Here is a 288,358-nt window from a genome sequence, read left to right on the forward strand (position 1 = left end):
TTTCGTTTCCACATGAAGGTAAATGTGCCGCCATTGAACAGATATGTAAAGGCTGTGGGTAGGAGAATCATTCTGTGACAGTTTGCAAAGCGAAGGAAAAAGGAAGTGCATCAAAGCGAGAAAACAAAATAGCCGCCAGAACCTACCGGAAGCAATGTTCGACGCACACCCACAAGGCCAAGCTGCGCCATCAGTTGAGATAAATCGACACTGAATTAAAATGATCGTAATCTAAATCATCTTCAAATTGTTCCTCTAGCTTGACATCGAGTGAAAGTGAGGAAGATGGTTGTGCCATGTCGATGCTTACCTCAGAGAAACATGCCCATGTTGGACTGGCTGCATGTGAAAAAAAATCTGAGTCACATACAAGTTGACATGTTAAAGCACCAAAGTCCTGTTTGATACCTTTTATCATCGACAGTGGTGCTTCAATAAACATAATGCCTGAAGAGAAATACAATGAACTGTCTCCATTACTGCGACTCATGCCACTCAAAACAAAAATGAGTATATAGGCGGCATCAACATCCATAAAAAGTCAAGCTTTGTTCGTTGCGATGATGAAACACAAGAAAACGAAGGTGCAGGAACCCAATCATGTGCTTCAAGGTACAGCGTCAAGTGCCTGTCTACTCAGCTTCAGCACAGCTGCTGATATGGGACTGATCTCCATGAACTTCAGTATGAATGCTCAGCGCGAAATAGTAAGTCAATTACCTTCATTGTTTCGTGGGTTAGGAAAGCTTAAAACTATGAAAGTGAAACTGCATATCAATAAAGATGTCCGTCCTTGTGCTCAGAGACATAGACAAATTGCTTTTCACTTACAAGACGCTGCTGAAAAAGAACTTGAGTCATTCCTAAAACATGACATTATTGAGTGTTCTATTGGCCCGACACCATGGATTTCTCTCATGGTGGTAGTGCAAAAAAAAGGGACAGTGAAGGAGCTGTACGCATAAGCGTTGACATACATCAGACTAACAAGGCCATTGAAAGAGAGCGAAATCCAGGTCCATATATTGCTGAGATGATAACACAGTTAAACGGTTCCACAGTGTTCTCTTAAATTAAACAAAGGTTATCATCAGTTGGAACTCCAAGAGAATTGCTGGTACATTACGACATTTTCTACATATGTTGGTTTGTTTCGTTACAAGAGGCTCAGTTTTGGTGTGTCATTGGCTGCCAAACTTTTCCAAAATGTCATTCAACGTATGATACAGCCTGTTCTGAATGCATTCAATTATAGCGATAAAATATTGATTATCCGAGCTACAAAGAAGGAGCACAATAAGGTCTCACACATGTATGTAGTTTACTTACAGATGCAAGTTTTACATTAAATGCAGACAACTTTGATTTGCACAATACAAAGTTGAAGTTCTTTGGCCATATCCTTTAAAATGGGGGCATGACACCTGATCCTGTAAACGTATAAGCACTGTCAAATGCTGATCCACCACAAGATGTTTCTATGCAACGTTCATTTCTTGGCATGGCCAATTACTGTTCACAAACATGAGAGACTTTGTTACTGTAAGTGCTCCATTACAAGAGATGATGAAGAAAAATGTTTCATTTGAATGGTTACAAGAATGCATGAAAAGTTTTAAGAGAATCAAACAAGCCATTGAAAGTGCTGCTGAATTGGCTTACTTCAATCCAAAGCTTCATACAAAGGTTGTTGTTAATGCTAGCCCTGCTGGGTTAGGGGCTATCCTTGCGCAGCACAGTCGACATCCAAATGCAAGAAGGCATATTGTGGCATATGCCAGTAGAAGTTTGGCCCAGACAGAACATGTTTACTCACAACCGGAGAAAGAGAGTTTGGCTGTAGTGTGGGCTTGTGAATACTTCCATGTGTTCCTGTATGGAAAACCTTTCACAGTGATAATTAATCACCAAGCTTTACTGGCAATTCAAAAGCCAAGATGCCTCTTCGCAGTGAAAGATGGGTATTACAATTGCAAAAATACAATTATACCATTTGCATCATCCAGGAAAGGATCTGAATCCTGCTGACTACTTTTCCAGAGTGCCTATACAAGGCCAAGGTACTCCATCCAAGACGGCTGAGGCCTATATCAATTTCATTGTCTAAACAAATATATCCGCTGCCATATCGTTAGCCCAGATTACCACTGCCATAAGTCATGATGGTAGCATGCTGAAATTGAAGAGATATTTACACATCAGTCATGGAAGCGACACTCTCGACCTCTCCCCAATGAGGGTGAATATCAAAAATACAAGAAGGTTGCAGATGAACTGTCCATAAATCAGGAAGGAGTCATACTACGAAGGTCGAGAATCCTAATTCTGGAGCGTCTGTGACAGAGAATGAATGAACTGGCTCAATAAAGACATCCTGGTATAATTGCCACGAAGTTGGCTCTTCGAGATTGAGTTTGGTTACCATACCTAGACGAACGAGTTGAAAAGGAACTCCAAGCGTAATATCTATGCAACTGCCTATTTACAAATGCGACTCCACATATGTTGAATATGTCTGAACTCCTGAAACATGCTTGGGAGAGAATAACCATAGATATCTTTGGTCCACTTGATAAGGGACATCATTGCTAGAAATCGTGGATGAGTATTCTCATTTACTACTCACAGAATCATCCACCATTCATGAACGAATCATTGAGAAACTGGATATCTTTGCGACTTGGGGCATTCCAGCCATTGTGAAGTCTGATCATGGCCCGCCCTTTAAAAGTGGGGAGTTTAAGGATTTCCTACAGCGTCTGAACATAAAGCATCCAGCAGGCCAACGGACTCGTTGAGTGTTTTACGAGTCTGATAAAGAGAGCGGTACAGCGTGCAGCTCTAGAAGAGCTCAAGTTGAAAACAGTCCTGAATTCTACCCATTCAAACACTGGCAAAAGTGATGCAACTTTGATGTTTGGGAGAGCAATGACAACCACGTTATCTCAATGGACCAATCAAAGAGAAAGCAGTGAAAGTACCACTGTATAAAGGACTTGGTTGACAAGCAGAAGATGAAAGTCTATGCAGACAAGAGGCGACGGACAAAGAACCTCCGGTTCCAAGAAGGAGATATTGTGATCATCCAGTAGATGCGATGGAGGAATTGTGATGCTCACAATAACACTGAACCCTTCCGTGTGGAAGCCACCAAGGGTTACATGGTGAACGCCCCGCGTCCTGGGAAGTCTGTAGCCAGAGACTCTTCTCACTTTAGGCATTTAACTCATCAGTCTCCTGAACGAAGTGGTGAATGAAAGACTGAGTTTGAAAAGCCACCAACTCTAGTTGTTTCTTCACCGTCTAGGAAGATCCCTGTCTATGAAGATGACACTGAAGACAGCAGCTCCCAGCTTCCAGTAACCAGATCAGGCTGTATGATTAAAGCGCCAAAAAGACTCATTGAAGAAATGTAAATGTGTGTATGTGTGTTGATTTGCAAATGACATTTTTAAAAGTTTCTATTCAACAGAGGGGTACATGCAGTATCTTGCGAGTTTTATGATGGAACCTTTTGGTTCCTACCGTACTACATAGAGCTGTGATGTCAGTGTTAGAGCACCTTGGTTTAGCATGATGAGTTTGCGGTTACAATCAGCCGAATAAACATATGTAATATTAAACTCTGTGTGTGGTGAAGACATTGGCAGGTACTCAGGGTGGGGTAGACACAACAGATAACCTAGGGTGAACCAGTGCTTTATAAATATAAGATAACAACTTGACACAACAGAACACACCATAACACAACAGAACGTGACATAACATAACAAGAAGAGATGGAACATACATCTGGCTTGCAAGATAAAATAGTTGAAAATGGTTATGGGGGGGGGCGTGGCATTATCCGAGGGGTGCTGAAATCCAAAGCGGCGGATCGGCCGCGTCGCTGGAGGTCGGAGTCTCGTAGTCCGGAGACCTGCAGCGAAACCCAGGGCCGGGATCTGCAACTGCGGGAGGGCCACGGCTGCGGGCCTTCCCTCTCTTGACGGCGTGACAGGTACTGACGACCCCCCCCTGGGAGCGCCGTCTGTCTGCAGCAGCCGCAGACCTCCTTTGCGGTAGGACCTGGGGCGATAGCGGGAGACCTTCCACCCCCCTCCCCTCCCCTGTGTGAACTGGAGGCTTGACGCCCGGCCCCCCCCTCCTGAGGCCTACCTGCAGTATCGAACGCCAGCATAATTTGGGGCACATCGAAGCATCAGGGGGGCAAGGAGACGGGCAAAACTGTGGCCACTTGGGGATTCACCATCGGAGTGCGGCCTCTGGCACCTGAGCTTGTGAGGAGGAGTGCAAACCCCAGGAGGGTGAAGACGCACGGCAGGAAGACTCCGGGCGTGTATCCTTGCTCCGGCCACCTCCCTTCACCGGTGCAACATGTGGATCGGGCGGGACGGGGCTGAACACAGTGCGAGGCCATAAATGAGACCCCGCTATACAGTCTGGCCACCTGTCGACCGCCTGCGGGTCAACCTGGTCCTTTGTCCCTAAAGTGGCTTCTAAATTGCGAACCAAATTGCACGACTGCGGGGGGGTGAACTGGAATCAAGCGGGACCCAGTGGAGGCCGCGCGGAGCTGCGGGGGAGTCTGGACTGGCGGGCGACCGCCGCTGCGGTCTGGACTGCCTTGGACTGACCTTAAGCAACACCTACCGCCCGCACCTGCTTCCAAGACAGCACTTGCCACGATTCAATATATTGGGACTCCCCCGACGGTGTCATAGCGCTGAGGGTGCGGCTACAGAGCACTATGACGAAGCCTAAAGGCGCTGCAGCGACTGTCCAACTCAACAAGATGGACAAATATGCGATCCCTCGGCAGTCTGCGGCGACGGATGGAACAAATGGGGAAAATACACCCATAGAGGAATCGTCTCTTGCATCAATTATGGCAGCGATACAGACAGTCGGCGTTAACCTGGAGACAAAAATAGATAAGGTCACAATAGGGATGAATCTCATGAGAGCAGACATGAGGAAGACCTCCGACAGGGTCACAGCTACGGAGGGGAATGTCGAAGAGCTCCAGACTGCGACACGTAAATTGGAAGAAAAGGTCCAACAATTAATTCACCACCATAAAGAGATGGCGCTTCGCCTGGATGATGAGGAAGAAAGGGCCCGTCGCAACAACATACGGGTAGTGGGAGTGCCGGAAGGGACGGAGGGACCCAGTGTGGACCTCTTCCTCGAGGATCTTATCCTAAATCATTTAAACCCTAAAAGACTCTCCCCATTATTCTCCATTGAAAGAGCACACAGAGCCCCGGTCCCGAAGCCAAAGCCTGGAGCGCCACCGCGTACCATCATAGCGCGCATCCTGAACTTTCGTGACCGAGATGCGATCCTGCAAGCCGCGAGAGTAGCTGGAGACCTTAAGTATAACAATGCAACGATCTGATTCTTTCCGGACTTCACCTTGAAGGTGCAACGAGAGAGACGCTCTTTCGAAGGCATCAAACGGACTCTCCGAGACATGGGCATTAAGTACATGATGTTCTTCCCGGCCAAACTGAAGGTCATTGACGGAGAGAAGTCATGGTTTTTCACGGCGCCGGAGGAGGCACAATGATGGTTGGAGGAGGGTCCACTGACATCGCAGCGCAACAGGGAGGAGTTGAAACGCCGTACCGCTGACTATCACCCTTAAGATTCCTCACGCAGGCGCACGGGCGGGAATCGCTCGCCCTCACGATCCAGAGGCTCCCGTTCTGCCAGTCCTGGCAGTTACACTGCAAGTGCCGGAAAATGAAGGACTACATGACTGCGCTGGTCGGTAACCATCTTCTTATTGCTATTTTGTGGGACGGGTGGAGATAGGGATTGGGAATTTTAGTTTGAAAGGCCACATAGGGACTCTCCATGCCTGCCTAAAGTAGCGCTGACAAGACGCCGCTGAACAATAGAACTTTCAGAACTATTCTATCCCTCAATGTACCTTGAGACTGCCGTGGGCCCGGGAAGAGGAGACTTGTGGGCGCTAGCACCACGTGACGCCACAGTTAATGGGTTTGACCTTGGGGTTTGTAAGCACTCTGCTGTTGGGGTGGTGGTTAGTTCTAAACCTACTAGGCAGGGATGCAAGGGGGGGGAGCATTGTTGTGGGTCAGGGGGAGGGGTGGGCAGGGAGTTTGCAGGACATTACAGGGACTAGTCCCGCAACAACCCCCTATATAGACGTAAACTGTCATATTCTATGTATCAAGATTCTCCGACCAGATTGGGGTGAAGTACTGCATGGGGAAGTTTTGATTGTTGATGTTTTATTAGTTCCTGATCTGCAAATAACAATGTACAGTCACTGTAGTAATGAGCTCCTCATACCCTTTGATGTCGGACACGTCACGTGACCTGATATCCTCAATGGCATCAACTGATCCACTGCCACATCACACCAGAACGCCCACATTATAGATCATCTCCTGGAATGTTAATGGTCTAGGAGATAAGATAAAACGAGGGTTGGTGCTCCAATATTTAAAACGTAGTTCCCCGGCAGCTGTATTGCTCCAGGAGACACATCTGATGGGCTCCACCTGCAAAGCCCTTGACCGGTGGGGGTTCCAATTAGTGGCCCATTCGGAATTCACCACGGGCTCCCGGGGAGTAGGGATTTTAGTGCAAAAAAGATTCCCCCTCATTGTTCATCACACCTTTAAGGATGACCAAGGTCGGTTCGCGGCCTTATCGATTCAATGGGAGGGTCGAATGTATAACGTAGTATCTGTTTAAAGCCCCCCGGCTCTGTACTCCCCCGCCTTTCAAGATTTGGGCAAATTCCTCCTCACCCTACCTGACGGAGACTTAGTAATAGGAGGGGACTTTAATATGACTGTGACTGACGCACTGGACCGCACCCCTAGCCGACCGCAACATCGCACCAGTTCCCCACTGGCTGATTCCTTGGAGGCACATGGTTTATTGGACACATGGAGGCTTCAAAACCCGAAGGGGAGACAGTATACATTTCATTCAGGAGTGCATAATAGCCTCTCCCGCATAGATTACATATTTGTAGCCATGGACGATATAGGAAAGATGGGAACGACCACACACTTACCCAGAGGGATCTCTGACCACTCCCCGGTGAAGACTGAGCTTCGTGCACACTGTGCTGCCCAGAGACGCATATACCCCATCTATCCAGGGTTCCTCCTGAACTCAAAGATCATGAAATCCTTAACTACGACAACCACACAATACTTCCTAGAAAACGAAGCATCAGTCTCCTCTTCTCTAACGCTGTGGGAAGCTTACAAACCAGTTTTAAGAGGTCAAGCTATTTCTCTGATAGAGGGACACAAACAGGAACAACGGAAAGAAATAGAGACCTTGGAGCAGGAGGTACAACACCTATAATCCCAACATGCAGTCTCCCCCACGGATGAGACAATGCATGCCCTACGCGTTAAAACACAAGATTATAAAGAACACCTCGTGGCCGCCGCTCACTCTCGTTTGCAGGCGGTCCAACATCGCATCTATGAGTCAGGAGACAAAGCAGGTAAACTCCTGGCCTGGCTCGACAAGAAAGAACGAGCGCGTAGATGGATAGCGCAGATTAGAACTGAAGACGGTGCACTCACGTCCGACCCGCAACACATAGCTGACACACTGGCATAACACTACGAGCAAGTATACACCTCCACAAATAACACCACTGTAAGAGAAGCGCTCGCAATCCTTCATGATATTCATATGCCGCGGTTCACGCCTCAAGATGCCGAAACTCTAGAAGCAGACATTACAGACGATGAACTCAAACTGGCTATTTCCAAAATACAATCTGGCAAGGCCACGGGTCCTAATGGAATCCCGATGGAATTATATAAACACATGGCGGACAAGATAGCCCCATATTTTGGAAACACACTATTCAGGAAGACGCGGCGGTCCTATCCTTGGATGCGCGGATGGCATTTGATTCGGTGGAGTGGGCCTTCCTCTTTGCGGTCCTCTAACATTTGGGATTCGGGCCGAAGTTCTGCTCATGGGTACGTTTACTCTATACCAATCCGGTGGCGCACGTAGTCACTAATGGTCACATATCGAGAGAATTCACCCTGGGGAAAGGTACAAGGCAGGGCTGCCCATTATCACCCTTGTTGTTTGCGCTGGTTCTAGAGCCGCTGGCGGCGTGGATACGATGGGACCCCATGGTTCGAGGGTTGAAATGGAGGGAGGACTGGGAAGATCGCATTTTCTTGTATGCGGATGATGTGTTATTATATATAGCCTCACCCACGAGGTTGTTTCATGCGCTACTTAATATATGCACTGTATATGGCTCTGTATCCGGCTATGCCATCAACTGGGATAAGTCTGTATTATACCTGTTACACGGACCGCCCCCGCATCTCCCAAAAGACTGTGAGGTCCAGATAGTCACGGACAATTTCAAATACCTTGGAATACATATTACCTTGGACCGCGACACTTTCTTGACACTGAATTTACAAGCCCCCCTGCAACGACTGAAACGCGATATTCGACACTGGAAGTCATTGCCACTCTCACTTTTGGGCAGGGCGGCTCTTTTTAAAATGATGGCCTTGCCCAGATTTCTATATGCCCTGTACAATACCCCTTATCCAGTCCCAGACTCATATTTTAGAGCAGTAAACGCTGAGGTAGCATCTCTCCTCTGGGACGGCAAGCCAGCGAGAGTGGCAGCGATGAAAATGGTGAGGAGTTGGTATGACGGCGGATATCAAAGCCTACTACTGGGCCTCGCAACTTACAGTCATTAATCAATGGCTTCACGTGCCAGATTCGGACTAAGCTTACCACCTTGACAGAATGACTCTAGGAAAAGGCGGTTTTAATAGAGCGCTCTACAATACACAGAAAACCCGAGACCTTATCGGCCCGGCGGCACATACTGTCCTCATCAGGCAGACAGTAAACAGGCATTTGGGCTGGACTGACATACGAAACATACACCATTGTGGGACACACGTAAACTAGGAACACTGGGCAATAGTAAAGGATTCCACAGTTGGGATTTAATTGGCATCTCCCGACTGGGGGATCTCTGGCAAAAGGGGAAAGTGGTCAGCTTCACTCACCGGCAAGAACAGTACTCCAAGGCTCCAGGTGAAAGGTTCCGATACACCCAAATCAAACATGCAATTGAAACAGCACTCCCTGCGGAGGCGACGCTTCCGGTAGCCTCCCCCTTAGAGGACCGACTACTCACCGACCAGCTCCAAAAAAAAGCCACATCCCTGACATATAAAAAAAATATCAATAATCGACCAGACCCACTTCTCCGACTCAGGGAACTTTGGCAGTCCGAAGTGGGAGATATGGACGATCCCGATTGGCGCGAGGCACTAGCTTCGCCTAAAGAAGTGGCAATTTCCTCCAGATTACGCCTGGTGCAGTTTAAAATACTGCATAGGACCTACTACACACGGACGGTACTACACAAGATGGGGAGGGCTCCTGAACCTAATTGTTTCCGCCTCTGCGGGGATGTCGGCACTTATTATCACACATTATGGGAATGCCCGAAACTTATGCCCAACTGGGAGGAAGTGATAGGCACAATTGTAGAAGTCACCGGGAAGCAGATTCCACTCGAGCCCCAGTGCTGTCTTCTTAATGTCTGGGGCCCGACAGACCTTAACCATGCTGAACGCCTTTGGGCCACAACTGGCATGATGATGGCAAAAAGGAACATAGCCCAGAAATGGGGAGCGGGAATAATACCAACAATACTACAGTGGTATAGAGATATGGATATGGTCATGGTAGCGGAGAAGGCACCTTTATAAACAGGAAATGCCCTCGCAAATGGGCTAGGGTGTGGGGAAAGTGGAACACACATAGAGGAGAAATGTGTTCCCCCCAGAACACGATAGTGATTCGGACGGAGACATGTAGGGGGGTGAGAATATAGATGTATCGAAGTAAAACTGTTTTGACTAAGTGACTGTAAAGAAAGTATATTATGATGATGTCGTAACAAATGCAGATCTGTATTGTTATGTTATATATAATTTATTAAAATAAAAAAACTGTTTAAAAAAAAAAATGGTTATTGGGAAGTGAAACAGCACAAGCAGTTCCACCAAGTACAAACACAATCAAATGTACTCATATCCGAGAAAAAAACCCTGAAATAATGAAAAATAGAACAACAATGACATGTTTACCCTGTGACACAACTTCAGGATCAATTGACCAACAATCCCCACATTACAATATTTACAGGATAAAACAAGTACAATCCGATACTGAATCAACAGAAGGACAACCAAGCTTATTTTACAGCATCAGCGTAAATAACAAAAAAAGCCATATTTTTGTTCATTCCTTTCGGAGTCATGATACAGAGTCTATTGATCCAGGAAATGTCTCTCTGTAATAATCAGGCAGCTCTGTCTCCTGCACTACCCAAAGGTGGATGCAGCTCAACTACATGGAGCGTAGTTGGGATTCACTGTAGCCTGTTCAGTAAAGTTTGTGTAAACGCCAGTTTTAGTGATTTTATTTATTTTGGGACTTTTGTGTTCAGTTATAAGTATTTTGATTTTTTGCTCAGTTTTGGCCACATAGCTGAATCCACTGGAGTGTTTGTTCAAATACACACAAAAGGATGTAGCACACGTTGAGGTGGATCTGAGTTTAATCTTTTCACCTTTTCAGGAATAGGATATCAGAGGGCCTTTAATCATGTTGTAGTAATTGCTGAAATTGTGGCAGGGGAGTGTTCTTCTATCTGAGTTGGTTTGCTTTGTGTTTTTAATTTGTGGTATATATTTCCTTGATATTCTTATTCTTTGTGTAAGCTATCATTGAATTTTTCACAACATGGTTATTAGGTTTACATCAGTTTCCAATATTTTTCAATGTTTACAAATTAGGGTTTGAATCTATTTGCTTTGCTGTGAATATTTTGTAGTGAAAAACAATCTGTTTTGGGGTTTTTAAGCTTTTTTTTCATTGGAGAATATCTGCCAAATTTACCAATTTGAGAATATGCTTTTTCAGATATGTTTTGGATAGCCTCTGTGTCGAATAGTTTCGATTACTTGATTTTGATGCAAAACACTATATACTAACAATATTAGACGGGGTTTTGCACCAAAAATTAACACCACTTGAAAGCATGCGTTAAAAAGGAGAAATGCTTTTATTTCTGCTTACCTTTCCTACTTTGCACGTGTGCTGCACTGTACAGCACACATGCAACATGGGAAAAGGTTTTAAAATAATCTAGGCAAAGAATCGTGCACTGGAAGGTTACCATTCCAGTATAAACCCAATGTTAGACTCATGTAGACACTTTGCACTATGGTGCAAAGGTGTGTGCATGGCGCTCGGCAGCCTAGTTGTGCGCCCGCACTAGGAAGAGAGGGGGAGAGTGCTATATCTTTGTAGATATGGTGCTTTCCTGCTCTCTCCCAGTGACGCAACGCAGCAACTTTGGGTGCTGCGCTGTGTGACAGAATCATCAATGTAGGACAACATTTTATTCCTATCAGTGGGTTTAGTATACAGTTCTGTGTGCCACACATCGGTACCGTCAGAAGCTGCACATCACCCATACTGGCCAGAAACCGCTGCAGGGTTGTCAGGCTCCTGTCTTCTCTGAACAGGCAGATTGGAACTAGATGCTTCAGGACAGTTATGCAGTTAGTCCTGCAAGTGATCTAGACCTCTTCTTGCATTTGGGAGACGAGAGACAGACAGTCAGGCAGACACAAGCCGGGTTATTTGAGTGCTTCCTCCTGACACTCACGTAACGTGACACAACGTGCAGTGCGTCCGTGTCCGCTCGCCCTTTAGAGAGAGCCACAAGCCCTGTAATGCAGCATCTCACTTATCCACACAGCTACTCATACGCCCACTTATACACCCATACAGCCACTCACACAGCATCTCACTCACCCACACAGCTACTCACACACCCACCTATACACCCATACAGCCACTCACACAGCATCTCACTCACCCACACAGCTACTCACACACCCACCTATACACCCATATAGCCACTTAAACACCCATACACACAAGGATATAGTCACACAGCCACTCCCATAATATATGTTAGAAGTAGTATCAGTCAGTAGTAGTGCACATACTATATATTAATTTAACTTTGTAGTAGGTTAGTATATACGTTTAACACGCATAAACAATTGCACTCACTTGATGTTATCTGTGATGTCATCAGTGATGTAATGTGAGATGCTATCAGTGATGTCACTGACTATGTCATGAGCTATGTAAGGTGTGAGGTCAGAAGCAGTCCATTGCAGGGGCGTAAGTTATAGTTAGCTCAAGAAACTATAACTTCTGAATTTCACTGGTTTTGTATGAGTGAAATGTCAGCCTAAATATAACGTCACTGTAACCTTTGTTTTTTTTTGTGAATATATATGTTTAACAGCTTTGTACTTACCTGCAAAATACTTCCATTTTCGTTGTCAAGCATGCGTGGTAAAGGCATATGTGTGGTTAAGGCATATGCATTGTAAAGGCATGCGTGGTAATGCCTTCATTGTAATGGCATGCGTGGTTCAGACCACGTTGTAATTGTCTCCCTTGCGCCTCTGGCAGAGCCGGCAGGAGCCTTGGTGTAAGGACAGATTGCTGTAACGCGCTATTGAGCATGAAAAAGGCTGGTCAGCACAGGCCCAGGTGGGTCAGATAAGCCAGGAGGGCGCCCCAGGAGAGCTTCCAGCCGGGGGTGTTTGCACCATAGTTCCCCGATTCCAAGGAGAAGGAGCACTCAAAGGTGAACAATTTAAAGTTCAGCGGCTAGAAGGTAGACTGTCGCACAGGGTGGTGGCGCTGTAGCTCGGCTCAATCCACTGCACGCAGGAGGATTAGGTAAGTAAAGTTGCTGTAAATCTTCAAGTACTTCTAAACATGTTGTTGGATCTGATTATGATCTATGCTGAGGATGCCTGGAAATGCCTCTCCAAAGGAAAAGAGGCATCAAGTAATCGGTGACGGCAAGAAGTAAAAAAGCAGTTGGGGACATGGTCACTACACGGAAATGAGGGAAGGGTGGGTAGGATGCTCACGGGTGAATATAAGCAATAAGGATACATTCGTTAGCAGCCTAGGAAATTTGTTGGCTGCTATGCCTTATATGTCCTATGTCTCACCTCACGGGAGGGGATCAAGGGACTATGATCACTTCAGCTGTAAATATGGGGACTCCCTTTTGAATGGTCCTTCGCTGGAAACTTTGCATGGACTATTTGAATCCTCCCTTGCCACAATTGAGTCCCTGAGAGCAGAGGCTGGTATACTTAAGGAGATCCTCTTCAAATTGAAGTCTATTAACTCCTGTATGCCCATATTTGTAAGGCCGGTAATCTCCCAAGCTCTGAAGCTTGGGTAGGGGGTAACGCCGCAAGGGGGCGAGGGGGATCAGGGAAGTTATACTGTGTATGTCTCCAGAAGACCAATGTTGGTGGAAAGATGGAACCATGGGTGGGCCAGAAATTAGCGTGCATGGCATCAAAATATGAGGAAAGGCAAGGGCATGAGCAAAAAGGTAAGAAATGTCACTTTGAAGACTATGTTAGTGGGAGACCAACCCAAAGAGCCCTGTCCTGCAATGCATCAACAAGTAAATTGGAGAGTATGTTAGGTGGTGTCAAAAAGAGCAAAGTGCATGTCAAAGGAGGCCTGTGTCCAATTACAGTCAGGACTCAGGCCCCCTAATAGAGGTTGTAACAAAGAACGCAATAAAATGGGTACTAAGGGGCCCACAGGTTGAGGGGAATCGGTTCATGTATCCGGGAGAAATCCCTCCCCACATATAGAAAGGAGCTTCAAGCCAACGAAGGGCCATGTTCTCCCAGTTATAGGACAATTAGATTTACATACGGCCCAAGATCAGGCACAGACCTTCCACAGAGGTCTGTCCAGAGAAAATACTTCTATTTGGAGGAGACCAGGAAGGGGAAAAGAGCAAGTAAATGGAAGCTACTAAACAGGTCAAGTTTGTTAAGGGTATTCTCAACCTGTAATACATTGGAGGAGGTCAAGTCAAGGGATATAGAGCAAGTGGCCTTCAAAGGTTCCAAAGCAGGAAGAGAAATCACAAAAGTTAGCTTTAGTTCTTCAGATTTCGTGAGCCAGATCTGAGCTCAAGAATCTTGGACTAAGAATAGTGCGTGTAAGAGAGGTAGAGACCCAACAACCAGAGGTGCTGTTACTGGCTACTCATGCTGGCCTTAATTCAGAACAACTAAAAATAGAGATCGGAGCGAAGGTAACCCTGTCCCTTTCCCACTTATCGGGTTACAATTGGGGTACCCTTGAGGTGACGATTCTGACCCACTTAAGAGAGGGAATGATAGACCCAATCACACTTCACATTAGATTTATGCCTCTAAGCGTTGCTAGGAGAGCGCCTACTCATGGGGAGGGGGTTCGGGGCTCAGGTGGATTAGCTAATTGTTGCACTTGCCAGCTTGGGAGTCGACTCCTGCAATGTCCATGAGCTGGGAAGCTTGATGAGAATGAACGATCTCACTAACTTCTGGGAGGATAAAGAGTTTATCTAATTTGTAAAAGGGGGAAGAAAAATGGGGCCAGGGCGCATAAAAGGTGGGTTGATGACATTGGTACCTACAAAATGCAGCAAAGGAGCAAGAGTTACACAGACAAGTAGCGAGTGGCTCTTGGATTGCTCCCTGGACCCGTATGACGGGTGCCACCAGCTACATAGCTTAATAATTGCAACATGTATGTGAACCTGAAAGGAGAAGTGGGAGGTGTTCTGGAGAGACTTGCCGACCTTGACAGAATTCCAAGGAACCCCGATTCTCCTATTAGGGTATTTTAATTGCAGGTTAGTTCCAGATCAGATAGAGGTCGGTGGCAGCGATATGTTAAAAAGCTATAGAACCCTCAATGCAATCTTTCCAGTGTGTACTCAATCCAAGCATGACCTGCAATTTATAAAACAATTCTGTGCACTAGGATTATCTGCTGGTTTAAGGGGGATTTACCAGTAGCTCAAACTTTCCTGCACAGCAATCAGAGGGGCCCAATTAATGATATGTTTATTCAGGCGTGGTTTTTCGACATATGTACTAGCTTTGCGGTGCTAAGAATTACGGGTAGAGACCATTGGGGCTTAAAAACGCCCTTACATACAACCCCAAATCCAAGGGAGCAGGTGTTACCGATGGAAGTAGCCTTCCCAAAACGTTTGACTACATGAATAGATGAAAGATAAATGTCACTATTGACATAATTCCAATTATCTAATTATTTGGGGCTCGGTGAAGCATTTTTTTGGGTGTCTCTCTTCATCCATTTGGTCTTCACTGGTTTGAGCTCTTGTTCACATGGGTGGTGTTTTTTTTTGTGTGTGTTTGTAACTGGGTCTTGTAGTACCAGCGGATGTGAAATGACACTCAGGAAAGAACTTTCCACTGAACGTTCTTCTATACATCATAAAGTGTATTCATTTTGGTTTGGTAACACCCACATTGTTTTCATTTAGATTGTCCCCTGAAGAAGGGACCCCATCCCGAAATGCATTGGGCATAATATTATCGCTTGGAATCCACTGAGGACCTATCACCATATGATGTTTATTGACTCTTATGGGTTAAGGTTCATGAGGTTAGGATTGGTCTTTGTATTAGAATAAGGTGAATTTACTATTATATCAAAATAAAGACACTGCACTAAGAATGCTTCACAAGTAGAAGTGCTTTATATTGTCAGATAAATTCACTTATGATGTGCCCAAGTTGCCAGTGTTACTTGGCCTCGCATCTGACATCACGTAGATTTGTGTTTGGCAACACACGATTCAGTAGCACGCATCAGGTTTTGATTGTGTTGATAAACAGTTTAGTTTGATTACAGAGGAGTGCACAATACACACACACAAGAAGTATAAAGATATACACGTCAATCATCACACATCAATCCTCTGATGGGTAAGAACCGAGATGTACATGCCAATCATTCACCGTCCATAAATACGAAAGACAAGGTGACCGAATGTGAGGGAAAGAGCCTACCACAATTTATTATGGAATGCATGAATATTCTATGAAACCGATACATCAAATTTAGAGAAGAATGTATCAATGACTAAAATGCATTTTAAAATTAACTAATCAAAAATCAATAAACACTGGTGGTAAACAAGCAACTGAAGGATCAAAATGATAACGTTAATCTCACGTCCAAAAATGATTATACATTTGATTAAACATTCAAATATACACACTAACTAAAATGATTCAATATTTTGTTATAGCAATAAATTAAACCAAACCCTCAAAATGATATTCCAGCAGCATCCTCCAACTGTCCCAATCACTTCTTAAAGTAAACTAGTCATGAAGTAAATACAACTTGAAATTATTAGTTTGGAAAGACCCTAAATATGGAGTAGCCTGCACAGCTCTCCACTTGATTCCTCCTCCCCTCCATAATCCTCCGCAACCAAACCTCATCAGGGAATCTAATGATGTAACAGGCCAGTCATTAAATTTGAATGACATATAATTAAGATACAACATATCCCCCTTTCTTAAGAACAAGTCATTATGTCAATAACAACACGTGGCATATACGTAGAGACATTATACTTTATACACATTGACATCTAACCCATTTCAAACTCCTTCCACCACACTAGTACGTTCCTCTACCCCACACCACTCTTGCCATCTCTGTGTTGCGCTGCACTTGGTTTTTCAACATTCATTGGCTCCTCCTTTTCTAATAAAACATCAGGAACCCCGACAGCTGTACCCTTTTTCCTGATATTTCCAACTGATAAGTCAACCACGTTAGAACCCACTGTAGCCACTTGTAAAGGTTGGGAACAGTTCGACATAGTTTTTTTGACTCTTTTTCCTAACTTCACACGTACCCAATCATTTACTTGAAAACAATTTTCTGCTCCCTTTTCTTCCACTATCACTTGAACACACATTGTTCCACTTCTCCTTCAACCTCCCTTGAGAAAACATCCAAACTTGCTTTAGTTCAAAACAAAATTCTCTTCCCCTCATTAACTTATATGGTGCCTCGCCTGTGTTTACATTTGGAGTAGCACGATATGCTCACAGCATTTTCCTGATAGATTTTTCCAATATCCACCTTTACTTAACGCTCTCTTTCGGTATCCTGTTCCACCTCTCAACCACTCCATTACTCTGAGCAAAATATACTGACGCCCTTGTGTGTCTCACCCCAAGTCTATTTAAAAACATTTTCATCTCCAAAGATACAAAGTGTAACCCATTATCTGTTACAATCACTGATGGAATACCCAGTCTGGCAAGCATCTCCTCCAAAAGTTATATCATCTCTTGGGTTTCCACATGAGGCACACATTTAACTTCAGGCCAACAGGAAAAATGACCAACCATAACTAGGGCCTTCCTGATACTACTTCCTAGAGTTTGAAAAGGTTGTCTTATATTTCGAGCTACCTTCTCCCATGGGCTTGTTGGCTTGTTGGTCTACCCACCTGACTTACAGGCCATGCAATTGTTATATGGCTTTTATCCCTCTATGTACATGGAGTACATTGTTTCACCTTACACTCTACGGTAGCCTTGCAATGCAATGCAATTGGTACTAGCTATGGCCATAAATTTGCTGATGCGTCCAATAAGGAGCCATTTTCGAAGTAACACCCATCATGGATTTGCCATTACTTCAGGATGCTTTCTATGAGCCTTCCTTCTCCTTGGATGTGGTTGCTTTGGCTCCCGAGTTCTTGGATCCCCGTTCTTCTGATGCGAGTGCACTGCAGGCTGACACGCCTTCAGCATCGGCTGTGGGTGTGGACCACATCTGTTCTTTGGAACTGCTTAGCAACACTGTTGTGGGAATATTGTCTGTGGATGCAAAGTCCATCTTGGATTCCATGGACACTGAGAATATGAATAACATCTTGGTAGACTCCTTTCAATTTAAATTTGTGAATGTGACCAATTTTTTTACATGGTTTATATTTTTTTGCATACTTTTCTTTAGAAGTCTGTCTTTTCACGGCCAAGAGTATGTATGTATGTGCAGTCTTATATAGCGCTCAAATTACCCTTGGGCATCTCGGCGCTTGCATTGGGAACCCGTCCTGGTTTTTCCCTATGAGATAACCCGTATTGGGCATCCCCAAGGTGAAAGCCAGGCATCCCGCCATGGGGGGCCGTTGTGGAGATTAAGCAAGCTTGTTGCCCAGAGCTGCATAGTGTGAACTCGTGCTTAGAGTAGGCACCGAAGCGAGAATTATCAAGTCCGTGGACAATTGGGCTCCAGACCCTGCCGCGTCGGGAATCGAACCCTGGTCCCGGGTCTGACCTCTGCTTCAGGGTATGCCTCCTCTAACCAGTGAGCTACACTTCTCCACGAGGAGGATGTTGTGAGGCCTACTTTGGCCCACTTTGGTTCATAGGCTGTGATTGTTTTAGCAGTATTATTTTACACGTCTGCTTTCACAACATTATTCTGAGAAGACGCTGTACATGTTGCTTATTTTCAGTGAGGCTTTTTTGTTAGTTAGCCTGCACATTTTCAAGGCTAAGAACAAGATATCCTTGTGCTTGCGTTGCCTGCTTGGGGACAGTTTCTTCTATCTAGACATGGAATTGCGACATAGCTCTAACCAGTGAGAGTGTTGTTATATAAACTGCGTTCTGGCCTTTGTGGGTCAGAGGAGCACTCTAGTCACGACTGTCCTGAGACAATGCCTGTGTCCGGCACGCAGCTCTGCTGATGCTAATCTTCCATCCTGCAGAGGGGGATTAGCAAGTCCACTTCAGGCCTTAGACCAAATGTGAATACGCTTGCGTAGGGCCACAACCTCTGTCTTTCCCGCATTAAGTTTCAGAAAGATTAGGTCCATCCACAAGGCTACACCTGATAGACACTGGCGGAGGGAAGAGGCCACCGTGGTGCTGTTCTTTGACAAGGTGATGACAATTAGTGTGTTATCAGCATAAGAAATAATTTTAAAAAACATGTTGATTCACAATCTCCGCCAACGGAAGCTCATATATATTAGAGAGAGTCTGGCTAAGCGAAGAGCCCTGAGGGACTTCCTGCCGCAGGGGACAAACTGTAGATTTAAAATGTTTCTGAGAAACCTGGCAAGTACGTCCTGAGAGGAATAAGGACACTCGGCACAGACCATGCCCCCCGATACCACAAGATCACAGCCTTTCTAACAGAATATTATGTGATACCGTGTCAAAGGCGGAGCTGAGGTCTAGCATCAACATGGCCGCAGTGTCTCCCTCATCCAAGGTCTCAAGGACGGTTTCGGAAGCAAACAGCAAGGTAGATTCAGTGCTATGTGATGGGTGAAAACCTGACTGGGTCTCATTCAGAAGCTTATTTTCCTCCAAATAACTGGACAACTGCCTATCAACACGTTTCTCAGTTATTTTAGAAAAGAGTGGGAGCAGTGATATAGGCCGGAAATGTTCTTGTTTAGAAGGATCGAGAAGAGGAATTTTCAAAAGCGGTACGGCCACAGCATGCTTCCATTGCCTGGGTACCACATCCAGAGGCTAGGGACAGATTGATAAGGTCACATAAAGCTTGGTGGAGGGTTTCACACTCCTGCTCCAAGATAGAGGGAGAGATAAGGTCAACTGGGGGCCCAGATTTAGCAGTGGTTCAGAGGTCTATGAATTCCTCCATCTGAATAGGATGGACATGACAGAGCTTAATGCTATCATGGGTCAAACCAAGTCTCCAGTTGTGGCTGGTTTCTTGCTTCTGATGCAAAAGAAGAGTACATTTTCCCACCTTTTCAGAAAAGGAGACAAAGGCGTCGCAACTCTTTACCATAGGGCATGCGGTAGGTGCAACTGCTGTGAGCTGAGGGATTTAATAATCTGACAAATTGCACGTGAAGAATTCGTAGAAGCAGAGCTTTCTTTAGAGTACAAATTGCTATGCGCCTGATTGATACTCGTATGATAAGGTTTCAGACCAGCCTTGTAATTCTCTCTGCTTCCAAGATCGTAAGATTTCCGCCATAGGCGTTACAGCTTTTTACATTCCTTTTTCAGAACCAATAGTTCACCAGAGAACCATGCCGCAGAAGTTTTTCTTCTGTGGATTACCACCTTAGTAACAGGGGGAATATGATCTAACGCATTCCATAACCGCTCATCAAGTTACCCGTTGGCTTTATTGACACAATCACTGAAGGTCGGATGGTTGTTACTGAGGGCCTGATTGAGCCTATCGGGGGTCACTTTCGACTATTTCATAACCCAGGTGGCAAGCGGGGCAGCATTTTATGATATCCCAGTGCTGGGAATAATGATTGGAATCGCTAAATGGTCCGCCCACACCAGTGAGGGTTTCGACACAGGCCATATTAGTAAACACAGGATCAACAACGTGCCCCAGTTTATGTGTCGGTGCAAAAGTGTGCTGCGAGAGCTGAAGACTCTTCAAATCCTCAACAAGAGTTGAAACCGCAGGGCGGCAGGTATCGTCCAGATGAACGCTAAAATCACCTAATACTAGCAAGTTAGAGTAGCGCAAGGCTATGGAGATTAAATATCAGCCCGTGATAGTGAGTTCAGAGAAGGAGCACTGAAACTTGTCCATAAAATGATAGCAATTACTCCTCCTCTTTTAGATATCCTATCTTGCCTGACAATGCAAGATTGCGATTGTTTAATTAAATGTATTGAAAATCCAGTTTGCATCTTTCTTGCGTTTACCCTTGGCATGCATGAGTAAAACAACCAAAGGGTAAGTTCTGTTTCCGCAATTCCCTTGGGGATCAGAGTGTCAAGTTCAGGTTGCTTACATCACCTGCCTCCCTGGTACAGTTAGAGGTCTGGGTGCGGCACTGTGAGCTAGACAGGAATTGGGCGGACATTTTACTATGGTGTCTTGTGGTAATCTCTTATTCATTCGACATACAGGCCGAGTGCTCTTTAGGGTCAAGGTAGTGAAGCTGTTCTTCCTCCTTGGGGGGCTGAGGCAGTGCACAGAAAGATGGCAAGGTGATGGATTGCCCTATGAGGCAGGAAGTGACTACCTTGGGAAGGAATGCTGATTTTTTCAACAGGACCAATTTCTCCATAAACAGATTTTGTTGATGGACGCCTGGCAACCAAGATGACACCAACTACTTTAGGAGAAAGGTCAAAATCCATCAGCTCTCCCAAACAAACTCCTGATGAGTTTGTCACTACTGCTAGATAAGGGTGGGGTCGGGAGAGGGATCTGCCAATAGTCCAATCGTGGTCGAAGAGCCACCACTGCAGACCTTTCTCAGTCTCCTCCGACACCTGGATGGAATCTGCCAAATTCCCTTTATATTGAGCCCAATGAAACTTCAGGTCCCACTACAGACCCCGCATGTACCAACTGCAGGGGGCTAAGAGGCCCAGAAGTCCTTGACTTGATGAGATGGAGGGACAGCTAGGATAAGCACAGCATCTAGGATGGATGCAATGAAAGGGAGTTCCTATGAAGGAGACAGGTGTGACTTCAGCACAATGATTGAGAAACTCAGCAATGCTAACAGACCGCCGGTCGTCTGTAGGTGGTTTAAGACTGTTTAAAGTGGGCCTGCGTCCAGTAGCCAGTCGTTGAGGTTTCTCCAGAGATGGGTTGTGACCATCTCCTTTGTGAACACTCAAGGCGCACTGGTCAGGCAAAAAGGAGCATGGAAAACTGAATCTGCTCTTGGCCTAGTCGAAATCATAGGTAGCGTCTGTGTGACTGCAGGATGAGGAGGTAGAAATACGTGTCCTGCAAGTCGAGAGCCGCCATGCAGTGGTGCCACAGACAAATTAATGTGGTTTTGAGTGTCTGCACGAGAGAGGAGGGGGCTGGGTTCTGGACGGTGTGTTGCACCGGGGGCCTGAATGCTGTCAGATGATTCCCCAGCCTTGCCATAAAAAGGGCTGGGAGGTGTCTACAGAGGCGAGTATTGGCTTTGCCGATGCTGTAAACCTTGAAAGGGAAGTTGCTGCTGGGAGAACTGCCAAACAGGCGGATCAAGTACCAGAGAGCAAGCAGTGGCCTTCTTTTCCCTAAAATATTCAAGGGTCGAGTCAGCCTTCACTCAGACTAGGTTCAAGCCAACTAGCATGTTCATGAGGAACTGGCGAACATCTGACAAAAAGCTCGTGGAGCGAATCAAGGTCTGTTGCCTAAGCACCATGCTCGTTCGGAAGGCCCTATTCAAGCAGTCAGTTATGTCCAGGCCAGAACGGATTGTATATTCTTTATCATCTTGACCATTAAGGATCAGATGTGGAATCATTTGACTGACGTCTTCTGGGACAGCTTGCAAGATATCCGGCACTCAGTCCCAGAAGCTGTGTGATTGCTGTCCCAGGAGGCATGGGGTGTTGACAGAGGCAAGTTTTGTCAAATTTTCCATGGACTCGTTAGCTATCTGTCCTGCTCAGCCTGCTTTCCCAAAGCATCCAGCTCTGTGATTTCCAATAATAATCCTGCGCTCTGCTGAAGAGAAGCCTTGTGCTCGGCCTGGCTATCTCACTGCGTGCAGCTCTGGGATTTCCATTAATAAACCTCCACACTCTGCAGAAGAGAAGACTTGTGCACGGCTTGGCTATCGCACAGCGTGCAGCTCTGGGATTTTCATTAATAATCCTCCACTCTGCAGACGAGAAGCCTTGTGCACGGCTTGGCTATCACACAGCGTGCAGCTCTGGGATTTCCATTGATAATCCTCCACTCTCCAGAAGAGAAGCCTTGTGTACGGCCAGGCTATCACACAGCGTGCAGCTCGGGGTTTTCATTAATAATCCTCCACTCTGCAGAAGAGAAGCCTTGTGTACGGCCTGGCTATCACACAGCGTGCAGCTCTGGGATTTCCATTAATAATCCTGTGCTCTGCTGAAGAGAAGCCTTGTGCACGGTTTGGCTATCGCACGATGTGCAACTCTGGGATTTCCAATAATAATCCTGCGCTCTGCTGAAGAGAAGCCTTGTGCTCGGCCTGGCTATCTCACTGCGTGCAGCTCTGGGATTTCCATTAATAAACCTCCACACTCTGCAGAAGAGAAGACTTGTGCACGGCTTGGCTATCGCACAGCGTGCAGCTCTGGGATTTTCATTAATAATCCTCCACTCTGCAGACGAGAAGCCTTGTGCACGGCTTGGCTATCACACAGCGTGCAGCTCTGGGATTTCCATTGATAATCCTCCACTCTCCAGAAGAGAAGCCTTGTGTACGGCCAGGCTATCACACAGCGTGCAGCTCGGGGTTTTCATTAATAATCCTCCACTCTGCAGAAGAGAAGCCTTGTGTACGGCCTGGCTATCACACAGCGTGCAGCTCTGGGATTTCCATTAATAATCCTGTGCTCTGCTGAAGAGAAGCCTTGTGCACGGTTTGGCTATCGCACGATGTGCAACTCTGGGATTTCCATTAATAATCCTCCACTCTGCAGAAGAGAAGCCTTGTGCTCGGCCTGGCTATCTCACTGCGTGCAGCTCTGGGATTTCCATTAATAAACCTCCACACTCTGCAGAAGAGAAGACTTGTGCACGGCTTGGCTATCGCACAGCATGCAGCTCTGGGATTTTCATTAATAATCCTCCACTCTGCAGACGAGAAGCCTTGTGCACGGCTTGGCTATCACACAGCATGCAGCTCTGGAATTTCCATTGATAATCCTCCACTCTCCAGAAGAGAAGCCTTGTGTACGGCCATGCTATCACACAGCGTGCAGCTTGGGATTTTCATTAATAATCCTCCACTCTGCAGAAGAGAAGCCTTGTGTACGGCCTGGCTATCACACAGCGTGCAGCTCTGGGATTTCCATTAATAATCCTCCACTCTGCAGGAGAGAAGCCTTGTGCTCGGCCTGGTTATCACACAGCGTGCAGCTCTGGGATTTACATGAATAATCCTGCGCTCTGCTGAAGAGAAGCCTTGTGCACGGCCTGGCTATCGCACAGCGTGCAGCTCTGGGATTTTCATTAATAATCCTCCACTCTGCAGACGAGAAGCCTTGTGCACGGCTTGGCTATCACACAGCGTGCAGCTCGGGGATTTTCATTAATAATCCTCCACTCTGCAGAAGAGAAGCCTTGTGTACGGCCTGGCTATCACACAGCGTGCAGCTCTGGGATTTCCATTAATAATCCTCCACTCTACAGAAGAGAAGCCTTGTGCTCGGCCTGGTTATCACACAGCGTGCAGCTCTGGGATTTCCATTAATAATCCTCCGCTCTGCAGAAGAGAAGCCTTGTGCTTGGCCCTGCTATCACACAGCGTGCAGCTCTGGGATTTCCATTAATAATCCTGCGCTCTGCTGAAGAGAAGCCTTGTGCTCTGCCTGGCTATCACACAGCGTGCAGCTCTGGGATTTCCATTAATAATCCCGCGCTCTGCTGAAGAGAAGCCTTGTGCTCTGCCTGGCTATCACACAGCGTGCAGCTCTGGGATTTCCATTAATAATCCTGCGCTCTGCTGAAGAGAAGCCTTGTGCTCGGCCTGGCTATCACACAGCGTGCAGCTCTGTGATTTCCATTAATAATCCTGCGCTCTGCTGAAGAGAAGCCTTGTGCACGGCTTGGCTATCGCACAGCATGCAGCTTTGGGATTTCCATTAATAATCCTCCACTCTGCAGAAGAGAAGCCTTGTGCTCGGCCAGGTTATCACACAGCGTGCAGCTCTGGGATTTCCATTAATAATCCTCCACTCTGCAGAAGAGAAGCCTTGTGCTCGGCCTGGTTATCACACAGCGTGCAGCTCTGGGATTTCCATTAATAATCCTCTACTCTGCAAAAGAGAAGCCTTGTGCTCGGCCTGGTTATCACACAGCGTGCAGCTCTGGGATTTCCATTAATAATCCTCCGCTCTGCAGAAGAGAAGCCTTGTGCTTGGGCTGGCTATCACACAGCGTGCAGCTCTGTGATTTCCATTAATAATCCTCCACTCTCCAGACGAGAAGCCTTGTGCTCGGCCTGGTTATCACACAGCGAGCAGCTCTGGGATCTCCATTAATAATCCTCCACTCTGCAGAAGAGAAGCCTTGTGCTCGGCCTGGTTATCACACAGCGTGCAGCTCTGGGATTTCCATTAATAATCCTGCGCTCTGCTGAAGAGAAGCCTTGTGCTCTGCCTGGCTATCACACAGCGTGCAGCTCTGGGATTTCCATTAATAATCCTCCACTCTGCAGAAGAGAAGCCTTGTGCTCGGCCTGGTTATCACACAGCGTGCAGCTCTGGGATTTCCATTAATAATCCTCCACTCTGCAGAAGAGAAGCCTTGTGCTCGGCCTGGTTATCACACAGCGTGCAGCTCTGGGATTTCCATTAATAATCCTGCGCTCTGCTGAAGAGAAGCCTTGTGCTCTGCCTGGCTATCACACAGCATGCAGCTCTGGGATTTCCATTAATAATCCTCCACTCTGCAGAAGAGAAGCCTTGTGCTCGGCCTGGTTATCACACAGCGTGCAGCTCTGGGATTTCCATTAATAATTCTCCGCTCTGCTGAAGAGAAGCCTTGTGCTTGGGCTGGCTATCACACAGCGTGCAGCTCTGTGATTTCCATTAATAATCCTCCACTCTGCAGACGAGAAGCCTTGTGCTCGGCCTGGCTATCACACAGCGTGCAGCTCTGTGATTTCCATTAACAATCCTGCGCTCTGCTGAAGAGAAGCCTTGTGCACGGCTTGGCTATCGCACAGCGTGCAGCTCTGGGATTTCCAATAATAATCCTCCGCTCTGCAGAAGAGAAGCCTTGTGCTTGGGCTGGCTATCACACAGTGTGCAGCTCTGTGATTTCCATTAATAATCCTCCACTCTGCAGACGAGAAGCCTTGTGCTCGGCCTGGCTATCACACAGCGTGCAGCTCTGGGATTTCCATTAATTATCCTGCGCACTGCTGAAGAGAAGCCTTGTGCTCGGCCTGGCTATCACACAGCGTGCAGTTCTAGGATTTCCATTAATAATCCTGCGCTCTGCAGAAGAGTCGCCTTGTGCTCGGCCTGGCTATCACACAGCGTACAGCTCTGGGATTTTCATTAATAATCCTCCACTCTGCAGAAGAGAAGCCTTGTGCCCGGCCTGGCTAGCATATAGCAAAAGTTATATCATCTCTTTGGTTTCCACATGAGGCACAAATTTAACTTCAGGCCGACAGGAAAAATTATCAACCATTACTAAGGCATACATGATACTACTTCCTAGAGCTTGAAAAGGTCGTCTTATATTTAGAGCTACCTTCTCCCAAGGGCTTGTTGGCTGTTGGTCTACCCACCTGACTTACAGGACATGCAATTGTTATATGGCTCTTATCACTCTATGTACATGGAGTACATTGTTTCACCTTATACTCTACGGTAGCCTTGGTACTATCTATGGCCATAAATCTGCTGATGCGTCCAATAAAGAGCCATTTTCGAAGTAACACCCATCATGGATTTGTCATTACTTCAGGATGCTTTCTATGAGCCTTCCTTCTCCTTGGATGTGGTTGCTTTGGCTCCTGAGTTCTTGGATCCTGGCTCTTCTGATGCAAGCGCACTGCAGGCTGACACGCCTTCAGCATCGGCTGTGGGAGTGGACCACATCTGTTCCTTGGAACTGCTTAACAACACTGTTGTGGGAATATTGTCTGTGGATGCAAAGTCCATCTTGGATTCCATAGACACTGAGAATATGAATAACATCTTGGTAGACTCCTTTCAATTTCAATTTGTGAATGTGACCAATTTGTTTTACATGGTTTATAGTTTTTAGCATCCTGTTGCTTAGAAGTCTGTCTTTTCACGGCCAAGAGGAGGATGTTGTGAGGCCTACTTTGGCCCACTTTGGTTCTTAATTTTTGTAATATATTTGACATGTTTTAGGCTGTGATTGTTTTAGTAGTATTATTTTACACGTCTGCTTTCACAACATTATTCTGAGAAGACGCTGTACATGTTGCTTATTTTCAGTGAGGCTTTTTTGTTAGTTAGTCTGCACATTTTCAAGGCTAAGAACAAGATATCCTTGTGCTTTCGTTGCCTGCTTGGAGACAGCTTCTTCTATCTAGACATGGCATTGCAACATAGCTCTAACCAGTGAGAGTGTTGTTATATAAACTGTGTTCTGGCCTTTGTGGGTCAGAGGAGCACTCTAGTCACGACTGTCCTGAAACAATGCCTGTATCCGGCACGCAGCTCTGCTGATGCTAATCTTCCATCCTGCAGAGGGGGATTAGCAAGTCCACTTCAGGCCTTAGACCAAATGTGAATACGCTTGCGTAGGGCCACAACCTCTGTCTTTCCCGCATTAAGTTTCAGAAAGATTAGGTCCATCCACAAGGCTACACCTGATAGACACTGGCGGAGGGAAGAGGCCACCGTGGTGCTGTTCTTTGACAAGGTGATGACAATTTGTGTGCCATCAGCATAAGAAATAATAAAAAACCCATGTCGCTTCACAATCTCCGCCAACGGACGCTCATATATATTAGAGAGAGTCTGGCTAAGCGAAGAGCCCTGAGGAACTCCCTGCCGCAGGGGGAAAACTGTAGATTTAAAATGTTTCTGAGAAACCTGGCAAGTACGTCCTGAGAGGAATAAGGACACCCGGCACAGAGCATGCCGCCCGATACCACAAGATCACAGCCTTTCTAACAGAATATTATGTGATACCGTGTCAAAGGCGGAGCTGAGGTCTAGCATCAACATGGCCGCAGTGTCTCCCTCATCCAAGGTCTCAAGGACGGTTTCGGAAGCAAACAGCAAGGTAGATTCAGTGCTATGTGATGGGTGAAAACCTGGCTGGGTCTCATTCAGGAGTTTATTCTCCTCCAAATAACTGGACAACTGCCTATCAACACGTTTCTCAGTTATTTTAGAAAAGATTGGGAGCAGTGATATAGGCCGGAAATGTTCTTGTTTAGAAGGATCGAGAAGAGGTATTTTCAAAAGCGGTACGGCCACAGCATGCTTCCATTGCCTGGGTACCACATCCAGAGGCTAGGGACAGATCGATAAGGTCACATAAAGCTTGGTGGAGGGTTTCACACTCCTGCTCCAAGATAGAGGGAGAGATAAGGTCAACTGGGGGCCCAGATTTAGCAGTGGCTCAGAGGTCTATGAATTCCTCCATCTGAATAGGATGGACATGACAGAGCTTAATGCTATCATGGGTCAAACCAAGTCTCCAGTTGTGGCTGTTTTCTTGCTTCTGATGCAAAAGAAGAGTACATTTTCCCACCTTTTCAGAAAAGGAGACAAAGGTGTCGCAACTCTTTACCATAGGGCCTGCGGTAGGTGCAACTGCTGTGAGCGGAGGGATTTAGTAATCTGAAAAATTGCACGTGAAGAATTCGTAGAAGCAGAGCTTTCTTTAGAGTAGAAATTGCTATGCGCCTGATTGATACTCGTATGATAAGTTTTCAGAGCAGCCTTGTAATTCTCTCTGCTTCCAAGATCGTAAGATTTCCGCCATAGGCGTTACAGCTTTTTACATTCCTTTTTCAGAACCAATAGTTCACCAGAGAACCATGCCGCAGAAGTTTTACTTCTGTGGATTACCACCTTAGTAACAGGGGGAATCTGATCTAACGCATTCCATAACCGCTCATCAAGTTACCCGTTGGCTTTATTGACACAATCACTGAAGGTCGGATGGTTGTTACTGAGGGCCTGATTGAGCCTATCGGGGGTCACTTTCGACTATTTCATAACCCAGGTGGCAAGCGGGGCAGCATTTTATGATATCCCAGTGCTGAGAATAATGATTGGTATCGCTAAATGGTCCGCCCACACCAGTGAGCGTTTCGACACAAGCCATATTAGTAAACACAGGACCGTGCAGCTCTGGGATTTCCATTAATAATCCTGCGCTCTGCTGAAGAGAAGCCTTGTGCTCGGCCTGGCTATCACACAGTGTCCACCTCTATGATTTCCATTAATAATCCTGCACTCTGCTGAAGAGAAGCCTTGTGCTCGGCCTGGCTATCACACAGTGTGCAGCTCTGTGATTTCCAATAATAATCCTCCACTCTACAGAAGAGAAGCCTTGTGCTCGGCCTGGCTATCACACAGCGTGCAGCTCTGGGATTTCCATTAATAATCCTCCGCTCTGCAGAAGAGAAGCCTTGTGCTCGGCTTGGCTATCACACAGTGTGCAGCTCTGTGATTTCCATTAATAATCCTGCGCTCTGCTGAAGAGAAGCCTTGTGCACGGCTTGGCTATCGCACAGCGTGCAGCTATGTGATTTCCATTAATAATCCTCCGCTCTACAGAAGAGAAGCCTTGTGCTCAGCCTGGCTATCACACAGCGTGCAGCTCTGTGATTTCCATTATTAATCCTGCGCTCTGCTGAAGAGAAGCCTTGTGCTCGGCCTGGCTATCGCGCACCGTGCAGCTCTGTGATTTCCATTAATAATCCTGCGCTCTGCTGAAGAGAAGCCTTGTGCTCGGCCTGGCTATCATAGAGCGTGCAGCTCTGGGATTTCCATTAATAATCCTGCGCTCTGCTGAAGAGAAGCCTTGTGCTCGGCCTGGCAATGACACAGTGTGCAGCTCTGTGATTTCCATTAATAATCCTGCGCTCTGCTGTAGAGAAGCCTTGTGCTCAGCCTGGCTATCACACAGCGTGCAGCTTTGTGATTTCCAATAATAATCCTCCACTCTGCAGAAGAGAAGCCTTGTGCTCGGCCTGGCTATCACACAGCGTGCAGCTCTGGGATTTCCATTAATAATCCTCCACTCTACAGAAGAGAAGCCTTGTGCTCGGCCTGGCTATCACACAGCGTGCAGCTCTGGGATTTCCATTAATAATCCCGCGCTCTGCTGAAGAGAAGCCTTGTGCTCGGCCTGGCTATCGCACAGCGTGCAGCTCTGGGATTTCCATTAATAATCCTGCGCTCTGCTGAAGAGAAGCCTTGTGCACGGCTTGGCTATCGCACAGCGTGCAGCTCTGGGATTTCCATTAATAATCCTGCGCTCTGCTGAAGAGAAGCCTTGTGCTCGGCCTGGCTATCACACAGCGTGCAGCTCTGGGATTTCCATTAATAATCCTGCGCTCTGCTGAAGAGAAGCCTTGTGCACGGCTTGGCTATCGCACAGCGTGGAGCTCTGTGATTTCCATTAATAATCCTGCGCTCTGCTGAAGAGAAGCCTTGTGCACGGCTTGGCTATCGCACAGCGTGGAGCTCTGTGATTTCCATTAATAATCCTGCGCTCTGGTGAAGAGAAGCCTTGTGCTCGGCCTGGCTATCACACAGTGTGCAGCTCTGTGATTTCCATTAATAATCCTGCGCTCTGCTGAAGAGAAGCCTTGTGCTCGGCTTGGCTATCGCACAACGTGCAGCTCTGTGATTTCCATTAATAATCCTGCGCTCTGCTGAAGAGAAGCCGTGGGCTCGGCCTGGCTATCACACAGTGTGCAGCTCTGGGATTTCCATTAATAATCCTCCACTCTGCAGAAGAGAAGCCTTGTGCTCGGCTTGGCTATCGCACAGCGTGCAGCTATGTGATTTCCATTAATAATCCTGCGCTCTGCTGAAGAGAAGCCTTGTGCTCGGCCTGGCTATCGCACAGCGTGCAGCTCTGGGATTTCCATTAATAATCCTGAGCTCTGCTGAAGAGAAGCCTTGTGCTCGGCCTGGCTATCACACAGTGTGCAGCTCTGTGATTTCCATTAATAATCCTGCGCTCTGCTGAAGAGAAGCCTTGTGCTCGGCCTGGCTATCATACAGTGTGCAGTTCTGTGATTTCCATTAATAATCCTGCGCTCTGCTGAAGAGAAGCCTTGTGCTCTGCCTGGCTATCACACAGTGTGCAGCTCTGTGATTTCCAATAATAATCCTCCACTCTACAGAAGAGAAGCCTTGTGCTCGGCCTGGCTACCACGCACCGTGCAGCTCTGGGATTTCCATTAATAATCCTGCACTCTGCTGAAGAGAAGTCTTGTGCTCGGCCTGGCTATCACACAGTGTGCAGCTCTGTGATTTCCATTAATAATCCTGCGCTCTGCTGAAGAGAAGCCTTGTGCTCGGCCTGGCTATCACACAGCGTGCATCTCTGTGATTTCCAATAACAATCATGCGCTCTGCTGAAGAGAAGCCCTGTGCTCGGCCTAGCTATTACGCAGCGTGCAGCTCTGGGATTTCCATTAATAATCCTCCGCTCTGCAGAAGAGAAACCTTGTGCTCGGCCTGGCTAACGCACAGCGTGCAGCTCTGGGATTTCCATTAATAATCCTGAGCTCTGCTGAAGAGAAGCCTTGTGCTCGGCCTGGCTATCACACAGTGTGCAGCTCTGTGATTTCCATTAATAATCCTGCGCTCTGCTGAAGAGAAGCCTTGTGCTCGGCCTGGCTATCGCGCACCGTGCAGCTCTGTTATTTCCATTAATAATCCTGCGCTCTGCTGAAGAGAAGCCTTGTGCTCGGCCTGGCTATCATAGAGCGTGCAGCTCTGGGATTTCCAGTAATAATCCTCCGCTCTGCAGAAGAGACGCCTTGTGCTCGGCTTGGCTATCACACAGTGTGCAGCTCTGTGATTTCCATTAATAATCCTGCGCTCTGCTGAAGAGAAGCCTTGTGCACGGCTTGGCTATCGCACAGCGTGCAGCTATGTGATTTCCATTAATAATCCTCCGCTCTACAGAAGAGAAGCCTTGTGCTCGGCCTGGCTATCACACAGCGTGCAGCTCTGTGATTTCCATTAATAATCCTGCGCTCTGCTGAAGAGAAGCCTTGTGCTCGGCCTGGCTATCGCGCACCGTGCAGCTCTGTGATTTCCATTAATAATCCTGCGCTCTGCTGAAGAGAAGCCTTGTGCTCGGCCTGGCTATCACAGAGCGTGCAGCTCTGGGATTTCCATTAATAATCCTGCGCTCTGCTGAAGAGAAGCCTTGTGCTCGGCCTGGCTATGACACAGTGTGCAGCTCTGTGATTTCCATTAATAATCCTGCGCTCTGCTGAAGAGAAGCCTTGTGCTCGGCCTGGCTATCACACAGCGTGCAGCTCTGTGATTTCCAATAATAATCCTCCACTCTGCAGAAGAGAAGCCTTGTGCTCGGCCTGGCTATCACACAGCGTGCAGCTCTGGGATTTCCATTAATAATCCTCCACCCTACAGAAGAGAAGCCTTGTGCTCGGCCTGGCTATCACACAGTGTGCAGCTCTGTGATTTCCATTAATAATCCTGCGCTCTGCTGAAGAGAAGCCTTGTGCTCGGCCTGGCTATCATACAGTGTGCAGCTCTGGGATTTCCATTAATAATCCTCCACTCTACAGAAGAGAAGCCTTGTGCTCGGCCTGGCTATCACACAGTGTGCAGCTCTGTGATTTCCATTAATAATCCTCCACTCTACAGAAGAGAAGCCTTGTGCTCGGCCTGGCTATCACGCACCGTGCAGCTCTGGGATTTCCATTAATAATCCTGCGCTCTGCTGAAGAGAAGCCTTGTGCTCGGCCTGGCTATCACACAGTGTGCAGCTCTATGATTTCCATTAATAATCCTGCACTCTGCTGAAGAGAAGCCTTGTGCTCGGCCTGGCTATCACACAGTGTGCAGCTCTGTGATTTCCAATAATAATCCTCCACTCTACAGAAGAGAAGCCTTGTGCTCGGCCTGGCTATCACGCACCGTGCAGCTCTGGGATTTCCATTAATAATCCTGCGCTCTGCTGAAGAGAAGCCTTGTGCTCGCCTGGCTATCACACAGTGTGCAGCTCTGTGATTTCCATTAATAATCCTGCGCTCTGCTGAAGAGAAGCCTTGTGCTCGGCCTGGCTATCACACAGCGTGCAGCTCTGTGATTTCCAATAACAATCATGCGCTCTGCTGAAGAGAAGCCCTGTGCTCGGCCTGGCTATTACGCAGCGTGCAGCTCTGGGATTTCCATTAATAATCCTCCGCTCTGCAGAAGAGAAGCCTCGTGCTCGGCTTGGCTATCGCACAGCGTGCAGCTATGTGATTTCCATTAATAATCCTCCGCTCTACAGAAGAGAAGCCTTGTGCTCGGCCTGGCTATCACACAGCATGCAGCTCTGGGATTTCCATTAATAATCCTCCACTCTACAGAAGAAAAGCCTTGTGCTCGGCCTGGCTATCACACAGCGTGCAGCTCTGGGATTTCCATTAATAATCCTGCGCTCTGCTGAAGAGAAGCCTTGTGCTTGGCCTGGCTATCACACAGCGTGCAGCTTTGTGATTTCCAATAATAATCCTCCACTCTGCAGAAGAGAAGCCTTGTGCTCGGCCTGGCTATCACACAGCGTGCAGCTCTGGGATTTCCATTAATAATCCTCCACTCTACAGAAGAGAAGCCTTGTGCTCGGCCTGGCTATCACGCACCGTGCAGCTCTGGGATTTCCATTAATAATCCTGCGCTCTGCTGAAGAGAAGCCTTGTGCTCGCCTGGCTATCACACAGTGTGCAGCTCTGTGATTTCCATTAATAATCCTGCGCTCTGCTGAAGAGAAGCCTTGTGCTCGGCCTGGCTATCACACAGCGTGCAGCTCTGTGATTTCCAATAACAATCATGCGCTCTGCTGAAGAGAAGCCCTGTGCTCGGCCTGGCTATTACGCAGCGTGCAGCTCTGGGATTTCCATTAATAATCCTCCGCTCTGCAGAAGAGAAGCCTCGTGCTCGGCTTGGCTATCGCACAGCGTGCAGCTATGTGATTTCCATTAATAATCCTCCGCTCTACAGAAGAGAAGCCTTGTGCTCGGCCTGGCTATCACACAGCATGCAGCTCTGGGATTTCCATTAATAATCCTCCACTCTACAGAAGAAAAGCCTTGTGCTCGGCCTGGCTATCACACAGCGTGCAGCTCTGGGATTTCCATGAATAATCCTGCGCTCTGCTGAAGAGAAGCCTTGTGCTTGGCCTGGCTATCACACAGCGTGCAGCTTTGTGATTTCCAATAATAATCCTCCACTCTGCAGAAGAGAAGCCTTGTGCTCGGCCTGGCTATCACACAGCGTGCAGCTCTGGGATTTCCATTAATAATCCTCCACTCTACAGAAGAGAAGCCTTGTGCTCGGCCTGGCTATCACACAGCGTGCAGCTCTGGGATTTCCATTAATAATCCTGCGCTCTGCTGTAGAGAAGCCTTGTGCTTGGCCTGGCTATCACACAGCGTGCAGCTTTGTGATTTCCAATAATAATCCTCCACTCTGCAGAAGAGAAGCCTTGTGCTCGGCCTGGCTATCACACAGCGTGCAGCTCTGGGATTTCCATTAATAATCCTCCACTCTACAGAAGAGAAGCCTTGTGCTCGGCCTGGCTATCACACAGCGTGCAGCTCTGGGATTTCCATTAATAATCCTGCGCTCTGCTGAAGAGAAGCCTTGTGCTCGGCCTGGCTATCGCACAGCGTGCAGCTCTGGGATTTCCATTAATAATCCTGCGCTCTGCTGAAGAGAAGCCTTGTGCACGGCTTGGCTATCGCACAGCGTGCAGCTCTGGGATTTCCATTAATAATCCTGCGCTCTGCTGAAGAGAAGCCTTGTGCTCGGCCTGGCTATCACACAGCGTGCAGCTCTGGGATTTCCATTAATAATCCTGCGCTCTGCTGAAGAGAAGCCTTGTGCACGGCTTGGCTATCGCACACCGTGGAGCTCTGTGATTTCCATTAATAATCCTGCGCTCTGCTGAAGAGAAGCCTTGTGCACGGCTTGGCTATCACACAGCGTGCAGCTCTGGGATTTCCATTAATAATCCTGCGCTCTGCTGAAGAGAAGCCTTGTGCACGGCTTGGCTATCGCACACCGTGGAGCTCTGTGATTTCCATTAATAATCCTGCGCTCTGCTGAAGAGAAGCCTTGTGCACGGCTTGGCTATCGCACAGCGTGGAGCTCTGTGATTTCCATTAATAATCCTGCGCTCTGCTGAAGAGAAGCCTTGTGCTCGGCCTGGCTATCACACAGTGTGCAGCTCTGTGATTTCCATTAATAATCCTGCGCTCTGCTGAAGAGAAGCCTTGTGCTCGGCTTGGCTATCGCACAACGTGCAGCTCTGTGATTTCCATTAATAATCCTGCGCTCTGCTGAAGAGAAGCCGTGTGCTCGGCCTGGCTATCACACAGTGTGCAGCTCTGGGATTTCCATTAATAATCCTCCGCTCTGCAGAAGAGAAGCCTTGTGCTCGGCTTGGCTATCGCACAACGTGCAGCTATGTGATTTCCATTAATAATCCTGCGCTCTGCTGAAGAGAAGCCTTGTGCTCGGCCTGGCTATCGCACAGCGTGCAGCTCTGGGATTTCCATTACTACACCTCCACTCTGCGGAAGAGAAGACTTGTGCTCGGCATGGCTATCGCACAACGTGCAGCTCTGTGATTTCCATTAATAATCCTGCGCTCTGCTGAAGAGAAGCCTTGTGCTCAGCCTGGCTATCACACAGTGTGCAGCTCTGTGATTTCCATTAATAAACCTCCACTCTGCAGAAGAGAAGACTTGTGCTCGGCTTGGCTATCGCACAACGTGCAGCTCTGGGATTTCCATTAATAATCTTCCGCTCTGCAGAAGAGAAGCCTTGTGCTTGGGCTGGCTATCACACAGCGTGCAGCTCTGGGATTTCCATTAATAATCCTGCGCTCTGCAGAAGAGAAGACTTGTGCTCGGCTTGGCTATCGCACAACGTGCAGCTCTGTGATTTCCAATAATAATCCAGCGCTCTGCAGAAGAGAAGCCTTGTGCTCTGCTTGGCTATCGCACAACGTGCAGCTCTGTGATTTCCAATAATAATCCAGCTCTCTGTAGAAGAGAAGCCTTGTGCTTGTCCTGGCTATCGCACAATGTGCAGCTCTGTGATTTCCATTAATAATCCTGCGCTCTGCTGAAGAGAAGCCTTGTGCTCGCCCTGGCTATCACGCACCGTGCAGCTCTGTGATTTCCATTAATAATCCTGCGCTCTGCTTAAGAGAAGCCTTGTGCTCGGCCTGGCTATCACACAGTGTCCAGCTCTGTGATTTCCATTAATAATCCTCCACTCTGCAGAAGAGAAGCCATGTGCTCAGCCTGGCTATAACACAGCGTGCAGCTCTGGGATTTCCATTAATAATCCTCCGCTCTGCAGAAGAGAAGCCTTGTGCTCGGCTTGGCTATCACACAGTGTGCAGCTCTGTGATTTCCATTAATAATCCTGCGCTCTGCCGAAGAGAAGCCTTGTGCTCGGCCTGGCTATCACACAGCGTGCAGCTCTGTGATTTCCATTAATAATCCTGCGCTCTGCTGAAGAGAAGCCTTGTGCTCGGCCTGGCTATCGCGCACCGTGCAGCTCTGTGATTTCCATTAATAATCCTGCGCTCTGCTGAAGAGAAGCCTTCTGCTGGGCCTGGCTATCATAGAGCGTGCAGCTCTGTGATTTCCATTAATAATCCTGCGCTCTGCTGTAGAGAAGCCTTGTGCTCAGCCTGGCTATCACACAGCGTGCAGCTTTGTGATTTCCAATAATAATCCTCCACTCTGCAGAAGAGAAGCCTTGTGCTCGGCCTGGCTATCACACAGCGTGCAGCTCTGGGATTTCCATTAATAATCCTCCACTCTACAGAAGAGAAGCCTTGTGCTCGGCCTGGCTATCACACAGCGTGCAGCTCTGGGATTTCCATTAATAATCCCGCGCTCTGCTGAAGAGAAGCCTTGTGTTCGGCCTGGCTATCGCACAGCGTGCAGCTCTGGGATTTCCATTAATAATCCTGCGCTCTGCTGAAGAGAAGCCTTGTGCACGGCTTGGCTATCGCACAGCGTGCAGCTCTGGGATTTCCATTAATAATCCTGCGCTCTGCTGAAGAGAAGCCTTGTGCTCGGCCTGGCTATCACACAGCGTGCAGCTCTGGGATTTCCATTAATAATCCTGCGCTCTGCTGAAGAGAAGCCTTGTGCACGGCTTGGCTATCGCACAGCGTGGAGCTCTGTGATTTCCATTAATAATACTGCGCTCTGCTGAAGAGAAGCCTTGTGCACGGCTTGGCTATCGCACAGCGTGGAGCTCTGTGATTTCCATTAATAATCCTGCGCTCTGGTGAAGAGAAGCCTTGTGCTCGGCCTGGCTATCACACAGTGTGCAGCTCTGTGATTTCCATTAATAATCCTGCGCACTGCTGAAGAGAAGCCTTGTGCTCGGCTTGGCTATCGCACAACGTGCAGCTCTGTGATTTCCATTAATAATCCTGCGCTCTGCTGAAGAGAAGCCGTGTGCTCGGCCTGGCTATCACACAGTGTGCAGCTCTGGGATTTCCATTAATAATCCTCCGCTCTGCAGAAGAGAAGCCTTGTGCTCGGCTTGGCTATCGCACAGCGTGCAGCTATGTGATTTCCATTAATAATCCTGCGCTCTGCTGAAGAGAAGCCTTGTGCTCGGCCTGGCTATCGCACAGCGTGCAGCTCTGGGATTTCCATTAATAATCCTGAGCTCTGCTGAAGAGAAGCCTTGTGCTCGGCCTGGCTATCACACAGTGTGCAGCTCTGTGATTTCCATTAATAAACCTCCACTCTGCAGAAGAGAAGACTTGTGCTCGGCTTGGCTATCGCACAACGTGCAGCTCTGGGATTTCCATAAATAATCTTCCGCTCTGCAGAAGAGAAGCCTTGTGCTTGGGCTGGCTATCACACAGCGTGCAGCTCTGGGATTTCCATTAATAATCCTGCGCTCTGCAGAAGAGAAGACTTGTGCTCGGCTTGGCTATCGCACAACGTGCAGCTCTGTGATTTCCAATAATAATCCAGCGCTCTGCAGAAGAGAAGCCTTGTGCTCTGCTTGGCTATCGCACAACGTGCAGCTCTGTGATTTCCAATAATAATACAGCGCTCTGTAGAAGAGAAGCCTTGTGCTTGTCCTGGCTATCGCACAACGTGCAGCTCTGTGATTTCCATTAATAATCCTGCGCTCTGCTGAAGAGAAGCCTTGTGCTCGCCCTGGCTATCACGCACCGTGCAGCTCTGTGATTTCCATTAATAATCCTGCGCTCTGCTTAAGAGAAGCCTTGTGCTCGGCCTGGCTATCAGACAGTGTCCAGCTCTGTGATTTCCATTAATAATCCTCCACTCTGTAGAAGAGAAGCCATGTGCTCAGCCTGGCTATAACACAGCGTGCAGCTCTGGGATTTCCATTAATAATCCTCCGCTCTGCAGAAGAGAAGCCTTGTGCTCGGCTTGGCTATCACACAGTGTGCAGCTCTGTGATTTCCATTAATAATCCTGCGCTCTGCTGAAGAGAAGCCTTGTGCACGGCTTGGCTATCGCACAGCGTGCAGCTATGTGATTTCCATTAATAATCCTCCGCTCTGCAGAAGAGAAGCCTTGTGCTCGGCCTGGCTATCACACAGCGTGCAGCTCTGTGATTTCCATTAATAATCCTGCGCTCTGCTGAAGAGAAGCCTTGTGCTCGGCCTGGCTATCGCGCACCGTGCAGCTCTGTGATTTCCATTAATAATCCTGCGCTCTGCTGAAGAGAAGCCTTGTGCTCGGCCTGGCTATCATAGAGCGTGCAGCTCTGGGATTTCCATTAATAATCCTGCGCTCTGCTGAAGAGAAGCCTTGTGCTCGGCCTGGCAATGACACAGTGTGCAGCTCTGTGATTTCCATTAATAATCCTGCGCTCTGCTGTAGAGAAGCCTTGTGCTCAGCCTGGCTATCACACAGCGTGCAGCTTTGTGATTTCCAATAATAATCCTCCACTCTGCAGAAGAGAAGCCTTGTGCTCGGCCTGGCTATCACACAGCGTGCAGCTCTGGGATTTCCATTAATAATCCTTCACTCTACAGAAGAGAAGCCTTGTGCTCGGCCTGGCTATCACACAGCGTGCAGCTCTGGGATTTCCATTAATAATCCCGCGCTCTGCTGAAGAGAAGCCTTGTGCTCGGCCTGGCTATCGCACAGCGTGCAGCTCTGGGATTTCCATTAATAATCCTGCGCTCTGCTGAAGAGAAGCCTTGTGCACGGCTTGGCTATCGCACAGCGTGCAGCTCTGGGATTTCCATTAATAATCCTGCGCTCTGCTGAAGAGAAGCCTTGTGCTCGGCCTGGCTATCGCACAGCGTGCAGCTCTGGGATTTCCATTAATAATCCTGCGCTCTGCTGAAGAGAAGCCTTGTGCACGGCTTGGCTATCGCACAGCGTGGAGCTCTGTGATTTCCATTAATAATCCTGCGCTCTGCTGAAGAGAAGCCTTGTGCACGGCTTGGCTATCGCACAGCGTGGAGCTCTGTGATTTCCATTAATAATCCTGCGCTCTGGTGAAGAGAAGCCTTGTGCTCGGCCTGGCTATCACACAGTGTGCAGCTCTGTGATTTCCATTAATAATCCTGCGCTCTGCTGAAGAGAAGCCTTGTGCTCGGCTTGGCTATCGCACAACGTGCAGCTCTGTGATTTCCATTAATAATCCTGCGCTCTGCTGAAGAGAAGCCGTGTGCTCGGCCTGGCTATCACACAGTGTGCAGCTCTGGGATTTCCATTAATAATCCTCCGCTCTGCAGAAGAGAAGCCTTGTGCTCGGCTAGGCTATCGCACAGCGTGCAGCTATGTGATTTCCATTAATAATCCTGCGCTCTGCTGAAGAGAAGCCTTGTGCTCGGCCTAGCTATCGCACAGCGTGCAGCTCTGGGATTTCCATTAATAATCCTGAGCTCTGCTGAAGAGAAGCCTTGTGCTCGGCCTGGCTATCACACAGTGTGCAGCTCTGTGATTTCCATTAATAATCCTGCGCTCTGCTGAAGAGAAGCCTTGTGCTCGGCCTGGCTATCATACAGTGTGCAGCTCTGTGATTTCCATTAATAATCCTGCGCTCTGCTGAAGAGAAGCCTTGTGCTCGGCCTGGCTATCACACAGTGTGCAGCTCTGTGATTTCCAATAATAATCCTCCACTCTACAGAAGAGAAGCATTGTGCTCGGCCTGGCTACCACGCACCATGCAGATCTGGGATTTCCATTAATAATCCTGCACTCTGCTGAAGAGAAGCCTTGTGCTCGGCCTGGCTATCACACAGTGTGCAGCTCTGTGATTTCCATTAATAATCCTGCGCTCTGCTGAAGAGAAGCCTTGTGCTCGGCCTGGCTATCACACAGCGTGCATCTCTGTGATTTCCAATAACAATCATGCGCTCTGCTGAAGAGAAGCCCTGTGCTCGGCCTAGCTATTACGCAGCGTGCAGCTCTGGGATTTCCATTAATAATCCTCCGCTCTGCAGAAGAGAAACCTTGTGCTCGGCCTGGCTATCGCACAGCGTGCAGCTCTGGGATTTCCATTAATAATCCTGAGCTCTGCTGAAGAGAAGCCTTGTGCTCGGCCTGGCTATCACACAGTGTGCAGCTCTGTGATTTCCATTAATAATCCTGCGCTCTGCTGAAGAGAAGCCTTGTGCTCGGCCTGGCTATCGCGCACCGTGCAGCTCTGTGATTTCCATTAATAATCCTGCGCTCTGCTGAAGAGAAGCCTTGTGCTCGGCCTGGCTATCACAGAGCGTGCAGCTCTGGGATTTCCATTAATAATCCTGCGCTCTGCTGAAGAGAAGCCTTGTGCTCGGCCTGGCTATGACACAGTGTGCAGCTCTGTGATTTCCATTAATAATCCTGCGCTCTGCTGAAGAGAAGCCTTGTGCTCGGCCTGGCTATCACACAGCGTGCAGCTCTGTGATTTCCAATAATAATCCTCCACTCTGCAGAAGAGAAGCCTTGTGCTCGGCCTGGCTATCACACAGCGTGCAGCTCTGGGATTTCCATTAATAATCCTCCACCCTACAGAAGAGAAGCCTTGTGCTCGGCCTGGCTATCACACAGCGTGCAGCTCTGTGATTTCCATTAATAATCCTGCGCTCTGCTAAAGAGAAGCCTTGTGCTCGGCCTGGCTATCACACAGTGTGCAGCTCTGTGATTTCCATTAATAATCCTGCGCTCTGCTGAAGAGAAGCCTTGTGCTCAGCCTGGCTATCACACAGTATGCAGCTCTGTGATTTCCATTAATAAACCTCCACTCTGCAGAAGAGAAGACTTGTGCTCGGCTTGGCTATCGCACAACGTGCAGCTCTGGGATTTCCATTAATAATCTTCCGCTCTGCTGAAGAGAAGCCTTGTGCTCGGCCTGGCTATCACACAGTGTGCAGCTCTGTGATTTCCATTAATAATCCTGCACTCTGCTGAAGAGAAGCCTTGTGCTCGGCCTGGCTATCACACAGTGTGCAGCTCTGTGATTTCCATTAATAATCCTGCGCTCTGCTGAAGAGAAGCCTTGTGCTCGGCCTGGCTATCACACAGTGTGCAGCTCTGTGATTTCCATTAATAAACCTCCACTCTGCAGAAGAGAAGACTTGTGCTCGGCTTGGCTATCGCACAACGTGCAGCTCTGGGATTTCCATTAATAATCTTCCGCTCTGCTGAAGAGAAGCCTTGTGCTCGGCCTGGCTATCACACAGTGTGCAGCTCTGTGATTTCCATTAATAATCCTGCGCTCTGCTGAAGAGAAGCCTTGTGCTCAGCCTGGCTATCACACAGTGTGCAGCTCTGTGATTTCCATTAATAATCCTGCGCTCTGCTGAAGAGAAGCCTTGTGCTCAGCCTGGCTATCACACAGTGTGCAGCTCTGTGATTTCCATTAATAAACCTCCACTCTGCAGAAGAGAAGACTTGTGCTCGGCTTGGCTATCGCACAACGTGCAGCTCTGGGATTTCCATTAATAATCTTCCGCTCTGCAGAAGAGAAGCCTTGTGCTTGGGCTGGCTATCACACAGCGTGCAGCTCTGGGATTTCCATTAATAATCCTGCGCTCTGCAGAAGAGAAGACTTGTGCTCGGCTTGGCTATCGCACAACGTGCAGCTCTGGGATTTCCATTAATAATCTTCCGCTCTGCAGAAGAGAAGCCTTGTGCTTGGGCTGGCTATCACACAGCGTGCAGCTCTGGGATTTCCATTAATAATCCTGCGCTCTGCAGAAGAGAAGACTTGTGCTCGGCTTGGCTATCGCACAACGTGCAGCTCTGTGATTTCCAATAATAATCCAGCGCTCTGCAGAAGAGAAGCCTTGTGCTCGGCTTGGCTATCGCACAACGTGCAGCTCTGTGATTTCCAATAATAATCCAGCGCTCTGTAGAAGAGAAGCCTTGTGCTTGTCCTGGCTATCGCACAACGTGCAGCTCTGTGATTTCCATTAATAATCCTGCGCTCTGCTGAAGAGAAGCCTTGTGCTCGGCCTGGCTATCACGCACCGTGCAGCTCTGTGATTTCCATGAATAATCCTGCGCTCTGCTTAAGAGAAGCCTTGTGCTCGGCCTGGCTATCACACAGTGTGCAGCTCTGTGATTTCCATTAATAATCCTCCACTCTGCAGAAGAGAAGCCATGTGCTCAGCCTGGCTATAACACAGCGTGCAGCTCTGGGATTTCCATTAATAATCCTCCGCTCTGCAGAAGAGAAGCCTTGTGCTCGGCTTGGCTATCACACAGTGTGCAGCTCTGTGATTTCCATTAATAATCCTGCGCTCTGCTAAAGAGAAGCCTTGTGCTCGGCCTGGCTATCGCGCACCGTGCAGCTCTGTGATTTCCATTAATAATCCTGCGCTCTGCTGAAGAGAAGCCTTGTGCTCGGCCTGGCTATCATAGAGCGTGCAGCTCTGGGATTTCCATTAATAATCCTCCGCTCTGCAGAAGAGACGCCTTGTGCTCGGCTTGGCTATCACACAGTGTGCAGCTCTGTGATTTCCATTAATAATCCTGCGCTCTGCTGAAGAGAAGCCTTGTGCACGGCTTGGCTATCGCACAGCGTGCAGATATGTGATTTCCATTAATAATCCTCCGCTCTACAGAAGAGAAGCCTTGTGCTCGGCCTGGCTATCACACAGCGTGCAGCTCTGTGATTTCCATTAATAATCCTGCGCTCTGCTGAAGAGAAGCCTTGTGCTCGGCCTGGCTATCGCGCACCGTGCAGCTCTGTGATTTCCATTAATAATCCTGTGCTCTGCTGAAGAGAAGCCTTGTGCTCGGCCTGGCTATCACAGAGCGTGCAGCTCTGGGATTTCCATTAATAATCCTGCGCTCTGCTGAAGAGAAGCCTTGTGCTCGGCCTGGCTATGACACAGTGTGCAGCTCTGTGATTTCCATTAATAATCCTGCGCTCTGCTGAAGAGAAGCCTTGTGCTCGGCCTGGCTATCACACAGCGTGCAGCTCTGTGATTTCCAATAATAATCCTCCACTCTGCAGAAGAGAAGCCTTGTGCTCGGCCTGGCTATCACACAGCGTGCAGCTCTGGGATTTCCATTAATAATCCTCCACCCTACAGAAGAGAAGCCTTGTGCTCGGCCTGGCTATCACACAGCGTGCAGCTCTGTGATTTCCATTAATAATCCTGCGCTCTGCTGAAGAGAAGCCTTGTGCTCGGCCTGGCTATCACACAGTGTGCAGCTCTGTGATTTCCATTAATAATCCTGCGCTCTGCTGAAGAGAAGCCTTGTGCTCAGCCTGGCTATCACACAGTGTGCAGCTCTGTGATTTCCAATAATAAACCTCCACTCTGCAGAAGAGAAGACTTGTGCTCGGCTTGGCTATCGCACAACGTGCAGCTCTGGGATTTCCATTAATAATCTTCCGCTCTGCTGAAGAGAAGCCTTGTGCTCGGCCTGGCTATCACACAGTGTGCAGCTCTGTGATTTCCATTAATAATCCTGCGCTCTGCTGAAGAGAAGCCTTGTGCTCAGCCTGGCTATCACACAGTGTGCAGCTCTGTGATTTCCATTAATAATCCTGCGCTCTGCTGAAGAGAAGCCTTGTGCTCAGCCTGGCTATCACACAGTGTGCAGCTCTGTGATTTCCATTAATAAACCTCCACTCTGCAGAAGAGAAGACTTGTGCTCGGCTTGGCTATCGCACAACGTGCAGCTCTGGGATTTCCATTAATAATCTTCCGCTCTGCAGAAGAGAAGCCTTGTGCTTGGGCTGGCTATCACACAGCGTGCAGCTCTGGGATTTCCATTAATAATCCTGCGCTCTGCAGAAGAGAAGACTTGTGCTCGGCTTGGCTATCGCACAACGTGCAGCTCAGTGATTTCCAATATTAATCCAGCGCTCTGTAGAAGAGAAGCCTTGTGCTTGTCCTGGCTATCGCACAACGTGCAGCTCTGTGATTTCCATTAATAATCCTGCGCTCTGCTGAAGAGAAGCCTTGTGCTCGGCCTGGCTATCACGCACCGTGCAGCTCTGTGATTTCCATGAATAATCCTGCGCTCTGCTTAAGAGAAGCCTTGTGCTCGGCCTGGCTATCACACAGTGTGCAGCTCTGTGATTTCCATTAATAATCCTCCACTCTGCAGAAGAGAAGCCATGTGCTCAGCCTGGCTATAACACAGCGTGCAGCTCTGGGATTTCCATTAATAATCCTCCGCTCTGCAGAAGAGAAGCCTTGTGCTCGGCTTGGCTATCACACAGTGTGCAGCTCTGTGATTTCCATTAATAATCCTGCGCTCTGCTGAAGAGAAGCCTTGTGCACGGCTTGGCTATCGCACAGCGTGCAGCTATGTGATTTCCATTAATAATCCTCCGCTCTACAGAAGAGAAGCCTTGTGCTCGGCCTGGCTATCACACAGCGTGCAGCTCTGTGATTTCCATTAATAATCCTGCGCTCTGCTGAAGAGAAGCCTTGTGCTCGGCCTGGCTATCGCGCACCGTGCAGCTCTGTGATTTCCATTAATAATCCCGCGCTCTGCTGAAGAGAAGCCTTGTGCTCGGCCTGGCTATCACAGAGCGTGCAGCTCTGGGATTTCCATTAATAATCCTGCGCTCTGCTGAAGAGAAGCCTTGTGCTCGGCCTGGCTATGACACAGTGTGCAGCTCTGTGATTTCCATTAATAATCCTGCGCTCTGCTGAAGAGAAGCCTTGTGCTCGGCCTGGCTATCACACAGCGTGCAGCTCTGTGATTTCCAATAATAATCCTCCACTCTGCAGAAGAGAAACCTTGTGCTCGGCCTGGCTATCACACAGCGTGCAGCTCTGGGATTTCCAATAATAATCCTCCACTCTACAGAAGAGAAGCCTTGTGCTCGGCCTGGCTATCACACAGCGTGCAGCTCTGGGATTTCCATTAATAATCCTGCGCTCTGCTGAAGAGAAGCCTTGTGCACGGCTTGGCTATCGCACAGCGTGCAGCTCTGGGATTTCCATTAATAATCCTGCGCTCTGCTGAAGAGAAGCCTTGTGCTCGGCCTGGCTATCACACAGCGTGCAGCTCTGGTATTTCCATTAATAATCCTGCGCTCTGCTGAAGAGAAGCTTTGTGCACGGCTTGGCTATCGCACAGCGTGGAGCTCTGTGATTTCCATTAATAATCCTGCGCTCTGCTGAAGAGAAGCCTTGTGCACGGCTTGGCTATCGCACAGCGTGGAGCTCTGTGATTTCCATTAATAATCCTGCGCTCTGCTGAAGAGAAGCCTTGTGCTCGGCCTGGCTATCACACAGTGTGCAGCTCTGTGATTTCCATTTATAATCCTGCGCTCTGCTGAAGAGAAGCCTTGTGCTCGGATTGGCTATCGCACAACGTGCAGCTCTGTGATTTCCATTAATAATCCTGCGCTCTGCTGAAGAGAAGCCGTGTGCTCGGCCTGGCTATCACACAGTGTGCAGCTCTGGGATTTCCATTAATAATCCTCCGCTCTGCAGAAGAGAAGCCTTGTGCTCGGCTTGGCTATCGCACAGCGTGCAGCTATGTGATTTCCATTAATAATCCTGCGCTCTGCTGAAGAGAAGCCTTGTGCTCGGCCTGGCTATCGCACAGCGTGCAGCTCTGGGATTTCCATTAATAATCCTGAGCTCTGCTGAAGAGAAGCCTTGTGCTCGGCCTGGCTATCACACAGTGTGCAGCTCAGTGATTTCCATTAATAATCCTGCACTCTGCTGAAGAGAAGCCTTGTGCTCGGCCTGGCTATCATACAGTGTGCAGCTCTGGGATTTCCATTAATAATCCTCCACTCTACAGAAGAGAAGCCTTGTGCTCGGCCTGGCTATCACACAGTGTGCAGCTCTGTGATTTCCATTAATAATCCTCCACTCTACAGAAGAGAAGCCTTGTGCTCGGCCTGGCTATCACGCACCGTGCAGCTCTGGGATTTCCATTAATAATCCTGCGCTCTGCTGAAGAGAAGCCTTGTGCTCGGCCTGGCTATCACACAGTGTGCAGCTCTATGATTTCCATTAATAATCCTGCACTCTGCTGAAGAGAAGCCTTGTGCTCGGCCTGGCTATCACACAGTGTGCAGCTCTGTGATTTCCAATAATAATCCTCCACTCTACAGAAGAGAAGCCTTGTGCTCGGCCTGGCTATAACGCACCGTGCAGCTCTGGGATTTCCATTAATAATCCTGCGCTCTGCTGAAGAGAAGCCTTGTGCTCGGCCTGGCTATCACACAGTGTGCAGCTCTGTGATTTCCATTAATAATCCTGCGCTCTGCTGAAGAGAAGCCTTGTGCTCGGCCTGGCTATCACACAGCGTGCAGCTCTGTGATTTCCAATAACAATCATGCGCTCTGCTGAAGAGAAGCCCTGTGCTCGGCCTGGCTATTACGCAGCGTGCAGCTCTGGGATTTCCATTAATAATCCTCCGCTATGCAGAAGAGAAGCCTCGTGCTCGGCTTGGCTATCGCACAGCGTGCAGCTATGTGATTTCCATTAATAATCCTGCGCTCTGCTGAAGAGAAGCCTTGTGCTCGGCCTGGCTATCGCACAGCGTGCAGCTCTGGGATTTCCATTAATAATCCTGAGCTCTGCTGAAGAGAAGCCTTGTGCTCGGCCTGGCTATCACACATTGTGCAGCTCTGTGATTTCCATTAATAATCCTGCGCTCTGCTGAAGAGAAGCCTTGTGCTCGGCCTGGCTATCACACAGTGTGCAGCTCTGTGATTTCCATTAATAATCCTCCGCTCTGCAGAAGAGAAGCCTTATGCTCGGCTTAGCTATCGCACAGCGTGCAGCTATGTGATTTCCATTAATAATCCTGCGCTCTGCTGAAGAGAAGCCTTGTGCTCGGCCTGGCTATCACACAGCGTGCAGCTCTGGGATTTCCATTAATAATCCTGCGCTCTGCTGAAGAGAAGCCTTGTGCTCGGCCTGGCTATCACACAGTGTGCAGCTCTGTGATTTCCATTAATAATCCTCCACTCTACAGAAGAGAAGCCTTGTGCTCGGCCTGGCTATCACACAGTGTGCAGCTCTGTGATTTCCAATAACAATCCGCCGCTCTGCTGAAGAGAAGCCTTGTGCTCGGCCTGGCTATCACGCACCGTGCAGCTCTGGGATTTCCATTAATAATCCTGCGCTCTGCTGAAGAGAAGCCTTGTGCTCGGCCTGGCTATCACACAGTGTGCAGCTCTGTGATTTCCATTAATAATCCTGCGCTCTGCTGAAGAGAAGCCTTGTGCTCGGCCTGGCTATTACGCAGCGTGCAGCTCTGGGATTTCCATTAATAATCCTGCGCTCTGCTGAAGAGAAGCCTTGTGCACGGCTTGGCTATCGCACAGCGTGCAGCTATGTGATTTCCATTAATAATCCTCCGCTCTACAGAAGAGAAGCCTTGTGCTCGGCCTGGCTATCACACAGCGTGCAGCTCTGTGATTTCCATTAATAATCCTGCGCTCTGCTGAAGAGAAGCCTTGTGCTCGGCCTGGCTATCACACAGCGTGCAGCTCTGGGATTTCCAATAACAATACTGCGCTCTGCTGAAGAGAAGCCTTGTGCTCAGCCTGGCTATCACACAGTGTGCAGCTCTGTGATTTCCATTAATAATCCTGCGCTCTGCTGAAGAGAAGCCTTGTGCACGGCTTGGCTATCGCACAGCGTGCAGCTCTGGGATTTCCATTAATAATCCTCCACTCTGCAGAAGAGAAGCCTTGGGCTCGGCCTGGCTATGACACAGTGTGCAGCTCTGTGATTTCCATTAATAATCCTGCGCTCTGCTGAAGAGAAGCCTTGTGCACGGCTTGGCTATCGCACAGCGTGCAGCTATGTGATTTCCAATAATAATCCTCCACTCTGCAGAAGAGAAGCCTTGTGCTCGGCCTGGCTATCACACAGCGTGCAGCTCTGGGATTTCCATTAATAATCCTCCACTCTACAGAAGAGAAGCCTTGTGCTCGGCCTGGCTATCACACAGCGTGCAGCTCTGGGATTTCCATTAATAATCCTCCACTCTGCAGAAGAGAAGCCTTGTGCTCAGCCTGGCTATAACACAGCGTGCAGCTCTGGAATTTTCATTGATAATCCTCCACTGTGCAGAAGAGAAGCCTTGTGCTCGGCCTGGCTATCACGCAGCAGCCAGCTCTGGGATTTCCATTAATAATCCTCCACTCTGCAGGAGAGAAGCCTTGTGCTCGGCCTGGCTATAACACAGCGTGCAGCTCTGGGATTTCCATTAATAATCCTCCACTCTGCAGGAGAGAAGCCTTGTGCTCGGCCTGGCTATCATGCACCGTGCAGCTCTGGGATTTCCATTAATAATCCTCCGCTCTGCAGAAGAGAAGCCTTGTGCTCGGCTTGGCTATCACACAGCGTGCAGCTCTGGGATTTTCATTAATCATCCTCCACTCTGCAGAAGAGAAGCCTTGTGCTCGGCCTGGCTAGCATATATAGGGTGAAGCTTGAAAGGTCTAGGCAGTTACTGATCAACCTGTGTGAAAGTCATATAAACCTCAATTTTGTTTCCGAGTTTGTTCAAAAGCAAACAACATTATATAAGAGTATGGTCAGGTTACGCACTAGGATAATGTTCTTGTTGATATGTTACAAAGTGGAAATGTTCTCTGAGAACCTTAAATGCTAAACCTGTAAACATAGAGACCTCTAACCATGGCCTCAATAATTAACCAATCAAATGATTGTGGTCAAATAATTACCCTTCTTTTACCTCAAACTGTAAAGATACTTAACATAAATGGGTACAATTTTATAAAAGAAAAATAACATGATGTTAAAATAGATCTGCACAGTATGCTCTATAAACCGTCACTAATGAACTTGCTGTTCTGATCATCTGCCTTGCCTCGGGAGGCATCATGGTGCTTGCCTGGATTGTTCCTGCCTCTTCCTGGATGGCCGATCGCAGACATTTTCACGACTGATCCGATTGTGTATCTTTCAGTGCTATGCACATATTGATGTCACCAATGACATGCTCAGTTTCAGCTTGTTATTTATGTTATCAGCACATGAATGGGCTGTGTTTGGATGTTTGGTTGTGGTATTGTTAATGCGGATTTATAAAGTGTCAGGTTGCAAATTTATTATGCCACGAATGACCAAACAAACCACACATTCCTTAATGTAAATTGCCCAGTTTAGAACTGGTTCCTGTTAATGTAAAAGTAAAGCGTGCTTATCCTGTTACAGACCTCTGTAGTGTGTTATTAGGATGTGTTTGCCGATGGCCAGTCTTGTTGCAGTTACTCGCTGGGTGGTGGTGATGGTGGTCGGCGGCAGAATGAACTTCCTGCACTCAGCATTCAGTTAAAATAAACTCAGTGGAAGGCATTTGTTTCTACCATCTTTGGCTACTGAAGAGGGTTACTTTTCTGCCTTCTGACGTGTATTTTATTGGTGAACTCCCTCTATACAAGGTTGGGCTATGAAAACACTGGGCATTGTGGAAGACAATGTGTTTATCGCTTACGCTCAGCAAGACATCCAGACCTGTATGGGGATCTTGGAGAGGTTTACCTCCAATAACTGCACTTTATTGCTCCTGGCTATGTCAACAGATAGGTCAGTATTATTGTCAATGCACTTAAATTCTTCTCAAAATCGCTACATTTCTAAGATTATTTTTATGTTCGTCACAATACAATGTGTTTCTGCTTATGTCGTCGTATGATTGATAAATTACTAAAATTCTTCCCACATCCACTGCAATTATATGGTTTTCCCCCAATGTGTGTACGCCGACGTTGCCGTAAGGTTGATAAATCACAAAAGCTCCTTTCACATTCACTACACTTGTATGTTTTTTTCCTCTGTGTTTGTTCGCTGATGGTTCATTAATTTTCAGTGTTCAGTAAAAGTACTTCCACATTCAGTGCAATGCTATGGCTTTTCTCCTTTGTGTCTTCGCTGATGCCGTTTTAGATGTGATAATTCCCTAAAACTCTACACACATTCACTGCACTTGAATGGCTTTTCCCGTGTGTGTTAGCTAATGCTGTTTCAGGTGTGGTGATTTACTAAAGCACCTTGCACATGCACTGCACATGAATGGTTTATCCCTAGTGTTTGTTCATTGATGATTAATTAATGCTGAAGAGTCACTAAAACTAATCCCCCAGTGTTTGTACACTGATGTGTCTGTAGGGTTGATAATTGACTAAAGCTCCAAGGGCCAGATGTACGACCCTTTTTTGCAGCCGCAAACGGGAGAACCTCCAGTTTGCGGCCGCAAAAAGGTATCAGCATGTACAAATGGTATTTTGCGAGTCTCTGACTTGCAAAATAGCATTTGCGACTCGTTATTAAGAAGGCGCGTCCCTTCCTCATAGCGAGTCAACATGCTAGGTACTAGTGTTTTGCGATCGCATTTGCGGCTGCAAAACACTTGCAGTTTACCACCTACTTCCAGTAGGTGGAAAACCACTTGCAAAGGGAAAGGGGTACTCAGGGGACCTCTTCCCCTTTGTGAGTATGTTGGAAAATATTTCATAAGAGCAGGCAGTAGTCCCAGAGACCACTGCATGCCCTTAAAAAAATGAAACTGAAAGGTTTAATTTTTCTTTTTTACATGCATCCAGTTTTCCTTTAAGGAAAAAGGGCTGCATTCAAAAAAATAAAAAGCTGCTTTAATAAAAAGCAGTCCCAGACATGGTGGTCTGCTGAGCCCAGCATGCCACCATCCCTGGGAGGGCTGTCATTCCCAATAGGCACACAAATTGCGAGAGGCTCATTAATATTAATTAGCCTTGCAATTTGCGACCCCATTGGGAATCGCAAACAGTGTGAAATACACTTTTGTACATCGGAAATTGCGCCTCGCAAATTGAGACTCGCAAAAGAGTCGCAATTTGCGATGCACAATTTTCTTGGTTGTACATCTGGCCCCAAGAGCTTTACACATTCACTGCAGTTGAATGGATTTTCCCCTGTGTGTTCGCTGATGCCGGCTTAGGTGTGATAATTGACAAAAGCACTTTGCACATTCACTGCACTTGAAAGGTTTTTCCCCTGTGTGTGTTCGTCGATGATTCTTTAATGCCGAAGGGTCACTAAAACTACTGCCACATTCACTGCAATTATATGGTTTTTCCCCAGTGTGTGTACGCTGATGAGTCCTTAATATTGACATGCCACTAAAACTACTTCCACATTCACTGCAATGATACGGTTTTTCCCCAGTGTGTGTACGCTCATGACGTTTTAGGTGTGATAACTGACAAAAGCATTTTGCACATTCACTGCACTTGAATGGTTTTTCCCCGGTGTGTGTTCGCTCATGTTTCCTTAACGCTGCCATGTGACTAAAACTACTTCCACATTCACTGCAATGATACGGTTTTTCCCCAGTGTGTGTACGCTGATGTATCTGTAGGATTGATAAGTGACCAAAGCTCTTTACACATTCACTGCATTTGAATGGTTTTTCCCCAGTGTGTATTCGCTGATGCTTTTTTAGGCTTGATAAATATGCAAAGCTCTGCCCACATTCATTACATTTGAATAGCTTTTCTCCTGTGTGTGTTCGATGGTGAATCCTTAATGCTGAAGATTCACAAAAACTACGTCCACATTCACTGCAATGATACGGCTTTTCCCCAGTGTGTGTTCGCTGATGTCTTTGTAGGGTTGATAGTTCCCAAAACCTCTTTACACATTCACTGCATTTGAATGTCTTTTCCCCAGTGTGTTTTCGCTGATGCTTTTGTAGGCCAGATGAATATGCAAAGCTCTTCCCACATTCATTACACTTAAATAGCTTTTCTCCTGTGTGTGCTCGCTGATGATTTCTTAATGTTGAAGATTCACGAAAACTACGTCCACAATCATCGCAATGGTATGGTTTTTCCCCTGTGTGTGTTCGATGATGTCTTTGTAGGTCTGCTAATTGACGAAAGCCCCTCACACATTCAGTGCATTTGAATGTTTTTTCTCCTGTGCGTGTTTGCTGATGGTGCTTTAATAGCGATGGCAAACTAAAGCTCTTGCTGCAGGTGCCTGTTTTTTCTCTCTGTATTATAGCCTCTGGGTCAGGTATACATTTGTCTATATCACATGACACTGTGCCCTGATAGGCCAACATGGCTGATAGAGCACTTGTGTTAGTCTCACATTCCCTGTATGTGTGTGGCATTTTGCATTTTTGTTTTCTTATTTAACAATTAAGTACAGTGGTCACTGAATACTTGCCACACTCATAACATGTGTAGTTCTTCTTTGTGGGTGATTTGCCTTTAGATTGGAGAATGATTTTGCAAACATGCAGCTAACGATTCATCCTACTTTGGGGTAGTACAAAACAGGATAGTACTCTGTAGCTTACACAGCAGAACTTCTTTTTCCTTTACCCTTCAGTTGTCTGGCTCCACTCCGTTATGCCTTACTCTGGTTGCTCTGTATGGTGCAAGAAAGAGTTTACAAGACTCCCAGAGCACTGAATGATGGTCTGTTGTCATTTTAGGATGCAGAACACTGCTGTAATCATATCATACCGATCCCATGATCAAAACTGGTATTGCACACGTGTTTACACATAAGGTAGTTTGCCAGTGTCGTTGCCTTTATTTTCCAGAGATCATTTCTAGTCTTGTGGCGTGGAGGCACACAGCTCACTGAGTTGCCCTTGACTGCTTTTTCCAGGATCTCTCAGTTTATGGTCAGGTTTCTCTGACTGAACAGATGTTTTCTTGAATGCTGGAGATCATCATTTCAGACTGGTTTTTGAAGATTTACAGTATTATGTTCTTTTTTCAAAAACATTTCGTGCATTTAAGACTTGTTTTCTGTTGAATGCAAAGAAACTTAAGATTACTAACTGCAACCATAGTGGAATGTGAATAAACATTGTTTAACAGGATGTAAAATCCTCATTCCTTTACTAACAAGGACACAGAGGATATTTCACCATACACATATATTTAAATAAAAAGGTTTAGCTGAAGATGTTACATTTGATTTATTTCAGAAAACTTGATGATTTACCAGTGTTCACACGCACGCAAATACTAGCTACGTCTTCAGGTATCTAAATATGGTCCCGATTTTTTAAAACAGCTTGAGGAGTAAGAGATGGGTCAGGAAGACCCCAGGGAGCACATCAGAATGTTGTATTGTACATCAAATATTATCATTCACGGAGGTTCCTAGTATCATGACTGGCAAGTGCTCAGCTCCGCATAGCTTTTGAGTAGACAAAGGGCCACATGTTTAGTAAAAGTCAATGCTTAGCACTGGCTTTGAAATGCACAAAAATTCCATGGATGCAGCTCAATAATGGTAAGAGATCGATAAAATGAGACGGGCATGGAGGGGAAGGAAATAATGAAACATTACCTGAAAGAGCAAATTCAAAGAATGGAGTTAGTAGTAAGATAGAAGGATAGTGAAACGACAATATGGACGAACGGGAGACAAAAGGAAATAAATGCAACATTCTTTATAAGCACTGGATAAACACCAGCCCTGTGAATTTTTACATAGAAAAAAAGAAGTAAAAAACTTCTGAAAGATAGAACAAAAACCAGAATTTACACCTAATAGAAACTGAATGCAGAAAACTTACCCATTTTGTTTTTAATGTGCACCATCAGAGAAGAGGACTAAATGAATGCGTGGGAGGATTAACTGATCTACTGTGCCATGAGGGTACACCTGGTTCAATCTTATGTAGTCTTTTTGTAATTACTTTTAACTTGACTAATGCATAGATAAAGCAAGTCTCCTGAGTCTGGGAAGTATTGCATAGCAGCTGAGACTTTCTGACACTTAAGAAAATCTACATTCTGAACAGGTATACAACATACCATAAAAAGTGTATGCATGAATGAGAACATATTAGGATGGTAAAAAGCAAGTGGAAAAGCGAAAAAGGGAAAGGGAGCAAAAGATACCCAGTATCTAGAATGAATGAGGCCAGAGCAATCAATCTTGAGAAAAGGTAAAATGCAGCACTTAATTAAGAGATGCTTTTTTAAGGTCTAATTGTAACACTTTCAGGGAGAGAGTGGATCTGATGTGAACTGGTAGTGGGTCCCCAGTCCTCACGCTGCACTTCTTTTGAGAGTGGAAGTGTTTGTCAAATAAGAGGATATGAGAGAAGTGCTTACTTCCAAGAGTTCCGATGTAGACGCATAGCTCACATTTTTGTGAAGAGATAGCAGGTGAGTTTACTTATAGAGTCAGTGTGGAAGACACTGTGCTCTTCACTCACACTGAGCAAGGCACCTATGACGTGTGAGAATTTTTGAGACGTTTAACTCATATTCCAAACACTTACCCACTCTCAGTGTGCAGCCAGAAGCCGTTTTCATCTACGTAAACTATATGTATTGTGGTCGTTCAATCTACCTCCAGATTTATTACTTTTTGCATATTTGCAGGTGTCAGACTGGATCTGTAAATATTGTAATGGCTATCCTGTGGCTGTAGGTGGTGTCATCTTCCTCTAAACATCTGTTAAAGAGCAGGAGTGACGTCCCTAGAGTTGTAAAGTGCCACCCCGGTGCCCTGACGCCAATTGTTTCCAAGCAGTTAGATGCAGTGAGTGTGGAATGCAAAAGTCTTTAGTTGGAACTTTATTATCAGTTACATGCCTGACCGTCCTTTAGAACAGGGAGTTGGATGGGATCAGAGGGGAATCTGCAGGGACAGAGTATCCACCAGAACGATAGACATTGCAGGTAAGTAACTTTTTCCTCTGATGGATACTTCTACCTGCGGAGTCCTGACCCTTTGAAAGAATGCGGCAGCAATACAACAACCTAAGTAGTGGGTCTAAAGGAGTATATTGACCAGAAGGTCTTGCAGCACAGAACGGATGAAATGTCCGGCTCTTCTCACCGTGAAATCTAATCAACAATGCATTACAAAGGTGGGTAGGTAGTCTGTGCCGCTTAATATAGCTTTGCTGTGGGCACCTCCTGTGGCCAATGTGAAGGATGATGAGCTTGCTCTGTTTAAATGAGCCTAAAGTCCCTCTAGCAAAGGCATACAAAATCTTAATGCAGGGGACAATCCACTGTGACAGAGTCCTCTTTGCTACCTCCTTGACCACATATCAAAGAATGACAAATCCTCTGATACTTCTACGTCCGGTTGATATAAAAAGTGATAGACCTACAAGGGACCAGTCAACGTAAAGCCTCCTCCTCTTTGGTGGGATGCAGTGGAGGAAAAATATATAAAGTGTAATGGGCGGATCCAGATGAAAAGAGGGAACCATCACAGGTAGAAAAGGCGTTTTGGTCCTGAGAATCAGTTTGCTGAGGTAAAAACCTGTAAAGCTTGAACGCACATTCTTTGCAGTTCCCTGATGTGCAGTACTGAATCAATAGTCACAACAACACAGCTTTCAGGGTCAAAGGTTTTGCTCAGATGTGAATTTACCTTGAAAAAAATGAAAAGCCAACAGACGTTTGGCAAAACAGGAACAAGTTGGTTTAATTAAATGTAGCGGCCGGGAGAGCTTCAACAGAAGCGTGTCTGAAGACTGCCTCAATGTACAGAGGGTTTGGCTGCGCTTTATACATTTCTAGAGCTACAATAAATCGATTTTGCATTCTGGAACCAGTCCTAGGCATGAACCATAAATCCAGCCATCTGATAATGGGGACGCAGATGGCTATCGACTTTGTGGTGACTCGATGTGGGCCAGCATGAATGTCCACATGGGGAGCACATGATCACTGCGTGTAGTGTGCATGCTGTATTCTGATTTGCTGGGCGTTCCTAGCTACACACGATATTTGACTTTTTTATATTTTGGAAGTGCGCGCCTTTGGTCAAACGTGTTTATTGGGGCCAATTTCCTTTGACCTGTTGTGGTGTAGCTGCCTATCTGTGGGATTGATCAGGGATTTCCCTGCTTACGCGTTTGTCTTTGGGCTAAGTGTAACCCCACCTGTGGTCTATCAATCGGTAGGCTTTGGTTTGGGTCAGGGGGCCTGTCTGACCTCGTATCTTTGACTCGGGGTTGATGAGGAGGTCATCTAGGGTGAATTCGACAGTAATGATGCGAGTACATTATTACGTGTAGATATAACATGGCGGTCATTGATATCATAGATATCAACATTCTCATTATTATATGTGCATTTGTCATGCATTTACTGGCATTGTTTTTACCAATATTAAGACCGTTATGTGTACATCTCTCACGGCATACTTCGACATTGCATTTACCAATATTGACATTGTTCGTGTACATATATTATGGCGTACGTTGCCATCATTTATAAATGTTAACATTCCCCCTCTAGTTGAATATTCAACTGCAACTTCTTTCTCATATGTCACAACAGTCACATTATTCGAAGCTGGGTGTGTTTTTGTTCTGTCTGCTATCCTTTCCCTAGCTATCTGCATGCTACCTAATTTGAGGAATGAGTTTTTACAGCAGAAAACACCCACTTGTAGGAAACCACATAATAATAGTACAAAAATGACAACAGGGAGTAGCAATGCGCACAGCTTGGTCACCCATAAGGGGAGCCCGATAAAAATACTATGGAACTAGTCCTGCTCAGGGGTACCCCCTTCCTTCGTCATGTCAGCTTGTAGACTATGCTGTGCTTGAAAGGCATGAGTGAGAATTCCGTTTTCAAGATCATTTCCAGGAATAATTGTGCAACAGGAAGCACCGATCTTTGCACACACCCCTCCCTCCATCGCAATTAATAAATCCAGCACATCCTGATGTTACATTACCATGAGGCGGATGGCTCTTTGTTGTTCCCTAATAGCAATAAGGCCAAGTTCAGTGCCGTTGATCATCTTCAGTAGTTCCCACCTGGTGATTTGGAGCCTTCAGGACTTTGCTTTTGTCTGAAAGGTGTCCCTAAACACATTTCTTCAGGAATGTCCTTGTACTGAACCCACCCAAAATAATCAGCAGTTCTTCTTCTTCAAGCCTGATGCAACAGGGTTGTTTTCTCCTGTAGCTGTTGTTGGAGCAACTCAGACAGATCTTCTCCAGAGATGACCAGGGTTGTGGTGTGGATGGTCAGGAGGGTGCAGAAGCCATGCAGTCTGGGAACAAGCTGTGCATAGGCAAAGTTATCACAGTGCTAGCAGTAATCCATCAACTTGAAGGTGCCCATTGCAGGTCTGCTATGTGCAGTACTACTACGCAGTTGGCATTAGTGCCGGGAGGTATCATTCCTTTGCCTCAGAAACACAAAGATTACTGTGTAACTTTCCATACAGTTAGGAGTTGCCTCTTCCTTTTCAACCATGTGTACCTATTTACCACGTGTCCCAGATTTCCTGGCATGGGGTATCTGTGCTGCTGTTCGACCCCCTCCCATAGGACTCATTTCCCCTAGCGTCATCGTGGTGGATGGCCCTGCACTGGAATTCCATATCATGGGTCCATCTGCCATTAAGAAAGGCCGCCCCAAATATGTTAAGGGACACCCTTTGACCGCAGACAGAGAAGGGAGCAGACTCATTTGTGCACTGATACGGTGGCTTTGCCTTCACCTTCTCTGGCATGCTGACTAGTGAAAAAGGGATTTAGGCCTCATGTTTGTGCATGGAGTGCATGCACAATAAAGAAGCAGTGACGAAATAAAAGTATAAAGCCCTGACGAAGGCCCCAGACCCATGTGGCTCTTAGCGAGGGCCAAAAATGTAGGCACAGTAACAGGGGTATAACTGAATGATTATATTCAGTAAAACCCATAAATTCGTATTTTATCCATACCCCAGGTACCCTCCACATAAAGCATAGCATTTGGGTATACCTTGAGGTATTTTTTAAATATCCCTCATCTGGATCCCTGCTCACCCAGTATTGCTTTATCTAAGAACTCTCATTCCATTATGGTTGAGTCCGCCCGGGTAGTATCATCTGTGGATAGGCGCCAATGATGAAGCATGTCACGATAATTGAGTGAGGCGTCTACTCCAATACCTTTGGATACCTCTAAATACCATATGACATGTCTCCCAGGCCAATGGCTGTATGGATTGAGAGGTAAGGGGGTTGAAAAAAAACAATTTGAAGTAAAGAGGCTTAAACAGCAGTAGATACACACAAGATTGATATGGAAATGTGCATATTTTCACATAAGTGCTTTGATTTATCTTATGCGGGTGTTCATAGCATTGAAACCTGGCAGGCATTCAAGCAGGAGTGAATATTTATCAGTTAAATAAATGTGGAAATATACTAAGTTCAGGTTCATTTTTTTTACAAAACCCAAAATAAATATGGACAAATACAAATAAAAGTATTAAAAAATAAATACGGATAAATACAGACGGAAATGTAAAAAAAAAAAATACCATAAAACTGGGAGCGCTAAATATAAGTTACTCTACAAATCCCCTATCAGGGGGTGTTAACGTTCGAACTATGGCTATAAGATTTAACAGACTATTGAGATGGATATGCAGGGAGCTCCAAAAAGCTTAATAAAGTTCAGTGTATGTTAAATAGGCAAATATAGCATCAAAGAAAAGAAGAAAGAGAACTAATCAATGTGTATAAGCAAGACATCAAGACAGTCACACGGAGACCAGTGAAAGTGTAATGGAAGTTTTACTAATTCTCAACAGGGAAGTCAGGTGAAAGTAAAAATAATAGTAATATGGTCTGCTCACTAGGATGATGATGAGTGACAATTAACAAGTTTAGTTAAAGGACAGTTACAGTATGAGATTAGGTGAGAAACATGCTCCAGATAATGTTGAACAGCTGAACTTAGTCATTCAATCTATATATCAATTGTTCAGTGGCTGCCATTGTAGCCATGGCATCCATCCAGTCTGCAAATCTGGGAATAGATGGCATATTCAATTGCTGAAGACAGTTTCGTCGTCGCCAGGGCAGAGTCAATCCATCATTTTCTGTTACTCAAAACAGGAATAGTGCTTGCATAGAGAAGAATCACCAGTGCTTGTGGGGGGTTAAATGAGAGTTCGCTCATGTGTCTGAGGGTTTCCCATAGGACCAGTATGTCTGGATATGGGGGCAAGACTACAGGATGTGCAAGATGTCTTCGCCAGTGGTTCGGCAACCCCAGCGCTCATCTGTGGTGGACATTCGGGCTTGATGAAGCTTGTGTGAAATTGTTACACCTGTCAGACTCTGGTGTCATGTTCCCCCAAAAACCTTTGCCTTTTCCCCTCCTGTTTGCTTAAATTATTGAAGATTGGGCTTAGGACTCTTGCAATTTACCACAGCTAACAAGCTCTACGGTGCTTGTGCTGACTTTCAAAACATAGTAAAATTGGCTCATACCCAATTAGCACATTTCATTTACTTATACATTTCTAGTAAAATGGTACTATATGTACCCAGTGTCTGTAAATGAAATGCTACTAGTGGGCCGGCAGAACTTATTGTGCTACCTACTTAAATAGCTCTTTAAAACCTGTCTCTAGCCTGTCATTGCAGCGTGTGTGCAGCTTTAAACTGCCAATTTCAGTTGCCAAAATAACCTGTATGCCGAGCCTAAATCTTCGTTTTTAATAAATATACGTCACCCAAAAGGTAGGCCTTAAACAGGCCTTATACAGGCTGCAGTGTATCTAAAATTGTGGACATGCACTTTAATTTTTATTTGTTCTGGGAGTTAAAAACTCTTAAATGTGTTTTTACACTACTGCAAGGCCTACCTCTCCCATAGGATATCATTGAGTTACCTTAGTACATTTAATAAGTGATAACTTTTGTTTGGGAACAGGTAGAAACATCATGTTTGGTCTTTAAAGATTTGTAATTTAAAACCCTCCTTAATGGTAAAGTTGGATTTTACGTTACAATTCTGAAAATGCGACTTTTAGAAAGTTGACATTTTTCTTTTCCTAACTATTTGGTGCCTGCATCCTAAGTCCTAGGTCACATGGCTAGGTGTAGCTGGCAGTTGGCCTCTGTGTATTCCTCCCAGACAGAGTAACAAAGGGAGCCTAGATGTTATCAGGATGGAAGGGGCAGAGCTCTTCCCTGCCCTTACACTTCAAAGGAGCTGCCTCAGCACACTCTCAAACAATTCAACAACAGCCTTTTGTCACCCCAAACATCTTCTGGCATGGGCAGGGAGGAAGGAAATTCCAGAACCATCTGAGTATTTCTTCCATTTCTGAGCTGGCAGAAGATAAAACAACAGGGACCTCAGACCCACTCTTCAGTATACTCCTGGACTTTCGGATTCTACAGAAGAAGGTAAGCGCTGCTGGCAGAGGAATGCCCTGCTCCTTGAGGCCTGCTCTGCTCTCTGAGAACCGAGGCTGAATCTGACCCCTTAACTCCAGGTAGACTGACTCCAAGGTTAAGACAAATGGGGGTGCACAACTCAAGAAGTCCAGAAAGGCAAGAATGATAGAAAAATTACTTCTTTATTTTCTTTAAGATCATCAAATAAACGCAATCCAGCCAATGTGTACACGGAAGAGAGAGAAAGTTTCAGCCGCGACGCTGAGGAATCTTCGTTTAGGACAAACAGTGGACATTGAGGCGCAATAAATTATACTCGCCCGTTGACTTCTCTTTGTGGGGCTTTCTTATTGTGCCAAACGGATTCGCCTACTAGAATGTCATTGGAGCATTTTGGTCTGTCATAACAGATAACATCTGCCTATTTCCGTGGGTGTGTTTTTTATCATATTCGGATCCGTTCTGCTGGCAATCGCTGGAATTTTCATAAACTGTTACAAACAGGCCTACATAAGAACAGATTGACGTTTGTGAGAAGCCAACTGATCTAAAACTATTATTAAAAAGTTGTTGGCACTTTGGCAATTTGTACTTTACAAATGACACTTTTCTCTGCCCTGATGAAGTTCCCTATATGGGAATGAAACGCGTTGGCTGGATTGCATTTATTTGATGATCTTAAAGAAAAAAAAATTGGGAATAAAGAAGTTACTTTTCTATCATTCTTGCCTTTCTGGACTTCTTGAGTTGTGCACCCCCATTTATCGTAAAAGTTTCAGATCTGGAGCACAGTGATGCCACTCAACGGCTGGTGCAGGGGTTGTTTGCACAGCAAACTCACATATTGGAACTGGCACGAGGTGCTGCATAGGAGGTCCGCCGTCGTTGCTCTTGGATATTTGACTCCAAGGTTAAGGTGGCTGACTTCCTGTTCTGAGCTACAGGGACACAGCAAGTTCCAGAGACCTCCCCTCAACTGCTACATTGGACGTGCCCGGACATGCAACTAGACCTGCCTAAGCCCTTCTGGCATTTGCTGGAGCAGATTCCTGAGCTACAAGTGGTGCTTTTCCAGGCCCAGGACCCTTGGCTGGCAGTAGTTGAGCTTTTCCTGTGATGAAAAGGAGAAATCCTGAAGTTTTTGGCTCTTCGTGAGCATGAGTGGCCGTTCGCACTGAGATCTTACTGCTCATGACGACTGTCAACAAGAAGCTCCGGTGGACCTGACTCATTGGCCTACAGTAACCGCTAGTGAGGACCAGCAACACGAAACAAGCACTTCGGGCTACAGCATCGATAGCCTATGGTGACCGCTAACGTGATGCTACAGCAATGACTGTCCGCAAAGCCAGACAGGATCTTTGCGCTACAGCGATGGGCAGCGTGGTCTTTTGCCACAGCGACCACCATCCACAGTGCTCTCCCTGCTCTTTGTGGCCTCCTCCACCATGAACTGGACTCTTTTAGATGGACTTGTGAACAAGACGTTTTCTGGGGCGCTAACTTTTATCCAGTTTGTGACTTTCCCCCTGTCTAGCATGATCAGATGGCCTTAGTGACACTTTGTGCTGTCAGGGGCTGTTCTTAAATAAAATATTACACATTTCAATCTCCGATTCTACAGATTGGATTTTTGTCATTTTAGTCTCATTTTATTTATTAAATTGTACTCTTATTTTTCTACATCGATGTGGGATGTTGTGTTTTCACCTTATCGTGGTTAGTGTGCTGCATAAACACTTTACACATAGCCTCTAAGCCAAGCCTGACTGCTTTTGTGCCAAGTTGTGGGTTAAGCACAAGTTAGATTAGTGTCTCTTGCGGTTCACCCGAATAGAGATTGTGGTTGTTGCTTGAGCAGGGTTAACACGCTCCTCCAGGAGTCTAGTGCCAGTTGTGCAGAATTTCGAAGAAAATGAACTTGATGCATGCTTCACAAAGTCCTTTGTCGTGTTTGGAGCGCCTGGGACCAATCTACGTCAGAGTATGTATTCTGGAGCCGCACTTCCCATCTTTGTCGTAGTCATCTTTCGGTCATGCCAGAAAAGAGTTTTGTAAACAGAAGATTGTGCAATACAAGCTTCTTGTAGCGACTCACTTTACTAAGCATTCGTAGCTTGAAGAGGTGAGCAGCATCCAGGGCTGTGGTCCCAGCTGGGAGTAACGACAGTGTCTCAACTGGAGACATTTCCAGAACTGGTGACATTCAGACATTAAATTATTGAACAATTTGAGGGTGCCATTGTTCAGCATATGAGCTAGGTTCTGTAGGCCCTGGGGCTTCCAGTCCTGCCATTTGAAGGAGGAGTTGTCAATAGTCAATGTCATCTTGTGCCACAGGGGAGGTTTGGAGTGTAGGAAGAAGCTTGTGTGTTGAAAGACAGATATTGTGCATTTCAAACAGCATTGGATTAGCAGAGCCCGATGATGCTTGTGGCCATTGTACAAGATTTCCTGCCCTTGTCTGTTTTTACCACAAGGAACTTTTCGAAACCGACGTCCACCTGACACCCCTCCCCCGGTCAAGAGGTATCTTGATTTTAATTATGGGGTTGTAACCCCATCCAGTCCCCACAACACTTATCATTCGTTGGCAGGGCCAAAGGGCTAACCGGCTGTTGAAAAAATGTGTCATAGATATCAAAGACTGACCGCCTCAGCTCATCCAGCAAATTTAGTACATCAGCTACTAACTAACCTGGAAGAAAAATGCACCCAAACCGATTGGCCTGTAAAGTCTGCAAAAATATCCACCAATTGGAGAACCCAGTCAACTTCTTCATAGGGATTGGCAGTGGATGTATTCCCTAACCTTGAGACCACCTCTGACCTGCGATACTCCACTCCAGCAGCCACCATAAATACCCCTTCTCCCTGGGAAGCCATTAATAAATCATGATCAGCCAGAGCTGACTTAAGTACAGCACCATTATCAGCCCACACAGACTGCTGGTTTTGCAATCGCGAGAGGGGACTCCATCCCATAGGGTACAGAGGATGTTTCGGCTAGAAAATGAGTCAAAGTTCTAGAGAAGGGCCCAGTATGATACAGGCCTACATGGCTGTTTCATGAGGCTGCCTAAGCAACATAAGGCTATTGCTACTATGCATAAATGTTAATAACCTGGTCAGAAGACGGCAACACTGAAACTACAGTCTGGACGCCATATAATCCACCCCAATCCAACCCACCCCACCCCAATCCACCTCACCCCACCCCACCCCACTTCAATGTACCCCACCCAATTTCAACCCATCCCACTCTGTTCCACCCAATCGTGCCCACCCCACCCAATCCACCCCATGTAACCCACCCCACTCGATTCAAAAACACCCCACTCTACTCCAATACACGCTATCCACCCCCTATTCCAATCCATTACACCCCACCTCAGATCAGTCCACCCGACTCAAATGCATGCACCCCACTCCAATTTATCCCCCTTAATCTACCCCACTCCTGTCCACCTCAACCCACCCCACTCCAGTCCAGTCCAATCCACCCATTCCAGTCCAATCCACCACAATCCACCTCACTCAAATCCAGTTCACTCTGATCCACCCCACAGCTACCCACTCCAACTAATACACCCCACCCACTCCACTCCTCCTCATTTTAATCCATCCCACCCCAATCCATTCCACCCCAATACAGTCAACCCCACTCAATCCAGTCCAGTCCAATCCACCTTATCCACCCCACTCAATCCAATCCGTTCCACTCAATCCAACCCACCCCAAATTATTGTAATCCACCTCACCCCAATCAACACGCCCCACAACACCCCAATCCACCCCACCCCACCCATCCCAATCCATCCGAACCCACTGCAATCCACCTCACCTCACTCCTACAATCCACCCCACCCCATTTCAATCCACCCTACTCAATTCCACCCAATCATGTCCACCCCACCCCAATCTACCCTACTCAGTCCACCTCAATCCACTCCTTTCCAATCCACCCCCTCTACTCCAATCCACCCACTCTACTCCAATCCATCCCAATCTACTCCAATCCATCCCAATCTACTCCAATCCAATTCACCCCACCTAAGTTCAGTCCACCCCACCCCAATCAATCCATCCAGCTCACTCCACTCAAATCCATGCACCCCACTCCAATTCATCCCCCTTAATCCACCCAACTCCAGTCCACCTTAATCCACTCCACTCCAATTCACCCCACTCCAATCCAATCCAACACACTCCAGTCCATTCCACCTCATTCCAGTCCAATCCACCACAATCCACCTCACTTAAATTCAGTCCACTGAAAGCCAACCTACTCTAATCCACCCCACTGCAACCCACGCCAAAGAATCCACTCCACTCCAATCCATTTCACCGACTGCAATCCTCCTCAATCCAATCCAATCCACCTCAATCCATCACAGCCCACTCCAATCCACCTCACCTCACCCCACTCTACCTCATACCCAATACACCCCACCCCACTACAATCCACCTAGCATACTCTAATCCACCCTATTCCACTCCATCCCACACCACTCAAATACAATTTAATCCACCCCACCCAATCCAATCCCCTCACTCTAGTTCTATCACGTCAATCCAATGCAGCCACCTCATTCCAATCTAATCCATCTCACTCCAATCCACCCCACACACTCCAATCCTCCTCAGTCCAATGCACATCACCCCAATCGAATCCACCCCAGTCCGGTCCAGTCCAATCCACCCTATCCATCTCAATCCATTCCATCCGACTGAATCCAATCCATCCCACCTCACCTGAAATCAGCCAACCCCATCCAATTCCAATCTACCCCACCCCAATATAACTCAACTCACCCCTCTCCAATCCACCCCACTCCAGTCCCACCCCAATTCACCCCACTCTACCACATATGCAATCCACCCCACCACAGTTCAGTCCACCCCACCACAATCCATCTAGGGCACCCTTATCCACTCCACCCCACTCCAATTCACCCCACTCCAAACCACACTTCTTCAGTCCAAATTAATCTCCCCCACCCCAATCCCCCCACCTTAGTCCTATCACTTCAATCCACTGTACCCACCTGTTAGACTTGGCATCTTTTGGTGAGTTTCCCCTGACTTTTGTGCTTTCTGACCTCCCGGTTTTGACTCTGTTTTTGCTGACGTAACGTTTCTGCGCACTTTTCGCACTGCTGATCAGTGGTAAAGTGCATATTCTCTCTGTGTAAATTGTGCTATGGATTGGTGTTTCCATGATTGGATATTTGATTTACTTGTTAGTCCCTAGTAAAGTGCACTGAGTGTGCCCGGGCCTGTGAATCAAATGCTACTCATGGGCCTGCAGCACTGATTATGCCACCTACGTGAGTAGCCCTAAAAAGGTACCTCAGACCTGCCATTGCAGAGTCTGTGCGCAGTTTGTAACTGCGATGTCGACTTGGCCAGTGCACACACTTTCCAGTCCCCAACTTTTCCTTTTCTTACATGTCAGGCACCCTTAAGGTAGGCCCAAGGTACCCCTGTGGGCAGGGTGCTGTGTATGTGAAAGGTAGGACATGCCATGGTGGGTGTGGCATGTTCTAATAGTGAATTACAGTCAATTTTGTTTTTCACTATTGCAAGGCTACCAGTTCCCCATAGGACAGAATAGGAGGTTTGTTTATAACATCTTATAAACATAACTGGCCCAGGGAATTCAGTAAGAAAATAACATTTAGTATGCCTGAACTCAGAATCCAAAGATGCATCTTTTAGGGAAGGTGATTTTTACATTCTGCGTTTGAAAATACCACTTTTAGAAAGTGGGTATGTTCTTGCTCAGTCATCCCGTGTGCCTCTGCTGGAATGTGGACTGCCTGTCTGGGTTTTGGATGACAGAAGGCTGGAGGGCCGGAGGGGCTCCAGATAGTCTAGATAGGTCAGAAAAGGGCTGAATAGACCTGGTCTACGATGGGGGAAGGGGGAGGAGATTTCATTGCACCTCAAAGGGCCTGGTCTGACTCTGACAAATGCCGGCCCACCTCCTGCCAGGAATTCACACCAGAGAAGGCCCAACAGGTTCTGGCCGGGCACAGACACCCTCTGCCTGAAAGATCAAAGGATTTTGAGACATAAATTCTGGGTCCCAGACCCCTGAACTTTAGAACTCATCTGGATCAAGAAGACTGCCAAGAAGAAGAGCCCAGAGAAGCTGCGAAAAGGAACGACTGCTTTGCTGGGTGCTTTGCTGGGCTGACCAGCAGTGGCCGCTTCTGTCTTGGGCAGTGAAAGGCCTGGACTGGACATTCTGCAACCTAACTTGTGAGTCTCTCCAAGGGCTTGAGGTAGAACTTGCCCCCTGTTCATGAAGTCTCAGGAACACCAAAGACTTCAAGTTCTTCGACCTGCAGCACTGGGGACTGTGTGTTTTGTGCTGCAACCCGAAGAACACTAACTCGACGTCTATGACGCCACTGCCGACTCCGTGTTCTGAAGGCACCGCCGCACCACAACCCTGGTCTCACCGATGACACCTGTTGACGCCGACCCGCTGCTTACACCGTGACCTGTGGGCACTGCACTCCGCACCGCCTCGCTTCACGCTGAAGCTTTGGCACAGCAGAGGGCACCGCATCCCTGGTATCACCGACGATGCCTTTTGATGCCGCCACCAAGCCGCTGCTCGCACCACAACCTGTGGGCACCGCACTCCGCACCGCCTTGCTTCACGAGGACGCCCAGGCTGGCCTTACACCGCTTCTTCCTGCCGAAATCGACGCTGCTGCTGCTTGCACCGTGGTACGAGAGTCCCGCTCGTAAGTCACACAATACACCGCCCTCATCCTGCACCGCAGCCTTGACCTACCGATGCGGGTGCCATCGACTCCAGTTCGTCAGCCAATGACAGCGCTCCAGCAACGACGACGCTGCTGCTTGCACCGTGACCTGCTAGCACCGTGATGAGCACCGCCTTCATCTCGCACCGTGACCCTGGTCTCACCGATGACGTCATCTGACAACGCCACCGAGCCGCTGCTGGCACCGTGACCTGGGGGCACTGCACGCCGCACCTCGTACCACAGCACCTGACGCCTGCCGGCGCCAGCGCTCCTGATTCCACCAGAGAGGAGCTCGACCCGCAACATCAGTGACTTCAAGGGCCTCCACGCCCTGCATTTCTCACAGGTACTGTTTTGCGGGTCTTCCCGACCTCGTAGCTGGCCCGCGACCAGCCAGAACTGTTGGATTTTGTTGTTCATGATGCGATTTTAGCCCAGACGGGGCTATCCCCACAAGGAACCCTTGTTAATCGGCATATTTTTGGAACTGTGAACTTTTAAGTATAGTAGTGTGGATTTTTATCGTTTTTGGTCTAAAAATATTGGATATTTTTCTAAACTGGTGTGGTGTCCATTTGTAGTGCGAACACTGTTGGTTATGTGTAAATGCTTTACACACTGCCTCTAAGATAAGCCTGGCTGCTCGTGCTAAGCTACCAAGGGGGGGAGCAGGGGTTATTTTAGAAGTGTAACTCCCTTATCCTGACTAGAGTGGTGGTTTCTGCCTGGCTTTGGCCCACGCCCTAGCCTACCACAAATACCATTTTTAACACCACCTCATTCCAATCTAGTCCATCACACTCCAATCCACCCCACCCACTCCATCCTCCTCAATCCAATCCACATCACCCCAGTCCAATCTAGTCCATCCCACTCTATCCAGTCCAGCCCAGTCCAGTCCAATTCACCCTACCTTATCCACCCCACTCAATCCACCCCACCTCACCCGAATCTAACCCATTCCACCCTAATCCATCTACCCTACCCCACACCACTGCAATCCACCTCATCTCATCCCACTCCACTCCAGTTCACCCCAAATAATTTACCCCAATCTACCCCAAATCCAATCCACCTCACTCCAATCCAACCAACCCCAATTCAGCCCACTCCACTGCAATTCATCTAGCGCAGCCTAATCCACCCTGTTCCACTCCACCCCACTCCAATTCACCTAACTCCAAACCACAACAATCCAACTGAATCCACCCCACCCCAGTCCAACCCTCTACGCTAGTCCTATCTCTTCAATCCAATGCACCTACCTCAATCAAATCCATCCCACTCCAATTCACGTCACTCCACTCAATCCAATCCACCCCACTCCAATCCACCTCACTCCACTCAATCCAATCCACCCCACTCTACGGCAATCCATTCCACCCCACTCTACTCCAATGCTCCCCACTACCTCAATCCATTCCAACCAACTCCACCATATTCCACCCCACTCCACTCGGCACCACTGCACTCTATGACACTCTGCCACTGAACCATTGTACTCTACTCTATTTTACTAAACTCTACAACATTCTACTTCCCCAACTCCACTCTATGTCACTGTACTCCAACAAATCCTCTCTACGCCACTCCACTACCTCACTCCACTCTACGACACTATGATCCTTCACTTCACACTATGACACTCCACAGCACTAACGTTTAGCCATGCTGAACAGCTGCCACAATGGTGTACAACATCACAAAAATATATTGCCCAAGCCAATAGCTCTTAAATAGGCAATACCTTTTGGCTTTACCAATGCATGCTACAAAGAGCAGTCTTAGCCATCTTTGTTGCTCATGTACGAGCGCAGGGCAAATACAAACGATACGCAACAGAGATTCGAGATTGCAGTTGCACAAACTACATTGCTTTGAGCGATCTATAAGAGCCGGCCATGATGGTCTAAACTCCATTAAGGGAGAACATAGAAATCGAATATCAATAAATTGTAGTCTCACTGATCTGGCTAGGGGACAAGAGAGGTGGGCAATTTCTCACCACAGAAGCTCTCTGTCTTGTAACCTGCGTAGTTCCTGCTTGACAAGGTTTCCGTACGCTTCATGAATGAAAGGGCTTTAACATGTTATTTCTTTAAATAGTGACCAGAGCTATCTCTGGCCCATAACCCTTCAAGGTGCAATGCAAGAAAGGTTTTTAAGATAAGATTGCGCAGGTCGATAGCGTAGATTAGAAGCTGTAAGAGCACGCCAAAGGAGTCTAGGTGGGTTGGTTTATTGGAGTTAGACCAGTCAAGCCACGGAATTCCGATGTTCAGAAAAGGGGGCAAGAAGAAGCTGCACTGGCCAGGTGCGGAACCCCTACAGTCCGGTGCACAGGACATGTTATTGTGGGGTCAAGGGCTACAAGGTTTCATGTTTATTTTCTCTACTGACCCACACCAGCACAAACCCTCTAGAGGCCAGTTTACAGATCAGTTAAAGAATGTGCCAGGAGAAGCTGAGTTCATATTTGCATATATGAATAATTAAAACCAAAGCATTCGTTTACAGTGTAAGCGCTCAAAAGAAGTACAGTGGGTCCAGTATTAAAACTTGTACGCATGTTTCTATACTTTTTCTAATTCTTCGAGAAGTTCCCTGATTATATGGAAATACATCCATAAGCATAAAAGGAGTGTTGGTAATTGCTCACTTTAAAAATAAAACATACATAAAAAAGTTGCACCTTGAGAGAAAATAAACTGCTGTGCAACTTTAAATACAATTCTGTGAGTAATCATTCAGTAAAACAAATGCATGCCAGTATAGAACAAGCATTGGCAAAGTCAATAGGTTTCGCCTATGCAAGACCGATCGGCATTGTCCAGGTTTTTTAAAGATGTTGCACAAGAAAGTGGGCTGCTGTGCAACATGGCTCAAAGCAAATGAAACCAAAGTGCTATGGTGCGGCCAGCATTGGCCACGTCATAGCGCTTACTTTGTGGTTTTTTTTTAGCCATGTTGCACAGCATCCCTTGCTATTGTGCAACTTCTTTAAAAACATTATCAAATCTAAATAGCTCAGCTGAAGCTATTTGGTTTTGTTATTGTTTTTAAAGATGTTGCACAGCAGAGCAGGATGCTGTGCAATATGCCTTACAACAGTGCTTGGTGGTATGGGGGAAGGGGGTGGGAAGCAACCCTATCCTTTGGGGAGAGGAGGTGGCATTGGAAATTCACTTTACCTCCACCCCTTTTTTGCCCACCCTGTAAAAAGTCTTACTCATACACTTGTTAAGACATAACATAATCAGAGAGCCTATTATCGGAGTACTGTCAGAGCTTGTCACCTTACTGCATAAATCCAAACGGGACATGTGAATTTATAAATGAGACCAGTAGATTTCTAAAGCATCACATCCCAAGGACAACTAGATATTTTATAACATTCCACACCCTTGACTACATTGAGGGAACCTTGCTCTTGCAATGGAAAGGATGTGGCTGCATCTCACCACCAACAAGGTAACTTAATCCTCAGGTGGGAAGCCCTAAACAAGAGGACAGACACGCTTTGGCCTCTGCAATAGACAAATCACAATCTACAGGAAACCCACCATCTTGTGCAGTCATGCACAGAGACTCCTGAATGGGCACACACCATCCTTCCTACAGTCTTAAGAAGATAAAAGTACCATGCAGACAAACATACTTGGACATGTGTACTTATCAAACGTGTATAGATGGATGGGGCAGCAGACTTTGTTCCAGTACTGTGGTTCAAAGCAGTGTAGTGTGCTTTAATTTTCTCTTTAGGCTGTAAATACCCTTCGTAGTTTACTCAAAAGCAGTACAGTTTGCACACCTTTCTCAGTGTAGTAAGAAGCAGTACAGTTCCCACAGATCTGTGTAGTAAAAAGCACTGCAGTGTGCACAGATTTCTTGCAGTGCAGCACCCAGCAGTGCATTGTGCACGGATTTCAGTAAAAAACATTGCAGTTAATACAGATTTCTCAAGATTCATGATCCTCGTCTGCATTAAAAAAACACTGCTCTGATTACCGGTGCCTAAAGAATCCCTTTTAAACCGCAGTATTCTCTGTATTGGGCACAGGGCCTTTTATAACCTATGTCACTCTATCAATCAATCAGTTCTTTTTGAGAGTGCACTACTCACCCGGGAGGGTCTCATGGGCCAGGGGGTTGCAAGCACCTCCGTTGGACATTGGCGGTAAGGGCAGTGCCCTAATGGTGGAGCTGCGTGGGGGAGAGCAGTGAAAGTTCTGGAAGAACATGTCAACACTCATCTATCAGTCCATATTGAATCGGCTGGCTACCTGGACCCATCTCAATCAGGCTTCCGGCCCAAACATAGCACGTAAACTGAACTGGTAGCAGTCACTGATAACATCAGGCTTGCACTAGATCAGGGCCAACCCACCCTCCTGGTGTTATTAGATCTTTCCGCCGCATTCGATACGGTTGACCACCAGACTATGCTCTTGAGACTGAGGGAGTCCGGGATTGGGGGAGTGGTGCTGCAATGGTTGACCAGTTTCCTCTCTAAATCGTACCCAGGCCATTAACTTGGGCCCATACAGGTCCAATTTGATAGAACTGACCAAGGGAGTACCTCAAGGCTCATGTTTAAGCCCAACCATGTTCAATATATACATTGCTCTCTTGGCGGCTCTCCTGAGGAACTATGGGTTTCTCCCAATATCCTATGCAGATAACACCCAACTTACCTTCTCCTTCAATAAGACATCCCAAACAGCCCAATCCTCCATCTCTTCCGGCATGCTGGCTATCTCACAATGGATGAGAAACAACTTCCTACAGCTGAATGCCACAAAAACTGAAGTCATGCTCTTCGGTGCAGCCCCACTACTATGGACTCCTGATTGGTGGCCCAAAGAATTGGGAACCGCTCCGTCTCCTAAAACAACGGCAAAGAACTTAGGGGTGCGTCTTGAACAGATTTTAACAATGAAAGAGCACGTAACCCATACTGTTGGCTCATGCTTTCACGCACTGGGCCTGCTGAGAAGAGTGTTTCCCTATCTCTCCGATCCCCTGTGAAAGACCCTGATCCAAACCCTGCTGCTTAGTAAATTAGATTAATGTAATGCGTTACTGATCGCAGCCAACGAGTCCTCTCTTAATCGCCTTCAGATGGTACAAAATACCGCAGCACACTTAGTTTTAAACGCCCCTCATAGATCAGCTTCACTCCCACTTCTACACAAACTTAACTGGCTGCCAGTGTGGAAACGTGTGAAGTTTAAGATCTGCTGCCTGACACACGAGGCAATATGGGGAAATGGACCCTCCTACTAGGCGGAGAGGCTCCATCAGTATCTCCCCCAAAGGGACCTACGATCCGGCTCGAAATTTCTGCTCAAAATCCCCAGGATCAAAAAAGCACGAACAGGAGGCAAGGCCTTTTCATATCAGGCACCATTCATATGGATGCAACTTCCAATTGTCTTAAGACAATGCCCAGACCACCTGAAATTTAGAAAGGCATTGAAAACTGCCATCTTTTAGACCAGCCCACCTAACATCTTCTTCTGCAAATCCACAAGTGCCAAGATACCGTTTGGGGGGTGATTCATGCGCTATATAAGCCCATAAACTAAACTAGACTCCGACCAGGTCAGAGGTCCAGAGTATTTGCACAGAAAGTCCTCTAGTGCTGCCCTGGTGGTCTGCAGCAGTCTGCAGAAGCTAGTCATTTGACTCTCCTGAGGTGGAGGAAGGGCGTTCTCGGTACAAGCGGTGCATATCTGGAACAGTTTGCCTGTCAGTGTACCTAGGAGAGTTTAGAAGTTGCTATAAACCTGCTTGCTTACTCTGTAAGTGTTGGCAGGAGGAATGCCCTTCTGTTAAATTCAGTGCCACTGCACCTTTTTCAGGCAATAGAGAGCTTTAGAAATTAATTAATAATAATAATAATTAGTGTAGTAAATTCCAGTGAAGTGTGCATTGATTTTTCAGAGTGTAGTAAAAAGCCCAGGAGTGTGCACAGACTTCTCGTAGTATAGTGAACATAAATGCAGTTCACACAGTTACTCTCAAAGTGTTGTAAACTGCAGTTCAGTGTGCAAAGATTCCTCACAGTGCAGTAAAGAGTACTGTAGGGTGCACAGATTTCTCAGTGCAGTAAAACGCAGAATAGTGTGCATAGATTCCTCACAGTGCAGTAAGATGCAGAGCTGTGTGCACAGATTCCTCATAGTACAGTAAGGAGCAGTGCACAGATTCCTCGTAGTGCAGTAAGATGCAGTGTGCAAAGTTTCCTCATAGTGCCCTAAAATACAGTGTTCAAAGATTACATATAGTGTGGCAAGATGTAGTGCAATGCACAGAGTCCTCACAGTGCAGTCTCCTCACAGTGCAGTAAGATGCAGCGCACAGGCTTCACATTGTGCAGTAAGATGAAGTGCACAGATGCAGACTCCTCACAGTGCAGTAAGATACAGTGCAGTGCACACAGATTCCTCATAGTGCAGTAAGATGCAGTGCAGTGTACAGATTCTGTGGAGTATGCACAGATTCCTCACAGTGCACTAAGATGCAGTGCACAGATGCAGACTTCTCACAGTGCAGTAAGATACAGTGCAGTGCACACAGATTCCTCACAGTGCAGTAAGATGCAGTGCAGTGCACAGATCCCCTCTTTAACACAAATGTTTCCCACAAACACCCCCGGGGCAGAAGGAAAGCCCCCCAGAGGCCCCTGGATAGAAGAGCCCAGCTCAGCCCGGCTCCTGGCAGAGATTCCCTCCAGGATTATTCAGTTTATTTCTACAAACACAGCAGAAGGTGCTGACAATCTCCTACCTGAGCTGAAACCTGCACAGACATGTCCAGGGTATCTCTCCCTCCTGGTGGGCTGGGGAGGGTGGCAGGTCTGGGGGGGGGGGGTCTGTGAGGGTCTGAAGGTGAAGATAACTGCACAAACAGACAGGGGGCCTTCCTCCTCTGAAGCAGGCTGTACACACAAGGCGTAACAGGAAGTGATGTCAGCAGCCGCTGCTGGTGCTGTCTCTGCCGCGGCTGACCCGGAAGAGGAAACCCTTCTCACTTTCACCAATGTGCAACTTAGTGGTTTCATCAGCAGGCGAGGAGCGCTCTCTGGTGGCCGCTGACGGAACCGCCGCCTCCAGGATGTCACAGACATGGATGCTTTTCAGACACACACAGTTCAAGGACAGTGCAGCTGCTTCCTCCCAAGCAAACGCTGCACTCTGCACTGGGGTCACATAAACATTTAGTTTTAAGACGCCCTGAGATTTGACACTCAGTGCAATTTACTTTAATGTAAATTTACGAATTTATGGCATCTCCAAATATCTGTATTTGTACTTATTCTTGTTACACTCATTTATTTGCTGCTCTCTTTGTAGGACTGGCTTCTCTGCGCCTACAAACAAAATAAAGCCGCTGCCACGAGTTCTCCTGGGAAGCTTTACACACTCATGAGTTTCAGAAATGCTTCTGGAAAACAGTTGGAGATTTCCCCTTTTACCTTAATCCAAAGGCCTTTCTTTGCACATACTTGTATATAGCATAGAATTATGTATGTGACAATTTCTCCCCTTAGCGCAACTACACTTTTCTCTTATTGTCTCCAGGAGGAAAACATTTCCCACCTCCATCACTTAGAGCAGTGTTTCCTTCCATTTCCCTCTCTGAAAAAGGTTTCCTGCTACTGACAGGAGTAAATCTTCAAATATTTCAAACGTGGTGGTAGCGCATAATGCCAACATTTTACAACCCGAAAGTGGGAGAGTTTTAAAAATAAGTAAATTAGGGAGATGTGTTTTCCCCTCTGACTTCTATTGAAGCAGGTGGGTGGGAGACAGCTAAAGAAAGCAATTTTTAACTTAAAAAGTCGAGAGTATCCCACCTAATCGGTCTGTTGGCAGGGGCATATCTTCAGGGGCGTGTTTGGGGTGTTGCACCCCTCTTAAAAATATATTTTCTGATAAGTAGGTGGGTGCAGGGGCTTTCAGTTAGGTATAGAGAGGTGTCGGTCGCATTTCACCAGAGATGCTACATATCCACAGACAACTGTACACACACTATCCCTATTTCTGTTTTGAAAGTCTTAAAAAATGTTGATTATTTTTGAGAAAATCCTGGCATTTCTCTTTTTAAGTTAACCCTACCAATCTGCATTTCTATCATTTTCCACTGCCACTTAAACCCCTCTCATGCACCGTAACATTAAATGCAAGCGTGTTTGTTGGGATATCTGAAGCTCCCACCCACCCACCCCTGTCTGTTTGGTTGAATGGTGATGAGTCAAGAAAAAGTTTGTAAATATCAACAAATAAGTTTGTGTGTGCTTTCACACTTCGAGGTAGGGATGCCACCTGGCCGTGCTTCTACCAACACCACTGGTATTTTAATGTCCCGGTCAATACAAAAATAAGGAAAATGACTTGAAACCGTATTTTTTTTTTCCTTTATCCGTGCATAATTCAAACAGCAAATGTAAATGAACAACACTTACACATGTTCTCGAGCCTTGTTCCACGATCCCTGCCTAATGATTACAATAAACAATATCAGAAATGAACACTTACAATTTTGTTTAATGTCCTACTTAGTATCATGCCTGGGCCTTTGCATACTCTTAAAACTACAACAAATAGCTAGTATTTGTCTCTTGGAAAGGTGTCAACGCTCCTTTGAGGGCGTCTCCTCCTAAAGCCCGTGCTCACCGCTGCCAAGTGTTTCCTTTGCTTATGTGTGACATATCTATGGGTTCCATTGGTGTGATGAGCGGCGCTTCAAGGGGCACATGCCTCCTGAGTAAATCAAAGCAATGACCAGTGTCTGAGTGCCTCTCTGTGGGTTGTCTGTTGCTGCATCCATACGTATCACCCAGCAATGAATATACACCTACAATAAGAGAGACCTATTGGCAATGATGAAAAAAGAGTAATGATGTTGTTGTCAATCAATAGAACTGAAAAATCATCAAATCTGAGAATATTAGTTTCAATTAAATTGACTGTTACTTGGTCTGTGGGAGGGATAGTGGCCTTCGGGGTGCCTCAGTCACTCCTGTTCTCTCCTTCGCATCCCTTTCATCTGCAGTCTCTCACTCTGATACGTTTCTACTGATATCTTTCTAAATTCCTCGGTCTGCATATCTTACATGTCATCCTCCAACTGGTGACTGTGTTTTCACTCTCTCTTTCTGCGTGTACTTCCTTGTTCCACCTCTTGAATGTGCTCTCTTTCTCACTCTCTTTCTCTCTCACACACATACACAGTCTCTCAATACCTGTAAATTCAGTATTTCCTTTTCCTGAGGTTGTTGTCATCAGTATTTCAGTGGTGAACCTGCTTCCCACAAAGTGGTAAATTACTGGAGGTGCATAATTTAGTGCTCCATACAATCATGCGTCAGATATACTCATCATGTGTTAATCCCACTATGTGTGTGCATTGTATTAATCCAAAGAGGTAGGTAGCTGTATTTACTCCTAGTGAGAGCCTCACTCGTAGAACCAAAATATACTCAAGGTATTTACTGCTTTACCTGCACTTGTTAAGGAGCCATCCCTCTCTAAAGTTGGCCTAACTACTAACCAGGCCCTGGCCACACAAATAATTCCTCTGTAAAATGCACTGTGAGCTTTCACGTTTCTTACTCCTTCTGCGGGTGCGTTACAAGAAGCTCTCGATACTTATAAGGGCTTTGTTTGTTGTTGGGAGCGGTTAGATAGCTAGTCTGCTGGAATCCGTGCATGGACGCGCAGTGCATGGACGTGCAGTGCATGGGGGCAGAAGAGACCCTCCTGTACCAGGCAGACCAGACTGTTGCTAACTTCAAGGCCGTGCAGATGTAGACTTCTTTGTTTAGCACCGGGAAACTAGGGAGCCTATCTGCTTCCAGAGACCACCCTCTAATGATCTGACCATCCGGTGGAAGCCAGGGTAGGCAGAATCTTTTTTCATGTATCAAAATTGTTCCTGAGATTAATTTAACAGATCCTGTCCTGACTTCAATGAAGATAGACCTTTTTTGAATGTTTCTTATTTCTCATTCTCAGGGGGTTGAGCTTTAAGCTCGAGAGCCCGTGCCCTTCTCAGAACCTTAAGTTCCGGTGGCACCTTCCGCTTACAAAATCTCCTTTGCCAGTTTTTATGTTTTAATTAGAACCAATATGCATTATATTCTCCCTTCTTTATATTAGCATCCTTTTGTTCATAATATACAAATTCAGACTGCAAAATCATTTGAATATATTTGCTTATCTTATAAATTGATTCTTGATTAATTGATTTGTAACTTTGACTAATTTGCCAATAAAACCCTCATGGTTTAGACGCTATGCTCTCTGTCGTTTCTGTGGAGCTAAATTGGTTTCAGTGTCATATGGAATGTGTGCTGATGCTCGCGGCTTTCACATGCTTCCAGTCGCCAACCAAAGGTCCACACGACCAGCGGAGGGTCCTGTTTAACGACTACACTAAACTTATTAGGTATAAATATTTATGTCCCATCATTTCTGTTGGCACGTGTGTGACGATTGCTCTGCATGATTTGCCCTTTGGATAAACATGTAGCATACAACTTTACAACAAGCAGTAACAGGCAATGTGAGCGGCTCTTACTGACTCCAGTCAAAGTAAACAACTTTACAACAAGCAGTAACAGGCAATGTGAGCGACTCTTACTGACTCAAGTGAAAGTAAACAACTTTACAACAAGCAGTAACAGGCAATGTGAGCAGCTCTTACTGACTCCAGTGAAAGTAAACAACTTTAGAACAAGCATTAATAGGAAATGTGAGCAGCTCCTACAGACTTCTGTGAAAGTAAACAACTTTACAACAAGCAGTAACAGGCAATGTGAGCGACTCTTACTGACTCAAGTGAAAGTAAACAACTTTACAACAAGCAGTAACAGGCAATGTGAGCGACTCTTACTGACTCAAGTGAAAGTAAACAACTTTACAACAAGCAGTAACAGGCAATGTGAGCGACTCTTTCTGACGCCAGTGAAAGTAAACAACTTTACAACAAGCAGTAACAGGCAATGTGAGCGACTCTTACTGACTCCATTGAAAGTAAACAACTTTACAACAAGCAGTAAAAGGCAATGTGAGCGACTCTTACTGACTCCAGTGAAAGTAAACAACTTTACAACAAGCAGTAAAAGGCAATGTGAGCGACTCTTACTGACTCAAGTGAAAGTAAATAACTTACCGCACCGAGACACCTTTCCACAACTTGAGCTCGGCTCATAATAACTGCTTCAGGCAGAACAGGGAACTCGCTGGCTGCTGAGTTTATCTAACTCCGCAGAGAAACTGCACCTGGTCTTGCACAGAGGAGCTATAATGATATTAGTGTTGAGGACACCAGCAATAACTGCGTAAGTGACAACCCCAGATGTGCGTTACTTGGCAGGGCAGCATGACGAGAGAAGATTAATTAAAACAACTTGCGTGATTGAATCTTTTAATAAGTATGAAGTCAGGTTTTGTGAACAGCAAAAGTGATGTCATACTCGTTTAAAAAAAGGATCTCAGCACATTAAATTTGAAGTTTCATGTGGAAATCGCTTTGTGTTTTGTAAGGATATTTGAGTGACTCCGGGCTCCTTTGTATAGTACCCATGTTTCTGAGAATCGCTGTTAAACACCAGACATACATTGGCCACCTACTGAGCAGGTTTTCCAGTTAGTGCAAAACAGATAAACTGAAGCTCTGTGAATGCCGACACACCCTGTTATGGATTGAGATGCAGGGTCCTGGTTCCTGACCCCTAGCTACTGCAGGTCCTGTTTAACCCGGAGTGACCCAGGACCCGTGTGCTGCTGCCCTACAGCTGGATAACCAGGTGTATCCCTTTGTCAAGAGTGTCAAGTGGAGTAGCCAAGGCTTCCTTCAGGAGGCAGAAGAGGCTTTAGGGCTCAGATACTGGATGAATCAAGTGATGACCAACAGTGAGCTGAAAGTCCAGTCATAGCTATGTCCACACCTATGCAACCTCATGATTCAAACATCCAGATGAAGTAAGGCGTTCAAAAGGGTGATCCTATTAAGGTAAAATTCAAAAGTAACACTTTTTTTCGGGGGTGAAATAGATTTGAAAAGTGGGTGACCGACACCACAGAGTAATTTTGTGAGAAGTAAAACGATTGTGACTCCTGAGAAAAGCGGTGAGGTTATAGGTCTGTATATCTTTGAAAAAGAATTACAAGTAAGACATTTAAGGGACTTGAAGTAAAGAACACACAAAAAATAGTAGATCCCTGGTGTAGGAAGCTGGCTTTGCATATACTATACCAAAGTAAGGTGTGCTCAGAGTCCAGTGGATCCCCAAAGGCTTACAGAGGTTAAAGTAGATAGCACCTTACTCTCTATTTGTGGTAGTTTGGGCGAGCAGTAAGGCTTTATCAGAGGTCAGTGTTAACCATTTATTCTACACACTCAGGCAAGTTTTGTATAAAAATATTTCTTTGTTGCATTTTATTTTTAGAACCAAGCCAGACTTGGTGCGGGTAAGAAAAATAGTAATTTTCTGGTATAATACAGTTGCGTGCAGTTGGCTTTGTTACAGGTAGGTAAAATGTTCAGAAACAATTACTTTGTGATTACTGTTTAGGTTACTTTTCAGATTACTTTTTTTACTCAGTGTGGTATGCCTAGATATCACACTGGCACATTTCCTAGATAAGAGGTAAGTAAGTCAGTTTTTTTTACACAGTTTCATTGGTTCTCATACATTTTACAACTCCACACTTAGAACTTTTTTTCACAGAAAAGCAGTCAATGCAATCCTATGGGAGGAAATGAAGTTTTCGGTTTAAAGATAAGTACTTTGTTGTGGGAGTTGGGTTTCTGGGGTTAGAACCAGGGTTCACCCAGGGTCACGGATGCACTCAAAGAACACCCTCAACGGCACTAGGGCGGCCGGGTGCAGAGTGCTGAGGCCCAATGTTATCCATTGAGGAATAGGGGCCTCCAGTTGATGGCTACTCACTGGCACACCACTTGGGTGTGGGAGCAAACCTCCTAGGGTTTAGCTCAGGGCAAAGGGGGATCCAAGATAGCACACAAGATGCACCCACAGCAGCACTGGGTGGGCGGTGCAGGGTGCTGGATCGACGTCGGGACCCCTGTTGATTTCAATGGGGAAGCTCAGGTCAGAACAAACACTGCCGGCTTGGGCACAAAGATAGTCTGGAGGCGACCACCGGTTGGAGAGGTAAGTTGAGATATCATGGAATGCCAGGACACCGTCGGTTGCGCCACCCAAGGCCATGGGGCGTCAAGTGCAGGGGTGTCTTTTGGCGTCAGGTTTTCCTTACCGGCTCTGGTCGCGGTCGGGGAAATCCTCCAGATAGGGGCTGCAGGCAACATCGGGAGACTTCAGGTAGGTCAGGGATCACCAGATTCCAGTTCAGGATCATCGGGGAGACCTCCTTGTCGTGTTGGGCCACTCGAACTCGGGCCGTGGGCGTTGGGTGCATAGTGGTACAGACTCGCGGATTTGGCTGGAGCCATAGTCTGTTGGTGAGCAAATCCAGTGCTCACAGGAGACAACGTTTGGTTAGGGAAGGCAGGGCAGGTCCCCCTGGTTCTGGGGGCTGCTGGCTGCAGGACACACCAGGATTTCGCTGGAGCAGGTCGAGGTCGGGACAGGCCAGTAGGGCTGGGGCCAAGTCAGTTGGTGTCCTCCTCAGCTTCCTTCAGCATGGCTCTTCGGTCCTTCTTCTTTCTTCTTGTCTGAGGAGGCAAGGTTCGGGTTGCCCCTAAATACTAAATTTAGGGGAGTTTCAGGTATGTTCAGGTTGGGACCAATCTGTCCACTCCTTGGGGTGGGTTCACAACTATTATGCCACCCTCCAGTGGGAGTGAAGCATAAGCATCACTGTGGTTGGCTGTGTCCTCCCAATCTTCAAGATGGCGGGGACTGAGAGTTGTGCTTTGCCTCGCCTCTCAACCTGAGGTGTGGGGTTGGCAAAGGTGGGCACACCTCTCCTCCTATCTTGGTTTTCCTGCCAATTCTCCCAAACAAAGGGGGGTCAGAACCATTGGGGGCTGTTGGAAGGCGGACCCCGAGGAGTCGGCGAGACCACCAAGGGGGGCCCTCCCACTGTACGAAGTAGCCGAGCGCTGCCGAGAAGTCTCCTGAGAGATCCTTCTCCTATCACGTACTAGCACAGTAACACCACCACACAGGACTCAAGGAGGTTGTCTCAAGACAAGCAATTCTTTATCAGCAATAAAAAGGTTACAAGGTCAATATTTACACGAAGGGATCGAGGGATCCACCAGAAGTCTCAGTGTCTCTTTGGAAGCGTAGGGGTAGCGGGACAGTCTTCGGCAGGGGTGCGGTACGAGGGTACCTGGGGCCCAGTTCTTATCCTCAAGCTAGAGGACCTCCGGATCTCGGAGGGGTCGAGCCGCGACGGCGTCAGCAGGGCTCTGGCGTACAGTTCGTGGAGAGCCGCGATCCAATCAGCAGGGCTCTCAAGATGGTTTCTGCTCAGCTCGAGCCGCGACGTCGTCAGCAGGGCTCCGAGGGAGGTTTCAGCGAGGTTGGGCCGCGACAGCGTCAGCAGGGCTCCGATGTTCCAGGTGGCTTCAAAGGGTTCACAAGAAGGAGCCGCGACGCAGTCAGCAGGGCTCGTGATGGTTCCGACAAGAGTTCTTCTCCGTAGGGTCAGCCGCGATTCAATCAGCAGGGCTCTCAACTCCGGGATACAACTGCCGATCTGTGGCGGGGTCGCCCCAGATATAGGTCTGGAGCCCTTTGATGTCCGGACCCAGGCGCCCGGTGGGGGCGGAGAGGCCGGGTGGAGGTGGCCAGACGCCCAGCAGGAGAGGCGCCAGGCCCAAGGGAGTTGCAGGGCGATCACACCTCGAGAGGGGAGGACAGTTGGGGGTCCCATCGATACTGTCCTCCGCCGGGGGCGATGAATGGTTCCTGCGGCACCCCCTGGCCAGTTTGTGGTGCCTCGATGTCGGGGCTTCGCTGGGGTCGAGGCCGGGTTGAGCGGGGTCGCGATGGCTGGTGCACAGAGTCACGTGGGTGCCAACAAGATGGCGGAGCCACGAGGGGTATGCGACCTCGTGCAGCTCAGGATGAAGGGCCTCGGTGCAGTTCAGAATGGTGGCCCGTGAAGGCCGGGGCGGGGAACGGGCACAATCCACGGGGGTAAGGACCATGCCACGAGGCCGGGTCCAACAGGCGTCCCCCCCAGCCGAAGGCATGGAGAGTCACCCATCTCCTTGGGGATTCTCCTCGTCAAGGCGGAAGAAGCGGGACAGGCCGTTTGCGTTGGTATGGTCATTGCCGGGCCGGTGTTCAACGTCAAAGTCCATCCCCTGTAGCGAGATGGACCACCGCAGCAGCTTGGGGTTCTCGCCCCGCATTTGCATTAACCACCGCAGGGGCCGGTGGTCGGTCTGGACCCGGAAGTGGGTACCGAAGAGGTAGGGCCGGAGTTTCTTGAGGGCCCACACCACAGCGAAGGCCTCACGCTCGATGGTGCTCCATCGTTGCTCCCGGGGCAGTAGCCCTCGGCTGATGAAGGCCACTGGTCGGTCGAGCCCCTTTTCATCGGCCTGGGACAGGACGGCCCCGATCCCATACTCGGAGGCGTCCGTCTGCACCACAAACTCCTTATTGTAGTCAGGGGCCTGTAGCACCGGGGCAGTACACATTGCGGTCTTTAGGGTGTCGAAGGCTGCTTGGCAGCGGGGTGTCCAGTGCACCTTTTTGGGCTGCTTTTTGGACGTTAGCTCTGTGAGGGGGCCAACAATGCTCCCATAGTCCCGGATAAACCGCCGGTAGTATCCGGTGAGACCCAGGAAGGCCCGGACAGCGGTCTGGGTAGTGGGGGGTTCCCAGGCCTGGATGGCATCTATTTTCGGTTGGAGAGGGGCCACCTGCCCGCTCCCCACTTGATGGCCCAGGTAGGTCACGGATCCGTGGCCGATCTGGCATTTGCTGGCCTTGATTGTGAGCCCGGCCCGCTGGAGGGCGGCCAGGACGGCTTTAATGTGAAGGAGGTGCTCTGCCCAGTGGTTGCTGTACACGGCAATGTCATCTAGGTAGGCCGCGCTGAAGGCCACAAGCCCGGCCAAAACCTTGTTCACCAGTCTTTGAAAAGTGGCCGGGGCGTTCTTCATTCCGAAGGGCATCACCCGAAAGTGGTAATGCCCATCCGGGGTTGAAAAGGCGGATCTTTCTTGGGCGCCGGGGGTGAGCTGGATCTGCCAGTACCCGGCGGTGAGGTCCAGCGTGCTCAAGTAGCGAGCGGCCCCTAAGCGGTCGATGAGTTCGTCGGCCCTGGGTATAGGGTGGGCGTCCGTCTTGGTCACTGCATTCAGGGCTCGGTAGTCCACGCAGAATCGCAACTCCGGGGGGCGGCCGGGAGCTGCGGCCTTTGGCACCAGGACGACAGGGCTGGCCCACGGGCTGTCGGAGGGTTCGATGACCCCCAGGGCCAGCATCTTCGTTACTTCGGCCTGGATGCATGCCCGCACTCGGTCGGGTACCCGGTAGGCTCTGTGTCGCACGTGGGGGCTCTCCCCGGTGTCGACGTCGTGGACGCACCAGTGGGTCACCCCCGGGGTGAGGGAGAAGAGGGCTGCGTAGTCCTGCAGCAGTTGCTGGCAGTCGTTGCGCTGTTCCGGAGTCAGGGAAGAGGCGAGTTGGACACCCTCGATTGTTCCATCATGGACGTTGGACTGCAAGAGGTCGGGCAGGGGCTCGGAGTCGTCCTCGCCCCCCTCGTCGGTCGCCAGTAGCAGGCTCAGTTCGGTCCGGGCAAAGTGGGGTTTTAGTCTGTTAGCATGTAGGACCCGGAGGGGGTTCCGGGGGGACTCCAGGTCGACCAGGTAGGTGACGGGACTTTTCTTCTCCACTACCTTGAAGGGCCCGGTCCATTTGTCCTGGAGGGCGCCGGGTTCAACCGGGGCCATGACCCATACCTTCTGACCTGGCTCGAATTCTATGGTGGAGGAGTTCCGATCGTACCACCGCTTCATGTCCTCCTGGCTGGCCTCGAGGTTGGCTTCGGCCATGGCTCGGAACTTGCGGGTCTGGTTTCGGAGGGTCAGGAGGTATCGGTAGACGTCAGGAGGGGCGCCTTGGGGCTTCGTCTCCCAGCTCTCTTTGACCAGGCTGAGTGGTCCGCGGACCGGGTGTCCGTACAATAGTTCAAACGGGCTGAACCCCAGGGACTTCTGCGGGACCTCCCGATAGGCAAACAGGAGGCACGGCAGCAGGACATCCCATCTCCGCCTGAGGGGCTCTTCTAGGCCCTGGATCATTCCCTTTAATGTTCTGTTGAACCGCTCAACCAGTCCGTTCCCCTGAGGGTGATAGGGGGTCGTGAACTTGTATGTGACCCCGCACTGCTGCCACAGGGACCGCATGTATCTGGAAATAAAGTTCGTGCCTCTGTCGCTCACCACTTCGCGGGGAAATCCCACTCGGGAGAAGATCCCCATTAAGGCCCGGCCTACCACGGGGGCCGTTATAGTTCTTAGCGGGACCGCCTCCGGGTACCTGGTGGTGTGGTCCACGAGGACCAGGATGAAGCGGTGGCCCAGGGCGGTCTGGGGGTCCAGGGGCCCCACGATATCGATTCCGACCTGTTCGAACGGGGTGCTGACGGCTGGAAAGGGTTGGAGGGGGGCCTTGACCCGACCCCCCGTCTTCCCGCTGGCTTGGCAGGTCTGGCAGGACCGGCAGTGGTTGTCCACGTCTCTCCGCATCCGGGGCCAGTAGAAGTGGGTCACCAGACGGCTGTACGTTTTGTCTTGCCCCAAGTGTCCGGCGAGGGGCACATCATGTGCCAGGTGGAGCAGGAACTCCCGGAAGCGTTGGGGGACCACCAACACTCGGCTGGCCCCGAGTTCTGCCACTTTCTGCTCACTGTATAGCAGGCCCTCGGCCCAGTAGACCCAGTGGGTGCCGGTCTGGTCCCCGTTGGTTTGGGCGGACGCTTGTTGGCGGACCCCTTCGAGAGTGGGGCAGGACTGCTGCTCTTGTTGGAACTGCTCCCGGGTGGGGCCCCCTTCGTGTCGCCATTGTGTCAGCTCTGGTAGGGCGCACGGGGAAGCCATCTCTTCGGGGGAGGATTCACTAGGTCCAGGGTCAGCGTCCGCCTCCCCCTCGCTGCTGGCGGGGGGTGGTGCGAGCCCCTCGGGCTGGGCGGCCCCGGAGGCCGAGGATGAGCGGGGGGCCCGGGCGGTCATGGACCGGGTGATGGCACAGGCCCAGTCAGATAGTCCCAGCATTCGGAGGTGCTCTCGTCGCTCTACTTGAGCCCAGGGGGAACTCTCCAAGTCGTTCCCCAGGAGGCAGTCGACGGGGGCGTCGTCGCGTACCGTCACCTTCAGCAGGCCCGTCACCCCTCCCCACTCGAAGGGGACCAGGGCCATCTGGCACAGGCTTTCGCTGTTGTCGGCCGTCCGGACGGGACACAGCACATTCGGTAGGATCTGTTCGGGGGTCACCAGGTGGCAGCGGACAGCGGTGACACTGGCGCCGGTGTCACGAAGGGCTTCGGCCCGTTGTCCATTGACCGTGACCTGCTGCCGGTATTTCTGGGTGTTGCTTGGGATGGGGGTGCAGGGTACCATTTCTCGGCTACCCAGGCAGACCAGGGACATGGCTGCCGGCTCCCATTCAGTGGTCCCTCGGTCGAGGGTCTCCTCTTCCTCTTCTCCTTCTCCCAGGGCGGCGGCCGCCAGCTGTCGGGGCGGGGGCCCGCCGGCCCCGTTTCTTCGGTTCAGGGGGCAGACCGGATCGCTGGCATAGTGTCCGGTTTGTTGGCAGCCGTAGCACGTTACTGGTGGTCGTGGTCCGGGCCTGGACGGGGGCGCCCCCCTTCGGGCTAGGCTCGGGGAGAGTTGTTGCTGCGGTGGCCATCGAGGGGGGCTCCTGGGGGCCCCGGTGGGAGGGTCTCGGTTCCTGTTCGGCCCTCCCCCTCCACCGCGTTGGCGGGGGGGTCCGGTGGGGGTTCCTCTGGTACTCCCCCATTGAGTTCTGGGGGACCCGGGAGTTGACCCATCGATCGGCCTCGACGGCGAGTTTTCGCGGGTCGGTCATTTTGCTGTCGAGGAGGTGCTGTCTCAGTTCCACGAAGCAATTGTTGGAGAGATGTTCCCACACGATGAGGTCGACCAGCTGCCCGTAGGTGGTTACTTTGCTACCTCTGATCCACCCTTCTAGGGCCCGACTGAAAAAGTCCACATATTCCACCCAGGTGGTGCCCGGGATTTTCTTGCAGTCTCTGAACCGCTGGCGGTACATTTCTGCGGTTAGCCCGTAGCGGGTGAGCAGAGCCTCCTTCATGTGATCGTAGGAGGTCATCACCTCCTCTGGCAGCTGGAGCAGTGTGTCTCGACCCTCACTCAGGAACCGCCCCCACAGGCCCGCGCCCCAGTCTTTTCGGGGCACCCGATGAGAGGTCATGGCCACCTCGTAGGCCTTGAACCATTGTTGGATGTCGTCATTCTTGTAGTACTCCTTGACGACCTCTTTCGGGATATGTACCTTGGTCTCGGCAGGCGGTAGAGTGTCTCTAGTACTGGGGGCGTTGGTCCCTCCGTTCTTGGCCTTGATTTCGAGCTCCTTGAGACTGCGCTCATGCTCAAGGGTCAGTTTCTTTTCCTCCAACTCCCGGTGTCGCCTCTTCTCCTCTATCTCCTCTTGAAGCCGTAGCTGCTCTAGGGCCAGTTTCTTTTCCGCCAGCTGGAGTTCGCCGTCCAGCCGCAGTCGTGCGAGCTCTAGCTCGTGGTTCCGGACCTTCTCCCGCTCTCGTATTTCTTCTTCGGAGAGGCCGGTTTCTAGGCTCTTTCTTCCTCCGGTTGCCGGAGTCAGTGCGGTTGATGTGGTCTCAGTCAGGGGCAAGGGACCTTCTTCCTGGGAGGGGCCTGCCCCGGCCTCCAGCCATGTCCTCAGAGCTTTCTGCATGTCCTCTTTGGTACCTAGGCCGGTGGTTGCAATGCCTTTGTCTTTGCAGAACTGTTTTAACTCTTTGTGCGTATATTCTTCCAGCCGTTCGGGCTGGAACTCCATTGTCGCGTTGTTTTCCTGGCTGCTCATGATTACTGTACGTTTGGATGGGAAGCTAGTGGGTACTGGCTGGTACGTACTGCGTTCGGCTCGGATCCCGTCGCTGGCCACCAAATGTTGGAAGGCGGACCCCGAGGAGTCGGCGAGACCACCAAGGGGGGCCCTCCCACTGTACGAAGTAGCCGAGCGCTGCCAAGAAGTCTCCTGAGAGATCCTTCTCCTATCACGTACTAGCACAGTAACACCACCACACAGGACTCAAGGAGGTTGTCTCAAGACAAGCAATTCTTTATCAGCAATAAAAAGGTTACGAGGTCAATATTTACACGAAGGGATCGAGGGATCCACCAGAAGTCTCAGTGTCTCTTTGGAAGCGTAGGGGTAGCGGGACAGTCTTCGGCAGGGGTGCGGTACGAGGGTACCTGGGGCCCAGTTCTTATCCTCAAGCTAGAGGACCTCCGGATCTCGGAGGGGTCGAGCCGCGACGGCGTCAGCAGGGCTCTGGCGTACAGTTCGTGGAGAGCCACGATCCAATCAGCAGGGCTCTCAAGATGGTTTCTGCTCAGCTCGAGCCGCGACGTCGTCAGCAGGGCTCCGAGGGAGGTTTCAGCGAGGTTGGGCCGCGACAGCGTCAGCAGGGCTCCGATGTTCCAGGTGGCTTCAAAGGGTTCACAAGAAGGAGCCGCGACGCAGTCAGCAGGGCTCGTGATGGTTCCGACAAGAGTTCTTCTCCGTAGGGTCAGCCGCGATTCAATCAGCAGGGCTCTCGACTCCGGGATACAACTGCCGATCTGTGGCGGGGTCGCCCCAGATATAGGTCTGGAGCCCTTTGATGTCCGGACCCAGGCGCCCGGTGGGGGCGGAGAGGCCGGGTGGAGGTGGCCAGACGCCCAGCAGGAGAGGCGCCAGGCCCAAGGGAGTTGCAGGGCGATCACACCTCGAGAGGGGAGGACAGTTGGGGGTCCCATCGATACTGTCCTCCGCCGGGGGCGATGAATGGTTCCTGCGGCACCCCCTGGCCAGTTTGTGGTGCCTCGATGTCGGGGCTTCGCTGGGGTCGAGGCCGGGTTGAGCGGGGTCGCGATGGCTGGTGCACAGAGTCACGTGGGTGCCAACAAGATGGCGGAGCCACGAGGGGTATGCGACCTCGTGCAGCCCAGGATGAAGGGCCTCGGTGCAGTTCAGAATGGTGGCCCGTGAAGGCCAGAGCGGGGAACGGGCACAATCCACGGGGGTAAGGACCATGCCACGAGGCCGGGTCCAACAGGGGCCAATTGCTGGGATCAGCAAACGGCTGGGCTCAGCAAACAAAGGCGGCAGGCTTTCGAAGCTTCCCCTTTGTGGACTTTGCCCATCCTGGGAGAGGAGGCTTGGCACCTCTGCCTAGGATGTGCTTTGTTTCAGGACCCCGAGAGCTGGAGGCTCTCGACCCAGGGGTCCAGAAACATGTCTGGGGGTGGCAGCTGGGGAGAAGCCAGTCAGCGAAGACACTAGACTTAGGCCGTTTTTCAGGGGCATCTCTAAGAAGCCCTCTGAGTGCATTTTGCATTAAATCCCACACTGGCATCAGTGTGGGTTAAATGTGCTGAGAAGTTTGATATCAAACTTCCCAGATTTCAGTAAAGCCATTATGGTGCTGTGGAGTTCGTAATGACAAACTCCCAGCACCATATACTGTTTATAGCTTTACTGCACTTACAATGTCTAAGAATGGACTTAGTCACAGGGATGTGTGCCATGTCAACTCTTCACTTTGCTCTGCACCAAAACACACACCATGCAATGGCAGTGTTTGTGTGTTAAGGTGCAGGGCCTCTAAGGGTGACACAATATGTGCTGCAGCCCTTAGAGGCCTTCACTGGTCACAGGACCCTTGGTACCCATGGTACCTTTTACACAGGACTTATATGTGGCCAGACAGGTGCCAATTGGGTGTGCCACAGTACAGTTTTAGGGAAAGAACATAGGTCCTGGGTACCTGGTTGGCAGGAACCCAGGGCACACTTAGTCAAAGAGCATCAACAACAGGCAAAAAGTGGAGGGCAACCATGCAAAAAGGGCACTTTCCTGCACCTGGTTTATAAATTCACAGTTGTAGTGGGTACTGCGGGTTGTCGCTGTGATTCAGAAGTCGGTGTTTTGTCTCTGCCAGAACTTTAGTGAGTGTTAATGGGCAGAGCTGCCTCTTGTACCATTCATGAAAGTTTAGTCTCAAGTGAACGCATAGAAAAGCCCCACGTAACCTCATAGCTCCACAGAGCACTAGAATCTGTGCATGCAATGTCCTGCTGTGTTTTATATTTGTTGTGCTCAGGTGGTAATCCTAATTACACCTGCTTCCTGAGCTGACATTTAGAAGGATGATCTTCTAGAGAAGGGTTGGTTGAATGATACAATACTAAAGACAGCGGATCCGATTCACAAAGGGCCTCTTCACTCGTGGTGGAGGCCTCACAATTGTGACAAGGGTCCCACACTCATGGAGGGACTGCTGTACTGCAGTTACCCATTGCGTAGGTCCTGACACAAGTGTGGGACCCCTGTCACAAGTGTGGATACCCCACCATGACAGCGTGGCCTCCGCCACAAGTGCCCCCCCCCCCCACCATGATAGCGGGGTCTCCGGTACGAGTGCGGGCCCCCCACTACGACAGCTGGGCCTCCGCTACGAGTACGGAGGTCTTTTGTGAATCGGCCCAGACATGTTTTTTTTGTTTTTCTGATATTGAAGAATTGTCAACACCACTGATACCCAAACACAAATATTCTCGCTTTCTAAATTGGGGGTGGAGAAGAGCATTGAGTAACGAAGAAATGCAAATGGTAATTTTAATGGAACACTGAAGAGTGTATCTTATGATACAGAGAAAATTGTATAGAAATCAATGTCATCAGATATATGCTAAAAGCATAGCAAGACCGCAGAGACCGAGGCTGTAAAATATATGGTGATACATATAGTATAGAAACGCTTTGTCAAAGGTGGGTGAATAGTCATCACTTAGATACTACAGCACAGTAAACAGATGTATTTCACAAGAGGATGAATGTTCCTAATTTTCTTAAAGATCCAAAACAAAAAGGAAGGAACAAACAAGACTTAAAAGCATTAAATGTGGGGGCTACAAGGCAAAAATCTGCCCGGGAACAGCTAGGATTGGAGCTACAGATGAAGAGAATAGATATTCAAGGAGTATTAAAAAGAAGAAACATTATGGGCCCTGATTCATAAAGGTAACACACAGTTTTGAAAATATTTACACTAAACTATTTACTTATAAAGTTTTATATAGCGCAAACAAGATCCCGAAGGATATCAGAGCGCTTTACAAATGGATGGAAGGAAGGACAAAATGCAAAACTACTTATCTGTGTTCACAAACTGCACTTTTGTAGTAACTTACGCCTTTGTAGTAAGGCCAGCACTACTCATGGCCAACCTCTGGAACTGCAACACCTTCCAATAGACAATTATGGAGGTAGGGTACTACAAAACTGTAAGTTACTACGAAAGTGCAGTTTGTGAATAGCCCGTTGTAGTAGGTTTTGTAGTAGTATTAAGCTAATTTAAGGTGGTCTGGCATTGACCTGGCCAACTGACCTCTACCCCACCCCACCACCGCTGTTCACATCAGAAATCTTGGAATCACCCCGGACGACAAGCTGGACATGACAGCCCTGGTAACGCAGCGCCCTCCACTTGTTTCCACATCCTCAAGATGCTACGAAAGATCTTCAAACGGCTTTATGAAAAACCAGGAATACGGTTACACAGGCCTTGATTAATTTACTAGCAGAGTTGACTACAGCAACGCACTCTACACAGGGATCACTTAGAAGCTCCTGAACAGGCTCCAAACGATTCAAAGCGCTGCATCAAGGCTCATGCTCAACGTACCTCACCGCACCTATATCAACCAACATCTCATGGGACCTCACTGACTCCCCAATAACAAACACACCCAGTTCAGACTGCTCAAACACACATGCAAGTCACTACACATCATTGGTCCTGCCTACCTCAACAGCCGCTTCCACTTACCTCCCCGGCACCTCAACTCAGCCAGACTGCCACTAGCACACATACCCAACATTCCACAGCAAGAGGCCGCACATTCTCTTATATCTTCCCCAAAGTGTGGCACAACCTCCCACACCACATCAGAGCCTCCTCATTGCTTCTTGAGTTCTGAAAGAAGCTGAAGACCGTCGAATAACCTTACCAAGGAGTCAGCTGTCTAACTACCTGCAAAGCGCCTGAATGCCCTCATGAGTGATTAGTGTGCTATACAAATATACATAACATAAAATCTATAAACGGGTGGCTTCCTAGAGTTATATGTAACTGCAGCCGCCAATGGAAGGTTATTATCTCAAAGAGTCTGGAAGCAGGCATTGTACTAGTGATCTATAGAGGATGTATGACGTTACAACGCACACTTTTACAACGCATGCACTTACAACGCATTTTTTACAACGCATAATCCATTACAACGCATGACATTACAACGCAGGACACTACAACGCATTTTAAAAAAATACCTTTACAACGCATTACCATTACAACGCATACTACCTTTACAACGCATACCATTACAACGCATAATATTAAATTACATTTAAGGTAAGTATTAGATAGTATAGGGGTAAAAATTACTAATCTAACTCCAGGGGGTGCAACAGTAGGTTAAGTGTTGGATAGTATAGGGGTAAAAATTACTATTCTAACTCCAGGGGGTGCATCAGTAGGGTAAGTGTTGGATAGTATAGGGGTAAAAATTACTATTCTAACTCCAGGGGGTGCAACAGTAGGGTAAGTGTTGGATAGTATAGGGGTAAAAATTACTATTCTAACTCCAGGGGGTGCATCAGTAGGGTAAGTGTTGGATAGTATAGGGGTAAAAATTACTATTCTAACTCCAGGGGGTGCAACAGTAGGGTAAGTGTTGGATAGTATAGGGGTAAAAATTACTATTCTAACTCCAGGGGGTGCATCAGTAGGGTAAGTGTTGGATAGTATAGGGGTAAAAATTACTATTCTAACTCCAGGGGGTGCATCAGTAGGGTAAGTGTTGGATAGTATAGGGGTAAAAATTACTATTCTAACTCCAGGGGGTGCATCAGTAGGGTAAGTGTTGGATAGTATAGGGGTAAAAATTACTATTCTAACTCCAGGGGGTGCATCAGTAGGGTAAGTGTTGGATAGTATAGGGGTAAAAATTACTATTCTAACTCCAGGGGGTGCATCAGTAGGGTAAGTGTTGGATAGTATAGGGGTAAAAATTACTATTCTAACTCCAGGGGGTGCATCAGTAGGGTAAGTGTTGGATAGTATAGGGGTAAAAATTACTATTCTAACTCCAGGGGGTGCAACAGTAGGGTAAGTGTTGGATAGTGTAGTGTAATATTATGCGTTGTAATGGTATGCGTTGTAATGGTAGTATGCGTTGTAATGGAATGCGTTGTAAAGGTAGTTTTTAAAAATGCGTTGTAATGGTATGCGTTGTAATGTCATGCGTTGTAATGGATTATGCGTTGTAAAAAATGCGTTGTAAAGGTAGTGCGTTGTAAAAGTTGCGTTGTAAAGGTTGTTCCCCTCTATAGACTATCAATAAATTATGTGGAGTCTGCCTTGAAGCCTGACGTCATAGGCACTCAGCAGCCATCTCCATCAACAATGGCTGCCTGTTCTCTGTGAACACTAAGCACTGCTGGGCACGAATCCGTCCCATACCAGCCCTCGTGGATCTCTAGGACAAGCCACTCTGGCCCAGTGATCGGGTCGATCAACAGTCCTAGATCTGTTGCATTTGCCAGAAGAAGGGTTCACCCACCAGCCTTCTACTGGTGCTGTTGGAGAAGGTGTATAAGAGAGACATCTCTTTCATTAAGGGGTGCTGCTAGGGTATAAATGTTGGCACTCCAGTTAAGTACTTGATTGGGGGGTGTCACACAAGACTTGGTGTTCCCCCAAACCTCCTTCTTAATGCTTGCATGATTGTCTTGACTTACATTATTATTTCCATCAGTGAAGATGAGTGAGTGATGATAAACTGTTTAGAGAGTCTTTAATTGTGAGTCTGTGCTCTCTTTTAAGCTCTGACTGACCGACAGAGTTACATCGGATCCCTCAAACCTACCCAGTCTGGAAGAACCTTGATATGCATTTCAAACATTCCTGAGCCATAAAAATGCCTGGTCCATCAATAGCACCGAAGAATACATCAATGACTGAAGTGCATTCTAACATGAACTATTCCAATTCATAAACACTGGTGGGAAACAAGGCACGGCTGCATCAAAAGTATGAGAGATCCCGCGTCGAAAAATGATTGTGCGTTTGATTAAAATTCAAAGATACACTAAAAGGATTCCATATTTTACTAGAGTAAAATTAAACAAAACCCTCAGAAATATGTAGCAGTAACATTCTCTAACCTATAGAACAGAAATAGTTTTGCCAATAAAGTTAATTTATGACCTAAATCTCGCGGATTCCTCTGTAGCCTTCAGCTTGTTTCATACTTTGGCCAATTACTACAGAACGTCCAGGTCATCTGACGTTAGGAGAGAGGTTATCACAGGTTTCTAGCTTCCCACATGAGCCTTTATTTTTAAATGATTGTAATTTGCACCAATACATTGACAGAGACATACATCAGGGCAGTGTGGGCCGGTTGCCGCTCAGTTATCCTTCATTATTGACCCGTAGACAACCGCTGACCAAACAAGTAAATCGGGATTCATTGATTAATAATAAGCAAACATTCAGCCAAAGAAGCCACGCTTGGCCACTGATTAACTCATACAAACGCCTCCAGCCACAAAGGTATTTTGGCGATTCATTCAAAGGACGTTTTCAAATAAGTCGATTACAATTCTGTTTTGGGCAATTATCCTCTTACTCTCTGTTGCCAGAATGCTCTGCTTAGCCTGACTCAGGATTACCTAGATTGTGTTTACAAAAAAAAAAAACCTCTAAATTCATTTGGTGTGAACTAGGTCTTCTGTTTTTAACGAGGGCAAATCCGGTCTTTGCAAGTTTTTTAATTAATGTGACATCGTAAAGGGCCGTCAAGCAATAATCTGATTATGAGCAAAGATGTTGCTGCTGTGACTGTAAGATAGATTTATGAATAGAGTAGACAGGGTACAAACAGCAAAACCTGAGATGAGGAATCTTTGTTTAAAAGCTGCAATTAACTTTTTACAAGCAAATTGACTGTTTTTTGGGGCCGGCCAGCTTAGAACTAACCTTGGGCGGAGTTCACGGGGTTGCACTATGCATACTGCCCAAAAAACTCAGCCGCACTACGCAGAGCTCCGCGAGCGGCGGAGTATGGTAGAAAAATGCTGTTTGAGCTGATTGCACAGTGCTGGATGCTTGTCCGCACTGTGCAATCATTGCGAACAGCACCATGCACAGCGCAAGTTTACCTTTTCTGCCACTCGAGTATATTTTCACTCGAAAGGCAGCTTTCTCAACACGAACGGGCAGTTTCTCAACGCGAGCAGTGGCGAGCATACGCGACCACTCGCAATGAGAAACCTGACACACCCGCGTTGAGAAATCTCGCCGGGAGGTTTATTTTTCACGCTCGGGCACGCTAACTTGATGTTGGCGATCGCGAACGAGGAAACATCTCGCCAGGAGGTGGATTTTCCTTCCTCGCGCTCGCCAACTTGATGTTGGTGAACGTGAGCGAGGAAAAAAACTCCTCTAGCCCTGAGACAGCATGGGTCACAAGGTGCCAGAAAGTGGCTGGATTATTTCTCAAACCAAAGGGCTTTATGTTAAGATTGAATAACCCTTGTAACATATAAAATGTGGTCTATCTCCTTAGCTGTACATACTAAAACATCCTGCCAGTAGCTGCAGGTTATTGTTCAAGCACTTGAAAGGACCCAGCAGTCCAGGAACCCATCAGCTTAGTGGATCGGTCTTTGTTACTTCCCTGAGGGCCGTGCAGTCCACACAAATTAGCAAGTCTGTGGAACCCAGCTTGGTCACCAACACCAGTTGTCTAGCCCAAGGGCTAAGAGATCTCGAAACCACCTTGGTGTCCAACATCTTGACCACCTCTGCCTTAATGCAATCGTAAACTTGGTCAGTCATGCAGCAAGTCTTGATTTTGACAGGCAGACTATCGCCTGTTTCAGTCTCATGAACACAGGCAGGTGCCAATTACAGAGTCACTAAGACTAGGTCGGGAAATTGTGCCAGTATCTCCTAACATCCTGCTGCTCAGGTGTCGACTCAGGAGCATGCTGTACCCCTTCCACAGATCCTTCCATTATGTCACTATGCAGCAAGTCAGGAAGAGCCTCACTGTCATCATCAAAGTCTTTATTTCGCTTTTACAGTACCATAAAAGAAGCGACCACAATAATCTTATATGACAATAAACAAGATTAAAGGTACTATAAAATATTCCTTATACAGACTCTCGAAGTTATTAAAAAACAAATATACATCCACCATAGCTTAACACAAGAATACAAATACGTAAAAAGGCGCAAAGCTCAGTAAGTTTCAGTAATTAAGTGCTTTGTCCTATGCTTTGCTTTGTCCTATTAAAACAGAGCTAAAGTGCTAGTGCCTGTATGACTTTTGTTTTTATGACAAATTTACAAATATACAACCCAATTACACAACAGCTTCCATTTTAAAACCAAATGTCCCAAGTTACCAATAAGGAGCTAAAAATTTGAAATAAGATATTAGTTTAAAAAACAATTATTTACAATCTAAAGTGCAAGCTCAGGGTACACACCCGATTGGTCTGATCATTTCGATCTCAGTAAATTTTATTTGCACCACACGGGCGAGTGGGTAGAGCCCTCCTTCTTTTCGCCCAAAATAGACCCAGGAATTTTGCTATGGCACATGCACAAAGTGGTCTCGCATCTGACTTTAAGATGCGTAGGGCATCTTTATGGCTATGTGTTCCGAGTTCTTTACATACCGGAGTTAGCCAGTTCCTTCTGGGTCTAGGGTAAGCTACACAGGCAAAGAATACATGGCCTGTTGTTTCGTTTGGGCATGGACAAGAGGGACAGCCCTTGTGCTGTGATGTATTTGTCAACCAAGTATTAGTAAAAGCATTAATTGGTAGACAGCCGTATCTGAACTGGGTGTATAATTTTCTATCTGCCGGCACTTATATAAAATCAAGGTAACTTTCTAGCCGGCTGCCTGATTTAATATCGGTGAACGCATCAGTTAAACAACCGTGACGTATTTTCGAGAAACTCGTCTGTTCCACCCATGCCCAACACTGGGATTTTAATGTGTCCCTAGAGTATGTGGGCGGGTGACCTTCTTGCTCCTCAGGTATACCTATGTCTGCCCGCATTGTATTTATATATTTCAACCACTCGATTTTATAGTTTATGTCCAAGGCTGAAACTTCTGTATAGGCAGCGGCATAGGACATCAGTTCGGGGGTTGTAACTAATCTATGCCAGAAGAGCAATGGGCGTAAGCTCGCCTGATCAGTAATAGGCCTAATACCCATGTCAAGCTTCGGGGGAAGGAGGGGAGTGCTCTGCGGGAGTGATGCCAGACTCCTACGGAAACTGTTTCTATTGTTGAGAGAATGTTGACATTTGTGGAGCCCCAGAGTTCTGCCCCATAAAGCACACTACTCACTACCTTGGAGCTATACACCCTAAGTACGGGGGCTACAGGCCTGATGTAACAGAGGCAGTGCTCCCGTCGCAAAGGCCCAGTTAACTGGGAAAATGTCAAGGACGCCCTCTCTAGGTGTTTTTTCCATGCCATTGCCTCTGACAGCTAGATTCCCGGATAATCAAAGGAACTCACTCGTTCGAGCAGAACATTATCAAGGACCAAGTTACCTTTAAAGGATTTATGGGGGTTTAGCATCATCAACTTTGTTTTAGTAGTGTTGATGACCAGACCCCTCTCATCACAAAAAGTCTTAAAACAGTTTAAAAGTTTTTGTAGGCCCATAGGAGTTTTAGACACCAGGACGATATCGTCTGCAAATTATAGGGTAGCTCCTTGATGGTGTGCCAGCGAGGGAGCATCGGCCGTGGTAGAACACAAAAGGTCGTCCACCTGGTTTAAATAGAGGGAAAAGAGTGAGATTTTTACTAAATCGCTATTAAGGACTCGCTAAATTGAATGTAGGTAGGAATCGCTAAAATATTAGCGATTCCTTAAAATTCCTTAATAACAAATCGCAAATTGAGATTCGTTATTAGGGAATACCTACCCATTCATTCCTATGGGCTAGGAGGCCCATAGGAATTAATGGGAAGATATTAACTATTTGCGATTCGTTATTAAGGAATCGCAAGTAGTGGGAGCTATTACAAGGGTGCCAGGGTGTCAAAAGGACACCCTGTTGCACCCCTGAAATGTGCATGTGTGCACATGTGGCGCACATACATGCCCTACGGGCATGAATATGTGCCACATGCCACTTTAAAAAAAGCAAATAGGTGCTTTTTTACAGGAAATCACTAATTACCACCAACTTGAAGTTGGTGGTAATTAGCGATTCCTTAAGCCTAAAGTGCACTTTCTTTTGTGCTACCTACATTGTATTTAAGGAATTGCAATTTGCGATTCCTTAAATGCAAGAGCAAAATAGGGAATCGCAAATTTTGCGATTCTTTATTTTGCTTGTAGGTTTAAACTCACCTACTTTGCTCTCAGCCAAATACCGATCGCAAACGCTGCGAATTTCAGCGTTAGCGATCGGTATTTGGCCACTTACATCTGGCCCTCAGTGTTTTGGCCATGGTTTCTCCACCTTACACAGGCAAAATTATCCTCGTGTAGCCAGATAAGTGGTTCTAAAAATTCCAGGGGCATGCCCATGTCCCGAAGGACCGGCCAGAGTAAATCCCTGGGGACTAGGTCGAAAGCTGTTTTAAGATCGATGAAGGCAAGATATGAACTGCCTTTTCCCAACACAACTACCTTCCAATACAGCAGAACCATGCGAACCGCCTGCTCTATGGTTCCGGTCTTCTGCCGAAAGCCCGCCTGGAGAGGAGAAAGGATGTAATTCGCCTCCATCCAGGTCTGGATTTTATTAAGGAGCGAGCAGCCGAAGACCTTCTGGGCACAATCTATCAAGCTAATTGGACATTTGTTGGCGTGCTTCGACCTGTCCCCCTTCTTAAAAATGGGTATTACATCTGCCCCCTTCCAGGTGTCCGGGATGCTCCCCCCACTAGTAATGTCATTGACCAGTCTCATAAAATAGGTTGCCCAGTGTTCTTTGTCAGCACGAAAAAGATCTCCAGGGATACCATCGGGGCCGGCAGCTTTTGTTGGAATAATGGCATCAAAGGAGCGCAATATTTCCTCCCTAGTGAACGTGAGTGTGCATGCAGGAAGACCTATATCGTTGAGCATCTGGGAACTGTCAATAGAGGGACCACTAGTATATAACTCGCTAAAATGCTTGTGCCATTCGACAGCCGGAATTTTATTAGCCAAAGGAGGTGTACGTTCAAAATTATTTTTGGACACCAGGGACCAAAACATCCGACCATCAGGATGCCAGATGGCCTCTCCTAGCTCCTCCCATCTCCTCTCATCCCATGCTTTTTTTGCTTTATCCTGCGCCTGTTTATAATCCTTCCTAGCTTTACGGATACTGCCTGGCTCTTTGTTCTTAATAGCAACAGTCAGCCTCCTTCTCAGGGTCCTGCACTCTTTATTAAACCATGTGTTTCTTCCCAAAGGTCTTCCCTGTGATAACCTGGACTTATTAATCGGGGCATGGAAAAAACAGGCCAGACGATCAAAGAATTCCCTACTAAGGGTACTACAACTGCTCTGTTTATGCAAGTCAGTGGTCACTGATTTTAAAGTCACTAAATGTTCAATTAAGGCGTCCTTGATCAATTTAGTCTTGGATTCGTCAGCCAATACCATAGGCCATTTGAGTCGTCGTTTATCGCTTGTGGGGACTAAAATCTTTGAACTTACTGGTGACGAAAACTCTCTCCAAACACCGCCCCAGGGATTATGGATAGACAGAATAAGGGGTTTGTGATCACTGTCACACGAAGGAGTTATGACCATATGCTGTACCAATGGCCAAAATGTCAGATCCACTAATAAATAGTGGATCCTACTTGACCCATTTGGTCCAACAAAGGCCATTCCTCCTCCTCTGTCTGAAGCTGTTCTACCATTTGTGGCCCTTAACCTGTATTCTAAAGATATCGCGTTTAACTGCAGCTTGCGACCCTTTTTTTTAATCGAGTGAGTTCCAGCGGGGGTACCCTCCAAAATGTATCCTCCTCATTCACATCATTGGCCTCTACCCAGTCGAGTGGTTCAAAGGTTACATTAAAGTCCCCACCAACTATTAGTGGGTGACTATCAAGCCTGGCTTCCAATAAATTATCCAAGACCTGGAGGGTTGGAGAACTACCACCTCTGGTACTCCTAGCGTAAACATTATAAATATCGGCCGTCCTACCCTTACCATTGTTTATCCTAATCCCTAGGACATCTGGGCTATTCGTGACCAACTCCTTAACATCACAATTTAGTGCAAGACTTACAAAAATGAGCAGCTCTCCTGAGGGCCGACCATGTTTTGATGGTATTGCGGGTCTGTGGAAGGTCATATAGCCTGGAATAAACGTAGGGGTCAAACTCCAAGTTTCTTGGAGTAGGCAAACCTCAGTCTGCGATGAGCTCCTGCCAGTACGGGTGGTCTAGCTTCCCCCTTATACCCGCCATATTCTATGTCGTTATTCTCAACATTTGCCCATTTACTTTCGGAGTAGGAATTCAAATAAAGGAATGAACATCCAGTTTAGGCAATACCTGGCAATCAATGGTCGTCTCCGGGCAACTAGCCCGGATACCATCACTCATTACTGGTGCTGGATCAAGGACTAAAGCGAACCTTGTACGGTCTAACATACTCTCTTGCTCTCTAAATGTTACATCAGAGTGGAAAGATGCGTGATCCATGTTGTTCATAGGAGCTATAGTAGGGTTGCGGGAGAGAACCTTATTGGGATCTAAGGTCAGTCAATCGTTCTGGGATAAGGATGAAATGGGTGAATCCCCAAGTGGCAGACGTGTGTTTCCAGCTTGAACTGGTAATAAGGGGATGTTTAGTCTCAACCTAATTTTAGTGAAAGGGCTAGGATGTGATCTGGTCTCTAGGGCAATTAAATCATGCACCAGATGCTCAGACACTAATCTTAGCTCAATTGCATCATCTGTGCTCAGATATGATGAGCACCTTTTGACATAAATAATATCATCCCTAATTACTGACCTACACCCCCTAATATGTCTCAACCAATGTATAGCTTTGTTTTTAAGAGCATCAGCATTCTCATACTTAGTATGTTGAGGGTCTACTTTAGGGACATTAGTCATCTAAATTGACAATGGTGATGGGCTGCTCTGCTTACAATGTAAAGGTAGAGGAGGCTGGAAGGGTAGAGATACACTATTATATCTTGTAGCCGTACTCTGTACTAGTGGTCATATCGTTAACCCATGCCCACCTTGGTTCTGTGGCAACCCCATGCATTTCCTACCCTGCTCAACATTTGGCCCACGTAGCTCTTGGGATGCACCATTAGATGTTCTTAAGCTGGAGATAAGTTGATGGTCGATATGCGAAGGCAAGACATTGCAATCAAGTCGCCTCCCAAAGGACATTGGAGGTTCCATGTTTGAGTCAACGATGGTAGATAAGTGTGGCAAATGTAGGAATTGCGATGTTTGATATGAGTTTGAACTAATATGGCCTTCTAATTGCTGATGGAGTTTGAATACCAAGGTAGATAAAGTCTCAACGCTATTTCTTAGAGCTATAATTTCCCTTTGGAGTTCGAGATTTGAGGGCATACAACCGGGGATAATTTCCCTTTCTCCCTGTAGAGTCAGATCGTAGTTAGTTGTATGGGAGCTGTTCGTATTTGTGTGAGCATTAGTTGTAGAAGGTTCATCAGCTAGAAGAGCAAATCTATTGCTGAGTGGTAACTCATCAATTATATTACTTTCACTGTCAGGGAGGCTCTCTTCCCTTTGGGCAGACGAGGGGCTTGGAATATTACTACTGCGCACTTCCACCGCTGAGGTAGTTTTACTTTTTCGTGCTGCCTTCTTGAAAGAGTTGGGGATATTCCCGTACCCTATGACAGTGGGTCCATTAGAATTTGAGGAACATGGGGACTTGGTGTGGGTGTTATCCTTGTTGGGGGGGAGATATTGGTGCAGGTGTGAGTAACAAATCTTCACAATCCGCATCAATGTTCTCTATGATGTGGTAAATTTAATTACCTAGACTTAATTTATGCGGTAAAATTCAATAAGAATAACTCAGTAAAAATAAGAGGCAGAATCCGTGGTATTTGAGGTTTTATAATGGGTTTATTCCTTACAAAGGAATTGGTTCGAACCAGGCAATCGTATTCCGTCACCACTAAGGTTCGGGAAGGGATAGAAGGCAATACTTTATTGACAGGTTGTCATATATATAGTAAATGCATTACAGTGAAGACATATGCAGAAGGCGTGACAGCTGAGAAGAGAGATAAGAATACACATACGTAATAAAAAAGGCGTTACAATAGGCGTGCATGAAGGCGTGTACTAGAAACGTCATTATGATGATGACACAGGTGGGTGGATCCATAAGAGAATCCTGCAAAGTCAGCAGAAATACTTGCCAAATATGCGCGCACAGTAGCATGACGTGTGATTGACGTGTAACTGGAGGGTGAAGGGGACTTGACATTTAGCCCTACATGAGGAGACAGAAGTCTGGGATGTCAGAACAACCTAATCCCAAATCGTATCTAATATCTTGTGTTTAAGGAACTGTATTATCTGGAAGGAAAGGTCTCTCAGGCAGAGGCTATCCTATACTAACTACTAGTGCGTGTATAAGCGTCTACGTGTCTACATGAGATGCGAGGGGGCATGGGCCTACCATGGCAACAGAAACCATGAATTACTTGCACGGGGCAGTAAGGCCGGGCCCTTTGCTCTGTAGCTGGAAGGATGTTTACCGATACTACTAGACAGGAATGCATTTCTCGAGGAGCGGAGCAGATAACTTGAAGGCTGAATACAGTCTTGGCAGGCAACAGGCCGGGCCAGGCACCGTTAGCCGCGCAGGAAGTAAGACAAAGGTCATGGATACAGATACAGGTCCAGGCTGGAGCATTCAGAGGCAGAAACAGGAAAAGCTTGATGGCAGAATTCAGGGCCTACCTTGCCAGAGCTGGAAAACGTGAAAAGTATACCATATAAAGACGGTGGCAAGGCATACTTAGGAACGGAATATTCGACCCATTCATGGCGGATCTCAAAGAGGACATGTTGACGTTGGACACATATGTATTTGCGTCTTCATAGCTTGAAGTGGAGGGAACATACATGTACTTGTAGCATGTACATGGAGCCGTTGGGGTCTAAGATAGGGGACATAATTGACCATAAAAATTCATATTTCCTCATTCCCTCCTTGTCCCCTACGGACCCTTCATGAGATATCGATCCTCAGGAATCCATCAATCTGTTCATGTAACATCATTTGCTCTTCTTTCTTCTTCCGGGATTTTGAACGAGAACTTGAACGTGGAATACATGATGTGGCACACAGGCCGCAAATCGCTGGTCCACATTGTAGACACAGGCAGCAACTGAATACTATGAGAAGGCCAATACCTAGGAAGGATAGGACTTTCCATCCCCAGGCTGACAACACGCTCCAGAACCAACCGGACCATGTCCAGGTGCCTGGATTCTGATGTATCTGGCTTGCAATCTTATGAAGACGAGTTATGGCTTTATATACGGATGGCGCGTTTTCTGGAATGAAAACACAACAACTTGATCCGATGACTCTACAGGCTCCGCCCCTATCGGCCAGGATGACGTCAAGGACAAGACGATTTTGGAGAACAACAATCCGCATCGCAGACTGCTCCTCTGTTAAGTTGCCTAGGGCAGAGGTAGTTTCATTCACTACTGCTTCAAGGGTTCTGGTTAATCTACGTATCAGTTTACTATTAGAGACAACACCTATGTAGGGAAAAAGACCTTTATTGAAGTCTGTGTATTGTTCCCATGCTGTTTCAGTGTAGTCGACAATCGGAAGATCTCTCTGGGGTCTATTGTGTACTAGATGGGTATTTCTATGATAATCAGGAGGGGCTAGGAAAACAGGTGGCAGAAGGAATGCAATGTAACAGGTACCATCCCAATCTAGAGGTAAGCGTATATATGCGGTATGACCACAAATGAAGTAGGAATGACGGGAAGCTCTAAATGTAGACTTGCCTTTATCACTGAATTCGATCACAGTAGTACATTTACTATGACCCAGGTGTACTGAACCATTCTTTCTTACACATAATTCACCTTTGACTGGTAATACGGACATAGCAGGCAAGACTGGTGCAGTTTCGGATTCAACATTCAGAATCATGAGGTTGAGTGTAAAATTACCTAATCCATATACTTCATTTTCTAGGTCAGTTCCTGTCCTTTTGGGAAGTCCCTCCTTGTTAGGGTAACAGGCTTTAAGCAAAACTAAGTTCAGGTTTCCCCATACCCAGTTGCTCTGGTAAACTACAGTATTTGAATCTAAAGAATTAATCAAACTAAACCATGCGCCACAGGAACCATTATGTGTGAATGGATACGGAAAGAGGGGCAGAACTCCCTTGTATTTCTGATAGGGAGGGAGTCGGCCACATATCCAACAATCTGTAGCATTGCTGGCCTGATGGGAGTGATGTAACATACTAATGAATGTGTTGTTGCGCAGCGCAAGTCTATAAGGCAACTCATGTGATGGTAATTCACTAAATGAATGTTCAGCAGTATCATTGTAAGCAGAATGAGCACGCTTGAAAATAGGATAGTATATGTGCAACAGGATACTTGCAGCAATAATCAGAAGATTTAGGAAAAACATAATCAACAATGTCACTATACAGTGACTATGAAGTAATTTACAATATGCACGTTTCTTGAGCTGTTTCTGTCTATCTCTCTCTCGATTTCGGTCTAGAGGATACATGTCAGAGACTAATTCAACCGATTCACCTAGGAGAGGACTTAAACAATCAAATTGTCTGACTTGCTAGACCTTAGTTTCAGTTTATAGTTTTGGGAAGCAGTGTTCTCGACCAGGGGGAGTTTTGAATCAGTCTGTGGAGGGGGGCAGGGCTGAGGGTTCAAATCAGAAGGTAGTCCATGACATTTCTTGATATGGCTCGAGTGTAGCCAACCCTTGCGACCCTCGACCTTCACTGCTGTCCTCGTGGTCAGAAGTACTAATTTCGGCGTTTGCCAGCGAGGCTCCAATGGGCTCCTCCTGTCGAAATTTCTTATGAAAACAAAATCTCCGGGAACCACTTCATGGGGCTTCACCTCGGTGTTGTCGGGAAAGGCTGCAGCTACCTGTGAACGGCAAGATTGTAGTGCAGACATCAAGGAAGCAAGGTAATCTGTCAGCATATTACAATCAACATCAGTGATTTTACGAGGTATAGGCGTCCCCCACATATTTGGTGGCCTACCGAAGACCACCTCGTACGGGGATAGCCCTGTGCGAGAATGTGCTACCATTCTCATGTAAAAGAGTGCAACTGGTAAGGCTACTATCCAGTCGACGCCTTTCTCTCTACAGATTTTAGAAAGTCGAATTTTCAGAGTCTGATTATGACGTTCCACGAGACCTGCTGCCTCGGGATGCCGGACACAGTGAAATTTCCATTGATAACCTAACAGGAGTGAAATGTGTTTCATCAGCTCGGATGAGAACGGTTGGCCATTATCTGAGTACACGATACGGGGCAAACCATACCGTGGGAAGAATTCACGAACCAGCTGCTTGGCAGTGGTCGGGGCAGTGTAATCTGAGACTGGATATGCTTCTGTCCAACGGGAAAGAGCGCATACAACTACGAGGACATATTTGAATCCTCGACATCGTTCCATCTGGATATAATCCATCTGGAGGACTTCAAAAGGGTGATCAGGAGGTTGAAATCCACCTCGCTCTACAGGTACGCCTTTACCTGGGTTGAACTGACAACAAATCATACAAGTACGGACTTTCTGTTTGGCTGCAGCTCGTAAGTGTTTATTAAACCAAATGTTTTGAATACTGTCTAACATAGCTTTTTCTCCTAGATGTGCTGGACTATGTATTGTGTTAATGATAACTTGAACCATTGAGTCGGGGAGAAACCATGTAGATTTTCCCTTCGTCATCCATCCCTGATCTGTTTGGATCCCTCCTAGTTCAGTCCATTTCTTGGTTTCCTCTGGTGTAGCATGTGTCTGTATGTCAATTACATCAAGGGCGGGATCCCTAACTGTCATGCAGTGTGTCGGTGTCGGAACTTTTGTCTTTGTCAAGTCAGTTGCATGAGTCCTATTCTGTGCTGTTTGCTTAGCTGTTCGGTCTGCCAGGTCGTTACCCTGGGAAATGATATCGGTGACTTTTGTATGGGCCTTGCACTTCATGATGGATATTGAAGTAGGCAGATGTATGGCATCTAGCAGAGCTTGAATGAGGGGACCGTGTTGAATGTTGGCACCGTGAGAAGTCAAATAACCTCTCTCTCGCCAAAGGACTCCGAAGTCGTGTACAACTCCGAATGCATAACGTGAATCTGTGTATATGTTGACTCTTTTATTTCTGGCTTGAATACAGGCTTGTGTCAGAGCGATGAGCTCTGCTGCTTGAGCTGACAATGTGTCAATACAATTTGTTTCAATGACTTCGGTGTCTGTCGTGACTGCGTAAGCGGCCACTAATTCTCCTGTACTTGTTCTCATACATGAACCATCCACATAAAGTGTCAGGTCTGGATCCGATAATGGAACATCTGTCAAGTCTTGTCTGGGTTTCGTCGTAATAGTAATGACTTCAATACAATCATGTGCCAATGGGTCTGTTCCACTTAATGGCAAAAGTGTGGCAGGATTTAATGTACTGCAGCGTCTGATTTCTATGTGTGGCTGAAACAATGTTAATTCGTAACCTGTCAGTCGTGCTATAGTCAAGTGCTGAGTCTGAGTTCGGTTTAAAAGAACTTCCACGGAGTGTGGAACTTGCACTGTCAATTGATGTCCTAATACTATGGAATCGCTTTGTCTGATCGCTAAAGCTGTCGCTGCGACTGATTTCAGGCATGTAGGCAGAGCCTGAGCTACTGGATCTAATGTGCTGGAAAAGTAAGCACACGGCTTGTGTGAACCTGCTTGTTCCTGAGTGAGTACTGACAAGGCAGTACCTTCGCGTTCTGTAACGAAGAGTGTAAAAGGCTTACTGTAACATGGTGTCGCTAAAACAGGTGCTTGACATAAGGCTTTCTTTAAGTCTTCAAAAGCTTGTGTATGTGCCTGAGTCCAAGGGAGGACAGTCGAAGTCGCTACCTCCTGGGTTGTCAACTGAATGAGTGGCTTTACTAAAAATGCATACTGGGGAATCCATTGTCTACAGTACGAAGTGAGACCTATGAAGGCCCGCACCTCCTTTTGTGTCTTGGGTGGTGGCATGTTTACAATTAACTGGATGCGATCAGGTGTGAGCTGTCTTCCCCCCTTGGACAGCAAGTGCCCAAGGTACACAACTTGCTGAACACAGAATTGCAGCTTCGAAGGGGACACCTTGTGCCCCTTGTCGGCCAGAAAATGTAAAACCGTCAGTGATGCTTTTTCACATTCGGGTTCGCTTCGGGCGGTGATCAGCAGATCATCGACATACTGAAGCAGTGCAGTGTTAACAGGCATGTGGATACTGTCAAGTTGTCTTTTCAGTGCTTGGCTATAGATGCTGGGGCTTTCTGTGAATCCTTGAGGTGCGCGTGCAAATTTAAAGCTTCGTCCATTTAAACTAAATCCGAACAAATATTGGCTTTCCGGATCGATTGGGACGCTAAAGAAGGCGTTCTTGAGGTCAATTACAGTAAAGAACGTTGCTTCTGAATCCATAGCTGTCAATAATGAAGAGATATCTGGAACCACGGGATATTGTGGTACAATGCATTTATTCAATTCGCGCAGATCAATAATTAATCGATAAACTGGAGGTGCTTTTGGATCAGTTCGTTTAAGAACCGGAATTATAGGAGAATTACACACATTGGAGTCGGTTTCCACAACCACTCCTTGTGCAATGAGCTCGTCAATGATTTGCAGCAAAGCCACTACAGCATCTGGAGGTAACTTGTATTGTCGAATTCGTGGTAATACCACTCCTGCTTTGAGTGTGACTCGATATGGTGTAATGTGCATACAACCTACATCAGTAGGGCCTTGTGCCCATAAATGTGCAGGGACATTCTGTAACCGGTGATCCATGTCTTTAAATACATAGTGACCTTTAAAGTCACGCAAGAATAGTCGTACCCCCTCCGGGGAACAACATATTACAGCTCCTAGAGCTTTCAGTGTCTTTATACCTAACAAGTTTTCTGGGCATGATTTTGTAAGCAATAGATCTGTAGTCCGTGTCAATGGACCAACTGTAAGAGGCAGAGGTTGCGATACTTCGTTAACAATAGGTTGTCCTGAAAATCCAAGGGAAACATTTTGTGAGCCTGAGAGGGGTGCCCCTGGAACCTCGTCGTGACTTATAGTTGTTCTGCTTGCCCCTGTATCAATTAAAAACTTTCTGTCTTTCCCTAATACTTGACTATGCACATAAGGACCCTCTTGATCTACGGGAACCTCAATAAGGGGTAAGCCAACTTCCCTCTCTAGGCTATTTCATGTGTATCGCTGATAATCTGGATAGTCATTTTGTGCATACTGGTACATCTGTTGTGTCGTGTTTTGTGTTGCGGCAATAGGCTGTGACTGTGGTACCGCTACAATTCTGGCTGTACATTCTGAGGTACTTGTTGTTGGATCTGATCCTGTCTAGGCGGACGTGGTCTCTCCTTGGTTTTACCCGTAGAGATATTATGTTTCAGAACTGCACAATCGTTTATATAATGACCTGGCTGTTTACAATAGTTGCATGTCCCTTTAACGGGAACCGCTGAATTACTGGACTGTGTCGCACCCTTTTCATGACTGTCAACTGGAACTGACTGGGCGACGAGCATTTTCATTTTCGTGTCTTTCATACATCTTTGTTCGTGTTCTTGTTCTTCTCTAATTCTATTCTGGTGATACTGTAACATTTGTAACATTTGTGACGGGGTATTAGCTTGCCAAGAGCTCTCTACTTTCAATACTCTGTTCTTAACCTGAGGCAAGGAATTTTCGACTAGTTTCGTTACAAAAAGATGTGGATATGAATCGCTACTTGCTTTCAGGCCGCTGTTAATACCAAAAATTTTTTCAAATCGGGAATAAAAATCACTAGTGTCTTCATCAGGTTTCTGTTTGCAAGCTGAGATTGCTCCCCAGTCTTCCTTTTTCGTAGTTAATAAACATGGCAACACTTGTACTAATAATCCTGGTAATGCTTTAATTTTGTCTCCGAGCCCTACGCCTGCAGTTCGGGCATTTTCTTCGTTTTCTAATGCTGTCCAATCAATCTTTTGTTCTCCCACCTCCCACTCTTTTTCTTTGAGTTTCTCGTAAATACCGGCAGGCAATAATACTTTCAATATTTTCATAATGTCAGGATAGGTATAATCACCCATGAGTAACATGTCTTTTATTTCACGGTGAAAACCTGCTGGATCTCTGTCATGGCTGGGCACTAATTTTTTCATTTCCAATAGTTCTATTTTAGTTATAGGCGTGTACACAAACACGCGTCTAAAAGTATTATCATCATTTCTAACTGGGTGTACTTCGCGTAAGGGATTCTGTCTGTCTATGTAATACGTTTTTCTTTCCATGGAGGGAGCTGGATCATGTTCTGGACACAAAAAGGCACTATATCTGTGTCGATATTCTAGAATTACTTTAATTAGATCGGTACCTAGACCTCTCCATTTATTCATGAGTAGTTCTATCAGTATATCAGGTAGGGGACCAGGATCGGAGTGTTGGCCCTTATATAATATAAGGAGATGTTGTATCATGTATATACCAGCTAAACGCTGTTCGTCTGGTGAGAGATTCAAAAACGTATGTACTAGCGCGTCATCACTATATTTATCAGAACTGTCAGCCCATTGTACTGCTGACCTGGCTAATTCTTGTTCATCCATAGAATCGAGTACATGGTACCCCATTCGTTCTTGAAGTATTTTATCAGTAGCCTGAAACAAATGTTCAGGGGTCCTTGGGTTTGACATAGCTGCTTGAAAGATTCTCTTACTTTCTGGACGTATCGGACGTATTGGAGTATTAAAGGATCTTCCTTTTCCTACATAAGCTATCGTTTCTCTAGCTGGTAATTGTAATTGTCCTGTTGTCATTTCTAGTTGTTCCTCATCCCCTGAGGACTCGGTTTTATCTGCATCTGTTTCTCTTTCAGGCTGTTCTTTTTCACATATTTGTTCTACTTTTTTCCTGATCCTTCTGTACATACTTTCTATACTATTCTGTTTATCATGTTTTCCGTCTGCTATATTCTGGCCCCATTTGTTAAGGGCTCTCATTTCTTCCGCGTCTACGCCTGGCCTATCTCTGTGTCTTATCAGGCAGTTTATAAAGAAGCGTAACAACAGTTTTTGCGTGTCCACTTTCTGGTAGGCCATGGCCTCGCCAATACTTTCAGGACCTTGCCCTGTTTGGACAAAGCGATATATTTTGTCTAGATGTTCAATCATTCCTGGTAATATCATTAAATAGTTCGCAACTCGTCGTAGACGTACTGATGATAGCATCATTCTGTCGTCTTTACCTGGTACTGGATCATATCTACAATCTGTAAGAGGTTCTTTAAGTATGTCATAGTTCGCTGTTTGAGGTGTACGTTGGTGTGCTAGATCCCTATAAGTCAATCGACGCACTGATGGCGGCGTATGAAAACTTCCTGTCGCACCTCCTGAGGTGCTAGGTCCAAAGGGATTCGTTGGGTGTAAGATAGGAAGAATAGATGCAGGAAGAAGTGAAGGAACGGGCGGGAGGTTTTGAACGGACGGAGGAGTATGTTGCTGCAGAAGCGGGGACAGATTTTCTCGGAGTCGAGCACCATTTGCAGGTGGTGTACGTGGCGGCGGAGCATTAACATATTCGGGGGCTACATCGTCTAAATAGGAAGAAAGGAAAATGTCCTTTGCAGTCTTGGGGTGCACTTTAGTCGGAAGCAATGGAGGTGGCAGATCTTTCGGTACTTCCAGGGTGGCCTTAGGTAAGCCCTCGGCCAGAAGAGGATACATACCATTCATAAGAGTGTTTCGTTGTCTGTCTACTTGTTCTGCTTTTACTCGGATACCTTCCTCAATTAATATATTTTCTCGGGCTTTGTCTGAATCCTCCCTACTTTTCTCTTCTTTTCTGAGCGCTTTCTCTGTGCGTCTATGCGATTCTTTACGCCATAATTCAATGGCATCTTTCTGTGATTGTCTGGCTTTCTTTTTCCATAATGCTTCTTCTACTCTCATGATGCAATCTGCATCCCATGTCCCAGTAGTGGGCCATCTCTGATTCTCTGCTAAATCCTTGGTGTAGTCTACCCATAATTCGAGATATAATACGGCATCTAGGCCATGCTTATGGTACATAAAGTACCCTGGAGTGTCCCTAGGTGGAATGGGAACAGCTTCCTCGAGTATCCCTTTTCTAGTTTTTATCTGTCTTAATTTCGAGAATAACGGCATCTTAAACCTTGCTACTTGATTCTTACTCGGACTTGAACACACTTAATACAATAAACACAGTAATGAAGATCGAACAATCACTCATACCACGACATTTAAAACATATCAAAACATTTTAGAACGAACAATAATAATTAGAATAAAACTAGTTAACTGCATAATACTAGATGTACTGCTAAACAGCACAGATACACTGCTGAAACAGTGCAGACCAGGTCTGTGTACCCAAACCCGTCTTGACCGGCACAAACCAATGTGCACGTCTAGATGCGTCCCCAGCAACGGTACTCACCGGGAAGCACGGAACGGAACAGAAGGCCTCGGAAGTCTGGACTGGACTAGACCAAACTGGACTGGACTCGACTCGTGACTTAGATACTTCGGAACTTCGGAATCTGGTGGGCCTCTGTATACCTCGGATCTTGCTCTCTCAGCTAGGCTCTGGTCGGGATTCTCCGCACTCCTCACCGCCTCGTCTGGGTGTTGATCGCAGCCTCAGTCACCCCCGTTGGCCTGAGGGAGATACAGGAAATCCTGCGGGTACGCGTAGTTGTCCGTCCGGCTGTGGCAGGCGACCGGGTCTGCAACGCACCTCCGGTGCGTGGGGTGTGAGAGGAGTCCCTGTTCGGGCGCCAATTATGTGGTAAATTTAATTACCTAGACTTAATTTATGCGGTAAAATTCAATAAGAATAACTCAGTAAAAATAAGAGGCAGAATCCGTGGTATTTGAGGTTTTATAATGGGTTTATTCCTTACAAAGGAATTGGTTCGAACCAGGCAATCGTATTCCGTCACCACTAAGGTTCGGGAAGGGATAGAAGGCAATACTTTATTGACAGGTTGTCATATATATAGTAAATGCATTACAGTGAAGACATATGCAGAAGGCGTGACAGCTGAGAAGAGAGATAAGAATACACATACGTAATAAAAAAGGCGTTACAATAGGCGTGCATGAAGGCGTGTACTAGAAACGTCATTATGATGATGACACAGGTGGGTGGATCCATAAGAGAATCCTGCAAAGTCAGCAGAAATACTTGCCAAATATGCGCGCACAGTAGCATGACGTGTGATTGACGTGTAACTGGAGGGTGAAGGGGACTTGACATTTAGCCCTACATGAGGAGACAGAAGTCTGGGATGTCAGAACAACCTAATCCCAAATCGTATCTAATATCTTGTGTTTAAGGAACTGTATTATCTGGAAGGAAAGGTCTCTCAGGCAGAGGCTATCCTATACTAACTACTAGTGCGTGTATAAGCGTCTACGTGTCTACATGAGATGCGAGGGGGCATGGGCCTACCATGGCAACAGAAACCATGAATTACTTGCACGGGGCAGTAAGGCCGGGCCCTTTGCTCTGTAGCTGGAAGGATGTTTACCGATACTACTAGACAGGAATGCATTTCTCGAGGAGCGGAGCAGATAACTTGAAGGCTGAATACAGTCTTGGCAGGCAACAGGCCGGGCCAGGCACCGTTAGCCGCGCAGGAAGTAAGACAAAGGTCATGGATACAGATACAGGTCCAGGCTGGAGCATTCAGAGGCAGAAACAGGAAAAGCTCGATGGCAGAATTCAGGGCCTACCTTGCCAGAGCTGGAAAACGTGAAAAGTATACCATATAAAGACGGTGGCAAGGCATACTTAGGAACGGAATATTCGACCCATTCATGGCGGATCTGAAAGAGGACATGTTGACGTTGGACACATATGTATTTGCGTCTTCATAGCTTGAAGTGGAGGGAACATACATGTACTTGTAGCATGTACATGGAGCCGTTGGGGTCTAAGATAGGGGACATAATTGACCATAAAAATTCATATTTCCTCAATGCGACCGAGAACATCCTCTCTTGTCCCCGTCACACCCTGTACCTCGCACCAGCGGCTGATGTCGTTTTTTTGATCTTTTCCTAATGGTACCTCCCAGTCCAGTCTCGGTCCCTTTTCTTTTCCCCATGTCGCAAGTTAATCAATCGGACCTCAACCAGGGTACTACAGACAATACTAGCCCCAACAGAGCTATAGCAGCTAACAAACAGCAAACAAATGTTAGTCCAATCTTAAACTCCACGGGCCCGATTCACAGAACTAACTTAAGACAAAATCCTAAACTTACTATCATTTTGGTATTCACAGAAGGCACTTACTCATTTTGGTATTCACAGAAGGCACTTACTCATTTCGGTATTCACAAAAGTTAGGAGTCCTAACTTTAGGACTCCTAAATGCCTTCTGTGAATACCAAAAGTCTTAAAGTTAGGATTTTTCTCAGTTTAGGAGTAGTAGAGTTAGGACTCCTAACTTTAGGACTCCTAAATGCCTTCTGTGAATACCGAAAGCCTTCAAAATTAGGATTTTTCTCAATTTAGTAGTAGTAAAGTTAGGACTCCTAACTTTAGGACTCCTAAATACCTTCTGTGAATACCGAAAGCCTTAAAATTAGGATTTTTCTCAGTTTAGTATTAGTAATACTAGTGAATAAAAGACATCATAGAGGATCCCTCTTCCTCCTGAGGTTCCCTGTTACGTTTCCCGTTATGTTCTTAGGGGTCTTGTTAAACCTGTACAATAAGCAATTGGCTTCAGCACGGTAAGCAGACGAGAAGTGGTAGGTCTCACCCGCTTGCTCCCACATCTCTCTCATATGAGAAAGTCACAGTCCTAGGAAATCCAACTCTAGAAAAGATCTCTCAGGGAGCACTAGTTACCGCCTTGCAGTCGTGCTTCGCACACGCACCGCCCCTCGGTACTTGCTGGAATGATCCACCACAACCAAGAGTACTTGTTGCCTGATGCTGAGGTGGCTGGGGGGTCCTATGGGCCAACAATGTTTAACCAATACCTGCTTAAATCTTTTTCCTACAACTGACTGACGTACTAATGGTGTGTTGAGATTTCCTCCAAATGTACCGCACAGCTGGCACGTGGCATAGGTTCTACAGAACCTCTCTATTTCTCTGCCTCCCAGGCCAGTAGAACAAAGGCTCCATCCTATGTTGTGTCTTTGTTGCCCATATTTCCCGCCAAGGGAACTTATTGGGTCAGTAACAGCAAGACATTCCTGTGCACTTGTGGAACCACTAGCCTTGTGCTAGCAGCTGCCCTGGTGTTCACCAATTCACTATATAGCTGGCCATCCTCTAAGCCAACCTTACGTCTTCTTACCGCTCCTAATTGTAGCGTGACCCCTCTAGGAGCATTCAGCGATTCCTATTGTATGATGCACAGCACTATCAGTGTTAACCTTTACTCAGGTTTCGCCTTAACATATTTCATAGAATGGCCATTTCTCCTCAGTGTAATCTCCTGCCCACGTGACCAGGTGACAGCACAAAGCACTTTACATATAATGTTTTTCTGCACCTTTTACTCTGCTTACAGGTCTATGGTTCTCAAACCTGTGTTAATTAAGATCTCCTTGCATCACTGCACTTTTTACAATCTCTGGGATCAGCAGAGATCGTCTTTACTGGCTGTGCCTTTTTGAGGCTGGAGTTCTGAATATAAGGGGGGCATCTTTGTGCTTTGTGACTCATTTTAGTCTTGCTTCCCGTATTCATCAAATAATCTTTATTACTGTGTTGCACTGCAATCCTTGTATTTCTAGTTTTTTAATGTCAGACATTTGATTTATGCAGCACTGCATCATGTCTGTACCTTTTCTGCACCTTTATTCTACCTTTTAGTGCACTGCTTTAATTTGCTATGTTTTATCTCATTATGTGTGCTTTTGTATTTTACTTTTTTGGTCTATTTTAATATGACTGGGTAAAGTTGATTCGACTTGACTTGAGTGGTGTCATGGATATGTTGAAAAGAGGGGGGTTGAGGGACTATTCTTGTGGGACTCTGCATATCAGTTTCTTGGTCTCTGATGTGAAGGGTGGCAGCCTGACCCTTTGGATTCTTACCAGGAGGAAGGAACAGATCCATTTGAGAGCGGATCCTTGTATCAATCTCCTGGAATCTTCTGATGAGGGTGTTGTGGGAGACAGCGTCGAAGGCAAGGGAGAGGTCGAGTAGGATGAGGGCCGCTACTTCTCCTTGGCCCCAGGTGATTTGAATGTCATCATTGGCCATGATGAGTACTGTTTCAGTGCTGTGGTTGTTTCTGTATACTGATTGAGTGTTGTCTAGAAGATTGAGAAGTTCGAGGTGGATTCTGAGTTGCTTGTTGATGGCCTTCTCAATCACTTTGCCTGGATAGGGGAGCAGGGAGATGGGTCGGAGGATGCACATTTGATTCAGGCCAGCTGTGGGCTTCTTGAAGAGGGTGCTGATTTCTGTGTGTTCCATTTATCTGGGCAAGTGGCAGATGTGATGAAGGTGTTGATGATGTGGGTCAGAGTGGTGCTGATTGGTGATGCTCCTAGGTTGTAGATGTGTTTAGGGCACGGGTGCGTTGGGGCCCCGGAGTGGATGGTGTGCACGATTGCCCCTGTGTCATTTCTGGGGAGGGTTATCCATTCGGTCAGGTGACCGTCTTGGTTGGGGATCAGTAGGTTAGTGATGAGTTCTCTGGAGTTGGGTTGGTGTGCGAAGTTGCTGTAGATGTTTGCGATTTTGCTATGGAAGAAGCCTGATAGGTTGTCGCAGAGTTGCTGGGAGGCAGCCATGTTGTTGACAGTGGCTGAGGACGAGGTGAAATCCTTGATGATCAAGAAGCTCTCCTTGCAGCTGTTGGAGGTTCCTTTGATGCGATCCACTGGTGCTTTTTTCTTGGTATGTCTTATTTGCTGGTGATAGCGTCTGAACACAGCCTTGTGGGTCTGTCGGTAGTGTCATGCTGGGTCTCCATTTCCTTTCTAGCTGTTACAGTGTCATTTAGTATCTCAGAGGCCTTCTGTGTACTAGCTGGCCTGCTTGTTTGGTCTATGCTTGTTGGGTTTGATGAGCACCAGGGAGACCGCACAGTTCTTGATGCAGTTGTTAAAGCTGTTGATGTCTTTGTCGTGGGTGTCTCTGGGGATATCTTGATCTGTGCTGAGTGCTGTGAGGCAATCTGCTTCTGTGATATTGCCCCAAGTCAAGTCAAGGACATTTGTATCGCACACACATCACTCACAAGAGTCTTGTGGCGCTTGCAGACGGCTCTGACAAACAAGCATTTGCAATGCAATAGGTCTCGCATTTGCGAGAGTTTGAGCTATTGGCATTGTAAATGACAATGCCTTTTATTAATGCGTTTTGAAAACCTGCAAGCTGTGCATAAACACTTTGTTGCACTTCTAGTCATTGCTTATCACAAGCAAGGCTGGCAGTAACCGATCCTCTTTTACTGCCAGACTTGCTTCTCGTAAAGGTGTTTATTCACCGCTTGCAGGTTTTCAAACCGTAAGTAAAAGGCATTGTCGTTTACAATGCCAAAAGCTCAAACTAACAAATGTGAGACCTATTGCAATGCAAGAGCTTGTTTAACTTGGAGAGAGTTGGGACCCAAAGACGTTTCCCTCAGCCTAGGTGGGGTGCAGGAAGACAACATCCCGCCAGAATAGCATACCTTACCATACCATCAACCAGAAAGTATAGAATAAGCTCAAATGTAGGTGAAATACTTTGTGTCATTCTGAGATCATATCTTTTGGCAACAGCACAAGAGAAGTGCCTGAAAGGTTCAGCTGATCCTTTGGACTCCAGAGTCCAAGTGGACACCAACGCTGGACCTTCGCTCTAGCCAGAACCTGAAGGCCTCTCCGTGAAGGTGGTGATACTAAGAGACAGGACCGGTCGCCAGGAACTGGTCCAAGTGTAGTTCAAGGACCTCCATTTTTTGTTTAGAATGAAAGGAGATACATGTAGCATTGTTCCAGCCACAGGCAGAGGTCCCCGATTGAGCTAACATTATCCGCTGGTTTACATAGTTTGCTCACTTTGTGGCACTTAGTGTGCGCACGCACATTAGTAAGTATAAAAACACTGGGGTGGTATTTAGAGTCCTCACTTTCGCAGTGCCATGCACCCACGTACATGAAGGCCGTGGAGCATGTGCATGTCACACTCCCGAGGGACTTGGTTAATATGACCAACAGAATTCCCATTTTCACAGTGTGTGCGCAGTGCAACCAGGAATTATCTAGAATAGCAAGAAGCCACAAAGCCCCGACTGTTTCTAAAGCATAATGGCTCTCTTGCTGGATATAATATGTCCTGGTCTGTACACAACTGTGGTCCTTCCTCTCACACTTCACGCAGAACTGGTGGTACAAGCCACTAAGGCCACAAGGTACACCTAACCTCACACACAACACCAAACTCACTCCTCTCAGGCCACGCCTCCTAACAGCACCGTGCCGCCATGCACCATAAACTGAGTAGCTGCTTGCACGAGCATTTGAGGGTGAGGAAAGCACTATACACCCCCAACATGGCACTACAAGGTGAGACCTGTCCCCGCATATCCAAACCTAGCCCTTCTTGTTCAGCTGTAGGCAGGGTCGGATTGGGACCAAAAACAGGCCCGGGCAGCCCCAAAAAAGTGACCCACATTTAAGGAGCCTGACCTTTCACAAAACATTGCTTGGTTAGTCTGTAGGTCTTCAAGGCGTCCAGTGTCTTCCAAAAGCGCTACAAAAAAGATTAACCGAGAACTGGCACAGACTCTGAAAAATGCAGCTCTGTCAGAGTGATTGAGACACCCTAGAGGTCTTCCAGGAGAAGTGAGCCACCTCAGAGGACTGTCAGAGGGATCGACACACCCCATGGGCCTGTAAGTGCAATGTATTGTTAAAACCATACAAATCTGCTTCTCTACTCCCCACAGACAAAAAGTCGCACTATATAAAAATGCAAACAATAAATAAGGAGCGCTAAGACGTCCATAGCGAGAGGAGTGCACAGAGAGGCAGTAGGGAGCAGCTGGAGGGGCCTTGAACCGTGAGGGAGGAGTGAAGCAACAGAGAAGGAAGGCTGGAGGGAGACTGAGACTTCAAAGAGACGTGTAGGGAGAGATGGGTTTACGGGTTGGAAGGGGGAGCAGAGCTCAGACGTACAGTTAGGAGTGCAGATGCAAAGAACGAAATCGTCAGCACAAAATACTTCAGCAAAGAGTGTGCAGGGGCCAATAGATGGACCCGTAGGAGCAAAGAGATGGGGGTGGAGAGGCAGAGGGATCAGGATGCAGGGTAAACAGGAGTGAATGGACAGATGGAGTGCTGCAGATGCAGAAAGAGGGCACGAGCAGGAGAAGCCTGAAGGGAATGCTCTGGGCGATACACAAAACGGTACGCGAGAGTGCAGGAGCCAAAAGTAGGGTGCTGGGCAAGTATCAAGGTTCAGGGCCAATGTGCAGGTGCAGCAATAGAAGGGGATGCAATACAAGTAGTGATTTAAATGGGCAAGTGTCCAGAGGTACTGAATACCCGCACTTTAACTGGAGAGGGAGAGTACTTGCACTTCTCGCCATGGAGGAAATACTTTTTTTTAGTGGGAGAGTCCCGGCACTTCTCAGTGTTGGCGAATTTACAACGCTGGAGACTTCAGGCAAGAGTAAGGCACTGACTTTATTGTAGCAAGTAGCGTAACAGACAGCATGGAGGCAGAACTTTTATTGGGAGAGTGTTAGTGTTTGGGACTGTGTTAGAGGACAGACATGGTGAAAGAGACGTGGTCAGCGCTGTGCGAGAGAGACATGCACACACAGGGACCTGTGAGAGAGAGGCTCGCAGAGACAGAGAGGGATGCCAAGCAAAGCTCATCCGGAGTAAAACTGCGGCACGCACATTAGTAAGTATAACAAGCGTTGGCCGCGTGCAAGCGGCTGGAGACGCAATATGTGGTGGGGGAGGGGGAGAAGCGGGAGTTGTGTGTGCGCGTGCGTCATCGTGATCGCGATCGCTCTGAAAGCGAAAGTGATCGCGATGACGCACGAGTTTTCAAAGTGCTGCTGGCGGCCGGCTGCGCGCGTGCACGATCGCGTGAACGCAAGCGTTAGGCCAGCCAGCAGCACTTTGAAATTCCCACATAAAAAATGTCTCTTCGAGCCAGCGCATGCGCTGGGCTCAGCGAGACCTAAAAAGGACTAAGATCTAATTTTCAAAAAGCCAGGTCTTCAACTTTTTGCGGAAGCAGCTCTGTTCAGAAATCCTGTGCAGGTGTGAGGGCATTCTGTTCCAGGATGCCGGTGCCAACAAAGAGAAGGATCGGCCCCCTTGCCTAGCAGTATGAATTCTGAGGGGGGTCAGCAATGCCTCATTGCTGGAGCTAAGCATTCTGGGCAGCTGATACCAGCGTAGTTTTTGCGACCAGTATTTTGGACCATTTCCATACGTATGCTTGTGAGTTAAGCATAGGATTTTTAAAAGAGTTCTCTTTTTCACTGGAAGCCAATGAAGAGTATCTTTGTGGGAGATCAAGGACTAACCTGGCAGCGGTATTCTGCAGGACCTGGAGCCTATTTAAGAGGTTTTCATTTATTGAAAGCAATAAGGCGTTGCCGTAGTCCATTCTGTTTATAATCAATCCCTGTATTAGTGGTTTCCGCGCCTCAGTAGGAATCCATTTAAAAACCTTCCGCAGACTGCGCATAACGCCAAAACAGGTGCCAATGACATGGTTTGTATGGCCCTTCATGGACAAGCAATTGTCCATGTTAAATCCAAGATTACGGACCATGTCCCTGGGAGTGGGACAAGGGCCTAACCTAGAAGGCCACCAGTCGTGCATCCAATGGTCCATAGCCTTGCCAAAGAGCATGATCTCTGACTTACCACCATTTAGTTGGAGATGGTTAGACCTCATCCATTTGTCAACATGAGTCATACCGTTCTTGAAGCGCTGCTTGGTGTCAGTGGGGTCAGGGCCTAAGGTGATCAGAATCTGAGTGTCATCTGCATAGGATATGACATCAAAACCATATGTTCTGATCACCTGAGCCAATGGAGTCATGTACAGATTGCAAACCGTAGGGCTCAAGATAGAGCCCTGCGGGACTCCCATCTTGACCGGTCTCTCACATGAAATGGTATTTCCCATCTGAACAGTTGTTACGCGTTCAGATAGGTAGCTAATAAACCATTTGAGGGCATTCCCCCTGACACCTATCTCCCAAAGCCGTTGTTCAAGGATCTTATGGGAGATGGTGTCAAAGGCGGCAGATAGATCAAGCAGGACGAGGATGACTGACTGATGTTTGTCTAAGGCCAGTCTGATGTTATCGGTAACCTCGACCAGCGCTGTCTCCGTGCTATGTGCTGTTCTGAAACCGGACTGAGAGAGATCTAAGAGTCCGTGGCTTTCAAGATGGTTTACAAGCTGTTGGTTTACAAGGGACTCCAACATTTTCCCGAAATAGGGGAGTAAAGAGATGGGACGGTAATTTATAAGTAGTTTTGGATCAGCCATCGGTTTCTTTAAAATCGGCCTTATTCTGGCTGCTTTCCAGATTGTAGGAAAGTCAGCTTCCGAAAATGACTTATTAAATAGGTCAATCAGTCTTTCCAAAAGTGTTGGAGCGATGATGGAGAAAAATTTGGGAGGAACGGGATCTGCAGGAGAGCCCAACTTTACCTTCTGCATGACCAAGGTGACAGAGTTACAGTCACATTTTACAAATTTGTTTAGGATGCCGGGAGGGTCGGGTAAGGGGCGAGGCGGTTATTCAGGGTAAGTACTATTATGTGAGGATATAAGAGACTGATGAATGACTGTAATTTTTTCCTCAAAAAATGTGGAAAGTGAATCAGTCCAATTCTGAGAAACAGGCACTGTAGGCTGATTACTAGGGATTGTGAATTCTTTTAAGATATGGTAAAGCTCCCTAGAAGAGTTTTCTGCCTTATTTATCCGGTCTATAAGGAAAGTTTTTTTAACCAATTTTATTTCATTCATATAGCCGTGATGCAGTTTCTTATAGCTTTCGTGATCAGCTAGATTTTTACTTTTACGCCATTGTCTTTCAGCGGTTCTACATAAACTTTTTGTTGTTTTTAGTTGGTCAGTAAACAAGGGAGCGGTTCCAGTCTTAATCTTGACATTACTAAAATGGGCGATTTTATCTAATGCAGTCAGAATAGCTTTGTCAAGTTGTAGTGCCACTTGATTTACGCTGGCTTCTGGACCTATCTGATCTGGGCAGAAATGTTTTTAAAAAAAGGGGCAGGGTAACTTTGCGCCATGATGTGCGTAATACGAATTTGCTCTCCAAGTTAGTTTTGGCTGTAATAATAGGGATAGCGAATTTCAGTAAGTAGTGATCTGTCCATAATAGCGGCGTGGGGGATTCCACAGTAATTCCAGACAAATTGGTAAAAAGAAGATCCAGAGTGTGACCTGCGCTATGTGTGGGACCTACGACCAGCTGGGCAAGACCAAGGGTGTTCATATTAGAGATCAGTTTCTCAGTGTCAGGGTTGGATAGCATTTCAGCATGGTAATTGAAATCTCCGATTAGGAGAAAATTGTCAGAGGCTAGAGCATGTGGCGCAATAGTTTCTAATAATTGATCTGTAAAGTCTCCTTTTGTTCCTGGGGGTCGGTAAATTAAAGCCCCTCTCCAGGAACCATTGGAGAGGCCGTTGATCTTAAAAATACACATTTCTTTATGACTGTGTATAAAACTTTCCAAGACAGTGATATTTAAATCATGTTTAGAGGCAATTAATAGGCCGCCACCTCTAGTCTCTTTCCTGTCTCTTCGAGTGACTTTATATTGCGAAGGAAAGGCAACATGTACATCCGGGGAGACATGCTCATGTAGCCAGGTCTCCGTGACAAAACAAATGTCAGGGTCTGTTAAACCTAAAAGGCTCCATATCTCTATTGAATGCTTAGAAATGGAGCGTGCATTAAAATAGATGGCACTGCGTTGTCTGGGAGCACTGTGCTGATTTGGACCAAAAGAAGTGGTGGTATTTTTAGGACTAGTAAGATAGGCTGAGCGCCTGATTTCCGGGACCCTGGATAGTTCTGTTTCCAGTACATCAGTAAGTTCTATCAGAGAGGAGTTTAAATCTTTCATTTCTTTGCTTGTATATTGAATATATCCCATATTACCAGCTGTGGCTTAGAATGTTGGAGCTGATAGGGGTGATGAATTTAGGTATGCTGGTTTAGAAGTGGATGATGGAGTGGTCGGTCCATGTGAGCAGTCTGGTTGAGTTGTATTTGATGCTGCCATTAGTGGTGAAGATAGGGTTCAGTGTGTGTCCTGCAGTGTGTGTTGGTTCTGAGATGAGCTGGGTGAGTCTAATGTTGTTCAAGCTTTCCAGGAGTGCTGTGGAGCAGTGGTCGTTTCAGTCCTCCAGGTGAAAGTTGAGGTCACCGAGGATAATGTAGGCTCTGGAGTGGATGATGAGCAGAGCAAATAGAGGTGGTTCAAAGTCTGGGTGGTCGGTAGGCAAAGTTCAGTTCAGGGTGAAGTTGTAGAAGATTTGCAGCCTGAAGTGCATGTGTTCCATGAATAGGGTGGCGTTCTCTGTGGATGTTGTGCATTTGATGAATTCCAGATAATAGCGAACCCTCCACTGGACTTGTGAGGGCAGTCTTATCGAGAGATCTTGTAGCCAGCTTAGATTGCTGAAGTGATGTCTGGAGCTGATGAGGGGTTGAGTCAGGTCTCTAAGAGGATGTCAGGTGGGTCACTGATCACCAGGTCCAATATTTCGGTTGTGTGTGTGTGGAGTGTTCGTATGTTCAGAAGCATGCATGCAAGTGGTTGTTGATGTGTGGGTTTGCTGTGGCATGTGGTGTAGGGTGGGGGTGTAGGTGTTGTTGGCACTTGTGTGTCATGCGTTACATGTGTATTGGGTGGGGTGTGGAAGGTGTTCTTTGTATTTGTATGGGGGTGTGGGTAGGTTGTTGCTGGAGAACCAGCAGTGGGTGTAGGTGGAAGCTCGTACCGTGGTGTGAGGCGTGGCAGCAGTTGGGGGAACGGCATACTGGGGCTAGCAACCTAAGAAGGTGTGCAGAGTATTGCTGGGCATCGATCTGTCCAGGGTTCCTGGTGCTGGGCGCGATCCTGGTGCAGACAGGCCCAGAGGGTTTCTTGCCTTTGGAGCCCCTTGAGTCATTGATGACCTGGAAAGACTTGGATGCAGGCAAAGTTTCACCATTAGTCCTTCTGGATATTCCCACAGCCTTTGATACAGTGGACCATAGCATTCTGCTCCGCTGTGCAAGGGCTGCTGGCATTTCTGAGATGGAACTTAAATTGATAGCTTCATTTTTAAATGACAGAGTTCAGGTGGTCCATTAACCTCATTTAGGGAACCAGAAGTTAAAGTTGATAGTGGGGGTCCCACATGGTTTGTCTCCCTCGCCTCATCTGTTCAATATTTACATTCAAACCATGATAATGGAACTGACTAGTAGAAGGTCTGGTATTTTTAATTATGCTGACGACTCTCAGATTTGATCATGTTTTGATAACAGAGCTGCGTCCTAGTCCCTGCTTCAAGATATGATGCGCTTTATCAGTGGCTGGATGAGAAATAACTATTTAAAGTTAAATGCAGGGTGTAAGGAAATGCCTCTTTTTGCCTGATCACTCCAAAGCTTTGTACTAAAGCTGCTGGTTTTCTGACTCTGAGTGCACTGAGGCCGGCAAACCGGACTTCAGGGCCAGTGTTCTCACCAATTGCAAAGTAAATATTGAATTGGCTCCCTAATTGGCATAGCCTGACTTACTTATAATTCCCTAGTATATGGTACCCAGTGTACCCAAAGCATGTAGGAGCAGAGTGTCCCCCAGGGATGCCACCCTGGTTGTACCACCCTGCGTGTGATAAAGTACAAAATGGCTCCCAGCCGGCCACTGCAGCCTGAAAGAGCAGCTTTAAACTGTTAACTTGACTTTGCATTTAAACTAATGACAAAGCCCCCACCTCCCTTAACAATATATGTAATTCTCCTCAATGGAAGGCTTAAAGAGCCCTAAAGAATGGAGCTATATATTATTAAGCAGAGCATGTACCTTTATAAGTCCTAACAGCAAAACATCCAAATTGTCATTTTTTTGTGTGGAAAGGTTAATAGCCCTATTGGCTAACACAGGGTTGTCCGCTGACCCTACGGTCAGCAGGCAACCCTGAACCGGACTACTAAGATGGGTACTTCAAGGTAACAAATTAACCGCGGCATTGAACCGGACTTGATGTCCCTGTCGGATTTAATTTCACTTTAGAAAGTTATCCCCTCTGTGCCCAGCTAGCACAGTGGTCTTACTGGGCTACAGACAGCTTACTGCCCTCATCGGGAGAGGTGTGACCGAGTCCCAGTCTAGGAACAATGGCAGCCTGCTACAGAGGGAGGTGTCACATCCCCCTGGCAGGACGTCACTCAGGGAGTTGGCTCAAAATACAAGCTTCAAAGGCTAAGCCGCCTTTGATGGACAAATGCCGATCACAATCTGGAAAGGATACCCCTTTGTTCAGGTAGGCTGGCTGGTGGCAGGAACAGACAGGGAAGACCAGTGCCCAAACCAGTTTTCAGTGGACGTGTAGACCACAGGTAGCCACACCTCTAGGGAGGGCTACCATGCTCCTAACATTTAAGGAGAGGTTCAGACATCTTGGGAGTGGGGAGAATATTACAGTACGGGGTTGCTAGATGCCACAAGTAGCCGGAAGTCGTCACGAGGCTGGAGGGATGGGCTAGTAACTGCAGCGTCCCCCTAGGGCAGTTTCTTGGCATAAATATAGCACCCTGAACCTCAGTTCATTCTGGAAATTGAACAAGGACCGAAGAAGGACTGTCCTGCTGACTCCTGAACCTGGCAGAAGAGACGGTATCGTATGCGGAACTGCACCTGCTGCACCTGGGGCTAGCGAAGAGAGGACTGTGCCTGTGGCTCAAGGCTCATGGAAAAGTCGCTCCTGAGTCCCAGATCAAAGAAGTGACTCAAAGGGCAGTCAGCTGACTTACCCTCTGGAACCATCACCAGGGCCATTAAAGCATAAGTAGCCCACTCCAGCAAGTCAGTAGCCACATTTATTGATTTGCCGCTAGCTCCCAGTAGACACTGCAAGAGACAGATCATTAAAGGCCAAAGTTATCTCTGGAAACTTTAGGTGGATTTTGCTCATCTTGGTATCTAAAAATTCATTAAAATGTAATCTATTTTTATAAATTGGTGTTGGATTTTGTTTTGGGTTGAGTAACATTCTTATTCCATTGTTTTATTGCTTCTAAATGCTTTACACAAGTTCCTTTGTTTGTGCCTTGCTGCTTGAGGTCACAGCTACCCAGGGTTGAGCTGAAGGTTTTACAAACACTGGGGGTGAATGTTTTGGCAATGTGCAACATTCCGTCCATCATCTTGTGTGTTTTGCTGTTCGCCCTATGTAGGAAGGGTATGCCCAGACGTGGGTCCCGTGCTCACTACGCCACTGGAGTCAAGCTATCCTGGCTGAAGAGGGGTGAAACCCCGAAACTGGTCCTGGATGCTTGATTCCGGTTCAGGGAAGACATGGCTTGGCAGTTCGGGCTGGACTGTTCCCATGAGGCACAGGGTCAAGTGTGATTTGCATATGTCTGAACTGGGGTGGCGTGGTGAGCAAAATAACGATGGATTAAACCCAGATCTGTGACTGGGGGTGAATATTTTGCCAATATGCAACATTCCGTCCATCATCTTGTGTGTTTTGCGGTTTTACAAACAAACCTGATTGGACCCAAGACAGTTTTGTGAGTGTATTACAGGGTAAGGCTACACAGCCATACTATATAATACACCACAGTCCTAATACAGAGAAACCAAAGTAGTGGTTTTTAATGATAATTGCGCATCTTGGTCCAATTTTTACTGGCCCAATAAAATGTGACCATTACCAGTTCCCAAGCCATCAGCAAAGAGCTTAGATACAGCAGTTGATCAACAGTTTTGTCTCGGGCCAAAGGTTAACGCTGTGCTCTCGAAAGATGGTTTTGTTTTACATACCTTCAAGAAACTACAATTGTGTTTTTTTGGTTGATTCGATGTGAACTAGCTTGCCCGTTGTCATCGGCACGAGAGTGGATTACTCAAATAGCATTTATCTTGGCCTCCCCAGTTGTAATATTGCAAGATTACATCTGCTTCAGAATGCGGCTGCCAGACTGGTACTCATGGAGCCTCACAGATCACACACCTGACCTCTTCTAAAACGGTTGAGGACTGATTTAAAAATCTGTCTCTTTAGGAAAGCATTTGAGGTGCATCCCATAAGGTTAGTCTTACATCTTAGTATATCTATCTCTCTCTTAAGGTTTGCAAGTTTTATGATGAAACCCTTTTGGTTCCGACCATGCTCCGTAGAGCGGTGATGTCAGTGTTTGAGCAGAACGCAATGAAAGCTTGGTTTAGAATGTTGAGTTTGTGGTCTCGGGCAGCAGAATAAAGACGTCTAATATTGAGCTGTGTGTGTGTGTGTTAGTCATTGGTGTGAGAAGTTGGCCTGATATATGCTGTCCACTAATTATAGTGGGCACCTTGTATCAGTCCAAACAACCCCTTATGGTGAATAGGTTAAAGACAAACTTTATTGAAATCGATCCTAGTGGTAGCTATGGAGAGCAGCCTTCAGGCTAAGTCTTGAAGGAATGTAAAGCAGCTTGTTTTACCAGTCTATAATCTCTTGAATGACCAAATGAAAGGACAACCACACCAGGTATATATTTAAAATATATGTATTTAGGATAAAACACACCCCTCTAGTCTCTTTATGAGACTGGAGTTCGAAGTACTTAATTTACAAGTCAGCAATCAACAGTAATAGCACAAATACACGTTTGGGCCCTAGGGGCGTACCAAACCATATACCAATAAAGTGGTATAAGAACCACGACTGAACTAGGCACAAGGCCTAGAGCCTGTAGAATCGCTGAGACCCCAAGAAACCACCCAAGGTAGTGACGCAGGGGACCCACAGGGGCCGTGTTCAGTGTGTGAACACAGCGGCTGGTTCCCGTTAGCTTCTATGGGCAATGTCGCGGTTGGAAATTTCAAGATTAGGGACACTTAGAAATGAGTCAGGACCAAACCCTTTTGGACTTAGGAAGTTCTAGGGCTAGCACCCACGGGAGCACCGGAGTACTCGTTTTACCTCACCCAGGGAAGCCGGGTGCATAGGTGTCTTTTGGTATCAGGTCGCGTTGTCGATTTCAATGGGAGCTGGCGAAGAAGTGCTGCTGCAGTGAAGAGGAGAAGTGTCCGAAGCGATCCAAGCCTGGATCTAGGATGGAAGGAACCTGAAAGCAGAGGTGACAGAGTCTGGGTCACTTACCAGTGACCAAGGGCACGACTGACCAATGCCCACAGATGTCGGGTGCTTCAGGTGAGTTGACGGGTGTCTTGACTCTTCAGCCACAAGGTCCAGTAGGTGCTGATGATGAACAGGAGCTGGATTCGAGCTGTCCCACAAAGTCTATCGAGTGCTGCGGTGTCGGCGACCAGTTTGGACCCAACAACCCAACAAGTCACTTGGAATCAGAGAAAGGACGTCGGTTCAGATCAGCAAGGTCTGGGGGACTCACCCAGCGAGGGTAAGTCGGGGCACGTCTGGAGCAACCAGGAAAGCCCAATCAGAAGAGGAGTTGCATTCATGGGGACCTACTAGCCAACGGGCTAGCGATCGCGAAGGAGCCTCGAGCGGTCGCACTTGAAACTGGCCCACGGATCACTCGTGGAGTGGAGGCCAGCAATTTTCGGTGCAGGAGGTGCTCAAGGCTGGGGCTACTCGAAGCCCAAAGCACAACTTCGAGGAAGACCAGGAAGATGATGGTGTTGCAAAAGTTGATGGTGTCCAGGGGTCACGGTTCCACGTCACCGATAGCCACAGGCCTCAGCTTTGCTGTGGACTCAGGGTAGCCTCGGGGAAGTCTGGAAATCCACCTCTGGTGATGCAAAGACTTCGGCGTCCGGCGGGAGCTTCAGTGATGCAGACCGGTCAGTTGCTTCTTTGGTGCCTGCCAAGCAGGGGAGTCACTCCTTGATCCCAAGGGAGATTTCTTCAGTCTTCTAAGCAAAGTAGAATGTCAAAGGTCCAGGATATATATTGCAGAGTTTTGTCAAGGGTAATCTAAAGTTGCAAGGACTGGGTTCCCATACTTATACAAAGTTTGGGGGTTGGACATACTCTAGCGACCCACCTATGGGAGGGTTTGGAAAGAGGGGTGGTTACACCCATTTCCTTTGTCCAGTTTCACGTCAGAGCAGGGGCAGGTAGCCCCTGCAACCAGTTTGAACTGGTCTATGCACAGGGACACCAAGTGTGCCCCCAGTGCAGGACTTCAAAGCACCAGAGAGTGCTCCCGCCCAGCCCCAATACACATCTGCCTGTCTGGGGAGGTGGTTACACCTCCCTGGGACCGGAAACCTATTGTCCAGGCCTCCCCTGCCGGAGTTTTGGTCAGCAGCAGGAGGCCAGACCCGTGTCTGTGGCAGAGGCATACATTTTGTGATGCCAGGGCTGTAGAAAGTCCTACCGGGTTAGACCAGTGTGAACATGTCTCTCCCTCTAGAAGGGTGGAATGCTACCCCCGCCACCAGAACTGGCGGGGGGGGGTAGTATTCCAAAGTCTTTGACACCAAACACGACTTGTATCTGTGCAGCCATCCCAAAGTTAGCATTTACCGCGAGGTTATAATGCACTTAAGCGTATATGGTCAGGCTGCACCACAAACCGCATCAGAGGAGGTACTCCGAACGCTGCAGAGAGGCTCTGCTCATGCAGGGGCACCCTCTCACATAAAAACCAAGCACTCTGCCTTCATGATTATTAAGGCCTGCCATAGGAGTGACTTATAGGTTTTATATGTGTGTGCAATGGTAGTGATATAGGTAGCCTATAACACTGTAAGGGGTGCAAGCACCACCTTACCCAGGCTGCAGTAATATATGCTTCAGCCCCTGGTAGGCCTCTGATGTACCTATGCCCTAGGTACATAATATACCATATACTAGGGGCTTATAAGGCACTCCAGAATCCAATTAGAAATGTACCTAATGTACATGGAAACCATTTTAGTGAGGAAGCAGTTGGGCTGGGTTCCTGATTAGCAGGCCCACAGCCAGACTAAGGTCGAAAAACCATGAAACACCAGCAAAAAGTGGGGGTACCCATGAGAAGCAGATCCTACTCTCCTACAATTGGCGGGTGCCCAAGCTGGGGTAGATGCAACAAGTGACGACGGGGTTGGAATTAGTAACCCAAAGAATGACTGTGCTCTCTCAGAAAGTTTACAATTGTCCAGCAAACTGCTCGTCAAGCCACATGTTTCACTGTCAAAGTACAAAATCAACGCTTCATGCATGTGGAGTCAAAGTGCAGCTTTAGCTACTGTGAAGCAGTTGAAGATTACAAAAACAGTGCAAAGAATCTACATGTTGTTAGCTGAGAACATGTTGGTAAAGCTATACCTAAAGGTGCCACGTAAGATAGAATTCTACATTATACGGAGTAGAACGCTGAAGACAGATTCAAGCAGTTGGAAGACCTACAAACTGAGGTTCCAAAAAAAAAGTATGCGACGTACGGCATTCTTTAAAGACAGTCATTATACCACAGTGAGCTGTGAAGTGGGTCAAGCAAGAGGGCACAGGGGTGCCCTAACAGGGCCATCCATACCCGAAGTGGGTCAGGGAGGAGTACACGGTGTTGTGCTTACTGAGACATCCATGCCCGAAGTGGGTGCCCATAAAGTTGTGGAGTGGGGCTCAGAACAACTTCTTAAGACTTAAAGAAATAAAGAGCTGACAGCGCCTTTTGGAATAGTGACATTTCTCAGATAGCTGAAAAGAAAGTCACGTTTCTCGCCATAATTAAAGATGAGCTAGAGGCCAACACGTTGCAAGGTCTCACTAATGAGTTATCCACACCATGGTCCAGTAATCCACCAGCGGTGTCAGTAGGTTCCACACCGGTTTACAACACTGCTGCGTTCCTCAAACCATCAACACCTTTCGAAAAGGGCAAAAAGAAAAATATTTGTGATAGATGGACTGCTTGGTTAGAGACATTTAATGATTTCAATGATGCACTTGTAGAGACTGATACCAAAAAGAATATCAAGGATCTCAAACATCTCGCTGGTGTTGGTGTGAGAAAGAAAATGCCACAAACTGATGAAGAAATCACATACCATCAGATTAGATAAACGTTGAACCTCAAGTTCAATCCAGTACAAAATGTTGACTACAAAACATATATTTTCAGTAAAGAACAGCAAAGAGTTGGTGAAACCATTGATGACTTTGTGGAGAGACTCGAGACGCTCATAAAACACAGAAAATTAAATTAATTAAATGATGAAGACGCTATACGTCTTAGGGTCATTAATGGATGCTTGACAGATTAATTCAGATCAAGATTTCTGAGAGAAACTCGCAGTCTGGAGCGAGTGTTGATGACTGACAGAGCTGAAGAGTGTGCAAAGCGACAATCTGATGACATGGAGGCTGTAGGTTCTCCAACTGAATCAGTCATGAGCGTGAAATGTAACACAAGGCAAAAAACCGAAGGACACAAAGTGATGTCTACACTTAACAAGCATTGAAAATGCAATAGGTCTCGCCTTTGATTAAGTTAAAGCCATTTGCTTTGCCAACTAATTTTTTATTTTATTTTGCAGTTTATGTAGCGTGAACTCGACCCGAAGGTATCAGGGTGCTTTACATGAGAACCTGTTGCATTACAGACTGACACTTTCTCCGTATCTGATTCTTCCCTCTGCCCCTTCCCTTGCCTGTCCCATCCATGTCTTCATACTCCTCGCTTAAGTCTTCTGCCTTCCCCTGCCCTTAACCCCAGCTCCTTTTCTCCCGCCAGTCACAGAAGCCCCCCGCCCCGGTGCTGCTTCCCCTGGCCACACCTGCAGGGGGCAGCCTCACGCTATCCAGAGAGACCACTCAACCCTAGCAGTATGTCCCTGTACCGCCTTTCATCCTCCTGACAGGGTGGCAGTCGCTTTCCCATGGAGGCCAACATCGCTGCATTCATAATGCGTCTCAAATATCCTCCTGAAACCAGTCTGTGTGCAATTTGTGTTTAAGATTAATTTTCCAAGCGCTTGTTAGCACATCGGCCTTATCTCCTCTGTGGCTTGCAATTTCTAAATGTTGTGCAGCCTGCGGGAACATTTTCTTTGATAATCTCAATTATTTGTATTCTCGCGCCCGTATTTGCTGAATAGACTGCCTGTTATGTGGATGGAATTTGTCACATGATAATTAACCTATAAGTGAAAGGTGACTTTGGCGTGTTAATGTTTTATTTTTGTAAGTATTTTGGGTAACGGGGCCTGAAGTGCCATAGTTACATAGTTTTAATCAGACAGTAGTGTGGACAGCATCAGTGTCTGGGGGTGCTCCACCTCAGGTAATTTGAGCGGATCCCCCCTGTCGTTCACGTGGCCTCCTGTACCTCAGGGAACTTAGCTGCCTACGAGCATAATGAGGGGGCAGGGGCGCATTCGTGCGGTTTAGACCTCAGTCAGCACGGAAGAATGTTGCTGTAAATAACAAGCGCAGCCCGCCATGGGAAAGACAGAAGATGTGCACTCGGGGACTGACTTTACTGGCGGTGAGAAAAAAAAGACCCCTAGTGTATCACGCCGCCAGTAAATCATCCAATCCCCGCGTGCACATCTTTTGTCTTTGTCTCCCCGCGTGCACGCTGGAATTGTATCGATTCCAAAAGGTCCTCTGCATGGCAGAGCAGCGCATGCGCTGCTTTTCGCCAGGCCGAGACCTAAAAAGAAGTTATGTTTTAGATGTGGATTTTCGTTTCCACTTGAAGGTAAATGTCCCGCCATTGAACATATATGTAAAGGCTGTGGGGAGGAGATCCATTTTGTGACAGTTTGCAAAGCAAAGGAAAAAGGAAGTGCCTCAAAGCGAGAAGACAAAATAGTCGTCAGAACCTTCCAGAAGCAATGTTCGACGCACGCCCACAAGGCCAAGCGGCGCCATCATTTGAGGTAAATCAACACTGAATGAAAATGATCGTAATCTAAATCATCTTCAAACTTTTCCTCTGCCTCGACATTGAGTGAAAGTGAAGAAGATGGTTGTGGCATGTCAATGTTTACCTCTGAGAAACATGCACATGTTGGACTGGCTGCATGTGAAAAAAACATACAAGTTGACATGTTAAAGCACCAAAGCAATCCAAACATTGGCCAAAGATTACTTTGAAAATAAATGGATGTTCGATACCTTTTATCATCGACAGTGGTGCTTCAATAAACATAATGCTTGAAGAGAAATACAATGAACTGTCTCCATTACCGCGACTCACGCCAATCAAAACAAAAATTAGTAAATAGGGTGCATCAACGTCCATAAAAAGTCAAGCTTTGTTTGTTGCGATGATGAAACACAAGAAAACGAAGGTGCAGGCACCCATCCATGTGCTTCAAGGTACAGCGTCAAGTGCCGGTCTACTCAGCTTCACCACAGCTGCTGATATGGGACTGATCTCCATGAACTACAGTATGAATGCTCAGCGCGAAACAGTAGATCAATTCCCTTCATTGTTTCATGGGTAAGGAAAGCTTAAAACTATGAAAGTGAAATTGCATATCAATAAAGATGTCCGTCCTTGTGCTCAGAGACAGAGACAAATTGCTTTTCACTTACAAGATGATCTTGAAAAAGAACTTGAGTCATTACTAAAGCATGACATTATTGAGCGTTCTATTAGTCCGACACCATGGATTTCTCTCATGGTGGTAGTGCCCAAAAAGGTAAATGAAGGAGCTGTACGCATATGCTTGTTCGTACGTCAGGCAAACAAGACCATTGAAAGAGAGCAAAATCCAGGTCCACATGTTGCTGACATGATAACACAGTTAAACGGTTCCACAGTGTTCTCTTGCCTTAATTTAAACAAAGGTTATCATCAGTTGGAACTCGAAGAGAATTGCTGGTACATTACGACATTTTCTACACATGTTGGTTTGTTTTGTTACAAGAGACTCTGTTTTGGTGTGTTATTGGCTGCCGAACGTTTCCAAAATATCATTCTACGTATCATAAGCCTGTTCTGAATGCGTTCAACTATAGCGATGAAATATTGATTATTAGAGCTACACAGAAGGAGCACGATAAGGTCTCACACAAGTATGTAGTTTACTTACAGATACAAGTTTTACATTAAATGCTGACAATTTTGAGTTCCACAAGAACTTGAGTTTGGTTACCATACCTAGACGTATGAGTTGAAAAGGAACTCCAAGCTTGTCATCTATGCAACTGCCTATTTACGAATGTGACTCCACATATGTTGAATATGTCTGAACTCCTGAAACATGCTTGGGAGAGAATAGCCATAGATTTCTTTGGTCCACTTGATAAGGGACATTATTTGCTAGAAATCGTGGATGAGTATTCTCATTTACTACTCACAGAAGATCTTTCATCCACCATTCATGAACGAGTCATTGAGGAACTGGATAATATCTTTGCGATTTGGGGCATTCCAGCCATTGTGAAGTCTGATCATGGCCCGCCCTTCAAAAGTGGGGAGTTTAAGGATTTCCTACAGCGTCTGAACATAAAGCAATAGAGGGTACACCTCTGTCTCCAGCAGGCCAACGGACACGTTGAGCATTTTATGAGTAGGCTAAAGAAAGCGGTACAGCTTACGACTCTAGAAGAGCTCAAGTTGAAAGCAGTACTGAATTCTACCCTATGAGCATTCAAACACCGGCAACTTTGATGTTTGGGAGAGCAATGACAACCAAGTTACCTCAAAGTACCAATCAAAGAGAAAGCAGTGAAAGTACCACTGTAGAAAGGACTTGGTTGACAAGCAGAAGATGAAAGTCTATGCAGACAAGAGGCGACGGACAAAGAACCTCCTGTTCCAAGAAGGAGATATTGTGATCATCCGGTAGATGCGATGGAGGAATTGTGATTCTCACTATAAGGTTGAACGCTTCTGTGTGGAATCCACCAAGGGACACATGGTGAATGCCCTGCGTCCTGCGAAGTCTGTAGCCAGAGACTCTTCTCACTTTAGCCATTTAACTCATCGTTCTCCTGATCGAAGTGGTGAATGAAAGACTGAGTTTAAAAAGCCACCAACTGCTGTTTCTTCACTGTCTATGAAGATCCCTGTCTATGAAGATGGCACCGAAGACAACAGCTCCCAGCTTCTAGTAACCAGATTAGGATGTATGATTAAAGAGCCAAAATGACTCATTGAAGAAATGTAAATGTGTGTATATGTGTTGATCTGGAAAGGAAAACATTTAGGGCCTGATTCACAAAGGTAAACTAAGACAAAAGTCGAACTTTACGACTTATGGTGTTCACAAAGGGTATATTCTACTTGTAAATGCCCTTTGTGAATACCAAAAGTTGAACTTTATGACTTTTTGTATTCACAAAGGGCATTTATGAGTAGCAAGTGCACTTTGTGAATACCAAAAGTTGTAAAGTTAGACATTCGTCTCATTTTACTTTTGTGAATCGGGTCCTTAAAGTTTTTATTTAACAGAGGGGCAGATGTAGTGTCCTGCGAGTTTTAAGATGGAACCCTTTTGGTTCCTGCCGTACTCCGTAGAGCTGTGACGTCAGTGTTAGAGCAGAACGCAATGAACGCTTGAGCTCGCGGTCACATGCAGCAGAGTAAAGATGTGTGATATTAAACTGTGTGTGGTGTGGTCATTGGCGGGTACTCAGGGTGGGGTAGACGCAACAGATAGCGTAGGGTGAATGAGAGCTTTATAAAAATCAGATAAAATAACTTAATAAAACACAACACAACATGAAATAACATAACAAAAACACAGAGATGGAACATGCTTCTGGATTGCAAGATAAAATAGTTAAAAACGCTAAATGGGAAATGAAACATCACAAGCAGTTCCAGCAAGTACAAACACGATCAGAAGTACTCATATCTGAGAAAAATACAATGAAATAATGAAAAATAGAACAGAAATGACAGGTTTACCCTGTGACAAAACTTCAGGTTCAATTGACCAACAATCCCCACATTACAATATTTACAGGATAAAACAGGTACAATCCAATACTGAATCAACAAAAGGACAACCAAGCTTATTTTACAGCATCATCGTAAATAACACAAAAAGTCATTTTTATCGTTCAATCTTTTGGAGACTCATGATACAGAGTCAGAGGGACTTTTGTGTTCAGTTATATGTTTTTTGATTTTTAGCTCCGTTTGTCCACATAGCTGAATCCACTGGAGCGTTTGTTCAAATACACACAAAAGGATGTATCACATGTTGAGGTGGATTTGAGTTTAATCTTTTCACCCTTAAAGGAATGGTATATCAGAGGGCCTTTAATTATGTTGTAGTAATTGCTGAAATTGTGGTAGGGGAGTGTTCTATTTGTGTTGGTTTGCTTTGTTTTTTAATTTGTGGTATATATTTCCTTGATATGCTTGTTCCTTTTGTAAACATGATTATAAAGTTTGCATCAGTTTCCAACATTTTTCAATTTTGACAAATTAGGGTTTGAATTTATTTGCTTCGTTGTGAATATTTCGTAGTGAAAAATATTCTGTTTTTGTTTTTTTATGCTTTTCTTTCGTTGGAGAATTTCTGTCAATTTTATCAATTTGAGTATATGCTTTTTCAGATATGTTTTGGATAGCCTCTTTGTCTAATATTTTCGATTACTTGAATATGTTAAATTTTTCAATATGACATGTGATTCTCTTAATTCTTAACAGTTCAGTCAATGGAGTATTGTCGTCAAACTCCCAGAGGCGAAATGATTGAGAATACAAAAGGCCAGATCTACAAAGCTTTTGCACTGGATTTGTATTACTCTTACAATGCAGACCTGATGCATAATCCTTTTGAGGATTTATAACCCAGCACAATTTAGTATTTCCATTGATTTATAAGACAATTTAACAAGAAACAGAGCAAAGCACCGCTGTATGTTACTCTGCGTTAAGGGGGTGTCCCATTGGTGTTACACATGACCAGCCCCAGGCAGCCACCAATGGTGTTTGATGTAAAACACATTATACTAACAATAGTAGACAGGGTTTTGCACTAAAAATTAATGCCACTTGAAAGCAGGTGTTAAGAAGGAGAAATGCTTTTATTTCTGCTTACCTTTCCTACTTTGCACGTGTGATGCACTGGACAGCACACATGCAACATGGGAAACGTTTTTAAGATAATCTAGGCATAGAATTGTGCACTAGAAGGGTACCTTTCCGGTACAAAACCTATGCTAGGCTCATGCAGACCATTTGCACTATGGTGCAACGGTGTGTGCGTGGCGCTTGGCAGTCTGATTGTGCGCCGGCACTAGGAATAGAGGGGAGGGTGCCATATCTCTGTAGATATGGTGCTTTCCTGCTCTCTCCCTGTGATACAACGCAGCAACTTTGGGCACTGCGCTGTGTGATGTAATCATAAATCTGGCCAACATTTTATTCCTATCAGTGAGTTTAGTAAACAGTTCTGTGTGCCACACATCGGTACCGTCAGAAGCTGCACATCACCCATACTGGCCAGAAACCGCTGCAGGGTTGTCAGGCTCCTGTCTTCTCTAAACAGACAGATTGTAACTAGATGCTTCAGGACAGTCATGCAGTTCCTCCTGCAGGAGATCCAGACCTCTTCTTGCATTTGGGAGACAGGCAGTCAGGCACACACAAGCCCTGGTTTCACAGCAGTCATTTGAGTGCTTCCTCCTGACACTCACGTGACGTGACACGATGCGCTGTGCATCCGTGTCTGCCCGTTAGAGAGAGTCGCAAGCACTTTAACACAGCTACACCCACACAGCTACTCACACACCTACTTATACACCCATACAGCCCCTTAGACACCCATGCACACAAGGATACATTCACTCAGCCACTCACATAATATATGTTAGTAGTATCACTAAGTAGTAGTGCACATACTACATACTAATTTAACTTTTGTAGTAGGTTAATATATATATTTAACATCCATGAACTCTTAAAAACACTTACACTCACTTGATGATGTTATCTGTGATGTCATCAGTGATGCAATTTGAGATGCCATCAGTAAGGTCAATGACCATGTCATGAGCAATGTAATATGTGAGGTCAGAAGTGGCGCATTGCAGGGGCGTAAGTTATAGTTAGCTCAGGAAACTATAACTTCTGAAATTCTCTGGTTTTGTATGAGTGAAATCTTAGCCTAAGTGTAACGTCCCTGTAACCTTTGTTTTTTCAGTGTATATATATATGTGTAACAGCTTTTTACTTACCTGCAAAATACTTACATTTTCGTTGTAAAGCATGCATGGTAAAGGAATGCGTGGCTATGGCATATCCATTGTAAAGGCATGCATGATAACGCTTTCGTTGTAATGGCATGCGTGGTTCAGACCACGTTGTAATTGCTATTTCTCCCGTGGGCCTCGGCAGAGCCGGCAGGAACCCTGGTATTGGGCAGATTGCTGTAACGCGTTATTGAGCATGAAAAGGGACGGTTAGGAAAGGTCCTGGTGGATCAGATAAGCCAGGAGGGCGCCCCAGGAAAGCTTCCATCTCGGGGTGTTTGCACCTTAGTTCCCTGACTGCGAGGAGAAGGAGCACTCGAAGGTGAACAATTTGAAGTTCAGCGGCAAGCAGGAAAACTGTTACACAGGATGGTGGCAGCGGCGCTGTAGAGCGGCTCAATCCACTGCACGCAGATGGATTAGGTAAGTAAAGTTACTGTAAATCTTAAGTGGTTCTAAAAATGTTGGATCCGATTATGATCTGTGCTAAGGTTGCCTAGAAATGCCTCTCCAAAGGAAAAAAAAGCATCAAGTTCTTGGTGACTGAGAGAAGTAAAAAAGCAAATGGGGAGATGGTCACTACACCGGACATGAGGGATTCTCCATGCCCTGAGACTGTTTTACCTGTATGCTATCAGAGGTAAGCCATGTGGAGTTAAACACTCTCTTGCTCTCGAGAATGCTCTATTGTCAGCCATCGTCCTGGCAGTTTCGATGAAAAACTTTGTGGGAAAGCACTTCAGGTCCATTGCGATGAAGAATTCTGCAAATGTGGGTCAAGTGGCCTCCTATGTAGGAGGTCCCCTGGAGTTATTACATGGCCAGGAAAAGGAGGGTATGAACATGACTGAAGATACTGAAGTGATACACCCCCATATTTCCTTCTCTCCCAGCCTGTTTCATCCCTCTGAGCTGCGTTTTGCAAGCTCTGAAGAGGGGTCCAGGGTGGGTAGGATGCTGAGGGGTGAATATAAGCAATATGGATGTATTCATAAGCGGATAGCCTAGGAGAATGCTATGCCTAATATGGTCGGGATCGAGGGACTTTGACCTCTTCGGCTGTAAATATGGACTCCCTTTTGAACGGTCCTTCGCTGGTGCTGGATGTTTTGTTGTTAATGCAGAAAACTTTGCAAGGACTATTTGAACCCTCCCTTGCTACAAGTGAGTCCCTGAGAGCAGAGGCTGGTATGCTTAAGGAGAGCCTCTGCACACTGAAGTCTACTAACTCCTGCATGCCTACATGTGTAAGGCCGGTAGACTCCCAAGCTCTGGAGCTTGGGGAGGGGTACCGTCACAAGGAGGAGATCAGGGAAGCTCTACCGTGAATGTCTCCAGAAGACCAATGCTGGTGGAAAGATGGAACCATGGGTGGGCCAGAAATTAGCGTAAATGCCATCTAAATATGAGGAAAAGCAGGAGCATGGGCAAAAAGGTAAGAAATGTCACTTTGAAGCCTAGGTTAGTGGGAGACCAACCCAAACAGCCCTGTCCTGCAATGCATCAACGAGTAAATTGGAGAGTATGTTAGGTGGTGTCAAAAAGAGCAAAGTGCATGTCAAAGGATGCCTGTGTACAATTACAGTCAGGACTCAGGCCCCCTAGTAGAGGTTGTAACAAAAAACGTAATAAAATGGGTACTAAGGGGCCCACAGGTTGAGGGGAATCAGTTCATGTATGCGGGATAAATCCCTCCCCACATATAGAAAGGAGCTTTAAGTTAACGAAGGGCAATGTTTTCCCAGTTATAGGACAATTAGATTTACATACGGCCCAAGATCAGGCATAGACCTTCCACAGGAATCCCAGAGAAAATACTTGCATTTGGAGGTGACCAGGAAGGGGAAAAGAGCAAGTAAATGGAAGCTGCTAAACAGGTCAAGTTTGTTAAGGGTATTCTCAACCTGTAATACATTGGCGGAGGTCACGTTAAGGGATATAGAGCAAGTGGCCTTCAAAGGTTCCAAAGCAGGAAGAGAAATCAAAAAAGTTAGCTTTAGTTCTTCAGTTTTCATGAGCTTGGTTTTGGAGGCCAGAGCTGAGCTCAAGAATCTTGGCCTAAGAATAGTGCGTGTAAGAGAGGCAGAGACCCAACGACCAGAGGTGCTGTTACTGGCTACTCATGCTGGCCGTAATTCAGAACAACTAAAAATGGAGATCGGAGCGAAGCTGACCCTGTCCCTTTCCCACTTATTGGGTTACAATTGGGGTACCCTTGAGGTGACGATTCTGACCCACTTAAGAGAGGGAATGATAGACCCAATCACACTTCACATTAGATTTATGCCTCTAAGCGTTGATAGGGAGAGCGCCTACTCATGGGGAGGGGGTTCAGGGATCAGGTGGATTAGGTAATTGTTGCACTTGCCAGCTTGGGAGTCGTCTCCTGGAATGTCCATGAGTTGGGAAACTTAATGAATTCTGGGAGGATAAAGAGATAATCTGCTTACAGGAGACCTGGATGGCGGGTGATCTAATTAATCTGAGTGGGTTTATGTAATTTGTAAAAGGGGGAAGAAAAATGGGGCCAGGCAGCATAAAAGGTGGGTTGATGACATTGGTACCTACAAAATGCAGCAAAGGAGCAAGAGTTATACAGACAAGTAGCAAGTGGCTCTTGGATTGCTCCCTGGACCTGTATGATGGGTGCCACAAGCTACATAGCTTAATAATTGCAACATGTATGTGAACCTGAAAGGAGAAGTGGGAGGTGTTCTGGAGAGACTTGCCGACCTTGACAGAATTCCAAGGAACCCCGATTCTCCTATTAGGGGATTTTAATTGCAGGTTAGTTCCAGATCAGATAGAGGTCGGTGGCAGCGATATGTTAAAAAGCTATAGAACCCTCAATGCAATCTTTCTAGTGTGTACTCAATCCAAGCATGACCTGCAACTTATAAAACAAATTCTGTGCACTAGGATTATCTGCTGGTTTAAGGGGGATTTACCAGTAGCTCAAACTTTCCTGCACAGCAATCAGAGGGGCCCAATTAATGATATGGTAATTCAGGCGTGGTTTTTTGACATATGGACTAGCTTTGCAGTGCTAAGAATTAAGGGTAATGGGGCGTGGCCAAGCCGTGGATCAAGATGGCTGCGCAGCTCTGAAGCTCCGTCTGGATGCCCCAGTAAACTCAGACTGTCTCCTTTCATCTGGACAGCAGCTGCGAGCAAGCCAAAGAAATTCGCACCATAAGATCGGTGGGATGAGCTGGCCCTGTTGCCCTACGCAGCTCAGAAATGTTGTCCGGCCGCCGGCTTTGATCCTTGGTGCCCGGTGAGGGACTGTGGCTGCGGACTTCTGGGCAGTGAGTGCGGCGCTTTGTGGGCCTCCCCCCTCCCACCCGGACCCGATGTTGCCATCATCATCGCACGCTCCCTGCCCCAGACCCCCGGGGAAGCGCGTGAGTCATCACCAACGCTCCCGGAGGCCCAGAGGAGGCAGGGTCCTCAGGTGAGCCTGGGAGGCGCCCATCCGGCTGTGCTCTGGGTCTGTTGGGAGCAGGGGGTTGCCGGCATTGCAGTCCCGCCCCTGCTCTCCTCGTGCATTGTTGTGATTGCTCCCAGCCACACCGCAACTCCACGCAGCGCAGCACCACACTATATGTCGGGGGCCCCCGGAACGCAGAGTTCAGCTGCTACAGGCACCGGCTCTAGCTCAAGCACCCTCTGTCTGCAAACGGATGGACACCACATCTAACTTTGCTGTCACCCAGGCCTCCTTGTTGTCCAAATTGAGAGCCGGGTTTAAATCATTGGACAGTAGGTTTGATACTCTTGACAAGTGCTTACATACATTAGGGGCCAAACTAGATATACACGATCGGCGGCTGGACACAGTGGAAGGTTGAACTTCTGACCTCGAAGATGGCGCGGCACAGACAACTAAGCGACTAGAACGCATGGAGAAAATGTTAAAAGATGTTGCCATCAAAAACGAAGATTTAGAAGGGCGTAGCCGCCGCAACAATCTTCGCATTCTCAGGGTCCCTCAATCGACCAACACTAGGAGAATGGATCTCTTTGTGGAATCATTGCTCGGCGATATCTTCGGGAAGGAGGTCTTCACACCTGGATTTGTGGTAGAACGTGCTCATCGCTCCCTAGGCCACTGCCCAAACCCTGGTTGCCCACCGCGGCCCATCATCACACGCATATTGAACTTCAGGGACAGAGACACCACGTTACAACTGGCCAGAGAAAGGGGAGAACTTACCTGGCAGGGCTCCATTGTGACACTCTATCCAGACTTCACAATAATGGTCCAGGAGGCTCGTCGTAAATATTCCAGAGTCAAGTCTGCACTACGAAATCTGGGCCTTCGGTATGGCATGCTATACCCGGCTCGACTCCGAGTTGACATTAATGGTCGGCCCCGTATCTTTGACACACCCACTAAAGCCCAGGAATTCTGCGTTACTTATTGAATTTTGGGAAGCTGCTGATAGAGAACACACTTCTTGAGCAAATATGCTACAGTGCGTAGATACGGTGAGGGCGAAAGGCCGGGACGTACTCTAGCCCAACTACTGAGACCTTCATAATCCAAAGCGTACATCACGGAGCTCCGCAGCGACTCTTGGCAGTTTTAAACAAGCTCCTCAGACATCTATGGAAAATATATACAAGATTTTATCCCTGAAACATTTTCCTCAGACGAAATAATTACTGCGATTGAGGCGTTGAACAGTGCCACTGCTCCGGGTCTCGACTGTTTAACGGGTGATTTTTATAAGATCTACAAAGATATATTGGCTCCTAGACTTCGGGGTATACAACGAATCCCTAGAACAAAATCGGCTAGCTCCCACGCTCAGAGAGGTGGTGATTGTTTTATTACCCAAGCCTGCCAAAGACCCCTTGTTGTGCGGGTCTTATCGGCCTTTGTCATTACTAAATTTAGACTATACAATACTGTAAAAAATGATCACGCTACGTCTTACCCTACTGCGGGACAAAATAATATCCCCGGTTCAGTCGGGATTTGTGCCCCATAGATCTACTTCCTTGAATCTGCGCACTCTCTTTGCTGTAATACACCGAATCAACCCGGCAATTCCGGCTGCTGTAGTCCTGCTAGACACGGAGAAAGCTTTTGATTCCTTAGAGTGGCCTTTTTTGTGGTTAGTGATGCGCAGACTGGGCATGCCCCTGGGGTTCGTAAATCTCGTGGCACTTCTATATTCCGCCCACACCACCAGGATACGTATAAACGGCGCATTGTCTCGCTCCTTTACTTTGTCCCGCGGTACCAGGAAGAGAAGCCCCCGGCCTCCACTTCTGTTTATATTAGCAATGGACCCACTTGTCAGACACTTTCAGGAACGTCATTTGCAGAGGGGGCTCCAATTCAAAACAGGGCCCCTATTGGTGTCGCTATACGCAGATGAGATTATCCTCTACGTGAGAGATCCCCAGAACAACCTTGACCCGTTGATCAAAGAGATTATTAGATTTAGCAGGTTCTCCGGCCTCGGTATAAACTGGCACAAGTCTGTGATATTTCCTCTTACCTCCGGCACCACAAGAGTGAATGCGAGTTCTCACTGGCCTGGAATGAGGACTCAGTAAAATACTTTAGGATAAATATACACTTCGACACCTCTGAAATTACCCGAATGAATTATGGCAAGGCTGTGGATGCACTCGAACTACAGGTAGATAGATGGCTGCGACTCTCACACTCTATCGCATGGCGTGTAGCATTGATTAAAATGATTGTCCTGCCTAAATTCCTGTATCTTTTTAACAATATCCCTATCCCACTGACAAATAGATTCTTTGTGTCACTATACACTCACCTCATTCGTTTGACCTGGGGAGGCAAGCGGCCTAGGGTCTGCTGGGAGGTAATGATGTTACCATACCACAGAGGAGGAATTGGTGTCCCCAACTTCCAACTGTGTTATTTGGTTGCTCAGTGCAGCTATGCACACTCCTGGTTCCACCCGGATGCCAGGATACCTTATTTACGGCCCGAGGCTGATCTGGTCCTACCCGACACACTTAACACAGTGCTACCATTGGGTTACCCCCGAGACCCGTCTGACATTCAGATGGTCTCCACCACCTCATGGGCATGGCAAAAGCTGATCAGGGTCATGGGATCGCCGGTGCTATACTCCCAGAGTCTACCTCTTCCAAATAACCGATGGATCCCTGTTACTGGGGAAAAGGTCGTACATCGTACCCTTACCAAATATGATCTTAACACAGTTGGGAAACTATACACTGGTGGGCAAATATTTTCAGTCTCTGATGGAGACACTTTTAATGATGCTTCCTTCATGGACAAATTTGTACTTAATCGTCTGCGGTCAGAAATTAGGGCAACTGTGCCTGGATTTCCTATAGAACTTGAGCCATTTAACCCCCTATCTACCATACTTGACAACACCGGGGGGGGGGGAAACACTTGGTATCCAAAATGTACAAGACATGTGCAGACATAATTCCAATACACAAAGCCAAAATAAGACCTGTGTGGGAGACAGATCTGGGGCACATTATCACAGATGACAAATGGACAGCCTGTTGTAGTCAAACGAAGGACGTATCCTTGAACAGTCGTCACAAACTGCTTCATTTTAAATTCCTACGCAGGACATACATTACCCCTGAGATGACACATAAAATCGACCCAGACAGATCACACAGTTGTTTAAAATGTAAAGACCCACACGCTGATTTCGCTCATCATATTGGACCGCATTTTCCGCTCGCTCAGGGAATGACAGGCCTAGACATTGAGCCCACCCCAGAGGTTGCACTGTTGGGGTATGTTACAAACATCCCAAAGCCAGTTCGACGGTTCACAGCCATAGGGTTATTACTGGCCAAGAGAGAAATTGCCATTAAATGGGGGCGGAAAACAGCACAGACACCAAAAGAATAGTTAAATAGTCTCGCCTATTGCAACACCAACTATGATCTCTTTGCCTCCACACTTCCCAGAACATCTCGCCCTAGAGATATTTGGTGCCCGTTTAAGCAATACATGACTGCAGGGCAGCCTTCACCAGTCACACAACATGAACAAGGACTCGAGCTCACTGGTGTAGGAGATTGGAAACATCGACACTGAATCGTTTAAAGACTATATTTCCAGGGGTCAACTTTTAATCTGCTTGTCCTGAAGATGGTCCTATGAATGGAAACTTAAAGACGGAAACGTCGACTCTCACACTGTTTTCTATATAATTATTGATTACTATTATGAAAAAGTGTTTGATTCATTTTTGCGTGAAGGAACCACTGATTGTATTATTTCCTTCCAATATATGTATAACTGTCTATATTTTAGTACCCTGAACACCATTGATTGATGTAAATCTTTTTCTTTTTACACACCCTTTGCCTCTTTCTATTCTTTGTGTATCCTGTTTTTTCATTTATGTCGAGTGATGCACATATATATGACTAATGCATAATTTATAACTTGTAATATACAAATTTTGAAAGAAATTAGACCTATAGGTATAGAACTACCCTATATCTAATAATAGAAAATTATACAACTACAGTATTTAAACAAATCCCTTGAAGGCATTCCTTTACCATTACATTTGAATTTACCCAAGCCCTCAAGGGTATATTGGGTTGTCCACTTTTTGTATCACCTCACAGCTACAGCAGCAGGTGTAGCACATGGATAAATTACTCAAGGTGATCGCTGCCAAGAATGAGGACCTTGAGGCCCGCAGTCGCCGGATTAACATCAGGATCATTGGCATACCAGAAAGCACCAACACGGGTCGCATGGAGGAATATGTTGAGCGGCTCCTGCGTGGTGCCAGTGACAAAGATCCGTTTTCTGCCCAGTTCATTGTGGAACGTGCGCACCGTTCATTGGGGCCACGTCCTCCTCCTGGTGGGCCCCCCAGGCCAATTGTGGCTCGACTCCTCAATTATTGTGACCGAGATGCTACCCTGAAGCTGGCAAGAGAACATAAGAACCTGCGATATGATGGAGTGGAATTCACCATCTTCCCTGATTTCACGGTTGCGGTGCAGGAGGCAGCCGTAAATTCATAGGAGTCAAGCAAAAGCTTCGAAAGGCCCAGATTGAGTACGCCCTTCTTTACCCAGCACATCTGAGAGTTTCCTATCAGGGAAAAAGCACCATCTTCACAAATCCACACCAGGTGGAGGAATTACTAAAATCACTTCACCGTCGTTCTCCTGGAGGTGCATCAGATGACCGCGTTTCTAGATCGCCTTCTCCTCACACGGACTGAGGATCTCTCTTGGATGCGGACAGATTTGGGAAGTTTGTGACCCTCTGTGGGTTGATGATGATCGACTTGTTTCACTGTTCCTATGAGCGGGGATGGACTTCTCAGCACAACAGGCAATGGTACCCCCTCCCAAGGAGGCTGTGCTGACGACTATCAGATGAACACAGATAAGTGATCACCAACGATGCAGACTTGGTGTAATCTCCTTCTCTATCCTTGTTTATAACTACACTTAAAAGTAGCAGATGGTTGGAAACTATATTGTGCCAAGCGCCCTTCCCCTCCCGCCTGCTCTCTCCCTGTTGACACATTGAGACTCTATCTGGGCGGGACTGAGGGAAGGGTGGTTTCCGTGTTGCCCTGGCGACTCCCCGTATTGGCATTCCCCCTTATTTCTCGTTGATTTTCTTTGTGATGACATATAGAGCCGTTCCTTTTTGTCATGCAATGTCATGGACCAATTGGGGTTTGAGTGGGTGGTACAATCTCAACACAATTGGGGTGCTGTTGTGGGTGGGGGTGGGTTTGTTGATGTACTCCAGTGGTTCCAATATTATGTATCAGCAGTTGGACTTACCAGCACCCATTGAAGCACGTACACATAGTTATCATCATATGGCATTATTAGACGTTTTATGCCACCATGGTTATGGCATCGAACACTGACTCTCTACACACAAATCTGCTCACGTGGAATGTCAGGGGCCTTGGTGACCCCCGTAAGTGTGGACAAATACTGGCATACCTCGACAGGCATCATATACACATAGCTGTACTCCAGGAAACGCATAGTGACCCCCGCAGGTTGCACTGTTTTGGAGGTAGATGGGCTTCCGACAGGGCATTTTCCTCTTATCTGTCATACTCATTGGGCACACTGATTCTGATCATGAAGGATACTCCTTTTGTTCTGGGTGGCTCTCTGGGTGACCCGTCTGGTAGGCACTGCATACTTTGGGGTGTCCTGGGAACACAATCAGTTACCTTGGCTTGTTTTTATGGGCCTAACATCGATGACCCAGACTATTACACTTCTCTTTTAGGGCAAATTCTAAAAGTGGGCTCTACATATATCCTTTGGGGTGGGGATTTTAATACTGCGTTATGCCTTGCACTCAACCGCTCTCATCCCCAGCCTCACCACTATATCAAAACTCAAGGGACCCTCTCACAGCTTCTTCTGGCACACGGGCTCATAGATGCGTGGAGACATGGACATCCAGGGCAGAGAGAAGGCACGTACCATACCATGGCCCGCGCTGCTTGGTCTCGCCTTGATTATTGAATTGTTTCTCGTGAAGTAGTGCCGTGGATAGTCACCACGGCCCACATGGCTAGAACGCTTTCAGATTATGCGCCGTACGCCTGCAAATAGCACCCCCGAACTCCATTGCATCCCCTTTTTGATGGAGGCTGGTGCCCAAAGCGCTACAGGATGCTGTCTTTCAGGCAGAGCAGGGTGAAGAGATCTCAAGCTTTTTTAGTGGTAACAAGGGTTCAGTAGCTCATATGAGTACTCTTTGGGAAGCTTTTAAAGTTACGGTACGCGGTTTCTGCATGGTAAAATGTTTCGGTGTACTCCGTGACATCAGGTGCAGATTGCGTCGATTAGAGGGTGAACTCAAACAATTAGAAGCAGACATGTGGCTCGAGAATTCGGGCCCTCAGAGAGCTGTGCTATGGGACAAACTTACTGAATGTACTGATACTGCCGAGCGGGAGATTTGCTTCCGTGGTAAATATTTTACTGCACGTCGATATGGGGAGGGGGAGAGGCTGGGCAGAGCACTCGCCATGGATGTTCGACAGCCCTGGTTTTCTAACTATATTCTTGACATCTTAGACGACTTGTGGGAGCGCCACAGAGACAGTCGGGACAATCTTCATACGTTTACTGCATTTTATGAGGAACTATATGCTACCCGGCGAACTGCCCCCACCCCATCTTAATCCCTTCCTTAACGATGTCGCCTTGTGTTGGCTGGGAGATACCCAGCGGAAATATTTAGCGCCACCTTTTGAGGTGGACGAGTTTCGGGAGGCGATTATTAAAATGAAATCCAGGAAAGCCCAGGGCTCCGATGGCCTACCTGTTGACTTTTATAAGTCCTATATAGACCAGCTGATACCCATACTGCGGGAGGTCTATATGGAGGTTCTGGAGGCTCAAATTCTCCCAGACACTATGAGGGAGGTGCTCATCATCTCCCTCCTAAAGCCCGGCAAGCCTGCAGATGAATGTGATTCGTACAGGCCTCTGTCTCTCATTAACACTGACGCAAAGATCTTTGCGAAACTCCTAGCGAATCGGCTTAGCCTCTTAATGAAGAAACTAGTGTTAGCTGATCAGGCGGGTTTCATACCAGGAAGGGCGACTTTCCACAACCTGCATACACTATTCTCCGTTATGCACAATATTGACCGCTGGCACTTGTGGCGGTCTTCTTAGACGCCATGAAAGCCTTCGATTCGGTACAATGGAATTACCTTGTTACTATACTTCAATGTAGGGGTCTTCCTGCAGGGTTTCTTTCGTGGACACGTCTCCTCTATCCCTCTCCAACAGCACGGGTGAGAGTCAATGGACACACCTCCTCCCCTATCATGCTCACACGGGGCACCTGTCAAGGATGCCCCCTCTCCCCGCTTCTCTTTGCCCTTGCAATAGAACCCCTTGCGGTGAGACTTAGGCAACATCATCAAGAAAAAGCCCTTAGTTGCTTCCTACGTCCCATATTGATTACTCTATATGCAGATGACATCACCCTATATGTAAAAGACCCGATCCAAAATCTTAATCTGCTTCTGCGGGAGTTTGTGAGATTTGGCAGGCTCTCGGGAATAAATATTAACTGGGCTAAGTCCCAGATTTTTCCACTCACTCCAGCGTCAGCGCCATTCCCTACTGACTACCCTAATGAGTGGTGTACAGAAGAGGTAAAATATCTTGGGGGTGCATGTCACCAATGATCGCGATGAATTACTGCGTCGTAACTAAGGCTGCGCGATTGACCATATAACGAGCAGTATCAGCAGGTGGATAGCCCTCCCCCTCACCATAGCGGGAAGTATATCACTTATAAAAATTATCATCCTTTCCAAATTTTTATATCTATTTCTAAACATACCGCTATATCCTGGAAGGCCTTTTTTTAATATGCTCCGGTCGGAGCTCATACGACTGGTTTGGGGCGGCAAGCAACCACGGATGCAAATGGGACATACTCACTCGCCCATATTCCCAGGGAGGGTTTGACGTGCCCAATTTTGAATTGTATTATTTGTGCACCCAGGCACACTTTGCACACTATTGGTTTCACCCACCCAGATATACACCCCAAGTTGCTACGGAACATCGGCTGGCGCATCCCATCCCGCTGGACGGGGTCATCCTGGCAGTTCCTGAGAATCGGCCAGAGGGGCCGTCCTCAGTCAATTGCACTGTTAAAAAAGCTTGGCGCCGCCTCTCTCATATACTTAAGGCACCGATACTCTACTCCCCGTTGCTCCCACTTACATATGATCCAAAAATGTTGGTACTTAAAATGGGAATATTTGCCAAGACCAAATCTAAGTTCAAACTCACTTGTTGGGGCGGCCTCTATCTAAAGGGTAAATTCAGGGACATGTCGCAACTGTTTCAAGCAACCCAGCCATGCCCTATGGACATTTTTCTGTATGTGCGATTGAGGCAGGGAATAAGGGAATATACAACATCGTACCCCATGGAGCCTCCCACAGTTGCCCCATTGCACCACATGTTCCGCACTACTGATGCTTCACATCTTGTATCTACTCTGTACCGTAGCCTATAAACTGAAATGGAATACACTCCTAGTACGGTGCGCGCCAAATGGAGCGCTGAATTGGGACATGACATTACAGACCAGCAGTGGGACTACTGCTGCAAACCATGCATTACAAATATTTACACCGTTTATACTACACCCCTGCCCGGTTACACCGCTATGGGCTACGTGATAACGCACACTGCGACAGGTGCAGGACAGACAACGCTGATTTTTGCAGGTGGGGCTGGGGCAGGGAACCGAAATTTAAGGACTGGCTGAGCGATAAAATCCTGTGGCAGGAATAACTACATACTAATTCTGAACTAATCCCTGTGCCTTCCAGACCTCGAGATATATGGACCCCCTCACCATGTACCTCATTGAACACACACTCACGCCCGCTACTGACTCAAATTTGCAGCCTCAATAAGGAGACCATTCTATGAAACACATCAAGGGGTAGTTGTACTCTGGTTATTGCTAAAATATACAACAAATGTTTGATTTAAAAAAAGAAAAAATACTATATACCCTCATATTAGGGAGAGGTTACGTGAGCAAGATATAGTCTCATGCTGATGTTCTTTACCATGCTTAAATGCCTCTAATGCTATTATCATCTATGCATTCTTCTCTGTACTGTGTATGATCATGCTTGGGTGAATTTTATGTACTGGAACCAATTGCTGGTAATGTTTGTTCGCAGAATAAAAGAAAAAAGAAAAAAGAAATCACCAGCCAAATTCCATTAAGTAAAATAGATAGTTTTGTTTGATTTCATACAAAAATAAACATTCATTTCTTATAAACATGTAAACTATAGTTATTATTGTGGACACGTTATAGAATAATTGATTGCACTAAAATATAATACAGATAGAACCAATCTCTTTTTTTCATTTCCTATGTTGAACAATCATTTTAAAATTGGACTCGTTAGCCGTCTGTCCTGCTCGGCCTTCTATCCCACAGCACCCAACTCTGTGATTTCCAATAATAATCCTGCGCTCTGCTGAAGAGAAGCCTTGTGCTCGGCCTGGCTAGCTTATAGTGTATACCTTCAAAAGTCTAGGCAGTTACTGATCTACCCATGTGAAAGTCATATAAACACAAATTGTGTTTCCGATTTTGTTTGAAAGCAAAGCACATTATATGAGAGTATGGTCAGGTCAAGCACTAGGATAATGTTCTTGATGATAGGTTACAAAATGGATATGTCCTCTAGAACCTTAAATGCTGAACTTGTAAACATGAAGACCTCTAACCATGGCCTCGATAGTTAACCAATGAAATGATTGTGAATACATAATAACACTTCTTGTCCCTCAAACTGTAAAGATATTTAACATAAATGGGTACAATTGTATAAAACATAAATAACATGATGTTAAAATAGATCTGCACAGTATGCTCTCTTTTACCGTCACAACTGAACATGCTGTTCTGATCATCTTCTTGCCTCAGGAGGCATCATGGTCCTGCCCTGGATTGTTCCTGCCTCTTCCTGGATGGCCGATCGCAGACATTTCACTCCTGATCCAATTCTGCATCTTTCAGTGCTATGCATATATTGACCGCACCCATGACCTGCTCAATATTAACTTGTTATTTGTTATGTTATCAGCACATGAATGGGCTGTCCTGAGATGCTTCGTTGTGGTATGTTTATTAAAGATTTATAAAGTGTCAGATTTCAAATGTACTATGCCACTAATGACCAAACAAACCATATATTCATAAATATAAAGTGTTTATTTAAAAAAAATGGGGCCTGTTATTGTGAAAGTAAAATGAGTTTGATCCTGCTATAGAACCCTGTAGTTTGTTATGTATAAAGATGGATTTGCTGAAGAGAAGTCTTGTTGCTGTTCCTCATTGGGTGGGTGTTGGTGGTTGGCGACAGAAGGAACTTCCTGCACTCAGTACTTGGTTAAAATTAACTGAGTGGAAAAAATGTGTTTCTACAATCTTTGGCTAAGGAAGAGGGTTCCTTTTCTGTCTTCTGACGTGTATTTTATTGGTGAACTCCTTCCTCTATAGATGGTTGGGCTATGAGAAAGCAGAGCAAGGCATCCAGACCTCTATGGGGATCTTGGAGAGGTTTACCTCCAACAACTGCACTTTTTTTCTCCTGTCTATGTCATCAGATGGGTCAGTATTATTGTAGAAGCACTTAAATTCTTCTCCAAATCACTGCATTTCTAGGATTAATTTTATGTGTGTTACACCACGGTGTGTTTCTGCTTATGTCGTTGTGGGATAAATAATTTACTAAAACTCTTACCACATCCACTGCAATGATATGGTTTTCCCCCAATGTGTGTACGTTGATGTGTCGGTAGGGTTGATAAATCGCAAAAGCTTTAAGTGTGATAATTTACAAAAACTCTTCACACACTCACTGCATTTGAATGGTTTTTCCCCAGAGCGTGTTCGCTGATTGAGTTTTAGATGTGATAATTGCTACCTTCTACATTCACTGCAGTTGAATAGTTTTTCCCCTGTGTGTTCGCTGATGCTGGTTTAGGCTTGATGATTGACAAAAGCACTTTTCACATTCACTGCACCTGAATGGTTTTTCCCCAGTGTGTGTTCGTTGATGTCTCTTTAATGTTGAAGCGTCACTAAAGCTACTACCACATTCACTGCAATGATATGGTTTTTCCCCTGTGTGTATTCGCTGATGATTCTTTAATGTTGAAGAGTCACTAAAGCTACCACCACATTCACTGCACTTGAATGGTTTTTCCCCAGTGTGTGTACGCTTATGCCGTTTTAGGTGTGATAACTGACAAAAGCATTTTGCACATTCACTGCACTTGAATGGTTTTTCCCCCGTGTGTGTACGCTCATGTTTCCTTAATGCTGACATTTGACTAAAACTACTTTCACATTCACTGCAATGATACGGTTTTTCTCCAGTGTGTGTACACTGATGTATCTGTAGGGATAATAAGTGACCAAAGCTCCTTACGCATTCACTGCATTTGAATGGTTTTTCCCCAGTGTGTTTTCGCTGATGCTTTTGTAGGCTTAATAAATATGCGAAGCTCTTACCACATTCGTTACACTTAAATAGCTTTTCTCCTGTGTGTGTTCGATGGTGCCTCCTTAATGCTGAAGATTTACAAAAACGACGTCCACATTCACTGCAATGATATGGTTTTTCCCCAGTGTGTGTTCGTTGATGATTATTTAATGCTGAATAGTCAGTAAAACTACGTCCACATTCACTGCAATGATACGGTTTTTCCCCAGTGTGTGTTCGTTGATGAATCTTTAATGCTGAAGAGTCAATAAAACAACGTCCACATTCACTGCAATGATACGGCTTTTCCCCAGTGTGTGTTCGCTGGTGTCTTTGTAGGGTTGATAGTTCCCAAAAGCTTTTCACACACTCACTGCATTTGAAAGTTTTTTCCCCAGTGTGTTTTCGCTGATGATTTTGTAGCCCTGATAAATATGCAAAGCTCTTCCCACATTCATTACACTTGAATAGCTTTTCTCCTGTGTGTGTTCGATGGTGAATCCTTAATGCTGAAGATTCACAAAAACTACGTCCACAATCATTGCAGTGGTATGGTCTTTCGCCTGTGTGTGCTCGATGATGTCTTTTTAGGTCTGATAACCGACTAAAGCTCTTCACACATTCAGTGCATTTGAACTGCTTTTCTCCTGTGCGTGTTTGCTGATGCTGATTTAATAGCGATGACAAACAACAGCTCTTGCTGGATGTAAATGATTTTTCGCTCTGTGTTAGAGCCTCTGGGTCAGGTATACATTTGTCTACATCACATGACACTGTTTCCTGATAAGCCAACATGGCTGATAAAGCACTTGTGTTATCTCACAGTCCCTGTGTGTGTGTGGCATTTTGCATGTATGTTTTCCGATTCAACAATTAAGTACAGTGGTCACTGAATCCTTGCCACACTCATAACATGTGTAGTTCTTCTTTGTGGGTGATATTGCCTTTAGAGTGGAGAATGATTTTGCAAACATGCAGCTAAAGATTCATCCTACTTCAGGTTGGTGCAAATCAGGATAGTACTCTGTAGCTCACACAGCTGAACTCCTCTTTCCTTTACCCTTCAGTTGTCTGGCTGCACTCTGTTGTGTCTTTCTCTGGTTGCTTTGTACAGCACTAGAAAGAGTTTACAGTGCACCTAGAACACTGAATGATGGTCTGATATCATTTTAGGATGCAGAGCATTGCTGTAAATACATCATACCGATCCCATGATCAAAACTGGTATTGCACACATGTTTACACATAAGGTAGTTTGCCAGTGATGTTGCCTTTATTTTCTAGAGTTAATTTATCAATCTTGTGGTGTGGAGGCGCACAGCTCAGACTATTCCATCCACTGAATTGCCTTTGACTGCTTCTTCCAGGATCTGTCAGTTTGCGTGCAGGTTCCTCTGTCTCCGACTGTGCTGATGGATTCTTGAATACTGGAGCTCATTATTTCAGAAGATTTACAGTACTGTGTTCTTTATTCATAAACATTTTGCGCATTCAAGACTTGTTTTCTGTTGAATGCAAAGAAATTTAAAATCACTAACTGCAAACATAATGGAATGTGAATAAACATTATTTAACTGGATGTAAAATCATCTTTCCTTTACTATCATTAAAACCCATCAAGGGATATTTCACCACACAGAGATATTTAAATAATAAAGTATGGCTCAACACGTCACATCTTATTTTCTTCAGAAAAATTGATGATTTACCAGAGTTCACACAGCAACCTAGTAAACAAAACAGCACTCTCCAAGCATGCAAATACCAGCTACATCTTCAGGTACCTGCATATGGTCATGATTTTGTTTTTTTTTAAAACTGCTTGAGGAGTAAGAGATGGGTCAGGAAGACCCCAGGGAGCACATCAGAATGTTGTATCATTCCTCAAATATTGTTATTCACTGAGGTTCCAAGCATCATGACTGGCAAGTGCTCAGCTCCGCATAGCTTTTGAATAAACAAAGGGCCACATGCTTAGTAAAACTCAATGCTTAGCGCTGGCTTCGAAATGCACACAAAAAAACACAGGCGCAGCTCAATAATGGAAAGAGTTCAATGGGAATAGGCCGGCATGGAGGGGAAGGAAATAATAACATTACATGAAAGAGCAAATTCAAAGAAGGGAGTTAGGAGTAGGCGACAAGGAAAGTAGAAACGACAATAGGGATGGACGGGAAAGGGTTTCAATGCTTTTGCATTTGACTCGTGAGGGACATCTAGTAACGACTAGTGGAACTGCAGCTTGATGTAATAATAATTTCAATGTTGACCACATATCTCTGACTCAGGGTTGATGAGGAGGTCATCTTGGGTGAATTCGACAGTAATGATACAAGTTTGTTATTACAAGTACAACATGGTGGTGATTGATATTAACATTGTTGTGTGTACATCTTTCATGGTGTGGTTCAACATCACATTTATCGATATTTACATTGTTATGGGATTTGTGTAGATCCTTCAAGATTTTTTATGGAAACTAACAGTTGAAAATAAGAAAAATTGAAAATGAGTTGAAAAAAACAGCCATTTGTGCCAACGTTTTCACCTGTAACTTCTTCTAAGTATGACAGATGTTTGAAAGCAATATACCGTTACATCTGCTGGACCCGTCTGGTTGTGGGGCTATATAGGACTTGTAGGTTCCACAATGAACCAGAGGAACCCAGAGCCAAAAACTGAGCCATCCCCCTGCTATCCATTTGTTTGTTTGAGTGTTCTTCAAAAACCCTTGCTTGCTAGTGGTCAGTCATGCCTCTTTGTCCCACCTTATTCTCTTTCATTCCTCCCAGGCAACAGGGACTAAGCACTGAATCGTTACGCTTTGATGGTATATATGCTTTTTGGGGGACTCATTATTTCTTGGGTTCCTGCTTGCATTTTATGATCTTTTCAGTGCTCTGAGCTCTGACTTTCTGTAAACAGGCATGGGAAGGCTCTCTGGTCTCACAGCTGCTCTTCCTGCCTTTCAATTTTGTGCACAATTAAAAACAGGCCTTTTAATTAATCAGCACGGGTATGTGAAGTATTTTAAAAGCACCATTTGACATATCTTCAACAGGAAATTCACGCGTTTTTTTCTCTACAAGAACATACTCACTCAAAGTCAAACACTGTGTGGAGCTGCCCTGGAATATGTGGCTGTAACTAGAATGTACCAAACCTGTATGTGGGGTAGGATAAAAAAAGCTTGATTTTATCCACATTCAGTAGCACAGCAAGTCTCTCTGCGAAACGTCAGCATTTCCCCCTCCTCCTCCCTTTTTTCAGTAGATTCCACAGCCCGCCCTCATGAGCTCTGCTCTGGTTAAAAAGTGGCAGGCAGCTGGACAGAAAAGGGTGACAGTTTATTGGTTTCTAGCAAGGGCGGACTGTTGTTTTATCGGAGGCTGGCATGGTGTAGGCTGTTTATGCAGCTAGGGGGGGCCGATTTTATTACTGGGTGCCGGGCAGGCCACGTTTCCTTCTTATTCTTTTTCCTCGGTGCAGTGTGTGTGACATGTTAGTATCCCTAGAATGCACACATCAGAATGTGAAAAAAGGACATAGCATCATTCAAAAAACATCTCAGTGTACACACTAGAGTATGCATAAATGCATTTTCTGAAAGTGTCGCACTCCATACTTGTCAGCTATGGCTTTTGCAAGTCGAGTAATCGCCATTCAGATGCCGAGAGGAGCCATCCTGTGCAGGTGCATTTTGTATGAACATCTTAATGTTGCAACTGCCTTATGCTGCTAGTGTAATGTAAAACTCTTTTTTGCAAGCTCAAGCAGCGCTGTCATTTTGGCTCGATCTTAGAATCTTTATTGCTGCCTAACGTGATAACGTGATGTCTGTTTGACCCAGAATTCCGTTCAGACCGGACAGAACACTGAACAGAAACACTCAAAGCTGGCCTGTACTTGCTTCTTACGCTGCTGTTAGAAGTTTCAGCAGCAAACTAGTGTTCTGGTCTTACCTTTCTCATTTAAAGAAACAGGGGACCGTAATTTAAAGAAACAGGTGAAAGGTGAAGGGCTGCCTTCTTCAATGACTGTTTAACATTGTTTTCTTTTTCCTACTTTCATAAAGAGAACAAATAAGGAGTGTTTTCTTTATTATATATATGTCTGCAGCTAGTTGCTTTACTTACTTATACATTGTATGCTATTTTGGGTTTTGTATGCATTTCAAGGCTCTTCTCATTCTGTCCTTGTGCCTCACGCTGCTCTTCTCCTCCTCACTCTTCAGCCTTGTGTCTCACTATGCTCTCCTCTTCACTCTCCTTCCTTGTGCCGCATGCTCTTCTCCTCCTCACTCTCCATCCTTGTGCCTCACTATGCTCTCCTCTTCACTCTCCTTCCTTGTGCCTCACGCTGCTCCTCTCCTCACTCTCCTTCCTTGTGCCTCATGCTGCTCTTTTCACACTCCTTCCTTGTGCATCACGCTCTTCTCCTCCTCACTCTCCTTCCTTCTGTGTCACTCTGCTCTCCTCTTCACTCTCCTTCCTTGTGCCTCACGCTGCTCCTCTCCTCACTCTCCTTCCTTGTGCCTCATGCTGCTCTTTTCACACTCCTTCCTTGTGCATCACGCTCTTCTCCTCCTCACTCTCCTTCCTTCTGCCTCACACTCTTCTCCTCCTCACTCTCCTTCCTTGTGCCTCATGCTGCTCTTTTCACACTCCTTCCTTATGCCTCACGCTCTTCTCCTCCTCACTCTCCTTCCTTCTGCCTCACACTGCTCTTCTCTTCACTCTCCTTCCTTGTGCCTCACGCTGCTCCTCTCCTCACTCTCCTTCCTTGTGCCTCACACTCTTCTCCTCCTCACTCTCCTTCCTTCTGCCTCACACTGCTCTTCTCTTCACTCTCCTTCCTTGTGCCTCACGCTGCTCCTCTCCTCACTCTCCTTCCTTGTGCCTCATGTTGCTTTTCTCTTAACTCTCCATCCTTGTGCGTCACACTACTCTTCTCATCACTCTCCCTCCTTATGCTTCACGCGGCTCTTCTCCTCACTCTTCTTACTTGTGCTTCACGTTGGTCTTCTCACTCTCCTTCCTTGTGCTTCATGCTGTGATTATCCTCCCTCTCCGAACTTCGGCCTCGCGCTACAATTATCCTCACCCTCCTTACTTGTGCCTCACGATGCTATTCTCCCGACTTTCCTTCCTTGTGCCTCACACTACTGTTCTGCTCACTCTCCTTCCTTGTGCTTCACGCTGTGATTATCCTCATTCTCCATCCTTCTGCCTCGTGCTGCTCTTCTCCTCATTCTGTCCTTGTGCTCACGCTGCTCTCCTCACTCTCCATCCTTGTGCCTCACGCTGCTCTTCTCCTCACTCTCCCCTTCTTGTGCCTCACGCTGCTCTTCTCCTCACTCTCCCCTTCTTGTGCCTCACGCTGCTCTTCTCCTCACTCTCCCCTTCTTGTGCCTCACGCTGCTCTTCTCCTCACTCTCCCCTTCTTGTGCCTCACGCTGCTCTTCTCCTCACTCTCCCCTTCTTGTGCCTCACGCTGCTCTTCTCCTCACTCTCCCCTTCTTGTGCCTCACGCTGCTCTTCTCTTCACTCTCCTTACTTGTACTTCACGCTGCGATTATCCTCACTCTCCATCCTTCTGCCTTGTTCTGCTCTTCTCATTGTGTCCTTGTGCTTCTCGCTGCTCTGCTCCTCCTCACTCTCCAGCCTTGTGCCTCATGCTGCTCTTCTTCTCATTCTCCGTCCTTGTACCTCATGATGCTCTTCTCACGGTCTGTCCTTGTGCCTAATACAGCTCTTCTCTTCACTCTCCTTCCTTGTGCTTCGCTGTGATTATTCTCACTCTCCATCCTTCTGCCTCGTGCTGCTCTTCTCCTCACTCTCCTTCCTTGTGCCTCACGCTGCTCTTCTCCTCACTCTCCCCTTCTTGTGCCTCACGCTGCTCTTCTCTTCACTCTCCTTACTTGTACTTCACGCTGCGATTATCCTCACTCTCCGTCCTTCTGTCTTGTGCTGCTCTTCTCATTCAAAAACAACAGTTGATGGACAGAATGCAGAACAATGTCATACATTCACCCCAGTACAGAGATCTGGGCCTAAATCCATCGTGTTTTTTGCTCACCATGCCATTCCAGTTTGAACCCAGCCATATGCAAATCAGTCTTGACCCTGTGCCCCATGGGAACAGTCCAGCCCGAACTGCCAAGCCAGGTCCTCCCTGGACTGGAAACAAGCATCCTAGGACCGGTTTCAGAGTTTCACCCCTCTTCAGCCAGGATAGCTTGGTTCCAGTGGCATGGAGAGCGCAGGACTCACGTCCGAGCATACCCGTCCCACTCGGGGTGACAAATGCAAAAGCAACAGTTGATGGACAGAATGCAGAACAATGTCATAGATTCACCCCAGTACAGAGATCTGGGCCTAAATCCATCGTTTTTTTGCTCACCATGCCATTCCAGTTTGAACCCAGCCATATGCAAATCAGTCTTGACCCTGTGCCTCATGGGAACAGTCCAGCCAGAACTGCCATTCTGTCCTTGTGCCTCATGCTGTTCTTCTCCACACTCTCCTTCCTTGTGCTTCACGCAGCGATTATCCTCACTCTCTGTACTTGTGCCTCGCGTTGTGATTATCCTCACTCTCCTTCCTTGTGCCTGATGCTGCTCTTCGCATTGTCCGTCCTTGTGCCTCATACAGCTCTTCTCACACTCCTTCTTTGCGCCACACACTGCTCTTCTCTTCACTCTCCTTCCTTGTGCTTCACGCTGCGATTATCCTCTATATCCGTCCTTCTGTCTCGTGCTGCTCTTCTCACTCAGTCCTTCTGTCTCATGCTGCATTCCTCCTCACTCTCCTTCCTTGTGCCTCACGCTGTTCTTCTCCTCCTCACTCTCCTTCCTTGTGCCTCATGTTGCTTTTCTCCTAACTCTCCATCCTTGTGCCTCTCGCTACTTTTTTCCTCCTCACTTTCCGGCCTTGTGCTTCACACTGCTCTGCTTCTCACTCTCCAGTCTTGTGCTTCACGCTGCTCTTCTTCTCACTCTCCTTTCTTGTGCCTCATGCTGCTCTTATCCTCACTCTCCTTCCTTGTGCCTTGTGATGCTATTCTCCTGACTTTCCTTCCTTGCGTCTCACTATGCACTTCTCTTCACTCTCCTTCCATGTGCTTCACGCTGCGATTATCCTCACGCTCCGTCCTTCTGCCTCGCGCTGCGATTATCCTCATTCCCCTTCCTTGTGCCTCATGCTGCTCTTTTCACTGTCCGTCCTTGTGCCTCATACAGCTCTTCTCACACTCCTTCTTTGTGCCTCACACTGCTCCTCTCATCACTCTCCCTCCTTATGCTTCACGCTGCGATTATCCTCACTCTCCGTCCTTCTGCCTCATGCTGCTCTTCTCCTCATTCTGTCATTGTGCCTCACACTGCCCTTTTCCTCCTCACTCTCCGGCCTTGTGCTTCACACTGCTCTTCTTCTCACTCTCCTTACTTGTGCCTCACGCTGTTCTTCTCACTCTCTTTCCGTGTGCTTCACGCTGTGATTATCCTCACTCTCCATCCTTCTGCCTCGCGCAGCTCGTCTCCTCATTCTGTCCTTGTGCTCACGCTGCTCTCCTCCTCACTCTCCATCCTTGTGCCTCACGCTGCTCTTCTCCTCACTCTCCCCTTCTTATGCCTCATGCTGCTCTTCTCTTCACTCTCTTTACTTGTGCTTCACGTTGCGATTATCCTCACTCTCCATCCTTTTGACTCGTTCTACTCTTCTCATTGTGTCCTTGTGCTTCTCGCTGCTCTTCTCCTCCTCACTCTCCAGCCTTGTGCCTCATGCTGCTCTTCTTCTCACTCTCCGTCCTTATACGTCATGCTGCTCTTCGCACTCCTTTCCTTTTGCCTCATGCTGCTCTTCTCATCATCCGTCCTTGTGCCTAAAACAGCTCTTCTCTTCACTCTCCTTCCTTGTGCTTCAAGCTGCGATTATCCGGACCGTCCGTCCTTCTGCCTCGTGCTGCTCTTCACCTCATTCTATCCTTTGCCTCACGCTGCTCTTCCCCTCACTCTCCGTCCTTGTGCCTCAGCTGCTCTTCTCTCCTTACTTGTACTTCACGCTGCGATTATCCTCACTCTCCGTCATTCTGCCTTGTGCTGCTCTTCTCATTCTGTCCTTGTGCCTTATGCTGCTCTTCTCCTCACTCTCCTTCCTTGTGCCTCATGCTGCTCTTATCCTCACTCTCCTTCCTTGTGCCTTCTGATGATATTCTCCTGACTTTCCTTCCTTGTGTCTCACTATGCTCTTCTCTTCACTCTCTTTCCTTGTGCCTCATGCTGCTCTTCTCTTCATTCTCCTTCCTTGTGCTTCACGCTGCGATTATCCTCACTCTCTGTCCTTGTGCCTCGCATTGTGATTATCCTCACTCTCCTTCCTTGTGCCTCACGCTGCTCTTCTCACTGTCCGTGCTTGTGCCTCATACAGCTCTTCTCACGCTCCTTCTTTGTGCCTCACACTGCTCTTCTCTTCACTCTCCTTCCTTGTGCTTCACGCTGCGATTATCCTCAATCTCCGTCCTTCTTTCTCATGCTGCTCTTCTCACTCAGTCCTTGTGCCTCATGCTGCTTTCCTCCTCACTCTCTGTCCTAGTGCCTCACGCTGCTCTTCTCCTACTCACTCTCCTTCCTTGTGCCTCACGCTGCTCTTCTCCTACTCACTCTCCTTCCTTGTGCCTCACGGTGCTCCTCTCCTCCTCACTCTCCTTCCTTGTGCCTCACGCTACTCTTTTCCTCCTCACTTTCCGGCCTTGTGTTTCACACTGCTCTGCTTTTCACTCTCCAGCCTTGTGCTTCACGCTGCTCTTCTCCTCACTCTCCTTCCGTGTGCCTCATGCTGCTCTTATCCTCACTCTCCTTCCTTGTGCCTTATAATGCTATTTTCCTGACTTTCCTTCCTTGTGTCTCACTATGCTCTTCTCTTCACTCTCCTTCCTTGTGCCTCATGCTGCTCTTCTCGTCACTCTCCATCCTTGCGCCTCATGCCGCTCTTCTACTCACTCTCCCTTCTTGTGCCCCACGCTACTCTTCTCACTCTCCATCCATGCTGTATAATCGTGTAAATCGACAGTGTATAATAAGAGGTCACGTGTAGATACCAATTAGTCTTTTTTTTCCCCCCAAATAAACATATATTCAAAACTCACACTTACAACACTGCAAACTGCCATCCAAACTATGTGAGTCGAGTCGCTGTCCTTTCTTGTACATCATGATGCTCTCCTTCTCACTCTGTCCTTGTGCCTCACACTGCTCTTTTTCTCACTCTTTTTCCTTCTGCCTCGTGCTGCTCTTCTCCTCCTTACTCTCCTACCTTGCGCCTTATGCTGCTCTCCTCCTCACTATCCTTCCTTGTGCCTCATGCTGCTCTTCTTCTCACTCTCCTTTCTTGTGTCTCCCGCTTCTCTTCTCGTCACTGTCCTTCCTTATGCCTCATGTTGCTCTTCTCCTCACTCCTTCCTTGTGCTTCACACTGATTATCCTCACTCTCTGTCCTTCTGCCTTGCGCTGCGATTATCCTCACTCTCCTTCCTTGTGCTCCACACTGCTCTTCTACTCACTCTCCAGCCTTGTGCCTCATGCTGCTCTTCTCCTCACTCTCCTTCCTTGTGCCTCACGCTGCTCTTCTCCTCACTCTCCTTCCTTGTGCCTCACTCTGCTCTTCTCGTCACTCTCCTTCCTTCTGCCTCACACTGAACTTCTCCTCACTCTCCGTCATTGTGCCTCACGCTGATCTTCTTCTCAATCTCCTCCCTTGTGCCTCATGCTGCTCTTCTAATTTTACATCCTTCTGCCTCACGCTGCTCTTCTCCTCACTCTACGTCCTTGTGTCTCATGCTGCCCTTCTCCTCACTCTCCAGCCTTGTGCCACACGCTGTTCTTCTTCTCCTTCTACATCCTTCTGCCTCACGCTGCTCTTTTCCTCACCCTCCGTCCTTGTGCCCCAATCTGCTCTCCTCCTCACTCTCCTTCCTTTTGCCTCACATTGCCCTTCTTCTCACTCTCCTTCCTTGAGCCTTATGCTGCTCTTCTCCTCACTCTCCATCGTTGTGCCACAAGCTGCTTTTCTCCTCCTCACTCTCCTTCCTTCTGCCTCACGCTGCTCTTCTTCTCACTCTCCATCGTTGAGCCTCGTGCTGCTCTTCTCCTTCCTTGTGCGCCTCATGCTGCTCTTCTCCTCCTCACTCTCCAGCTTTGTGCCTCACGCTGCTCTTCTCACTCGCCGTCCTTCTGCCTCGCGCTGCGATTATCCTCACTCTCCTTCCTTGTGCCTCACGCTGCTCTTCTCCTCACTCTCCCTCCTTATGCTTCACGCTGCGATTATCCTCATTCTCCGTCCTTCTGCCTCATGCTGCTCTTCTCCTCATTCGGTCCTTGTGCCTCATACAGCTCTTCTCACTCTCCTTCCTTGTGTCTCACACTGCTCTTCTTCTCACTCTCCTTCCTTCTGCCTCACGCCGCTATCCTCCTCACTCTCAGTCTTTGAGTCTCATGCTGCTCTTCTCCTCGCTCTCCGTCTTTGTGTCTAATGCTGATCTTCTCCTCACTCTCCGTCCTTTTGCCTCATGGTGCTCTTCTCACTCCTTTCCTTTTGCCTCATGCTGCTCTTCTCAATGTCCATCCTTGTGCCTCATACAGCTCTTCTCTTCACTCTCCTTCCTTGTGCTTCAAGCTGCGATTATCTTGACTGTCCGTCCTTCTGTATCGTGATGCTCTTCTCCTCATTCTGTCCTTGTGCTCAGGCTGCTCTTCTCCTCACTCTCCCCTTCTTGTGCCTCACGCTGCTCTTCTCTTCACTCTCCTTACTTGTGCTTCACACTGCGATTATCCTCACTCTCCGCCCTTCTGCCTCATTCTGCTCTTCTCCTTCTGTCCTTTTGCTTCACGCTGCTCTTCTCCTCACTCTCCAGCCTTGTGCTTCGCTGTGATTAGCCTCACTCTCCATCCTTCTGCATCGTGCTGCTCTTCTCCTCATTCTCCAGCCTTGTACCTCACGTTGCTCTTTTTCTCACTCTATGTCCTTCTGCCTCGTGCTGCTCTTCTCAACTCTCCATCCTTGTGCCCCAAGCTTTTCTTCCCCGCACTCTCCTTCATTGTGCCTCATGCTGCTCTTCTCATTCTCCTTCCATGTGCCTCATGCTGCTCTTTTCACACTCCTTCCTTGTGCCTCACGCTCTTCTCCTCCTCACTCTCCTTCCTTCTGCCTCACACTGCTCTTCTCTTCACTCTCCTTCCTTGTGCCTCACGCTGCTCCTCTCCTCACTCTCCTTCCTTGTGCCTCACGCTGCTCCTCTCCTCACTCTCCTTCCTTGTGCCTCATGTTGCTTTTCTCTTAACTCTCCATCCTTGTGCCTCACACTACTCTTCTCATCACTCTGCCTCCTTATGCTTCACGCTGCTCTTTTCCTCACTCTTCTTACTTGTGCCTCACATTGCTCTTCTCACTCTCCTTCCTTGTGCTTCATGCTGTGATTATCCTCCCTCTCTGAACTTCTGCCTCACGCTACAATTATCCTCACCCTCCTTACTTGTGCCTCACGATGCTATTCTCCCGACTTTCCTTCCTTGTGCCTCACACTACTCTTCTGCTCACTCTCCTTCCTTGTGCTTCACGCTGTGATTATCCTCACTCTCCATCCTTCTGCCTCGTGCTGCTCTTCTCCTCATTCTGTCCTTGTGCTCACGCTGCTCTTCTCCTCACTCTCCCCTTCTTGTGCCTCACGCTACTCTTCTCTTCACTCTCCTTACTTGTACTTCACGGTGCGATTATCCTCACTCTCCGTCCTTCTGCCTCGTTCTGCTCTTCTCATTCTGTCCTTTTGCTTCTCGCTGCTCTTCTCCGCTTCACTCTCCAGCCTTGTGCTTCACGCTGTGATTATCCTCACTCTCCGTCCTTCTGCCTCGTGCTGCTCTGTCCTTCTGCCTTGCGCTGCGATTATCCTCACTCTCCTTCCTTGTGCCTTGCGCTGCTATTCTCCTGACTTTCCTTCCTTGTGTCTCATGCTGCTCTTCTCCTCACTCTCCTTCCTTCTGCCTCATGCTGCTCTTCTTCTCATTCTACATCCTTCTGCCTCATCCTGCTCTTCTCCTCACCCTCTGTCCTTGTGCCCCACTCTGCTCTTCTCCTCACTCTCCTTCCTTCTACCTCATGCTGAATTTCCCCTCACTCTCTATCTTTGTGCCTCACGCTGCTCTCCTCCTCACTCTCTGTCCTTGTGCTCAAGCTGCTCTTCTCCTCACTCTCCTTCCTTGCGCCTCACACTTCTCTTCTCCTCCTCACTCTGCTTTCTTGTACATCATTTTTTTTGTTTAAATATCTTTATTGGTATTTTCTGATTTTATCATAACTGACATCCTATTTTTTATACGGCTTTTTCAGTTGTCCATCACGAAGTTACAGAGCCCAAGTGAATTACAATAGTGCAGCTGACAACAATATCAAGCTAATGTTAACACATCGTTTACAGACACATACATTATTTTTGGGTACACATGAAGAAGTCACAGTGTGCTATTGTTCGCACATGTTGCCGCATCGTGGTTGTTATATTTGATGCAAGGCCATACACAGCATGATCGGGTCATATCTTGTCTGGGCTAGTACCATAATATCCAATATATAGTCTAATCCATCACATTATAACACCCTATCGGTCAGACTTGAACAACATTATGAATATAATCGTGTAAATTGACAGTGTATGATAAGAGGTCACGTGTAGATACCAATAAGACCTTTTTTTCCCCAAATAAACATATATTCAAAACTCAAACTTACAACACTGCAAACTGCCATCCAAACTATGTGAGTCGAGTCGCTGTCCTTTCTTGTACATCATGATGTTCTCCTTCTCACTCTGTCCTTGTGCCTCACACTGCTCTTTTTCTCACTCTCCTTCCTTGTGCCTCACGCTGCTCTTCTTCTCACTCTCCTTCCTTGTGCCTCACGCTGCTCTTCTTCTCACTCTCCTTCCTTGTGCCTCACTCTGCTCTTCTCCTCCTCACTCTCCTTCCTTGTGCCTCATGCTGCTCTTCTTCTCACTCTCCTTTCTTGTGCCTCATGCTGCTCTACTCCTCATTCTCCATTGTTGTGCCTCACTCTGCTCTTCTCCTCCTCACTCTCCTTCCTTGTGCCTCACGCTGCTCTTCTCCTCAATCTCCTTCCTTGTGCTTCACACTGTGAATATCCTCACTCTCCGTCCTTCTGCCTTTCGTTGCGATTATCCTCACTCTCCTTCCTTGTGCCTCACGCTGCTATTCTCCTGACTTTCCTTCCTTGTGTCTCAAGCTACTCTTCTCCTCACTCTCCTTCCTTATGCCTCATGTTCCTCTTCTCCTCACTCTCCATCCTTGTGCCTCACAATGCTCTTCTCCTCACTCTCCTTCTGTGTTCCTCACGCTGCTCTTCTCACTCTCCTTCCTTTTGCTTCACGCTGCGATTATCCTCACTCTCCTTCCTTCTGCCTCGTGCTGCCCTTCTCCTCATTCTGTCCTAGTGCCTCACACTGCTCTTCTTCTCCTCACTCTCCAGCCTTGTGCCGCCCTCTGCTCTTCTTCTCATTCTACATCCTTCTGCCTCATGCTGCTCTTCTCCTCTCTCTACGTCCTTGTGTCCCACACTGCTCTTCTCCTCACTCTCCGTCCTTAAGCCTCACACTGCTCTTCTCGTCACTCTCCGTCCTTGTGCCTCACTCTGCTCTTCTCCTCACTCTCCTTCCTTGTGCCTCACGCTGCTCTTATCCTAACTCTCCTTCCTTCTGCCTCACGCTTATCTTCTCCTCACTCTCCGTCAATGTGCCTCACGCTGCTCTTCTGCTCACTCTCCGTCCTTCTGCCTCACGCTGCTCTTCTCCTCACTCTCCTTCCTTGTGCCTCACGCTGCTCTTATCCTAACTCTCCTTCCTTCTGCCTCACGCTTATCTTCTCCTCACTCTCCGTCAATGTGCCTCACGCTGCTCTTCTCCTCACTCTCCGTTCTTCTGCCTCACGCTGCTCTTCTCACTTTGTATTACCAAAAAACACATTTTCCCCACATTTCTGTGATGAAAAGTGCTGGAATATGCGTGGGATCACAAACTTCCACCCCACCCCACCCCACTTTCTTTAAAGTCTCCTGATAAAAATGGTACCTCAATTGTGTGGGTGGGCCAAGTACCTGTGGCAGGGAAGGGCCCAAAACGTATTGTGGAGACATCAAAATTAACTATCACGAAACATCCTGGGTTTGCAAAGGGGCTCACCTCTGTTTTTGGCCCTACGCTCAGCGGCTATCTAGGGAAACCTACCAAACCCAGACATCTTTAAAAACTAGAAACCCGGGGGAGTTCAGGGAGGTATGGCGTGTGTGAACTCCCCAACGTTTTCCTACCCACAATCCCCCGCAAACCTCAAATTTAGCTGAAAAAAATCATATTTTTGTGTGGGAAAGTTGTGAGATCACCGGGCTGACACAAATTTCCTACCGCCCAGTGTCACCCCAGGTCTCCCGATAAAAATGGTACCTCAGTCGTGTGGGTGGGCCAAGTGCCTGTGACGGGCAAGGGTCCAAAACGTATTGTGGAGACATCAAAATTACCTGTCCCAAAATTACCTGGTTTTTGCAAGAGAGAGCACCTGGATTTTTGTCGCCGGGCTCAGCGGCCATCTAGGGAAACCTACGAAACCCACACATTTCTGAAAACGAGACACCCGGGGGAGTCCAGCGAGGTATGGCTTGTGTGGACCCCCAGCGTTTTCCTACCCAGAATCCTCTGCAAACCTAAAACTTAGCTGAAAAAAGCACTTTTTCCACACATTTTTGTGTGGGATCACCAGGCCGGCATAAACGTCCTACCACCCAGAATTCTCCTCCGCCCCCCCAGTAAAATGATACCTCACTTGTGTGGCTGTCCAATGCAGAATTGGCTAAAAACGTATTTTTAAAAAAATGTAGTGCTTGGAATTTGCTGTGCTATACCCTTAATCCCTATGTTTTTGGTCCTTACCGGTCACAGACCCTTGGCCCACCCACACAAGTGAGGTATCATTTTACTCGGGAAAACAAGGGGAACTTAAAACTAAATTTAAGTAAAGAGGCTTAAACAGCAGTAGATATACACAAGATTGATATGGAAATGTGCATATTTTCACATAAGTGCCTTGATTTATCTCCTGCGGATGTTCATAGCATTAAAACCTGGCAGGCATTCAAGCAGGAGTGAATATTTATCAGTTAAATAAATGTGGAAATATACTAAGTTCAGCTTCATTTTTTTACAAAACCCAAAATAAATCTGCACAAATACAGATAAAAGTAGCTAAAAATAAATAGGGAATAGGGATAAATACAAATGGAAATGTAAAAAAAAACAGGAGCCCTAAATATAAGTTATATTACAAATCCCATATCAGGGGGTGTTAATATTCGAACTATAGATATAAGAGTTAACAGACTATTGAGATGGATATGCAGGGAGCTCCAGAAAGTCCAGTGTCTGTTAGATAGGCAAATATAGCATCAAAGAGGGGAAGAAAGAGAACTAATAAATGTGTATAAAGCAAAATATCAAGACAATCAAACGGAGCCCAGTGAAAGTGTATTGGAGGTTTTACTAATTCTCAACAGGGAAGTCAGGTGAAAGTAAAAATAATAGTAATATTGTCTGCTCACTATGATGAGTGACGATTATCAAGCTTAGTTAAAGGACAGTTACAGTATGAGATTAGGTAAGAAACATGCTCCAGATATTGTTGAACAGCTGAACTTAGTCATTCAATCTGTATATCAATTGTTCAATGGCTGCCATTGTAGCCATGGCATCCATCCAGTCTGCAACTGTGGGAAGAGAGGGCCTTTCCCATCGAAGAAGAAGACAAAAGTTTCGTCGTTGCCAGGGCTGAGTCAATCCAGATAGTGCTTGCATAATGAAGACTCACCAGTGCTTGTGGGGGGTTAAATGAGCGTACACTGATGTGTTTGAGGGTTTCCCAGATATGGGATCAATATGTCTGGATATGGGGGCAAGACTATAAAATGTGTATGATGTCTTCGCCAGTGGTTCGGCAACACCAGCGCTAGTCTGTTGTGAACATTTGGGCTTGATGGAGCTTGTGTGAAATTGTTACACCTGCCAGACTCTGGTGTTGTGTTCCCCCAAAACCTTTTGCCTTTCCCCCCCCTGTTTGCTGAAATTATTGAAGGTTGGGCTTAGGACTCTTGCACTTTACCACAGCTAACAAGCGCTACGGTGCTTGTGCTAACTTTCAAAACATGGTCAAATTGGCTTGCACCCAGTTGGCACATTTAATTTACTTACAAGACCCTAGTAAAGTGGTACTATATGTATCCAAGGTCTGTAAATTCAATGCTACTGCTATCATGATGCTACAGCAACGACTGTCCGCGAAGCTAGACAGGATCTTCGCGCTACATCGATGAGCAGTCTGCTTTCTTTGCCACAGCAACCACCATCCACAGTGCTCTCCCTGCTCTTTGCGGCCTCCTCCAGCATGAACTGAACTCTTTTAGATGGACTTGAGAAGGAGACTTTTTCAGGAGGACTAACCTGGTCATTTTATCCAGTTCGAGATCCGCTGTGGTTGGCCTGAACTTGTGACTTTCCCCCTGTTTAGCATGATCAGATGACCCCGAGCGACACTTTGTGCTGCCAGGGGCTGTTCTCAATTAAAATCTTTCACATTTCAATCTCCGATTCTACAGATTGGATTTTTGTCATTTTGGTCTCATTTTATTTACTAATTTTTCTAAATCGGTGTGGGATTTTTATTGAGTTGTGTTTTCACCTTATCACAGTTAGTGTGCTGCATAAACAATTTACACATAGCCTCTAAGCCGAGCCTGACTGCTTTTGTGCCAAGTTGTGGGTTAAGCACAGGTTAATTTAGTGTCTTTTGCGGTTCACCCGAATAGAGATTGTGGTTGTTGCTTGAGCAGGGTTAACACTCTCCTCCAGGAGTCTAGTGCCAGTTGTGCAGAGTTTCAAAGAAAATGAACTTGATGCATGCTTCACAAAGTCCTTTGTCGTGTTTGGAGCGCCTGGGACCGATCTACGTCAGAGTATGTATTCTGTAGCCACGCTTCCCATCTTTCTCGTAGTCATCTTTCAGTCATGCCAGAAAAGAGTTTTGTAAACAGCAGATTGTACAATACAAGCTTCTTGCAGCGACTCACTTTACTAAGCATTCGTAGCTTGAAGAGGTGAGCAGCATCCAGGGCTGTGGTCCCAGCTGGGAGTAACGACAGTGTCTCAACTGGAGACATTTCCAGAACTGGTGACATTCAGACATTAAATTATTGAACAATTTGAGGGTGCCATTGTTCAGCATATGAGCTAGGTTCTGTAGGCCCTGGGGCTTCCAGTCCTGCCATTTGAAGGAGGAGTTGTCAATAGTCAATGTCATCTTGTGCCACAGGGGAGGTTTGGAGTGTAGGAAGAAGCTTGTGTGTTGAAAGGCAGATATTGTGCATTTCAAACAGCATTGGATTAGCAGAGTCCGATGATGCTTCGTTGCCATTGTTGAATGCTTGTCTTGCATTTTGAATGCTTGTCTTGCATTGTTGAATGCATTGTTGAATGCTTGTCTTGCATTGTTGAATGCATTGTTGAATGCTTGTCTTGCATTGTTGAATGCATTGTTGAATGCTTGCCTGTCCTTGTCTGTTTTCACCACAAGGATCTTTTCGAAACCAACGCCCACCTGACGCCCCTTCCCTGCTAGCGAGGGATCTTGATTGCAATGATGGGGTTGTAACCTCATCCAGTCCCCACGACTCTTATCGTACGTTGGCAGGGCTAAAGGGACTAGAGGCTGTTGGATAAATATGTAATACATATCGAAGACTGACCCCCTCAGCTCATCCAGCAAATTCAGGACTTCATCAGCTACTAACCTGGAATAAACATGATCCCAAACAGATGGCCAGGAAGCAGCTGTCATGCGAGTTTTTGGTAGAACAACCAAGCAGATGTCTTTAGAGAATATTTTAGCCAGGTGGTGGATGGACTTTAACAGGGATAAGATGCTCAAGCTATTCAACACGCCTTCTGACTCAGAGTCTGCAAAAATATCCACCAATTGGAGAACCCAGTCAACTTCCTTGTAGGGATTGGCAATGACTCTATTCCCTCACCTTGAGACCACCTCCAACCTGGGATTCTCCACTCCAGCAGCCGCCGTAAATAGCCCCTCTCTCTGGGAAGCCATTAATAAATCATGATCATCCCGAGCTGACTTAAGTACAGCACCATTATCAGCCCACCAGACTCTTGTTGGGTTTGCAATTGCGAGAGGGGAATCCATCCCATAGGGTACAGAGGATGTTTCGGTAGTAATGGCAGGTGGCACCGCGGTCTGCACAGTTGTCAGATCCCCCACCTGGAATATAACTTGTTAGTTGATGTATTTTCACTTATCTGGCTGAGGGCTTGGAATTTGGGTAATCCCTCCCAGTTGGCTCTTTTTAGTTTTACTTAAGATGGGAAACACTTCACCTGATTTGCCTGGGTCCTGGACAAAAATAGATGGAGCCGACATTTTGATTGTGCCCACATGGGCTAAGATTTCTTCTTCTTTAAAGAGAAGGTCTGGGTGGCTTAGGTCTAGTGATTAATCACATCTTTTGTCCGTCCTGTCAGGAAAAATCCTAGAATCACCCACTTGGGTACTTATATCCACCATCCTGACAGCAAGACCTTTTTACACTGGGTGCATTTTCATCCCTTTTTGGTTTTACGGGTAATTCTTTCAGTTTGACTGATAGGATATCTAAAATATGGTCTGAGCTGAGGGCATTATTCTCCTGTAGAGTCGAAAATGGATAAAAAAGTGCGCTCATGGCTCTGCAAGGATCTAAAGAAGCATACTCAGTCAATTGAAGTGTTTTCTAGAGGAATTTAACGGCAAGTCGGGAGAGGCTGAAAGATTTGAGGTGATCAGAGGTTATAAGGCTGGGTCGACTCGAGAACAGAGCAATGGGTTGTTTTTGCTGCTAAGGGGTTTCGGGTTGTGCCTCCACACTCCAGTCCAAAACCGGAGAAACTGGTTTATGTGGTGAGATCTCATGTAAAGTATAGTCCCGCACTAATAAAGGGCAGTGAAGTTGTGGGAACTAATGAGGCCTCAATACCTTTTCCATCTGGCGATATGCATACTAAGGACCGCTCCCATGATGGTCCAATAGATTTCTCGGGAGTAGGTGGCCCTTGAATTTGAACATGTTTCGGAGTGGGCGAGCACCACAGGTCCTCTACATTCACTGTGAAAGGGCTATCCTCGCCCTCCGATTCCCCCTAATCGAGTTGGCTGTCCCATTTCACCAATGGTGGAGTTTCTTTCAATTAACATTTGAAAAAACGCTGGTATTTTGCTACTACCTTTAAGTATTCCTAAATGGGGGGCTCTGTTTCTCAATGGGTTTGCTTTAGTCTTTTGGCACAATCTTGAGGACAGTATTCTCGCTGATCTCAGTTTTCATTCAGTCAGTTTTCCAATTATTGGGCTCAGGACAGCATGGAAGTAATTGGGCCCAAGAAAATCTCTGCGGGTGCAACACCATGCTCTCCGCAGTGCCCGATCCTTGGTCAGCCGCTTCTGCAGGCGCTTGCTGAAGACGCTAACAAGAACAGGGTTGAACATTATCCCAGCCGCGCCTTGAGTACACTCCAATGGTCCTTCCACAGTCAAGGAGCGACTACAGGCGTTATGCTGGTCCTTAGGCGAGTCAGGGGGAAAAATCCAACTAGGAGGCTACAGTATGGGTGCCCTCCCCTCCGCATGCTAGCAGTAGTCGCTGGACTGCCCCACATCCAGTTAAATAAGGCTATGCCTAGAGTGCTGCCCCAGCGACAGAGGGGCACATGGATCCAAGCCAGTGAGATGCAAGCTGCACCGGTCTAATAATGGCCGCTTCTGCTAGTCCTCACAATGGTCCGCAGTCCTACCACCTTACCTCTCTCTCAGACTAGCACCGCACTCCAGGACTTATGGGAGAAAGTTTCAGAGATTTGCAGCAGTATTACTCACAAAGGGATCAAGCTCTTATTTATTATCCCTGCTCCTGGGAATCCTCAGCCTCCTCTTCTGGCCATCCAGAAGGCAGCTGCGGGCTATGAAGCCACCACTGGCGGCAGAGAGACTCTTTCACTGCCCCGGGGTGTCCCAGCAGAAGGAGAGATGAAAGGGACACATTCAACATACAGCCACGCTCAGCTTGGCTCGGAGGCACTCCTTGAAGCACCCAGCACGGCAGCCTACTCTGCCCAGATTTCGCTGGAACACAGACACCCCAAATATGCCCCAAAATATGCCCAAATAAGCCCATGTGCTCCCAGAACCCCCTTTTACAGGCTGTTACAGGCTTGGTAATGATGCTCGGGGAACGGCCACCTCTGACCACTGCTGCTGCCGTCCCTGCTCACTCACTCCTGCGTCACATCATGTCTTTGCAAGGACTAGCGATAACGATTCCAACATTTGTAAATTGCAAACTCCACATTGCCAGACCTCGTCAGACCCCACCACAGTCCACCCCACCCTATCCCATCCACCCCATTCCAATCCCCTCCACCTAATCCACCCACTCCAACCCACCCCACTCCTCTCCATTCCAATCCACACCACCTCACTCAACTTCAATCCACACCCACCCCAATTGGCACTCCTCTGACTCACATGTAAGCCCCACGTAAAAGGTACCAGTGGTACCAAGGACCTTGTGACTGGAGAGGGTCTCTAAGGGATAAAGCCTGTATTATGCCACCCTCAGAGACCTCTCACCAAACACATACACAGTGCCATTACAGACTGGGTGTATTGGTGCAGACAAAACTTAAGAGTCGGCATGGCGCACACCTCTGTGTGCCATGCCCACCAAACCACTGCCTGTGACATGGGTAAGTCACCCCTCCAGCAGGCCTCACAGCCCGAAGGCAGGGTGCACTAGCCCTAAGGCAGGGTGCACTATACCACAGGTGAGGAAACAGCCGAATGAGCAGTTTTGAGTTCCAGGGGTAGGCTATTTCAAAGAAGGGCTGCAGTTCTAAAATGCTTTTCCCAGCCCAGATTGTTGTTCTAAGGGAAGGGACTGCAATATTCCTAGCTGACCCTGACCGTAAGGTCCTCCTGGTATGTTTCACCTGAGTTTATCCTTAAACCTAGACGGACCTAGGCCTGGCAGTGATTTATAGGCCAAACAGAGCGATTCAAACCTAAATTGCTGTTTAACTGGCAGCCACTGACGGTTCTTAATGGCCTCTCTCGCTGATTTGAATGTAGGAATTTTAACAAGGAAACGAGACGCTGCATTCTGTAGGGTCTGAAGCTTCAAGGAACCCACTGATAAATTGAGGTATAAACTATTGCAGTAATCAAGCCTTGAAAGTACAAGAGAAATTATTACTGTTTTAAAAAGATCCAATGGCAGAAATTTTTCGCTTATTTTTAACCAGCCTCAAAGACCAAAGGGAAGCAGATGTAACTTTATTAACCTGATCTTTAAGCTTCAGCTCTTCATCAAGCAGAATTCCGAACTTCTTCACTCTGGCCACTGGTTTCGGGAAAGAGGCCAATTCAGGAGGCCTCTACCCCGCTGTCCTGAATTACGGATTATTATTGCCGAAAAGAATAACCTCCGTTTTTGTTGAGTGTCGCTTCGGGCAGTTATTATCCATTCACTTACAAACATCGCCCATACATGCCCTAAAGGCGTGACCCGAATTATTCTCATTTTTTGCCAATGACACCACGATTTGTGTGTCATCTGCGTAAGAAGCTAGAGAAAAGCCAGATGATTTAATAAATTTAGCTAGCGGAATGATGTATCGATTGAAAAGCGTCAAGTTCAATGAAGAGCACAGTGGGACTCCGCAAGGCAAGGCGAAAGAGTTAGAGGTGAACCTACCTAGCGCCACTCTCTGTTCTCTCTTCACAAGGAAGGATTGTGAAAGATTAAGTGCAGATCCCTCTATTCCCAATTCCTGCATACGGTCAACCAGGATATCATGGCTGACCGTATCAAACGACGCGGAAAGATCCAATAAAACAAGAGGCGCTGTCCCTCCACTATCCAAGTTTTCTCGGATTTCCTCTGTAGCAACCACCAGCGCAGATTCAGTACTATAACTTTTCCTGAACCGGAATTGGGTGTCATCCAGCAAGCAGTTCTCATCTATATGTTCGTTCATTACTTTCTACACCAATTTGGCGGTGAAAGGAAGCCTGGAGATTGGACGATAATTGTTCAAGTCCAGGGCATTGAGATTAGCCTTTTTTAGTAAAAGCAGAACAGAGGCAGATTTCCAGTGGAAGGGGAAGACTCCCTCAGTGAACATTATATTCAAGATCTGCGAGAGGTGTTGTGCCACCGGCACTGGAATAATATGCATTATCTTGGGTGGACAGGGGTCTTGAGCAGCGCCAGATTTAACCAAGGGGATTAATCTCCTGAGCTGCTCTTCGACTGGAGCTGTGAAAGCCGGGAACTTGGCTTGACCTGTCACCAAGTTTGTAGCTTGAGTCCTTGATTGTACAGGTGCCCTGCCTGCAGAGAATTTATTTAAAATGTTTGCTACCTTTTCTTGAAAAAAACAAGCGAGACAGTCACAAAAATCTTGGCTATTCACTGCTGAATTAAGATTAACTGGTGCTGAAAGCTTTCTTATAACTTGGAATAAGGTTTTATTAGCATCACATGCTAATTTCTTCTGCTCAGAATAATAAAGCGTTTCAGCAGCTATAATGCATTTTTAATGTTCAGCTAATTTAGGTTTACAGTTTATTTTTTCCTAGAGCTCATAACTTTTCCTCCACTTCTGTTCTTGCCTGCGACATTCTTTTCCTGAGGTTTTAAGAGTCTCATTGTACCAGGTTGGGAAACTTTTTTTCTCATGGTTTTTGATTTGACCGGGGCCAGAGTGTCTACGGCCAAGCCTATTCAAGTGGAAAAATATTCTACACTTTGCTCTATATTGCGCACGGGTTGCCAGGGTGAGCTTGTAAGTATGGCTTTGAACTCGGCCGGCTGAATTCTATGCCAGGCTCTCCCTGGGGTTGGTTGTATTGCAGGCCTAAGTGATACTTTTCCTGGAGTTTTAACTGCCATTTTTCTGCCCAATGGTCTGACCATGTTAGGGGAAGAGAGGGTAGAATGTTAATAAACGGGTTATTAGAAAAAAAACCATCTAGCATATGTCCAGCCTGGTGCATTGATCCTCTAGATATTAAAGATAGTTCAAAACCATTCATAATATCAATCAGTTTTGAGAAAGTCTCCTTTTCCAAATGAAAATTGAAATTACCCAAAACTGTAAAATTAGATTTAAGGATGGATGATTCTAGGGTCACACTAAGCTTGTCAGCAAACCTGCATGTGGGTCCAGGCAGGTGATAGATTAACATGCCCTAAAAGACTGATTATTAGACAGTTGCACGGAGAACACTAGTACCTCGAAGTTTGTCCCTGTAGGTGGCATGAAGGTGGCCTTAAAACAATTTTGGTAGAAGACTGCCACCCTCCTCCTTCCTCAGCGTAATAAACTCACACTGATGCCAGTGTTGGATTTATTACAAAATGCATCTTAGAGATGCCCCTGAAAAATGACCAACCCCCTCATGTCCAGCTGACTGGTCTGCACAAGCCTGCCACACACAAACATAATTCTAACCCCCTGAGCTGGAAGCCCTTGTGCTCTTGTGAGTCAGAGACAAAGGCTGCTACGGGTGGAGGTGCTTCACACCTACCCTGAAACAGGAACAGCATTCAGGGCAGTGAGCCTCTAAGGCTTCCTGCCCTTTGATATGCTAGAAGGGCCTCTCCAGCTAGTGGAGATGCCCACCCCTTGACCAAGCCCCACTTTTATGCGGCAAGGTCAGCAGGAAAATTAGTTGCCAGGAAAGGTGTGTCCCCTCTCTGCCAGGACCACCACTAAGGTGCCTTGGACCGAGGTGCGCACCTCCTTAGGAAATCCTCCATTGTGAATGGAAGGATTCTACCTAATCAGGATAGGGGGATGCCCCTTCCCCAAAGGGAGGGGACATTCTAAGTGTGTAGTCACCTTAAAGTCAAGCAGCCGATTGGCTACCATCTTCCTGTAACACCCCTAAATTCAGTACTCAGAGGCACCCCTGAACCTTGATCCTCAGATTCTTGTGACATAAGAAGAAAAGGATGAAGGAAGACTCCGCGCAGCAAATCTAGAAGGCAACGACTGACTAGGCCCCTGCTCTCCCCCTGTCTCTAGCTTGAAGAGCCTGCGAAGAAGAAAGCCTGTCCTTTAGACAATTACATTCAAGTACCCCCAGGAAGATGCCACTCTTCGACAAAGACCTGATCTCCCAAGGACAGCAGCTCTGTCTAGAAGACCTCCAACTTAAAGGACTCCAGAGACAGGCAGATCCCCGACCCCAGCCCACTGTGCACCCGACACCCACAACCAGAGTCTGAGTGCCTTACCTGTCCAGAGACGTCTCACCAGTGATTCCGACCTCAACTCCATCGGCGGCTGACCTCTTCTGGACCCCATGCAGTCGCCCGCAACCTTAACACGAAGGGTCCCCCTGATCTCGACTGGCTCCGATAATGAAAATCCGACACCAAAAGGCACCTCAGCATCCTCAGCCCCTGACCTTGGGAAGCCCAGCTAGTGGTGCCCATGCCTTGCCCTACATCACAACTTACCTCTGCACCCAGTGGTCACCATCATCCAAGCCTACAACCTCTTTGTGCGACCGAGATCCACCATTCGTTTGCATTGGGCGCCCAATGCTGATTTGCACCCTGCACCCGTCCGCCCCTGTGCAACTGGTGGTGTAGTTTTGGTGCTGTCCCCCCCTGTTCTCACCTTAAGCCCTGAGCCCTGAAACCGTGTGTACCTACCTGCAACCAGCACCAATCGTGGGTGCCCCCAGTCTCAGACTAACATTGGGCATAGTGACCTCTGCACCCGGCGGCACAGTGCCTCTGGTGGTGCAGTACCTACCTTATACTGAACCTTGTCCAGTGTTGGTCCAAACCCCTGAAGACTGGAAGAGTAAGTTGTGTACTTACCTGTCAATGCCTATACCTGTTTTGCTCCCATAGGATTGCATTGCATTTTCTTCTATGGCATTCTACTGTCTATCTTTTCAATTTCTAAGTTTGCTACTGGTCTGATTGACAATAACAAAGTAAACATATTACTGTAAAGCATATTTACTGCCTTGCAAAACAATTAATACTGCATTTTGAAAAGTATTACTACTCTAAAAAAATGTTACTTACCTGCAACTGAGTTCCTATTGCCTCTAAAATAAAATAACAAAGTAATAACTTTTTATACAAAACAATTGGTCGAGATTTAGTCTTTGAGTGTGAACAATCATTTCTTGCCTGAGTTTGTACAATAAATGCTTAACACAGTCCTCTGATAAGCCTAACTGCTCGACCACACTACAACAAATAGAGCTTTTAGTATTATCTACTTAAGCCTATGGCGATCCACTTGACTCTGTGCACACTGTACTTTACTTTGGTATAGTATATACAGAGACAGCTTCCTACTGGGGCCGGCTCTTAAAGAAAACTTTCAGGGATTAACAAGAGATTATAGAAGCAGACCTGCAAATCGTACTCCTAGCAAACCTGTGTGCGCACCATTTTCGAAGGAGCAAATATTTTGTGGGAAAGTCTGCTGAGCGATTGAAAATTCACTTTACCCACACACCCCTTTCTGCCCACCCTGGAAAAAGACTTACTCATCCACAAGAAATTTCCAAACTTTTTCAATGTGTTAAGAGATGGGAGAGGAGTTGAATACCCTTAAACATGTGAGTTTGTGGGTGTAAAGAAATTCACAGGTTATTTACAACTCCTTTATATACTTTTTCTGAAGGTGACAAAATCAGAGTCAAGATAGAATTTAAACTCTGAAGCAAGTCATAACATAATCAGAGAGGCTATTATCAGAGTTCTGACATAAGAGTACTGTCACAATGTGTCACTTTACTGCACAACTCCAAAAGGGAAAAGGGAATTTGTTTACAAGTAAATTTCTAAAGCATCACATCCCAAGGACAAGTAGATATGTTATCAAAGTCCACACCCTTGACTAAATTGAGGGAACCTTGCTCTTACAATGGAAAGGATGTGGATGCCTCTCACCACCAACAAGAAAAGTTAATCATCAGGTATGAGAAGCCCTAAACAAGAGGACAGACAGGCTTTTGAGTCCTCAATAGACAAATAACAATCTACAGGAAACTCACCATCTTGTGCAGTCATGCACAAAGACTACTGAATGGGCACACACCATCCTTCCTACAGGCCTCAGATGATAAGTGGAGCATGCAGACACATGTGCACGTACACACATCTGGACATGTTAACAGATGTTTATAGATTTTTTATTGTTTTGTTTTTTTATAGCGCGAACTCGACCCGAAGGTATTGGAGCGCTGTACATGAGCACCGTATTTACATTACACATTCAGGCACGGGGAGATTAAGTGCTTTTTGCCAAGAATCACAGGATGTGGACACGACCTCGAGGCTCGAACCCTGGCTTCCAGCACCAAAGTCGGCAAAGATGGACCACATCCTCTGGATGGGGCAGCAGACATTGTTCGATAGTGTAGAGACGCGAGCAGTGCAGTGTGCACCAATGTTCTCTTTAGGCTCTAAATACCCTTCATAGTGCAGTAAGATGCAGTGTAGCCCCCCGGATAAAAGAGCCCAGCTCAGCCCCCAGAGGCCCCCGGATAGAAGAGCCCAGCTCAGCCCCCAGAGGCCCCCAGATAGAAGAGCCCAGCTCAGCCCCAGGGCCCCCAGATAGAAGAGCCCAGCTCAGCCCCAGGGGCCCCAGATAGAAGAGCCCAGCTCAGCCCCCAGAGGCCCCCGGATAGAAGAGCCCAGCTCAGACCCCCAGGGGCCCCCGGATAGAAGAGCCCAGCTCAGCCCCCCAGGGCCCCCGAATAGAACAGCCCAGCTCAGCCCCAGAGGCCCCCGGATAGAAGAGCCCAGCTCAGCCCCAGGGCCCCCAGATAGAAGAGCCCAGCTCAGCCCCAGGGCCCCCGGATAGAAGAGCCCAGCTCAGCTCGGCTCCTGCAGAGATTCCCTCCAGGATTATTCAGTCTTTTTCTACAAACACAGCAGAAGGTGCTGACAATCTCCTACCTGAGCAGGAACCTGTGCAGACATGTCCAGGCTCTCTCCCCCTCCTGGGGCTGTGGGGGCAGATCTGGGGTCTGGGGGCGGGGGCAGGGGTTAGATCTGGGGTCTGTAGATGAAGGTAATTGCACAGACACACAGGGGTCCTCCCTCCTCTGCAGAGGTCCGCAGTGATGTCAGCAGCCGCTGCTAGTGCTGTCTCTGCCGCTGCTGACCCGGAAGAGGAAATCCTTCTCACTTTCACCAATGTGCAGCTCAGTGGTTTCATCAGCAGGCGAGGAGCGCCCTCTGGTGGCCGCTGACGGAACCGTCGTCTCCAGGATGTTGTCCCAGACATGGATGCTTTTCAGACACTCACAGTTCAAGGACAGTGCAGCTGCTTCCTCCCAAGCAAACGCTGCATCGCCCAAATAACGGACACTACACATGTACTTCGATAGCAGAAAAGGCCACTTTATTGGACGAGGTAACTCACATTACTTCAGGCAACTTAATTCCCTAGAACAATTTCACAATTTGGGCCAAAACCATTTTATTATCACTATGCTTAACCAACTGTACATTTTCAAAGCAAAACCAATGTTTACTTTTGCATTTGCGTATTTTGTTTTCAAACCTTTTTCTTCACTTTTCTTTAACGACTTAGCAATAAACGAGGGTTGGGTAAAATCCGCTCCAAATTTACCCTCCCCCATCTTGCCTACACAACTATACGCGCCTGAGTGAGTACCTGTCCAACTGTGGCGAGACACACCTCCCCAATCCAACCCTCATGATCCCTTCATGTAACTATACATATTTTTTTTTTTTTTTTTTTGGGTGGGAGGGTGGGAGAAAACAAACGTCCCCCACCTAACTGCTTCCTAAACGCGCTGCGCCACTCTAGGCTCGCGCCCCTGCCTCCTTAATCAACCTACGCCTCGCGCGCTAACGCCTACGCCGCCTACGTCACCCGTCGTCCGTATTATTCGGGCGAATGACCCCGGGGGGAGACCGCTCCGCTCTGCTCCCCCCGAGGCCCCCATCGCCCAAAATAACGGACACTACACATGTACTTCGATAGCAGAAAAGGCCACTTTATTGGACGAGGTAACTCACATTACTTCAGGCAACTTAATTCCCTAGAACAATTTCACAATTTGGGCCAAAACCATTTTATTATCACTATGCTTAACCAACTGTACATTTTCAAAGCAAAACCAATGTTTACTTTTGCATTTGCGTATTTTGTTTTCAAACCTTTTTCTTCACTTTTCTTTAACGACTTAGCAATAAACGAGGGTTGGGTAAAATCCGCTCCAAATTTACCCTCCCCCATCTTGCCACCCCAGGAAAACCAAAGAGTTTTCCTGGACCCCACCTTCCCAGGAAAACAGACCCCACTTTTTTTTTTTTTTTTTTTAAACATTTCCCCATAAATCCACTGCTAACTCCGTGGCCAAACAATCCCTTACTTCAAGTAAATAATACGCGAGGCCCAATTGTGATAGGTGTACCCCGTCCGAACGAAACAAATGGCCATCCTTCCCTATAATGTCTGAGTGGCCAACATACTTTATGTCCATAGCACTGCAGAATGTTTTCATTGCACGATTCACCTTTTTCCGGGCTTTGTCCACTGCACCCTCATTTCTTGCATTCCTCCAATGCCGCCTGTAAATAAACTCAGTCCATGCAATTCGTGTACCAAGCCAATTGTTCTTCAAAACAGTTAAATCGAGCTGCATACGCTTTATTAATGACAACCCAGAGAGCGATACAAGGTCATTTTCCCCAAGGTGCAATATTAAGAACGCTGGAGACCCTCTAACACATTTCATGCGTGTAAGAGTAGGAAACAATTCATCCCACCTCATGCCTCCGCGTCCTTTCCATACCAGCTCGTGCCCCTTGCTGGGTATTCCAAGGTTCCTGCCGTAAAGCTGTTGCTCCGCAAATATAGCAGCCCATTTTATAAAGGAGTGGCCTACCAACCACACTTGCTGCTTGCCTGACAGGCCTCGAACATCACCTATATGGAAAAACATAATGAGCAAACAGCCTACACATGCACATCATTTACGAACATAACTGGTGCAGCAACTTGATCTCCACCTGCCTATACGTTTGATGACATCCCAACCCAATCCCAAACGGGCTGCTTCAGTTGCCGCCCCTATTCGAAACGAATGTGTCCCATACTCCCCGGGATTTTCCCCTACCCACAAAAGTGCCTTCCTCAACACAGCCAATACCTGTGACGCCAACAATCTCTTCCCCGTCAAGTGTATGAAAATAAAACCCTTTCTCACCTGTACACAGGTTTGGAAAACTACCCATTCCTGTACTGGGCAACAATTACTGGTGCCACTGCCATGAAGGAAAATCCACACTCCCTTCCCCAACTGGTCGGTTTTCGATTTCCGTAGCCAAATTCTCACTCGATCACCCTCATAGACCACTTCATCCCACATCAAACCTCCCTGACCTTCCAAACCCAACAATTCGGATACACGGAAAGCCCCAAAAAAGAGCCATATCATACAAATGCGGAATAAAGCCACTTCTTGTTGGCTATAACAACATGCTGGGAGTGCCATCAAAATCTTTTTCAACAACAAAAATGTAATAGGGGCTCGGCCACTCCTTACTCCCACTGACAACCTCCCCAACCCCTTTAACATGCGCTTGACTAAAATACCGGCCACTGGGTCAAAACCCCAATATAACTGGCCAAAAAATGAAATGCCTGCTAACTTTCCCCCAATGGTGGATGGAGACAAACCTTTGTCCACTAAATCCAAAACAAAATCCAACACTACAGATACATTCACCTCATGTAACTGATTTCTAGAAACCAACCGTACATAACTGGCAAAATCCGCCCATGCTCTTCTGTATGCGTTCCTTGTGGATGGTGCCACTGAGCTTTCAATCAGCTGAACTATTCTCCCACGCCTAGCTCCCAAATCCTGTCCGGAATAGGCGTTTTGCTGTCTGCTGCTCCCGGCGCCAATGTTCGAAAACGCTGCCAATCGAACCGGGACAATGCATCAGCAATCACATTATTTGTACCAGGTATATATTTTGCCCTAAACACTATATTTTGCCTTAGGCAAAGCAACATGAATGCACGCAGTAACGTCAACACTCGCACATCCCTGGCCTTTTGGTAGTTGATGAGATTAACCACTGCCATGTTATCTACATTAAAAAGGACAGACCGATTCCGAAACTCCTGCCCCCAAAGTGTTAAGGCCACCAGTAAAGGGAAAAACTCCAAGAAAGTGATACTTCTTCCTTCACTCAACCACTGCGCGGGCCAAGGTTCTGAACACCAACGCCCATCCCAAAAAATGCCAAACCCTTTCGATCCAGCCGCATCTGAATAGATCTGAATCTGCCACTGGTATTGGTCATCAATGAACTGCAGGGGGACACCATTGAAGTCATCCAAAAATGACAGCCAAATCTGTAAATCCTTTTTAACCAATCTGGACAACCTCACTCTATGGTGGGGCAGCCATGCGCCCGACAAAGCCATACCTAGAGCCCTAGAAAAAGTCCTGCCCGCCCGCACCACTCTACAAGCAAAGTTCAGGTATCCTAGCAACCTCTGGATTTGCCGGAGCTCGAGCTTATTATGCTCCAGGGCACTGGCCACGCAAGCGCGTATCTCACCCAACTTATCCGCTGGCAATCTAGCCATCATGTCCATTGTGTCAATCTCTATGCCCAAAAAAGTAAGCCTGGTCACTGGCCCTACGGTCTTTTCCTGTGCTAAGGGCACTCCAAAATGATCCGCCATACTCTGAAATCTGTCTAGTGTTTGCTGACATTCCTGCGTACCAGCACGTCCCATAAACAAAAAATCGTCTAAATAATGACATGCCACACCTCTTACCCCACTTGAAGAAAGTACCCAATGCAGAAATGTACTAAACTGTTCAAAAAGTGCACACGACACCGCACATCCCATAGGGAGTACTTTGTCCACATAATAGCATCCATCAAAACACATCCCAAATAGCTCAAAATCTGTTGGATGGATTGGCAAAAGTCTGAAAGCGGACTTAATGTCACACTTTGCTAGTTCTGTCCTTTCCCCCAGGGAATGAATCATGTGTAATGCCTCGTCAACCGACGTGTATGAGACCGCAGTATCCTGTGTCGCAATGTAATCATTGATAGATTGTCCTTCTGGCCAGGATAAGTGCTGTATCATACGATATTCCCCTTTTGCCTTCTTGGGAATGATACCTAAAGGTGAAACAATGAGGTTCTCCAAAGGACAGCATTCAAACGGGCCCGCTACTCTGCCCAACTCCACTTCCTCTGCCAACTTCTGACCCAAAATGTCATGAAACTCTTCTGCTGATCTTAAGTTATCTGCCCAACGCCGACTACGTGGCCCTTGGTAGCTGATCTTAAAGCCTTCCAAAAAACCCCAATAAAGTTTTGCAGCCGCCCTTCGATCTGGATATTCATTTAACCATGGCACTAAATGTTCCAAACTAATTGGGGTATGCGCCTTTCGGAACCAATGGGACAATTGCCCCCCTACCTCTAGCTGACCCCCCGTGCTCCTGCCCTCTCTGTCCCCCGGAGCCCACCGCCGTACTGAAACACTGGGCGACTGTATGTTTTCCCCCACATTGTGAACATTCGTGGCGAAACCTGCACAGTTGCCTGGAACAAAAGCCTCTATTAAAGTTCCAACAAGCCCCGAACCCTGCTGCCTGCCCTCTACCGACCATTCCCGCCCCTTGAAAGGCGGGACGCCCAAGAAAAGGCCGATAAGCCACCGGTAACCCACTTGCAGTATGTGTCATTGCGGGAGGATTAGCAGATGACATCCATTGGAGCCATAATTCCGAATCTATTTCACCCCAAGGTTTATCCACGCAAACGCTCATCCGGGCTCTAAACTCCTCATCATAATTCAACCATGAGTATCCTCCAAAATTCATCTGCGCTTTACGCACTATGTCCATATATTTTAACAACGATGCCGCCCTCTCAGGATAACGCTCCACATAAATGCTTGCAAAAATAAGGAACGCTGATGTCCAATTATCCACATTACGTGGTACTCTGGGACGCCTGGACAACTCCAATTCCTCCTCCTTAGATCCTTCCGGGGCCTGCACTTCCCTATGCAATAGGCGAAATACATCCACAAAATCGTGGTTCCATATTTTTTGTTTTGTCTTACCAGCTAAATGAGACCCAAGGGGCATCGCTAAACCCATATAAGGAAGCCGCGTCTGCTTAGCCACACTTACTTCTTTCCCTGCGGCACCCAAGCTCTCCTCGTTCTTTTTCCCCCACCCCGGGACTCCCTGAGAGACCCCCACTACACCTTCACATGGACAAGCCCTATTGGGAAAGCCTTCCTGTCGTGACATTTCCATATTCTCCTGTCCTCCTACCCCCTCCACCCCCAAACCCGGCTGAGCCTTTTTTCTCCCCCAAACATCCCACCATTTCACCCTACCTTTAGGCAGCTGTGCCTCTCTATCCCGCAGATCCGCTGGCATACTATGGTGATGCGTCTTCTTTCGCTGTTTCTCCGTCGCCTGCAAATCCGCTCTAGACTGCTGCAACGAGGAAACAGAACATGTTGCCACCCCTTGTCCCCCCCGTGCCCTTTTTGATCCAAATCCATCCTGGGCCATGTCTTTGACCGCATAGTCCACCAATGAACCCATATCTCCTATACTCCTAAATTCCTCCCTATCCTCTTCCCTCTCATTTTGCTCAACTTGTGCACTACCACTAGGGCGCGCACCATCCCCAACCCCACCATCATAACATCTCCAGTCAACAGGCGGCCCCCGCTCTAAGGGACAACTGCCAACGCCAAAGTCCGCAATTGACCCGCTCCTCATGTCAACATGCTTACCGGAAGCCACTCTAGCTCCCTTCGCCGATGCCAACTGCACCCTCGACGCAGCCGTAGGCCTGGTTCTTCCACTAAACGACGTCTCCTCCGATCTGGATTGCCCCCAGACAGCTGTGCGAAAACTCACCATTGGATGATCTTCCACAGCTGCCTCCCGCTTCTTTTGCACCGGCATCTGTGAATGCGGCACCCACACCCATTGACCGTCATCCGAAACCTCCCCAACTTTATCCTTGCCTTGTAATATACCCGGCCTCTGCCTTGCCTTAGGAAAAATATACTGCATGTCATAACGGCTCATGTGGTCCTGGCCCTTTTGGCGCACTGCCAAAACCGGCGAGTCACCAACCTGGCTAAATGATTCACCATCTTCATCGATATCGCCCTCACCGCCATCCTCCTCCAGCTCTAAGGCCACTCCATCTAGTGGGTCCCTTACAACCTGGCGGTCAACCTCCATAACCGGGCACTCCGCCGGATTGTGGCCTGCCGCCTGCCCATGCCAGGCTATCATTACCGGCTCCCTTGTCTCTTCAAAAACACTCTGCCGGCCCGTAACGCCCCCTGTCCCATCGTGCTCCTCATCCTCCTCGCTGTCAGATGAATAAGCCACCAGACCCACACAATCCCCTGGTCCTAGTATCGGGGGAGCCGGCTGGCACTCCACATATGCTTGCTGGACAAAACGGGGGGGGGCCCGCTCGGTCAGTGTTTCCACCCCCCCAAAAGCCCTCCGTCCTTGCTCCTCCCCGAACTGTGCAGCCCTCGTGACGGCCCCTGCCCACTGCCTTGTGCCAACACACCTGTCGTGCCTGGAAGAAGTCCTGCCCGTTGCAGACTTAGCTCTAGGCAGTGCCCGCCCCCTCCCTATGGCACTGGGGGGCCTCTCCACAGCTGCTACATAAGGGGCCTCCGAACGCACACTCAAACTTCTCGGACGCCTGCCCCTCCTCCCACCCATTGCCGCAGGTCGCCTTCCAGCTGACCTGCCCACCCGGCGAACTGGCTCACCTAAACATGCAGCCACCGCCGACTTCACCCCCAACGACGCCTTCCGTGGTGTTCCCCTCGGCGCTGTCGACGCAGTGCTCCCAGTGTCCGGGGCTGCACTTGACAGCCAGTCCTCCTTCCCTGCCTCACGCAGCATCTGGAGCGCTGCCTTTAAATCCTCCTCAGAAACCATGGGAAATTATGAAGGAAGAAAACGGCAAAAACGGGAGCTCTTCTTTGACTAACACCTAAGAAAACAAACGTCCCCCACCTAACTGCTTCCTAAACGCGCTGCGCCACTCTAGGCTCGCGCCCCTGCCTCCTTAATCAACCTACGCCTCGCGCGCTAACGCCTACGCCGCCTACGTCACCCGTCGTCCGTATTATTCGGGCGAATGACCCCGGGGGGAGACCGCTCCGCTCTGCTCCCCCCGAGGCCCCCACTCTGCACTGGGGTCACATAAACATTTAGTTTTAAGACGCCCTGAGATTTGACACTCAGTGCAATTTACTTTAATGTAGATTTACGTATTTATGGCTTCTCCAAATATCTGTATTTGTACTTATTCTAGTTACACTAATGTATTTATATAGTGCGCTCTATGTAGGACTGGCTTCTCTGCGCTTACAAACAAAACAAAGCAGCTGCCATGAGTTCTCCTGGGAAGCTTTACACACTCATGGCTTTCAGAAATGCGTCTGGAAAACAGTTACCTTAATCCAAAGGCCTTTCTTTGCACATACTAGTATATAGCATAGAATTTTTTATTTTACGGAGTTATATATAGCGCAAACTTGACCTGTATTCATCATCAATTTCTTTATTTCGGTTGAAATAACCATAAAAGAGTACAATACAATATTTAAAAACAATCATCATAAACAGGATGTGCCGTTTAAGGGGAATACAGTTGGTACATGCATGGATACATAAAATATCTACTTAATAAAGGGTTATCTTTGAAGGGCACACAGTATATGAAGGCTTTAAAGATTCTTCCAAACACATTATAAATTCATCAGTCCATTGGAGCAAAACCAATCATTCATGGGCTAGGTAATACTTATATATAAAAAATAAATATAATAGAAAAGTTAAAAATACCAGGGCATATTAAGTTAAAAAGAAGAATGTCAGAACTAATAGTTGATTGAGTCATGATGATCTATAAAACTTTACACATATTACAAGAAATTAATGTGTAAAGGGGGCGTCCGATAGAAGATCCCCCTTATTTAACAAATTTTGCGTTCAATGGATGAAACTTTAAGGCTAATATATGTCATATCAGTACTTGTCCTGAGAATACCATTACATTTTTAAGCCATTTCTTTTCCTAACTATCGCTACAGCAAGAAGAAAACAACTCAGGCGGAATACTATAGTCTGTGACGTGTCGCCCTTGAACACTCTTTCCCCATCTTTAATGTGCCGAAAACCTAAAAGGAGGCAAATGGGTTTAATCCACTTTATCCTTGCCTGCAGATATGCGGGGCATATAAATAGAACATGGGCCTCATCCTCCCTAATACCCATGTCACACAATTGGCACAAGTCAGATTTGGTATTTTGTTAAAATAGAATTATCCTCGATCCACATTTTTAGCTTGCTTAAAAGTTGACAGGCAAAAATCTTTTGAAGGACATCTATCAAACTGATAGGTCTTTAATGTGATGGATTAAGTCTGTCTCCCTTCTTAAAAATAGTCACAATTTATGCGCCCCGCAAGGTCTCCAGGATTGGAGCTCCTCTTACAATATCATTACTGACCTGTATTCGGTATCACAGCGCTATACAAGAGGAAGCATTCATTTTTATGTTAGGCACGGGGCGATTAAGGGGCATATTATCAAGCCAGGAGATAAAATTATCGCCGCTTTAGCGGCAGATTACTGCCGCTAAAACGGCGATAATGGGCTTGATAATATGCCGCAGAAAATTCCCATATAATAAAAGCCACGGTAGATAGTTTCCACGGACAAAGGTATGGATGGATTCACAGAACAGACAGAAAGGATGTAATAGATAGATAGATAGATAGATAGATAGATAGATAGATAGATAGATAGATAGATAGATAGATAGATAGATAGATAGATAGATAGATAGATAGATAGATAGATAGATAGATAGATAGATAGATAGATAGATAGATAGATAGATAGATAGATAGATAGATAGATAGATAGATAGATAGATAGATAGATAGATAGATAGATAGATAGATAGATAGATAGATAGATCCACTTTAGGCTGCTTCACTGAGGTCTCTAGCATTTTGCATCGACCTGGTACAATGAAAGTTTGACTGACCCCCAATGGGCAGGGATAACCAATCCGGTGATTTTTGTTTTGAAGCCTGCCTTCGGTCTCACTGCTATTACTGGGCCGATCATCACGTCTCACAAAACCACCACCAAGATCGTCATTGCCGGTGGCAGTTTCAGCAGAGAGGCCAAGCGCTGAATGAGTGTCAGTGATTGCGCAGATCTCTGCTGAAGCACGGATACTCACTGGGCAAAACGGGCGCTGCCATAGGGGCTTCTGATCCCAACAGGGCGGGAGAGTGTGCTTCACTTGCTGCATTCCGACACCTTTTACAGTTGTGCGGTAATGGTACAAATCCGTGGCGCCATCATGCATATGTTTCAATAACAGATTTTGAGCGCTGCTATTTGTCTAATTACAAGGCTGACTTGTAAATCACAGAAATACTCAGAATATTTACCAGCAGCAAAAAGCCGGTGATACCAATGTGATCCTTTTATTGTACCGCCTGTAGGTGCTACACATGTGCCGCTGACCGCGGCCCCCGCAGGGGGCCACTCGGCGGTCGGCGCCTTAGTGGCCCCGGGGCCCCGGTCACCCCTCCCCACTCCCTCCTTCGGGGGGGGGGCAGGGACACAGACTGATGCCCCCCTCCGTGTCAGATCCGGAAGTGACGCGCAATGCGTGTCACTTCCGGGCCCAGGTGTGAGGGGGAGGCTATTTAGCCTTCCCCCACCCTCACTGGCGACCTCTTTTGTCGCCCACCTCGCCTTTTCCTTACCTCGTATCGGTCCGTCGTCCGCGCCGTCCACGTGCTCCTCCGGCTCCCACGGCACCTGAACTTCGTCTTTAGCACGCTTTGTTCTGGTAAGTCTTGCAGCACCCACTCCGCCCCGGCCCTGTCCCTGGGCAGTACCAGGTCGACGGGGCCCTGTGGCGAGGATCGCCACGGGCGGAGGGGAGGCAAGATGGGGGCTTGGGGGTTTTGGGGAGGTGGGGTTTCTTTGGGCCTAAGAGCGCGCGGTTGGTTTTCGCCGTCGGTGGATGTGGCTAATTATCTGTGCACTCGCGTTCGGCCTGGGAGACCAGGGGGCAGATTTGTGAGCCCCTTGCGCCACTTTTGCGTCACTTTTCCCATGTTAGAGGTGACGCAGGAGTGGCGCGGGGGGCTCATGAGTCTGCCCCCAGGTTTCGAACATCGGCGCAGGCGGGAAAAAACAAATATTAAATTGAATTGGCTGAAGTAGGTCAATAGGGAGAGCGTTGGCCTAAAGAACTTAAGTCCCTTGTTCGATCCCCGGTTTCGGACCAACTTGAAAAACAAAATACATATTTATCAATGTTCATTTTGCATAATGGTTGTGCGGTATTTTACGGGCGAGTAGAACGCTGTGGTCCAGCGCTCCACATGGCGCATTCTTATTAACTGTGTCGGGGGCGAGGTCGCAAGTGTGCGGGCTCAGTTGCCGGGTTTGTCGTAGATGGTACTCCCCCCCCCCCGGTCAACCTAACCACGCAGCGTCATATCGGACACAGCGCGTAGACGCACTGCGACCACGGTACAAGGCCACTGTCTTAACATTTGCCCCAAGTGCCCTGGAATCAATTAATTGTGAAGCTAACGTCGGGGAGTATTGTCGGCCTTGGTTTTCAATCGCAATGTACACGCGGTGCCTATGTAAAGCGCTCCAATGCCTCGATGTGGGGGGGGGGGGGAGCATGGTGCTCAAGATGTGGGACATTCAAGAGGGTAAGTGGCTACTGAGCTCCCCGTGCCGGGCGTAATACTAATACGGGCTCATGTAGCGCGCCCGAGGTCGGTTGCGCGATATAGTACTCGGAGCAAGCCAATTAATCTTTCTGTGCCCTGAAAGGGGTTTTAGAACTAACTTTCAGCCGTGCAAACACTTTCCTGCGACATAAAACAACATGTCACAGGATGCAAGGTGTTAGCGGCTTAAAAAGAATGACGCGCATGGTGCATAGCGACGGCAACCGGCAGCTATGCCGCTGACCGCGGCCCCCGTAGGGGCCCACTCGGCGGGGTTAATCATGTGACGGGGTGAATCGTGTAGTTGGCCTACGGGCTCAGGCGGTCATTATAGAATGGGGGGACCCGGTTGCAAGCCTCGGCAATGGCGCTGTACAACCCAGTGATCCTGGGCAAATCACTTAATCTCCCTGTGCCGGATATAAAAGGAATGGTGTCCGCAACTGGGCTCCGCCTCGCTATGATACCCGATGTTCCTCCAAGCGCCTGAGCATATAGGTACAATCGGGGCTCATGCACAGTGCCCTAATACCTTCGGGTGAGTTTGTGCGGTGTTTCGGGCAAAGCACTTTGCTTCCCCGCGCCCGGAATTAAGGTTTTAACGGTAACGGGCTGCGGGCCGAGGCCAGAACATATACGTAGATACTGTGCCCAGGCCCGGGCCAAAGTACTATTCGGGCGAGATCGCGCTGGGATCCTGGGGTTGAAGAGTTGCATCTAACTGCGGCTTGAGGTGTATTAAAACAGGGGCACGCGTAGCGGCCGATTTGTTTCGGGTCGCACCACGCAGCGACGCCGAGAAGCACTCACGCCCCGTGCCTGGACAGTTACGTCAAGACGGTGCAATGTAGTCGAAGAGCGCGGTGTCTAAGGGCATACAAGTTAACCCCAAGTTCGCGCTGTGTCCCTGCGCACGTCACAAATCTGCAATGAAGGGATAAGGCACCCGACGTGCGTGTAAAGCGCCGCCATAAATTAATATCAGAGCAACGCTTAGAGCAGCGCTCGCGGCAAGCGCTCCCATTACTTTTGGGTTAGCCCAACGCTACTTAGGGAGGCGCCTCTACGGCGGGGGCAGCATGGTAGATGTGTACATTTAGACGGTGATTATGACATTCGAGCACCTGTGTGGCCCTGTGATCAAAGGCATATCATTTGGTTTGAATTACGCGCCTAGTGCCTGATTGTGTAATGTAATTAGGGCACTCAGGTAAAGCACTCAAATACCTTCGGGGCGATGGCGCGCTGCATAAATATGCAACAGTTTGCTCCTGACACTCGCTCACGCAAGATGGTACTTGGGAGCGAAGCGCCCAGTGCTTAGATTTAGAAGTTTAAATACGGCACTCATGTGAAGCGCAGCACCACCTTCGGTCGAGCGCGCGCATCGAGATTGGTGACGGGGCGGCCGGGGTCCAACAGGAATTGGGGGCGGCCTAGAGTGCATAATCACGGAGTTTTGGTCTTGTCATGTAAGCGCTCCAATACACTTTGTGCTATGCAGCCGGCGCTCTTGCAAGCGCTTCGATGCGTTCGTGTGGAGCTCGCGTGATCTGGGGCATTAAAGCATGTTAATATTGTACTGCGAGACTTAAGTAAGGTGCCACAATACCTCGTGTCGATTTCGCGTTCGAACGCGATTGAGGTACTGAGTTACCAGTGAATGAATGGGGGTTTGGCGGCAAAGAAGCCGCACACCCTGCGCCGGGGGAGCCTTTTACGAGATTAGCGTCGGTTCACGGCCCTAATACACCAGCACTGCAAGGCTGGGAGCTGCCTGTGTCCCCGCTGATCGCGGGCGGTGCAACACCTGTGGCGCTCCCTGGTTAAAGTTATCTCCCCCCCCATCCCGCTGCAGTTGGGGTGGGGGGGGCATGCAGTGGGCTGCGGCAGGCGCAATTGACCTAGCACGGGGGTCGTTTAGTATGGTACGAATCTTGTAAGCTCCCCGTCCTTGAATGTGTAATGTAATAAGGTTATCAGGTTAAGCGCTCCAACACCTTCAGGCCGCGTTCGCGCTATATAATTATGCAACATGTATTGCTGGCTTCCTATGAGGCAGATAAATGATACAAGTGCATGCATTGTTCACATACGCGATTTCGGGCATTATTAAACCCCTCGCACTTCAATGGATTATCTGGTGCGGTACTCGCATGATCTGGTTCGGGGAGCTGGTAATATGGTATGAATGTCTTAAGCACCCCCTGCGTGAAGATGTGATGTAAATACGGTGTTCATGTTAAGTGCTCCAATGCCTTCCGGTCGAGTTCGCACTATATAAATATTCATCATGTAATTGCAGGCTTCCTATAAGGCAGATACATGATACCAGTACATGCACTGTCCACATCACGCGATTGCGGGTATTACGAATCCCCCCCCCCACCTCAAGGGTTAATCTGGTGCGGTGCTCGCGTGACCTGCCACGGGGGTCGTGCTATGGGTACTAATCTCCTTCGCTCCCCGTGCCGGTTTGTGTAATGTAGATACAGTGCTCATATAAAGCGCTCCAATACCTTTGGCGTCGATTTCGCGCTATACAAATATGCAACATGTATGTGCTGGCTTCCTATAAGGCAGATACTTGATACAAGTGCAGGCATTGTTCACAAGATTTTGCTCCAATACCTTCCGGTCGAGTTCACGCTAGATAAATATGCAACATGTAGTGGCTGGCTTCCTATAATGCAGACACATGTTTCAAGTGCATGTATTACTCACAAGAATTTGCTCGTGCCCACATTCGCGCGCATTAGGTGATTCCGGGCATTATGACGACTCCTGCACATGAATGGTATTTGGTCGGTGCTTGTGTCCAGCGCTCTAATAATTTTGCGCGCATTACGGTTTGAGCTAATCACTAATCGACCGTGCCCTAATAGGTATGTAAATACGGGGCTCATGTACTGCACTCCCAACACCTTCGGGCGGGTCACGCTGTGACTCTGGACAGATAATTACTATCCACGTGCCTGACGATGTATGTATATCGGTGCTCATGAACGGCGCACCATTACCTTCGGATCGAGTTCGCGCGGTGGTTGTGACTCCGGGCAAATCACTGATCACCCCATGCCCAGATATGCATACGTGCTGCTGGGCCTGGTCCACCTGGACCCCCGAGGGTCGCGAAGATACACGCGTGCTGCCGGGCCTGGTCTACCTGGCCCCCCCGAGGGTCGCGACTCATGATCCACTTCCGTGCCCGAATATGTATGTAGATACGGGGCGCATGGACTGCGCTCCATATACCGTTGGACGAGTCGCGCTGTGACTGCGGGCAGATCACTTATCTCTCCGTGCCCGATTATGTATGTAAATGCGGTGCTCATGAACTGCGCGCCTATACCTTCGGATCGAGTTCGCGCCGGGTTTGTGACGCTGGGTAAATCAATGAATATCCCCGTGCCCGAATATGTATGCGAGCTGCTGGACCTGGTATGCCCGGGTTCCCGAGGGTCGCGGACCCGGCGGTTCATGATCCCACTCCCGTGCCCGAATATGTGTGTAAATATGTTGCTCATGCACAGCGTTGCAATACCTTCGGGTTGAGTTCGCGCGACATAAAGGTGCTAATTACAGCAAAGGTCGCGCAGTCCGATCCTGACCACACGTGACCACGTGTCGCTCGTCTCCAACCTTTTGCTTACGGCCTCGCCCTCCCAGGTGCATCAGTCCTAGGGCAGGGCGGACCAGTGTGGGGATAGTCCTAACGTAGAACTGTCATTGCCATGTTAGTAACAGTTAAACACGGGTCGCTGCCGACAGTCTGAAAGAGGTATGCTTAAGCCCGCAACTCGGCCCCGCCAACATGCTTATGTGGGCCGCCTTCAACGGTCACTGATAATGGGAACTCACACATATCTAACTGTAACCTAGACACCCGGGTGGGTGCCCAGTCGGGCAGGGCAACGCACCCGAGATAGAATGGTAGTTATTATCTAATGCTAAAGGAAGTCTGGATTGAGCCACTAGATGGGTTAGATATGGGTGTAGCTCAGTGCCCCAATCGCATTGAATACGGGGACGCACTGACATAGCGGCAAAAGAATAAGTGGTCACCACATAGCGCATCACTAAGGGCCTAAATCACGGCACAAGGTTACCGGCATGATTGTCCAAGTGGTTGCGGGTGCGCCGCTCGCGAGCGTATTGCAACCCGTGGTTTACTTCTGTCTCAAATCAATCGATAGTTCATGGTTCAGCCGATTGGCCTGCAGAACACTGAGCTGGGCACCATAACCAAGAGTTAGGCCTGCAGGAGGAGTAGCTGAAGGAACCAGATAGGAATAGGTCCAGATGTACTTTGGGGGGCATTCCCCTGCAACCAAAGACAGATTTCGGGTTGCAGCACCGTGCCCTGGGAGCTCGCGCGTTGCCCTAACTCTGAGGCCCTCCCAGAAGGGAGCCGGGTAGCAAAACAAGTGAAAAGGCTCCTTAGACGGTCCTCCGGCCTTCAGCTGGGTGCAATCACCATCAATTGGAGATAGGCCCAGGTAAAATGGGCTTTCCATAATGCTTGGAGGACCGTTGCGGTTGGTGGCACTCCCCACCGGAATCACTGGTCGCGTACTGCAGCTGCAGGAGACTGGGATCCTGGTTTACGGACACTTTTACCGCGCTATGGGTGCTGCTGTCCCAATAACTGGGGTGTCAGCGGGGCAAACACAAGGGGACATTATGACAGCGCGCAATGCTTAAGCCAAACAGATTCCCGAAGCTGGTATGCCTAAGGGATCATCACTGAGGGATCCGTAGGGGCATAATTCCTATAAGGTATAAGGGATGGTGGGCAGGGGCAAGAGTCGCCCCTTGCCCATGGTCACGCGCTGGCAGTTAGGTGCACCCCCGTGCCCCAGGTTAACTATCTGAGGGGACTGTACAAATGTTAAGTAAAACCCTTCTCGTCATAATAGTCAAAGCGGGCAGGCCCAGGATTGTGAATAGGTGTAACCTTCCCGCTGGGGGGCGAATAGTTATTGCACATCTTCACAGGCCCCTTTATTTCAACAGACCCTATCCGATTAGGATAGCGTCTTGGGATTGGGGACATAGATGGGGCCATCTACAACTCCAGGAGCTATAGCTCACTGGTAAGTCTTGGGCCTGTGGATATAAGGGATCTCACAGGGTTTGAGTCCTGCTAGCGCTGTCACACTGTCTTGAGGTGGCAGAATTTCAAACTCTTCTTTCTGCTAGGATGGTTCCCTTCCAGCTAGTTGCAGGAAGCCCTAGATAGGAGAGGTTGCAGGTAAGACTATAGCAGGTGGTGGGGGGCCCTGGCTGCGACGGTGAGCCGCCTCCAGGGCTGTGGCGGAGTTACAGGGCGATCTGGAAGCAGGCCGGTACAAAGGGTACCTCTGCGCGGCACCACGTGGTGCCTGAGCCAAAACGAGGAGCCTCCAGAGAGGTCCCGGAAGCCGGTCGGCGCCCCGCTAGGCCTGCGGGCGGTTGTGGGCCTGAACAACCGGGGGCTTGCTATGCAACGCTCCGCCCCGAGAGGGGGGGTGTGAGTAGAATTTCAACGGCACGTGATCGTAAAAAGAATCACTTGGGGGGCAGCACTTGCGGGTCGTTCCCGTGCTGCCCGGCTCATCAGGCGGGCAGGTGAAGTAGATGGCCGCCTGCCCTTGGATCGCCCGTAAGATAACCCACCTATTACATATCCTGGAATTATGTAATAAACCTGCAGCATTTGTTACCCACTTACAACTGTTTCTTGTGTTTTCATTGGGTAACCAAATTTGGGGGAGGGGGGAAAGCGGGGTGCCCCTGGGGGTACTATGTACCTCGATACGTGTGACACACCACACCCTAAAAGGAGATCTCAGACCCTTGCACACAAAGTTTAACCCAGACAACTTCTTGTGCTCAAAAGGCAGATGTGTTCAGTGCGAGTGCCTGCGGGCACCAGTGGCATCTTCCTGAACACAGAGCCCAAGGTGAGAAAAGGACATTTCTGAAGTCCCCGCGAGGTTTGGTCCTAACCAGACGTCAATAGCACTGAAAGACAAAACGACCCCTGGGCCTAAACCCGAGAGTTTCCTTCCACAACGTCACCCTGTAATGCAGCCATATTGACTTACTTACTCAGAACATTCTGAAGGAAACCTGCTGTGGGGAGCTTTCTACACGCCCCGGCTTCCTTGACTGATTTCAAGACGTCCACCAGGAAGGGTTCCCGCTGCTCACTGGGTCCATATGTGACAGTATCTACTTCCTGGTTGGCAGAAACCACCATTTGCAAAAAAATAACATGACTTCAGCAATTTGTAAACGCTTCACAGAGGTAGCCATGGGTGTTTTTCTCTGGGGTGCCACAGGAAACACCACCACCCTTCTACACTTTCCACGAATACCTCAGTGGAGGTCACAGTGGTGGGTTTTTCCAATGTTAACAGTGACGCAAGAGGGCGGTGCCAGGGGTTTGTAAATAAACCTGGAAGAATTAGAGGTTCAGAAGTGCACCGAAAAACAAAGGCAGAGGTGGGGGCGTATATCTACACTTGAAAAGCCCTGTCATACAACGAAAAGATCTTAAATCGTCTGTCAAGATAAACAAGTAATCTGCAGTTATGCAACGTATGTGCTCTGTCGCGTGCCCACATTGTCCCGGCTATGAATCCAGATCGGCCGAGACCAGAGGGTATGTTAGGGGGCATTAATGACCGTAGAGAGAGCGAAGGTGAATACCCCCTGAAGCTCACGTGAGGTTGAGTGCTGAGAGAAGGGGGTTTGGGGAGGGGCGGGAGGGGAGCATGGGGCGACAGGACCATGGAGAGAGCAAGCGAGCTGGGCATGGGCCCAGGGCGGAGTGCAAGACAGGCCACAGCAGCGTGGAGGGCCGGGGTGGACGGAGGGGCTTCCAGAGCTGGGCACCTGCTGCTGTGGGGCTGCATCGCTGCACGTGGTCACTTCACTTTCTCCCAAGCTCTACCTTTTATCTCTTGCTTTCATTTTCTCCGCACCTCCTGCTTTGACATTTTTCTATCACGTGTTTTCCATATTCTTTCTGTCGGATGTTTTTTTTTAATTTTCTTTCAATTTCTTCCTTTTTGTTTTCTTTCTGTTTCCTGCTTTGTATCCCAAGGATCTCGCTTTTCATCTTCTTCCTACACCACTGTAATGTTCATGTAAAATCGCAGAAAGACCCTATGAAGTGCCGGGGGTCACATGTTGTACCAAGTAGCTGAATTGCACTTTTAACTCGTGGGTCCTGATGAGGGAGCCTCCTCGTGGCACAGTCCGATTTTGATTTCAGAATGACGTCTGCATCCGTCAACCATTGGGGAAGGAGCATTGGCATTAATCGACCAATGTATAACCTCCAGCGCTTCCTCAGTCACCGAAAATGTCGCACCGATCCGCTGGAGCAAATGTTACCATGGAACTGATTGGTCAGTAAGAATGTCAGTCCACAATTCCACGTCAGAACTCTAAATTTACCTAATCGATGTTTTGGCCTTCACAGGTTTACCGAGGAGATGCCACGGCTCCTAGTTTCGATAAGAGTCTTAGTTCCTTCATTCTCCTGCTCGGCCTGTAGTAACTGTCATTTCACGAGTGTACGGGACATTCACTTTTAACATTTAGATTTTATCTTCTGTCCCACCTGGCATGCGAGTGACTCTGCCCCAACCCTCCATTTCGACTGCTTAGAGCCATCTGCCTGTCATAAATCTCCCACTTGCTTTCTTGGTGAGGCTACGTCTGAACGGTGCACGTGCCCCTGCAGTGGGCACACTGCAGATCACACCTGCCCGTGCCAGCCATTGTCCCTTTGATCTCCTCAGTCACCCCCAGAAGCACAATGTTTCGGTGTACCCCAGACTGGCAGGTCCGGGACCGGGCAGCAGGTCACCATTGCTGTTTTTAAACTAACATATACGAAGTTCCTAATGACAGCAGCTACGTGTCTGCATGTGTGATCCTGGTAAAATAGTCATTCTTCCCAAAGCTATAAATAGAACCGCTTAATTACACAGCTAATTATCCTGTTGCACAATACTCCCATGGGCAGGAAAAACTGTCTCAATAGTGGGTTCCCATAAAGCAGCCCAAAAGTTTATTCCTGCCCCCCACAATGCCCCTCACCCAAACCTTACATCTGGGACAACAAGGCTGGCTAGTTGGCTCAGTGAGTTAAGTGCTAGATGCGGATGGATGTCTGTAGGAGCTGCCGATCACGAGTTCAAATCCTGAAAGGTTCACCTCTGCCCTTTCATCCTTCCAGGGTTCATAATTTCAGTGCTATTGAAACGGGGGGTAAAAATAACCACGATTTACAGCACTTGGAAACCGCAAAACTGCAGTGCTGACCGCTATAGAACAACACAGAGGGGGAAGGGTCGAACAACACGAGGGGGAAGGGTCTGGGGAAGCACACAAGGAAGTCACCTGGAATAAATATGCACTATGCAGTGCTTAAGCAAGAAGAAACGAGAGAGAGAGCAATGCGAGATGGACGCGAGACCGACACGGAGCAGGAAAGGGGAAAGAAGCGCATGAGGGAGATAACTGGAAAAAACACGCGCTCACGGGGAGTTCTTAAGCCGAGAGAACAGACAGTGATTCCCTTGCGGGAGCGAGCCTTGGGCACCATCTGTTTGGAAGTTAATTACAAACAGATGTTGCCAAAGCTCGCTCTCGCAAGGGAATCGCCAAACGTGCACGCGTTGCCATTGAAAGTAATGCAACGCATGAACGTTTTTGGGGACAAAAGCCGATCGATTCCAAGAGGTCCCCCCCATGTTGCGGATGCGCTGCGTAGGCGAGACCTAAAAAACGAACACTTACTCTCACTAGCCCTGTTTTGAAACACTTAAAAGATGTTTGTTATTTTAGCAAAATCCTGTTATTTCTCTTATTTAGTAACTCTACCAATCTGCATTCCTCTCCTTTCCCACCGCCTCTTAATCTCCTCTCATGCACCTTAACATTAAATGCAAGGGTGTTTTTTGGGAAATCTGAAGCTCGCCCCCTACCCCCCTACCCCCACTTCCCCTCCACCCCCCTCAACTTGACTGGCCGAGCTAGTCCCTGTCTGTTGGCGTGTAAGGTAAAGAGTCAAGAAAAGGTTAGTAAATATCAACAAACAAGTCTGTGCGTGGTTCCACACTTTGAGGTAGAGTTGCCACATGTCTGGTTTCCTATCAGCATCACCGGTATTTTAATGTCCCGTTCGATACAAAATTATGCAAAATCACTTAAAAAACAGTTTTTTACTCTTTATCTGTGCATAAATCAAACAGCAACTATAAATATGAAGAGAACGTTTAAATATGTTCTGTAGCTGCGTTCCATGATCGGTGACTAATAATTAAAATAAACAATGCCAGAAAAGTCACGTTACAAATTAATACTTACAATTTCTTTATATGTGTTCTTTAGTATCATGTCTGGGCCTTTACAAAACCTTAAGATAACAACTAATAGCTAGTATTTGTCTCTTGGAAAGGTGTCAACCCTCCTTTGAAGGCGCTCTCCTCCTAAAAGCCCATGTTCACAGCTGCCAAGTATTTCCTTCGCTTATGTGTGACATATCTATGGGTTCCATTGGTGTGATGAGCGGCACTTCAAGGGGCACATGCCTCCTGAGTAAATCAAAGCAATGACCGGTGTCTGAGTGCCTCTCTGTGGGATTTCTGTTGCTGCATCCATGCTTATCACCCAGCAATGAATATACACCTAAAATAAGAGAGACCTATTGGCAATGATGAAAAAAGAGTAATGATGATGTTGTTGTCAATCAATAGAACTGAAAAAGCATCAAATCTGAGAATATTAGTTTCAATTAAATTGACTGTTACTTGGTCTGTGGGAGGGATAGTGGCCTTCGGGGTGCCTCAGTCACTCCTGTTCTCTCCTTCGCATCCCTTTCATCTGCAGTCTCTCACTCTCATACGTTTCTACTGATATCTTTCTAAATTCCTCGGTCTGCATATCTTACATGTCATCCTCCAACTGGTGACTGTGTTTTCACTCTCTCTTTCTGCGTGTACTTCCTTGTTCCGCCTCTTGAATGTGCTCTCTTTCTCACTCTCTTTCTCTCTCACATACACAGTCTCTCAATACCTGTAAATTCAGTATTTCCTTTTCCTGAGGTTGTTGTCATCAGTATTTCAGTGGTGAACCTGCTTCCCACAAAGTGGTAAATTACTGGAGGTGCATAATTTAGTGCTCCATACAATCATGCGTCAGATATACTCATCATGTGTTAATCCCACTATGTGTGTGCATTGTATTAATCCAAAGAGGTAGGTAGCTGTATTTACTCATAGTGAGAGCCTCACTCGTAGAACCAAAATATACTCAAGGTATTTACTGCTTTACCTGCACTTGTTAAGGAGCCATCCCTCCCTAAAGTTGGCCTAACTACTAACCAGGTCTTGGCCACACAAAAAATTCCTCTGTAAAATGCACTGTGAGCTTTCACGTTTCTTACTCCTTCTGCGGGTGCGGCATCAAGAAGCTCTCGATAGTTATAAGGGCTTTGTTTGTTGTTGGGAGCGGTTAGATAGCTAGTCTGCTGGAATCCGTGCATGGACGCGCAGTGCATGGGGGCAGAAGAGACCCTCCTGTACCAGGCAGACCAGACTGTTGCTAACTTCAAGGACGCGCAGATGTAGACTTATATTTTTGCATATTCATATAGCGCGAACTCGACCCGAAGGTATTGGAGCGCTTTACGTGAGCACCGTGTTTACATTACACATCCAGGCGCGGGGAGATGAAGTGATTTGCCCCAAATCACAGGATGTGGACGCGGCCTCGAGGCTCGAACCCTGGTTTCCAGCACCAGAGGCGGCAGCGCAGCCGACGGACCACATCCTCTCCCATTCTTTGTTCAGCACCGGGACACTAGGGAGCCTGACTGCTTCCAGAGACCACCCTCTAATGATCTGACCATCCGGTGGAAGCCAGGGTAGGCAGAATCTTCTTTCATGTATTAATTGTTCCTGAGATTAATTTAACAGATCCTGTCCTGACTTCGATGAGGATGGACCTTTTTCGAACTTTTCTTATTTCTCATTCTCAGGGGGTTGAGCTTTACGCTCGAGAGCCCGTGCCCTTCTCAGAACCTCTCTGTCGTTTCTGTGGAGCCAAATTGGTTTCGGTGTCATATCAAATGTGTGCTGATGCGCGCGGCTTTCACACGCTTCCAGTCGCCAACCAAAGGTCTACACGACCAGTGGAGGGTCCTGACAGAGTATACTCTAGGGACTAGCTTGCGTGCTACAGAATTGGCCAATATATGTTCCAGTGTAGGAAGTGACAGAGGAGGTGCAAGACCTGTTTTATACAGAGCACGACAGGCAGCAGGATCTGGTGGTACAGAAGCACCTCCACAGCAGTGGGGCGCGTAGTGGAGGATGCGGCAAAAGGGGCAGATCAGAGAAACCCATGGGGCCCTGCTCTCAAGCACGTGTTCTGGCACCGCTTCTATCAAGAGTGGCAGGCTGGGATTATGCTCGAGCGGAATAAAAGGGGTGTATAGGTAAGGTAATTTATGCAAGTCGTCCCATGCCCATCTCACGTATTCGCCGGTGTTTACCTCCGCCATAGGGTAAGTAAAGGACAGCGTGGGGTGACCAGGGCGTCTCTCGGTCCGCCTCAACTGTCACGTGAGGTTGGAAGGGCGTCGGGTAGAGCCAATGATTTAGACACTGCACCTGGGCAGACAATGGGACATATTGGGTGCACCAAGGCCACCTTGGGTGAGCGGTAGAGTTAGGATCTCCCATCTAATGCGCTCTATTTCCCGCCCAGGTAAGTGCAATTAAATTAAAGCGCAAGCGTTGCAAAAATTGGTTCGTGAGGGGAATGGGCAAGTTGAGAAAAAGGTATAAGAACTTATGTTGGACAACCACTTTGGCGATCGCTATTTGTCCAGCAGGCGACAATGACAGGTGGGTCCAAAATGGGACTCTGTCTTCAAGCCAGGACATGGCACAGCCAAGATTAGCCCTCCAGAGTTCATCTAGATTGCGACTGAGCCAGATCTGCAAATATATTGCATCGGCCCAGATGGCACTTGAACGGGTAGTCCATGGAGCAAGGCCGAAGAGCGACGGCCAGATCTCAGTAAAAAAGTCTGGGTCATCCATGCTAGGGCCATAGACAGCGGCTACGATGACTGGTTGGCAGTGTAGAGTTCCAGCAAGCAGAACATACCTACCACTATCTGCACAGATGGCACGGCATGTCTGCCACTGCAAGCCACTGCACAGCAATATGGCAACCACTGCAGCATAATTAGAATATCAAGAAGTGTGCATCCCCCCACACCAGCACGTGCATAGTCCCGGTGCCAAGGGTTGAATGAGGTGTAGTTCCTGAATGAAACAGATATCTACTTGGTGTCGTTTGAGGTATGCATGTATCAAGCGGGCTTCCATTCCGTCATTCAGGCTGTGGATGTTCCATGTGAGGCATTTAGTGGAGGTCATGGTGCTTGAGGGAGGGGGCGCCGGAGATGGGCACGGGCATGTCTTGAGAAGAATCCTCTGTGAGGGGAGGGAGGGGACACATTAAATGAGGTAAGATGCTCTTCTCCAGAGACACCTCAAACATCGCCAACAGTGGACTCTGAGGATCGGGGCAAAGTCTTTGTAAAAAGCAGTCGTCAGGCCATCCAGGCCTGGTGTCTTGTCACCCGGGAGCCCAGGGATAACCTGCGTGAGCACCTCTATCGTAATAGATAAGTCACGGTTCTCACGGTGTGCATGGTCAAGCCATAGGAGCTGTATCTCATCAAAATATATTTTTAAATCGTTCGCAAAGTAAACAGATGCGGCAGTATAGAGCTTTGTATAAAAGAGATCATGCTGTCTGATACGGCAGCAGGGGTTGACTGAAGTGTTAGATGATCATCCTGCAGTTCAATCATGTATGTAGAAGCATGCGGCTTGCACAATAAGCCAGCGAGTGTCCTGGCCGGACGATCACCCTTCCTGTAACGAGTCCATGCCTACCTATCCAGATAGTGGGTTTTGGGGTTGCTGCCTAGGGAAATTCATTCAATTAGCTCAGAATCTCGGCCAGCGCAGCTGCGCTGTGGGAGCAGAAATATTCCTGTTCTGAGGCCTGAATCGCCAATTCTGGGAGGGTGAGCCGTCCACATATAGCCTTGAGTACCCCAAATTGCTTGGAAAATGCACGCTTTGGTAGACCACTGCGAAAGCCTCCCAGAGTGTGAACGGGGAATAAACTGAGCCCACATTGTGTGGGAAGAACTCTGTTATGGAGGTGCAGCTCTCTTTGCGGAAAACCACGTTGCGCAGTGCTCCAGAGGGCAGGTGTCAAGTGAAAGCATGGGGAGCTGATGGGGTGATCAGGATCTTCAGCATGACAGAGGCATGATCGGAGAGAGTACAAGGGAGATACGATACATGTGTGACCCAGGTCTGAGCATCCCTGGAGACCAGCCAATAGTCAATCCTGGACCATGCATTCTGGTGAGCCATAATGCAGGTGCCTTCTGTATGGGTAGGATGCATGTGTTACCAGATGTCTTGTAAGAAGTTGTTGTGTATAATATTGTTAAGGGTCGACCCATTGCAAGGGTGTGGATGTCTAGAGGTGCTGCTCTTGACGAGCTGGTGATGGAGCAGGTAAAACAAAATTTTGTATACCTCCTCTAATTTGCATGAAATTAATTATGTAATCATTCTAATAATAATTTACATAACATGTTTGCAGTGGAAGTGGTACTAATCAATATTTGCACCTTGATAAACACAAATACACGTGGGTCTAAATTGCTAATTTCTTGGCAAAATTAAATAATTAACAATGGTATGCAAACTAACTTTAGATTGTGGTGAGATAAAAAAATTCCATGATTTACATCGCTTTGTGATTGTATTGTGGTTTAAAGTTATCGTATGGTAAGTATCGCTTTAAATGTTGCTGCAGCTAGGAAAATACTAATATATATTGGGATTAGTGTGGGTTTGAACATTAGAACCTTCATTTCTACATATTAATTGCTGCTATGTCTATTTTCGCTTAGTTAACGTTCATGCGTTCTCTGAAGTATCCCTGGGCATAGTACTACGCTTCGCTCGCTCATGGAGCATGCGCATTTTGCACGTAGCACAGTGCAAAAACTGTGCTACAACGCGTAGCGTAGCGCAGCAGCAATAGCAACAATACCCAAAAATGCTTTGGTAAAGCGATTTTACATGCTAAAGAGCATATAACCAATTCACAAAAGTGAACTGTGAATGAAAATATTAGGCAATGAGAGAGGTGATGATTTTGGGGTCCCCCCTAACCTAGGGGGAGGACCAAGCAGATGCCTTGAACACAAAGAGCATATCATGCTGAACGATTGGTGGCGGTCCCTTCCTCCTAGGACCACCCTAAGCACAGTTATGGGCAAAAAATACAATCCCAACCAAAGGCCCTGCAAAGCATTATGGGACGAGATTAGCAGTGGGCAGTGAATATGATAGTGTCCAATATCAAAATAATTCTACAAAGAGCTGCAGTTCAACTAGTCATTACTATATCTCCCTCACAAGTCAAATGCAAAAGCATTGAAATTATTGTTACATCAAGCTGCAGTTCCACTCGTCGTTACTAGATGTCCCTCACAAGTCAAATGCAAAAGCTTCATGAAAGGGTTTCTTTCAATGCTTTTGCATTTGACTTGTGAGGGACATCTAGTAACGACGAGTGGAACTGCAGCTTGATGTAACAATAATTTCAGATAATGGGACCACCGCCGAATCGTTCAAGAAGATGTGCTTTTTGTTTTCAAGGCATCTGCTTGGTTCTCTCCCTAGGTTAGGGAGGATCCCAAAATCATCACCTCTCTCACTGCTTGCTAATTTATCATTTTCACTTTAGTGAAATGACTATATGCATTTTAGCATATAAAGACAGAAATACTTATTTTATTATAACTTGCAGTGTGCAAGATGCTGTTTGCAATTATTGCTCAGAGCAGGGAAGCACACAGTGCTATCAGCTGCGTAGCTACGTCTAGTGCCACTACGCAAACTACGCCCAGGGTTACTCTGAAGCAGATGCCACCCTGTGCACGCGATGATTTCTACGCATGCCCAGATAGTTCTTGAGATCACGAAGTGACATGAACTCCTGACATCGTGTTCCTTGCCAAGGTCGATGTGTTGGGGACTTGACCGCAAGCCAAAAGATGACTATATGAGAACCAAGGAAGAGACAAAGAATGAACCTGTCAATAAGACCCTTTTGCCTTGAAAAGATACATTTACTGGTTCCCGCATGGGAATCGGAAGGGGCCGTGACAACTTGTGAACTCTTGTGCCAAGTCACTATGTAGAACCAGTTTGCACTGGGAAGAGTGCAATGAACTATTGATTACCCCGAACTGTCCAATCAGAACATTTGGCCTGCCCCTAAAATTGCCATATTTTGTATGAAGTAAGACACAAAAGGGTATAATAACCCCTCATCTGTCATTACGGAGGAGTTCAGAGTTGTTGAAGTTCAGGAGTTGCAGTTGGGTTTTTGGAGTTTGAGTTGGAGTTAGTGGGTTCAGAAGGAGTTCGAGAGTTGCAGTTGGAGTTATGGCTATGTTTGTCTTTGGGTTATTTCTTTGAGAGGGAGTTCTTTTTGGGTGGTTCGACCTGAAGCTATTCGTCACCTGTCTATTGGTAAATGATTTACTGCATTTTTCTTAAATTCATGCTTAAAGAGATTTCTAAATGTTTAATTACTCTTTAATAAATCAAAATTTCAAATTATGAGCTGTAGTAAATAAATGTAAGGTTAAAGGGATTGATTAATGATTTAGATAAACAAAATTGAATTTAAAGAAATGAGTTTGTGGTTCTTAAATTCATCACTGAAGATATCAAATGTTTTCTAGACTTTAATTGTGTATTAGCTGGTTCTAATTCACCATCAACCAGTTCAACTAGTTGGTCCGTCGACCAAACAGTGGAGTGCCTTGATGATAAAGTCAGGATTCTGAAGACTGTTAGTTCTGATAGGTAATAAGGTACCCACTTGGTCCAGCAGCCCTTTCTCCTGTGTACAGATTCGAGTGAGTTTGTGTGGATGAGAAGCGTGTTGGTGTAATGGGCCCCACCAATGAATGAATGTATGAATGAACCTTTGTGAATAAGAATCTGTGACATAAGGAGAATATGTAAATATTTTCCTTTGCGCTGGATCAGTATTTAGTGGTAGCAGAGGTGATGGTTACTATTGTATTGGTTTGGTGATTATTGATTTATGTTTTAACACTATATGTTGAGTATTGTTTACGTTAAGTGTAGTCAGAAATGTGAAGTAGTGAGTGGATTTATGTGGCAAGAGAAGTCACATGGAATTGAACATTGTCTGGTTTCAAGAATTGTGATAACACAGAATTGTGTTATGTTAGGGAAATCTCAGTATGAATGTGTGTGAGTGGAATAGCAATAGGTTTTCTTGTGACACTCTGGCCTTAATTCTCAGGAGCAGTGTAGTACCCACATGTATTTTATCCCCATAGAAACGGGTTTGCCTTTTGCTTGTTAGAAGGGTAAGGTAGAGGGAAGTGCTACTTTATCGGCGAAACGAAAAATATAATACAGAGTCAGAAGGTTATAGATATGGAGTGAGTGAATCTGAGGATAAAGTGCTGGAGAACATTTTTTATAAAAAACCACCTCCCTATCAACAGGATTCTGTGATGGTGACACCAAGTGCACCGCCAAAGGAAACTGTCACGAATAAACGTTTTGGACAAATGCCGAATAATTTTGGGAAAAATAATCCATTTAATGATTCAGAAATGTCACAAACGGTAAGATCTGATAATGGAAAGTCAGTAGAATTAGCTAAAAACAACACAGGAATTAACTGAAAAGACTAGAGAATTAACAAAGAATATGGAAGCAGTGACTGTGCCTGTAACTATAGGACCAGTGATACCAGTTTTTGATTAACAAAAGGATAATGAGCATTGTTTAACAGTCCCGTATAATGGTGGTATGCAAAAGGAGAAAGAAAGGAGTAGTTCAGGAGAAAATGAATGGAAGATTACTGCAGGAATATCAGGATTAAGTACACCTAAAAATTTGACTGTAAACCAGAGTCCAGCAAATAAAATGCCCATGGCAACAGAATCAGCCACAGAAACCCCAGAGAAAATGGTAGATAAAATGAGAATAGCGACAACCTCTGTAGGACCAACATCTGAAGAATTAAGTGATTGGTTAAGAAGTTTACAGAAAAATTATACAGAACCACAACCTTTAGATGTGACGAAATTAAAAGTAACCTTAGAAGAATTATTTGTAGGAACCATTCCCACTGAAAAATTAAAAGCATACCAAGATGAGGAATTAATGTTTTTATGTAAAAGCCTTACTTGGAGAGCAAGGACTTTGCATGAAAAGTTAGAAGAGACAGCGAGTGAAATGGGAATAGATTTTGAAAAAATAAGGTCATTGCAGAAGCCATACAGAGTAGATTTTATTGAAAAGGACATTGAAAACTTGAATACTGCAGGAAGGTTAACCCAAATTAAAGAGTTAATTGCCTTATTAAGAAAATGGGGTGCTGTGGACTGATGGAAAAGTAGATGGTTTAGAGGGAGAGAGGAAACTACAGACAAAGCCTCTCTAGCTTTCCCAATGAGAGAGAAAGAGCCAGTGGTAACAGAATGTCCCATGAGAGAAATTCCTGGAGGAGGATATGTACAGACAGATGTGGGTGAGCTGGAAGATGATGAGTGGCAGGAAGTATTACAGTTCCCTAGGGAAGTGGCCATACAGGAAAGATTCCATCTGATCCAGTTTAAGATTCTTCACAGGATATATTATAGGAGGAGTCTCTTACATAAAAGTGGAAGAGCGGTAGGTGAGGCATGCCTAAGGACTAGTGGTCAGAGGAGGTCCTTCTTGCATACATTGTGGCAGTGCTGCAGGACTCGCACGTTTTGTAAGGGGGGGAATGCGTGGCTAGAGTTGGCCAATGGGCTGCCTAAAGCAAATCAGGCTCCCTTGATATTGTTGAAGCTGTGGGGAACCTCTGATCTGACCACACACTAGAAGATCTTGGTTAACTTGGGTTTTTTGTTGGTGAAGAGGGAAATAGTGCAGAGATGGGGGAGAGCATTATGCCCGCGATTACACGACTGGGTCGAGAGAGGAGCGTTTGTTGTATGTGAAACAAGTTGGTGTATGAAGGTTGGGCTGTCCAAGAAAATTTGGAGAGGGTGTGGGGAGGATGGTCCATGGGAGAATAGGGATGGGGAACCACGATGCCTAGGGATGGTTAGTGGGTGAACGGCTACTGGGGAAGGGATAGAGGGATCGGGGTTTTGAACAATTAGAAAAGACAGCCATGATCTGCTGTATCTCTACCAGACTTTGTAATTTTACTACATTTGGCACTATGCACAACCTCTCAGTTCGGGGTTGGAGGCCTGCGGGGAGGTTGGGTATCCCTGCAATGTTGTTTTCTGTTGTTGGAATATCTACATCAAAAATCAATCAAATATTTAATTTAACAAAAATACTAATGAGGCACTGCACACGTCACATCCAGCGGGCCAACGTGGAGCCGATCGGCGCAACCTACCAGTGCATAAGGGTACTGCTCAAGATATTCTACATCCAGTCTGAAGCCTGGGGAATATTCTAAGGTAAGGAATCTGCAGCTAGAAGTCTCTAACAGATACCTAACATAATTTAGGTGAGCTATTCCTTGAGTCCATCAGTGATTTAAGGCCACTTCATAACATTCACCATTGAATGTTAACAAGGAAGAACATAATTCTTAGATGCCATCATATCCGTGGGAAAAAGAAGCACTTGAAATCAGCTATATTCAAGAAACTTCCAAGGAGGGACGAATACCTGCATAGAAGACGCTTTCATTTGAGCCCACAAACTACCTGTGATCCTCATTCTATCAATCTGGTACCAAGACATGTGTGTCAGAGCGCCTATGTCACAGAGACAGCTTTCAGTTCCTTGGATAAACTACCTGTGATAACCTGGTACCAAGACATGTGTGTGTCAGAGCGCCTATCTCGCAGAGACAGCTTTCCGTTCCTTGGATAAACTACCTGTGATAACCTGGTACCAAGACATGTGTGTGTCAGAGCGCCTATCTCGCAGAGACGGCTTTCAGTCCCTGGATAAACTACCTGTGATAATCTGGTACCATGACAAGTGTGTGTCAGAGCACCTATCCCGCAGAGACAGCTTTCAGTCCCTGGATAAACTACCTGTGATAATCTGGTACCAAGACATGTGTGTGTCAGAGCGCCTATCTCACAGAGACAGCTTTCAGTCCCTGGATAAACTACCTGTGATAATCTGGTACCAAGACATGTGTGTGTCAGAGCGCCTATCTCGCAGAGACAGCTTTCAGTCCCTGGATAAACTACCTGTGATAATCTGGTACCAAGACATGTGTGTGTCAGAGTGCCTATCTCGCAGAGACAGCTTTCAGTCCCTGGATAAACTACCTGTGATAACCTGGTACCAAGACATGTGTGTGTCAGAGCACCTATCCCGCAGAGACAGCTTTCAGTCTCTGGATAAACTACCTGTGATAATCTGGTACCAAGACGTGTGTCAGAGCGCCTATCTCGCAGAGACAGCTTTCAGTCTCTGGATAAACTACCTGTGATAATCTGGTACCAAGACATGTGTGTGTCAGAGCGCCTATCTCGCAGAGACAGCTTTCAGTACCTGGATAAACTACCTGTGATAATCTGGTACCAAGACGTGTGTCAGAGCGCCTATCTCGCAGAGACAGCTTTCAGTCTCTGGATAAACTACCTGTGATAATCTGGTACCAAGACATGTGTGTGTCAGAGCACCTATCTCGCAGAGACAGCTTTCAGTCCCTGGATAAACTACCTGTGATAACCTGGTACCAAGACATGTGTGTGTCAGAGCACCTATCTCGCAGAGACAGCTTTCAGTACCTGGATAAACTACCTGTGATAATCTGGTACCAAGACGTGTGTCAGAGCGCCTATCTCGCAGAGACAGCTTTCAGTCTCTGGATAAACTACCTGTGATAATCTGGTACCAAGACATGTGTGTGTCAGAGCACCTATCTCGCAGAGACAGCTTTCAGTCCCTGGATAAACTACCTGTGATAACCTGGTACCAAGACATGTGTGTGTCAGAGCGCCTATCTCGCAGAGACAGCTTACAATACCTGGATAAACTGCCTGTGATAATCTGGTACCAAGACGTGTGTCAGAGCGCCTATCTCGTTGAGACAGCTTTCAGTCTCTGGATAAACTACCTGTGATAATCTGGTACCAAGACATGTGTGTGTCAGAGCACCTATCTCGCAGAGACAGCTTTCAGTCCCTGGATAAACTACCTGTGATAACCTGGTACCAAGACATGTGTGTGTCAGAGCACCTATCTCGCAGAGACAGCTTTCAGTACCTGGATAAACTACCTGTGATAATCTGGTACCAAGACGTGTGTCAGAGCGCCTATCTCGCAGAGACAGCTTTCAGTCTCTGGATAAACTACCTGTGATAATCTGGTACCAAAACATGTGTGTGTCAGAGCGCCTATCTCGCAGATTCAGCTTTCAGTCTCTGGATAAACTACCTGTGATAATCTGGTACCAAGACCTGTGTGTGTCAGAGCGCCTATCTCGCAGAGGCAGCTTTCAGTCCCTGGATAAACTACCTGTGATAACCTGGTACCAAGACATGTGTGTCAGAGCGCCTATCCCGCAGAGACAGCTTTCAGTCCCTGGATAGACTACCTGTGATCACCTGGTACCAAGACATGTGTGTGTCAGAGCGCCTATCTCGCAGAGGCAACTTTCAGTCCCTGGATAAACTACCTGTGATAACCTGGTACCAAGACATGTGTGTCAGAGCGCCTATCCCGCAGAGACAGCTTTCAGTCCCTGCATCAACTACCTGTGATAACCTGGTACCAAGACATGTGTGTGTCAGAGCGCCTATCTCGCAGAGGCAGCTTTCAGTCCCTGGATAAACTACCTGTGATAACCTGGTACCAAGACATGTGTGTGTCAGAGCGCCTATCCCGCAGAGACAGCTTTCAGTCCCTGGATAAACTACCTGTGATAACCTGGTACCAAGACATGTGTGTGTCAGAGCGCCTATCTCGCAGAGGCAGCTTTCAGTCCCTGGATAAACTACCTGTGATAACCTGGTACCAAGACATGTGTGTCAGAGCGCCTATCCCACAGAGACAGCTTTCAGTCCCTGGATAAACAACCTGTGATAACCAGGTACCAAGACATGTGTGTGTCAGAGCGCCTATCTCGCAGAGGCAGCTTTCAGTCCCTGGATAAACTACCTGTGATAACCTGGTACCAAGACATGTGTGTCAGAGCGCCTATCCCGCAGAGACAGCTTTCAGTCCCTGGATAAACTACCTGTGATAACCTGGTACCAAGACATGTGTGTGTCAGAGCGCCTATCTCGCAGAGGCAGCTTTCAGTCTCTGGATAAACTACCTGTGATAATCTGGTACCAAGACATGTGTGTGTCAGAGCGCCTATCTCGCAGAGACAGCTTTCAGTCTCTGGATAAACTACCTGTGATAATCTGGTACCAAGACATGTGTGTGTCAGAGCGCCTATCCCGCAGAGACAGCTTTCAGTCCCTGGATAAACTACCTGTGATAATCTGGTACCACGACACGTGTGTGTCAGAGCACCTATCTCGCAGAGGCAGCTTTCAGTCCCTGGATAAACTACCTGTGATAACCTGGTACCAAGACATGTGTGTAAGAGCGCCTATCCCGCAGAGACAGCTTTCAGTCCCTGGATAAACTACCTGTGATAACCTGTTACCAAGACATGTGTGTGTCAGAGCGCCTATCTCGCAGAGGCAGCTTTCAGTCCCTGGATAAACTACCTGTGATAACCTGGTACCAAGACATGTGTGTCAGAGCGCCTATCCCGCAGAGACAGCTTTCAGTCCCTGGATAAACTACCTGTGATAATCTGGTACCAAGACATGTGTGTGTCAGAGCGCCTATCTCGCAGAGGCAGCTTTCAGTCCCTGGATAAACTACCTGTGATAACCTGGTACCAAGACATGTGTGTCAGAGCGCCTATCCCGCAGAGACAGCTTTCAGTCCCTGGATAGACTACCTGTGATAACCTGGTACCAAGACATGTGTGTGTCAGAGCGCCTATCTCGCAGAGGCAGCTTTCAGTCCCTGGATAAACTACCTGTGATAACCTGGTACCAAGACATGTGTGTCAGAGCGCCTATCCCGCAGAGACAGCTTTCAGTCCCTGGATAAACTACCTGTGATAACCTGGTACCGAGACATGTGTGTCAGAGCGCCTATCCAGCAGAGACAGCTTTCAGTCCCTGGATCAACTACCTGTGATAACCTGTTACCAAGACATGTGTGTGTCAGAGCGCCTATCTCGCAGAGGCAGCTTTCAGTCCCTGGATAAACTACCTGTGATAACCTGGTACCAAGACATGTGTGTCAGAGCGCCTATCCCGCAGAGACAGCTTTCAGTTCCTGGATAAACTACCTGTGATAACCTGGTACCAAGACATGTGTGTGTCAGAGCGCCTATCTCGCAGAGGCAGCTTTCAGTCCCTGGATAAACTACCTGTGATAACCTGGTACCAAGACATGTGTGTCAGAGCACCTATCCCGCAGAGACAGCTTTCAGTCCCTGGATAAACTACCTGTGATAACCTGGTACCAAGACATGTGTGTGTCAGAGCGCCTATCTCGCAGAGGCAGCTTTCAGTCCCTGGATAAACTTCCTGTGATTACCTGGTACCAAGACATGTGTGTCAGAGCGCCTATGCCGCAGAGACAGCTTTCAGTCCCTGGATAAACTACCTGTGATAACCTGGTACCAAGACATGTGTGTCAGAGCGCCTATCCCGCAGAGACAGCTTTCAGTCCCTGGATCAACTACCTGTGATAACCTGGTACCAAGACATGTGTGTGTCAGAGCGCCTATCTCGCAGAGGCAGCTTTCAGTCCCTGGATAAACTACCTGTGATAACCTGGTACCAAGACATGTGTGTCAGAGCGCCTATCCCGCAGAGACAGCTTTCAGTCCCTGGATAAACTACCTGTGATAACCTGGTACCAAGACATGTGGGTGTCAGAGCGCCTATCTCGCAGAGACAGCTTTCAGGCCCTGGATAAACTACCTGTAATAATCTGGTACCAAGACATGTGTGTCAGAGCGCCTATCCCGCAGAGACAGCTTTCAGTCCCTCGATAAACTACCTGTGATAATCTGGTACCAAGACATGTGTGTCAGAGCGCCTATCCCGCAGAGACAGCTTTCAGTCCCTCGATAAACTACCTGTGATAATCTGGTACCAAGACATGTGTGTGTCAGAGCGCCTATCTCACAGAGCGCTTATCTCACAGACACAGCTTTCAGTCCCTGGATAAACTACCTGTGATAACCTGGTACCAAGACATGTGTGTGTCAGAGCACCTATGCCGCAGAGACAGCTTTCAGTCCCTGGATAAACTACCTGTGATAATCTGGTACCAAGACATGTGTGTCAGAGCGCCTATCTCGCAGAGACAGCTTTCAGTCCCTGGATAAACTACCTGTGATAATCTGGTACCAAGACATGTGTGTCAGAGCGCCTATCCCGCAGAGACAGCTTTCAGTCCCTGGATAAACTACCTATGATAACCTGGTACCAAGACATGTGTCAGAGTGCCTATCTCACAGAGACAGCTTTCAGTCCCTGGATAAACTACCTGTGATAACCTGGTACCAAGACATGTGTCAGAGTGCCTATCTCACAGAGACAGCTTTCAGTCCCTGGATAAACTACCTGTGATAACCTGGTACCAAGACGTGTGTCAGAGCGCCTATCCCGCAGAGACAGCTTTCAGTCCCTGGATACACGTTTGGCAGGTCCAAGACACGTGGCTGGAAGCCTGCATTCACCTGGCTCTGCTGCCCCACCATTGTTCCCCTGTAACAGCCTCCCAGATGTGTGGCCCCTTTCAACCAGCATCATACGCTTTGCTTCTGCTCCTGGCGGTTGTTCGGGGCCCCGGATCGCCCCTCCCTGGTACAGGGTCTCAAAAGAAGGCCCAGAGCAGAGAGAGTAGGAAGAAGGAGGTCGCTACATCTCTCACACTGATGACTCCTCTGTCCTGCTCGCTGTAGCTCCAGTCAGTGGTATTTCAGGTCCTTGCGGGTTCCTTTGCGTGAAAGGCGTTCCAACACAGGGTCCTAGAACATGTTCCTTTTTAGTTTCCCAAGGGATAGGATTCTGGGCCTGGTTGTGCCTATCCTCGGCTTCTGCATCTGTTATAGCAAGAGTGATATCTAACAATCTAGAGGTCAAGGGTCAACACTCACCAGACTCCATCTCCTTTCATTGAGCCAGCTACACTTACTCACTACGAGAGAATAAATCAAAATGATGCCCGACTCTCAACAGAAGCACATTTCCAAGGGAAAAAGGAACACATGTGAGATGCACAATATACGTGCCGTGTATTAGGTGGCATGCATTTGTTTCTGATGTGCTTTGCAGGATCCTGCATCATGTGGATTAATATATGGCGCGCTTGTGCAACCTCACCCTCTAATAATGACTCAAACTCGATCAGGTTCAGTTATATTCATTTGTAAAACCTTTTGTTTTTTTTAAATAACTTTATTTGCAATTTGAGAGTCATAAACTGGCAATTACAGTACAGGACTCCTCAAAGAGAGTTCAAACCTCCCTCTCGATTCCCCATCTCCAATTTACCACATATCAAGGAACTATCATTTTCACTTTCTTACTTTGTCACATGCTAACATTAAACCTATAAACCTCGGGTCAGATTTACAAGCCCACTGCGCCACCAGTTCGCCACTTTTCGTGGCGTACTGGTGGCGCAGTGGGCTCTTCCACATTTACAAGGACAGGAAAAGCCACCCTGCATGGCTTTTCCTCTCCTTGTAAATATGGCCCCTTCACACGCAGCACTTTGCCCTGAAGGGGTGTTCCATGGGTGTTGCTGTGGTTGTTCCCACGCAACACCCATGGAACAAGACACATCTCCAGATTTACGAGAAATCGTAAATCTGGAGATGCAACGAGGCGCAACGAGGAGAAATGTTTTCATTTCTCCTCGTTTTTCCCTCTTTCAATGCGTGCTGCATTGTACAGCGTGCATTGAAAGGGGAAAACACTTTAGTGATTGTTTTTGTGCAAGATTTTGCCCCTTCCTGCACAAAAACAATCTCCCCATGACACAGGCATCTTTGCACCATGGTGCAAGCGTGCCTGCGCATGACAGCAGTTTGTGCGCCAGCGCAGGGGAGAGCACAGGAATGCGACATATTCTTGTAAATATGTTGCATTCCTGTGCTCTGAAAGTGCCACAGCGTGGCGCAGCCAAAAGACTTGCGCCACTTTCTTGTAGGTCTGCCCCCTCATACCCTATCCCACCCCCTCCACAGCCTCTGTGTCGATCAACTCTCATTTCAAACGGGGTGGGTTATCAATAAACATCTGAAGTGGGCCATGGTATACACAATTAGTTGTTATCACCCTCTAGTTCCTTATCAGTGCCGTGTTGAACATGAGTCCCCCCCCCCCCCCCCATTCAGTCCTACTAGCTCGTCCCCCTCCGGAACATTTCGGAGCTTCGCCTGCATACTTTCCCATGCATGTATATCATCTTCAGGTTTTTCGTCTCTTCTGCGGTGTTTCATTCTCACCACCTCAGCGGTCGCCCATTCACACAAGCCTTTCAACCAGGTAACGAGGGCTTAGGGGCCAGCCATCCTATCGATAGATGTCTCTTGGCCAAAATTAGTCCCAAAAGACTGAACCTCATTTGTTAAACCTTAGCCCAGTACTTGGCAGCTGTGGCGCAGAACAGTCAGACTTTATCAAAGAACAAGCGACAAGCAGCAGAAGCAGCAAAACAGCTGAACAGGAAGAAAAAGCAACACAACAAATTTCCAACACCAATTTACAGAAATAGGTTAAAATGTAATCTTTAAATAGACTCCTCAATGACAAAAATCCAATTGAGGGTTCCGGAAATGAGAATTGTCCCCCCCCCCAAAAAATAAATCACTGCTTTTCAGTAAATACAACAAATCTTTGTTTTCTACTGTGATCGTCGTTTAGGGTTTGCCACATCAAGCAAGCTGAGACCAGATATATGGGCTCTCTTGGATGTACCAGGTACAATAGGGTCGTAGACACAGAGACCAGTCAAGTCTGGAGGGAAAGCTACCTGTCCGTTTTAGCAGTTTCTAGTCCAGTTCTGAATTCTATGGGCAAACCGCCATTGAAGTCCATGGAGTGGTCCTGATGCAAAGAATAATGTATGCTGAAGATGTCCAAGTATGCTGTGGATGTTGAGGTTGTGTCAAGAGTCTTCCTGTGGCAACTCCTTGGTCCTCAAGCTTGTGGGAATTAACTTTGGCCTCAGGGGTCCAACATCCATGAATTACATGTGAAGTCCAGCTCAAGACCAGTTGCCACTGGTCCGCAGGTCTCTGGTTACATCCATGAAGTGCATGTGAAGTCCAGCTCAAGACCAGATGCCACTGGTCCGCAGGTCTCTGGTTACATCCATGAAGTACATGTGAAGTCCAGCTCAAGACCAGATGCCACTGGTCCGCAGGTCTCTGGTTACAGCAAAACCTGCAGTTTCCTATAGTTTGTGACTGCTTTCTTGATGGGTGGCAAAACAGCAGTCTGACGACTCTCCTGGATCCAGAAGAGTTGGCTGCAACTTTTGAGGGTCAGGACTCTGTCTCCCAGGCAGCACCTCGATATTCAGTAATGATCTGGCTTCTTGGCACTGAGCTCTCAAGGGTGCAGGCATCTCAGCTTTTTTTAATTTTTTTTATTTTCCAAACAAAAAAATAATGCAGTACAATAGAGAAAACAAAGTAGTGCGTGGCATGCAATCAACCATGTACATAGTTGGAACATGAGTCAAATACAATTGTCTAAATCAGTTATGTGGTATAATCAGTGATGACTTATAGATTCAACGAGACCCCGCCCAACCTCCATTGGTGCTCAATTAGGTACATCTCAACTTAGCAATCAGACAATACAGAAACCCCATCTGAAACATGTCATCACGTGCGGGTAGCATTTCCCCTTTTCCCCGGCTAGACCACCCATTTCTACGTGTTATTCCACAGACCCAACCGGCAATTCAGTATCCCCGGCAGTTTCGGACGTATCGGAGACCTCAGAGTGCGCCCGAACCCAGACAATAAATGGCTCCCATATTTCCTTAGGCCTGGAGGTAGGCGGCATGAGCTCCCAGTACGTCGCTAATTGAGTTTGTCCATAAGTGACTTCCCGTATCCACTCTTTAACTGTGGGTTTCCTCCTTTTACCCCAAACAATCGCCATCTGTCTCCTTGCAAACAACAAAAGCAATGCGTGCAACTTACGCTTTTTGATGTGTGTGTTTTTGACATATCCTAATAGCCCCAACAGAGGGGAGGGAGGCCCCCCCAATCCCAGGATCTGATTTATGGAGTCAAAGATTTGGGACCAATACTCATTAATGACCGGACAGTCCCACGCCATGTGAAGGAATGAGGCAGCAGCTCTACCACAGCGCCAACAACTATCAGTTTCCCTCAGCCCCATCCTATGCAGGCCAATTGGCGTTCTGTAATAGCGATGTAAAAATGTAAAGTGGATTAGTCTAAGTTTGTAATTCGGTGAGAGTTCAGTCATTTGAGCACAACAATATGACCACTCGTCGTCTGTCAGCGGGAGGGGTAATTCGGCATCCCATTTAAATCGCGCACTAGAGGTTGCTCCGGAGCATCAGTCTGCATGCGTGTGTAAAGTCTGGTAATCAACTTGCGCGGCGACGGTGTAGTCAACAAATTTTCCAGGGCATGGAGAGTGGGTGGCTGGGATGGGAAATCGGAATGCAGCTTCCGGCAAGCCGCCCTCAGTTTACGATACAGAAACACCTGTCCGAACGGTACCCTCTCTCCCTCCGCCACTCTCGGATATTCCCTGAACTTCCCTTTAGGGTACAAGTCCGCAAAAGTATGGAGTTTCAACGCCTGTGCCACTTTGCTACTTATTTCGTCTCGGACATTAGGTAAAAGAGGATTTTGTGCAATGGGAATCGAGGGGGCATACAATAAGTGCATCCCCGCTCTTCTCCGTAAACCCTCCCAGGCCCATCTGAGCGTTTCAGTAGTTTCAATTCCATCCGTGGGTCGTTTGTAACTTTGATATACTGCCACCTGCAGCGGAACAGGCGCCACCGCATCTCTCTCCACCGCTACATGTGGTTGAAATGGCATCTGATGAACCCAATACTGTAGAAATTGCGCCTGTGCACAATAAGCATACAATTTCCAGTCCGGAGCCCCCATCCCACCCTGTTTAGTTGGTAACGCCAACAGTTCCCACGAAATCCTGGCCTGGCCACCTGACCATACCAGTGAGGTCAGCAGCGATCTTAAAGTCTTAAAGAAGGACTGCGTGAGTATGAGTGGCAAGTTCACAAACAAGTATAGAAATTTAGGTAGAATTATCATTTTGGCTAACTCGATTTTACCAGCCAACGACAATGGGAGCCGGCCCCACAACGCTACCTTTTCTTCCAGCCAGGTAACCGCCCTGCCATAATTTAAGTTCCAGAGGTCTTGTACATCTCGGCTTATCCAAACCCCCAAATATTTCACAGCATCACTTTCCCACTTTAGCGGGTATTCCGAGGTTACTGCCCTGGTGTTATCTGTGAGAGGAAATATCACTGACTTTTTCCAATTTATAGCTATGCCTGACAAGCCCCCAAATTTGACGAATTCCCTCAAGACTGCATCTAGGTGGTGCTCCGAGTTCAAGACATACAGAGTGACGTCATCCGCGTACAATGATATTAAAAGACTGCGAGCACTAAATCCTATCCCCTTGTCAGTGTGATGTTGTCTGATGTGCGCGGCCAGGGGTTCCATCGCTATAGCGAACAGCAATGGGGACAGCGGGCACCCCTGCCGTGTACCACGCGTTATCTGAAAAGGGTCTGAAATTAGATTATTTACTCGCACCCGGGCTGTCGGCTTGGCGTACAACAGTTTGATCCATCTAAGAAAGAGCGGGCCAAATCCCATTCTTTCCAGGATTCGGGATAAGTAAGGCCATTCGAGCGAGTCGAAGGCCTTAGTGGCATCCAAGAATACCACTGCGGCTTGCACGTCAGGATAGACATAATGTAGAACTGAAAAGACCGTACGGAGGTTATGGGAGGTAGATCTACCGGGTATAAAACCCGATTGATCCGGCCAGGCAATCATGGGAAGCATCGGCTGCAGCCTATTAGCAATTAGCTTAGCTAGAATTTTCATATCTACATTAAGTAGGGACAGAGACCTATACGAGTCCAGTTCGTTTCCAGGTTTCCCCGGCTTCAGTAATGTAATAATAAAAGCTTCCCGCATAGATGGAGGCAAAATACCTGTGTCATGAGCCTCCCCAAATACCACCAACAGCCTTGGCGCCAGCTCCTCAATGTATGTTTTATAAAAGGCAGTCATCAGACCATCTGATCCAGGGGCCTTGTCCAATGGCAGACTCATGATAACCCCCTTTACATCTTCGAGTGTAATGGGCAGGTGCATGTATTCCCTATGTCTATCGTTAAACCAGGCCAGCAACACTGAATCCAAAAATTCCTGCATACCTTCAGGGCAGTCCGTCTGTGTGGCTGTATATAACTGCGCATAAAATGAAGAGAACTCATCCAAAATCGCCGGGGAGCCCCTAATTGTGGCACCCCGTTCGTTAATGATTTCAGGAACAAAGGTCGTGGAGCATGGGACTCTAATCATACCTGCAAGTGTGCGCCCTGGTCTTTCCCCTTCCCCATATCTGCGCGCTTCCACATATTTCCCTAAAAACTTCACTTCCCTTTGTGCTTCCCCTTCGTATTGCAACAATAGGGCCTTCAAATCCGCTAGTAGGGTATAATCGCCCCCGTTGCCATGCGAGTCTCCAGGTCTTTTATCTGAGATTCAATGTTAACCAAAGTGGTTCTAATGGCCTTCAGGACTCCAGCCTGCCTGGAAATGCATTGCCCCTGATGACCACCTTAAAGGCCTCCCACAGCGAGGCCTCCGAATCCACAGACCCAGTATTTAACGTAAAGTACTCAGTTATGTCAGTGCGAATTTCTTCCTTAAATGCCTCATCTAGGAGCGCCTGTGAGGGAAGCCTCCAGGTGAACTGCCCACGCATGGTGTTTGGTAAAGAAAGTGTCAACAAACACGGGGAATGGTCTGATATGGTTCTCAACATATGTTTCACCCCTGTCACCCAGCTGGCCATATCCCTGGACATCAGCCAATAGTCCAGGCGAGACCAGGCACGGCGATGGTCTGAGAAAAACGTGCCTTCCTTGGTCAGTGGATGCCGAAGACGCCAGATGTCCACCATATCCCCATCATCCAGAAAGCCATTGAGGACCTTACTTGCCGCAGGGTGGTGTGCCCTTGTTGTACCCTGCCTATCTAAGTCATCGTGAAGAATTGCGTTGAAATCCCCACCCCAAAGTGTCGTATTACATCCAGTGGCCTTAACCCTTGCCCATACATCCTGAAAAAAACCAGGTGAGTCAACATTGGGGCCATATACCGCCACCAGCGTCAGCAAATTGCCGCCTAGGTATCCCAATAAAACAATGTATCGTCCATCAGGCTCTGTGTAAACCTCCCGTTCCCTCCAGTCAAGGCCCCGTCTTACCAGCACTGCTACCCCCCTGGAGTAGTTAGAATATATTGAAGTGTATGATGAACCCCATCTTTTGTGTCTAAGTCTCGCGGATGTTGAGGAGCGGAGATGAGTCTCCTGCAGCAAGCACAGATCTATATTATGTCTCACAAGATATGCATGGACCATGCGAGACTTCCTATTATCATTGAGCCCGCGTATGTTCCAAGTCAAACAATTTACTGTAGTCTCGTGTGTGTCATAGCAGTTGCGTGGGCCTCATCACCATTACCCACCAGAGATTGAAGGGCTCCTTGTTCCACGCATCATTCCAACCACAGCATGTCCACACACCACACACCCAAATTGACACTAACCACATCCCAAACCCCCCACCCACCTCAACCCCCCAACATGGTTGAAGCATAGCCCCCCCATTCTATACCACAAACAAAGTAGATCAGGGAAATTTCCCATGGGGACGTGTGAGTACCGAACGATATCCCTACCGAAGTGGGGTGGCCAAGAAACTGCAAGGGATAGAATTTGCAATGTGTCCAAATAGGAACAGCCCTGCGGCCCAAGCGATCCCCTCCCATCACAACCCCACCTGCAGTTACAATCAAACACCTCCCTCTCTTGGCCAACCCGGCACACAAGGAACAATCACGATAATAAAAGAACATATGAGTATAAGCAGACAGACGGTACATTTGACATACTTCCGTCAACAAGAGCCATATATCGCATAGGCAAATCAGAGGACCCGTCAGACCAGGGTCTTATAACCCACACCCCAACCTGAACAATAATAAAGCCCCCTAGCGTGGGCTCAGGCAAGAGGAGACCAGCACGCCGCAACACAAGGCACACATATCAGTCATTGTCACTGGTTTCCAGTAACATCGCCAGGTCGAGGGCTAGATTTCTTTTGCTTGCCTCCCACATGTTTAGCAAATTTCAGGGCTGATTTAGCGTTCGTGAAGAAATGAGCGGATCCATCATAGGACACTTTTAGTTTGGCCGGGTAGAGCAGGGAGTAAGGAATCTGCGACTGCAGGCCTCTTAGCTGGCAAAAATTCCCGTCTAGCAGCCTGGACCGCCGGAGTGAAATATGGATAAAAGGCAACTTGATTTCCTTGGTGTGTTTATATTTCCCATGCTGCGAGCTTGACGTAGCACCGTGTTGCGGTCTTGATAGTTCAATAGTCTGGCCAAAATAGGACGCGGCGGGGCCCCCACTGGCGGCCGAGCTCCCAAAGTGCGGTGTGCTCTTTCTACAGTGAACACAGGCGTCAAGTGTGCAGCAAACAGGTCCCGCAAAAGGTCAGTCACATACACCTCCATCTCCGTGATAGCCGTCGTCTCCGGTATCCCCGTGATGCGTAGGTTGTTCCGACGCGATCTGGCCTCCAAATCCTCATTCTTTGCACGGATCACGCCCAGGAGTCTATCCATGTGCGACAACTGGTCTTTGGTCTCCACCTGGAACTCATGGAAGTCGGAATGTTTATTTTCAAGAGCGTCCAGTTTGTGTTCATGCACACCAACCTGGGTCCTCACGGATTCCATCTGAGTAGTCAAGGTATCAAGTTTCGCGACGATGGTGCGCAAGCTGGAGCACATTTCCAACATGAGGGTGCGCATGTCTTCACCGTGGTCATCTTGTTGTGTCTCCGCTGATCCTCCAGAAGCCCCCTCTGCATCCGGTTCCATTTGTCTGGTCAGGCGTCGCCGCTCAAAACTAAGCTTGGGCTGCTTGGCATCATGTTTGCCCATGATGGCGCGGCAGGCAGGTCTCCCCCAAGATACAGTGTTTGCCAGGCACCCTGAATTTCGCAATGTGGACCCAAGCAATGTTATTCCCTATCTGCATCAGCGCACGGTCGCACCACACGCGGTGCAGGAGTGTGCCCAGCGTTCCCCCGGTACCATCTGCCACCAGCGCCCACAAAGTCAAATATTAGCCACCAGGCCCCTGGGTATACCGGCCTGAAGCAGCTCCCACAGGTAGGGTGATCAGGCGTCCCGAGGCTGCCACGACATTGTCTGTGTCTCATCAGCTGAAAACTGGGGGAGGCGCTCTTTATGGCCACAAAACAGGGATAGTTAGCAGTTGGTTCAAAAAAGCAATTTAGTTCACATGCAGTCTACTGACAATAGTGCATCCTGTGTTTGTAAACACAGCCCCTCCCGCATCCTGCTGCTGGAAAGCGCTGTCAGTCTGTGTGCTCACGTGTCTTAAAGGGAGATTATTTCCATTCTTTTAGCAAGTGTCCCTGTATTCACCGTGAAGACTGGACCCTCAGCTGCCAAGTCGTGAGCTTTAGGTGAAGAGCCGCCACCTGCCCCACTGGGCCCCTCGCTGATGCTGGCGCCGGCAGCACACAATATCCTCAATATGTGACTATCCCCGGGGCCGCCAGCAGGCACCAGCACACTCGTCCTTCCCCCCCGCAAAGGAGCTCCTCACCGCGTCCTGCGTGCAGCCGGCTTCCGCAACACGAATGGCGGCGACCTCGTCTGTCAGGGACGTCCTTGCCACTCAGATCGGGGGTCAATCCCGTTGTCCGCCACCTCACTGCATCCCTCCTCGGTCGCGACAGGCCTCCAGGCTCATCCGGCCGCTGCTCCGCCCAGGATAACTGAAATCTTCTACAGGCCTGAGGAGAGACCACGGTCTCGAGTATTAGGGGCGGCCGCAACCCGGCACCACAGCAAGCTCCGCCTCGTCCCGCGCTCAGTTCCACTGGGCTCCGGAGATGTCACAAAGACTGAAGGCTCGGCAAGAAAGGACACCACCCGTGGCCACAGGCGTTCCTACGCGTATTTAGCCATCTGGAGCAGAAATTCAACCCAGATAATGATCGGATTTATGCCGGATAATATCTCGGCCGGCGGAGCACTCTCAGGGAGCAGCCATCCCGCAGTCCGGTAAGCCACGCCCCCACAGGCATCTCAGCTTTTATGGCCCTGGGGGTATAACAGGCATCATGAACAACTTTTCTGATTTGGACACCACAAGCACAGTCCTCTCTTGCTAGTCCATAGGTGCAGCAGGCGTTAAGTCTTTGGTGCAGTCTCTCTTTGCTGGGTCCAGAAAGCAGTGGGCAGCGCTTCTTCAGTCCTTTCTCGAGTACATGTGTGATCTGGGGTCTGAGTGCCGGAGTGCTACTTTAATGCCTGCTACTAGCCTAGCGGGATGTAACAACAATGGGCTACCTTGTTCCTTCCCACCTGATAACGACTTCCTATGAAGTGTGGCATCTAACTAGCCCAGAATATCAACTCCTAGCATGGCAGAACCCTCCTCTCAGTGTGTGGAATTCCTTAGCCCAACCTAGAGGTGCGGCTACTAGGGGTTGCACTGCCCTCAGAAAACAGGCCAGCCTGCCTGCTAAAGCAAAGGAGCATGCCCTTCATAGTATGCCTACCATTTGCCCTTCAAAGGCAGCCTCCCCTTGAAGCTTGCCTTTTGGGCTCACACCCACTCTAACCATCTTGCCCGAAGGTGGAGGTCACACCTCTCCCTTTGTCACATCATTTTTTCCTCTTCCTGAGAGTCGTTCTCACCTGCACTCAGAAGGGCAGCAGCTGTCTTGAGGACAGCAGATTGTGTGCAAACGTAAACATCTACTGGAATCTTTTAGCAACAAAGTGACATCAAATTCGACTTCAGCAAGAATTCGGGTTTAACCCCTTCAGTGCCCCGCCCTTTCCCCTCCTGTGCCGGGCCTTTCATTAGCGGGCGGGGTCCATGACGAGATAGTCTCGTCATGGGCACAGCGCAACCGTGCTCCATGACGAGACTATCTCGTCATGGGCATAGAAGAGGTTAATACAACGATGCTTTAGATACCTTGAAGTACCATATTAGTAGTCCCATTTGGAAGTTAGCACTGCTGAGTTGTCTGTGTGTGACATCACTCTCGCCAATGGGGCTACTAATCTGGCTATGGTATATAAAACAATGCAGGTATTTACTGTCAGGAGACTGAAGGTTATTAATACACATGTCCCTCTCCTTAATGCAGCTTGCCTTAGGCTCAGGAGATATGACTTATAAATATTAAAAAGGAAGGTTTGGACTTTGCCATTGGTTTAAATAGCAAAACGAGTTAGCAGTTTAAAAACTGCTCTGCCAGTCTGCAGTGCAGTCTGGGGGTCATGGTGTGCTTTGTCACACTCGTGGTGGCACAGTAAGGGCTGCAGTCCACAAGGGACACTTAACTTACAGGCCCCGGGTATCATTGGATCCATATGCTAGGGACTTCTAAGTAAGTTACCTTATGCCAATTGTGGGTTAACCAATTAGGCAAGTACCTTTTAGGGATCAGAGCACTGCGCTAAGACCTAATTGGCCGGACTCAGCAATAAAAGACTTTGGGTATGGTTTAGAGTTCTGTGGATTCAGCACCAGGATACCCGTGAGTATGACAGCGCGCTTTAAAAATACACCAAACAAACGCTGTCAGGTGTGCCGGATAGGCCATCTGCCAAATTACAAGTGCATTGTATCCTACGGTACTTGTAATTCAGCGGACGGGATATCCATCAGTGTACCTGGCCACCGAAGCCTAAATCAGGCTCTCACATTGGAAACTCCAAGATGAGGACGCCGGCTGGCTGATGTGTTACAACTCCCAGCTTCCCGTTTCTGTAAGACGTCTCAAGTGATTGGGTGTGGGTCTGCTGCGGGTACGTTTGCGAGGATGGTGTGCATTGCAAATCAAAGGTTATTATGATGGGTTTGTGCAAGAGTTATTTAAAATAAGGAACAACAGAAGGAAAAAAATACTATTGTAGGACCCCCAAGTTATTGTTATCCTCATGGTCTTACCTCTTAAATGTTTTTGCATGTGTTACATTTTGAAGCATGCATGTTTATCATCAAATGTCTACATTGAACATCATTGGCAGCTGTTGTTATGTTGGTGCTGTATAGGTACCAGGTTTTCACCGTGCTTGCGTTATCTCAAGTCGGGTGCATCTTACCTAACCCAGGTTCTCCTCAGATCTCGCATTATCTTGTGTAAGGTGTATCTTATCTAATCTATGCTTTTCCCTCACTTCTCAGTTCTTTTCATTTTGTTTATCAGCTTTAGTCATCTGTAGCCTACAAGCACAGAGTGCCAGTAAAATATCAGCATTTCATAATCTAACCACGCCTGGAGTCATTTGAAATAGCTTGTTATTTGGAGCTGAAGGCAGTGTGATTTACTTCATTTTATGTTACACTGCACTTGCCTAACAATGTTTGGAATTCATAAGAGCCTGTAAAGTGTTCCAGATGGGAAGCAACTGATGGTGGTGCAATAGCAATGGAGTATGTTCAGTAAAGATGCAGTGGAGTTGTGTACAATACAGATATGTTTTGCATGTTTCCTCTCACTTCCTCCTTGTATCAGTGTCTACAGGGTTGATTGGAAGTGTATTGTAACCTATTGACCGGATTATGTTGCTATAATACATACAAGAGGCTGCCTGGCAAGGACATTACAAACAAAGAGGCAGAGTCCGTGGTGGGTGGTTCAGGCCATTCATCCTCCATCCCACTCAGATAAGTCCTGGAGTCCTATCAACCCTGCCCGCTAACGCCTCTTGTGCTTTCTGTGACTGTGCAAGACTTGTGACCTATATCATACTAACACTGTAGTAGTGTCTCCATTGATGTGTCTCACATGGCACTGTGCTGTTTTCATCAAAGAACTTTCCAACCACCATCGTCTGGATGTATGTCGTTACAACGCACACTTTTACAACGCATGCACTTACAATGCATTTTTTACAACGCAACATCCATTACAACGCATTCCATTACATAGCATGACACTACAACGCATTTTTAAAAACTACCTTTACAACGCATTCCATTACATCGCATACTACCTTTACAACGCATACCATTACAACGCATAATATTAAATTGCATTTAAGGTAAGTGTTGGATAGTATAGGGGTAAAAATTACTATTCTAACTCCAGGGGGTGCAACAGTAGGGTAAGTGTTGGATAGTATAGGGGTAAAAATTACTATTCTAACTCCAGGGGGTGCAACAGTAGGGTAAGTGTTGGATAGTATAGGGGTAAAAATTACTATTCTAACTCCAGGGGGTGCAACAGTAGGGAAAGTGTTGGATAGTAAAGGGGTAGAAATTACTATTCTAACTCCAGGGGGTGCAACAGTAGGGTAAGTGTTGGATAGTATAGGGGTAAAAATTACTATTCTAACTCCAGGGGGTGCAACAGTAGGGTAAGTGTTGGATAGTATAGGGGTAAAAATTACTATTCTAACTCCAGGGGGTGCAACAGTAGGGTAAGTGTTGGATAGTATAGGGGTAAAAATTACTATTCTAACTCCAGGGGGTGCAACAGTAGGGAAAGTGTTGGATAGTATAGGGGTAAAAATTACTATTCTAACTCCAGGGGGTGCAACAGTAGGATAAGTGTTGGATAGTATAGGGTAAAAATTACTATTCTAACTCCAGGGGGTGCAACAGTAGTGAAAGTGTTGGATAGTATAGGGGTAAAAATTACTATTCTAACTCCAGGGGGTGCAACAGTAGGGTAAGTGTTGGATAGTGTAGTGTAATATTATGCGTTGTAATGGTATGCGTTGTAAAGGTAGTATGCGATGTAATGGTATGCGTTGTAAAGGTAGTTTTTAAAAATGCGTTGTAGTGTCATGCTATGTAATGGAATGCGTTGTAAAAAATGCGTTGTAAGTGTAGTGCGTTGTAAAAGTTGCGTTGTAAATGTTGTTCCCCCCATCGTCTCCTTGTCATGTCCCTCCACGCACATCCCTGCACCGCATGGACCATGTAACAAGAGCCAATTTCCCCACTCACATGCCAAATCAGAGCCAGCAGTTTAGCTGCTGCTGCTTTCAGGACTGGTCGAGGAGTGTTTGTTCTAGCTTTCAGGACTGGCCTGTGAGTGTTTGTTGTAGCTTTCAGGACTGGCCGATGACTGTTGTAGCTTTTAGGACGGGCCGATGAGTGTTTGTTGTAACTTTCAGGACTAACTGATGAGTGTTTGTTGTACTTTCAGGACTGGTCGATGAGTGTTTGTTGTAGCTTTCAGGACTGGCCGAAGAGTGTTTGTTGTAGCTTTCAGGACTGGTCGATGAGTATTTGTTGTAGCTTTCAGGACTAACTGATGAGTGTTTGTTGTACTTTCAGGACTGGTCGATGAGTGTTTGTTGTAGCTTTCAGGACTGGCCGAAGAGTGTTTGTTGTAGCTTTTAGGACTGGTCGATGAGTGTTTGTTGTAGCTTTCAGGACTGGCGAAGAGTGTTTGTTGTAGGTTTCAGGACTGGCCTGTGAGTGTTTGTTGTAGCTTTCAGGACTGGCGAAGAGTGTTTATTGTAGCTTTCAGTACTGGCCAGTGAGTGTTTGTTGTAGCTTTCAGGACTGGCCAAAGAGTGTTTGTTGTAGCTTTCAGGACTGGCCAAAGAGTGTTTGTTGTAGCTTTTAGGACGGGCCGATGAGTGTTTGTTGTAACTTTCAGGACTAACTGATGAGTGTTTGTTGTACTTTCAGGACTGGTCGATGAGTGTTTGTTGTAGCTTTCAGGACTGGCCGAAGAGTGTTTGTTGTAGCTTTCAGGACTGGTCGATGAGTGTTTGTTGTAGCTTTCAGGACTAACTGATGAGTGTTTGTTGTACTTTCAGGACTGGTCGATGAGTGTTTGTTGTAGCTTTCAGGACTGGCCGAAGAGTGTTTGTTGTAGCTTTCAGGACTGGTCGATGAGTGTTTGTTGTAGCTTTCAGGACTGGCGAAGAGTGTTTGTTGTAGGTTTCAGGACTGGCCTGTGAGTGTTTGTTGTAGCTTTCAGGACTGGCGAAGAGTGTTTATTGTAGCTTTCAGGACTGGCCTGTGAGTGTTTGTTGTAGCTTTCAGGACTGGCCGAAGAGTGTTTGTTGTAGCTTTCAGGACTGGCTGAAGAGTGTTTGTTGTAGCTTTCAGGACTGGTTGATGAGTGTTTGTTGTAACTCACTCACCAAGTTTTTTCCTCATCAGAATGCAACTAAAAACCGCGGGATCACCTAAATATGAGAGCGGCACGTACTCAAACAACGAGGAAGGATCTAAGGGGCCTATTAGGCCTACCAGCAGTAACAGGTCACTACAGATGAAATAATTGCTCAGCATGTCCATATACAAGTGATTCTAAATCCATCGAGATCAATAATAAACAACATACACAATTGAGTTTTTCAAACTGCAATACAAAAAATGGAGTTTACTCTGTAATATGCCCGTGTGGTTAAGTGTATATTGGGCAAACCACTCAAGCTGTTAAAATGAGAGTATTACAACACAAGTTCTGTATACGCTGTAAAACACAAGGGGCACCATTGGTCCAACATTTTGAGCAGCAAGGCCTTGATGAAAATGATTTAAGGTGGACAGTGTTAATAGTGGTGAAAGCACATAATAAAACCACTTTACAAATGAATCTCAATCGGTTGGATGCCCGTACGATAGAGAAGTATCATAAATCGAGTGACGGACTGAATGATCGGGATGAGATTTGGGCCCTATTATGAGTGAAAAGCTTGCTAATTGGGGCAACTTGATAACATGTGATGACAAAGCTGACTTGAATCAGACATCTCACTAAATGTGATGCTAACATAGGTTCTTCGCTGTAGATGACCAGATTGTGCTAGGATGAAGCTGACAGGATTTAGATTTTGTAAAAGAAGTGATGTTTTAAACATAGGTTCTGGGTTGTACTTGATCACATTGTATATAATGTATCACCAATGTATTTGTATATATCTAAATAGATTATTGACGAAGATTGTGAACCTTGTGTGTGTGAGGCATGCTGACTAATAGGATTGGTCTAAGTGGGATTGACCATGACCCCTTGTAATTCCAAAACATGACCCATAGTGGGTTCTAGTGTACACTGTGTGACTGCTGGAGTTTGCACAACAAATAATTTCCCTCAACAGTGCTGTTTATTGAGCCTTCACCTCACACTTTTTTTGCCCCTCACTTGTGCCACCGTGGCCGTTTTTCTGGGACCCCAGATAATGTATAAGTATGTGTGAGAGGTGTATCATACTCACATTATAGTATTCGTCAGGACGCTGAGTGATGCATGCGTTCTAGCTATAGAAGTACTAGGGAGGCTGTTCATGCTGTCGGATTCCCTGAAGTCACATCCGACTTTGACTATGGCCATCTTGGAACGTATCTGAGTACATGGAACCAAAGCAAGTATGTGTAGTACCTTTTATGACATTTGGAATGACGTGTTCTTTTAAATCCGGTCTAATGCGGGTGAATTGTTCCCCATAATTTAGAACGTGTTAAATATTATTTGGGTGTCAGCATTTTTGTCCCCTTTTGTACTACTTGCTAAGACTCACCACCATATAATAATTTATAAGTATATATGTAAATTCTTATATATACTTTGCAATATTTGTTTTTTACACATTGGGACGGGAAGAGCCAGTCGCATCCTTATTTGCGTTTGCATGGTGCCTATAGGATGCATTAAAGGGTAGGCGTTCTAGTCATAGAGGAATTAGTCAGTCCTCTTTTGATATCGAACTTCCTGCTATGACGTCAATCTGTTTGATTTAAACCGGGAGGTTAGCCGGAGAGTTTCCTTCACACGCAGAGGGTGCGGCGGTACGAAGAAATTCTAAATCACAGCGGATCACTAAGGCCTTAAGTAAGTGAATACGGAGGGGTTGTGGGAAAGGGGGAGCAGGAGTGTTTGCTTGTTGGGAATCAGCCATTTAACTGGCGTTTCTGTCATTAGGGAAACAGCGAGTGATTCCGGAGCTATTTCAAGCGAGTTGTGTGCACGAAGGATGGTCCGCCTCCGTGAAGGAGAGGTGAGTGATAGTGAAAAAGCACAGTTAGTAAGTGATCGCCCTACATACTGGGGCCCCTTCACAAATGTGTCTGAATTGCTAATTTTTCTAGGGAGATAGACCTCGTGTGGTGGACACACATATAGGCGATATGGACATGATCTGTGAGTTCATCCGACCGGTGTATACATTGATGTGAGTTATAGAGAGGATTATTGCGGTACATCTAAGTATGTCTTGACTATGAAATTTCTTGGGACACCTCGGCTACAGATGTACACATCTTGGGCACACCCCCAGAGAGTCTAACCCTCCACCCCTGTTTATTCGAAGTCACAAGGTGCTGGGGTCGGGTCTCCCTGTTTAACCACACTTGCATGGTTTACTGATAGATAACCAGACTATTGTTTGCAATTCCTGCACTATTTCGGTGGCACTGTGGCTATTTTTAGTACACGGGCCATTGTCTGCTGGAGCCAGCATGCTATTCACACATAACAGGTCAGAAATAATGAATGACAAATACATGTATATTGATTATTTTTATTAATGTAGTGTTTGCACCATTGCCCTTGTCCTGAAGAGGCCTGAAGAACATCAAAGGCTGAAACGCGTCCGCGTCGACATCTATTTATGAGGAGTCTGGAGCCTATTAACCCCTTCCCTGCTCATGACGGAACCGTTCCGTCATGAGCCACGGTTGCCGTGTGTTCATGACGGAACGGTTCCGTCATGACACGCCCGCTGGCGGCCGCTCCGCCTGCGCGGCGCTGTTTCCCCGCCTGTGCGGGGGGACAACGCAAATGGGCGGAGTCATGATGGAACCGTTCCGTCATGAGCACAGCCCAACCGTGGCTCATGACGGAGCGGCTCCGTCATGAGCACAGCGCCACCGCGCTGCCCCCCCGCACCCCCCAGCGGGAATTCCGCCGCGGTGAAAGGGTTAAGAGTGATTCAATAATTGTTTGTTGGCATAATAAGAGCGATAGGAAATAACCTTCCCTTTTTGTCTTGCATGTCAACTTAGACTACCTCTCAGTGTATCACCCAGATTAAAGGGTGGACACAAGTAATAATTGTTATGGGTATTGGCAATGATAGTTGTTTGTATTTTATTATATTATTATTTTTTTGGTACATTTTTGTTTCACAGGTTCTTTATGTAGAATTATATGTTGTTAATTGACTAGGTGCCTTTGTATATGTGTGTCTCTATTAATGAAACCATACGTGTTTAGAAAAAACTTTGAGAGGGTAATTAAGTGTGCTCTATTCAAAAATAAAAAATATGAGGTAAGGTTCTCCTTTATTTCAGCCTTCTCAGGGTCAGTCCTCAAACGCCTGCCTTTGACACTGAAGACAGAGGGGAACATTCAGAAATTTCTGGAATATTATCTCTATGTTCATCACTTTGCCGAACTGATGGAGCATCCCTGACAAAGCAGCAGGTGTTGATATCTACTACTCCTGCCTCCTGCAGCCTTCCATTGCTGACAGTGAAGCAGGGGAGGGTGGTAACCACTGATCCTACCTCATGCAGGAGCCTATCATAGTCAGTAAAGCACGAGAGGGCAGTCACCACAGCTCGTGCCTCAAGCAGCAGTCCATCACTGATGAAGCAGCACAGGAGGGTGGTAACCACTGATCTTGGCTCCCGCAGCAGTCCATCCTTGACTGAGAAGCAGGGGAGGGTGGTAACCACTGATCCTACCTCATGCAGGAGTCCATCACTGACAGAGCAGCACAGGAGGGTGGTAAACACTGATCCTGCCTTGTGTAGCAGTTCATCACTGACGGAGCAGCGGGGGGGATAACCACTGATCCTGGCTCCCGCTGCAGTCCATCACTGACAGAGAGGAACAAGAGGGTGGTAACCACTGATCCTCCTAATGCAGGAGTCCATCATACTCAGTCAAGCAGGAGAGGGCAGTCACCACAGAGCCTGCCTCAAGCAGCAGTCTATCACTTACAGAGCAGCAGGAGAGTGTGGTAACCACTGATCCTTGCTCAAGCAGCCGCCCATCACTGACAGAGCAGCAGGGGAGGGTGGTAACCACTGATCCTGCCTCATGCAGGAGTCCATCATTGACAGAGCAGCAGGGAGGGTCGTAATCACTGATCCTGCCTCGTGCAGGAGTCCTTCACTAACAGAGCAGCAGGGGTGGGTGGTAACAACTGATCCTACCTCAAGCAGCAGTCCATCACTGACGGAGTAGCAGGGGAGAGTCGAAACCACTGATCCTTCCTCAAGCAGCAGTCCATCACTGACAGAGCATCAGGAGAGGGTGGTAACCACTGATCCTACCTAATGCAGGACTCCATCATAGTCAGTGATGCAGGAGAGGGCAGTCACCACAGATCCTGCCTCAAGCAGCAGTCCATTGCTTACAGAGCAGCAGACGAGTGTGGTAACCACTGATCCTTGCTCAAGCAGCAGTCCATCACTGACAGAGCAGCAGGGGAGGGTGGTAACTACTGATCCTGCCTGGTGCAGGAGTCCATCACTGGCAAGGCAGCGGGGGGGAGGGCGTAACTGCTGATCGTTCCTCAAGTATCACTCCATCACTGACAGAGCATCAGGAGAGGGTGGTAACCACCAATCCTGTCTCAAGTAGCAGTCCATCACTGACAGAGCGCAGGGGAGGGTCGACACCACTGATCCTGCCTTGTGCAGGAGTCCATCACTGACAGAGCAGCAGGGGGAGGGTGGTAACCACTGGTCCTTCCTCAAGCAGCAGTTCACCAATGACAGAGAAGCAGGGGAGGGTGGTAACCGCTGATCCTTTCCCATGCAGAAGTCCATCACAGACAGAGAAGCAGGGGAGGGCAGTAACTACTGATTCCTTCTCATGCAGCAGTCCAACACTGATGGAGCAACACAGGAAGGTGGTAACCGCTGATCCTGCCTTAAGCAGCAGTCCATCACTGACAGAGCAGCAGAGGAGGGTGCAACCACTGATCCTGCCTCGTGCAGGAGTCCATCACTGACAGAGCAGCAGGAGAGGGTGGTAACCACTGATCCTCCCTCATGCAGGAGTCCATCACTGACAGAGCAGAAGGGGGGAGTGGTAACAAATGATCCTTCCTCAAGCAGCAGTCCATCTTGACAGAGCAACAGGGGAGGGTGGTAACCACTGATCTTGCCTTATGCAGCAGTCCATCACTGATGGTGCAGCAGGGGAGGGTGGTAACCACTGATCCTGCCTCGTGCAGCAGTCCATCACTGATGTAGCAGCAGGAGAGGGTGGTAACCTCTGATCCTTCCTCTAGCAGGAGTCCATCATAGTCAGTGAGGCAGGGCAGGGTAGTGACCACTGATCCTGCCTCAAGCAGCAGTCAATCACTGACAGAGCAGCAGGAGAGGGTGGTAACCACTGATTCTGTCTCAAGCAGCAGTCCATCACAGACAGAGAAACAGGGTAGGGTGGTAACCACTGATCCTGCCTCCCACAGCGGTCCATCACTGACAGAGAACCAGGAGAGGGTGTCAACCACTGATCCTTCCTCAAGAGCAGTCCATTACTGACGGAGCAGCAGTGGAGGGTGGTAACCACTGATCCTTCCTCAACTGCAGTCCATCACTGACGGAGAAGCAGGAGAGGGTAGCAAACACTGATCCTGTCTCACATACAGAAGTCCATCACAGACAGAGAAGCAGGGCAGGGTGATAACCACTGATCCTGCCTTAAGCAGCTGTCCATCACGGACAGAGCAGCAGTGGAGGGTGGTAACCATTGATACTTCCTCAAGCAGCAGGCCATCACAGACAAAAAAGCACAGGAGGGTGGTAACCACTCATCCCGTCTCATGAAGGAGTCCATCACTGACAGAGAAGCAGGGGAGGGTGGTAACCACTGATCCTGACTCGTGCAGCAGGCCATCACTGACAGAGCAGCAGAGGGGCTGGTAACCACTGATCCTTCCTCAAGCTGGAGTCCATCACAGACAGAGAAGCACAGGAGGGTGGTAATCACTGATCCCACCTCATGCAGGAGTCCATCACTGACAGAGCAGAAGGAGAGGGTGATAACCACTGATCCTACCTCAAACAGCTATCCATCACAGATAGGGAAGCAGGGGAGGGTGGTAACCACTGATCCTGCCTCATCCAGGAGTCCATCACTGACAGAGCAGCAGGAGAGGATGTTAACCACTGATCCTTCCTCAAGCAGGAGTCATTCACTGACAGAGCAGCAGGAGAGGGTGGTAACGACTGATCCTTCCTCAAGCAGAAGTCCAACACAGACAGAGAAGCAGGGGAGGGTGGTAACACCTGATCCTGCCTCCTGCAGCGGTCCATCACTGACAGAGAACCACTGATCCTTCCTCAACAGCAGTCCATCACTGATGGAGCAGCAGTGGAGGGTGGTAACCACTGATCCTTTCTCAACTGCAGTCCATCACTGACGGAGCAGCAGGAGAGGGTGGTAACCACTGATCCTGCCTCATGCAGGAGTCCATCACTGACAGAGAAGCAGGGGAGGGTGGTAACCACTGATCCTGCCTCGTGCAGTAGTACTTCACTGACAGAGCAGCAGGGGAGGGCGGTAACTGGTGATCCATCCACTTACAGTATTCCGTCACTGACAATGGCAATGAAGAGGGATGTAAACACTGATCCTTTCTCATGCAGAAGTCCTTCACTGATATAGAAGCTGGGGGTGGTGGTAATGGAATGATTTTCACCCTCTTCTGCTCCATCAGGGACAATGGAGCAGAAGAGGACGGTAACCACTGCAGTCCGTCACTGACAGAGAAGCAGGAGAGGGTGGTAACCACTGGTCCTGCCGCAAGCAGCAGTCCATAACTGATAGAGTAACAGGGGAGGGCGGTGACCACTGATCATGCCTCGTGCAGGACACCATCACAGACAGAGCAGCAGGGGGGTGATTGTAACCACTGATCCTGCCTTGTGCAGGAGCCCATCACTGACAGAGCAGCAGGGGAGGGTGATAACCATTGATCCTGCCTCAAATAGCAGTCCATCACTGACAGAGCAACAGGGGAGGGTGGGAACCACTGATCTTTCCTCAAGCAGCAGTCCCTCACTGACAGAGCAACAGGGTAGGGTATGTGAGAAGGTGGCCTGATATATGCTGTCCACTAGTTCTAGTGGGCACCTTGTATGAGTCCAAACAACCCCTTATGGTGATAGGTTAAAGACAACCTTTATTGAAAGCTATCCTAGTGGTAACTATGGAGAGCAGCCTTCAGGCTAAGTCTTGAAGGAATGTAAAGCAGCTTGTTTTACCAGTCTATAATCTCTTGAATGATCAAATGAAAGGACAACCACACCAGGTATATATTCAAAATATATGTATTTAAGTTAAAACACACCCCTCTAGCCTCTTTATGAGACTGGAGTTCGAAGTACTTTGTTTACAATTTAGCAATTATCAGTAATAGCACAAATACACATTTGGGCCCTAGGGGCGTACCAAACCATATGCCAATAAAGTGGTATAACAACCACGACTAGGATAGACACAAGGCCTAGAGCCTGTAGAATCGCTGGGACCCCAAGGAACCACCCAAGGTAGTGACACAGGGGACCCACGAGGACTGTATGCAGTCAATCAATCAATCAATCAATCATGTAACTTGTAAAGCGCACTACATACCCGGGTGGGTTTGAAGGCGCTGGGGGGGGGGGGGCTGTTAGTGGTCGAAGAGCCAGGTCTTGAGTCATCTCCTGAAGGTCAGCAGGTCTTCGGTTTGACGTAGGTAGAGGGGGAGGGTGTTCCAGGTCTTGGCGGCGCGATGGGAGAAGGATCTGCCTCCGGAAGTAGTTCTCCGGATGCGTGGGACCGTGGCCAGGGCGTGGTCAGCGGAGCGGAGTTTTCTGTTGGGTACGTAGAAGGAGAGTCGACTGTTGAGGTAGGCTGGGTCGGTTTTGTGGAGTGCCTTGTGTGCGTGGATCAGGAGCTTGAAGGAGATTCTTTTGTCGACGGGGATCCAGTGCAGGTTCTTCAGGTGGGGGGTGATGTGGTCGCGGCGCGGGACGTCGAGGAGCAGGCGTGCAGAGGCATTTTGGATTCTCTGTAGTCTGCTGATGAGCTTGGACGAGGTTCTGACGTAGAGGGCGTTTCCGTAGTCAAGCCTGCTGCTGACCAGGGCCTGGGTGACCGTTTTCCTCGTGTTTGTCGGGATCCATCTGAAGATCTTGCGGAGCATGTGGAGGGTGTTGAAACAGGTGGAGGAGACTGCGTTGACTTGTTTGGTCATGGAGAGTTTCGATTTGAGGATGACTCCCAGGTTGCGTGCGTGGTCGGTGGGGGCTGGGGGGGGCCCCAGTGATGTGGGCCACCAAGAGTCGTCCCAAGCGGAGGGGTTGGACCCAAGAATGAGGATTTCCGTTTTGTCTGTGTTCAGTTTGAGGCAGCTGTCCTCCATCCAGTCGGCGACGGCCTTCATTCCCTGGTGGAGGTTGGATTTGGCGGTGAGGGGGTCCTTGGTGAGGGAGAGGATCAGCTGAGTGTCGTCGGCATAGGAGATTATGTTGAGGTCGTGTTGTTGGGCGATGCGTGCTAGTGGTGCCATGTAGACATTGAACAGTGTCGGGCTGAGGGAGGATCCCTGTGGGACGCCGCAGATGATCTTGAAGGCCTCGGAGCAGAACGGGGGGAGGCGGACTCTCTGAGTTCTGCCGCAGAGGAAGGAGGTGGTCCAGTCCAGGGCCTTGTTTCGGATCCCTGCGTTGTGGAGGCGCGTGCGTAGTGTGCGGTGGCAGACGGTGTCGAAGGAGGCGGAGAGGTCTAGGAGGATGAGGGCCGCCGTCTCGCCGTTGTCTAGCAGGATCCTGATGTCGTCTGTGGCGGCGATGAGGGCGGTCTCGGTGCTGTGGTTGCTGCGGAATCCTGATTGTGATGGGTCTAGGATGTTGTTGTCTTCGAGGTGTCGCGTGAGCTGGGTGTTTACTATCTTCTCGATGACCTTAGCTGGGAACAGGAGCGAGGAGATGGGCCGGACGTTTTTGAGGTTGCTCGGGTCTGCTTTGGGTTTCTTCAGTAGGGCGTTGATCTCTGCGTGCTTCCAGTTCTCCGGGAAGGTGGCGGTCTTGAAGGAGAGGTTGATGATTTTGTGCAGGTGAGGTGCAGTGTGTAAACACAACCGCGGGTTCCCGTTAGCTTCTATGGGCAATGTCGCGGTTGGAATTTTAAAGATTAGGGACACTTAGAATCGAGTTAGGATCAAACCCTTTTGGACTTAAGAAGTTCTAGTGCTAGCACCCACGGGAGCACCGGAGTGCTCGAGTTACCTCACCCAGGGAAACCGGGCCCATAGGTGTCTTTTGGTGTCAGGTCGTGTCATCGATTGCAATGGAAGCCTGCAAAGAACTGCTGCTGCAGTGAAGAGGAGAAGTGTCCGAAGAGATCCAAGCCTGGATCTAGGAAGGAAGGGACCAGAAAGCAGAGGGGACAGAGTCTGGGTCACTAGCCAGTGACCGAGAACAGGATGGACCAATGCCCACAGATGACGGGTGCTTCAGGTGAGTTGACGGGTGTGTTGACTCTTCAGCCACGAGGTCCAGGAGGCGTCAACGAAGTCCACGAGCTGGATTCGAGCTGTCCCACTAAGTCTGTTGAGTGCTGCGGTGTCGGCGACCAGAATAGACACAACAAACCTTGGCAACAACAAGTCCCTGGAATTCAGAGAAAGAACTGCGGTGCAGACCAGCAAGGTCTGAGGGACTCACCCAGCGAGGGTAAGTCAGGGCACGTCTGGAGCAATCAGAAAAGCCCAAGTAGAAAAGGAGTTGCCTTCGTGGGGACCTGCTAGCCAACGGGCTAGTGATCGCGAAGGAGCCTTAAGCGGTCGCACTTGAAACTCGTGGAGTGGAGGCCAGAAATCTTCGGTGCAGGAGGTGCTCAAGGCTGGGGCTACTCTGAGCCCAAAGCACAACTTCGAGGAGGACCAGGAAGATGCTGTTGCTGCAAAAGATCACGGTGTTCAGGGGTCACGGTTCCACGTCAACCCACGATAGCCACGGGCCTCAGCTTTGCATGTGGACTCGGGGTAGCCTCGGGGAAGTCTGGAAATCCATCTCTGGTGATGCAAAGGCTTCGGCGTCCGGAGGGAGCTTCAGCGATGCAGACTGGTCAGTTGCTTCTTTGGTGCCTGCCAAGCAGGGGAGTCACTCCTTGACCCCAAGGGAGATTTCTTCCGTCTTCTAGTCTTGATAGAAAGTCGAAGGTCCAAGATATATGTTGCAGAGTTTCATCCAGGGTAATCTAAAGTCTCAAGGACTGGGTTCCCATACTTATACTAAGTTTGGGGGTTGGACATACTCTAGGGACCCACCCATGGGAGGGTTTGGAAAGAGGGGTGGTTACACCCATTTCCTTTGTCCAGTTTCGCGCCAGAGATGGGGCAGGTAGCCCCTGCAACCGGTTTGAACAGGACTATGCACAGGGACACTAAGTGTGCCCCCAGTGCAGGACTTCAAAGCACCAGAGAGTGCTCCCGCCCGGCCCCAATACACATCTGGGAGGTGGTTACACCTTCCTGGGACAGGAAATCTATTGTCCAGGCCTCCCCTGCCGGAGTTTCGGTCAGCAGCAGGAGGCCAGACACGTGTCTGTGGCAGAGGCATCCATTTTGTGATGCCAGGGCTGTAGTAAGTCCTACCGGGTTAGACCAGTGTGAACATGTCTCTCCCTCTAGAAGGGTGGAATGCTACCCCCGCCGCCAGGACTGGCGTGGGGGGTAGTATTCCAAAGCGTTTGACACCAAACACGACATGTTTCCGTGCAGCCAGTCCAAAGTTAGCATTTACCGCGAGGTTATAATGCACTTAAGAGTATATGGTCAGGCTGCACCACAAACAGCATCAGAGGATGTACTCCTAACGCTGGAGTGGCTCTGCTCATGCAGGGGCATCCTCACACATAAAAACCAAGCACTCTGCCTTCAGGATTGTTAAGGTCTGCCATAGGAGTGACTTATATTATTTTATATGTGTGTGCAATGGTAGTGATATAGGTAGCCTATACCACTGTAAGGGGTGCAAGCACCACCTTACCCAGGCTGCCGTAGCGGACCTGTGGTGTCATTTTGGAGTGCTTCCCAGGGGTGGCATAATACATGCTTCAGCCCCTGGTAGGCCTCTGAGGTACCTATGCCCTAGGTACATAGTATACCATATACTAGGAGCTTATAAGGCACTCCAGAATCCAATTAGAATTGTACCTAATGTACATGGAAACCATTTTAGAGAGGAAGCAGCTAGGCTGGGGTCCTGATTAGCAGGGCCACAGCCGGACTAAGGTCGAAAAACAGTGAAACACCAGCAAAAAGTGGGGGTAGCCATGTGAAGCAGATCCTACTCTCCTACAAGAACCTTATTTGAAAGCTATCCTAGTGGTAGCTATGGAGAGCAGCCTTCAGGCTAAGTCTTGAAGGAATGTAAAGCAGCTTGTTTTACCAGTCTATAATCTCTTGAATGACCAAATGATAGTAGAACCACGCCAGGTATATATATAAAATATATGTATTTATTTCTAAACACACCCTACTAGTCTCTTTATGAGGCTAGAGGTAAAAGCACATATGTTACACTTCAAATATTACAGTAAATTAGCACAATACACGTTTAGGCCCTAGGTGCGGACCAAACCATATACTAAGAAAGTGGTATAAGAACCACGACTTGACTAGACACAAGGCCTAGAGCCTGTAGATTCACTGGGACCCCCAAGGAACCACCCAAGGTAGTGACACAGGGGACCCACGGGGGACGTGTGCAGTGTGAGAACACAGCCGCGAGCTCCCGTTGGCTTCTATGGGGAAAGTCGCGGTTAGAATTTAAAATTTTAAGGACACTTAGGAGTGGACTAGGAACAAACTCTTTTGGACTTAGATGGTTCTAGGGAAACACCCACAGGAGCACCGGAGTTACCTCACCCAGGGAAGCCGGGTGCATAGGAGTCAAATGGTGTCGGATCGCGTCGTCGTTTTCAGTGGCAGGAGACTGAAAAGTGCTGATGCCGGGAAGAGGAGAAGTGTCCGAAGAGATCCAAGCCTGGATCGAAGATGTGAAGAACCTGAAAACAAAGGGGACAGAGTATGGGTCACTTGCCAGTGACCAGGGGCACGATAAGACGAATGCCCACCGATGTCGAGTGCTTCAGCTGCGAAGAGGGGAAGCTTGACTCTTCAGCCACGAGGTCCAGGAGGCGCCGAGAACTGGTTCAGCATGGATAATTATATACAATGACTGTACAGGGTCTTTAATTTTGAAGAACCAGAGTGAAATGGGCGGCGTGAGTTGCGCTGAGAGGTAGGTCAACGGCGTTTCGGTTCCATTTATTCAGGACAATCATCAGGACTGGATTGCCAAAGTACTTGGAGTGCTGTAAAGGGGAGGAAAAAGAGCACTCCATATACTGTGGCAATGCGGTCCTGATGATGGTCCTGAATAAATAGGACCGAAACGCCGTCGACCTACCTCTCAGCGCAACTCACGGTGCACATTTCACTCTGGTTCTTCAAAATCAAAAACCCTGTACAGTCATTGTATATAATCATCTATGCTGAACCAGTGATCATTATATATAAGTTTTTGCCACTTTGTCACCTTGCGCCGCCTGCTGTTTTTTTGCACTAGTCACTTGCGCCGTCACTCTTCTTGTCACAAGCACAACGTGCACCAAGCCCCTTTGGGTTGCCATCACAATTTATGCTCACAGTGCTGTTATAACTGTTCTGTATAAACTGTGTTTCCAAATATATGATGCCATGAGCACTTTTGAACAAACAACCAGGAGTCTCCCTCTCTTCTTCTTGTAATGTCGTGTACATACCAATGTATTTGCCTTTCCCACTGAATCCAGTTGACACATTGTTGCTAGTCTTTACTTACTCACCCAGATCTCAACCTGGTGTATGGGTTATACTCCTGTTGTTAATTACTATCAAGTAGCAGTCCATCACTGACAGGGCAGCAGAGGAGGGTGGTAACCATTGATCCTGCCTCAAGTAGCAGTCCATCACTGACAGGGCAGCAGAGGAGGGTGGTAACCATTGATCCTGCCTCAAGCAGCAGTCCCTCACTGACAGAGCAGCATGGGAGGGTGGTAACCACTGATCCTGCCTTGTGCAGTGTTCAGTCACTGACAGAGCAGCAGGGGAGGGAGGTAACCACTGATCCTGCCTTGTGCAGTGTTCAGCCACTGACAGAGCAACAGGGGAGGGCGGTAACCACTGGTCCTGCCTCGTGCAGTGTTCCGTCACTGACAATGGAGAAGGGCACGACAGTGACCACAGCATTCTACTGCCGACAGAGGAGCAGAAGAGGGAGCATACCCTTCTTCTTCGCTCTTGGTAAACATTGACTTTCTCAAAGTCCTTTGTATTTTCCATGATAGTTTTGCACTCTGCCCTAATATTTTGTCTCGTGGTCCAGCTTCTTGAATTTCTTTACATTCTGTTTTGCTGCTTTTGTCACTTCTTTTATCTCCACTTCTTGCTGGACTGTCTGTCATGAAGTCCATTTCGCAGAAAGCTTCTGCGGCTATGATGAATGAAGGAGGTAGACCTGAAGTGGTTAAGCTGGGTTTGTTGTTATCTTTGTATACATCCACATTACTCTTTTTAATATTGTCAGTGTTCATGCACTTGTGAAGTCATTGTGTTCAAGTGTTTCCCATGTGTTGTATAGCACAGTTTTTAAATTACGGGCAAGCAGCATAAGGGAAGTTATAGGTGGATTCATGTTTTGTCTGAAGCTTAATTGATACCCATGTCCAAGGCCAGACATAGGGCTATTCAGTGGGCTGAATGTTTAAGGGATTATCAGTGAATCTCACAGGAGGATGTTTAGGTAGTATGTCCTCATTTGTTGAATACTGCCACCAACCCTGTGATGGAGTTGTGCGTCATCAGCCTATCTGTGCATGGAGATGTCGTGTTTTGCTGTTGGTACCCACAGTGTTTCCACTTAAAAGTCGAAGAGCCCTAGTGAGAGTACGGAGCTCTAGGTATCAGGTAAGTATTTGTAACATTTTCTTCCTCTACGCTGGTGCTTAGAAGATGGATTGTCATTCTGCAAACATGCAATGATGGAGAATAACCTTTTTCAAGGAGTACCAGGATATTTTCTGCACTACATGAAGTAGGAATACAACAATGTTTAATTTGCTTGTTTACAGAACATAGTGTTCAGCATAATGGGCTCTTACCTGTGGATTTTAAACTACAGTGGTTGAATTTTAAAGTTCTGCATGACCTTAGGCAACTTATCTAGGCCTAGGGCAAGAGCTGGTTTTGGCTGCAGCAGGCTTCCGGAAGTGTGAGTGTTTCCCCTTGAAATCCAATTCTGTAGGATCAGACAAGACCTGTGGATGCCTGGGCACTTCCTGCTTCCTTCCCCAGGGGTGATGCAAAGAGCTGGGACTGGGAGACAGTCACCCAGAAGGACAGCACTGTCATCTTTACAAGACTGCAAGAGAGATGGATCTTGGACAGTTGGAGGTTAAGATCAGTGTTATCCAGTTATGTAACTCTTTCTGGTAATGGGAGCCAAACCAGCACTGGAAACCATCATTTGAGTGCAGATTATGGATGCTGAGGGATGGCTCCTTCCATTATTATTGCCTTCCGTTCACAGCGCCTGCGCTTACGGATGAGGTCGGTAATAGGCGAACTATCTTTACACACTGGACTAGCAAAGGATTTCCTGCCCTGACAGAAGTCTCTACTGCTGAACTGGCCCTTCTGCCCAGGTCACTGAAACATCGCCCATCCCTATCAGGAGGTCAGGGATATGAGTGACATGGTTCTGTTGATCTTATATGGGCTGCTGATGCGATGACGCACTGTCATACTGGGTCGCTAGTGACAGCATGGAGCAAAATCCAGGGGCCTTTTTTTCAAGCTAGCAACCACCCCCGGACTTTAATGTTAGTTCTTGCCACACACAGTTCAAGAAGGGCACTGTGGCAGAAGCTTTCTTTCAAGTTGCATGTTTCAAGGGCGATTCTTAAGCTGAATTCAAAGAGTCAGGTCAAGGAGTTTCTTGGGAGGCTTGGACTGAGAAGTCAAATGTAATTTTGAAATTGAACAGGATAAATGAAACTCTGTACAATCTCTTGTGGACCGCATGTCGATTTTCCATTGGAGTTTAGACAGCCCCTTGCTGATTGTGTTACCCCAAAACCGGTCCCAGGATGCTTGCTTCCAGTCCAGGGAGGAGCCGGCTTGGCAGTGTGGGCAAGACTGTTCCGTCCATCATTTGTTGCCACAGCTCTTTTCACCCTAAGTGGGATGGGTATGCCCAGACTTGGGTCCCTTGCTCGCTGTGCCACTGGATTCAAGCTAGCTTGGCTGATAAGGGGTGTTAGCCCAAAACCAGTCCCAGGATGACTGTTCTTGGTCAAGGGAGTAACCTGCTTGGCAGTTTGGGCTGGACTGTTCCCATGAGGAACAGGGTCAAGACTGATTTGAATATGGCTGGGTCCAAACTGGGGTGGCGTAGTGAGCAAAAGAACAATTAATTTAACCCAGATCTCTTGACTGGGGATGAATGTTTGATTCATTCAGCATTCCTTCCATCATTTGTTGCTGCAGCTATTTTCCCTTCATGCCTGCAAATAAAGAGGTTAAATCTATGATCACTGAAGACTCATGCCTTATCAGGGTGTTCAAAAGATTGTAGGGGTTCCAGTCCAGTGTTGACAGCACACAAAGGCAGTGAGAGACAGTGCAGGATGGTGGAGTGACAATGCAGGAGGGAGAGAGCGACAGAGCAGGAAGGGAGAGGTCGACGGTGCAGGAAGAGAGTGATAGTGCAGGAAGGGGGAGTGGAAGTGCAGGAAGAGAGTGTGTGAAGTGTCAAAAGTGAGTGACTGGCAGTAAAGGAGAGGAGTGAGAGAGTGGCAGTGTGTCAAGACCCTGTTTTTCCTCAAGCCTCTACAACCTTTGATCAGGAAAACTCTAACCCTGCTGTCCATGGCCTTACTGCGTGTGACACTGCCATGCCTGTCCATGCAACTCGCCTCTTGCTCTGATGTTCCTGTCCCACACTTATTACGCCTGCCAAATCTTGGGTTACCCCTGCTCCTTCTGACATCTGTGCTATAGTTGTTGAAAGCTTACTCCTAAACTTTCTTTACCTCTCGTGTGCAATTTTGCTCTGCTGGAGAGACGTTGCTGCGAGATTCTGGATGTAGTTGGAAATTTAAAACACTCCCACCCTTTGACTAAGAACTCAGCAAAAGGCCACTTGCGTTCCTGTACCCGCCAATAATGAAAAAAGAAGTCAGTGTACCCAGAGAGATGACCTGCAACCACACAGTCTTGGAGTTGACTACAGTTGAGTACAAACTAGGGTCAGATTCCATCCCCAGGGTTAGCGATTACCCTTGGATGTGTCTTTTTTCAATGCCTCTGGAAACTTGATAATCTTTCGGTATCATTCATGCGGAGTACTCTAAAAATAAACTTGTACTGATTTAGTCATAGTCAAGGATAAAAAAAAATCAAAGTAAGTTGGATTAAGGAAGGTTGAAAGTTACTAATGCTGAATCCGGCGAAGCTACACCTCTAGAGAATAGGGTAGGAGAACTGAATAATATGGAGTAGCATTGCTTCAACAAGAACTCCCTTAAACCTGTAGATTATGGTGCAAAAAAGACTAAAGAGCAAACTCTCATTTTGAACTCTCATTGAGACAACAGTGTGTGTGCCATTTCTTGTGAAACATCAACAAAGGAGAGTGTGCAATCAGATTTGTCTTGTGAGTAATCTAAGAGACATTTAGATAAGCAGGAAGTCTATCCAGGTTTTGTTGACTAAGCGAAAATTCTAATTTGTTTAAGTGTTCTCTTGTAGGAACCTTGAATTAGGAACGCCACTAAAAGAACCTTGAGACATATACACAATCCATAAAGACTTGTGCATAACAGAACCATCCTTCGGAGGTCCAACAAATGATGAGAAGCTTAAGAAGTTAATGGGTTTTGTGAGCAGTTTCTTTAGTTGCCACTTAACGGGACTGTGTCATTTAGAAAAGACTTCAACAACAGAGTCAACATGCCCTCTCCTAATTCCAAATCATTGGTCACGCCTCACCCACCTCGGGCGATACAGTAACTGAGCAAGAGAAGGTCAGGTAAGAGGGCATGGGAACACATCACTTCCTCAATGACTGTTGGCTCAGAAGATGTCAGTGAGTCGTATGCTCTGAATATACCACATTGCAGGGAGTGAGTGACATTGCAGGGAGTGAGTGACAGTGCAGGGTGTGAGTGACAATGCAGGGAGTGAGTGACAATGCAGTGTCAGTGAAAGTGCAGGGAGTGAGTGACAATGCAGGGAGTCAGTGCTAGTGCAGGAAGTCAGTGACAATGTAGGGGGTGAGTGACAGTGCGGGGAGTGAGTAACAGTGCAGGGAGTAAGTGAGTAACAATGCAGGGAGGCAGTGACAATGGAGGAAGTCAGTGACAGAGAAGTGAGTGACAGGGTAAGGAGTGAGTGCCAGTGCAGGGATTCAGTGACAATGTAGGGAGTGAGTGACAGTGCAGGGGGTAAGTGATAATGTAGGGAGTGAGTGACAGTGCAGGGAGTGAGTGACAGTGCAGGGAGCGAGTGACAGTCGGCAGGGAGTCTGTAAGTACGTAAGTGACAGGGAATGAGAGACAGTGCAGGGGGTGGGTGAGTCGCCGTGCAGTAAGCAAGGCACAGATTTCCTCTGGGAATGCTCCAGCTCCCTTGTTTCTGGTGCTGGACCCGAATCATGTTGTCCAGATTCTCTATTTTGCATAAATAATAGATGTGTTAAACTCGAGGTTTTTGCTTTGTTTCTTTCTGTTTTGATCAGGGTTCTGTCTAATTTCCTTTGGGGGCTCAAGGATATTGCACGAACTCGGCCAGAAGGTATTGCAGCGCTTTACATGAGGACCAGTTACTTTACGCAAGGACACCTTCAATTTTTGTAGACACGGGGAGATCAAGTGATCTGCCCAGAATCTCAGGTTTGTGGGCCGAAGCCGAGTCTCGAACCGGGTTCCCTAACTCCAAAGACGGCAGCTCTGGCCTGTACGCCACATCGTTTTTTTTTTTTGCATACTTATAGCGCGAACTCGACCCGTAGGTATTGGAGCGCTTTACGTGAGCACCGTGTTTACAATTACATTACACATTCAGGCACGGGGAGATAAAGTGATTTGCCCAGAATCTCAGGATGTGGACGCGACCCCGAGGCTCGAAACCTGGTTTCCAGCACCAAAGTTGGCAGCGCAGCCGACGGACCACATCCTCTCCTTTGGGTTTGTATCTCTCACATGAAGTGCAGGGTGTAGATTTCTACTGAATAACAAAATACCTAATGAGAAAGTATTTTTACCTTTTGAGTTTCAGTCTCATTTAAGTGAAGATAAACGGTTCTATCCTTTGGTGACTGGGGCAGTCTGCGTATGAGCGGAAGAGCTCTCTCGGCCACTTCCGGTGTCTGGGTAGGCTGTGCACGTGCGGAGGAGCTTGTCGGACCACTTCCGGTGTCTGGGCAGTCTGCGCACGTGTGGAGGAGCCGTGTCCAACAGCTTCGACGTCTGTGACTGTCTGCGCATGTGCACTGAGCTGTGTTCGACCGCGCTGAGTGGAGGACTTTGGAGTCAGCAATGGCAGAGTCAGCAGCAGTGGATCCCGACTTCACTTCCGGCCAATAGTTATGTACGGCCTATGCAAGGTGAGCATTATTGGGTTCCGGTTTAGTAGCGACAGAGACAGCACAAGCAGCAAATGCTGATATCTTCCGGCTTCTTTCTGTGTTCAGCTTACTGCAGAGGCGGAAGGACCCCCTCTCCCTGTCTGTCCGTGCAGTTATCTTCATCTTCAGACCCCCCTCAAACCCCAGATCTGCCCCTGCCACCCAGGAGGAGGAGGGAGCCTGGACATGTCTGCACAGGTTTCTGCTCAGGTAGGAGATTGTCAGCACCTTCTGCTGTGTTTGTAGAAATAGACTGAATAATCCTGGAGGAAATCTCTGCCAGGAGCCGGGCTGAGCTGGGCTCTTCTATCCGGAGGCCCCTGGGGGGCTTTCCTTCCACCATGGGGGTATTTGTGGGCATCATTTGTGTTAAAGAGGAGATCTGTACACTGCACTGCATCTTACTACACTGTGAGGAGTCTTTGCACTGTATCTTACTGCACCATGAGGAATCTGTGCTCCCTGCACTACTCTTTACTGCACTATGAGGAATCTGTGCAGGTTTCTGCTCAGGTAGGAGATTGTCAGCACCTTCTGCTGTGTTTGTAGAAATAGACTGAATAATCCTGGAGGAAATCTTTGCCAGGAGCCGGGCTGAGCTGGGCTCTTCTATCCGGGGGGAGGGGCGGTGAGGGGGCTCTGGGAGGCTTTCCTTCCTGCCCTGGGAGTTGTCGTGCCTACAGGGCGCGGGCACGCAGGTAGTGAGAGCTACTAATGTAATGTAGAGACTGGTAACCAGAGTGTAATCTATCATAGAGGTAGGGTGGCACTCTACAGGGCTGTTTTCTGATCATCATTTGTGCTAAAGGAATGGTCTGTGTACTACATCCTACTGAACTGTGAGGAATATGCACACTGCACTGCTTTTTTTTACTGCAATATGAGAGATCTGTACATTCTGCACTGTTTTTACTGCACTATGAGGAATCTGTACACACTGCGCACTATGACAATGCTGTATACTGCACTGCTTTGTACTACACTATAAGAAATCTCTGCACAGTGCTTCTTAGTACATTGTGAGGAAGTAGCGCACACTGCTCTGCATTTTACTTTCCTTGGAAAAATATATGCACTGCATTGCTTTTTACTACACTGACAAACGTGTGCACGCTGCACTGCATTTTACAATACTATGAGGAACGTGAACGCTGCAATGATGTTTATTGCACTATGAGAAACCTGTGTACACTGCATTGCTTTACACTAGTCTGAAAAATGTATCCACACTAACCTGCTTTCTAATGCAGTATGATGAAGCACTGTACTTACGAAAAATCTGTGCATTTTGCACTTCTGCTTGCTACACTACGAGAAGTCAGTGCATACTATACTGCTTTTTCCTACACTAGGAGAAATCAGTGTGCAACGCACTTCTGTTAACTACAGACTGAGAACTCTGTGCACAATAAACTGCTCTTTACTACATGAAAATCAGTGCATACTGTGCTGCTTTTTTCTGCTCTGTGGGAAATCCTGCACGTTACTTTGCATTTCACTGCACATTCAATCAATCAATACATTTGTAGAGCGCACAACTCATCCGTGAAGGTCTCAAGGCGATGGTGGGTGGGGGAGGGGGAGGGGGAGGGGGGGGGGCGGCGGGGGTGCTGCTACTGCTGGAACAGCCAGGACTTGAGGAGTCTCCTGAAGGCCGGCAGGTCCTGGGTCTGTCGTAGGCGGATGGGGGGGGGTGTTCCAGGTTTTTGCGGCGAGGTGGGAGAACGATCTGCCGCCACATTGAGGTATTTGCAGCTTAATCTTTAACTTTGTGCACACTGCATTAATTTTAATACTGTATGAGAAATCTATGTAAACTGTACTTCTTTTTACTACACTGTGAGAAATCTTTCCACACTGGATTGCTTTTTGCTACACTATGAGGAATATGCCCCCACTGGACTGCTTTTTACTACACTACAAGCGGCATTCACAAAGCAAACGTATGAATTCTGTACTGCTGTTTAATACACAATGAGAAATCTGTTTACCCTGCTCTGATTTTTCCTGCACTATGAGAAAACCTTTTCTTCTACACTATTACAAATGTTTGCCCACTGTATTGCTTTTTACAATACTATATGAAATCTGTGCACATTGTACATGGTTTTACTTAACTATAAGAAATGTGTGCACATTGCATTGCTTTTCACGGCACTGTGAGGGATATTTACAGCTTAAATAGGAAATATGTGCACAGTGCACTGCTTTTACCACACTATAAGAAATCTCTGTGCAAGGTACTGCTTTTTATCACACTATGAGACATCTTTGCACACTGTACTACTTTTTACTACACTATGAGGACTATGTTCACAATGGACTGCTTTTTACTGCTCTACAGGGGCCTTCACAGAGGAAATTTGTACAACTGCACCGCTATATAATGCACTGTGAGAAATCTTTGCCACCACACTATTTCACCTGCACCTTTGAGAGGAATCTACATTCTCATTGTTGCTGTTTTTTTTTTATACCATGGGAGGTTGGAATCACGCACCCATCGACACGCAGGCCGTGCCTGGGTATGTCTGGCCAGAAAGAGGCACTTCTGCCTTCTACTCTGACAAGGACAGTGTCCGTTTCTCCTGCTCCACTGCGGTCAGCAGCCCCCTCCTTTCTTCCTCTTCTTTCCTCTCTTTCAATCTCGCTCTTCCTCACTTTCCAAATGAACGTGTGACTTCAAGAAACTGCTCTTACCCTCTCTTTCCTCTCTTTTCCTTCATTTTTTCCCATGTGAAATGGACCCAAAAGAGAAAGAAACACTTTTGCTGGAAATGTCGTCTTTTTCTCAAATTTTTCTATTCCGATGTGCATCCTCGGGATGTAGAGAAAGAAAGGTTCAAAATAAGAAAAAATAACTAAGTAAAACAAAACAGAGTGGTCGTAAAGTGGCCAGATTGGTTTTATTCACACCCAAAATTATTAGCGCCACTATATGGAGTTTGCCAGTGAAGCAATACTTTCGTTTTCTCGTCATTCTTTTGGTCCGTGGAGTAGAAAACGTTTAATGCAATCTGATCAGCTGTTTTCCTTATTTTAGTTCATAAAATGTGTACCGCGGCTCTGTGTTCAGGGATGTGGTCTTTTTAAATCATACTGCTCACGTTTTGCAAGGATATAAGCAATGGACATTGAAACGGGTCCCTTCAGGGCCCTGTAGTCATGTCCTTTACTTTTCAGGCAAAAATACTCTTCGATTTCTAAATGGTGAGTGTAAAAGTGTTAAGGTAACCATGTTGTTCCTGCTTATATTTCGCATGCTTTACTTAATCTTGCATTTCCCTATAAGTGTTTGCTTTTCCAGGATGTTATTACTTTTTTTTTTAGGCAGCATATTACTCTTGTCTAGTGCATACTTTGAAATGAGTCACATCCAGGTGTTTATAGCAGGGCACAATTGGGTTTGTGGCTGATGGCAGTGCACATTTTTCTCAGTGGGGCAGTATAGTGTTCAGTGGGGGTGAGACTTTGGCACTATGGCCAGAGATGCCAAATCTGGAACTGGGGAACCAGGTTCAGCATTCATTACCAGACCGTTCTCCTGAGGGAGCATATTTCCATGTTAGGCCTTAGAAGGCCCCGCTGGACCTTAGAAGCCCTGGTGTCTTAGCACCAGCAGGTGGACCCTAGCAGTGGCAGCTGCGGGTTAATCATAAAGGTTACCACAATCCATACTGAAGTTCACCTTCAGTCTTGGGGGCAGACCTGCAAAGCTGCATACCCTATAGCGACAGTGACTTTGGCACTGAAGTCACAGGACCATTGCGGCCAGTCCACCTCACCCATTGGTGCCGCCATTGGCCTTGTTTCAGCAGTGGTAGTGCAACTCGTCAGAGATCGACAATGCAGGATTTGCACCCACACTAAATTAAGTTCGCAAATTTCACGGCCTCTCTGCTTCAGGCACAAGCACTTTTAACATGTGCTTGTGCATTTGGGTTTGTGTATCGTTTTAATCCACACTAACAAGATCTTCAATCGTTGGGTACATCAAACGCTCTCTTTTCTACTTAGGCATATCTGTCTACTTGGGTTACATAGCTTTAAAACATTGCCAAAGTAAATATCGCTGGCTAAACACTTATGTAAGGTCCCAAAGGTGAGACCTATTGGCTATGCCAGTGCTTGTTAATACAAGTAAGTTATCCCTATGGTAGGCCAGGGATCGCCCCAAGAGCAGGGTGCACTATTTAAAAAGTTGGGCATGTACTTTTACGTTTTACATGTCCTGGCAGTGAAAAGCTCTTACTTTTTTTTTTTTTTTTACTACAGCGCAACATATCTCTCTCATAGGATAACATTGGAGATGCTGTGTTACATTTTAGACATGTAATTTCCCAATGGAAAGAGATATTTGTTTCTAGTTTGGTGTCTTTTGAATCGCAATTTAAAATCATAACTCATGTTGAAGTCGAATTTTAAATTACAATACTGAAAATGCCACTTTTAGAAAGTTACCATAAAAAATAATGAAATAATGGAGTTGCCCCATGTCCATCAGAACCTGGATATCTAATGATATTGTCTACAATGTGTTCAGTTTGGTGTCACAATTGCTCTGCTTGAAAAGATGGTTCTAGAATATTTCACCAGTGTATGCTGGTCAATATATGGTCTGAAAAATTAATGAAACAATACACACAACATAGATGGAGTGTGACCCTATCAGGGATGTGGAAATATTTTACAAATCTAGTTGTCCAAGGAACGATAAGCTACAGAAATCTACTAGCCCTGCAAATAAATCAACTTGCCTGGCCTACTGCATAAATTAATTATACGGGCTTCCAAAAAAATGAAACCTTTATGTGTAGTGCGGACTATGATAATATTGACTTTACACAGTGAAGCTTTCGCTTGAGGAAAAAAAGTTCTATAAAATTTCATGGTGTCCACTGTACTGGAAAATAAGTATCATATATTTACGTAGTATACATTTTGCATAAGGTGTTGCAAATAAATAAAATGCAATAAGAAGCATTTCAGACCCAAGCTGGTATTTACAAACATCTGTGATCCAGCCCTACATCAGAAATGGCCATAAATGTTTGAGTGTATCTCAAGTAGAGCTCTGTTTTCTCCGGCAATATGAAGGTTAGCTTTACTAATACATCAGGCAAGAGCAGGGGTGTTAGGGCTTCTTTCTTAGGAGACAGTTCTGAAGATTTCATTTAGACTTACAGCAAAGCATCATCTCACAAGGTGAGCAGGATTCTCATTTGAATGACTGCGACATTGCAACACATAATGGCCATATATAAAGCTCACTGGTGTATACCAGCCTGACCTCACTGCAGGGAAAGCGTTGGTGGAGGCAGGTTTTTGACTGAGGTATCACAGTCTTACCAGCAGTCCCAAACCGAGGCCACAGTGATTCTTGGTGATGAGTTTAAACATCGTCAACGGACAAGACCTAATTATTTTTTTTACAAAGGCACAAAAAGGGCATCAAAACTTCCCAAAGGAAGTACTATGTGAGGGTTTGGAGGGCTTGATTAGATCCCAGAGCCATTTTCCTTGCCTGTGGTAGCGAGGCAAAACTGAAATGAGAACAAGTTGTGTAGCAATGCTCAAATATGAAATGGATAAACTTGTGCTTAGCTGGTATTGGGGCTAAGGAAGTGAAACTCTTATAAATCTTGTCTATTCCCAGCATGCTTTTGATGTTCCTTGGTACAAACTGTAAGGAATTCTGTCTATGAAAATGTGTTTATATACCTATGATACACCGCTTAATGAATCCTGCGTTGTCAGTATGAACATGGTATCAGAAAAGAAGTCAGTGCCATCAAATCGGTTGTGGTTGGAGCGGTGAGGTTTCACCGCGAATACTTACCACAGTGCTGTGACAGAATTAGATTTCGGCAGCAAATTTAACACAATGTGCCATATGCATGAACACATTTTCCCATAGACACAGAATGGACAAAACCCTTTGATGCATCTGGCCCAATGATTCCATCTTGAGTCGCCAGCATTTGTCATAATAGTCATCCTCGAGTGAGAGCCATCTGCTTTGTAAGAAAATACAGCTCACTGCCCAGGGTGTGTCCTGAACCTTCTATGTCAGACAGAAACCAAAGATGCCTCTCTATCAGAACAAGACATTTTTACCTATTATGGTCTAGAGTATGGTTTGGCACATATAAACCAGTAAGGTGTTAAGAAATGGATCCTCAAGACTGCCTTTTCCTAATTCATGTACACTATGGTTTAGTCAGGAGCCAGAGAATGCCCGCAGAAGGCAACTGGCTGCGGCAATCTCCAAGCAAAAAAAGCACAAATAGTCTAATGAAAAAAAACCACGCTGAAGCTCCTTAACATGTTCAAAAGAATCCCCGGCTGGAGAGCTATTTACCAGATGCTGGGGCATGTTACTGCTCTGGGTACAGGGTAGACATATGAGAAACCAACCATACACAGGGACCTGTGTATCGGTTTTACATTGACCTGTGCAAACATGCTTCAACCTTTTGTCCCAGAAGGTCATTTCACGAGACAGGTGATGGGGTTACTTGGTGGAAGTGTGGCACTTTACGTAATAGGGGAAGACAGCATGGGCAGCTGTAAGAAAGAGTGGCAGGTTGAGTCATAGGGAGATAATCTGTGGATAGGGATGGATTGACCAAAGAGCCTGTGATGACCGATGGTTTGCACAATGAACCCCGTGTTACTGACGGGTTTGGCAGGGAGCTAGTTTTACCTGTGGGGTGGGGTGTGGTGGGGGGGTTACTGAGTGAGCCTTTGGTAGTCTAGGATTTGTGAATGGAGCCAGGGATTCTCTGCTAGAGTTGGCTTAAGTGTAACAGTGGAAGCCGCTGACGGCTTCGCGGTTACATGTGGATCTAGTGCTAGGCAGGTGGTTAGAGAAGAGGTAGGGATGATTGAGAGTTTAATTATAGATTTAGACATGACATGGGAGCTAGACTGTGTACCAAAAGAATAGCAGTGGGCTTCAGATAGGGGGGAAGAAGAGATATGAGTTCAGGTCCTAGAGGCTTGGTAGTGAGGTTACACTGTCACCAAGGTAAGGTGGGTGCAAGAACAAAAAGGGTTTGGACATGGCTAGAGATGGTTCAGGAGTTTGCTGTGGAGCAATAAAAGATATGGGTATTAGAAGTGGCTAAAGGCATGGGCTCATTTTGTTTCCTTTTTGGTTTCAGACCAGAGTTTATGGTCGCTGTGAAACACTCTATATAAAAGCATTCATGTTGTTCTCTGGCTCCTATCCTACGTAGGGCCCCTAATATTTGTTGTTTGTATATTTAGTTGCCTCTTACAAGACCGTCTGCTTGTATTTCCGTGCTTTGCATACAGTATGTGTGAGAAGTTGGCCTGATATATGCTGTCCACTAGTTATAGTGGGCACCCTGTACCAGTCCAAACAACCCCTTATTGATGATAGGTTAAATACAGCCTTTATTGAAAGCTATCCTAGTGGTAGCTGTGGAGAGCAGCCTTCAGGCTAAGTCTTGAAGGAATGTAAAGCAGCTTGTTTTACCAGTCTATAATCTCTTGAATGGCTAAAGGAAAGGAGAACCACACCAGGTATATATATAAAATATATGTATTTATTTCTAAACACACCCTCCTAGTCTCCACACCCTCCTACTCTCTTTATGAGGCTAGAGGTCAAAACACATAAGTTACACTGCAACTATAACAGTAAAATAGCACAAATTCACGTCAGGCCCTAGGGGCGAGCCAAACCATATACTAAAATAGTGGTATAAGAACCATAACTTAACTAGACACAAGGCCTAGAGTCTGTAGAATCGCTGGGACCCCAAGGAACCACCCAAGGTAGTGTCACAGGGGACCCACGGGGGCCGTGTGCAGTGTGCAGTGTGAGAACACAGCAGCGAGCTCCCGTTAGCTTCTATGGGGAAAGTCACGGTTAGATTTCTAAAGATTAGGGACACTTAGAAATGAGTCAGGACCAAACCCTTTGGGACTTAGGAAGTTCTAGGGCCAACACCCACGGGAGCACCGGAGTACTTGTGTTATCTCACCAAGGGAAGGCGGGTGCATAGGTGTCAAATGGTGTCGGGTCATGTCGTCGATTTCAATGGGAGCTGACAAAGAAGTGCTGCTGCCGGGAAGATGCGAAGTGTCCGAAGAGATCCAAGCCTGGATCGAAGATGAGAAGAACCTGAAAGCAGAGGGTACAGAGTCTGGGTCACTTGCCAGTGACCAGGGGCACGATAGACGAATGCCCACCGATGTCGGGTGTTTCAGGTGAAGAAGGTGAAGCTTGACTCTTCAGCCACGAGGACCAGGAGGCGTCGAGGATGACCAGGAGCTGGATCCGAGCTGTCCCACGAAGGATATCGAGTGCTGCAGCTTTGGTGCCCGGTTTGGACACAACAAGCCTTGGCAACAGCAACCCACGCAGAAAGGAGAAAGATGCTTTGGTGCTGTAGTGTAGTTCCTATATCCCCGATAGGCTCTGCGCATTGGAATAACATACACTATAGATTTGACATAGGACTAAGGTCAATATGTCTCTATCGAGTATATTAAACTTAATTACTTGTGTTTGCCAGCTAACTCAGAGGTCACTAGAAACTTCTTGAATATACAAGAAGGGATTAGTCTCTGACAACCGCATAAACATGACAACTTTGTTTCCTTTTAGAATTGGAACAGTCTCAGAATCGCGGAAACAATAGATAACAGTTTCACTCAGTCAATCGTGCATGCTCCGGGAACCGCAATTTGCCAGGGCAAGTGCTGGTATCTGGAAATCCTCTTCATGGGCTTCAAATACTTCAGAGTCTGGTGGGAGCTTCGGAGCTGCAGACCGGCAAAATGCTTTGTTGGTGCCTGCCAAGCAGGGGAGTCACTCCTTGACCCCAAGGGAGATTTCTTCAGTCCTCTAGTCTTTAGTAGACCATCGAAGTTCCAGGATTCAGCTTCAGAGTTTCCTCCAGGGATATCTAAAGTTATGGTTACAGAGGTTCCTTACTTATACTTAAGGAAGGGGTTGGACTAGCTCTGGGGACCCACCTATGGGAGGGTTTGGAAAGAGGGGTGGCTACACCGATTTCCTTTGTCCAGTTTCGTGCCAGAGCAGGGGCTGGAAGCCCCTGAACCAGTTTGAGCTGTACTATGCACAGGGATACCAAATGTGCCCCCAGTGCAGGACTTCAAAGCACTCTGAAAGTGCTCCCAGCCCCAATACACATCAGCCTGTCTGGGAAGTGGTTACACCTCCCTGTGACAGGAAACGTATTGTCCAGGCCTCCCCTGTCGGAGTTTCGGTAAGCAGCAGGAGGCCAGACTTGTGTCTGTGGCTGCAGCATCCATTTTGTGATGCCAGGGGTCTGTTAAGTTTTAACCGGTGTAATGACAAACTTAGATCTCCCCTGGAACAAGGTATGTACCGTCACTTTCCCAGGGAGAGAATATCAGTTCCAAACTTATGGAATATAACATATACACAGCACTTCCTAAGGTGGGCAAACTTTCAACACTCCCCCAAAGGCAAGGCAAGAAAACAACATACCAAGGAACTTTGCGCATCACTTGCCAGGAGTAGAACAACTTCCTATAACACAATTACCTGCTAGAAGGGAATTCACCCATCCTTCTACAACAGAATACTTGGCCAAGAAGAGTCCACACCTCCTTCTACAAGGAAAAGATGAATTGGTATATCTGGGATGTATTTATTAGTAAATAGCACCACACAGTAAGCCAAATGCACCTATCATAGCAGACTCTAACATATTAATAGTATGATTGACTCACAATCAAGGCAAATATATATGTAGAAATATGTATGTATGGATATAAGAATCAGAAAATAAGAAGGAAAGGAGAGAATCAGTAAAGAATCAAGAGACAGTTAGTAGCAGAGACACCTCATCTACTGCTCCATCATTTCACCCCACTTCGCTCCAGGGGAGTCCATTGCTTGAATCGGGTGAAGCTCAGAGGTGACACCAGCCTCTACTCTTCCGTGACAGCACGTCTGCTCCACGGAGTGAGCTTCCACCAGGCCAGTGTAGGCTCCCCCTTTTAATAACACAGCGAAGCTTCTAGCAAGCCTCGCCCCCTAGTTCTCATGAGAGCCTGTACCAGCATGCTCCAAGGTCACAGCAACGGTTGATCAGGCCCTTGCTATGGCTCCAAGACAGACCATGTACATTCCTCTGATAAGAACCAGTTCTCTCTAGTCAGAAAAATGCGAAAAACAGGAGGCAGAGCAGAACATGCCCTCTTCTTCGTGCAGGCACAGAAAGTTAGTTAAGCCACGCACACAAAGGCCCAAAGCAAGATGGAATCAGAAAAGCAAGGATGACATGAAACCATGTCAAAGGCAGTAGTTGGCACCTATAATTCTCATCCACACAACTTACAAGCACCACTGTGCACACAGAAAAGTTTGAAGCAAGGTAAAGTCAGAAGGCAGAATGACATTAGACCACGTCAAAGCCAATAGGTCAAAGTCATAATTCACAGAACCCAAATAACACTATAGACTTTATCCCTCGGTATACCACATTGAGCACATGTGTGCACCACCACCCACAAGACTGCACCTCAACATCCCATACCTTCTATTCTTGGCAAGACTATTCCACGAAAAGATAGAAGAAAAACAGGCATATGCAAGCCCATCCTCCATGAAGGCTAGGGCAACATAACACACTTAAGTCAGTACAAAATGGTGGTGGTTAAGGGTCATCATAGAGTGTCAGACCACAAAAGTGGCTCATTCACTGCAACCGGGTATACCAGTGCTGCCATGTCTCTCCCTCCAGAAGGGTGGGATCATATCCTCACATCAAGAACTGATGGGGGGTATGATTCCAAGGTGTTTGACACCAAACAGGACATGTTTCTGTGCAGCCAGTCCAAAGTTAACATTAGCCGTTTTAGATATAATGCACTTAAGAGTATATGGTCAGGCTGCACCACTGACAATACCGGAGAAGAGATTCTGAAGGCTGCAGAGGGGCTCAGCTCATGCCTGGGCACCCTCTCACATATAACCAAGTACTCTGCCTTCAGAATTGTTAAGGCCTGCCATAGGAGTGACTGATAGGTTTGTATGTGCAGTGATAGGTGAGGTATAGTGAACCTATACCTCAGTAAGGGGTGCATGCACCACCTTACCCAGGCTGCAGTAGCAGACCTGTGGTGTCATTTTGGAGTGCTTTCCAGGGGTGGCATAATACATGCTTTAGCCCCTGGTAGGCCTCTGGGGTACCTATGCCCTGGGTACATAGTATACCATATACTAGGGACTCATAAGGGTACCTCAGTATCCAATCTGTGGTGTACCTAAAGTACATGCATTCAATTTAGAGAGGAAGTAGCTAGGCTGGGGCCCTGAATAGCAGAGTCCCAGCCAGACGAAAGTCGAAAAACAGTGAAACACCAGCAAAAAGTGGGGGTAACCATAAAAGGCAGATCCTACTCTCCTACAGTATGTTTTGAGCAGATGAATAACTTCAGTGCTTCCTGCTCCGAGGTTAAATCTTGTGATTTGTGGTCCTCCTTAAATGTTACCACCTTTGTGAGGCGTAGTTGATTGAGCACATTAGAGGCAGCTGACCAAGAAGCCAAATTAAAGTCAAAGGAAAGACTGTGAGACACAGGGAGGTGTTTAAAGTCTGAAAGCAAAGCAAGTCTAAGCTTTCCTGATGTAGGGGACACCTGGGCCTCGTTAATTTATCAACGTCCGGCCAGAAGAGGAACGGGGCACCCTTAGACTCGCCACACTCCCTCCTCAAGTCCTGATGTAGGGGACGCCTGGGCCTCGTTAATTTATCAACGTCCGGCCAGAAGAGGCACGGGGCACCCTTAGACTCGCCACACTCCCTCCTCAAGTTCTCTGTTAAGAAGCCCATATTATGCCCCGCATTAAAAAGGTCTCAATCCTTTTTACATTTCTTCATTTGTTGTATATCTGAGGTAAACTTTCCAGATGTTGGCCTAGTATTGGCATACAATGCATCATGCTAGTGAAGATGTAATTTGTTGGCTAGATTAACAGCTGTGAAATGTGAGCACCAAACTTCTAACATTGCTTAACTTAGCTACAGTGTGTGATCTTTGGCAAATCTTCAGAAAACTGTTTGCACTTGGATAAAGGATTCCCAAGCAACGGTACATTTACATATTAAGTGTTTTATTGATTAGGAGCACAACACCACTTTGTTTAAAACAGTATTAAAATCACGATAACAGAGATCTAACGGTACCCAGATTAGGTCCCAGTGAGGGCCAGTGGGCCCACTATCCCGTACGTAGGAAATATTGCAGTGTAGTAGATATCGGCAACAGCGGTTTCTTGCTCTCTCAAACGGTGAGCGTATCATGTCCCACTATGTCCCAGGCTCATTTCCTTGGGCATTATACACCAAGTATTCATGACATTACATTTTATCCAAAAGGGAACTCTGCTTTTTAGAATAATTTCCCTTGTTGGAAGATATTAATCTGGATACTGGTTGTGCCTTGCTGTGGGCTCTAGCCTATCCTGGAGGAGTCCCGTTCCCAAATAACCTGGTTACAGCTAGGTGAGTCGATTTGGAGTCCTCCTTATGTTTTAAAATTAATTTTATTGGACAACACACACCTTTTTGCGTTGGGCTTTGTTTCCCCGTACAGGCTGTCCTTAATTTACTAGTCCTGAGGAAGACCTGCCGTGATTTGTATACACTAACACACCATGGTCGAAATGTCAGCGGCATCTTATTGGTCCATGATCGTGGTCAACCATCCTTTAATGAAATGAATGATAAAATAGGGTGTATGTTGAACCAGTTCACACAATAAGGATGGACATTTCTATATTTGTTTCATGTGTATTTGTCTGTATTGTGTTGTGTCAAGCACTTTTGTGTCATCAGTCACGTTGTTCAATATTTGTGTGGCCATGACCGCCATATATGAAGAAAATTATGTCTATTATTTGAGTGTATAATTTGGAATATACAAAATATTTAATAGTTATGCTGTGTGTTGTCTATATTCTTTTATTGATTGTACCATGGGGGGTGTTGAATATTGGTTTGATATAGGGTCACTCTCCATCTATGTTGTGTATATTGTTTAATTAATTTTCAAGACCATATATTAATCTGCATACATTGGTGATATATTCTAGACACCATCTTTTCACACTAAGCAATTGCGACACCCAACAGAACAGCTATATCACTTTTAAAAAGTTTGAATTTTCTTGCCCTAGCCATTTGGTGCCTGCAACCTGTCTCTGGTCACATGACTGGGTGAAGTTGGCAGTGGGGCTTTCTGTATTCCTCCTAGACAGTCACAAACAACGGGAGCGTAGGTGTGACTGGATCGGTCATCACTGGTAGGATGGGAGGAAGCAGCTGGGCCCAGCCTCACTTACATCTGAATAGGCTGTATCATGTGTCCACACAAAGGTCTGCATACTCCCTATAGTTTAGTCTGGAGCCATGGTAGGAAAAACAGGGCATCTGTGTACTTCAAGGGCATGCCTCTTGAATCTTCTTCCCACTTCAAAGGCATAACTGTGTATAAAAGAACCACCTTTGACACCACCCCTTCAGTGCGCTTCTGGACCTGTGGATACTGCTCCAGGAAGAAAGGCTGCTGTGTTGCTGAAGGCCTGCCTCTCTGCTGGACTCCCGCATTGCTGTGCAGACCTGTTGCCTACTGCCCTCTTGCCTGGGTAAGAAGGACGGGACCTGCATCACTTGAACCCAGAGTGAATCCAATGGCTGGTTGGCTGGCCTCCTCCTCTGAAGCCTCGGGGACATAACGGGCTTCCAACAACCTTGCATCTGCACTTGGACTCTGCCATCTGCGAGTCTTTCCTGCCAAGTGGTGTCACCCAAGTCTTGGACACTTCAAAGTGGGCCTAAGGTACTCTGCTAGCCTCTGTGGATCCAGGAGAACCGACACATCTCTGCTGTGCGGTGCAAACCCAAGCAGAGCCAACCCATCACCGCACTACATAGATCTGAACTGCATCGAAGCCTAAGACTGCATCAGAACTGCCGCTGTTTGACACATCCCCTGCACAGGCCCTCACTTCCCCCGGTGACGGCAGCCTCGGCGATGGACTCCGCATTGCAGCCCCACAGCTCCTCTGAACTGATACATCTCCCCAACTGCACAACGCATCTCCGATTTGGACTTCACATTGCAAGCCATCATTGATGATGATGATGCATCAGGACCTCACACTGCAGGCACGTCACATCTCAGAACCGATGCACCGCCTCAGCTGCACGACTCCTGTTTGACACGGATCCACACAATGCTCCGCAAAGTGGATTTAAGGTACTCTGTTCAGCAAGCATAACTGGGTCCCTGTAGCCGACACACACTATATAGTGGTCAGCCTGAGCATGTTACTGTGTCCTGATCTGCTGTGACCAGATAGCTTCAGCTAGTGCTTTACTCTTTTGGCGCCATTTACTCTAATAACTTTAACGATTAAAAGCTCCAGTTCTACTAATTAGATTTTTGTCATTTTGGTCATGCTTTAGTTATTACATTTAGCTTTATTTGTATAAGCTGATGTTGGATCATTTTGTGTGGTGTTTTCACTGATTTTCTTACAACCCCCCACTGTCCATTGGTCAGATTGTGGCATGAAGCTGTTATTGTCCTTTGCATCTCAGCAGTTATTTTCCAATTACCTGGCTGTGTCCCAAGTCACTGGTCTGTTCTGTATGTGGCCTTTGTATCCGCACAGTAGGCCATCAAAGAGGTATCTAAATACATCTCTGTCCCCACTTTTTACTGAGGCTTTGCTGGATCAGTTGCCCACCCTGATCCTTTCCCCACTATGCTGCCTCTACAGAAATGGACACTGCCAATTCTCATTTCAGCAAATTATGCTTTTGAGTCCGTAGATAACTACTAATGTTTAGACGGCCCTGGCAGTTGTACTCCAGTTCTGTCAAAGACATTACACGGGGCTGACTCAGTCAGGAGTACTCTCTTCAACCCACCAGCTTAGTTACTGTACATGCTTACCCTCATAATTGCATTATCAATACATTCTGGGGAACTAAGCCCCTTGTTATGGGGAACACGGGCCTTTCTTATCAAAATCAATAAAATATTTCATAAACAAACACATATAGAACTGGAAGGAATTATTGGGGTTTAGAGTATAAAGATCGGTAATTTTAAAGAAAAAAATAAGTCTGACCTTTGTGGTAAATAAAATACCGGACTGAATTTCATACGGAATCTTAAAATAAAGTAAAATAGCTCAAAATAACAAGAGGCAGAATCCGTGGTATAAGAGGTTTTCTAAATGGGCTTTATTCCATTCAAAATGGCCGACTCGAGTCGCGGCCTTCAGGTTCCGTCACCACGAGGGTTCAGGAAGTGAAGTACAATAATTTATTGATAGACATGTATTTTTATAATAAGTGCATTACAATGAAACGAATGTAGAAGGCGTAACATTTGATAAGAAAAGTGACAAAACAGGTACGTAATCGAAACTAGGCGTAATAAGGAATAAAAGAAACATGATTGGTTAGGATTATCAGACATAGGTGGATCTATAAGATAATACTTGGCATAGATGCGCGCGCAGCAGCATGACGTGTAATTGACGTGCAACTAGGGGGTGAAGGGAACTTGACATTTAGCTCTACATGTGGAGACGAGAAGTCTGGGGGGTCACGTCAACCTAATCCCAAATCATATCTACCATCCTATGTTTGGAGAACTATGTTATCCACAAGGAAGGACTCTCGGACAGAATCTATTCTATACTAACTGTGTGTGCGTGTACAAGCGTCTAAGTGTCTATATGAGATGCGAGGGGCAGAAAACTTTCCATGGCAACAGGGCTATGAATCACTTGCAGGAGGACGGAAAGGCTGAGTCCTTTGCTTGTGAGCTAAAGGAAATGTTTACCTAAATCACTAGACAGGAATGCATCGGCTGAAGAGCAAAATAGATAATTCGAAGGTGAAATACATCTTCTTGGCAGGCATGCGAAAACTGGCCGAGGCAGGCACCGTTAGCTGCACAGGGAGTAGGACAAAGTTCATGGATACAGATGCGAGCTCAAGCTGAAGCTGTCAGAGACAGAGAGCAGGGAAAGGCTTTGAGGACAGAATCGGGCCTACTTGCCTGAACTGTAAAAATGTAGTAACTTAGCCATATAAAGTCGGTGGCCTTTCATACCTAGGAATCGAATATCCAGCCCATTGATGGCGGATCTGACAGAGAACATGTCGACGGTAGACACACATATGTTTGCGTCTTTAGAAACTGGAACTGGAGGGAACATACATGTACTTGTAACATGCATATAGAACCGTTGGGGTCCAAGATAGGGGACATAACTGATCAGGAAAATCCACATTTCCACATTCCCTCCTTGTCCCCTTCTTGCCCTTCAAGAGACATCAATCTTCATTATTCCATCGATTTGCTCATGGAGCATCATTTCTTCTTCCTTCTTCTTCCGGCATTCTGAACGAGAACTGTGATATGGAATGCATGATGTGGCGCACAGACCACAAATCGCTGGTCCACATTGCAGACATAGACAACAACTGAAAAACATAAGAAGGCCAATACCTAGGAAGGATAGAACTCTCCATCCCCAGGCTGATATCACACTCCAAAACCACCCGGACCACGTCCAAGTGCCTGGATTCTCGTGTATCTGGCTTACAATCTTATGAAGTCGTGTTATAGCTTTATATACAGATGGCGAATTTTCTGGTATGAATATGCAGCAGCTGGATCCGATGACCCTGCAAGCTCCGCCCCTATCGGCCAGGATGACGTCAAGGACAAGACGATTCTGGAGAACAACAATTCTCATCACTGATTGTTCCTCTGTCAGATTGCCTAGGGCGGCTATAGTCTCGTTTACTACAGCTTCAAGAGTCTTGGTGAGTCTACGTATCAGCTTACTATTTGATATTGTACCTATATAGGGAAAGATACCTTTATTGAAATCTACATACTTGTCCCATGCCGTCTCAGTATAATCGATAACTGGGAGATCTCTTCGCTCTCTATTGTGTACTAAATGAACATTTCGATAATAATCAGGGGGAGCTAGGAAAACAGGTGGCAGAAGGAATGCTATGTAACAGGTACCATCCCAATCTAGAGGCAGACGCATATATGCCGTCTGACCACATATAAAGTAAGAATGGCGAGAAGCTCTAAATGAAGATTTCCCTTGATCACTATATTCTACTGTAGTAACGCATTTGCTATGGCCCATGTGTATGGAACCAACTTTTCTCACACATAATTCACCCTTGACTGGAAATACTGACATAGTGGGCAGAATTAGTTCAACTTCGGATTTGACATTCAAAATCATAAGATTAGGCGTAAAATTACCTAATTTATACACTTCATTTTCTAAATCAGTTCCTGTTCTACTGGGGTGACCCTCCTTATTGGGGTGACAGACTTTGAATAAAACTAGATTCAGATTTCCCCATATCCAATGTTGTTGATAAACTGCTGTGTCTGGGTCTATGGAATTTAATAAACTAAACCATGCTCCACAGGAGCCATTGTGTGTGAACGGATGTGGAAAGAATGGCAGAACTCCTTTATTATTCTGATAGGGAGGGAGTCGGCCACACACCCAACAATTGGTGGCATTACTAGTCTGATGGGAATGATGTAACATACTAATGAAAGTGTTATTGCGCAGCGCAAGTCTATAGGACAACTCATGTGGGGGTAATTCACTAAAAGAATGTTCATCAGTTATATTGAAAGCACGTTTAGAAACAGGATAATACACATGCAACAATATACTTGCAGTAACTATTAAAAAACTCAAAGAAAACAAAATTAATAAAGTCACAATACAGTGGCTACGCAGTGATTTACAATAAGCATGTCGTTTCATTATGATTCTGGACTCTACATGATTCAGACCTAAGGGATACATGTCGGGACAGATTCAACCGCTTCACCTTGGAGAGGACTTAAACAATCAAATCGTCCGACAGTTTAGATCTGGACCTGAGTTTCTGTTTATAGAGTTCGGTGCTACTGGCCTCAGCCAAAGGTAGCTTTGAGTCAATGGGGGAAGACACACGGGGAGTACTGTCTGTGTCAGGAGGAAGTCCATGAAATTTTTTGATATGGCTGGAATGGACCCAGCCCTTCTTCCCTTCGATCTTCACAGCTGTTCTGGTCGTCAGCAGGACCAACTTAGGAAGTTTCCACCTGGGCTCCAATTGGGTTCTCCGATCAAAATTTCTGACGAGGACATAATCACCGGGAATCACATCATGAGGTTTCACCTCGGTGTTGTCGGGAAAAGCTGCGACTACCTGTGAACGACAAGATTGTAGTGCAGACATCAAGGAAGCCAGGTAATCTGTCAGCATATTACAGTCAACATCAGTTATCTTACGCGGTATAGGCGTCCCCCACATATTCGGTGGTCTACCAAAGATCACCTCATAAGGGGATAGCCCTGTTCGAGAGTGTGCTACCATTCTCATGTAAAATAGCGCAACTGGCAAAGCTATTATCCAGTCCACACCTTTTTCCTGACATATTTTAGACAATCTGATTTTTAAAAGTTGATTATGTCGTTCCACGAGACCTGCTGCCTCGGGGTGTCGGACACAGTGGAATTTCCACTGATATCCCAACAAAAGTGAGACATGTTTCATTAATTCGGATGAGAAAGGCTGGCCGTTATCTGAATATACAACACGTGGTAAACCGTACCGTGGGAAGAATTCTCGAACTAGCTGCTTGGCAGTAGTCGGGGCAGTGTAATCTGATACGGGATACGCCTCTGTCCAACGGGAGAGAGCGCAGACAACTACGAGAACATATTTGAATCCTCGACAACGTTCCATCTGAATATAATCCATCTGGAGGACTTCAAAAGGATGGTCAGGAGGCTGAAATCCACCCTGCTCTACGGGAACACTCTTTCCTGGATTAAACTGACAACATATCATACAGGTACGAACTTTTTGTTTAGCTGCTGCTCGTAAATGTTTGTTGAACCAAATGTGCTGAATGCTGTCTAGCATAGCCTTCTCTCCTAAATGTGCTGGACTGTGAACTGTAGCTATAATGGCTTGAACCATGGAATCAGGGAGAAACCATACAGATTTCTCCTTCGTCATCCATCCTTGATCTGTCTGGATCCCTCCTAGTTCAGTCCACTTCTTTATTTCTTCTGCTGTGGCATGTGTCTGTATGTTAATTACGTCAAGTGCGGGATCCTTAATTGTCATACACTGTGTTGGTGTCTGAACTATTGGCTTTGTCATGTCTAATGTGCGATTCTGAGCAGTCTGTTTAGCTGTTCTGTCAGCTAAATCATTGCCTTGAGAAATGGTATCAGTAACCTTCGTGTGTGCTTTACATTTCATAATCGATATAGCAGTGGGTAGATGTATTGCGTCTAATAAAGCATGAATGAGGGGTCCGTGCTGAATGTGGGCACCATGGGAGGTTAAATAACCTCTCTCTCGCCACAGCACGCCGAAGTCGTGTACAACTCCGAATGCATAACGTGAGTCAGTGTATACATTAACTTTCTTATTTATGGCTTGAATACAGGCTTGTGTTATAGCAATAAGTTCTGCTGCTTGGGCGGACAAAGTATCTATACAATTTGTCTCAATAACTTCAGTGTCTGTTGTGACTGCATACGCGGCCACTAAATCTCCTGTACTTGTTCTCATGCACGATCCGTCTACATACAACGTCAGGTCTGGATCTAACAATGGAACGTCTGTCAAATCTTGTCTAGGTTTCGTCTTTATTTCAATGATTTCAACACAATCATGAGCTAGTGGGTCTGTTCCAATTACAGGTAATAGTGTAGCAGGATTCAATGTATTACACCGTCGGATCTCTATGTGTGGTTGAAACAATGTCAGTTCATAACCGGTAAGTCTTGCTATGGTCAAGTGTTGTGTTTGTGTTCGGTTCACAAGAACCTCTACTGCATGTGGTACTTGTACTGTCAATGGGTGTCCTAATACTATGGCATCGCTTTGTCTGATTGCTAAAGCTGTCGCTGCCACTGATTTCAGGCATGCAGGCAAAGCCTGAGCTACGGGATCTAATGTACTGGAAAAATAAGCACATGGCTTGCGTGATCCTGCTTGATCCTGAGTGAGTACTGACAAGGCAGTACCTTCGCGTTCTGTAACAAAGAGTGTAAAATGTTTGCTATAACATGGTGTTGCTAAAACAGGTGCTTGACATAAAGCTTCCTTTAGGCTTTCAAAAGCTTGTGTATGTTCCTGAGTCCAAGGGAGAACAGTCGATGTGGCTGCCTCCTGTGTGGTTAACTGAATGAGTGGTTTTGCTAGAAATGCGTACTGAGGGATCCACTGCCTACAATATGAAGTGAGGCCTATGAAAGCTCGCACCTCCTTCTGTGTCTGGGGTATTGACATGTTAGCAATTAACTGGATGCGATCTGGTGTAAGCTGCCTTCCCTCCTTGGACAGCGAGTGACCAAGATAAATAACTCGCTGGACACAGAATTGCAGCTTAGAAGGGGACACCTTGTGCCCCTTGTCGGCTAGGAAAAGTAAAACTGTCAGAGAAGCTTTTTCACATTCTGGCTCGCTTCTTGCGGTGATCAGCAGATCATCGACATATTGAAGCAGTGCAGTATTGACTGGCATGTGGATACTGTCAAGTTCTCGTTTCAGTGCTTGGCTGTAGATGCTGGGGCTTTCTGTGAATCCTTGGGGAGCGCGTGAGAATTTAAAGCTGCGCCCATTTAAACTGAATCCGAACAAGTATTGGCTTTCCGGATCTATTGGGACGCTGAAAAAGGCATTCTTGAGATCAATTACAGTAAAGAATGTTGCTTCGGAATCAATTGCTGTTAACAATGATGATATATCAGGGACCACAGGAAATTGTGGCACAATGCACTTGTTTAGTTCACGCAAATCAATGACCAATCGGTATACTGGCGGGGCAGTAGGATCAGTTCGTTTAAGAATCGGAATTATCGGTGAATTACATATATTTGAGTCTGTTTCTACAACTACTCCCTGGACAATCAGCTCATCAATGATTTTCAGCAAAGCCACTACAGCATCATGCGGTAACTTGTATTGTCGCATTCGTGGTAGTACCACTCCTGCTTTCAATGTAACTCGATAGGGTGTAATGTTCATGCAGCCAACATCCGTAGGGCCTTGTGCCCATAGATGTACTGGTAAAGTCTGTAGTCGGGGATCCATATCTCTAGACACATAGTGACCTTTAAAATCACGCAAAAACAACCTTACTCCTTCCGGAGAACAACATATTATGGCTCCTAGTGCTTTCAGAGTTTTAATTCCTAACAGATTTTCTGGGCATGATTTAGTAAGCAGTAAATCTGTAGTTCGTGTCAAAGGTCCTATCGTAAGTGGTAGAGGCTGTGATACTTCATTAACAATAGGTTTTCCCGAAAAACCAAGGGAAACATTTTGAGAGCCTGAGAGGGGTGCCCCTGGAACTTCGCTACGTTTTATGGTTGTTCGACTTGCCCCTGTATCGAGTAAGAATTTTCTATTTTGACCTAATAATTCACTATGTACATAAGGTCCTTCTTGATCTACAGGAATCTCGATAAGCGGTAAGTCAACTTCCCTCTCTAGGCTGGTTCATGCGTAACGCTGATACTCAGGGTATTCATACTGTGCAGTCTGATACATTTGTCGTGTTGTGGTTTGTGTGGCAGTAGCAGGCAACGGTGGTGCAGCTGGCACAAACTGTATGGGTTGCTGTGAGGCTGGCATGGACTGTTGCTGAACTGGCATGGACTGTCCATGCTGCATAGTTCCTTGTTCATTCTGATCTTGTCTAACTAATCGTGGTCTCTCTTTTGCAATACCTGTAGCTATATTACGTTTCAGGACTGGACAATCATGTACATAATGGCCTAGTTGTTTACAGTAATTGCAGGTTCCTTTTACAGGAACTGCGGAATCACCAGAATGTGTCACACCCCTTTTGTGACCATCTGCTGGTACTGTCTGAGAAACTAGCATTTTCATTTTTGTATCCTTCATGCGTCTATGCTCGTGTTCTTGTTCATCCCTAATTCTATTGTGATGATACTGTAACATTTGTAGCATTTGCGACGGAGTGTTACTTTGCCAGGTACTCTCGAATTTCAATATTCTATTCTTCACTGGGGGCAATGCATTTTCCACTAATTTTGTCACAAATAAATGTGGATATGAGTCACTACTTGCTTTTATACCACTATTTATACCAAAACATTTTTCAAATCGAGCATAATAATCGCTTGTGTCTTCATCTTGCTTTTGTTTACAGGCTGTGATTGCACCCCAATCTTCCTTTTTTGTAGTTAATAAACGTGGCAGTACCTGTACTAGTAAACCTGGTAACAGTTTGACTTTATCCCCGAGCCCTGAACCTGCAGTTCGGCCCCTTTCTTCCTCTGCTAATGCTGTCCAGTCTATCTTTTGGTCTCCTACTTCCCACTCTTTTTCTTTCAGTTTTTCATAAATGCCAGCAGGCAAAAGCACCTTTAATATCGTCATAATATCAGGAAAGGTGTACTCTCCCATCAGTAACATGTCTTTAATTTCTCGATGGAAACCCGCTGGGTCTTTGTCATGACTAGGTACTACTTTTTTCATTTCTAATAATTCCAATTTTGATATGGGTGTGTAAACAAATACACGGTGAAACTCATTGTCTTCGCCTTTTATTGGGTGCACTTCTCGTAGGGGATTTTGTCTATCCATATAGTACGGCGCTCTTTCTCTGCGGGGCAGCGAGAGAGAATCTGGATTTACAAAAAGGACATACTGTTTACGTGACACTAATATCTCTTTAATTAGCTTGTTACTAGAACCTCTCCATCTGTTTGTGAGTAGTTCCGTTAATATATCAGGTAAAGGACCAGGGTCAGCATGTTGGCTCTTATATAATATGAGGAGTTGCTGAATCATATAGATTCCAGCTAAGCGTTGTTCATCTGTACTGAGATTAAAAAAACGTGTGTGCTACGGTCTCATCACCGTATTTTTCAGGACTGTCAATCCAGTGAACGGCTGATCTGGCTAATTCTTGCTCATCCATGGAATCGAGGAGGTGGTAACCCCTTCGTTCTCGTAGTATCTTATCTGCGGCTTGAAACGAATGTTCAGGAGATTTCAGATTTATTGCAGGCGTCGGATACGTTCTGCTATTATTTGGACATACAGAGTGTATGGGATCAGAAAAACATCTAGTATTATCACAGGATCTTCCTCTGCCTACATAGGCTATGGTTTCTGACTGTCTTGCGGAATTCCCTGATTCGGACACTTCATCTTGCTCAAACTCGTCTGTTCCCAATCTTTCTTCATGAATACGCTCTATTTCTTTACGGATTTTTCGGCACATGGCTATTATACAATTTTGTTTATCGTGTCTCCCTTCCGATATATTCTGACTCCATCTTGTAAGAATAAGCATTGCATTCGGGTCTACCCCCGGACGATCTTGATTTCTGATCACACAGTTTATGAGGAAACGTAACAGTTCCCCCTGTATTTCTACTTTCTGGAATTCCATAGCTCTGTTAATACATCCTGGATCTCGTCCTGTTTGAACAAAATTATATATGTTATCCAGATGCGTAGTCATTCCTGGTAACCTTGCTAAATACTCTGCGGCTCGTCTGATACGTAATGATGCCAGGACCATTTCGTCCTCTTTACCGACCACGGGGTCATATCTACAATTAACAAGGAGTTCCTTAAGCGTACGTTCATTTACGAATTTTGGTGTACGTGAATGTGCTGACTCTTGAAAGACAAGTTTATTTATTCTGGGTGGTGTAAAAGTACTGCTAGCACCTCCCGTGGCCCTATCTGGGGCGTCGGGTGTGAATGGATTCGTTGAACGTGACACAGCAACTATGGGTGTCGATACCTCTGTAGAGTCGACTGCGGAGACAGATGCGGAAACAGATGTGCTTGCCGACGCTTGTGTCGGAACTTGCTGTTGCACGGGGACAGATACCTGATCCTGACGTTGAACTCCTCCGCCAGACGGTCTATGTGGTGTGGCGTTAGCATACTCGGGAGCTGCGTCATCTAGATATGAGGAAAAAAAAACATCTTCTGCGGTTCTGGGATGCCCTTTTGGATGTACCTTAATTGGAAATAATGGGGGTGGCAAGTCTTTTGGTATCTCTGGAGCAGCCTTAGGTAATCCTTCGGCTAGTAGGGGATACATACCATTCATAAGAGCATTTCTTTGTCTATTTACTTGTTCTGATTTCACTCGGATACCTTCCTCAATTAATAGATTTTCTTGAACTTTATTTGAACTTTCTTTACTCCTCTCTTCTTGTCTACGTGCTTTTTCTGTTCGTCTATGAGATTCTTTACGCCATAACTCAACAGCGTCTTTCTGTGACTGTCTGACCTTTCTTTTCCATAACTCTTCCTCCACTTTCATGATGCACTCTGCATCCCAGGTTCCCGCTATGGGCCACCTCTGACTTTCCGGTAATCCCTTGGTATAATCTACCCATAGATCAAGAAACAATATGGCATCTAAGCCATGTTTATGGTACATAAAATGCCCTGGAGTGTCCCTAGGAGGAATAGGAACTGCTTCTTCAAGCACCCCCTTTCTAGTAGTAATCTGTCTTAACTTTGAGAAGAGCGGCATATTGTCAACTGATCTGATACTTACTCTTGAACTTACTTAATACGAAAAACACAATAATGAACGGTGAACAATGAACAATCATTCATACCACAATATGCAAGACATTTCTGACTACTTTAAACATTAAACATTAAACATTTTAACAATGATCGACAATGATGACAGTCTGCCTAACTAATCACCACGCTGAATTCTTGACAATAACTGAATACTTCGGAATACTTGATATACTGCTAAACAGTACATATACACTGCTAAACAGTGCAGACCGGATTTGTGTACCCAAATCCGTCTTGACCGGCACAACCTATGTGCGCGTCAACACGCCTCCCCGGCGATGGTACTCACCGAGTAGCTCCTTGAAACGGAAGGCCTCAGAGAATGGACAGGACTCGATGACTGCGGACAGCGGACCCTCTAGACATCGGGATTCCGGAAAACCTGGTGGGCCTCTGTATACCTCGGATCTTGCTCTCTCAGCTAGGCTCTGGTCGGGATACTTCGCACTTCTCACCGCCTCGTCTGGGTTGATCGCAGCCTCAGTCGCCCCCGCTTGACCGGAGGGAGCTTACAGGAAATCCTGCTGGTACGCGTTTATGGTCCGTCCAGCTGTGGCAGGAGACCGGGCCTGCAACGCACCGCCGGCGCGTGAGATGAGAAAGTGTCCCTGTTCGGGCGCCATTATGTGGTAAATAAAATACCGGACTGAATTTCATACGGAATCTTAAAATAAAGTAAAATAGCTCAAAATAACAAGAGGCAGAATCCGTGGTATAAGAGGTTTTCTAAATGGGCTTTATTCCATTCAAAATGGCCGACTCGAGTCGCGGCCTTCAGGTTCCGTCACCACGAGGGTTCAGGAAGTGAAGTACAATAATTTATTGATAGACATGTATTTTTATAATAAGTGCATTACAATGAAACGAATGTAGAAGGCGTAACATTTGATAAGAAAAGTGACAAAACAGGTACGTAATCGAAACTAGGCGTAATAAGGAATAAAAGAAACATGATTGGTTAGGATTATCAGACATAGGTGGATCTATAAGATAATACTTGGCATAGATGCGCGCGCAGCAGCATGACGTGTAATTGACGTGCAACTAGGGGGTGAAGGGAACTTGACATTTAGCTCTACATGTGGAGACGAGAAGTCTGGGGGGTCACGTCAACCTAATCCCAAATCATATCTACCATCCTATGTTTGGAGAACTATGTTATCCACAAGGAAGGACTCTCGGACAGAATCTATTCTATACTAACTGTGTGTGCGTGTACAAGCGTCTAAGTGTCTATATGAGATGCGAGGGGCAGAAAACTTTCCATGGCAACAGGGCTATGAATCACTTGCAGGAGGACGGAAAGGCTGAGTCCTTTGCTTGTGAGCTAAAGGAAATGTTTACCTAAATCACTAGACAGGAATGCATCGGCTGAAGAGCAAAATAGATAATTCGAAGGTGAAATACATCTTCTTGGCAGGCATGCGAAAACTGGCCGAGGCAGGCACCGTTAGCTGCACAGGGAGTAGGACAAAGTTCATGGATACAGATGCGAGCTCAAGCTGAAGCTGTCAGAGACAGAGAGCAGGGAAAGGCTTTGAGGACAGAATCGGGCCTACTTGCCTGAACTGTAAAAATGTAGTAACTTAGCCATATAAAGTCGGTGGCCTTTCATACCTAGGAATCGAATATCCAGCCCATTGATGGCGGATCTGACAGAGAACATGTCGACGGTAGACACACATATGTTTGCGTCTTTAGAAACTGGAACTGGAGGGAACATACATGTACTTGTAACATGCATATAGAACCGTTGGGGTCCAAGATAGGGGACATAACTGATCAGGAAAATCCACATTTCCACACCTTTCTTCAGGATGGTGTTGCTCAATGCGTTCAGCGTCTGAGAGCGTGCTGCCTTTGGCCACTCATCGTGTAGCTTATCATCAGCTTTATCTCTTGTAGTTTGATCAGTTTTCACAGGCAACAGGGAAACTAGTGCTACGTGCCACAAATTAACTTACCCGGAAACATTGTAAGAATGCCATAAAGTTAGATGGAAAGCTAAAGTGCAAACTGCTTGCGCCCTGTATGCTGCATGGTGAAATTCATGCACCATTAGTGCACCATGTCCCTCATTTTCTTTTTAAACAAATGTTATTGCCTTTTACATGTCATATATCGTACCCACTTTCAGGGTGTCAATGTACAGAAAAAAAGGACACGACCAGGTAAATGCATCAGTTGTTGCCCCTGCTGGGTCCCATCCTCACTCGTTTGACTGTAACATTCACACCAGCGATCTGATATCGGTTCGGCATACATACTAGAAAATTCCTCCCTCGCCCCCTCCCAACAAGTAACTAGGCCTCCCCCTCCCACCCTGCACTGCTGTCTCCCCACTACTGTTATTGGGCTCAGTTAGTAAACTCTCTTGCGCTCGAGGTGTGTGAAATGGTGCTGCGCCGGGGCCCTCCGTCGCACCTCCATCCTCTCCTATGTGTGTCGATGCCATGTAATGTTCCCATCTCTCTAGTGCACCACGTCCCTCATGTAACAAATCCATCAACTTCACCCTCAACTGTGGCACCATCGATTTATCTGCTCTTCTGACAACACCATTTACCTTGGACAACTCTGACCTGCCAGCTTGTATTTATTCATGCTGCTCAATTTATCTGCCATTCTTGGCTAAGCACAAAGGATACATTTGTTTTATTTTTGTCAACTAATCAGCACATTGGACTTCCACAACCATTGGGCCGTATCAATTGCTTAACCTCAAATAGATTATCCGCTCGCCAAAATCATTTCATCCGTACCATTTTCAGCTTCAGTGGCTTGCATGATCAGTCTCCAGACCCGCTGCGTTACACCATAAAAGGAAAAGTATCAGTGACCCGATGCCCCACAGCATATGGTAGGAGCAGGCAATGAAGCCAGGCACCTCCATGTACAAAAATATTCGATGAATGCCACAACACTGTGAGGCGCATCCTGCTGCCTCGGCTCTTCCTGTCCATCTCTTACTCCAAGCGCTGTTCTCGTTTTAACAAAATGTTGACTTTATGCAGCTACATAGAGCTGTAACTATTATGCAAGTGCTACGCAAGTGTTCTTTCTTTAATCATTTACTCTATGAACACTGGTAAATCAACACCTTTTCTGAAATAAATATGTGGTGACAATTAACTTTTTATTTAAATATCTGTTTATAGTGAAATAACCTTGATAAGTTTCAACAATGGTATAGAAGAGATGTTTTTATGGCCAGTTACATATTGTGCATGCAAATTCCATTTTCTTTCAAGTAATTTTAACTTTCTTTACATTCAACAGAAAAAAGCCTTGAATGCACAAAATGTTTATGAATAAAGAAGAGAATGCTGTAAATATGCAAAGAGTAAATAAGCTCCAATCTTAATGAAAGCCTCCACATCCGAGACAGAGGACCCCAAGCATAAACTGACGGATCCTGGAAGAAGCAGTCCATGGCAATTCAGTGGATGTAAGAGTCTGAACTGTGCATCTCCACGCCACAAGATGAAGAAAAGAACTCTAGAGAATTAAGGCAAACAACAGCAAGTCCAATAACAGCATTTTATCATGGGATCTGTAGGATGTGGTTACAGCAATGCTTTGCTGTCCACAATTATAACAACCCACCGTTCAGTGCTGTAGGTGAACTGTAAACACTTTCTAGCTAAACGACATCAACCAGAGAAAAGCACAATGGAGTGGAGCCAGGCAACTGAAGGGTGCAGGAAAGACACGTTCTGCTATCTACAATACAAACTTTTTCCCAATTTACTGTGACCAGTAGGATTAATCTTTATCCACAAGCATGCCACACCATTATTGAATCTAAAGACACAATCGCCCACTAAGAAGGGTACTTAGTGATAATTGTACTTTATTGTTGAATCAGAAAGAAAATGTCTGAAATATCACACACTTGCAGGGAATGTGAGACTAACGCAAGTGCTTTATCAACCATGTTGGCCCATCCGGAAATGCAGTCATGGGATGAAGAAAAATATATACCTGACCCAAAGAAAGAAGAATCATACACTTGCAGCGAAAGCTTTAGTTTGTCATCACTACTAAAGTGCCGTCAGCAAATGCACACAAATGAAAAATCATTCAACTGCACTGAATGTGTGAAGAGCTTCATTCAATTATCAGGCCTACAAAGACATTTACAAAAACACACAAGGGAAAAATCTTACCATTGCAATGAATGTGGAAGTAGTTTTAGTGACTCCTCAAACCTAAGGATTCATCAGAGAATGCACACGGGGGAAAAACCATTCAAGTGCAATGAATGTGAGAAGAGTTTTAGTAAGTTGTCAACCCTTAAACAGCATCAGAGAACACACACCGGAGAAAAGCCATATCATTGCAATGAATGTGGAAGTAGTTTTAGTCAATCGTCAACATTAAGGAAACATCAGCGCATACACACAGGAGAAAAACCTTTCATATGCATTGAATGTTTGAAGAGCTTTAGTCAGTTATCACACCTACAAAGCCATCAACGAATACACACAGGGGAAAAACCATACCATTGCAATGAATGTGGTAGTAGTTTTACTGAATCGGCAAAACTCAGGATTCATCAGCGATCACACACACAGGAAAAACCATTTAAATGCACTGATTGTGGTTGTAGTTTTAGAGAATCCACAACATTAATAAATCATCAGCGAACACACACAGAGGAAAAACCATACCATTGCAATGAATGCAGAAGTCGTTTTAGGGATTCCTCAAAGCTAAAGATTCATCAGAGATCGCACACAGGGGAGAAGCCATTCAAGTGCAGTGAATGTGTGAAGTGCTTTAGTCAGTTATCACACCTACAAAGCCATCAGCGAACACACACAGGGGAAAAACCATACCATTGCAATGAATGTGGAAGTAGTTTTAGGGACTCCTCAAATCTCCGGATTCATCAGAGAACGCACACAGGAGAAAAGCCATACAAGTGCAATGAATGTGGGAAAAGTTTTAGTCAATCTGCACACCTAAAACAGCATCAGAGAACTCACACTGGGGAAAAACCATATCAGTGCAGTGAATGTGGAAGTAGTTTCGGTGACTTATCAACATTAAGATATCACCAGCGAACGCACACTGGGGAAAAGCCATTCAAATGCAGTGAATGTGAGAAGAGCTTTAGTCAATCATCACACCTAAAACAGCATGAGAGAACTCACACTGGGGAAAGACCATATCGGTGCGGTGAATGTGAAAGTAGTTTTAGTAAATCCTCTGCATTAATGAATCATCAGCAAACACATGGAGAGGAAAAGCCAAGTGCAGTCAATGTGAGAGGACCTTTTGTCGATTATCAAACCTACAAAGACATCAGTGAATACACACAGAGGAAAACCCACTCAAGTGCAGCCACTATTTGAAGAGCATTTGATGATTTTCACACCTACAAAGGCACCCGTGTATGCACACAGGAAAAACTATTCAAGTGCAGTGAATGTGTGAAGAGCTTTAGTTAGTCATCACTACTACATAAGCCTTCAGCAAACACACCCAAGGGAAAACATTCAAGTACATTGAACTAGGGAAGAGCTTTATTCTAATTATCACCCCTATAATCCTTTGAATACCACAAGCAAAAACTCACCGTAATGAAACACGCATAGAAGTAATCCTAGAGGTGCAGCAAATCCGCAAACATTGAAGTACATCAACATCCTGTCAGTGGACATACTCAGGAATGAAAAAGTGCAGTTCTTTTGAGATGAAAGAATTACTCAAAATAATAAAATTACAATTATATGGAATCTTCGAATACCAGATTATAAAAAGTAGGTGATAAAAGACTGGATTAGTAGGAAAGAAGAAAAAACAGATATTTGTTAAATTATAAAAGTGTCTGTTCTCAGAGATTGTTCATTTCTTCAAACCTAGGGAAAAAAATACAAAATATCAGCAAAACACACTGGGGGACCAGCACAATGTGAACTAAGAGAAAATAACCATTGTTTGTTTTTATTTATTTAGGTATAGTTAGAACGAAAAACATCCAAGTACACCTGATCATGCTGCCTGTAAAAGCAACAATGTGAACAATGCTTGGACTAAAAAGGGTAATTTGAAAGCTAGTTTAAGGGATTAGTGATCAAACCCATAAACCCAGCACACTAAAACCAATTTAACAAGCACATACTGGTGGAAATTCATAGCTGTTTCGGGTGTTAGGTCATTTTGCGGAACATTGATAGTTCTGCGGCAGCATCTAGAGAACAGTGTCCAAAAGCAGAAGTGAAAGTATGAAAATATGAGCTCTTACTCTCAGGCTTGATGCTTTCAATTAGGGTATGTTATGCCAACTGGATTTGCCAGACACGCTGACCACCCAGGAGGGAATCCAGGTCCCCAATTGAAGAAAACAGGCTCTGATGGGGAGGGGGAGTTCCTTTCAGTCCTGGGGGCGATGTGGGAGAAGACATATCTGGGAGTGAGGTGATGCGGGGAAGTGGTTGCGGAGTCGTCCAGTCGATCTGAGTTGCCTATTATGGGTATGGAAGTGAATGTGGTCCTTGAGCTACGCAAGGACTAAGATGTGGCGTGCCTTCGTAGGTGAATGTGGGGAGATTGAAAGTGCTGCACTTCTAGATGGGGAGTCAGTGAGGTGATGTGTGTCCGTGGATGGAGATTGAGTATGAGTGGCGCTGTGTTTTGAACCGCTTGACATTTGTTGGTGAGCTTGGTAGTTGTACCTACGTAGGGGGTGTTGCCGTAGTCTTGTCTACTGATGAAGAATGCTTGTCTGACACTCCGGCTGCAGTCTAGTGAGATCCATTTGAATATTTTTCTGAGCATCTTGACAGTGTGGAAGCATGTAGCTTCTACTGTGTTGTCTTGGCTGGCCATGGAGATTTTGCTACAGATTATGATACCCATTTCCTGGCATCGTGGTTGGGATGGATGTAGGGCCTCTGGTGCTGGGTTACCTGGCCAGGGTTCAGAGAGAGGTGTACGTGCCGGATAGTACCACTTCGTAATTGTAAGCATTTAGCGTGAGGGAGCTTCTTTTCATCCATTATGCTATGTTGGAAATGCACATGAGGATGGGTGATTGTGTGATCGATGTTTCTTCTGAGAGGGAGAGTATGAGTTTCATGTCATCTGCACATAAGACAACGATGAGGCAGTGGGACCATACGATGAAGGCCAGTGGAGCAATGTAGACATTGAAGAGGATGGGGCTCAATGAGGAACCCTGTGGCTGTGCCAGACATGTCTTCCCAGCCATGATGCGTTAGAAGCAATGATCATTTCCATCATCACATGCATCTTTTAATGCACGAGCCATAGTGGCTTTTCCCCAAAGGTGTACAACATCGAGCTGGATCATTGGGAGATTTGCTGGCCTACCACATTGTAAATGATTCACAATTAGTATTTTAAAAGTTGCTTTTTTACAGAGAATCATTCATCCAAATCTGCACTTGTGAAAGAACAGAACTGGTGCATGATAGCAAAATTATTGATAGGAGAAAGGGCTGTTGAAAAGTTTAGTTCTCATTCGGTTTCTGACAGCTTGACAGCTAGGGAGAAATTTAATCTTGAGCAGTAAAGAATTACAGCTCTAAAGAGCTAGAATCCAGAACTGTCGACTCCCTGCTAGACATTTCTGGATCCTTGGCACTGGAAAAGAAATCTGGATTCAGAAGAGAAGGAGCACAAACGATACGGAGTCTTGACACAAATGATATTCAGGTTTGTGTTTACATGCAAAAAGGAACCCTCATTGTATAATCTCTGCCAGTGTTTGAATGGACTTACAAGGTATGTGCTGCCTCGTGTGCAAGCAATAAACTTTGTTATGCAGTTGGGGCTTCCTCAGACCACAAATAAGATAGACCGCAGCATTCTAAATCATCTGAAATGCGCTTTTGTGTTGCTGCAGCCATCAAATACGCAGTGTTCTCGTAGCCTAGGCTTGCTTCGAGGAAGGACTTCACCAATATAATATGCAAATCAGAAGAAAGAAAGGGCACACCTCTACAGTAGCCGGAGATGGTAGAAACGAATGCCTTCCACTGAGTTCATTTTAACGAAGTGCTGAGTTCAGGAAGTTTTTCCTGCCATCGACAACCATTACAACCACCCAGCCAGTGAGGAATAAGACACATGACTGGTCTTCAGTACACCCATCCTTAAAAATAAGACACTACAGGGGTCTGTACCAGGGTCAAACTCACTTTACTTTATGTTAACAGGAACCATTTTTAAACTGAACTCTATATATTTAGGAATAAGTGGCTTGTACGGCCATTAGTGGCATAAAGCATTTGCATCCTGACACTTTTAAATCTCTGCTAATAAAGCACAACCAAACATCCGAGCACGGCCCATGAATGGAGATGAAAGAGCCTTTAAAAACACACTACAGAGACGTGTACCAGGATCAAACCCAACTTACATTCACATTAACATGAACTAAAATAGGATCCAGTAACAAGAAATCGTGATGCTATCCAATGTACACAATGATGATTAGATTTGACATATTAAGATGAAATCTATGTTTTTTAAAATGTAATAAAGCAAAATAACGTATTTTAATCCATGGTATTTCACTGCTGATTTTGTAGAAATAGATGGTAAATGAGATTTGTTCTCTAAACTATAAAGATAATTTGCGATGTCAGCAAGTAGCCTAGTTTATTTGGCAATAGATGGGTCAAATCTGGACAGCATGACAGCTTTAAGCAGGAGTCTGACACAAGTGATATTAGAGGGGACCATTCTCGCCAGTGTGCCTGCTTTCTGAATGAGAATAGATTCTTTGCTTAATATGGTACTAACTTTTCTCCTTCTGTGTTCATGAAGTGAGACGTGCTGCTAGTAATGCTGTCCACCTTCTACCTGGGATCCTATCTGTTTGTTGCTGACTGCGGCGTCACCTGGTATCCTATCGGTTTGCTACCAACTGCAGTGTTATACTGTCCACCTTCTACCCTGTTTGCTGCAGACTGTGTCGTCATAGTATCCACCTTCTACCTGGGATCCTATTTGTTTGCTATCGACTGCTGCATCATAGTTCCCACCTTCTAACTGGGATCCTATCTGTTTGCTGCTGACTGTGGCATCAGTGTCCACCTTCTGACTGGGATCCTATCTGTTTGCCACCATTGTTATGAGACACGGCTGCTTCAGAAAAAAGGGTATGAGGACTGTAGTGATGCCTTCTTGCAAGTAAAGATCTTTCACAAACATCTCCGGTGTTAACACGCATTGCTGAGAATATCAGCTCTCACTCTACGTCAAAGTGATTATTTTACACTGGCAAACATATTCCAATACTTTTTCTCAGGTTTGCTTGCTGCCCCTGCTGCTCCTTTCTTGTAACATATATGAGTGGGTGACGAATTCCACCCCGCTGGCAGAGTTCACTGAGTTTTACCCACTCAGCATGGATCGTAGAGTTCTGAAAAACATCACATAGCGGCACAGGGCGGAGTTTTCCCTCTTGCGCGGCTCGCCAATGTTAAGTTTGGCGAGTGAGAAGTATCATATGGCTGGCCACCTCCAAGCGAGCTTTCTCAACGCGGGCAGTCGTGGCAGGTCGCTACCGCTCATGTTAAGGAAGCTGCCACGCGAGTAGAACATCTACTCAAGTGGCAGAAAGAAGCAGCGCCCTCTTACGCTGCGCGTGGTGCAGTTTGCGCTGATTTTATTGTACAGTACAAAGTCTTGGCGCTAAAATCCGGGCATGAGCAGATCGACTTACCACACTTCGCACTTGCAGAACTCCGGAGAGTGTGGCAGAGTTTTTCCGGCACTTCGCAAAGTTCCACATAGCAGAACTCCGCCCAGGCCTAGCAACATACAATACTGTGCTATTGGTCTGTTCCAGTGCGCTGCTTGAAAATATAATAAATTACCTGCTTATAGTAACTCACCTTATTAGCTGCTGTCTTTGTCAATTACAAGGTTACTTACAGAAAACAAATTACATGCAAAATTGCGCTCTGTGACTTCTGTAGAGAAGAGCTTTAATTTTGAAATGTGTGCTCTACGGTGGCGTTATGATGTTTCAAATATTCCAAACACTGTCCCGCTCGTCCTCTTTTTATTTTGGTAAAACAACTTGCGGTGTAGTAGTGCTCATTGTATCCAGTTTACGTCCTTCCTTTCTTTAAGCCTACACATTTCAACGCAGCAGAGCAGTGTGTTGTCTCATGTAGTGACCGCATACATTTATTGGTCACTAAGGGGAAGCTTATGACCATTGCTCACACTAATTCTTCAGTTGAATTCCCTGGGTGAAAATGAACAATGGTTGGATCTTGTAACTTGCGGATGAATCACGGTGTTCCAAGATGTATTACATCATGAGTATTAGAAAATGAAACGTATTTATGGGATACAGTGTAGCATAAAAGCCAGCCCATATCTCATCGAAGCTAGGAGCGAATTTGCTTAACACCATCATGTATTGTTATTAGAATGTTACAGATCACAATGACAAGTTACAATTCAGTCAAGCTGACCATCTCATTTAAATGCTGTAGCTCTGTCACTATTGTCCATATCTTAAGCTGTCTAGCGTCTTCATCTAAGTCTTACAGAATGGTGATCACACATAGATCGACCATTGTCTACAGCACGCTTTATCGATGGGAAGCCCGTGGGGAAGCATCCATTAATTAGAATATTATAAAAGGAAAAAAGATATGTAGACCTCCTTTAGCGAAATATCAAATGTTATGATATGGTAATGTAGTCTTTATTGTGTTAAATGCCTGGCCTGAGAATCTAGATCTCTCTCTGATGGGTCGATCGTCAAAACTGAATTTTTTCTTTTTGCATTTCAGATAGCAATGCTTTGGATCTTTCGCGCTAGACAGTGTTCTCCTGGAATTCTTTTCTCACTTACCAGCTGTAAAAAACTTTTTTTTAACACCAGTGGATTATCTTCCCTTTCCCAAGCATCGAAGGGCCATATGTATCAACCAAAATTGCGAACGCAAATGCCGAAATTCGCAGTATTTTGGCATTTGCGATCGCAATTTAGCTTAGTGGTATGTATGAGGCAAATCTGCGTGCAAAATAAGAAATCGCAAAATTTGCGATTCCTTATTTTGCGATTGCATTTAAGGAATCGCAAATTATGCGATTCCTTAAATGCAATGTAAGAAGCACCAAAAAAGTGCAATTTGGCCTTAAGGAATCGCAAATTACCACCAACTTCAAGTTGGTTGTAATTTGCGATTTCTTTGAAAAATTCACTTTTTGCATTTTTCAAAGTGCAATGTGAAGCACATACATGCCCTTAGGGCATGTATGTGCGCCACATGTGCACCCATGCTTATTTCAGGGGTGCAACAGGGTGTCTTTTTGACACCCTTGCACCCTTGAAATTGCATTCTCAATTTGCGATTCTCTTATTGCTAATCGCAAATTGAGAATGTCTTCCCATTCAGGCCCATAGGAATGAATGGGTAGGTATTCCTTAATTGCGAATCACAATTTGAGATTCGCAATTAAGGAATATGTAGGATTCGCAAAATTTATTGCAAATCCTACATGCATAGCATTTTGCGATTCTAAAATAGCAATTCGCAAAAAAACGCTATTTGAGAATCGCTAATGAGGATTTTGATACATATGGCCCAAATCTCTGTGTAGCTCGATGTCTTAAAGAGTAGAAAGCTTGAACATCAGGCAGGTCTCTGTACACTTGAATCGCAAATCCTTATTTACTTCATTGTCCTGTATCTTTTGCTACTCTTTCCAGATGTGATATGTTGTCCCTGCAACAAACTGGAATTGATATAACCTGTTTCAGGGATCATTATTTTAGAGCGTGCCATGGCTTTCTAAGATTTTGCAATAAGAGAACATTCTCAAAGAAGCTAATTGGTTGTCTGCTTCCATTTTAAAAACTCTCTATTGCAAACCAATTGTGCATGATTGGAGTCTCTAGTCTTCCAATAAGATCCAGATTTCCCCAGTTTTATTGATAGAAAGTTCTTATTTCATTAAAGACAATTAGTCGACTATCTTTCATTTTGTGGATAGTGGTTTGAGTCTCCTTTATATGTATTGCCCCTCCCTATTTAGTTCTCTAATGCAGTGATGTGAGAAAGTGCCATCTTTCTTGCATGGTATGCCCCCACTTTTTGCTGAATTGCTGAATGTACTTTGACTGAGTGTGCCCTGGACTCCTGCCTATCAGGTGCCCAGGGCTTATGTTCCTTCCCTAAAAACCTAAAACCCAAATTGGCAAACCTTGGCCACATGTCAGCCCCTGGTAAATGGTACCCTAGGCCCCCCCTGCCGGAGTTTCGGTCAGCAGCAGGAGGCCAGAACCGTGTCTGTGGCAGAGGCATCCATTTAGTGATGCCAGGGCTCTAGAAAGTCCTACCGGGTTAGACCAGTGTGAACATGTCTCTCCCTCTAGAAGGGTGGAATGCTACCCCCGCCGCCAGAACTGGCGGGAGGGGGGTTAGTATTCTAGAGCATTTGACACAAAACATGACATGTTTACGTGCAGCCAGTCCAAAGTTAGCGTTTACCGCAAGTTTATAATGCATTTAACAGTATATGGTCAGGTTGCAACACAAACCGCATCAGAGGAGGTACTCCGAATGCTGCAGAGGGGCTCTGCTCATGCAGGGGCACCCTCTCACATAAAAACCAAGCACTCTGCCTTCAGGATTGTTAAGGCCTGCCATAGGAGTGACTTATAGGTTTTATATGTGTGTGCAACGGTAGTGATATAGGTAGCCTATATCACTGTAAGGGGTGCAAGCACCACCTTACCCAGGCTGCAGTAGCAGGACTGTGGTGTCCTTTTGGAGTGCTTCCCAGGGGTGGCATAATACATGCTTCAGACCCTGGTAGGCCTCTGAGGTACCTATGCCCTAGGTACATAGTATACCATATACTAGAGGCTTAAAAGGCACTCCAGAATCCAATTAGATATGTACCTAATGTACATGGAAACCATTTTAGAGAGAAAGCAGCTAGGCTGTGGTCCTGATTAGCAGGGCCACAGCCAGACTAAAGTCGAAAAACAGTGAAACACCAGCAAAACAAAAAGTGGGGGTATCCGTGTGAGGCAGATCCTACTCTCCTACACTCAGTGTCTATACAAAGAGGGAAGAATGAGGCACAGGTGTGGATAACTCAAAGCAGTCTCACTCAGTGGCTATACAGAATAGGTAAGAATGAGGCACAGGTGCGGATAACTAAAAGCAGTCTCACTCAGTGGCTGTACTCAGGAGGCAAGATTGAGGCATTGGTGATGATAACTCAAAGCAGTCTCACTCAGTGGCTGACTATACTCAGGATGCAAGAATGAGGCACAGGTACCAATGACTCAAAGCAGTCTCACTCAGTGGCTGTACGGAAGAGGCAAGAATGAGGCACAGGTACCGATGACTCAAAGCAGTCTCACTCAGTGACTGTACTCAGGAGGCAAGAATGAGGCACAGGTACCAATGACTCAAAGCAGTCCCACTCAGTGACTGTACTCAGGAGGCAAGAATGAGGCACAGGTACCAATGACTCAAAGCAGTCCCACTCAGTGGGTATACGGAATAGACAAGAATGAGGCACAGGTGCGGGTAACTCAAAGCAGTCTCACTCAGTGACTGTACTCAGGAGGCAAGAATGAGGCACAGGTACCGATGACTCAAAGTAGTCTCACTCAGTGACTGTACTCAGGAGGCAAGAATGAGGCACAGGTACCAATGACTCAAAGCAGTCCCACTCAGTGGGTATATGGAATAGACAAGAATGAGGCACAGGTGCGGGTAACTCAAAGCAGCCTCACTCAGTGACGAGCCGTAGCTGTAGGGATGAGGCAAGAATGAGGCACAGGTACCAATGACTCAAAGCAGTCCCACTCAGTGGCTGTACGGAAGAGGCAAGAATGAGGCACAGGTACCGATGACTCAAAGCAGTCTCACTCAGTGGCTGTACGGAAGAGGCAAGAATGAGGCACAGGTACCAATGACTCAAAGCAGTCCCACTCAGTGGGTATACGGAATAGACAAGAATGAGGCACAGGTGCGGGTAACTCAAAGCAGCCTCACTCAGTGACGAGCCGTAGCTGTAGGGATGAGGCAAGAATGAGGCACAGGTACCGATGACTCAAAGCAGCCTCACTCAGTAACTGTGTAACTTGTTTCAATGCCTTTTACGGCCTTTGGTCAAAAGGTTTTGAGCAGCATGAAAGTTTTACCTTTGAGAATCAGTCTTTGCCCCTGAATGCCAGCGAATGGTCTGTGTTTTCCTGCTCCTGGGTGAGTTGTAGTTCAGGCTGTACACTGCAGGCAGCGGCTGCCTTCTTATGGTGCTGGTGGCTTCTTTGCAGGGGTTGCAGCGGCAGCCTCGCTCAGGTTAGGGCTCGTAGAGCGGATTTGCTGGGCAGGTCTGTGCGGTCACACCAACCTTCGGCAGTAGCAGCCCTCATGGGTGTCTGCACACCAGTGATTGGATGGAGTAGTTTCTACCTTCGGGTGGAGCTTCTTCACAGTGATGTGGCTGTGGTAGTTGTGGCCTCCAAGCCGACCCTGGCTTCCCACATTGTTAAAATTGCAGTTTCTGTTACTCCATCGCCAGGCGCAGTATCGATATCTCAAGCACAAGTCTGGCTGCAGGTGAGCCAGGAATCTTCGCTCTGGTTCAGTCGAGATACAGCTCAGTCAGGAACTGAGAGCCGATACCTATGTATGTATGCAAAACAAGTATTTTTATTATATATTGATAATAGTTGAAAATGATGTAGAGAATTTATTAAATGTAATTTAACTATATGTTAATACAAATAAATGTTATAATAATATTCAAAATAAAGTGATGAAAATATTTTAAACCAAAACAATAAATGTTTTATGTTTAGAATTTTTTAAAGATTAAATGTATCTATATTTAATGTTATTGAACATTATTTCCTATTGGTTATATGTTATGTCTCTTGCGTCATCCTTTTTATGGGAGGGTGCTGCAGTACCAGTTGTTAGCTATGGGTGGTGCTGGACATATTTCAGATCTGAGCTAGAGTACAATGGCTACTGTTTTGGGTCGTTTTGGCTGTTGTTACTTTAGGGGTGCAGCTTGTGAATAAGAATGGTCTGAATCCTATGTTGGTGCTTGTCACACCCACAACCTCGCTCTAACCCTTCCCCGAAATCCATTCATCCTTTCTCCTCCTTAAAACACTCCCATTTAGTAGTAAGTATGCCCCCTTTTCCAGCCACTCCCCCTGGTCTCCCCTCATTCTCTACTAAGTAGTAAACTTACACGTGTGAGGATATCCGAGTAGAAAAGATAGCAGACGTGTAGATTTACACATAGGTTTGTGAATTGCATTCTGTAGTAAGTAAGTAGGACTACGGTAGCAATACTTTACATACTACAAAATGCCGTTTGTGAATCAGGCCAGACGTTTCACACTTAGGAGACAAAAAATGTCATCTCAGAATCTTGCGAGATGGAGACATTCAAAGAATATATACTTCCAGCAGCCTACAAATTAGTAGCGCATCTCAGGCAAGCTGCAGAAAGCCAGGGCAGAGAATTTATTCAATTTCGGAGAACTCTAATGCAGCACCCATTTGTTAAAAATATCTATACAATAGAAAATTGAACTGCGTAGTGCAGAATAAGAGTTGGGTTTGAGCCAGTCGGGCTTGTTGAGAACTATTCCCATCGAACTGAGCCATTTCATCGGAATGTGGATAGTTTCTGAGGTTGTATGATAAAGGCATGACTGGATTATTTTATTTTTTATTTTACAGAGTTTTATATAGCGCGAACTTGACCCGAAGGTATCGGGTATCAGAGCGCTTTACATAGCACCAGTTGTGTTACATGAGGACACATTCATTTTTTTGTTAGGCACGGGGAGATAAAGGGATTTGCCCAGAATCACAGGTTGTTCAGCGTTGTGGATAAACCACACGTGCCTCTACCACGCAGCCTAAACCACGAAAGTGTCTTAACCACGCATTCCTTTACCATGCATGCCTTTACCATGTCATTTCGTGGTAAAGGCATAAATGGTAAAGGGGTATGTGTGGCTATGGTCGCGACCCACCTCCCTGCCCTAATGTACAAACTCCCCCTCCTGTGAGCAGTTGGCCTGGCATATGCTGGTCACTAGTTATAGTGGCCACCATGCACCAGTCCAATTCGACTATTATGGTAGATAGGTTTAAAACAACCTTTTAAAGAAAGCTATCCTAGTGGTAGCTGTGGAGAGCAGCCTTCAAGCTAAGTCTTTAGAGGAATGTAAAGCAGCTTGTTTGACCTTATAATCTCTTGAATTACCAAATGAAAGGACACCACACAGGTATATATATAAAATATATATGTATTTATTACTAGACACACTCTACTAATCTCTTTATGAGATTAGAAATC

The 288,358-nt window shown here is 46.7% G+C and overlaps 2 protein-coding genes across 2 annotated transcripts; one reads left to right on the forward strand and one right to left on the reverse strand.

Annotated features, from left to right (window-relative positions):
• Nucleotides 1-49,601: 49,601 nt before the first annotated feature.
• On the reverse strand, nt 49,602-179,302 carry LOC146839111 (uncharacterized). The gene is made up of 3 exons (XM_085600013.1): nt 179,166-179,302; nt 151,475-153,527; nt 49,602-52,247 (listed from the first exon to the last, which is right to left on the reverse strand). The coding sequence occupies exons 2-3, from the start codon at nt 152,815-152,817 to the stop codon at nt 51,002-51,004; spliced, it is 2,589 nt and encodes an 862-aa protein (XP_085456139.1). The 5' UTR covers nt 152,818-153,527; nt 179,166-179,302; the 3' UTR covers nt 49,602-51,001.
• Nucleotides 179,303-247,301: 67,999 nt separating this feature from the next.
• Nucleotides 247,302-280,543, forward strand: LOC146839112 (uncharacterized). Its single transcript, XM_085603118.1, has 2 exons — nt 247,302-247,508; nt 275,288-280,543. Exon 2 carries the CDS (start codon nt 275,884-275,886, stop codon nt 277,366-277,368), a length of 1,485 nt encoding a protein of 494 aa, XP_085459244.1. The 5' UTR covers nt 247,302-247,508; nt 275,288-275,883; the 3' UTR covers nt 277,369-280,543.
• The last annotated feature ends 7,815 nt before the right edge of the window (nt 280,544-288,358 follow it).

Source organism: Triturus cristatus, chromosome 4_2 (assembly GCF_964204655.1).
Source record: "Triturus cristatus chromosome 4_2, aTriCri1.1, whole genome shotgun sequence".
NCBI classification, from domain to species: Eukaryota; Metazoa; Chordata; class Amphibia; order Caudata; family Salamandridae; genus Triturus; species Triturus cristatus.

Coding starts and splice junctions, on each gene's coding strand:
- LOC146839111 (XM_085600013.1), bottom strand. CDS start 152,817: ATGTTGGCTTATCAGGAAACAGTGTCATGTGATGTAGACAAATGTATA. Junction 52,248..151,474: donor GGAAAAACTATTCAACTGCA/GTGAATGTAGAA, acceptor TTGTTAAATAAG/AAAACAAAAATGCAAAATGC.
- LOC146839112 (XM_085603118.1), top strand. CDS start 275,884: ATGTCTGAAATATCACACACTTGCAGGGAATGTGAGACTAACGCAAGT.